Genomic DNA, 256,398 nt, shown 5'->3' on the forward strand with positions numbered 1-256,398 from the left:
ATTTAACAGTGAAATCCAAAACAGAAGATACAGATGAAATCCACATGCAAATTCAACAAGCATGGCACTTAGGCCAATATACATAATACATTACATTTACAAGCACAAGGCATCATCCCAAAAGTGCATATTTCTCCTCTAATTCCACATGAAATTTATTTTGTAAGTGTTTTTTTAATACTGACATAATTAGTCTCAAATAATATTTTGTACTATTAATGTATTATCTTAATGGTAATTAATCATATTTCGCTTTAGAAAATTGATTTCATTGTCGTCATTTATCCTGCTGTTCTTCTCGTTTCTGTTTTTATTATTGCTCATAGGATGACTTCTTATAATCTAAGCCCTTTATATGTTTAAAATCATTTTGAATTTTAAATTGCTTTTTAAAAATATTCTTAGCTTTGAATTTTCTTTAGAAAATTATTTTACTATGCCAAAAAGGGGAGACACAAATATGAAGGATATTTTTAAATTACGTTGCGTTCGCTCATTGGCCAATGGCCATATTCGCATACTGCGCCACGTGCCATGGCGATTTGACCCGATCCCCCCGGTTCTTTCTCCGGTCAAACACAAGTTGCCCATATAATTAATCATATCCAACTAATTAAAAAATAATAAAACACACAAATTGTCTGCATAATACTACCTCCGATCCTTAATATAAAATCCCATTTAACTTTTTGTTTGGTCCTAATTATAAGACCCCAATCCATTTTGTTTCTCATATTTATGCATTTTTTTTCTAAGATAATCCTTCTAATAATGATAGTTATAGCCAATACACTTAATTAGCAAAGATATTTTAGGAATGGAAATAATTATTTATTACAAATAACTAACTTAACTTATTTCCTTAATCTCCTCAAATAAGTCAACTGGGTCTTATAATAAGGACCGGAGGTAGTATAGTACTACCTCCGGTCCTTATTATAAGACCCCGTTTGACTTTTTGTTTGGTTCTAATTATAAGACCCCAATTCATTTTGTCTCTCATATTTATGCATTTTTTTCCAAGATAATCCTTCTAATAATGATAGTTCTAGCCAATATACTTAATTAGCAAGGATATTTTAGGAATGAAACATTTATTTATTACAAATAACTAACTTAACTTACTTCTTTAATCTCTTCAAATAAGTCAACTGGGTCTTATAATTAGAACCGGAGGTAGTAATTAATCATATACAACTAAATGAAAAATCAAAGTATACTTGTTGAAGTTGAAAGCAGAGTGTTCCAGAGTGATCGTATTAGATGATAGAGAAATAAAATACTCATTGATATAGCTGACACTTCTGTACCATTAAATTAAGTTAGCTAGGAACTAATTTTAATTATTTACTTATAACGTACGGCTTTAATGAAATATTGCCTGATTAACATTTGTCAATAATCCACAGGAGAGGTTTGAATTAAGAATCATTTTTCACATTCTTGCCTTCAGAAGTCAGACTTGTGTAATTATTTCAGCTTATGCAAGCATTGTTTGAAGTCGTCATCCATCACTCTAATTAATTTGTTCCTCATATGCGAGCATAGTTTGGAGTCGTCACTAAGCAATTCAGTCCTATCCAACATAACATTTACTGCCACTTTTGCCCCTCCCTTGGTAATTGGCAAATACTATGATGTGAATATAATTCATCTCGGAAAAAAATCCGTTAAATAATATTTTTAATATTTAATATAAAAACTAGTTAGAGATTAAATTTAATCCTGAATTTATAATTCATTCTTTAAAATATCCCTATTAATAACACATCAAGAGATTTCCATTCAAAGATAGTCAGAAATAAAAACAAAATTTTAAAAAAATCAATTCATATTTATTGAGTTGCTAATAATATACAAAATCCAGTCCACCACTCAAATTACTTATTAAGGGGGACGTAGGCTTATCTATTCAATATTTTTTTTGGTAGAATCTGCCTGTAATATATGCTAACTTGTCATCATGACGGCTCAATAGATAATACATTGATGTTTATAGGCCAAGTTTCACCAAGAATTCTCATCTTTGCCGAGAACGTCAAAAATCAAATACCACAACCTTATTTTATTTGAATTTATTATGAGCAAAGTTACAAATCGTGTTGCTCAAGTATTCACATACAAATTCAATAAATAAGAACGGTTTTGAAACAACCACGACAGCATATTCAAAGACGAAAGTAAAGCTCCAAGGAAAAGAAAGAATCGAGTAATCAACAGATGACAACGAGTCCTCTCAAGGATAACAACCCTTCCTTGAAAGGTGACCAACACACCAAACCTCAGAATTCTTAGGAACTCATGAGGAGAAAACTCATGTTTTATATTAAATCAGATCGTATTTCTAAGTACTAGCTCTATTCACTAACCAATATTCCCGCAAGTAATTAACCTCTTATTTAGTCCACAAAAGAGATTATGGAGACAAAGACCCAACGGATCAGGAGAGAACGTTTTACTGGCAAATTCAAATGCTTCAAAGCAAGCTTCCAGACTAGCAAAAGCCGCTTGTGTTCACATGTACAAGTCATACCACATTCATGCAGTCATACTTAAATACTATATCCGTATATCACTCTATTTTTCAGAGAAAGACATCTCTATACGATGGCATAAAGAGCCACTCCTACTTAAATACCCTATGCGCGTGTGAAGACCATCGCCTTTGCAAGTTCTAGTCCTAAGTTCCGCCCAAACAGCTTTTCCACAATAGTTAATGCAAACTCCATGGAGGTCCCTGGTCCTCTGCTAGTAATAAGGTTGCCGTCAACCACAACCCTGTTTTCAACTTCGCTCTGATCTGATAACTTACTGCACATAGCAGGAAAGGCAGTAGCCTTCTTACCCTGTAACAGAGGGCACAGAGTATCTCAATTTTACAACATAATGCCGTGAATAAGCACATTCTGCACATCAAACAGGATTAATTCTAGTTTAAAATTCTACATCTATCATATCTACATATCTATTCTATATATATCGCAAAAATTATGTAAAACCGCATTACTCATAAGTCATGAATAGCTCATCTTTGCACTTAGTATCCACAACCTAGGTCAGAGTAATTTTAGACACTTGCTATCTGGCATAATATCAACTGGATATCTCTAACAGCACATTAATTACTTTCATCTAATGAAAACAAGAGGGGGCAAATCCAGAAAACTTGTAAAGTTTTGTGTAAAGAACCTATGCCTTGAATCAAGATATGCAGTCGTTTCTCTTGTATTCCAATGAAGAGTTGGCCATATAGTGAAGATACATGTCATTTCATCAATATTTCCCAACGAGCTGTCCTTAGAATGAAGGTTGATCGACCCCAAAAAGAAAAAGGGGGGGGGGGAGGTACCTTTAGCAAGCCATGGGGCTCCAGGACTAATGCTGGGGATGCACAAATCGCTCCATAATATCTGTTCGATTCTCTCTGCTTTTTCAGCAGACTGACCAGAGTTGCTGACTTTGCAAAAGCTTGGGCACCTCCAAGCCCACCCTGCAGACAGTGAATTATATTTACAACTTAAACAAATACTAGCTGGTGGCTACCATGGGCAAAACAAGATGCAAACTTACTGGCAGCACAATCAGGTCATATGTAAGTTTAGCTGCCTCATCAAGGAGCATGTCTGCCTCCAGTTTTACTTTCCGCGAAGCTAAAATCTCTACTTTGTCCTCAACAGAAGCAACTACAACATTTGCTTTTGCTCTTCGCAGAACATCAATGATAATGACAGCTTCCATTTCCTCAGTGCCATTAGCAATTGGTACAAGTACCTGAGAAGACAATGCAAATACAATAGCCAACCAAAGTCATTTTGGGGAAAAGAATGGCTACTGTTGCTATAAAATAACGAAAAGTCAAATTCTCAATAGTTGACGAAGAAGAAGAAAGTCCAAAGCCGAAAACAAACCCTAGGGGGATTATCACATGTCCATTGGACTGGGTTTAGCTCAGTAAAAGTATATTCATCCCCATGATTGGATCGCATGACCTGAATTAAAAAATAAAACATGCAAATATCTTAATAATGCTCGCATTTGTATGTCAAAAAGCAGCTGCAACAAGCTCAATCTCATAAATAACCTGACCAGTTATTCAGTGGTATGAAATAAGAATTAAAATACATTGCAACTCTTCATTAGGATTTTGGAAGAAAGATTAGCAACTGCTAACTCATTCCTGGGAAATGCAAGTGCCAACCATCTAAACAAAACAAGAACCCTCTCAACCCTTTTTCTTATTCTTCCAGAAGCCCTGACTAGTGCTTCTTCGGGTCAATGTTCTTGCTGAATAGCAAAATCTATATGGCCCTCTTTTTTCCCTCTTAAAAACGGGAGGGAAAAAAAAAAAACTGCTAGAATTATCAAGAAGTAAGTCTTCACCAGTGGACCAGCAACTTCGTTCGCCTTCTCCTTTCCATATAACTGCTCAACCAGTGCAACGCCAAAGTCCATGGTAGTGCCTGGTGCACGGCTTGTCACAACTCTTCCATCCAGCTGCACTATTGATTCAACAGCAGTCGCATGAGATGCCAATTTATCCATAAATGATGGATGGCCAGTTGCCTGTCAGATTACATTACACCCATTACCACAAATCCATCATTCATTTGATTTGTTAGAACCTACAAGAGCACATAACTCATTGTGGGTTCTAAAAAGGTTAATGTCAAGTAATCAGCCAACTTACCTTCAGACCCTTCAGCAAACCCCATGATCCAAGTACGACGGCAGGAGCAGCGCATATTGCAGCATAAAGCCGTCCATCTGCAACGTGCTTTTTCACTAAGCTTTCCAAAGTTTCACAGTCTCTGAGATTATCCACACCTGGAACACCTCCCTATCGTAGAAGAACTTCAGAGAACTCGAAATTAAGAGACTGAACAATACACAGAACAGAATGTTGCTCTCTTTTTTTCCCATCAAAACTCAAATGCAAAGATTTATTTCACGTTATACATTTTGTCGGCTGGGTCAAGTGAGTCGGAGACAATCAAAATAACTTCTACGGCACAGCAAACAGCGATAAGGACGAAATCGATGATCAAACATAATCAAGACTCAGAAAGAGGAATGTACAGGTAAAGCGACAAGGTCGAAAGCAGTATTAGCAACATCAGAGACAGGAGCATCGGCGATGATCTTGACGCCATGTAGAGCTTCAACACGAAGCTGCTTCCCAGCAGAAGCAACGACAACGTCAGCTCCCGATCGTCGGAGAACATCGATCGTAATCACAGCCTCCATAGGCTCCGAGCCATTGGCAATCGGAACCAGAACCTGACAATTCCCCCACCCCAAACAAGAGCAATCTCGGCATCAGTGATCGATCCCACTACGACAAAGTTTTAAATGAAACAGAAGAAGGAAGAGAGGCTTGGTTTACCTTTCGAGCAGTGGAAGCCATGGCTGTTGCAGATGCAGAGACAGAGATAAAGCGTTTCTTGAGAAGGGCGGGCTTGGGAGTGAAGCTGGAAAAGGAAAGAGGGAGTTCTAGAATTGAGTAACGCAAAGCCATTTTATGCTTCAGCGTGATACTGTGTGAGGGACTGGGAGACCCGTGGGTGCGGATAACTCGCATCTTGGGTTCGAGCTTGGGTCTTGCCAACACGTATCTCATTGATGTTGATTAGCTGCTGTGATTTTGCCACGTAAAAAGATACCAAATTTAACTGATCTGATTTTGCCACGTAAGAAGACGAGAGAATCACGCCCTGCAATGGCAATGCATTGCCCTTTTGCTCGTTAGCTCCTCTTCGTTGAATATTTGGCTTGGGCTAACGCACCGGTTTGGTCTCACGTTTTTGTGTCAGCTGATCGAACGAGGTCCAAGTTGCATATATGAATATTTTTTAACATCTAGTTCTATAAAATTATCTTTTTATCACCAACAAGGATTCATATGGAAAAAAATTAGCATGTTTTATTAAAATAATATGATGACAAATATCTTAAAAAATTATGCCATACTTTTTTTAAAAGAAAAGGCATGAAAATATCAATATATTTAGCATTTTATTTATAGTGTATTCAGTACTTGATACATTAGTTTTGGTGAATGATATAATTAAATAATAACATTCAAGGAGTGTTAGGTAAACTAAAAAATAATACTCCTCCGGTCCTTAATATAAGACCCATTTAACTAATTTGATTAGATTAAGGAAGTTAGGTAAGTTAGTTAATTGTAATAAATATGACACGTTTTTCCTAAAACACCATAATCTACCCCCTCTCCTTCTTCTACTTGATTATGGTTGATGGAGTATCCATAGGGGTAATTTAGGGATTATTGATAAATATGAGAAATGGGTCTTATATTTAGGACCAAAACCAACTCAATAATTGGGTCCTATATTAAAGACCGGAGGAGTATTAAAATATTGAGTATACCATAAATAAAATTAAAATACTAGATGTTATGAGAAATACTATCAAAGCCTTGCATCTTATTTTGTTTTAATCATAAATTGTAATATTGGGGGAAATAACTCCCATTCTGTCAATCTAGTAGGTTCATTGAAAGCCAATCACATTGCCCGTGATGTCATAATTAAGCTCCATTATTGGTAATTGCTCCGCTACTATATGCTACTATTAAACAACGTTATCTTCGTCCCCCACAAAAAGAAACCCTGCCATTTTATTAATCCTTAAATACTGCAAAAACGGCAAGGCGGGCCTGAACGTAATTGTCTTGGTGTTCCCTCCCCGCTCCCAACGATCACTTAAAAAATTAGTTTGCCGTGTATCAATCATATGAAATCCTATCAGGTTTAAAAAAAAAAAATCATATGAAATATTATGAATTTTCCAATGAATCCAAAGTGGATAGACTATTCTGGAATTTTATTAAACATTTTTGTTGGCCATGTAATAAATATATATCCCTTTCTGAAAGTCTAAATAAATGTAATACTGGCTCATAAAATTATACCCTATAAAATAAATCATTAAGAACTTTTCTTGATATTTAATTACACGGATTATTTTTATAAAAGGTGCACTTAAATTTTTTTTTCTAAAAATATTTCATCGTCTTAACTATCACATAAAAAATTATACTACTTCCGGTCCTTATTATAAAAGCTAGTTGATTAATTTGAGTATATTAAAAAAAACTAGTTAAATTAATTATTTGTAATAAATATGTGTTGTCTTTCATTAAATATTCTTACTAATAAAGTGCATTAATTAGAGTTATCATTATTATAAAGACTATCTTAAAAAAAACATGAGAGACAAATCAAAATAGATTATAATCTTATATTTAGAATCAAAATAAAAATTAAATTAGTTTTTATATTAAAAACCGGAGGTATAGTATCATTAATTACATATGTTGGAGGTTAACATCCATTACTTTTACTATCATGTTGAGAATAAATTCCGTTAGTCAAAACAATTTATTATTCTTAGTAATGGTAATAAATTGAAGAAGAGATTTTGGAGCTTGTGTGCATTTATATTTTTTCCTAAAAAGGAAACATAAATATCTATACTGTAACTAATGCAATAAATCAATAATGAAAATATTATAACATTCTACTAAAAAAAATGTTATAACGAAAAAAAAAAGAAGAAGAAGAATTCTAGAAAATTTTATTTTCTTTCAGAAAAGGAGAAGAAACTCCACTTTTTGAGCTCATCTGCAATGCCCATGGAAGGGGTTAAACTTGAATAAAAGCAGCCACAAAGGGACAAAGTTAAGTGGAAATGGGAGCGTACAAGTCGATGACACTCTCACTCATGGCCTCATGGAAAGTGCTTTGAGAGAGAGAGAGAGAAGGAGCTCTTAGAGAGGGAGAGCGGTTTCTGCCATCTGCTCCGCTTTGGAAACAACATTTCGTTCGCTGCCGGTGCCGATGAGGTTTGGTGTGCTTTTGAGAATGAAGCTAATGCAATCTGTATCAGCTTTTTCGTCCAGTTTCTTCTGCTAGGGAACCCTAATTGTGGAGTCCGGTCATCGTGGAGAATGCACTGCCAAGGTTGCTGGAATTTCTGGTCCTTACTTGTTTGTTGACATGCATGCCAAGTTCGATGAATGTGGACATGGAAGGTGGATTGTGGATCTCTTTATCTGAAATTTGAGCTGTAAAGGTCATGATTCTCACTGAAATGTGAAGCTGATGAGCTTTTGTGCTTTTCATTTTCTGGTTCTTCTTGCATTTCTGAATTTTCTCTGTGTATTGACTCTGTGATCCTCTGGGATCAATGCATGCGGGTGAGATGGTTCAATTTTGTCACAGGATTCATGTTTTCTTCGTTTCTCTGTGTTTGCCTGTCTCATTGGAACGTCTTGTTCAATCAATGAGTGTTCGATCTTGCATGCCCACTGTTTCGCTCCCAGTGTTTTAACTCAGTAGCTCGCATGCTGTTCTGGCTTAAAAATGGCTTGAATATGAAGTTATGTTTGTTTCTGAAAATGTTATAGATGAGTTTTGGTGCTTATCGAAAGCACAAGAACTTCTGCTTATATTCCATAAACAATGTCTTGGTAACTTGGACACCGTATAAAAAGCATAAGAACTTCAGCTTATATTACATAAACCATGTTTTAGTAACTTGGATACAGTTTAAAATTGAAGCAAATTATAGTCTATTAGAAAATATTTTTACTTCTTTCGAGTTGCATCCAGGATGTTAATGCATTCTATTTACCTTATTATGTCAATCATACGCTTAGACCAGCGATTAGAAAAACTTTTGATATTTTTCTTGGGATAAGAAAAATGAAACGAAAAATATTTATCATCAACTCACGAAGGTTTGTGTGGGAAAAAAGATGCGCATATTGTAATTTGCCAGGCTTACAAGGACACACTGCATCGTTGTCTAGTTTCCAAAATTATTTTGGTTCATTTTAACGTGATGCATTACTACTTGGTAATTCCTGTCATGCAACACGAGCCATCCTCCTTTCCTCTTTCAGGCCTATGTGAAACCGCCTCTGCCAAGAAAAAGGAAAATAGTGTAAAACCTATGTTGATTTTCACAGCATTACATGTCCTTTGCAAACAATTCCTTTTGTACTGAGTTAATTGCATCATTCCGAGATCGTCAAAATCCAAGCGACTTCTTTTTTTTTGGGCTGAGCTTAGTAACAGTTAAGGGAGTAGGTTGTGGGAAAACAATATGTTGACAGTTTATGCTTGATAGAATCGCATCATATAGAAACGGTGTCACCTTTTTGCTGTGCTTGGCCATTTTTGAATTGCGTGTTGATGTGTCCAGAATAATATTACAAACTTTGAATCACCATGACAGAATTGGTGATTATCATATTTTGGTGCGTTTTTACCAGTTTCATATTTAGACTTTTAAATTCTTCTTCTTCTTTTTGTGTTTATGTTTAGTTTTGCCTTGCTTTTTGTTTGAACCCTTGTTTCAGTAATTTTTGCTTCATATTCTTATATTGAGGTGATGAGACTTTTTTTTTTTTAGGTTGGTTTATAACATGCCAGAGCTGGGTTTTTATGATGGCAGCAACATGCAGAACCGGTAAGCAAAGGTTGTAAATAACTAGAACAGTATTCACTGTAAGAGATGATACAAAACAAAGAAATAGAGGATTTATATGATGACAGCTTTGAAGGTTCTAATGATGAAAGACGGATTTTTACTGAGGTATTTTTCAGTAAAGACAGTGTTCAGCCTAGTCAGAGGTGTCTGGTTACTGGAGTCATCAACTTTGAATGTGAATCTAGTAAAAACACAAATATTTCACTCTGCTCCAGCAATGAAAACTCAGTTTTAACAAGCCCCTCTTCTTCAAAAGTGACCCATTCTGAGGATGATTGTGATGTGGTTCAGAATTTCAACGAGACCGCTCTTGATTCTGTGCCTGAGAGATTCAATTATGAAGGCCCAAATCATGAGGATGTAAATGTCAAACGCATGAAATTTTCCCTGCATCAACTACCCTGTAGTAGATCCAATTTCAAAAAGGTTTTGAATTCACCAACACTTCTAAAAGAATATGTTACTGACGTGTCTGGTGCTGTTACAGACTTTGATAGTAAACCACTTTCTCTTCGTTTAGTTGAATCATCAAAGAATGGTGTGATATCTAGTTGCTATCTGTTGAGGCATAGCATGATGCTGAACAAAAAAAGAGCTAAGGATGGTGTAGATGTTTCAAATTGTAAAAAAACCTCTGCAGATGGAAATTTGGCCAAAGAAGTAGCTACAAGTAAAGTGACTGCTTCTCCTGTTTCCCAAGAGAGTTTCGCAAATAGGCTTGCAGTAACAAGTTCATCAATCACTGCTGTGGAGAAATCTGGATCTCATTTGCAACTTGAGGAGATGCCTAAAGGATCTTTATCCTATGTTGTGGATAAGTCAAATTTATCATTGACACCTGAACTTAAGAAGGACCCCCGTGATTTATTGCATTACCGTTGTGTGCAGTTGCTTATGATGGCAGGATGGTCTATTGAAAAGCGTAAGAGACCTTGTAGACGCTACTTTGAGTCAGTCTATTGGACACCAGAAGGAAGGCCAGTTCGTGAGTTTATAAAAGCTTGGAGGTTATGTGGTCAGTTTTTGTCTGCTGACAAATACAATTCGATGCAGGATAATTGTAAAGAATGGACTGATATTAGTCAATTCTGGTCTGATCTATCCAGTGCATTGATAAATGTTGAAAAGGCAATGAGCCAGTCAGAGCCTGCTGCCATGCTAGCTTATCAGTGGTGGCTCCTGGACCCTTTTGTAGTAGTAATTTTTGTTAAACGAAAGATTGGTGCACTGAAAAAGGGGGAGCTAGTGAGGGTGAGTCGAAGTATAGTTTCTAGAAATTATAGGATGGCATGTACTACCAAAAGTTCAACTTGGAAGGATACTTCTGCAGCTCGATTTGATCTGAAACATGACTCAGCTTTTCTTTTTGATTCTGCTACTGCCACAACATCTCTGCTCAACTACCATGCCAGTAATCAGAAAACCGGGGATGGAAATAACGTAGGATATGAACAGACAATTAATGGGGTAATAAAACTACCAATATATGAAAGCAATAGCATTATTAACCAGGAAGAGATGTACTTAGAACACAATGCTGACGGCATAGGAAATCAATGTAGGAAAGTATCTGTGTATGAAAGGAGTAGTCTTGGTGTAGGCTTGTTACCTGATGACGGGTTGGGTTTTACTGGTACACGGTCAAGTGCTTGTACTTCCAATGTTACTATAACTTCTGGAAATTCAAATCAGGTATTTAGAGGGCTTGAGGTAAACACTTCTCTGGAGAGCAATGTTAGAAATTTTGAAAGCTCTGATCAAAAGTACTCGGAAAATTTGTTGGAAACAAGCAAGATAGTTGATGGGGATGTGCTAATGGGCGAGGCAGAGGAAAAGGATCCGTTGAATGGCAAAGTTCAGGATCTTTGTGGAAGTTATCTGGAGGAAGACCTGAATAGATATCCACATGGACCAAGACGTGGCTTGGTTCATTGTCCTGCCTCAGAGGCTGTTCAGCAGTCTGAATATGGTGAGGAAGGGGGTGAAAAAGGCTCAAGAGCTTCTGTGCAGACTGTGGTTGAGACAGCCAACACATGTTCTACCCCTGATGTTACTCTGAAAAAGAAAATACGGAGGAAGTGTAAAAGGGTATCTGAAATCAAACTGAGTATGTTATATGAAAGTGACATGATGGGTTCTACAGTTACAGATGAGTTTCAATTAACAAATGGTGACTTATGTGGTAATCACTTAGAACTTGAAGAGGGTGAGCATGTAGTTGACAATGCAGAGGATAGAGGAGTCCACAGGAAATTGTCATCAATCAGTTCATTCCGGCAACAACATACTGAGAGAACAAATGCAAAGTTTAGAAAGAGTTGTCACAACAATGACCCTATAACTGAAGAACCGAGGTCTAGTGGATGCCAGATTGCAGATGATGACCTGCTGGTTTCAGCTATTTTCAAGAAAACAGGTTTCATCTCAAAGACAACTCAGGGTGAATCTAAATCTAAATCCTACAAATCAAGAGCTCAGAGAAAGCTGAAAAGGCAAAAGGGTCATTGCAGGTTGCTACCAAGGAACCCTGGCAATGGAGGGAAGCGCGTTAGGGAAGTCAAGAGGTGTTATCTTGGGGCAAGAACAGTGCTATCATGGTTGATTGATAATGGGATCTTATCCATAAATGATGTGATTCAATACCGAAACCTTAAAGATAATGCTGTCATTAAGGATGGTAGGATTACCGGGGATGGTATTATATGTAAGTGTTGCAATAAGTTGCTTACATTATCTGAGTTCAAGTATCATGGTGGGGATAGATTAAATCGCCCTTGCTTGAACCTTTTTATGGGGTCTGGTCAGCCTTTTACATTGTGCCTGCTTGAAGCTTGGTCTGCTGAATACAAGGCCAGGAAAAGTGGGAATCAAACCATGAAAGAAGACGATGATGATAAAAATGATGACTCCTGTGGATTGTGTGGTGATGGCGGTGAGTTGATATGCTGTGATAACTGTCCATCAGCTTTTCATCTTGCTTGTTTGTCCGTTCAGGTTCGTCTGCTCTTAGGTTTCTCCTCTCCCCTATTCTTCTGACTTTCATTCATATTTATACTTTAACTGAAAATAAACTTCATAGTTTTGATTTTTGCTGTAATGTGGGCATTCTACTGAGTAATTATTTCAATGTTTCTCTCTGCCTTTCCTGACCCCCCCCCCCCCAATAGAGAAAGTTCTCCCTCCGTATGCTTCATCTTTGATGCGCTCGAGGGCATGCTTACATAGCAGCATTACATATGCAACTCTGCCCTATTTTCCCCCTGATATGGTGATAAATTCTTTTTGTCATTTAGTTGGTCTGGTCTGTAGCTAGTTTGCTTTTATATCTAGCCAGTTACTGGAAAAGTGCAGACATGATGGGTGATAGAGGTACTCTGTGCCCTCTATTATATTTAAACTGTGATTTGTTAGCAAACGTGCATGTTTAGTTTGGTTGCTCTTAAATAAAGGGTATCATTGGGTTTATTATTTTTCCCCCTTTATTTGATAAATGAATTCCTTCATGTTAGTAAATGTGAACTTCTCTAGCATGAGCTTGTGTTTATATATTTTCCTGACTTGTTACCTTCCTTCTTGTACATTGCATTTGATTATCATGTATTCTTAACCAAATTGTGTTTGAAAACCTGATCCTTTCCTTTCTTTTGGAATTTTGCGGATGTCATGGTTATCGTAGTTTTCTGGTCATGCTTCAGATAGTGATATCAAAGTATGTTTTATACCCCAGGATATCCCTGAAGGCAACTGGTACTGCACAAACTGCACTTGTCAGATTTGTCAGAATTTTGTCAATGACAAAGAGGCTCCTGGTGCTCGTGATGCACTGCAATGTTTACAGTGTGAACGTAAATGTAAGTATGACTGCCATAATTATTAAAATTGTACAATTCATGATGTGAAACCAGTGACCTCTAATTGAGTGACAGCCACATCATCACATGAATTCACGATTCAGACGTGTGAAAACTGTGAACTAATTTCTATAAATATTTGCAACTTTTTGATGAGTTGGCATTTTGAGTGCAATCAATTTTTAGGGTATTACCTTGTCTGTCTTGGCTTGAACCATAATTGTTTACAAAGATTCTCGGCTGATTTTTTTCTGTGCTTTCTGCTTTGTGAATCATTCATGACGACTCCATCTAATAATTACAATTTTTAATAAATAGATCATGAAAAGTGTCTGAGTGGAGGCAGTAAACCAGAAGGGGAAGTTTCTGACAGTTGGTATTGTGGCCGACGCTGTCAAGAGGTACAGTTGCAAGCGCCAAACTTATGTACTTCTATTAGTTGATAGAGGATTTGTTAAATTTAGAAACTGAAGGTTTGCCATTTTGTCCAAGCTTACAACGATGCAGTATTAACATGAAGAAGGAGCAGATCAACAAATTGAAATATTAATATTTTCTGGCTTCTTGACGTAGATAATGCGGCTAATAGCATGATTAGAGTTGTAACTGTGCTTATTATTCATCTGTCATCACTGATCATTAAGTCACTAAATATTATTAAACGGCACGAATATCCTATATCTGCTTTTTTTTTCCCCTCTCCTTTTTTTTTTTTTTTTTGCCTAAAGATTTGACCTTTTAGCGTGTGCAGGTATACACTGGTCTTCAGTCACGGGTTGGACTTGTTAATCACATTGATGGTGGCCTCTCATGGATGCTTCTTAGATGCATCCAAGATGACCAAAAGGTTCATTCTGCCCAGTGGTTAGCCCTCAAGGCGCTATGCAATACAAAATTAGCTGTTGCCCTTACCATCATGGAGGAGTGTTTTTTGTCAATGGTGGATCCTAGAACAGGCATAGACATGATACCCCATGTTTTATACAACTGGGGGTGAGTTCCTTGTAATTTTGATAACTCTCCCTCCTTGATTTGCTGTTTACCTTATTGTCTTTTCCACTTTGTAATTTGCCTACAAGTTCTTTGTGTCCTCTTTAAGGTTTAACAGCTTTTATTTCCATACGATATTTAGGTCCGATTTTGCTCGCCTGAATTTTCAAGGGTTTTACACTGCAGTATTGGAGAAAAAGGATGTCTTAATTTCAGCAGCATCTATCAGGTAAAGTAAATGTTCTCATGGAATTTATGTCAAAACTGAACTGAGCACATCTATGTGAAATGGATCTGTTTAGCTAATTTAATGGAAGGTAAAGCCCATAATTATGCTGCTGCTGCCTCCTGTTGACATATGGAATTGGCCATTTCATGAGTATATCTATGCGGCATCCTTGTGTTTATTGTATTCTCCTTAGGCCTTTTACCCTTTTGCAGGGTGCATGGAACTACAGTTGCAGAGATGCCACTTATTGCAACTTGCAGTAGGTATCGTCGGCAGGGAATGTGCCGACTCCTTTTGAGTGCAATTGAAGAGGTGTGATATGATTCTGCTGTAGTTTCATGTTAATGGTTCCGCACTTCATTCCTTGTTGTCTCAAGCATTTTGTATGGGTATATGTACTTCTTTTGTCTGCAGATGTTAATATCTGTCAAGGTAGCAAAGCTTGTGATAGCAGCCATTCCAGATTTAGTTGAGACTTGGACCAATGGCTTTGGATTCAAACCTTTAGGTGATGATGAAAGGCAGAAACTGAACAAAATAAACTTGATGGTTTTTCCTGGGACTGTATTACTTGAAAAACCCTTGTTCAAGGAAGATAAAGCAGAAGGTATTGTCATTTTTTTTATATGGACAACAAGCTAATTTTAGACGATATCCTCCATATTTATATCAGATCTAATCTATTTTATACTCTACTAAAGTAGGTGTCTATTGTGAAGGAATGGCGATGACTGAATCATTGCAGCAAGATGTTGGAGGCACATCTGCTGATGAAATTGGTACGAAGTCAGACGCCGGACTTGGTTGCAGCAAGAATGACAGAGATTGCAGAATTGAATCACTGCCGCAAGATGTAGAAAACAATTCTACTGATGAACTTAGTAACAAGTCAAAAACGGAACATGTTTGCGGCAAGAATTTCCCAGATTACAGAGCTGAGCCACCTTTAGGATTGAAAGAACCAGCAGATTCGAGTACCTATTTAAGTGGAGAGAAGATCATGGGCTTTGTAAACAATATGCAGGAATTGAGAATTAACGGCAAAATGGACTCCACAAATGAGTCTGTGCAGCACTCTAGTGGGAACTGTTGCATGAACAAAGACGGTACCGAATCAGTAGTAAGAATTGTTGAGAACAGAAATATCAAAGCGGGTGAAGGTCAGGAGAATGGCTTGTGGGGCCCTTTTTTGCAAATGTCCTGCAAAGCAGCATTAGGCAACAATTTTGACGTGGATTCCATAATTGAATCCTCCGGGATGTATGATGAAACACAGCTCTCTTTGGAACAGAACTCGCAGGAGGCATGTGAAATGATGAATGAATGAAAATCAGAAAGGAATTGGTTGTTTAGAGAAATGGTATCATTTAGATGGAACTTATAGGTCAGAAGAGTACATTGAGAAAATTTGACTGTAGCAAAACGTACAATAGAAAGTCAAAGCGTAACGGGCTAACAGATTGTGACCCATAATGTATTCAACATAATTAACTCTAACATGCGATTACAGAAATTAAGAACTGCATCTAGAGTGCCAAAAATATGCATTCGATTTACTTGGCTTTAAACTAAATGGAAAGAGGGAATAATCTCACAAGGTTCTTTTTATTTTAAAAGATAATCAGACTTGAAGACACCAGTTTGGTGTTGGGAGTTGCTTTTATTTTCTGAGCAGGGCTCAAAAGACCCGGTGAAGATTTTACTCTCATCGTGACTCATGCCTCAGCATCCAATAATGCCCTAACCAAATTGTACTTAAACCCCAAAGTCTCCTGGAAACAATACTAAGAAATAAATACGTGCAAAATCTATAATAGATTGTCCAGTACCATTCAAACGAAAAGGAGCCATAATTTTTTTTTTTGAAAAAATTAATCTTTTAATCCTTCAAGTTTTAACTCAATTATGATTTGGTCCCTCTATTATGACTTGATGCGACTCAATCCCTAAACTTTTAACTCGGTTAAAACTCATTTCTTAAACTTTTTCTTTTTTTTTTTTATGCATGACTCAACTTGACTTATCCCATGTGGCTTCCAAGTAAGCTCCACATAGATTAGAGTTTAAAAAAAAAAAGGGTTTGCATGGCTGGCTTCCTTCATATATTCCATAGCCACCCGATACGCCGGACGACAAGTGCATCTACTCAGCCCAAGCGATTTCCCACCTCCTGTGTAACTATTCCTTCTTATTTCTTATTTCTGGTTCCTTGCTTCTTGTTCTTACAGATTCAAGGTCAAATAGATGCACCCCGATTGATTATTCATTTTTGATAGAAAAACAAGGGGGAGAAAAGAATGAGAAAGAAACGAGAGAAAGTGGGAACCAAATTCTTTATAGATCTCAGGAGCTCAACTCCTTGAACACAGCAATACTAAAGATGGACAATTATATGATTAGGAGCGTCCATTTGTTGGTTCAATTAATCATAGGCGTTGTGAGGCATGGTGGGAAAAGAAAATCCAAGCTTGCTTACTGGGAAGTGTGGGGGGAAAAAAAACTACGTATGACTGAACCCGACTGAACCCTCTTTGACGGTGACCTTAGTGGCTGCGTCGCCACATCTTTGCATTTCACGGGTGAGTCAACAAAAATAGAAAAAAGCAAGGAACTAAAAACAAGAAAGAAGGGAGGGCTTGGGCAGAATAAATGCGCTTGCCCGGTTGTGACGGTTAGTATCTGATCGAAGATATCAAGGAAGCTAGCCATGAAAACTTCTTTTTTAATTTTCTATTTAATCTACGTGGAGCTCACTTGGAAGCCACTAAGGACGAGTCAAGATGAATCATGCATAAAAAGGATTAATTTATTAAATAGAAAAATTTAAGGACTGAGTTTTAACCAGGTTAAAAGTTTGGAAATTGAGTCACACTGAGTTATAATAGAAGGATTGAGTCATAATTGAGTTAAAACTTGAAGAACCAAAAGATTTTTTTTTTTTTTTTGGCTAAACTATAGGTATCCTCCTATTGAAAGTAATCTTATTCGAGACACTGTCATCTAAGTACTAAATGTGAGCACCTTTTCTAGTGAAAATTTAAACTTTGATTCGTCACATTGTGAAGGATTAATTCATTCTGTTAGATCCAATTTCCATTGGTAAGGAGCACATATTTGAAGTGTATAAAGTGGGGGAAACAAAAAGTTGTGCAACCCAACCTCGTCCAGTTATAGGTCATCAGTTTTGGCCCAAAAGTTTTAGACCCTTAGCCCAAATATTTTGGGCTTAAGGGGGATTTAGCCCATTTGGTTCCAAAGGTCCAAGTTCAGAACCCAATGCTTTCACCACAAAGGCAAAAACAGGAAGAATGCGAGAGCCCAGACTAACTAATGATAACGGATGGCCGGATGTTACCTGGGATATACCGTTCATCGGTTTCTTTCCGGTACACACCTAATAGCTAGCTTTCTAATCACTGCACTACGGGGCAAGGCAAAGCAAGGCCAGGCCAACACCTTCCTTAATGCCATGAACGAAAGCTCCTTCAAGCTCATTCTACAGCGTGGTATAGTTCCTCACTCCCTCATAGACCCTAGACTAAGGCTTCTTCAGGTCCTGGGGTTTCTATGAGCTATGCCTTCGTCCCCCAAGTCCTTCTACGGCCGCCCACCTCCGCTGTCATCTCGTAGATCCGCGTTCCTGATAATTTTCTGCCTCTTAATCGGTGTCTCTGGCTTTCTATATGGAATCACATCCTTTCTAAGGCCGATTCACGGGTATCGATGTCTGAACACCCGGCCTAGATCCGTTCGTGTGGTTTGGGAGCAAGTTGGCAGCAACAGTGGTGGTTCGAACGATGGGATCCATGGTGGGATTGGAGTTGATAGGCATAAAGTCATGGGCTTCGTGGGGATTCAGACCGGATTCGGATCCGTAGGTAGGCGCCAGGCGCTTAGGAAGACCTGGTTGCCATCAGATCGCCAGGGGCTCGAACGGTACTGATCTTGTATCCCTTGTAAATTTCATGATTGTATGCTGTTTTCATGAATCATGAGTCCTCGTGACTCAGACGGGTGAGGAAAAGTGAATAATTTGCAGCTCTTATTGAAATAATGCTTTTATGCCCACTTCTACCCTATCGATTTTTCATTCATTTTGGATTTGGGTTTGATCTAGTTGGGATAAAGATTATTGACTGTCAGTCACTTGAAAATATAAATTATGCAAAGATCTTCTCCCTACTTACTTGGCCTACTTTATATTCTATGCAACATACGGTATCCATTAGTAATTTTGCATCATCTGAAAATGGTGTTAATTAGATTATTTATCCTCAGCATTTCTCATGTACTTCGGCTTGAAAAAGCGCCCCGTAGCCTTCGACGACAAAAGCAACTGATCTAGTTTGATGTAAATTGTTTGCTCTTAGCATGCTAAGTTCTTTTAAATGGCTGTGATTTGTAGCTTGGAAGAAGCCACTGGATTAGCATTTAGGTTTATCATTGGTAGAGCAAATGATAAATCAAAGATGGCATCGCTTCGGAAGGAAATAGCAGAATATGATGATTTCATTCAATTGGACATCGAAGAGGAGTACAGTAAGCTACCATACAAGACGTCAGTACTGAGAATTACAGAACGCTTTCTGTTACACCTGCAGTAATAGTATGTTGCTAACAGTGTTCTTTCATTTATTCAGTTTAGCTTTCTTTAAAGCTGCCTATGCACTTTTTGATGCTGAATTTTATGTCAAAGCTGATGACGATATATATTTAAGGCCAGGTACTTTATTATTGTTATAATGATTTTATACATATAGCACCTTCATTTATCAGTCTCCTCCCTCCTCAACCACATGAATAAATTAAAATTTCTGGGATTATTTTCAATTTATTGTCAGACCGGCTTTCAATACTGCTGGCAAAAGAGCGATCTCACTCTCAGACTTACATAGGATGCATGAAAAAGGGCCCTGTTTTCACCGACCCAAAACTTAAATGGTTTGTTCAGTTCAGATTTCTATTTCAGCTGTAGCCTTAATTTTATTTTTTCTGGGCACAATGCTTCTAACTCCACGTTTAGTATTTGTTGATATCTCCGATGAAATTGCTTCCAAGTTGAAATTTCGTGAGAGTATAAAATGGGCCATCTTGGTTTGATGTTGCTGATACATTGAAAAAGAAATTACTATCTATATGTTTTATGAATGAACAATCACGAAGGTGAGATTTCATAAGAATATAAAATGGGCCATCTTGGTTTAATTCAGGTTTTTTTGTCACTTGGAGTTAGCCCTGATGCTACCAAGGTGACAAGCTAAACTTCTCTGTTATTTTGCATGAAAAGTTGTAAAATGTCAATTATTTTAAGGCAGCCTCATTTATACCATGAGAAAGAAAGTTGAACCCAATTCACAAATGAATTGAACTTAGGCAATTTCAAACCTTGATGAGACACTTGATTTCCGGCTCTATGCTTTCAGAGATCAAATTGAGAATAATTTAACTTGCCAAAAGTACAATTTGTGAGCCGACAATGTTCATGAAGCGTGTCATTAAGTACTCCTGTTATAGTTAATATTAAAGGCTGAGTTATATTCAGCATATTTATTATTTCTTATTTGGCCTTTTGAGTAACTGGACTGTTAAAGCCTTCAGGTATGAGCCGTTGTCCCATTTGCTTGGAAAAGAGTACTTTCTGCATGCTTATGGTCCTATATATGCGCTTTCTGCTGATGTTGTTGCAAGCTTGGTGGCTCTAAGGAATAATAGGCAAGTATCTTCTTCCACAACTGAATTGCTTAGGCTATACTTGTTTAACTGACATATAAGTTATGAAGTGACACATGCTGCATTTATACGCATTTGGGAATCTTTGATCATCGGAAGTCTTTGTAAATTTATCTAACCAAATTACTATTAAATTTGAACGAGATTTTCCTTCTCCGATTCTATTCTTTTCTGTGTCCTGAATATTTGCCCAGGTAATAATATGGACATAGTGCGGTACTCGCCCCTTCCTAGTTCCTCTGACTGTAAATAATATTTGCACTTTTTCTTTGTTAAATCACAGTTTCCGGATGTTCAGTAATGAGGATGTTACTATTGGAGCTTGGATGCTTGCAATGAATGTCAACCACGAGAATAATCATGAATTGTGTTCCACTGACTGCACTTCCACATCGATTGCTGTGTGGGATATTCCAAAGTGTTCGGGTTTGTGTTTTGTTCATTGCAAAAATATATCATAGAATCAGGTTGTAGAAGCTTGTACTGTAGGGCTGCGCTGGATATGGTTAAAAACACATGATATTTATGGATCCTAATGACAAAACACGGGAGGGGACTGGTTGCCGTTTTTCTTGTGTATTTTTGGCTTTCATATCGGGAAAAATGAATTTAAGCTTATCTATCTTCTATCTTTCAGTACCATGAGGTATGTCTTAAAATATTTTATATGGGAGTAAAAGGGTTGCACTGCTAGAGTTTCCAGTCATCAAAAGAACGTCTTATCATATCTGTTGAAACCATGTTTTGTTAGTCAGCAAACTGGAAGCGGATTATTGTTACACTTGCAGCCTAAACCAAAGCAAGATGATATTTCTGATGATCTGAATGCTCTTTTTCTTTAGGCCTCTGTAACCCAGAAAAGAAAATGCTTGAACTCCATCAAAAGAAGAGCTGCTCTAAAAGTCCTACGCTGGAATCTGATGAATAGTATTTGTGCACCAGCAAAATTCAGAAGGTAGTGAAGGAATTGCATGCTCCCACGAGATGAGATGCGATGCTCTCATCATTTTTCTATGAAATGATCACTATCATTTCGATTCACCTTTTTCCTGTACGAAAACATACCGTCATATTTTTCCTTTTTCTCTATTTTTCTCACATCATTTTTCCAAATTTTTTATGGGTGTAAAGGGGAAAATGAAGGAGATGATTGAGTAAAGTTTTATATGTAGAACATACAAAGAGATAGACTCAGGGAGGATGCTACTAAATTTTAACTTCTGACTTCTGAGACTATATATGACTCCCACCAAATTTTGACATTCTTTGGAAGTATGGACACCATTAGCCTTCGGCTGTAAATTCAGGTTTTATGGATATTTTTATGGTGACCTGCGAATTTATGAGAACACTTTAGGCCATGTTCTTATGCTTTCCCACTGTGACACGTTTGTTCGCAAAAGAAGAATAGAAAATTAATACTTCTAGCAAAGCTGTTGTGCCATACACAATGAAGACCTGAACAAGAAGATGAATAGCACTAATTGTCATTCTGTTATTATCGATTTCTTTTAGCAATTTTTCAATGAAAGGTTAATGCAAGTATCCAGCCATGAACATTTTTGTCATAGTTGACTGAATGGAATCAGCACTGTCTGAACTTCTTTTTTTTTTTTTTTTGGGTTTTGTAATGACATGACCGCGGTCAAAACAATAGAGGATGAAGTTAAGAGAGTAAAAGATCTCTGCATCCTGATGGAGGATCTTTAGAATTGGCTGATTGATTCGATTTCCTTCCTCCAACATATTCAGCCCAGAATTTGAGAATTAGCAGCTACCTTATGTCACTCCCTCCAGTTATACTCCTCCGGTCCTTATTATAAGACTCCATTTGACTTTTTATTTGGTTCTAATTATAAGACTCCAATCCATTTTGTCTCTTATATTTATGTATTTTTTTTCAAGATAATCCTTCTAATAATGATAGTTTTAGCCAATATACTTAATTAGCAAGGATATTTTAGGAATGACAACACTTATTTATTATAAATAACCAACTTAACTTACTTCCTTAATCTCTTTAAATAAATCAATTGGGTCTTATAATTAGGACCGGAGGAGTATTTAAAGATTGTTCTCAGTCCTCATAATTCTTTGTAGAAGACTTGCTACAAAATTTGACGAAACATTTGTGATTAATTTTCAAAAATGCCATTATAAAACACCAAGTAAACTTCACTCAGTTCACCCTTTTTCATTTGTAAATTTGATTAAAGATAATTCTGAAATAGTACAGAAGTTGTTGGTATTTAACTAACTTAACTAATTTTTTTAAAATCTAAGCAAAATAGTCAAGGAGTCCTTGTAATCAAAAGACTGATGTGATTATCACACAAAGGTTTCTCTCCAGATTTGGTATTTGGAGCCTTATTTAGGCTGTTAAAAGAGCAAACCTGATTAAATCCGAACAGGAAAACGGTGAGCCCAAAAGTAAAGGGCTTGGCTAATTGTGGCCCTATTTGATTTCCTCTTCTAACTTATAAGAATAATTTTTAGTTTTTGAGAACTCCACAATAAAAAAGTTGCTTGATAACGAGTTTTTGTTGAATTTTATTTCCTTAAAATTTTACGCTATACATGTGAGTTTTATTTCATAAAAATTAAAAAAAAAAATTCTCCCTTTAGTTGCTTCTAAACAGCCAATTGTCAAACTAGTGGGGTCCCGGTGTCATTGATGAACCATACTCACTTTTTTATTTTGTGGGTTCTGAATCCTGAAAGACTAAAAACAAATGTTAAAAGTATTGGTGTTTCTCAAAATGAATTTTGACGCAGAAATTATGATGTTAATCATTGGTCATGCTTTTACTATCATTCATAATTGGCTCAATCCAAACTCACTTTTTTTATTTTTAGTTTCTGGCATTTGAAAGAATTAAAAAAAATGTCAAAACTCGTGCTAGTTCTTAATGCCCTTTAGTACATAATTTATGATGTTAATCCCTGATCATGCTTTCATCATCATCACGTCCATTATGGTTGGTTCAGGCTTAAATTTTATTGACTTTCTAATGATGTGAAGATTCCGTAAGCTTTTTTATATAGCATATTGCCAACAGTAACAAAAGAAGAAAAATAAATCAATAAGAAAAGTCACAATGATATACCTTATTTCTGATCACGTTTAGTGCTCGACAGCATTCCGAACAGAATTACTTCTAATAGAAGGATACTACCAAAAAAAAAACTTCGTTTTCCTCCTCTTTAATCACAAACCGCCGAATTTGCTCAACTAAAATTATAATAGAATATTATTACAGTATTAAATGTGAGAGTTAATAAAGAAGTTTGTTTTAATCTTAAATATAAAATATCAATCTGTTGTATTTCTTAAATATATAATTTTTTTCTTAAAATCTTCTCATTGATTACGTATATTAAGAAGATTTTTAAAATTAGTTTTCTGGTCTCGACAAATTTATTATCTAAGTCTTCTATTTAGGATACGAGAGAGTAATTAATCTGTCCCTAGGAAACGTTTCCTCAGTAAACATGGCAAGACAAGCCAGCAGCAGTGTTGATATTTTATCGAAAAAAGAAAACTTTTCCATCAATTCAGATTATGGGAACTTTCATTTGCTTGATTTGCTAATGTTGCCCCCATTCAATTCTGAAAGGGCAATAATGATTGAACATTATATTATTACTACTCAGAAACAATGAAGTCAAAGTGATTGGACCCATTACAGGTTGGTGCAGACCTCAGACCTCCTCAACTGTATTTATTTTATTTTATATTTTAAATATATATATTAAAACTTTAAAGCAGCTTATGGCCTTTAGCTGATTTTGGGATAATTTCTTTTTTTTTTTTTAAATCCAATGAAATTGAACGAATGGCTGTGAAGAAATTGAGAGTACTTCCCAAAAAAGAATGGTGATTAAAAAGTATGGGCCTCTCGTGATGGGCCCGTCATTGGCCCATCAAAAGTCAATCATGCTGGGCCACCGTCCTCTTCCTCCAGAAGTTTTCGACAAATCACGCTCCATTGGGCCCCATGGGGCCCATCGACATTACTTGTCCTCTTCCGCTTCACTTCCAAAACTTTCCTGCCACTGACCTGGAGCTGACTCATCATTTCCCCCGTTTTGCAATTATCATATTTATTTTTTCCTGGAATATTTCTATTGTGATGTAATCCCCCCCGTCTTATAACATTTATTTTTCTTCTAAAATTTTTTTTTTCCAAAATAAAAATTACCTTACAATTTTATATAATTTTAAATTTTTTTAACCAGAGATACTTTGTGCTATCGAATTGGAATACTAGATAATTTCTCTAAAGACATCTTGTTTATTCATACAATTTTTAACTTAAATCCCCATTCTTAAGTAATTATAGTCCTTTACTTTTATTTATAAATCACTTTCAGCATGTTTTATTAAAATTAAAAAAAATATTATGCATCGCTAACTCTATCTTAAACAATTTAATATGTATGCATTTTTCAAGATAGAAAATAGCAGTCTACACAATAATAAATAAATAATAAAACAATACACCCAGATAAAAAAAAATTGATAATTTAACTTATAAATAAAATCATTCTCTCGCTGACTTGTAAATGAAACCAGAGTAGCCAATTATATATATTAATGCCTTTTGGTTTCTAACTAAAACGACACATAACTACACAAAATGTAAAAAACACGCATGGACAGCCACGAGGGTAGTGATATTAATAGGACCCTTTTGGAAAAAAGATTATGGAGGCTTAATCCATCTATTAATTGACAAATTATTAGAGAGAAGAGTAATTACGGTAATCATAGTTGTTTCTTTTGGATCAAATTGTGTTAAATGTGGATCACACATCACGTCATTTTTAATCTAACTAGTGTCGTTTTATGACATGCATTGTGATTCAGACAGCACTAAAGCAATAAAATTAGAACTTGATTTGAATTATATAGTGATGGAATTTGTCTCCAACAGGAAATAATCATTAAGCAGCTTTGATTGATTTAAAGTTCAACAATAAACATCCAAAAATAATAATAAATATTGCGGGACAAAATTGTAATTATCTGATACAATTCATCAGAGAGCATAAAAATCCACTTTGAATATTACTGCCCATAAATCAAAATTAAAGTGCCCACACTGCAATTATATGTTTTACATGTTCATACAAGTCAATATTTTAACAATAATTTATCTTAAATTTAAATTCTTGCTTGATCGTTTAATGAAGAACATGTTCTGAAGATTTGTTTGACTTTAATTCAGAATAAATAATTCAATGGATTTAAAAAAAAAAAAAGAACTAACACTCTAAAATTATCCCCTTTTTCGCGCGATGTAGTTGAATGCTATGTTCATTATTTTTAATTAAACACATGCGCCGCTCTAATTTTCTTTTTCTAATCTCAGTTAATTAAGGAAACAGGCCAAGTCGTGAAGGAAAGAAATGCCCCAACTTTAATTAATTTTAAAAAATAGTGAGATGTGAAACGCCAAAAGCTAATTATATACTCCTTTGGCTCCTAAATAAAAGAGTTGGATAACTAATTCACAAATTAAAAAAATTTAGTTATTTTTTGCAATAAACATGTACTCCTTAGGTAAGACCTATTTTATAATGTAAATTATATTACAAAATAAATTTTATATTTAGGACCGGAGAAGCATCAGTTTTTGCTAAGGTATCTTTTTTTTGGGGGGTTCATTGGAACTCTATTATTGAAAATCCTTTTTTCGCAAGGATAACTTTAAAAAAAAATATAAAACTAGGCTAAAAAATAAACTGAAATCTTATAATAAATTGATAATTAAGGATTTTATTGTATGTTTATAGCAAATTATATATTATCTGTGGCGTAAATTAAAACTCAAACCCTAATGGGGATCACGTGGCATGGGCCTGAAATTCCCATTCAAAGGACGAAGGAAGGGAGAATGAAAGAGAAGGAAACCATTTTCATATAACGAAGCTTCAATGGTAACTGTGCAATTCTGACACTTTTCACTCTTTACTATTTATATATCATATGACCTCTTTCCATATAAATATTCCCTCTGCTCTTAACCCTAAAAAACCAGCAACAGAATAATAATATGGCATCTATGGCGTCATATATATATATATATATATATATAATGAATCAATAAAAATTAATAATGTCTCAACCATACAACACAGTACAAGACGACAACACGAAACCCTTTCTCTTTGAACAAAACTATATTATCAGTCTCCTCAGAAGTCCAAGAATCCTATGCTCATTGAGTATTTCTCTTCCCACATTATTAAATCTCACCTACCCCTCACTCTCCCCATCCAATTTTTAGTTGTGCACTTTCAGTATAGTTTATCGTAAGAAAAGAAAACCATAAGTCTTAATAATTTTGTTTTTAATAATTTTCTTAATTAGTTTACCCGTGCTTAACATTTTATAGGATAATAATGAATTAAGAATGAAGTTATACATTTAATTTGTATAATGAGTTTAATGAGATGACTTATATTATATTGCAAGGACCAGAAAATATCTCGCATCTAGATATAATTAAAGAGGACCAGATCAAAGGAGTAAGTTGTGTTTCCATGTGCCTGTGTCCTCTATTTTCCCTTATGTAGTAACATGTTGCTGCTGCTTCAAACACATAGCACTGGCTAGCCTCCATTATTCATGGGTCCAACTTTGACTTTTCCATCTCCATGATTATTATCCATTGACAATAATGAAGAAAACTCAAACTCGTGATTCTGTTGGATTATATGTTCATATAGCTCATATATATCACCTATAGATGATGAAAACTTGTGTTTTGGATAAAACTATAAGGATCATGGTAGGACACATAGGAAACTTAGGACCAAACTAGAACTTGAGGTTTAGTTGTTGTAGTTTAGTGCATTTATGAAACAGGGAACAAGACAGCAAAACCCTAGCTAGCATGTCTATACCACTCATGTCTTTTTTAATTATCACTTGTAGAAAAAAAATTTAATCCTTTTTATTTGTCACTTGTATCCTTTTTAATGTTTTATTTTCACTTATATCCCTATTGAGTAAGGGAGACAAACGTAAAGATAAAGAAAGAGAGAATGTGTGAGAAAAAGTATACTGGCATTTAGTAAGGGTAAAGTAAAAAAATTTATGTATTTAATAATTTTCTTAGTACGTGAGAAATTATTATAAGTGACAATTAAAAAGGACCAGAATAATATAGCTCTCTTCATGATCAACTGTGACATTCCATAATTAAGATGACACTTCAAAATAATGCTTATGACACGCATCATTATAAATATATATATATACATATATAGAGCATTCCTAAATTATATCTTCTCATAAACCTATCTTATTGGGTATTGGAGAGGTCTAATTCTTAGTTCGCACGATTCTCTCTTGCAAGTCACTACTCTCGCACTTCACATGACAGTTTATCTCCTCGTCTTAAAATTCCTATTTCTGCGGACTTGCCAATCGATCGAGGGGAGCTTTCCAGCCTTAATTAATGGCGGAATCTTTATTAATCAAGAGAAAGGTTAACTAAAGCTATTTACTCCTTCCATCCCCTTTATAGAACACTTAAGTGAGGGATTTTATGGTCTTTTTTCATGATAAGATACTACGTTGCTTATATATGCATCACAATTATTTTCTTTTGTTTTTATTCACTACTATTAATGTGGGAAAATAGAAAAGCCTTTTCAGTAATATATTTAATATGGGTAGGAAGAGGGCATATATTTTAAGGTCTGTTTTGGTTTCGATGAAAAAAAAAAAAAAAAGATAAGAGTGACCTATAAATAAGATCGGAATGATTATATATAGATTTTTGTGATCAGGTTCCTATTCATTCTTACTTTCTTAGCATTGATTAATTATTTTTAATATTTTTATGTATTTAATAGGATCGTGGTAGAGCACTTCAGAAAATGGTGGAATTCCCATGTACCATGCTTGTTCACCACCAATCTTGTATAATTAACATAATCAAGGTTAAGAGATCTCGTGTATACCATAACCCTAAGCCTTTATCTATATATATATATATATATATATGAACAATACATATTTATTTATTTATTTATCAACATTGACTGCAAGGAAGATATTAATGGAGTAGAAGAAAAATGCAGAAGATAAAGTACAATAAAACTGAATGCATGCTCATATATTTCATCACAAGAATTAATTATGAGTACTGATAATGAGAAAGGCGAAACGTACACATGAAATAGTGGAACTAACGAATTAAAGAATGACATGAGAAGGAAGAAAATAGGTACGGAGAGTTATTGGGAGGCAAGTGAAGAAGCAGAAGAAGAGAGAGGAGAATCCGAAGAATAAGAATACGGAGAGAGAGAAGTTGGAGAAAGGGATTTAACACTGAGAAAAAGTCCAAGTCAAAGAAACTCCCTACTCATCAAAAAAATAGAGCCTTTTACAATTTTGCCACCAAGTCACATGGCCGTCACGTGCTCCTGCAGATGGCTCCACCGCCCCTCCCTCTCATCCTCTCCCTCTGAAACAATTTTTGAGATGATCGGTCACTGGCACCACCTGCCTTCCTGTTTCTGCCACAATATTCTCTCAAATAACAACAAAACCTTATTCATACAATCTAAAATAATTGCTAACGTAAGTGTGGCTAGTGGCATAAACACGTCCTCTACTTTGAAAGTTCAGTTCCCCATATTTGATGCCGCTTATAATTTTAACTGATTAGTATTTATCATTCTAATTTTACAAAAAAAATAAATATATAAGAAATTTGTCAATAGTTTTGTACCTATAAATAACAGGTTGTAAGTTTGATTTCACCTGTACCTTTTTACCCTGTTAACAAATATAATTTTTAATTTTTAAAAAAAAAATAAAAATATAGAAGAATTTCTTCTAAGAAAATGGGGAGAAGGAAAGGGATGAGAAGCTAAGGCTTTGTTTGGATTCACAATCAATAAGTGTGTTCAGATAAGTTAAGATAAAATTTTCCTTACAAATTATCTTGTATTCTATAAATCATTATTAAAAAAATATTTATAAATCATGGCTAGTTGAGGCATTCGGCAATACCAAGCATCTCTTGGTGAGTGTATGTATCTCTTTGATTCATCGTGTCTCTGACACCCATGATTGTTGCAGCTTCAAGTCTTATATATATATATATATGTATGTATATGTATATATATAATAGTTCCATCCACTTCTCTTCAGCTCTCTCATGTGACGACCTCTTCGATCCAACTCTTCGTTTCATTCTGTGGGCAAAACCCTAATTAAGTACCCCCTCCATCCGTCTTCTTCCTTTAGCCTTTTTAGGGTTTGTGGCACGGTCCTGTGAATCTAATAACTACTTTCTCTCTCCCTCTCTCTCTTGATCTGTTCACCACGAACAACGCCATTCAGCTTTTCCCTCTTTTTTATTAACTTCTTCTTAAACTTTCATCCACATTCATTCCCCTTCACCACTTATTTATAATTAATAATTAAAACAAGATCTATATTGCTTAAGACAACCTTAGATTTTGCTTTCTCATTTGTCTAGGTTTCTCACTATTTCCAATAACACCGTCTTTTTCAGTTCTTTACTATTTTCTCCTTTTGTCTGGGAGTCCATCGAGAATGTGCAGGCAGATGATCCATCACTCTGCTCTAACCTAGACAAAACCATTTCATATAATCATGAGTTTCCGTTTTATATATAGTATAATAAATTATAATACTCTTCTTATATTTAATATAAGATTTATTTAACTAATTTGATTAAATCAAAAAAGTTAGTTAATAATAAGAAATATGACATGTTTTTTCTAAAACATCATAAACATCTTCCTCAATATCCTCTCTTCCTTTTCTACTTAATTATAGTTGAAGGAATATTTAATAGAGGTAATTTAAAAAAGATTAATAAATATAAAAAATAGTTTTTATATTTAAAACCAAAATTAATTCAAATTAGATCCGATATCAAGGACTGTAAGAGTATTATTTATTTAAGTTTGAGAAATATTTATCCAACAAGAATGAGAAAATCTACAAGTTAGCTCACCGTCGCTCCATGATTTCACATTTCACAAAAGCAAATCTGACATTTCATTACGCGTAATGAAGTCAATAACGTACGTACAACGAAATTTTTCCCAGGCATGACCGCCCAACCACTTGAATTTGCCACACCAACAAATATAAAATTATTTAATTCATACACACACACTTGCTTTGTTATACACTTATACCATCTCCCCTCTTTAATATAAGTGTCATAAAACTAATTTAAAAAATTAGTTAAATTGATTATTTGTTACAAATAAGTGAGGTGTTAGTTTTTCTAAAATATCATCTTCAATCATATGTATTGGACAATTCAAATTATGTTTTGATGGGAACCTTACAATTAATAGGAATATTTTAAGAAAATATGAAAGATAAATTAGATTGTTATATTATATTTAATACCAAATTCAACTTTACTGGCTCTTATACCAAGGACAGTGGGTAATGTATTCTCTCTGAGTTTTTTTTTCATCTGAATATATATGTTCATTGATGAAGCACCTATAAATTTAAAAAAAAATCTTGAATAATTTGTACCGAGGAGAGTTTATTATTGTCTTTCAAAGATATGAGGTCAGGATGTATTCAATTTCAAGTTTTCAACCACCGAAAGTAACAATTTTGATCTTGACATTTGTTGGTTCCGACATGTGTAAAAAAACAAAAAACAAAAAACAATCTGCAGAGGTTGACAGCAAAAACCACTGCAGCCAGTCAAACATATGAAAGACTTTTTTTTTTTTGGCCAACAACATATGAAAGACTTTTGAACAAGGTTTAATAACGTAAGTACGTAACCCCCTCTTTTCAATGAAACAGTTGAGTTTTTTAAAATTTAAAAAATACAAATAAAAATTAAAAAAGCTCTTTTTGAATATAGTGTGGTGCTCTGTATTTGTCAGGCATCTATTCGTTAGTCAAAGTTTACGGAGCACTTTTCTAGCTGATATTTAATTCACACTGAACGCGGCTTTTTATTCAAAAAAATGAAAGAAAATCGTATACCGTCCTTCATATTTTAACATGTGATCTAATGAATTTTAATTTTGATAAATTAAAGGTGGCCATACTATAATCTAACTTAATTACAATTAATTATCGTGAGAGTGCAAAAATAATTGGGACCATTCATATATGCTTTAATTTTTGTTTTAAGAATAGTCTGTAAAGCATAAATTCTGTGGGCCACGATGTATATGTACATCTTAATCAGTGGCTTGTCATCAACCACCCAAAAAATATGACACTTCATTATTAGTCATCTCAAGTCTCTTGTACCATATTATTACTTTACCTAATTATATATACATACATATATATATATATATATATCATCTCCTTGACAACAAAATCTGGTCACATACATAAAGCCACATGATTATATTGGCCAACGTACAATTTATGTTTTATGGACCAACAACAACAATAGTAATAAAGGAATTATGCTTCTAATTAATATTTGCACAAGTGGTTTGACCCCTGGATTAATCAAATTAATTACAGCTTTTCCTTAAAAGTGATTATATGCATCACTATTCACTAGAATATATACACCAGCTGAAATTCACATAATTTTGTCGTTTCCTATGATAGAACATGCCCTTGATTGTGCTGATTAATTATTTTCCAGTTTCCACCTACTTGTTTTTATATATACATATATGTATATATTGTAATTTGCCACGCCACTTCTATTTGATGTGGACTGTTTCTCATAAATCGAGATAAATTTCTTCTCACATACTTACCTCATATTCTATAAATCATTATTAAAAAATAGCTTATAAGCTACTTATAAACTATTCCAGGCGGGTCATATATATATATACGAACTTAATTGTTTGTGTTTTAGTAATATATTACTATCTCTGGTCTTTAATATAAGACTCTATTTGACTTTTATTTTGGTTCTAAATATAAGAATTCAATCTACTTTGTCTCTCATATTTATATATATTTTTCAAAGTAGTTCTTATAATAATGATAGTTCTAGTCAATACACCTGATTAGTAGGGATATTTTAGGAAAGACAACACCTATTTAGGACAAATAACTAACTCAACTTACTTCCTTAATCTCCTCAAATTAGTCAACTGACTCTTATAATTAGGACCGGAGGTAGTATATAACAATGCATTATTATTTTCTTAGCCACTATCCAACCTATTTTATTGATATATAGTAGGATAAGATATATAAGATTAAAGTTGTTGGATTAGACAAAGTTTAGAGGAATAAAAGGCACAAATTAAAGTAAGAGGCAACCAATGGTGATAAAGAACAATACAAGAGCAAGAGGCAAATTAAAGCTGGAGACTAATTAATTAAATCCTGTCACGTCTATTCATTTAGTTTATAATTAAAGGTCTGCATGACGTAAGAATAATGTCAGATACTAATGAATACATAATCAATCTTTAATTAGTGCCGATGATCACAGAAAAAAATGAAATGGGTCAACCTAAACAAAATAAGAAATTTATTTAATTTTACCATATATATGTATAATTAATATTAATAAATTGATATACGTATTATAGCAAATGTATATGTGGTCACCGTGATATAAACATATAAGTTTGATTATTATCGTCTCTAATAAATCCAAACAACTTAAAAAGGATCACATAAAGAAGAAACTTTAAATTAAAGCATATCGAAATAAAGGAGAACCACACACATGAGTGAGGGAATAGTAGTTGGAGACGTGTGTGCGTGTGTGTGTCTATATATATATAACTATTAATATCCATTCGGCAACAAAACTATATGAGGAATAATTAATAAGTGGATATCAGAATATTTGTGCAAAATAAATTAATAGGACATCATTTGCTGTTTATATACAAATTTTAGATTAAGGATCCTATGTGGGCTCTAACGAAGACGTCCCAATCTTAAAAATAGTGCCAAGTGTCATAAATTTTAGAGTACGAATGCCCAATCAATCCCACTACATATATAGAAATTAATTTGATTCCATAAACCCTAATTTTATACACCACCAAAGTAAACCTTGGAGTAGGTCAACCCAATAGTGGAAATCTCTCTCTCTCTCTCTCTGTATATAAATATATTATGAGAGAGAGAGAGAGAGAGAGAACAAGACACTAAGTGCTTGTTAAACCATAATCACTTTGGCGTGTGCGTGTGCATGTGCGTGTGTATATATATATATGTGTATATTAATCAACCTTCTATATATATGAAGTTGAGGGAATTATACTATATATGAACAAAAGATGCCTTGATCTCTAACATTGATTAATGAACCCAAGAGCGATAATATTTGTTTACTTTGAGTTTGAGAAGATGAGGGTTTAATTTTATGAACATTATAATAATATGACACGATGATCCGTATAGATGCTTTCTTTTGGTACACTGAACCTTCTCTGAAAGATCACATACTTTTTTTTTTGTGTGTAACTCTTAAGAAAAAGATCGATTTTTTTAATTTTGTTTAAAAAATTAATCTTTCTATGTCATCTTTGGTCCTTGGTAAGCTAAGGGTTAATATAAATTAAGATAGTTAATGATGAGCCCCCTCGTTTGATTAATATTAATACAATGCAGCAATATATTAGTATATTCCTCGGATTGGAACACTGGAGGGCAGTAGAAATTAAATAATATATGTAAATATCACAAACGAAATCAAAGGATAAATTAAACAAATCACATAATAACAATATGACATTAATATTATATACATATTCTTCTTTCAACAAGCGCGTGGTGGAACTAGCATCGGGTTCATCCAACTTAATCAGTGCTATTGTGCTTGAGTTCATTGGATGCAACCACTATCTTTGATTCTTAATATAAAAACTAACTAACTAATTTGAGTATATTAAGAAACTTAGTTAAGCTAATTATTTGAAATATATATGTGTTGTCTTTCACAAAATGTCGTTGCTGATCATGTACATTAACAAGGACTATCATTTGATGAAACATTAAACATATGCAACTACTACAATGACTACCTTGAACAAAATTGATAAAAATGAGAGACAACATAAATTAGGATTTTATATTTAGGATCAGGTTATTAGATATCGAATTAGCTCTTATATTAATGATCACAGGTAGCATGTTATAACTTGTTGGCAAAATTTACAAAACTCGGTCTAGACTAGTCGGTTGCTCCGATACTTAATAATATGATCCAGAAAAAAATGTCAGGCACCGTGTGACCCAAAGAGTTAATAAGAAAAAGAAAATACATATGCTTCTTAAGTGAGTGAGGTCGGGGTTTCAACCATTTTTGGTGGAAAATAATTTAATGGGGCAGTTGATGATGCTCGTCATCACGCTGTTCAATTAATTACCACATACTACTCGAACCACTTGCTTGTCTGTCTTGTATATCTATAATATACAAAATTACAAAACAAAGAAAGATGATAAAGAAGTAGTGAAATAACATGGGGTCATTAATTGCTGTGATGTAATCCTCCCAAGGTAACCAACCAAGAGAGAATAATTAAGATGGTAAATTAAAATATATTTTATAAGATCGTATAATCTTAACCGAATAGTCAAAATAAGAGGGTCGACCAAGCTATTGATACACATATAAGAAAAAAAATTTAGAGTTTGGAATAAGGAATATATATGTATATATATTGGAGGATCATGATCATATCAATTAAGTCAATTAAGTTGAATTAGAATCACGTGAAGATATTAAATAGAACACGTTATATCGTGTAGGTTTGTTTCGGGACAGAACAAGCAATGCACATGAGCGAAGCAGCACCATGTGTGCTGTGTTACTTCTTCTATGATATGCTATTATAATGTCTACTTCATCAATTATGCTTAATTTGCTACAATAGTTTATGAATGAAATTACATATTTATAATTAGGTTTTTTTCCCTAAAAAAAAAACTCTTTCTCATAAGAGGAAGTCTTCAAAAAAAAAAAGTCTTCCCCGTGAGCAGCACCATGCCGCTTCCTAACTTAGGGTGTGTTTGGAATCACATTTGGAGTTTCAAACTGATTTCTCTACCGATAAAAGGAGCTTTTTTGATTTGGAATATGTTTGGAATTACATTTTTGCAATCTGACTTCTGTCACTGAAACGGATTTATACAATAAGCTCAAAAAAGCTGCTTTTATCCAATCTGACTTCTGTAAAAATCAGATTAAAAAAAAAATTACTTCTCCACCGTTAATCCAAACACACCATTACAAGGCTACGAGCACCAACTTCTGTGGCTTAACACGGGGGCTGCCTCGTGTTGTCTTAACATGTCTCCACGCGTTGAACGCTCATACACATAAGATGAACCTCGCCGCAGAGGATCCCACGCTTCATAAAAAGGCAGGAATAGAAAGGAGGACCTGGTCATCATGGGCCTTCCCATCCCAGCCGTGACGTCGCTATTTAACGGCGACGTTGAAATATCCCAGGGGTGATGCTCACGACGTCACCATATCCGTCAAATGCTTAGCTGGACGCAACTGTTGCGGTTTCGGCTCGCCTGAATTGGCCAGCTGGATCGCCAATCTCTCCCTGCACATGGCCAGCTACTTCTGTTCACAACAGCATTCGTGAAATTCCCGTCTTGCCCCTACTTCCCCTATGCTATATCCTCCCTCCAATGTGACTGTTCATGTGACTCGTTTATCAGTACACAACTGCTTAGAAAGGCATAATCGTATACCGACCCGGCTAAATCACCATACCTTAAAAAAGAAGAAGAAGAAGCTAATTTCTCATTACATAATAAATTAAAATTTAAATATTTATTGAGATGAATGTTTATATTTAATATTTGATTGATATCTCGAAATTGATTATTTCTGAAGACACGCATGTCAATTAAAAAAAGTACATTTAAATAATTTTCGTATTTTTTAGACTTGGCTAAAAAAACTTTTGACAAACTTTAATTTAGGGGGTGTTTGGATAGAAATCAAACCATAATTTCAGAAGTGTTTTTACGGTTTACAAAGTAAATACGTAGAGGAATTTGCTTCGTTTTGCCGAAAAGTGTTTCTGAAACAATGATTTGGAGGTTATTAAACACCTTTTTAGTTCAAGTTCAACAGATGCATGCTTCACAAATTGTAAATCAAACACGCGTTGTATTCTAATTATTTCGTCATGCTTGCAATTGCATCATGACAGTTTAAAAATATTGTTTCATAAAAGTAAAAATAACATTTAAGACGAGTCTTTCTCGACGTGATAAAAATATGCGTATATCATTAAATTATCAAATCTATAGTTTATTAAGGGATATTTCATATTACATTTATAATATGCTAAATATATACAGAATAAAAATTTATGGATAAATAAACTTAAAAAGGCTACCCAGAGTTGAGTATTACTTTAGCAGGATTTGTTTCTTGTGAACTTAAATTTCAATGCTTGACGGGGACAAAAATGTTATAAACTAAGAATATAGTGTGAATAATAATGATTGAAAGTGTGATGCAGTTCCCATTTGTCCGGGGAGCAAGAAAAGCCCTTTACTTCCTCGGGGTCGTCGAAGTGAAGTGATCGAACAAGAACCTTATCCAAGAACCATGGTGCGTTTAACTCCTATGCTCATCAGTTTATTTATCACATTAAAAGCAGGTTTCCAGCATGATTAATGCAATTTGTTTTTTTGTAGTTCTGTACTAATTGTATCGATGAATAAAGACAATAATATGACTTTTGTTGTTGTCATTATTTACCAGGGCATTTTTATTATTCTTATGAAAAATAAAAGAATATTAAACAGTTTTATCTTTATAAAAAAAATAAAATTTAAATATCAAGAAGCGCATTAAATGTCAATTTTATTCATTGCAAGTATTAATTGAAAATTTTTTTGTTGAGGGGATTGCATTAATGTTGGTTAAATCGCATTGCTCATAAAAATATTAACATATTGATTTATCGCCTAATAAATTAAGTCAATCACATTAGATTTGACATTCTTGATATATTTTTATATAATTAAAATTAAAACTATTACATAAAAAACACCAAATCATTATCTCCGGTCTTAATTACAAGACATCATTTGTCGACAAAATGAGATCTTATAATTAGAACCAGAAGTAGTAATTATCAAATTGAAGTTGTTGTTTTAACTGCCATATTTATGAGATATAAATTGATAATCATTATTAAGATTTGAATTTTCACAAATATTTGTTGAATCACGCAGGTGCCATTATATTTTACAGGAAAAAAAATCCTATGTGTAATGCGCAAGAAAAAAAAATCTATCAAACTCATTGTATTTAATTCTAAATTAATTATCTCTTGATAGTATGAAGTTTAATACAACATCCAATTCTAATTACAAAACATTATTTGAAAATTATAAACGAATTTTTATAATTAGAATCAGAAGTAGTATATTAAAAATCCTGAAAATAGCTGAATTTTTTTAATAAGATTCTGAAAAATTAAATGTCAAAAAATTATTTAATTGTTAAGAAGTTTATTCCTTTCTTCGTTTTTACCCCCTCAGGCTAACTTGTATAGTCATCTAATCCGTTTCTAGTGACTTCGATTAAATTTTAAAAGGATCCAATGTGAGCCTGCAAGGGTTGGGTCCGACTGGTCGCAAACGGGGGCGCAAGGCGCGTTCTCTTACCAGGTCATGGGCTCGATTCCTGGCGAGGCATCCTGAGATTAGTCTGGCCGATACGCTGGGATACCCTGAGTTAGCGATAACATCCTACTCAAAAAAAAAAAAATCCAATGTGATGGGGCTGGAGGGACTCTGTGTAAAAGTCAAGGGCAAAAGGGTAAATAAGGCGTAGGTATGCCTAAATTCCGAAACGAAAACTCTACGTATATTAGCTTGAGGCTTGCGTAAGAAAGTGAAAATCTAGAAAGTACAGAAATCTAGGATTACACAGCGGTGAGGTGAGTGGGAGGAGGAAATAAATATGCCACGCTACTACAGACAAAACTCCATTATTTATTTTATTTTATTACAATACTTAAAATTAAAATTAAAATTAATCCAACAGCCACGTTGCAGCCGCTCAGATCGTATGTCCGACCGGGTCATAGCCGTGGTCCCCACTCAACGTCTGATTTATCCTTATCGTTGATTAGCGTTGTAATTGAACGGTTATGATGCCATCATTCAGTATTAATGATGGATTGGCAGGCAACAAATCCTCCCTCTGTGCTGCACAGGTTGATTTTGATGTGGGTGGGACCCCACCTCCTGTTTGCCACGTGGTTTCTGCGACGCCGGGGTACCGAATTACCCCATGCCAGGACATTTTTGTAATTATAAATAAGTTGGTCCAATTTTTTCAAAAGCAAGTAATTAAAAAAAATGGATTCATAATTTTCTTTTTGTTTTGAGAACAATTGGTCGGAAAGGATTTACTTTTAAACGAAGTATGCTCTTGATTTAAAAAGGAAACTTATATAATAATTTTATTTAACCTGAAAAATGTGATCGCTTGTCTTTTGAACTTATGATGAGCTTTTATTCAATAATAATACTCTATATCAGAATATACAAAGTATTATTCGATTTTAATATTTTTATCGTAAAGTTATTAGTCAGTAATTGGCCTAAATTTTACCAAAATATAATGATGTTTTATTAATTAAGATAAAGGATAGAGAAGTAAGATTTGTGGGGGTGAAAATTATGAGTTTGGCTGATCAATTAAAATTAATTGAATTTATGACCCGAGGGAACAAAGGGAGGGGAGTGGAGTCAGTCCTCGTTTCCATTAATTTGTTTTGATTTGAACTTTTACCCTTATCCAAAATATGAGTTGTGCGTCACCTTTTTTTTGTTGTTGTAAAGCTATGCTTCAAATTTTGATGCATAACTATTCCTTTTTATTTAATATTTTTATTCAAAATAGTGTCATGTTAAACAAATGAAAAAATTTTAAAAATAATTTTGACATAATATGATCTTTTGTTCTAAATACTATCTAGAAAGTTTGTTTTGATCATAAATATAAGTATTTTTTTAAATTTATACATTTTTACTAAATTTTCTTTGTTAATTATGCATGTTAAAGAGTTTTTCATCAAAAAATAATATCCAATGCAAATGATTAGTTGGGATATTTTAAGAAAATCAACCAACATTAGCTATAAATAACAATTTAGCTAAAATTTTTTTAAATATTTATAAATTCATTATTTTTTTATATTTAGAACTGGACAAAATATATAGATTTTACTTTTTTCCCTCTTAAATTGTGAGTTTTTTAATTAAGACAAGTAAATAAATAAGATATTATTTGAAATTTTAACTCAATATATGGGGATTGAATTGTGGGGTTAATGCAGTAAAAGGTCTACAAGTCACCTATGACCTTCCATTGGCACGAGGAAACATGCAATCAACATGGATAGTTTTATTATTACTAGCAATAATATTGGCACAAAAAATGTTGTGAAGATAAAAAGAATTTTTTTTATTCACTTACCCAATACACTAAATTTAATTGAATTGGCTTTTATTTTTTATTTTTATTTTTTTGGCAATTTTACATTGAATTAGGACCATTGAATTCAAGAGTTATGCATATGTTTTCAAGGTACATTGATGAGTTTTAACTGTGGACACTGTAGCATTCAACAAGTAATTGTAACAGTATCTTTTTTTTTCCTTTTTTCCCTGTTTTCTCAGAGCACTATTATCTAAGAGAAACTTATCTACAGTGCAAGAGCAATGAAGGAGAGGACAAGTGGCAAGTGAACAGTGAAGAGAGTGTTTTTCACATTATGTGAAAGAGAGTGGGTGATCCTATAGTAGTACTATTTTTTTTTTGGTACAAGTAGGATAATAACTATAATGACATAAATATATAATTGATTTCATTTTCTTATTTATAGCATTTTCCTATTTATTGAAAATTCTTATTTTTCTGGACTGACTTTATCACACTGATTATTTTAGTTATTAGCGGAAAATTAAAAAAAAAGAAGTAAAATACTCCCCCGAGAATAGAGATTGGAAGAAAACAATGACAAGTGAGAAAGAAATATAAAGAGAGCTAGAACGATGAATTGCAGAGAGAGAGAGAGAGAGAGAGAGAGAAGTGAAACCTGACTCGTGAAACAGCAGGAGAGAAGGGAGAGGAAAAGAAAATAGAAAAGCTTACTCTTTTTCTCTTCTTTCGCCTTCCTCCCTTTCTCATCTCTCTGTAATTTCATCAGTTTATCTGTAGGCGTAACCTTCATTCTCTCTCTCTCGATAATAAAAAAAGGTAGTAAATTTGTCCTTCTCTCTCTAAGGATTTTCACACTCACATTCATTCCTTGCTTCCTCCTTTATATCACGAGATCCCCATCCTTCTCGTTTTTTTCTTCTCCTTTTCTTCTTGATGTCTTCCTCAAAGTTTCTGGCTCTATGTTTCTCTGTCTTTGCATATGCTAGAAGGCCTCGCTGTGGTTTCATTTGAAGGCATTGCCCAGACATAACAAGACTAGGGGAATAGAAATAGGACAGAGAGCTCGAAGACGAAGACATTGTTGGGGAAAGAAGAGTTGAGCCCTGTGTTGTTTGGTTAGTGTGAAAATGTCGCATTCTGGGAAGCCCGATTCTGAGCTAGGGTTAGCCGCTCTCCGCGATCGATTTCGCGACTCCCTGAGCTGCGAGGCGAACAAGCCGGACTTTCGCGAGCTCGATCTAGGGTCGCCGGTTTCGCCATTGCGGACCCGTCAGAGTGGACCTGCTGCCAGTGGACTCACCACTACTACCAGTAGCAGTTCCAGTTCATCTGGATCGGTTTCTGGGCGAAATGGGTACAACCCGGCCTCGAAAAGATCCGATACTGGTGCGAACAACCACTCCGGTGAGCTTTCTGGTTCCAGCGAGAGCAGCCCTACTGCCGCTGAGAGCCTTCGATCTGGGGGGAATGCCAGAAACTTCAAACCGGGCCACGCAAGATCCGATGCCGGAACCACCCCACCTTTAATCTATTCGGGTCAAAGCTCTTCCGTCACATCACCGGCGTTGAATGTTCTTCCTACCGGCAATATCTGTCCGTCTGGGAAGATTCTGAAGACGGGCATGGCGTCTAATCGGACCTCCAGGACGGACGTTTTGGGCTCCGGTACGGCCAATTATGGTCACGGAAGCATAATGCGGGGCGGTGGAACACCTAAACACACTGTCGGAGAGGCGGCAAGTATGGCAAACGCCAGGGCAACTGGTGGTGTCGGTTTCAAAGAACCGTTCAAGAAAGCGGCGGCAGGTTTGGATCCAGAAGAGATAAAGAGAGCGGGGAACGAGCAGTACAAGCGGGGTAACTTCACAGAGGCATTGAATCTTTACGATCGGGCAATTGGACTGTCCCCAGGTAATGCCGCCTACCGGAGCAACCGTGCGGCTGCATTGACAGCATTGGGTCGGTTGACTGAGGCGGTGAGGGAATGCGAGGAGGCTGTGAGATTGGATTCTAATTATGGAAGAGCGCACCAGCGTCTCGCTTCTCTTTTTCTCCGGTGAGTGAGCGTGAACGAACTCAACCCTTTTTATCCCGGTTTTCTTTCCTATTGCATTGACTTCCTGATAATGTGGGCTTTATACACCGTTTGCAATGTTATTATTGTTGTCTTGTGACCTCAGGTCAGGTCTGTTGGTTTTTCTTTTTTCTGTCGTTCGTTCTTTTCTGTTTTCGGTCTATAAAGTTCTGCTAAGATAAATTCTTGTGTCAAAGATGTTTCTTTTTCCTTCGAAAGTCAAGAAGCGTTTGGCTCTAACATTTCGTTGATTGTTTTGTTTAAGGGATAATGACGATGGTGAGGGAATTGGTAATTTAGGTTCATGGTTGTTATTATTTACTTATGTACGTTTGAAAGCTCTCAGATTTAACTGCATTGCAAAGATTTCTAGGATCCTAGTTATTTCAGATTCTGGAATTCACTGTGCTATCCATTGTTTTTATCCCTTCACGAACTGTTTGGTATGTTATTGTCATTTTAAATCTGCTTTTGCTTGTAGAGGAGGTGCTTAAGGCGTGGACTCGTGTTATCGCAGGTTAGGACAGGCTGAGAATGCGAGGAAGCACCTATTTAGTCATGGGCTGCAGCCGGATCCTTCTGAGTTGCAGAAGCTGCAATCGGTGGAGAAGCATATCAACAAATGTACTGATTTTCGAAGGATTGGTGATTGGAAAAGTGTCCTCCGGGAAGTTGATGCCGCTGTTGCTGCTGGAGCAGACTCTTCTCCTCAAGTAAAAACTTCTTTTGGTTCATATATGCGTTTAATGTTGTTATTGCATGAGAAGTTTAAAATGGCTAAACTGGTTCGAAATTGAATTTACAGCTCTTTATGTGTAGAGCAGAAGCCCTTTTAAAGCAACACCAAATTGATGATGCCGAATTGATTCTGTCAGCTATTCCAAAAGCAGGATCACATTCTAAATCGTCATCTCAGGCAAGGTTTTTTGGGATGCTTTCTGAAGCTTATTCTTTCTTTGTTAGAGCTCAGATTGAGATGGCTTTGGGAAGGTGAGTTCAGAAACTGTAAGTTTCATCAGAAATCTAGGGTGGCATATGGCTTCCGTTGAAGAGTGAGAATGGATGATGGATGTATTGCAGGTTTGAGAATGCAGTTACAGCTGCTGAGAAAGCTGGCCTGATTGATCCCCGGAACGTTGAAGTTGCTGTTTTGCTCAGCAATGTTAGGATGGTAGCTAGAGCTCGAGCTCGTGGTAATGATCTTTTCAAATCTGAAAGGTTCACTGAAGCGTGCTCTGCATATGAGGAAGGTTTAAGGCTGGACCCTTCAAATGCTGTTCTCTATTGCAATAGAGCTGCCTGCTGGTTTAAGCTTGGGCAATGGGAAAGATCAATTGAAGACTGCAATCAAGCTTTACACATCCAACCAAATTACACAAAAGCACTTCTTCGAAGGGCAGCCTCAAACAGCAAGGTAAATTAATTTGGTTCCTTATTCTTTGGGGTGTAAGGTGACAATAGTTATATGTATCTCATGCTTATCACTTGTGGAGTACAGCTAGAAAGGTGGGAAGAAGCAGTCAAAGATTATGAGGTCTTACGAAGAGAACTTCCAGATGACAATGAAGTTGCTGAAGCACATTTCCATGCGCATGTTGCATTGAAGAAATCTCGTGGGGAAGAAGTTCACAATTTGAAATTTGGTGGTGAAGTGGAAGGAGTGTCTGGTCTTGATCAGTTTAGGGCTGCAATTTCTTTACCAGGTAACAAATTTTCCCAGGAAATTTCTCTTATCAGTGACTTTCTTGTGGTCGGTTAATTTATTTTGTGTACACACGGATTGACTGTAAACTTAACTCTGCAGGTGTGTCTGTTGTTCATTTTGAAATTGAATCTGATTCGCAATGCAAACAGTTATCACCATTCGTGAACACACTTTGCAGTCGATATCCTTCTGTTAACTTTCTCAAGGTATCTACTGATTGATCTTCTCATTTACTTCACCCTGCTTATTTAAGAGGTGAAAGATGAAGCATTGCTGTTTTCTCATGCATGTAATTTGTTTTTCTTTGGGTTTGACTAAAGGTTGATATTCAAAAAAGCCCAGCTATTGCAGCCGCTGAGAATGTTAGGTTGGTTCCAACTTTCAAGATCTACAAAAATGGCAGCCGTGTGAAGGAAATTGTTTGCCCCAGCCGTGATATGTTGGAACACTCTGTGAGGCACTACAGCACTTAGAACTCATTATTTGTACTGCTTCCATGCCTGCCTAAAGCATTTTGTTTGTGCTGCCAAATTCCCCTGTTGAACTTCATCTCCGCAGTTCTTCCAGTCTTTTGATCCCATCCCAGAAATGATCACCCGGAATCTGTGACATAGTCGGAGCCACATGATAATAATCTTTTTTAGTGGCCAATGCTGCCACCAGCACCCAGAGAGAGTTTAGGTTCCTTTTGCGGTTTTTATTCATTCATTCATTCCTCAATACTTTCTCTGGCTCCATGTTCCTCCCTTCTCCCTTTTGTCTATTTCCTTTTTCTTCCCTCTCCTCTTCAGTTATGTAGGTCAGCTGTTCTTGTATCCCTAGTTTCATTCTGATCCAGAAAGGAGGAAGATTTTTATTTGTATGTACACTTGATTCAATTGGGAGTTTAATTACCTTTAAGATAGACAGACAGACAGGCGGAGATAAGCCAGAAGGGGGAGATGGACGGTCTCATCTGTTGGTAGTGCAGGATGTCTACATGTATATATGTGAAGATATATACCGAACACTGGAAGCCCTTGAAGGAGATTGGATGAGTGGTGGGTACCTACTGGGTTAGAGATAGGAGGATGATATATATGTTGTTATCATTGTTATTTCCCTTTTTCTACTAGCCATTTAATCAATAAAATTCCCAAAATTTTTTCCCTGGCTATTGACTCCTAGGTGCAATTTTATAATATTTTGCCTTTTCTATTCTCTGGGCAACATACACACTGATGGCAAGTCTTGAGGATATATTATAATTTGAACTCTAGGAGGTAGACCTGTTTTGACAAAGCCTATGATAAGCAAACATGCGCATAGCAAAAATTTCACTGAAAAATACATCTCATATCCACTCACACTGGGAATTGGCATAGTGTCCCAATCCTCGATTTTCTTAGAAACTTTCTCATTATTCCGGGAATGAGCAGAGGTAGGAAAAGCTTTCTCTCTTTTTATTTGTGTTATGTAGGACAGCAGACGCAAGGGGACTTCGTTGTTGTCTGTCTTTACGCAATGTAAGTAGGTTTGGTTTTTGTTATTGAGAGTGGTGGTTCTGGTGGTTGATACAATTCATAAATCTTATCTTTTAGCAGTCTGTCCTTTATAGGGGAGGGATAGGTGGATGGACCACTACTTCACAGTAATTGGGACAACTTTCTTATATGCATTTTTTTTTTCAATTTTTTTAATTGGCTTAAGATGATACATGTATAGAATAATACGATTGAGTGTGAGAGGTGAGTCTCTTTGTGGAAAGGGGCTTGAGTTCACATGTGGGCATTTAAGATGTTGCCTTCTTTCTTTCTATTAGGGTCACCCTCCCCCACACCTAACCAAATGAATCCAAAAGGTATTGGTCCTTGTTTGATGTGCGGCTGCTTTGTTCAATACTGGACATGTTATTTTAAGGCACTCACTTTGGTCCTATGCATATACGTGTCTATAGAGTTGTAACACTGCACGGCAATGGTTTTCTACTGTTGAAGCTGACCCCCCCAAGTGGTAGGGCCTTCACTGCCCTTTTTTTCTTTGGTTGACTCATGATTAGGACATCGAAGGAAACTCTTTAGAAAATACCTTGCCTTTACAGGCAGGCCTTCAGATTTTTATTTGGAAAAACATTATTCAGGGAGCTTCTAAATTTTGATGCTGAGAATTCAAAACCCCAGAGAGGATGGGAAGGTGTGAGGGAAGAGAAAATCACTGTTTGTATTCAAGTGATTGGTATAAAGGTTTGTGGGTGATGTGAGGGTTGAAATTGCGCGTTGGATGAATTGAGAAGAGATAAAATGTGAAATAGACTTCTGTGTCGGTACACCCGACCGTCAAAACAACCGGCATTCACGTTGGAGGTGGGCCCACGCTTGTGCTGTAAAGCAGCCTACAACCAAAACCCCAAAAAAAAAAAAAAACAAAAGGGCATTGATTCATGCCACTTCAGTAAGAGGGTCCGAAGTTGTAGCGTTTCAGAAATTCTCTAGAAAAATTATGTGAATGAATCCATGTTAATTTGGCAAAGAATTTATACTAAATTAAATAATTCCCTTTTTATAAATAAATATCCCGAGTACCCTCATATATCTCTTCTCTGAGACCCCTTTAATTTTTAATTTTATGAGTATATTTGCTCCAAACAAAGAGAGTATTACCATATATGTGTAAATTAAATTATTAAATTTGTTATAAAAATGTTGGAAGTGAAATGGTAGAATAAAGGGGGATGAAAAAGGTCAAATCAGGGGGCAATAAAGCGAGAATCCCGAGGGAAAGGAAAAGGAAGGCAGGAAGATGATGGATTGGAAGGATACAGTACCGACAGTACGGCTAGGTGATGGACGGACGAAAGCGTCAGAGTTACAAGAGTAGGCCTCAAACACCAAATGTAGCCGTTGTGGCTCACATTCACATTTATGATTTAACGGCTCCCAAACATTTACATTCTTCTCGTGTTTCATTGGGTCCTGTAATATATATATATATATATATATATATGTATATATGTATATATATATTTTTTTCCTATTGAAAAATTTTATTTAAAAAAATAAGCTAAATAGGTTGATGAATGAGTTGGCCCAAAAAAAAGGGGTTGATGAATGATGATGACTCAGGCACATACTTTTAAGATTTTTGTTATGTATTGTTTATATTTTTATTCAAAATTCAAAATAAGCTTAATAAAATTTTATTAACATGAAATAAAAATCTATTTAGAATTTTTAGTTAAAAAAAAAAAGAAATCTAAAAATTAAGCTACAAACATAACATATACAATCTATTTATCCCACTTTATTTAGGATGGCAATCACCCACCATATTATGTATAATGTAAAAAAAATTGTTTAGTTATTATCTTTTCTTTTGTTGTTGTTGACGTGTTTTTTAGTATAAGATTTTATTTTTGTTATAGTTATGGAAAAAAAAATCATTTTATTTATAAATTATAGATAAATAATGTGTATGACGTAGGCAGTCCTAATTGATTATATATATGTTGATCTATTTGATTAAAAAAAAAAGGAGGGCAGGGTGGTGGGAGTGGAACTGTGTTTGAAGCAGAGCTCCATTATTACTCAACTCATGATGTCAGTTTGTCGTAGCTACTTGGCTCTTTCCCTTCATGGTTCATAATATGACGTGTTGTCTGGTTCAGCAGTATATATACATATGTGCGTGCGTGCGTGCGTGTGTATATATTATGGGATGGTGCAGGTAGAAAATGACAAGGGCAAGGTCCTTTTGTACTGAGTACGAAACCTTGTCCTGCCTCTATAAACTGAGGGTCCTCCCAATTCAGAAAATTTTCACTCCCTTTAAAAGTCCATATTCTTACTTTAATGTTTTATTACGTTATACTACTATTAGCGTGTTCTGGAGTTTGCAAACTTGAACCTTACAAAATTAACACGAAGTTGCCGCCTGTGTTTAGAATTTTGGCGAGGAGGCTAAAAATATCAGAAGACAGGGAAGTGGAATGAATCGGTGATTTATGAAGCTTGTGAGTTAGATGGAGAGGCTCTTCCCAATACACAACTGAAAGAGGTCAATTAGAAGAAAGAGCAGTCCAGTGAGAGTTCAGAAGCTCTTGAATTCCCCACTTTCTAGTGTTTTCAATGCACGGAAGAGAATGTTCCGGAGAGTCAGTGGAAGAAAAGCAAATAAAACCAAGATAGTGCAATTACAATTCTTTATTCTCAGAAGTGCTGCTGCAACTAAAAAAGTGATCTACAGGAGGAAAACAAGAAATACTCATTCGTGCAGGCAGCACCAATCTGCATCATCATCTTGCAACCAAAATTATATATATATTCCTGCTTTTTCCTCTTGGGAAAGCTTCAAAGTAGGAAAACACACGAAAGAAAAAAAATGCTTAACCGGTGTTCTGCAAACCAGCAGCAATACCCTTCATGGTGAGAATGAGAGTGTCTTCCAAACCTGGGGCGTATTCACTTGTTGGATTTAGCTTTACAAGTTCATCCGCTGGTTTACTTATCTCCACGGACTCCTTCGACAGGTGGGGTCGCTGCACATTCACGCTGAAGCTCGGATCCCGAATGCGTTTCAATGTGTAAGCCTGGCAAACATTTAGGGTAGTAATGTACGAATCACGTAACCTTAGTCTTTGCTTCAAGTATGGATCTCCTTCAAGAAGATCCTTGTGCCCAGCCACCTATCAGTACGCCATAGAAAGTCAGTCAATCAGCTTGTGTTGTGAGCGTGAGTTAGACATTATCACAAAACAAAAACCTTTTTTGAGATGAAGAACATTCATTACCTGAAGAAGGAGTTTTTTAGTCTCGTCATACTTGGCTCTCAGTTGTTCTCCGAATGGCCACAATTCTGGGGAAACAAGGAGTTTATCATAGAGAGCAGCAATGCCTGGGTCTCCCTTGGCAAACACCATTTCCACTAAGTCAAGGGTGACCCTAAAGAAAGGCCATTGTGTGTACATCTCCCGCAGCATTTGCAGGTTCCTCACATCCTTCTCTATAACATGTTTGAATGCAGCCCCGAAGCCAAGCCACACTGGAAGATGAAACCTCGTCTGTGTCCATGCAAAGATCCAAGGTATTGCACGGAGTGTTTCAATTCCTCCGCTTGGCCTTCGCTTCGCTGGCCTGCTTCCAATGTTCATCCTGCCATATTCCAACTCTGGCGTAGCCTGTATTTTATAAGGATTTTCAATATCAGCTATTTAGTTTACTGAATAGAGACTTGGTAGTATGAAATCCTATAAGATGTTCAATGGATATTTATTTGAAACAACGTGAAAGAGAAGTGGTATGAGAACTGAGTTGAAATCTTACCAGGCGGAAGTACTCAACAAATCGGGGTTCTTTGAATACGACAGATCGATATTCTTCAGTGGCAATGACAGCCATCTCATCCATTAAGGCACGCCATTCTGGCCTTGGTGAAATTGGAGGATGCATTCCATGCTCTAAAGTAGCAGCAGTGAAACGTTGAAGTGTTCTAAAACACAAGTGCTGCTCTCCGAATGATTGCTCAATAACTTCACCCTGAACAGTCACACGAAGTGATCCATGAATTGTTTCAGGTGGTTGAGACAAAATAGCAAGGTGGGTGGGCCCACCTCCTCTCCCGACAGTCCCTCCACGACCATGAAACATAGTTAGCTTAACACCATATTTTTTGGCTACATTTATCAGTTCCTCCTGAGCCTTATATAGTTGCCATGCCGCTGAGAATCTCCCAGCATCTTTCCCAGAATCTGAATAACCAATCATGACCTCTTGCTTACCGTTGATCCGATTCTTGTACCAGTCTACTGAGAACAACCGGGCTAAAGCAGCCGGAGCAGCCTCCAAATCTGCAAGCTTCTCAAACAAGGGGACAACTCTTAATGGATGCTTGACATGGCATTCCCGTTGGAGAAGCTCGACAGCAAGAACATCGGACGGTGCTGTTGCCATTGAAATGATGTATGCTCCGAAGCTGTCTGATGGAAGCTCAGCTATGACATAAAATGTGTCCAAAACATCTCTGATTTCTTCAGTTGTTGGAAGATCAGGTCCAAACAATGGCCGCTTGCCACTCAACTCAGACAAAAGCCATTCCTGTCGCTTCTCTTCAGACCATTCGTTGTAGGAGCCGATTTCCAAATGTCTGGTAATAGCATCCATGACATCGGAATGACGTTCTGATTCTTGCCTGATGTCAAGCCTCACTAATGACAGTCCAAAAGTTGAGACCTGCCTCAAGAAATCAAGAAGGCTTCCATCGGCAATCGCCCGGTCACCACAAGCACAAAGTGATCGGTAACAGAGTTCAAGAGGTTCCAGGAACTGCACAAAATTAACTCACCTTAGTATCTGTTATATATAGATAATCACAAAGAAGATAAATTCATTTCATACAACTCTTATGAGTGAAGTATATCCTTTTCGGTCAAGACTTGACTACACTGTAGTAATGTAAGAAGCGGTCGGAATTCAACATAACCAACATATGAAAACTTAAGAAAAACAAATTTTTCTTTACGGTTAAACATGTGATATTATAATGTGAAGTTAAAGGTGCAAAATGGACATACATCCTCAACGTTGGTGAAAGTTGAATCCTCTGGAATATCAGAGTGACCATGAGCTAGCAAATGGCGAGAACGTTCACGGGTCTTATACAGCCTATCTCTCACTTCACCCAACACCACCCGGTATGGTTCACTTGGGGGGACTTTCTTCCAAAATTCTGCATCATAAAGAAAGTCACTTCAATTTACAGCATTTCCCTTCAATATCTAGCTTACAGCAATTTGTTCAAGACATCATAATTGAAGTTTTCGTTTTTAAAAAAGCACAACACCCATCTGCCAAATTTTTTCATGATTACCTATATAGTGCTTTGCAACTTCATCTTTTTTGGCAGATTGATGAATTTGGTCGGCACGGACTCGCAGTTCATCATTACAACGCCACATGGACAGCTACAGAAACACGAGAGTCGGCAAAATGATGAGAGATGACAAATTCCCAAAAATCATTGATGAATGATGAAGAACGTAATGTAGGCTATTAAGTACCTCAAACATGAGATCCTCTATCTGGGAATAATACAAATTTGCAGCCATCATTCTAGCCAATAAGCAAACGTCCCTGGTCACTTCAGGATTTACTCTTGGATTTCCTGCATCATATTTAACAGATATGATCATCACCTTGAGCTAACCTTCCATTTCTCCTTATGCAAACAAGTCATCTTTGTCAAATGTAAGAATTGTACCATCACGATCACCACCCATCCAGGAAGAGAATTGAATAACTGGAGCATTATGAGGAACACGCTCATTAATCCCTATATTCTTCAAAGCTGTGTCAACACGGCGCAGAAATTTCGGGACACCCTTCCAGATTGTTTCGTGGAAGTAGCTCATTCCTGCCCTCATTTCATCTTGTGGTGTTGGAGGAGTCCTCCTGATTTCATCAGTTCGGAAGGCAGCTTGAATCTGCATGAACACAAGTAACAAGATCTTCTTTAAAATAATATCATTGGCTTGACCTTTTCCTCTCTCCATGCATATCATTTAACATTCCGATTTGAACTTTGATTTTATTTGTCCCCCTAAAAGATCACAATTTTAAGAAGAGGGAAATATGAAATCACCAAATCCCGCCTCTACTTTTAATAGACAACATCTGGTAAACTGGAAACTTCTCATAAAAGTATAGGAAATAATAAATGCACTTTAAAAAGCCATGTAAAAATTGAAGATTATATGAATTTTCAGTATGCAAACAGCCGAATAGTATTTTTGCATTTGCAGGCGCAAATGTCACCCAGAGAAAGATATAGCAAAGATTGTGACGCTTCCGATCTACAATTGACAGGAGAGAAACAGAAAGGATTTCTGTGTCGTAAAAAACTAGTGTTCAACACTCACCTCCCTCTGTAGGGCCTCATCAAGCTCCTGCTTATCATCAGGAGTGATGTCTTTGGCATACAACTGAGCTAAACAATTTCGAATCCTGTAAAGAAGGGGCAAGATTAAACATTGGTTTTATCCATTAAGAAAAGGCCAGATTTTTTGAGAAAAGGTAAGATATCTGAAAATTATCATATATCAAATTCAAACCTTCCATGTTTCTGAAGCAAAGATCTACGAACTGATTGAGTAGGATGAGCAGTAAGAACCAGATCAACAGTCTGGTTTTTCAGAGCATCAAAAACTTCTTGAGGGGACTTCTTCATTCCCACCACAAGTTTCTTGAGAGTTTCCTCAATGTCTGATTCTGTAGTAGCATTGCTCTCATCGACAAAATCCCCTTTCTTCAGCTTGTTTCTTCGACGGTGAGCAATCTGAACCTCCTCGGCTAAATTGGCCAAGTTAAGCATATGGGAGAAGGATTTTGCAACAACAATAGAGTCCCCAGCATCCAAACTGGTTATTGCTTTTCCAAGCTCCTCAAGTTTTTGAGGGTCATGCTTTCCTTCATACTCAGCAGAAAGCTCATATACTTCTTGAACCTATGCAGGAACAACATCGTCTCAGATAACAAGTTCAAAATGTTCTACCAAGGATAAAACAATTTGCCAAAAGAAAACATAGCCACAGATCCTTCCTACTAAAACAGATTTGCATTTAAGGAAATATAATCAAATCTGGCGAATTCAATCCAAGCAATGTTATGGCAGACTTTCACCGATTGTTTGATCAGGCCACACAGGTCGAAGGTTTGACCATCCTTGATCTCCTGATCATTTCTTCTGTTCTATTTGTTACGAGACAGAACAAAGATATAACTAACTACTCGAGCTAACCACCTATACTCTTACTTCCTGATGTACTGAGAATTTATAATTGGTCTTGCTTTGTCCCCTCAAAGGATAAATCAATCACATAGTCAAAACAAAAAAGATAAAATGGACTAAAATTTTACTTGCATAGTCCGCATACGCAATGGACTTCTGTGGACTAAAATAACATGCTAAAACTTTTCAACGCCAAAAGACCAAACCAAGTACCCAGAATCATTGAGACAAGTAAAGTTGATGCTTTCGCTCAGAGCAAATCGATCATATCAAAAGTTTGATAACAAAAAGTGAGGTTTCTTTTTCCCCTTTGAAAAAGTGTGAGATTCAAACTAGGATCCTTCAGAACTCAGGTGCAAATGGTGACAAACAGGCAAGAACTCACCGTCTCCTTCAGATCCTCGCCATGTAAGTCCTGGAGGATATCAAGAAACCGATCCAGAAGAAGAGCATCATACTCAACCAGTTTGTCATCCTCACTGACTTTAGCAGGAACCAGTTGCCGAAGCTGGGCATCAATGGATGCCATCTTTTCCAAGTTTCGATTCGCCATGGCTCACTCTTAGTTCCCCACCTACGATCATCCAAAACCCAAAAACAAAAGTTAAAATTTAACCTAAAATCGTGAGCGAATCACTGGAAAGGCGGCAAATTCTCATCACAACCCGTTAACAATGAAACCGTTAACACCGAGAATTTATAGGTAAGACAAGACAGAAGCATAAGAATAGTGCTGCTAGCCACACTAAAACCCCACACAAACAAAAAGCAGACGACTTTTTCGGTTTTAGGATGATCCATGATTGAATCAATAGTCATTGGAGTCCAATAAAGTACCTGAATATGAATTAGCTAGATACAAGGAAGAAGGAGAAAAGGACGAGAGAGAGGAGGGGAGAGAGAGAGACGTAGCTGTGGGATCTAAAGCGGTGCAGAGGAGGTGTGTATTTATAAAGAAAGCAGGAACATGAAAAACAGATTATAGAAATTTTTCAACTTTGATGGTTCTCAAAGCAGAGTGAGTAATTTGCGTGAGACAGTGAATATATTTTCTGGATGCGTTTGTAACGAACCCTCGGGGCTGAGATTCGAATATGCTTCCCAATTCAAAGATTCCTCAGTTCAAAGTAGGTTTTGGTAGTTTATTTTTGTTCCTCCTTCTGCACCTGGCTCTATCTGTCAATTGTCAAATCCCAAAAGCCGAAAAAGTTGCCAATCAGTGTCCTGCTCCTGCACAAATAAAGTTTTCTTTTTCTTCTTCTTCTTCGTTTTACAATAATTCAATTTTTTTCTTTTTATCGTGTAAGTATTATTTTGATCTCAAATATAAGTCATAATCATAAGAGTGATATATATTAAAAAATAATTAAAATTTATTTTTACTTTAAATTGAAATCTTTTCCAAGCTTCCCCTTGATAATAAATGTTTCCCCATTGTCACTAAAAAAAATGTTTCTCCATATTTACTTGCTGATTCCAAAATATGTGTAAGCATTTTATAACAAATAAGGGTATTTGAAAAAAAAGGTATTTTTTTCCATAAAATTTTCAAGAAAAATATTTAATAATATATGGATTAGTTGTATTTAAGATAAGATCCTGTGATTTTTTAAAAGATAACTTATATTTAGTATTAGATGTAGTATCATTCCAATTTATACTATTCAAATAATTAAATATCAAATGTATATCGAAGAACTACTTAGTTTTATATATATTTAATACACTTTTATTGAATTAAAGAGTTTGTTATGAAACAAATAAAACAAAAAAATCACATATTTTAATTTGACTGAAAGCAAATGTACTCTTCGGATCTCTAATGTAAGATTTAATTAACTAATTTGAGTAGATTAAAAATGTTAATTAAATTAATTAATATGACATGTTTCTCTTAAAATATCTTAAGTATTTTTCTTAATTCCTTCATTCTTTTTCTTACTTGATTATTGTTGAAAGAATATTAATACGGTTAATTTTAAAAAAATTAATAACTATGTTAAATAGGTTTTAAATATAGAAGTAACACCAACTCCTCGGTTAGTTCCTATATCAAGGATTGAAAAAGTATTAAATATATAAAAACAGGTACATAAATTCACTCCATATAAATTATTGCCTTTGGTTATTGTTATAAGGCAAAACTCTATACCTAAACTATTTCAATCTGCTTTTCATTAAATGTGATTTACTCTTTCAAAAGGGATGAACCAAATTAATAAGCTAAAGTAATTTCTTTTATTTGTCACCAGCATTTTTTGAATGAACATATTAATTACTCTTAATTTTCCTAAAAATATCTCTGTGTGTTTTCAGGTTAAATAAAACCCTAATTGTGCATTTAGAGACGCGCAACAAATTTGAATTACACTCAACAGCATTATTCAGTCTCTGATGACTCCATATTAATTCCCACATTAATAAATTTATTTGTATTATATGATGCAATTAGAGAACATCGCTCTAGTTTCAATCTGAATGATTAATCCAATCAATCAAATGTCAAATAATAAAATAAAGAAGTACGGGAAATTTTCCAATGGTTTTAAGCCTAAACGAAAGGACATGTACAATAATGAAATAAAATCAGGGGTAAAAAAAAGAAAAAAGAAAAGCAAAACAAACAAAACAGCACATAGTTTTGGTTTGTGTCAAGTTGATATATATATATATATATATATATATATATATGAGGAATTATAGGTAGAAACACGTCATGTTGCATTATGACATAACACGATGTCTTACTATAAATTAATGAATGGCAATTAATTGATTTAATTATAAATAAAGATTCCATTAATGATTCTATAACATGGGCATGTGAAAGTAAGAGAAATATCCTTCCTAGTTCGTATAACACTCATCGTCTCTTTGTAGTTCCTCCCTATGTTTTTAACCTCGTCTCATGTAATTCCCTTCGCAAGATTAAATACTAATTATATCAAAGCAAATATAATTAATCAAATGATAAATATTAGTACTATCAAGACTACATACTAACTATATCAATGAAAAATTAGATAAAGTTTAACAAGTAATGTTATATTTATAAATAAGAATGGTATAACTTACTCCTTCAGCTCTTAATCTATGATTTAATTTGAGAGTTGATATAAGTCCTGTATGCAAGACCTATTTCATATGTTTATCATTTTTTTTCCAAATTAATCACATTAATATTCTATCAGTAATAATCAAGTAGGGGAGTAAAGGAGGAATTAAAAAAAATGATTAAGATATTTTAGAAAAAATCATATCATATTAAATAATTTAACTAATATTTTAAATGTATTGAAATTAGTTAATTATATCTCACATTAAGGATTGAAAGAATATTTCTTAAATATGAAATACGGAGAAATCACTTCTAAATATGGGAATTATCATTTTCTTGTATTGAGTATAGTGTTGTAGTTGCGATATTTGTTTTTCTAATTAAGTATAGTTTTTGCTAATAACTTATAATTAAAGTCAACATGATCGTAGTATGGATTATTCTCGTGTATAAAGCAGGTTGCTTGTTGGTTCCTTTTGCAAATCTTGTAGATACACAATAAACTCAATTGGGAAAGATCAATATCTATAGAGTTTATCCTCCGCATATCGAAGGAAATTAGCTTGGCAAAATACTTCCAAGCTCACTAAATGTAGTTTTTAAGAAAACTAATTATTAAAAACTTTATACACACATATATAATTGAGCCTCCCATGTTCGAGGGTGGACTTTTGCAACAAATCCAGATTTGGTCATTATACCAACTCTTGAAATGAGACTCTCTGCCAGTAAAGTTTGAACCAAAGATAGAAAAACCATACTATTATTGGTCAAAAAAGTAAACAACCCTTTTCATCCCTCCTCCTTCTCCTGGACCCTTCCTTCATACATATATATGATCATTATATTATTCCCTTTTCACGTGCAGGCTTTCTTTGATGAAGTGTGTGATAGTGAAAAGTTGACTTTCCAATGCATTATATTCATGTTTTACTACAAAAAATTATAAATTTTGCATCTCGCAATAATAATGAATTATTATTTCTAATGCCTTTCTCCATCTCATGTGACCTATCTCAGTTATCGATTGGAGAAGCTCTTTTCCAGAGACAATTATTATTCTATATAGAGATATATATATATCCATGGTATATTTCAAAAATATTTCTCTCTATAGTGATATAATCATGAATAATGATTTAGAACATATAGAGTTACAAAAAGTATAATTATATGTGGAGTTGATAGATGCAATAATATCTCGCAAATATACTAATGATGATTATTGTGTATTTGCATTTCTATATGAATACATTCATTTTTGCAAATGCATATATAGGGGTCTATATTGATGTGATTTTTTATTTGTACGTTTGATAAGCAGGATTGACTATAAAAATAATAAATGAGTTGTGATGTATTAGTCACAAGTGACTTATCAGGTACGTATTTATTTATATCATCATCAGCCGTGGTTCTTATCGAGGGGGAGCATCGCACTTCATTAATTTTTTTTTTTAGCAAAAATTAATTATTTATTAATTGACGAGATTAATTATTATATGTGTATGTATGGGGAGGCTACATGGATCCGTCATCCATGCCCCACCACGATGCAAACAATATATAATGCAAGTCAATAATTGAGAAATAAATATTATCCTAATCAGCATATTCCTTTTAATTTCTGTCGTTTTTCCTCTATTAATATATTATAACAATATAATATAATTGTAATTGCTGATCTGGATGTCACACTTCATTGGTTGACTTCATCACTCTCCAGTATATGCAATCTCCATAAGCTCACTATATAAATATATATATATATATAATTATAAACAGATGGTAATTGCCTAGGCAGGTTTTGTAACTTTTATTTGTTTGACGTTGATGTAGTTTTCATTCCTTTATATTATCACGCTCAAACATGTCATCCTATGTTTTTTTATATATTATAAATATGAATAATAAATTTCTACATTCTAATGGTGGAGTTGTAATTGACTTTGTTAATTGGTGACAAATTATTGAGAGCTGCATTTAAGTTTTTTTAAACTGCAATTAATTTTGTTTTGAAAAAAATATTCTGGTATAATTTCAAGCATTGTAGGCCATGCTTCGCGTAGCTTAAATGTCAACATAGAAGAAATAGAAGTATTTGTTTATTTATTTTTAAAAAACAAAGAAGTCCATATATTGAAATGATGAAAAAGGGTCCCACGGCATTATTTAATTTGTGCGCACCGTCCATGCTCAAACTTTGTCCTTATTAAAAATTTGACAAAAAAATTAAAAAGAAAAAAATATATATTTTAAGTTTGCGTCTCAGATTGGTGCCAAAACTCAATTCTCTTTAAAACTCTTTTTGGACTTATCAGCATTGTTCATAATATCTCCAGTATTATTGTTCCATTTTGTTCTGCCAAGTGCCAGCCAAATAAGGCGGTTCCCTCCTTTGGATCTCCGAACGAACCCGCCCGACTCCGAATCCGGTGATCCTGGCCCACAATGAATGATGGATATTAGTGGCATTATTGGTTATTGATTTGGACAAAAAAGTTTCATTCAAACACAACCAAGAACAAGAAATTGCCAGACAGAACAGCCACGATGGCTTCAAGAGCAAATATAAGAGAATGACATGTAGGGTACGTAACAATGTAGGTCCCACTAACTCTCTCCCTTTCTTATTTGTTTTTTTAATAAAGAAGAGGTATATGACTCATTTAAGAGTCCAAGTATGAGGCCTTGCCCTTTTAGTAACTGGGCTTCATTATGCGACCCAAGTGTGAGTGGGATTTGAATTACCCATTAGAAGACAAGCTCAACTTCGGCCCATTAACTGAGCCCACCAAATGGGCCTTTTCAATTTCTTCCCCCAATATGTTGTGCACACAACCACTGAAGCTGAAAACTCCGCAGAAAGGTGTCCAATTACTACCATCTGCACAAGATCTAGGTGAACTCGTGAGCTGATGATCCATTAAATTTACAATTATAAGTAAATAGTCTTGATTCTTCTATATCTCTTTTTTTTTTTGGTACTAAGAGGTTGTTTGGATAAGAACAAACCATAGTTTCAGAATTGCTTTTACAGTATATGAAGCAAATATGTAAAGGAGTTTGTCTCGATTTACGAAAAAGTGCTTTTAAAAAGCACTTCTAGGGTTATTCAAACACCCCCTAAAAATTTAGATGAGTTGGGTTCTGGGGATTCACTAGGATTAAGACGTGCCTCTAAGAAAAAGAAGGCCTTTTTTTCTTAGACGAATTAACTGATTCTTGGTGTGCCCATTTGAAAAGATACTGATATATATTTTTTTTTTGCCTGAAAAAAGGATACTGATATTGACTGGCAGTCTTTTTTCCCCTTGGGTTTGATGACTATTTTTTAGATGAAAAATTTCAACAAAAAAAAAGATGGAGGGCTGATTATGTATGATCTTACATCATAATAAGGGGGGCAAAAAAGTACGAGAATAATTAAAGGATATAAATATTAAAAAGGGGGGATGATAATATAAATAAATAAGAGGAATAAAACAGAAGCACGTTTAGTTGTTGGAAACCATGTAAGATTGTCTCCTCTGCCTCCTCCCTTCCATTCTTTAAAATAAAATAAAATAAAAGATTAATATAATATTTGGTTCTTTAAATTTATCCTCATTTTGGTTTTGATCCTTTAAGTTTTAAACCAAAGGTTTTGGTCCCTCAATGGGCAAAATGATCCAAGTTTTTGTTAGATTATAGAAACTGATATTTTAAATAAAATGAAATTTTAAGGACTAAAACTTATGATTTGAAACTTGAGAAACCAAAACTAAAATAAGAGTAAACTTGAGGGAATAAAAATTATATTAACCCTAAAATAAAAGGCAATACTTGTGCCGCCCTCTCCTTGTTCCATTTATTTTATTGCACATTATATAATTTTTGCCTTATTTTTTTAATTTATTTTGATACGTCCCTGAATCTTTCCAAGATATGAGTCCTCAAGGTAATTAATAATCCTTTATATAACCTTTCTAGAAGAGGGGGCTTGAATTTTCTTGTTAATGTAAGATTTTTGTTAATAAGAAATTAATAAGTATTTCTATTAATATTCATTAAGTCGTGAGCTTTGCTTTAATTTTGAACCTAGTTCAGTCCCAAAAATAAAAATTCTCCTAGACTTGTTTAATAGAGTTAGTTCCACAGTACTTTTGTTTAATTACTCTTCTAAATATGTTAATAACTTGTATGAGAATTCAGTTCAAGAGTAAAATATTTTTGTGCTTGATTGAAAATTGTTTTCTTTTAAACGAGAATCAAATTGGAGGTTGGAATTCAACCCATGCATTTAATCATTTGCTTATATCTATTCAAGTATATTAAAAAAAATAAACAAAATACAGAAGATGGAAGAAAATTTTTACTCATTAGATCACACACCAATCAACAATTTTAATTACCTAATAAATCTAAAAATTCAATTAACAGCACAAATTGATGAAATCAGTGAGAATGTTCTTGTCAAAATGAGTCTAGTTTTAGTTGTAATTTCTGTTTCGAGTGATTAAGCCCCGACACCTTACAAGGAACACTATCTCATCCAAAATTTACTCACAATATAATAATAAATAAAATCTCACACTTTTTTACATGACAATATTTAATTGAATATATATATTATTTAATGCAATGGAGTGTCTATTGGGTGATGATGATGCCAAGATTTGTTTGTTCATAATCTAAACCAATTTTATGACAGACGCACTTATAAATTAATTAATTAGCAAAAAAAGGTCAATTAGTTGGAAAGATGGCATCGTTTTCTCTCAATTATTGGTATTCCTAGCCATAAGCTACCACCTAGCTCTATATACATACATATATATATATATATATTCACACACACACGCACATAGTGTCTGCTAAAAAGACGTAACAAAGTTATATTATATTTCTATTAGTAAATGGTAGCACAGTGGCCATTCGCCTCGCATATACTACTACTTAATACTCCTCCGGTTTTAAATATAAAACCCTTATACTAGTATGTATAAGGGTCTTATATTTAGAATCGGAAGAGTAGTAAAAATTACTTTCATTATTACATATAATCTCTTAGTCTTGGAGATCCTGTTGATTCCTATTTTTACCCTAATATACATACATATATATATTTGAACCCATAATTATATTCAATAGTCAGAGGGAGAAAATTAGGAATGAATCTCCATTTAAGAAATTAATTGAAGAATTAGGACCCAAAATATGTTGAGTCTTGAGGTCCTTGAGTGAAAATGAGTTTGAGGGGGAAGGCGTCAACTTACCGTTAGAGAAAGCGAGTAGTATATCTAAGAATGTTAATTTATAAGCGAAATAACATAAGTTCGAATATTAAGAAGCATATTTATTGTGACGATTTTAACCTTAATACTTTCTGTCCCATAGAGACTAATCTCAAGGATATTCCGAGTTATATCAAGAAAAAAGACAGTGCAATTTAAAAAAAAATAAAGAATTTTTTAATTAATAATTGTACTAAGAGGCAACGTTCCAAACAAATTAAAGATGATGCAAATCCACAGTACCTAGTACGTTTTGTTGTCTTACGCTGCACAATATACCCTTTTATGTTTTAATAAATTAAATTAATTAATTACGAACAAGCAGATCTTTCAGATTTTGTCTTTTTGTTTGGATCTGTGCGAAGGACACTGTTGTTGAGAGTGAATTGAAAGACATTGGACCCAAAATCATAGATTCTTCGTCTCTGAAGAAGAAGAGGTGGGCGTAATTATGCATAACATTTTTTATTATTAGTTAATTTATCACTTCACTGTTAGTTAATTTATCACTTCACTGTACGGCGTTTCAATCATTATTTTATATCAAATCATTGTTGCCTTTTTTTTTGGGGGTGACATTTCGGAGTATCCTCCAATGTATGATCTGAAATTTTAATGGAACTATTTCGAGATTATTATTAGAAATTCATATTTACAAAAATATAATTGAAGGAGATCTGTACCACGAATCTCTCGTCTATACAAGAGAACTAGCTATAATGTTGCACAGAATCTAAGACAAATTATATTGTTAAGTTTTCATGATTTATTAATATTATTATTTTTTATAGATTTTTTTACATATCGATATCGATATCGATGATAATTATTAAATTCTAAGAGTGAATACATTATACATATAATATACACACGCGCGCGCGCGTTCTATAAAATGTGAGTTTTTTTTTTTTTTAAAGTAGGTTGATGGTACGGTGTTGAATCTACTTAATAATTAGTTGCTTTGAATTGATAGAGTTTTTCGATAAAGGAAGCAAAGAAATTAAATCTGAAATTTTAGTCCAACGCGCGAAACATGGGGAAGGCTTGATGCCAAATTAGGAATAAATGAGGGCACTGCCGTTACTACTGTTAACCTCCACATTAATATTATTAGCTCTGGTATAGGGACTGATAATGTTATTAGCAGAGCAAAGTTAAAGATTGAATTAAGCGAAAAGAGCCATATATACCAAATTCAAAATTGAGTGAAAGTAGAGCTATCTCTAAAGTAGTTTTTTTTTTTTAATTCAATTTTTTTATTTGATCAAGGATTTCTTTTTTGAGGCTTAGAACACAAAAGGTTTTTACTTCTTTCAAGAAGTGTACTTTTCGAGATTTGAACTTATGTTTTCTTCCTTGTGAAGATAAGACTGCTTAGTACTTCAACCAACAATTTGTTAATAATTTAATTTTGATATTTTATGTTTTTTAATTAGCTAAATAAATAAGGAAAATATTATTAAATGTTGCAATGTGTGCTTTTTCCCTTAGAGAATGTTGTAATATATGTTGGGTGTGTGTAATTGTCCTTTTTTTTTTTAAAAAAAATATTCTTTTAAATATCAACTACTCCTCCAGTTCTTAATATAAGACCTATCTAACTAATTTGATTATATTAAGAAAGTTAGGTAAGTTAGTTAATTATAAGAAATATAAAATATTTTTTCTAAAACACCATAATCATCTTTTTTAATATCTCCCATCTCTCTTCTACTTGATTATAGTTGAGGGAGTATCCATGAGGTAATTTAGGAAAAACTAATAAATATGAGAAATTTGTCTTATATTTAGAACCAAAATCAACTTAACAATTAGATCTTATATTAAGAACCGGAGGAGTATTAAATTTCCCTTTTTTAATTAATCAAATTCATCTTTTTTTCAAACCAGAAATTCTTCCATATTGGTGGTGATTCATGTTTTCACGCACAAACACGGAAAATGGCCAAGTTGGGTGACAACACACTCAAGTCGCATCAAACAAAGACATATGTAACAAGTAGTCCACCGCCTTTGTTTTAATAAAATTATTTAGAGTTTTTTCTTCAAAATAATCCATCTAATACGAAGGTTTTGTTATTTACATATATACTGGTATTAGTCGATGAAATAAAGGCTTCAAATGGTGATTATTATATTATATTTGACGAATTTAATTAATTAAGACAAAATTCTTAATCACTAGTTCCCCACGCTGAAAGGATATTCATGTCATGATTTTAATTAACCTATGATTATTTCATATATTTTTAGTCAAATTTAATTTGGTGGCCATATATATAATGTCTACCATTTGTTAAGTTCTTTTTTTTTCAAAAAAAAAGAAGATCATAATCTTATTCTTCGCTAATCACCATCGCGTTCATCTATCAAGTCTTCTCTCTTGAATGCTACTGGAATTCTGGGAGGAAAATGAGAGAATTCAGAATATATTAAGGAGAAGAAGATGAATGAATGGATGGAAAATATGAGAAGGCTTGGAAATTATAATCCAAATCTCTGTCAAAGTATGATCAGAACTGATTATCTCTTTGATTTTCTTCAACATTTTAACGAGTGATTCCATCTACAGGTTAAAGTCAATATTGGTGGCCACATTAGAAATTACGTCCCAAGATTAACATTGATAATTCGTCTTGCTTTTAGGGTTTACCCATGCCATCACGAATTAATTAACCCCTTTTCTTCTGATTTATAAATTTCCATCCCTCACAATCTCTCTGTACTGGTAACAATATAAAGCTGCATACTATATTTAGTTTTTAAGACTTAATTAAAAAACACAATATATACATAAAATTAGTGACGACGGATTGTTTTGCCACAGAACATAGACTAGTATACCGTCTTATTGTGAATATATATCAAATATTTCTAGTAGTGAAAAATCACACTTGTGAGTTGAAAGTATGAAGAATTAACATTAATTAATTAATTAACAAGGAAATTATAAGGTACAATGTACTTGAGGGAAAAAGACAAATTGAGAGGAAATCGATGAAAGAGATCTCGCTTTTCGCAAGGATGTTTTGTCATGGAGTTAAAAACTTGACGCCACCTCTCTCGTGTTGTGTGAAAAAAGCAACCTACAAACAACTAATAACAGAAATTATTCGTATATAGCCTCATAGGTTGCATAATTAAGCTAATGCTGCTTAATTTGGTTGGGACCGTTCATCTAATTCCCACAAACCTACGTTATATACAGAAGCCAATCATACATACCTGTGTGTGTGTAGTATTGCCAATCCTAAAAACCGTAAACAAGAATTTGTTAATCGTTGAAGATATTTTTTACAGTTTTATTATTATGTAGATTATTATTTTCTCGTAAATTATTCATCTGGTCTTATTTATAAGGTATAGAGAGAAAATTTTTTTAATCCTATCTACATGTCACTTCATTAATTTTTTTGTACGAACGTACTATTTTGTTTTTGATTTATTATAGTGTAAATAATTATTTTTTTTAAAGTGTATGTATTAAATATGGATAAAATTACAAAATCGTTATATTTTAATTAAAAATTAATCCAGTTTAAAGTTTTTCTTCACCTCCGTAAAACATGTTAAAAGTGCCTTATAAATAGGATCAAATGAGTATATCTATTAAATAAGAATAAAATTAAAAAATTCTGTGTGCAATTTTAAGACAGAATTAATATAAAGCTTCAAGTTTTTCTATCAAACATGCTAGTAAATAGGACGAGAATCGTGAAATAAGAATGTACGCGTGAAACCGAAGGTTCCCAGAGAGGTGGTGATGTACGCGAGGAAGAGCAGAAGAAGAAGACAAATTGACTTGTTGCTAGAATTATGGAAACAAGCTCGCAAAAGTATCGTTTGGGTTTGTAAGTAAATTCCAAGACTTGCGAAATATGATGGAAACCCTCAAGCATCACAACAAATTCACCACTGCCCACTTCTCTCTCGTACAAATTATGATTAATTATCCATTCCAATTCCCAGCAATTAAGTTAATTAATTAATTAGATGGGTGGATCACACCTACCACAGTTGGCTTCATTAGACTGTATTCTGAAACTTCATTCAAGCGTGGAAGGGTGACGTTGCTCCGATCCTTGGACAACTTAGTGATATTATTCATGGCTTGTGAATAGTATGATCTGATTTTGTATTGATATTAATTATATAATGATGAATATTCATAATTTGACTTTCAACATCTTCATGTAACAAATAATTAATTCGTTGCGAGCAAATTTTTATCTTCCAATTGATTTTAAAGATGTTCTTTTTTAATTAAAAGCATAAATTGATTTCGGTTAGTCTACATCATTTGTATATCAGTAGAATGGTCATATTTCATTGAGATGACGGTCATTTTCTCACGAAATACTAAAAAAAAAATTATATCATTAATTAAATAATGGCATTCGTTGATGAATTGTACATATCTGATTAAAGAAATTGGTTTTTGAAAAGCTCATGTATGATATGCTTTTTTATTGAAAATGTCAATAATAAAACATTTGACAGTTGCGCCCAAGTTTGTACTATAATGTATAATATATTATGTATTTAGGTTATGTAATTGCGTGTGAAAATGTGACAGATCATATATACTAGGTGGGAAAACGCCATGGATATCCTGGAAAAAACATGGTAATGATGCTGGAAGAAAGATGGTCTCAAATGGATTGGCTAATCTTAATTAATTAAGCACTGGTTTTTATAGTGGGCATTAAAAAAATGTTAACTTTCACTAAGCTTTTAATTAATTAATGATAGTACTTTTTTATTTTAATGTTGTTGTGGAGAAAGCTTTCAGGGGGTCAGCTGTGAAAATAATTTAGATTATTTTATTTTTTATGTGCTTTCCCCTCTATTTTGCAAGAGTCAAAATCAAATTATTCAAGTTAATCAATCTTCTTCACCTGTCCACTTCATGAAATCGGAAGGATTTCAATGAGTCACTTTTATTTCCTGTTCTTGGGCCCTAGCTAAAAAGAGGATTAATTCCATCAAACAATTAGGAATATTATAATCAATTCTCTGGTGTGCCTTCACTTCTAGATCTAAGAAATTTTGTACTAATTTTCTAAACTTGAAGAAAGATTATTTTATTTGGATTAATTAGTTAATTAGGATAACATCTATTTCCGAAGTAGGCAGTTACTTCAAAATCGCTTGGTATTTTATATCTGCGTTTACATGATACCTTGAATTCTTCTCGAACATAAAATCAATGATTGTTATATATATATATATATATATATATATATATATCAAACTATCACTGGCTAGCTAAGGCAGATAAAATATTTATATTATTAATTATTATTATTATCATTACAATAAAAAATTACACCCTTGAAATGCTGCAACCTGGGCCCTCAAGCATATATATAAAAAATGCTTTGCTGATTAAGATGCTTTGAACAATTATGCAAGTAACGACCATTCTTCAACTTGAAATCATTATAATGTTCGCTTTTCCCCCCAACCTAGGGTTACAAAATTAAAATCTTATAAAGAAAAAACAAAAGAGAAATAAATTTACTTTCTGTTTCATCGTTCAATATGTTCCTGTGTTGTTGTCAAATGGCATAAAAAGTAAATAATAAGAGTAGCTAGAGGAAACTTTGTGTTCTTCATCATCAACCCCGGCCCGTGAAAGTTGAAAAAAATTAATCAGGTTAACTTTTAATAAATTTCTAAATTTGCTATTTGCGTGGCAAGCAAACCCATAATTTCTAGACGACCTAGATTGGTATTAACCATATATGGTGCTAAATACGCTAAGTTACCCCATTAATGATTGATTTGTTGATGGAAACACAAATATGGAACAATATGGGGGTTAAATAGGAAAAAAACAAAAAGTATGGCTAATGGATCTTAATGCTAATTGTACGATTAAAGCAAGAAAATAATGTAGGCAAGGAAGAAAAAGAGGGAGCTAAAGCACTTTCCCTTGGTCCCATACCAATGTCCTCTCAGATCACTATACGCCATTGATGTGATCTTCACGAATTTTCACTAATTATATTTTCCTCATCACCACTGTGTCTTCTCATCCCTCTTAGAGGAGGAAAAAAAAAAATCAAACAAATAATTCAAATGATTAAATCAATAACACAGACCACCAGAGCTAGCTTGCATACGATAGATATGTCCTCCAGCAAAGGTAAAGATATCGCAGAAGGATCATCGTCCTCAACGTCGAGGCTTTCAGCTTCTTCGGCTCCTGCGGTGGCTCCGGCGACGGCCCAGCAACAGCCGCTGAGCCGGTATGAGTCACAGAAGAGGAGGGATTGGAACACTTTTGGGCAGTACTTGAGGAATCAGAGGCCTCCGGTGGCTTTATCACAGTGCAGTTCCAATCATGTTCTTGATTTTCTGAGGTACTTGGATCAGTTCGGGAAGACTAAGGTGCACTCACAGGGTTGTCTGTTCTTCGGCCAAGCGGAGCCGCCGGGGCCATGCACGTGTCCTCTCAGACAAGCTTGGGGCAGCCTGGACGCGCTCATCGGACGGCTGAGAGCTGCGTACGAGGAAAATGGCGGCTTGCCGGAGACAAACCCCTTCGCCAGCGGCGCCATAAGAGTTTACCTAAGGGAAGTGAGGGATTCTCAGGCTAAGGCAAGAGGAATCCCTTACAAGAAGAAGAAGAAGAAGAAGAGGAATCTAGTGAAGGATAGCTCAAATAATAGCTTGCCTATGCAGTAATTAAAGCTTCATTTGGTTCCTTCTTGGCCTTGTTCAAGATCATTACACGGTAAGATTTCCCTCAACTTTTACTGCTAAAATTAACTTGAACAATTCATTATTGTTATATATATATATGTTTATGTGTTGAACGCTAGCTAGATTCTGTAGATGAAACTGATTGAAACTTAGAACAGGAAAATTCATCAATCCCAATAGTAAAGTTGGTTCAAAACAGTAGGTTCGATTATTTACCAGCAATAGTATAAATACTGCATAATCAATCGATCTGATTTAACTTCCTACATGACGGTGAACCCTAGCTTGGCCATATGTACGGGCTTCAAAAAAAGCCCTAAATCGCCCCTGATGTACGACACTACAACGTCGTACATGAGAACAAATTATGCTTACTTTGGTAGGGACTTTAGGAATTTGGCTTTCATATGTGTGTGTGTATATTCTCTCTCATCATCTCTTTCAACATATCACAATGCTATTATGGATTTTGAATTTCGTGTTTATTTATTAATTTATTTATGTATATATCAATGTATAATTGTTTGCTTTTCTTCCCCTTCACCCAATATAATCTTGCTTCTTTGGGGACTCGTGCTACCTTATGTTGCAGTTACCACAAATGGGAAGACAACCTTATAAATTTATGCGTAATATTATATTCCTGTAAAAAAATTTAATTATAATCAACAAAATCTTGGAATGTGGGAGGTCACGAGATTTAAGGGAAGAATTATAAAACATTTTAACTGTCCATAGGGTGCTGGGCCATATATGTATGGTTTATGTATTCCACATTAAGTGTGCCACAAACACAACCGATAATATGTAGTATTATTGGAGCTCAATTAGTTCTTGTCTTTATATATATATATACCAACAAATTTTAGTGTCCTCCCCATCTTGCTTTTGCTGTTGCTCACAGCATCTCAATAGATCCTTTTCTTAATTGGGTGATAATGATATATTTGTTTGTGTGCGCGTGTGCGTTTGGCTCTTCCGCACATGAATTGCACTGCACGGATCTCATTATCAAATATAAATTTGAGGTATGCAACATTTTAATTCCAGGGGTGAGTCTATTAATTCATAGGATGCTTGATCAGTAAATTCCAAATCATCTCTGATATGTCATATTCAAAACGAGGATCTGGTATAGATTCTTTTGGATATTTCGTTTTCAAAATGTCTGACACACACACACACACACACACACACACAAAAAGGTTGATTGAATACTTTGAAAATTACAATGAACTCACAGAATGTTACACTATCGCACTATAGAACAGCATTGTGAAATTGTTCATATACTTATATATGGTCCTGGACATGTACATATGTACTCATGTATACGTATAAACATATAGATATATATATGTGTACGTTTTTCCAGGTCTCTAAATAATGTCGAAGTCATGAGAGAAAGAGGGATCTCTGTTGCTGACAATATAACATGGCTGGCTGGATGGAGTGGGAAGGTCAAGTCAAATCCTTTCGTGGTCTTTGTGCTTAAAATGAAGGACATCGTATGTTATATTTGAATGCGAATATGTATTTAGGATGGAAGTTGAGGAAGATTAATACTTGGTATATAATTAGCTTGAGAAACTCATTCTAGTTTACGTATCTCTATAATTCATCAGCGTTTACATATATATATATATATATATATATCAGGCAAGGATATATATATATATGTATATCCTAAGAAGCTAGCTAGCTAGATAGTGTGTTTATGATGCAACCTTGGAAGTTGGAATCCTTTGTATCCTTTGACTGCGCACATTCAAGGAATTTTTGCAGATTGTTATTCCTACTGCTGCTGCTATATTTTATATATATATATATATATATATATATATATATGTTATGCTGTTAAATTATATCCATCTCAGTTATCAGTGAATCCAAAGATATATATCTTATCTGCATTATACATATATCAAGAGATTTGCGTGCAACTTATACAACCTGTGACTGTATTCTCTGCATACGTGTTATGAGTAAGGAATGAAATAATGATTGTTCTGACCCTATGTATATAAATTGATGAACTATGTGCGTGCCTATATATATATATATATATATATATAGGTAATAGATAGCTAGCTAGTTTGCTGTCTTAATTATGTTTTCAAAGAAATGCTTATATGAGCATGCATTATAACCTAGAGTCTTTATAGTGGAATAGGGGGACAGAGACAATAATATAGCTGTATATATAAGAGACACATTAAGTTAAACTTGATTTATCCAGGTATTTCTTGGGTCTAAAAGCACGATTTTATACATAATTCAAATTTGATGCAGGCACAACAATGTATACTGCTTTTTTCTGGGACATCTTTTCTGCAGAAAATTTTGGATTGTGATGATACTGACGTACGACTGTATATGTGCGAATAATCCTGGAAATGTAATTTCAATCGAAAGAGTACTATACTAGATAGGATTTTCCTTATAATTCTTTCTTTAATTTCAGTAGTTTCCTGTGATTAATCGCATGTCTCAGTTGACTGCTGAAAGATTAAATATAATAACATCTAATATACTACTATTGTTTATCTAATTAATCACCTGACGGCAGTCAATTTAAATGCCTGAAATATATTTAATTCTAACTTAATATAAATTGATATTGGGCTGAGGCCTAAATGATAAATTTGGAGTCTATATAAGAGACTCGATTTATGTATAAATATATAAGCAGTCTCATTTATTGCTCAGAATTTTTCTCCATTACGCTCTTCGTTATTTATCCCACAGCACTTAATAAAACTTTTTAATCCTTAAGCATTTGGTTAGAGGACTACTAGTTATAATTAAGGAACTACATATATCGGTCTCAGTTTCATTTGACTCTCCCAAATTGTGCCTCATCACTTAACTCCAACAAGTGAATATAATTATCAAATCTGCACAAAATAATATAGAGTGGGATGTTAGGGGGAAAAAGTTCAATTTATTTAGTTACCTAAACCTAGCTTAATATCAGAACTTTGAAGATTTTTTCTAAACCGTGGCCCACAGGTATCATGTGACGAAAATTGATAATCACTTTGGGAGGTTGTTTGGTGTTAATATGTTAAATTTGTTACAAAGAATTATGGTTCACATACTTTTTAACTTGAAATTAAACGAGCTTTTAAATTGATTTAACTTTAATTTCTGGATTTTTATTTATAAAAAAGCATTCATATCACAGTTGTAAGTCTCATTATCCAAGTTATATATAATTGAGAAGCCACTTCGCTTTTCTTAAGTTATCCCGTTGGGGTTTGGAGAATATAATAATGACTTTCCTTATTTCGTTAATCGGTTTCAAGTCTCTAATTAGACATTTTATTAAACTTACTCTATTCTAACCTATTGATGGGGGGAAAAAAAACTACTTTCTAACCGATATTTACTAGGAGATAACAATAATACAACTTTCATGTTATAATCAGTGTGCAGAAAACTTGAACTTCTGAACAAGATTTGTTCATGAATCCGGCTTTCTTTTTTCTTTTTCTTTTTCTTTTTTAACAAGAAGGTTGAAAATTTTTTTTATTAGATCCCCATGAAAATGAAATTAAAATGCGAACATAAACTGATGAAGCATAACTCATATCTCTATTTAAGAAAAAATAATAAACATGTTGTCGAATACTTACAAAAAAATTATTGCAACAAATATATACGTGCTTGTGTATTATATCTCATTTTCCCTTTTTCATTATGGATCACACAGTCAATTAGAACCATCAAAGCACACAAATTAGATGGATATGGATAATCAAAAGGAATGAAAAAAACACATATAGTAATGAAAGATATAGTGGGCAAAAAATAATAACAAATATAACCTATATGACATAAAAAGGAAAATTTTGTGAATTTCAACCCATATTTTGCTCAGGAAAATTTTTTGATTTTCATCTCAAATGAAATCGCATATCTGATGAAGTCTAGAAATCATTTAAAATTTGTAATTTCAAATAAAAGTTTGATTTGCGAATCGATTTAAAACGTAGAATCTAGTGAGGCTTTATTGATTGGAGGGGTTAAGTAGAGGAATGAAGAGAATCCTCGTCCATGAGCTGCATAATTCACATATTTGTTCTTCTGCTGAAACTAAACACAATTTGAATCTTTAATTTCAACCACACAAGAATATATCCCTTCAATCTTTCTCTCATTTTCACCCCATCAAAACTAATGCCAAGCATTATAGGTCAGATGGTACTCTGTTTCTTGCTCATTTAGTACTACTTTTCAAATGTGCACAAAAATAATGACCAGTCTCCCAGCCCTATAGAAAAGGCCTGAATATCTTTTGGCTTCATATATTTTATAAGTCATGTTTTATTCAGTTCATTCCAAACCAAACCCTTCCTTTCCTCTATTTAAAATGCTCGTGTTTGGCATCTAAGATATCAAGAGACAACAAATCCAAGACAGCAGTGTACAGAACTAATCAGTAATCACTCCAAACTTCAGCATGTTTTCTAAAACGCTTACAGAGATATTTACAGATTGTCTACCAACAAAATCCTCATATTAACAGCAGGATTCGAATTGACGACTTTATAGATTATAAGCTGACTCTTAACCAATTGGACTAATCTTGTTTGTATTTCTTATTGGGTTTTAAAACAAAACAAGCACATTCAGTGTCAGCTTAATAAGCATGGATGAGGATCCCATGCACTTACAGCTTAATGCAGGAGTAGTAAGTTTAGGGGAGAGAAAAAATTACAGTGGAGTGCGAGGGCCCACCAAGGGTGAATGGGCTCTCTCTTTCACTCTCCTAAATTTACCTCCTACATTTATCCTCTTAAGGTAGGGGATCCAAATCCCATAGCAGTAGTAATCCAAAATCCTTCCCTGGTCTCATAGATTTGACACCACTCAAAAGCTATTCATGAGGACAAAGGTCACCATGCTTCAGTTTTCAATGATCAGCATAAGAACGCAGAATAAAAAATGACGGGCTATGAACATAATCAGCAATTACAAAACTCTTCGCCCAAAAGGAAGGAAATACCTCAACGATATCTTAAGAGATTGTATATAATAATTCAACAGAAACCCCTCAAAGCATGCAAACTACACAAATCTTTCATGTTTGATTACAGTTTACAAGGCCTAATTTTTATCCTGTTCCTTCAGCTTTATCAGAGATAACATCAATATCTTGTTATTACAAATACATTGAAGAATCAAAGGGAAGCCCTTGTTCAAAGCACTTGTGAAATTAAGCTTACAATCTACACCATTCTGTTCTTACCTGAGGAGAAAGGCCCCTTAAACAGAGTGGATAACTTTGTTAAAACCAAAACCAAAATAGGGGCGACCTCTTTTTTGGCATGAATCTCCAACTATATCATAAAGAATAGTGTAATTTGAACTGCTCACATTCCTAAGATAACAAAATTCATTGCTTTTATAGTTATAATCTTGCTGGGTGCTGCCAACTCCACTAGTGACTAAATGGCCCTTAACAACCGTTATAGCCTGACCGTTTTGCACATTTTTGAGGGAGCTGCTTGAGAATCCAAACTTTGCGCTCTTAGACTTGATCTCATCAAATCCCAATGTTACATTAGAAACAGACAAATAAGTTTTATTTGCTTGATCCACTTCATCTGTGTACAAGTGTAGAGAAAAGTTTCTGTTTGTTTCAATGATCAAATGATCATTAGAGGATGGCAACTTTGCATGAACAGTGTCATTGAAAAGGATGACTTGTTTCACATTTTGCATATTCCCGTCATTCCCCAGCACCATTGTATTGTTGTAGCTCAGGTCTTGAGCAAAACTGGTTGTGATATTACCATGGGAGGATTTCACCCATCCAGTAGACAAAACTGACCTCCTTGCCCTTGTCCAAAATGTTCCATTTAAACCTATAAAATCTGATACCTGGGATTCAACCAGAGGCTTGCTAATATAACTCAAAAGCTCCCCTTCTGTTCTATCGCTCTTTTGGTCCAACCAAAGATGCAAATTAGCATCTATATACCAAACATTCAAGGCATTGGTTACACTGAAACCCAGTGAATGGGCGTGTCCATCTAACATTTTCCCCAGAAACGGTGTAATTTCTATGTCGTAAGAGGGAAGATCGAATGACCCAATGCCAGTGATGGGCCTCCACAAAAGAGGACTGACGCCTCCTGTATATATCACAGTAAAAGGCCAAATTGCCCCAACAACCTCACCATCAAAAGTAGCCAAAACCTCCCTAAATGGCCCATTTCCAGGTGTATCAGTAAGGTTGTTTGCAGCAAGGTATTCATCTGGCAGATTAGTATACCAAAACTCATCATTCTCATGAAATGAAACATAGACCTCCAACACAGCCCTATAAGCATTCTGAGGAATTCTGAATTCCTTTGTTGCCGTATCAGTGGAATTTACGATTTCAAACCACAACCCATCATTTAACGGAAGATTTCGAGAGATGGGTAATATCAGATCTGCCGGCAAACCATTCCCAAGTGCTAAATTTCCAGAATGGGATTCATAATCATTGAGTTTCATTTCAGCAGGATAAAAATGAATGAAGATATCAACATGGTAAACCCCGGTGTAAGTACGGTCTACAATATTACCTAAATAAACAGCAAGAGTTTGGTCCTTCATTAACAACGAATAGTACCTTGTAATGTCCTTCTCAACACTCCAAACAATCCCAGAAGCCCGAGGCTCTGCCGTGCAGCTCCGGAGAAGCTCAACTCCGCCAAGCCACACTCCAAAGATACGATCAAACTGTCTTCCTTTGCAAGTCGCTTTCCACTCAAGGACAATTTTTGAGAACTCTTGAGATGGACAATGTGAGGGAGGGACATACTCCGCAAGAACAGGAGGTTTGCCATATGTAAAGCCAAAGTCATGGTGAAGAATGTGGTATGAACAGGGTTTCGTGCGGGGAAGTTTGATGGGTTTGGTAACCTCGAAGTACTTCGTCGGTGGGGTGTCGTTGAAAGAAGTGGGCCAATCAAAAAGCTCCGGTTCAAGTTGCTTTAAATTGTAAAGATTTGCTGAGGAAATCAGAGGCGGAAGAAGGAAGAAGATGAAGAGGCAAGGAGAGAGGAAACGGGAGAGACAAGAAGCCATCACTAGGCTTACAGTGCTCTGTAATGTGAGAGACTGGTAAGTATCTAAGGTCTCTGAAGTGACCTTCTCTGGGGAACAGTAGATAGCCCCCTTTTGGCGGAAACCGGGAAGGCAACTGGCAGGTTCGTCCCAGTTAATTCTATTAATCCTTGTATAAATATATATATATATATATATATTCCTTAGTAACTAATTTTCCCAATTCATTTCAGTAATTTCCTCATGTTTGCAAATCTTACCCCTCCCTCCCAAAACAAAAAAAACAAAAAATCTTAGCTGAAAGTTAGTTGGAGGTATCATCGAGGATTATGCAGCTTTTGGTAGTTGAGTTGCCGCTTGCCAGTGCTAGAGCCTCACTTCAACAAAATTCATTTGACTGAGAAATGAAAGGAAAGGTACCAACAAGCTATGATTAATGGTTTCACCTCAATTAAAAAAAAAAAAAGAACTTTGACGTTTTTTATTCGCCAAAGATTAATTTTAAGGCCGAAATGATTTAAGAATATTCTAAGTTATATAAAAAAAAAAATAAAGGTGTTCATAACAGGAAGCGTCGAGTGTTTTTTTCTTTTTTTGCCAAAAAATTAAAGTTATTTTTTAATTACCTCAAAAGGTTTAAAAGAAGGATTTTGATATTAATTTGAAGTTTGCATATCAAGTTAAATAATAAGACGTAAACATTCATCATGTATGCAATTTTAATTTTCTTCAGATTGAATTATTATCCTCTAAAAACAATCTTAGATAAAAATTTCTAAGAAATGATAAATATTATTTTATTTGATCCATATTTGTTTCCCTTAAAAAAAAAAAATCTGCTCTGCTTTTGTTAACCATGGTAATGCATTTCTTTGGCACTACTGAATGCACAAAGATGCGAAATCCAATTTAATTAATTATTTATTTAATATGGCTGCGCTTTAGTCAAATCTGAAACTGCCTCCATTCAAACCACCAACTGTATATAAATTGTGAATCCATTACTAAAAGTACTTATTTCATGATTATAAGTTCTTAGATAAGAATCATTTCAAATTTCAGCATGATTTTCAAGTACAAAATAAGTAAATTAAAATCTGATCTCTTAGTACTCTACCACAGTATTGCCCCCATCATAGATTGGAGCTTCAAAGGAGAGCCCGTGTACAAAGTAACTGTGAAACCAAGATCAGAATCTAAACCCCTCTGTTCTCATTTGGAGAGAAAAGCCTCTTGAACATTATAGGTAACTTCTTGGTTAAACGAAAACTAGAACGATGCCCTCCTCTGTTATGGCATGAATCTCCAACTTTGTCATAGAGAATAGTGTAATTTGAGCTGCTCACATTTCTAAAATAGCAAAACTCATTGCTTCCGTAGTTATAATCTTGTTGCGTGGTACCAAATCCGCCAGCAACCAAACGATCCTCCAGAACTATACTTCCCTGACCATTCTGCACATTTCTGAGAGAGCTGTTAGAGAATCCAGATTCTGCACTCAGAGACTTTCTCTCAGCAAATCCTAACGTTATGTTAACAACAGATATGGTTTTATTTTCTTCACGCATTTCATCTGAGTGAAAGTATAGGGAAAAATTTCTGTGTGTTTCAGTGATCAAATGAGGAGGACCAGAGGATGGAAACCTAATATATACAGAGTCATTGGAAAGGATTACTTGGGTCACAATTTGCGTTGTCCCAGCATTTTCTATTGCCATTGAATTGATGTAAAACGAGTTTTGAAGAAAACCCGTTGTGATATTACCATAGGAGGATTTCACCCATCCTTCTGTAGAAACGTACGTCCTTGCACCAGTCCAAAAAGGTTCATTTGAACCACCAGAATCTGATGATACTAAGGGTTTTACAACCAGAGGCTTGCTGATATAGTCTGAAAGCTTCCCTTCTGTTTTCTTGCTCTTTCCATCCAACCAAAGATGTAAATTTGCATCAATATACCACACATTTAAGGCATGATCTACAATAAAACCCAGTGAATGGGTCTGCCCATTTAGTATTTTCCCTAATAAGGGTGTCATTTCAAGGTCATAAGTGGGAAGATCAAATGAACCAATGCCACTTATGGGTCTCCACATGAGGGGGTTGAACCCTCCTGTATATATCACAGTAAATGGAAAAATTGCCCCAACAACGTATCTATTATCAAGAGTAACCACAATCTCCCTAAATGGTCCATTTCCAGGTACATCAGTGAGGTTGTTTGCAGCAATGTATTCATTTGAGGGATTAGAGTACCAAAACTCATCTTTCTCATGAAATGAAACATAGACTTCCAACACAGCCCTGTAAGCATTCTGAGGAACTGTGAATTCCTTCGTCTTCTTATCTGTAGAATTCTGAATTTCAAACCACAGCCCATCTTTTATCGGAAAATTTCGAGAAATGGGTATAATCAAATCCGCAGGGCCGCCATACCCAGGTGCTAAATTCTCAGACTTGGTTCGATGACTACTCAAAGTCCTCTTCCCCTCAGGAGGATAAAAATGCATGAATATATCAACATGGTAAATCCCAGTATAAGTACTGTCAACTATATTACCCATATAAACAGCGAGAGTATTATCCTTCATTAGTACCGAATGGTACCTTGTAATATCCTTCTCAACTGTCCAAACAATGCCGGTGGCCCTAGGCTCCGCCGTGCAGCTCCGGAGAATCTCAACCCCACCAAGCCACACTCCAAAAATGCGATCGAATTGTCTTCCACTGCAAGTTGCGTTCCATTCGAGGACGATTTTGGAGAACTTGTGAGATGGGCAATGCGAGGGAGGAATATAATTTGCCACCACAGGCTGTTGGCCATATGTGGAGGCAAAGTCATGGTGGAGAATGTGATAAGAGCAAGGATTTGTGCGAGGAAGTTTGATGGGTTTGGTTACCTCAAAGTACCTGGTTGGTGGGGTGTCATTGGAAGAAGTGGTGGGTTGGAGAGGAAGCTGGGATCCGAGTTGCTTGAATTTGTGAAGATTCGATGCAGAAATGGGATTCTGGAAGATGATGAATATGGAGAAGAAGAGGAAGGAGAAGACGGAGACATCCATGGATGGATGATCTAAATCTGCTCGTTGGCGAGGTCTCTGAGGTATCATCGTACTTCTGAGATACTGAGAGCAATAAATATATATCCAACAGAGCAGAGAATCCAAAATCCCGGAAACAATGCACCTGAATGATAGAGCTAGAAAAATGATCATTATTGTTAAAAAATTAATGGCATTAATGCATCAAAAAAATTAATAGTATTAAGGAGTAATTAATATTCAAGGTAAAAGAAAAGAGTAGCAGTAGTAATTAGTAATTGATCTTGTAAAAAAAAGCATTTTTTGTTTAAACAGATTCAATTATACTACACAAAAAAAGAACAAAATTCAATGCACATAATTGATACTTTTTCCATCATTATATATTCTAGAAAAAAAATTTGATTCTAGAAATAAACTATTTTACATGATTTTTTTGGCATATTTAATGCCTTTTTTTAAATGCCTTTTTTAAAAGGAGGACAGAAAAATATTTAATTTTAAAATTGATAATATTAGTTAAGGATGAAGATGGAAACTTATTTAATTTTACAACCAATTTAATAAGATAACTAACTTTTTTTTTCATTTCAATAAAATAGTGAAAAGTGAATTATAATTATGATTAAAAATACAGTAACTCCCTGCGTAGTTGTGCATGCGTACATGAAGTGCATCTTTAACTGGTTTAAATTTTCTTACAAGTTAAAGGGGATATATTTGGGAAGGAGTAATTGTAAGCAAGTAAAAATAAGAAAAGAAAAAGAAAGGAAGAGCAATGAACGTGATAAAACCATTACATATTGTTGGCGAAGGATAATCATGAATATGAGATGCGTTGTAATGTCACTTTCATCCGAGTCCCTTGATGTTTACGATCTCGCATTGTACTATTATTTATGTTTGTTTGTTGCCAAAAAAACAAAAAGGTACCTTGACAGTGACTTTCTTATTCAGTGTTGTGAAAAACAAGGAACTGTAATGTCACCTATTTTGTTTTTTTTTGTTTTTCCCCGCCCCGGGAGGGGGGGCCTTCCAGCTATAATGCATCCTTGAACTTTCGTATAAATGTGTAAACAAAAATTCCTTAAAATTATAGAAATTTTCTTTGGTTCGAACCCTTTTCCCCCCTGTTCTACTGTTCAGTGCTTGCAGCGTTATTCAGTTGGATGTAAAATTAATATATATATATATATATAAAATTCATATAAGAGGTATGAATATGATGAATTCAATTTGCACTGTCATTCGCTTTGCCATGATGATGGACTTTGAAATGGTTGGTGATCAATATAGAGCTTTACCAAGAAAGTTGGGATTTCATAAAAGTATGAGGGAAAGTGTGTTATTTGACCTTTGGGTGACGCCAAATTCAACCGTATATAGGCCACACTTACGACAATATTCATTTTTTTCCCCCTTAATGGCCCTTGGCAGAGGACTGCGTGAAAACAATCATCTTTACTATCATGAATTTAGAAAAATACAGGGTTTTTGGGGTAACACAGAAAAAGAAAGAACATAAAATCAAAGCCAATCATTAATCCAAAGTTCGATTTAGAACTGATATCTGACCAGAATCACCATTTAACAAGAAAACTTCCAGAGGCACATATGGGGACGACATTGATGCGCCAAACCTGTAGGCAGGTTGCAGCATTTTGCTGCCTTTTGCGCATGCAATGGTCCGAAGACGTGGCCCAGTTCTCATCTGCCAGATCTGCACAAAATTGATCAATAAGGGAACAAATAAAAATCATAACCGGCAAGAATTAAGTATTAAATAGTAGTATTGGTCTTGGCTCATGTTAGAGTAAAAATGTACCTCGATAATTCCTTTCCTAGGCGCATGAATAGCCAAACACAAGCAGTAATCACTCTTCATTGGTTCATGATGTGCGGAGCTTGATGATGCAAAATCTTTATTAACCAACATCTCCATGAATAAGCAGCTGGCATCCCGATATCCCTGCAATAATATCAGAACCTCAAACAGGGAAAAGGGGGCTAAAAGTAACCCAAGTCTTTTCTTTTCTTTTTGTTCTCATCCCCCCCCCCAAAAAAAAAAAATTAAGGTCAAGCGAGAAATCAGCAAACCTTCCATAAGCGCACGACCACCAGTGCTTGAGTATCTAGCAGCAGAATACGACCAAGTGAATCTGTTATAGCAGCTAATGTACCACTGGGTGATAAGATAAGCTTCTCACCCTTTCTAGGGTGATCCTTCAAACAGGTCAGAGGTGCAGCTGCATTGAATCATGAAGACAAGTCATGCGAGAGTCTGAATTAGCTCTGCATTTTAATTTACTGGTTGCCAAGCCCAATTCTAGCTATAATATTTTGTCGTTTGTTTACTATGTAAGTATAGCCTTACTTATTGGTATGACCTTGTCCAAAATGAATAAATCGAAGATTGATTTTATGAATATCTATAACAGGCATAAAGAAACCTCACAAATTCTCAATCTACTTCTACCAGTCCTTTTTCTTCTAACTAGATATTTGGAATAGAGATTATGCCCTAATTATTTCAATTGTATAAGATGATCCAACTGGGCAAAATAATTTACCGTTATAAGCACAGATATTTCAGGAAGCATATGAACTCACAATTACAAAAGCTAGAAGTAAAGTACGTGTTATTCCTACCTTGGGCAAATGGTTGAGTGACTTGAGTCTTCTGATCCTGCTTCTTTGGAGATGTCCGCTCACTCCGCCAAATCAATTTAGAAAAAGAAGTAATTGTTGAAACCGTTACAGGTACAACTTTAGACAATATAGCTCCGACTATAGACCTGCCTTTGTCTTCAGAAAGTCTTCAATGATGAAACAAAAACCAGTTAATGGAATAAAACTACAGAACAACAGAGGTTCAGAAACCAGCAGAGCACATATCAATATAGTAGCATAATTTATATCAGATAATTCACTAAGTACCTGAATGCTGAAATCACAGCATCTTCTCCAACGGCCACTGCACAATAATAACGCTGACTTGACTGCCCAATAATAAAAGCAGCTGAATTCAAATACCAGAAATAACTTCAGAAAGTTCCCCTTATCTAGGATAAAAGAACTACAACCATCATCATTAAAATTAACTATGAATGAGCAAAAAGAAGACGTAATAATATAGGTTCGAAGACCTGAACAAGTTTGTTGTCATCTCTGGGTCCAGATAAACAAAGATCTTTGAAGCCAGGAGGGAATTAATAACCCATTACAGGTTAAAAGACAATGTCGGAACATGAGAAATTGACTTTCTGAACTTCACGTGTTAATACTTGAAAATTGATATTAGAGCATTTGATGAAAATTTTATCCAATCATTAATTTAAATTTTATCTGCTCACATCACATGAGATGTAAATTAAACTAATGTTGTCACTTGGGGCCAGTTCAAGTGGTAAGAGAAGATTAGAGAGTGGGTAACGATCAAGGTTCAAATCTTACAGGTGTAACAAGTCAAAAATACATAAATAAATAAATAATGTCATCAGCATGGGGAACATTAAAAAATATGAATTACAAGAGCTTTTACCTGAGATTCCATCAATGGCGGAGGCATTATTCCGGTGATCGCTGCGTCAACACAATTACCGTACTTGCCAACATTCCACAACTGGTAGTGTAATTTTTCACGAGAGCTTCCAGAATCCTCTGGATCTTGCCCTTTTGGCGTTTGACCCCAATAATGACCTAGTGTTTCTTCAAACCATTTCTGCAGCATATTCTACATTTCAAGCACATATGGCATATGGCCAACTATTAGACTGATGAGGAGCTACTCAAACCCACATTTTAGAATACCGGACAACAAAATAAAAAGGAAATTGTTAGTTTTATCAGATTAGCACATATCGAGATATCTGTATTACATTATACCAAAATTAAGCACGACAAGTTTTAGATAAAACTCAAATACTATATTTCATCAATTCCAATTGTGTAGAGAAAGAAATTGATTTTTACCTGAATACCAGAGACATCAAAACGGGCAATGACGCCAGGCATAACAACACAAAACTCTTCTGAGGAAGTATCTTGACTAAAGCCTTTCTTTGATCCACGAACTCTTAACTTTATGATTCGTCCATGATAAACCATCTGTGGGGATGTGAACAAACATTAGACTAACAGACAGAAAACAAACAGAAATCCAGGCATAATTTGGCACACAATATCCTTCCTATTGTGGCTGTAAACTTATTAACCAACCTTGTGCTACTGCCAACTTTCTTTTCTTTTCTTTTTTTTCCCCTTTTTTTAAGTTTCCTCAATAGCAAAAACTAGATATCAATTTCAATTGAGAACCAAGCTTCCCATTTACTTTTCGAATCCCCAGATTTCAATCACAAAGAAAAGTAAGTGATGAGCTAATCCATCACCTGTTTATGAATCAAATCACCCTGCAATGAATAAATCAGCAAGTACCCACAAGAGGTCCCAGCCACAATCACTCGAATATCATCGAACACCAACCACTCAATGGCGGAGATACGCTCAGCCTCGATCGGTGATAGTTCAGGGCGTATCTTCAGGCGCGAACCATCGGAATCGGACCAACCAAGGACAAGAATTGTGGATCGATTCGCAAGCGCAAGAGAATGGGTATCGATGGCGCAGAGAAGATTGGGATTATCAACGAGCCAGCCCTCTTTACCAGCGCCAAGTTCAGTGAGCTCCTGACAGGCTATGCAGCCCAATTCGGTCTTATAGGATCGCCTCGCCATTGCAGTGATCTATGCCATTGCTTGATTCGTTGAGCAAAAACAACAGGCGCCTGAAAATTGATCTCTCTCCGCGAATCTCACAGCATAGGACGTAGATACACAGTTCTCCATCCAAAGCAAATATGCGTTTTCTAATTCTTTTGCTTGCTTGGGTTATTTCCCCTTGTCACGTGAGTCACGTGACGAACACGAGGTAATAGTGTCACTCGGGTTGCCGTTACCAATTTTCCGTCTTGAATACAACACTCATGTTATAATACAAATCACACTATAAGATAAATTTTATATTTAAATTAATAAATAATAATTCATGCTAATTAAGATGAATATATTTTGTGGTTAGGTTATTGGACGAAATAAATCCTCAACAAAGGAAAAAAAAAAAAAAGTGCACGGGTTAAAGGTGAATAGCTGTTCATCTTCCGTTTTGGCCATTTTATTGTCCCCCTTTCCATTCATCTTCTATTCTTCACTCTACCGTTCATCCAAAAACACATCTTGATTCTTTTCAATACCATTCCAAATAAAATTTTACAGTACATTCTTCTAGCTATTACCATCTGCTTATTCTCTTAAAATTTCAATTATCCTTCACTCCAGTACGGATATTCATGTGAAATGTAAAATTATTCAATCCCAAGTAGTAACCACCGATTGGACCATCCAAAAATATACTAGAATTGCATTGCATTAATTCTCACTAGTACAATAATTAATCCATCTACATTCATGCAGCTAGCAGAGAACAGCAAAGTTGACTTAATTTAAGATGACCCCTTCCAGTCTGCTATGTAAATTCCAAAACTAGACTGGACCTCCAAGCCATCCATGAACCAATGACGGGGGCCAGATTAGATCCTTATGCGTCAAAGAACTCTTCAGGGACATAAAATTTCAAACCAATAGCCTGCAATCACCAAACAGATAACTTCAGGTAAGTGGGTAGCAAACATGCAAGGATCGATTGAGGATGTGCTGCACTGAACATCATTCGCATCTTTACTCAATCCAGCCTGTTTCCAATTATAAGCAGCTATCTAACTCAAATCATGGAAAGTTTTGAGAATAACTAGGATTGTTCGTAGATGTCGATAACTGGAGACAAGCATCCGCAGGCATATATAGTGAATAAGTAGCTTAAGAAAAATAATGTCCTCAAATGGTCAGCAGACAGATATATGATTAGAGAAAGAACTATTGATGAAAACTGATCGCTTCCCAGAAAACTGGCAGAGTCAAGAAGATTAGAGTCAGGAAATTAAAAAAAAAAAAAAGTTCGGAAGAAAAGAAATCTGTGAACATTAATGAAGAAGGATCACAATTCTGATATTAGAAAAGGAATCTACTACCTCCGCAAATTTAATATCAGCATCACTGTGATCATCTTTTCTCCCAGCTGCATCACCAACATAGAAGGATCTGCAGCACACAGAATAACATTGCTTAAATGTCCATCTGTTCATGGGTAAAATGCCAAGACAAATAACAAAATTCATAATGGAGGAACACAACCAAAACCCAAAAAAAAACAAAAACACACAAAAGAAGCTAAGACCGAAAGCAATTGAATGAAAGGGCAATATAACTGATCCATATCTATTGGGATGCCAGAGTTGAAGTGTTGCTCCATAAGGTGCCACATTCCTGGTTGTGGTTTGCGAAATGGATCATCTTCTTTGTTGACAGCTTTACCTGATTTACCTAGCCCACAAGCTATGAAAACCTGCATATAGAGGGAACTTGCTCAGCACCGCTTGTATTAGGACAAAAAAGCAGAGTGCATTAACATGTGAAACCAACACGCAATAATGAAATTGTTGATAACAATACAAAACAAATGTTCTGTATGAACAAGATTACCTGAATTGGGACCTTCACTTTCTTGATAAAATTATTTAGACGTCCAACTTTTGAGTCCACAGCTGCCTGTCTCTTATTCTTCCAACGTTCAATATTGGATTCATTTGTAAAAATGACCTGTAGAGGGCAGCAATAAGAAGAATGGAGACTACCATAATTTTCATCGTGGCATTGCTAGAGCCAGGCGAAATATTTAGATGACAGAGAGAATTGAGTTAAAAATCAGCCACATTTGATAATATAATTAATATCAGATAGCAGAGATAAAGTGACACACCAGCTTGTAGCCATCATTGTACAACCTTTGCAGTTTATCAGGAATTGAAGAATACATGAGGGACCAAGCATCTGCACCTGATCTGAAAGAAAAGAATAACAAAAGGTCTTGATCAATCATCAAGTCCGAGAACATGGAAATAATAACTAAAAATTACAGAGGATAGGATAATTTCATTAAAAGTTATTCTATCCAAAAACCAAGTCCCTGACCAAGATCATCAATAATTTCAAGCAATGGATGAGACACACCTATTCACAGCAGTTTTTGCAAGGCACCCATCAAAATCAAATGCAGCAATCTTACTTGAAGCATGTAGACCATCATCCTGCTCATTATAAGAGTTATGTAAATTAGGCTTTTTTTTTAATAAAATAATGTGCATCTGTTTTGATCCTTTCGCTCCTAATCAAATAATTTGCACGCAACCTCAACTCCTTTATATTGCAACTAAACTATGAAGAAACAAAAAAATTAAAATCTCACCTGTTCAAGAAATATGACAGTCTTGAATGCCTTCCATTTTGGTGACAGGGTAGCATCCTGGAATAGTGAAAATTTTTATTGAATGAAAAAAGGTAAGGAACGTATAGGTAAGAAATAAAATTTATTTGGCTTCATGAAGCAGACAGAAATAAATGAGTAGCAGCACGACAAAGTTTTCACAATCACGAAACCATCATCTTAAGAACGTAAGACCAACAAAGGACATACCGCACCTTGTACTTGTCCTTGACATCAGAAGCTGAAAAGTCAATAACTACCTGATTAAGGAAAGGCAAATTAAAGAACAAACATGAGTTTGTTTAAATCAAATCAATTCAGCATTCTATAATCGAGGAGTAACTGCTTCACTTGTGCTGACAGTTGATACACCCTTTCACAAAATAACCAAGATGATCTCATTAAAACTCATTACTTCTTCAAATCCTCAATTTAAACGTATCTCATAGTCTCCCGTGTACTGGAAGAACGAAATCAGGAGTAAACGACAAGCATTTGCGTTTTATATTAAAACACCCTCACAATCAAGAAGCAGGGAGCCTCCTCAACGATACACAATAACACAACCCCCCCCCCCCCAAAAAAAAAAAAAGTGCTACTGACCCTTGAACCGTGTTCGAATGCATGTGCTTACCTTTCTTTTCTTTGTAACGCTTTCTTGTACTTCATTTTGTACGTCTTCTGTGGTTTCATGAACCTAAAATGGGAGGAGCAGCATGCAACCAGAAGAAAGAGGTTAAAATAAAATTTGACAATACATCGAAGCGGTATAATTAACCTTGTAAAAGCACAATTTATCTTTCTTTCTCTATTTTTATCATATTTAATTTAATTAATTTGCTTACCTTTCTGCTCTTTGAATCACGTTCTCTTGGTTCGTTTTGTGTGACTTCGCTTTCCCTGCAAACCTGTCAGCAAGTGATGAGTGATGTATTACACAACCAGGAGGAATGGGGTAAAATTATACTTGGGGATCGAGATACACTAGGGCTATGTGTTTGACCCTATATCTGCAGAGTGCATGCAAAACTCTATATTAGAAAATGGAAACAAGATTAACGAGACGTGTGACTCATTATACAAATATATCCGCGAGGTCTTCCTGTTTACATGTAGGTCAAAGATGACTGTGCTCACCTCTTGAGACTTGTCATGTCCGGCCAAAAGCTTCTTGATGGCATCCTGATCACTACTCTGAAAATAATAGCAGATGATCAGCATTCAGTTGAGAATAAATTGATAGGTCAAAGACAATATTTTCCCCGCTCATAAAAACAAAAACTTTATGCTTCGGCAAAGTCTTAATTTCTCGATGTTTCCAAATCGACGAGAAGCCAACAAAAAGAATATGAAAACCAAACCTCCAGCAATGAAAATCCCTCAATGGACTCAGGCGAGGCAAGCGTCTTCGAATCAAAAGGGAAGCAATCGAGGTGATGCCATTTGACTAAGTCGTACCCTCGATTGTCCCTGGTCACCAGAGCCAACCTCAGGGATTTTGCGTCAATCTTTTGGGAGCACTCCTTGCAAGTAGACCGATTCGACTTTGCATACTCTGCCGAGATTTTAGGCGAGGACGAAGAAGGAGGAGGAGCCATATGAGAAGGGTTTTCGGAGCAGGAACAAAAGAGACGAGTTGAACTTGGGAGGGAAAGAATACGAACGGAATTGGACACAATGCGGGGTAAACCAGCAATACGAGTAGTGATACTGATAACGAAAAATCTGGGGATGGCGAGCATAGAGGATTAGAGGGAGAGATGCAAATTTCGCGCCATTTCTCGCTAACGAGGGAGGGTATCACTTCAACGCTCCGCTCTCTCTGAGAGAGTGAATTCTCTCACGTTTTCTTCTTCTTTTTTTCAAATCTCTCATCATATTTATTTTTCAGGACCCCGAAATATTTATTTTGTCTTAATATTAATATTAGATGCACCCAAAAAATATTTTTGGATATTGAATAATACGCTTAAAAAAAATTTGATAATACTATATATACTACATAAAAAAAATACTACCTTACTGTCCTTCCTTAATATAGGACCTTATTTGATTTTTATTTTGGTTCTAAATATAAGATCATAATCTAATTTGTCTCTCATATTCATTCATTTTTTCAAGATAGTCCTTCTAGTAATGTTAGTTCTAGCTAATAAAATTGATTATCAATGATATTTTAGAAAAAACAGCTTATTTATTACAAATAACTAACTTAACTTATTTTCTTAATCTACTCAAATTAGTCAACTAGTTATTATATTTAGGACCAGAAGTAGTACTTTAAAATACTAGATGTATCTGAAAAAATATTTTAGGATGACCTTAACATTTTATCTTAACCAATAGTCTTATGTTTGAGGGCATGCACCAATCTGGATTAGCTGGGGTTAATAGAAAGTAACTAAATATTGGGGTGATTCACTCTCAGAAAATAACCTTTTAAGATGCTTTCCAATAAGATGCGTAACTTCCTTAAAAACCTCCATAAATTAATAAATGTCCACCGTTAATCATAATTAAAGGAGTTATGGCCACTTAAAATGCAAAAGTTGGATTCAAGTAAGATCGAAAACCGAAAGAAGACAGAAACAAGGTGGATAAAATGCACACTTGCACAGGAAAGAAGATACTATTGATTCATGAAATTATTATGATCCCCACATTCTAGAAACAATTAGCATTAAGCATGAATGTGAATTATGTGAAACAAATGAAAATATAGATTCATTTATATGAATCCATGATTGTCTTTTCTCACACCAACCCATGATCCGCCTACGTTTTATCATTGAACTCTTAAGTTGTACTCTTCCTCCAATATTTAATATAGGACCTAATTGTTAAGTTAATTTTAATCCTAAATATAAGATATGTTTATCATATTTATTAGTTTTTCTTAAATTATCCCTATAGATACTCTCTCAATCATAATCAAGTTAGTAAGGAAGGAGGATATTAAGAAAGATGATTATGTTGTTTTAAAAAAACATATCATATTTCTTATAATTAATTAACTTACTTAACTTCCTTAATCTAATCAAATTAGTTAAATAGGTCTTATATTAAGGACCGGAGGAGTACTGTAGTATACTACCTCTAGTCTTTAATATAAGAATTCATTTGACTTTTATTTTGGTTTTAAATATAAGACCCGATTCACTTTATTTCTCATATTTATCTATTTTTCTCAAAATAGTTCTTGTAATAGTGATAGTTCTAGTCAATATACTTGATTAACAAAGATATTTTAAGAAAAAACAATATTTATTTATTACACATAACTAATGTGACTAATTTTTTTAATTTACTCAAATTAGTTAATTAACCCTTATATTAAAGGTTACAAATAGTAGTACAATTCCAAATGTCGAACGTGCTCAAAGTTAACTCATGACGTGGTTGCCACTTAATTTTCATGTTTCTGCCTGCCAGCTACAAATTCTGTCTGAAAAATACTCCCCCATTTTCTCCATATCATAATGAGCATCATTAGACGAATCAAACATCACATCATGCTCATTCCCCACTTATTGTTTACTGTTTGTGGCTTTGTGCTGCATAATTCACTGGCAGGCCTCCATTTCTATTCTATTTTATTTTATTTACTTCCTCTGGTCTCAAATACAAAGAAATGGATGTAGTTTGATCCTGAATATAGAAAATTTGAGTTTGAACCAGGAGAAGCATTTGAAAACAACAAATAGCTTTAAACACTGCGGGTTGGCCAATAGTTCAACTATGGAACATATACCTTTACTGATACAAGAACCACATTTACAAGAAAGTTCTTCCAATCAAATTTTAGGCTGAAAATTATGGGGCCAAACAAAAAACAAAAATAACTACTCATTTCAACATACACAGAATTAATAAGCAAATGAACCGATATTATGTATTACTCACAAGCCAGTTTAGTGCCAAAGCTTGTTAGGCAAATGGCGAAAGCCTGGAAGGCTGATAATGGCTGCCTATAATCCATGGTGAAAGTGTCATCCCCAACTTTCCCAAACTGGAGGAGAACTGTTTCCTCATCTCCTTTTCCGTCTGGTTGGCTCTGATCCACTGTGGCAACCAGCTGAAAGTTCTTCACTGAGGCCACGGTCACACGGCCATGGAAATTCAAGCACCAACACTGCAAATGCTCATGCCATCTTGGAGCTTTGTTCTTCAATATTGAGTAGCCAGAAGCAACATGTTCTTTATTGCTTGTCTTATCGGTGGCATCCAGATTTTTGTTATCTGAACTTTCTCCTGACAAAGCAAAAGGGCACTTCATTGTGCAAGCCATCCTTCTTGGCCCCCTTGATTTCAAAATGTTGAACTTGTATGAGACCTGTCCCGCCTCAAAGTTTCCTGCAGGAACTTGTGGGCTTATCTGCTTGCTCGTAAATCTTCGGCTTGCCCTGCTGCTTGACGGCTTTGCACCGTTATGGGGTGGCTGGCTGTCATAGATCGTGAAGTTGGTACCAAGAAAATCCGAGCTGCAAAAACATTTCAGCAATCAAGTGTCAATACAAGGAACAAAGTTTTGGGCTTTGGCCACAGATTCACAACATTATAATCCGGACAAGAATTAGAGAGTGTAAGATCTTCAATTAGAACTGCAATGATATGCTATTCTGCTGCTACAAGTAAACACTTCCTATCTATAAATGAAATGCAAGAGCAAAGCCACTTCAGTCAAATAATTTTATAATCAAAAGGTCACAAAAATCAGCGGTTGATGGTGAAGGGTGGGGGGAGAGAGAGATCTCACTTATCATAAACCTAGACATCAACATGGACAAAAACAGACCTTTCTCCGATTTTATTTGTAAAACGTTTTTTCTTCAATCCTTCACGTAGCAAGAATGCTTTACCTTAACTTTCCAACATAAGCATTGCTTCCCTGGGAAAAGTCATCATCATCAAGTGATATGATATATTCAGTATTAGCACCACGCCTATATCTCCTAGCTGCTAAGAGAAACTTCCCTTTATCTGTGAAAGCTGGAAAGGAGGGGGGAGATGAAGCAAAATTTCAAATCAATGGCATCATAGACAGTGCAAAATCAAAACCAGTATTTGAAAAGCAACCATTACTAGCAGAATTATTGTTAAAAGTTTGTGTTGCTGGACTTCTGAAGCAGTATTTCAATTCACAGCAGACAACCCCATAGATTACTCCTACAAAGAGTGGTCCATTATCGCATAGGCAAAATCAACGGTAAAAGGCACAAGATACAGCTAACCAATTGCTTCTATGTGAGGAAAAGCACCTATATTGATTGCTCAGAACAGCAACATGAATCCAGTTTTTTCTTTTGTATTATTTTCAAAGGAGTTAAGGTGGAACCTGAACCACAAAAGATGAATTTATTAAATAAGGAAGGTCCTGTAAGTTGACTGAACCAGGTCAACTTAGACTAAGTCTAAGTCAACTAAGTGGGTAGATTAATGCCGTCTGTAAGCATTTAATATTCACATCATAGTTCTACATATATGAAGTGAAATTAAAATTCAGGCAAAGCACACAGAGTCTTCATACCTTTAGGGTTATGATGCACAAAATGAAAAGAATATACAATCAAAATAGAATGGCATAAATCATAAATCTGAAAGATACGATGATGCTTCCAGACTTTAAATAGAAACACGAAAAGACTTAATTCTGTCAACATACTACCCCATAGGAAGAGCACGCAGGACAATTCAACTCCAGCCATAGCTCAGTTTCAACAATCCATGTCAATTGTCAAGCAAAAGGTTTTATACCAATACTTACTTACATGGTGTAAGGGTAAGATATAGATAAAATGTCGAAGTCTTCTTGTTTCGCCTTATAAGACATTGGTGCGGTGAATCACGTGGTCCTGGCTGCAAGTCACAAGAATACAAGAAAATTGTCAACTCCGAGCCTAATAAGTCTAACAGTTTCTTTCCAAACTACATAAGCAAGAGATAGGCATACAATGAATGCTTGAAATAATGAAGTAACAAATCATTGAAAAAAAAAAATCAAATTGCACTAAAAAATTAGCGTCCATAGTTGAGGAAAACATTAGAAACTGACCGAAGTGATCAGACAACACACTTAACCGAAGCAATGATAACGAAGCTAAACATCTCAAGCCAAATGAGTGAACTTTCTTAGCCAAAACTACATCATACTCCATACGCTTGTGCTAAAACATGACTAATCAAATTCAAAAAATTCCTTCCTAAAATCCATCAGAAAGGATCACCAGCAGCCATTCCTCCATCTTTTTCGCTTCATATTAACACTGAATGGACTACATAAATCTTGATCTCCAGACAACAATAGGATGTATTTTGGAAGTAAACAACCGCAGGTTCACAAGCTGCACCAGGGTAGCAATCTGAATGAAAGTTAATATCAAGCACCAATTGTAGCCAAGTTTACGCGCAGACTCAATCACCACTGGTTCTCACAGCTAAACTAATTCACCAACAAAACCAGTCACTTCCCTAGCCCGCTTTAATTCAACAAGCAGGAATTGAATTTCCACAACCTTGGCTCTAAGAGATTGATAAATGATCGACTGGTGAGTATCCAAAATTTCTCAGAAACTCAAACAAACCCCAGAGTACCACAACCGCTCAAAGTGACACAGCATCATTCAACGCTCGAAACAAACCCAAATTACAAACCATCACACCCGCCAACATAAAATTTCGTAAAAACAATGTCAATATGGAAAACCCTCCACAACAAAAGAAAATTAAGAAACTTGTACCTGTTTAAGGCAAGAAGGGAAAGTAATTTTGCCGCTCTGAGAAGGGGACCGTACGATCTCACGAGTCATCTCCCTCCACCTCTTGCAGACGCAAGCACAAGCAACAACGTTTTGGCGGTTGGGCCACCGCTCCTCGCTGACCTCCACCCGCCGTATGATTTCGCCAAGAAGCTCCGGCAGCATGGTGGACCACGCATTGCCGTACGCTGGGTCGTCGCCGGCCTCAGCCCCATCGGCCGCAACGATCCCGTTCCGACGGTCGTCCTCATCCAGAACCCCAGTTCCCCTAAAGGATCTGGAGAACTTACGAGAACGAAAAGCTCTGATGAGAGACATTTTGGGGAGAAGGGAAGGGGGTATGGTATACAGTCCCGTAAGAGAGAAAAAAGAGAGACTTGGTGAAGAGGGAGGAAGAGGGGGAATTAGGATGGTGATAAAGTGACAGGTTGGTGAGAAAAATGATGAGATGTGTGATGGGTTTTGTCACGTATGAGAGAGAAAGAGAGGAAAGGAAAGGGATGGCGATGAGGGAGGAAGAAGACGGTACGTGAGAATAGCGAGTGTAGGTGAAGTAATTGGGGCCTGCTGTAAAGATGACCTGGTCTCCATTGCTTAAAAAAGTAGACAAAAACCTTGTTTCGATTGTCTGTTCCCATGTTTCCCTTCTCTTTTTCTTTTTTTTTATGTTTCAAGTTTCAAACTTTACCGTCTTTGGCTGTCATTCTGCTGTAATTGCCATCCCATTTGGTGGATTTCCCCAACAATTTTTCTAACTTTTGTGTCTGCTCAAGAGCTCCTATGAGTAGCGTTCGTTTTCAAATACGTTGGAATTAGCTTGTGTTGGTGTCTTTTATTTATTATTACTTTTCTTTTTGGCTATCTAATTTTTTATTAGTGCTTTCCCCTGCCTGTGATTTGACGACTTACGAGCAGAGAATAGAGAAAAGGCACCCGCATCAAATCGATTTTTAATTTTTAATTCGCCTTAAAAAAAATTTTTGCTCTTAATCATCCTTGGACAGTTTATCTATTATCGGAATATTTTGTTTTTCTTTTTAAAAAAAAAAATTTGCTGGCCTCCCTAAAGTATAATTGTCTTTTTCTTATCATTAACTCGCATGAAATTTGATGGGCCCTAACATTATCATTTTGAAAACATAGCAACAAACTTTTTCTTAATTAAAAACTCAAATATTTTTTTTCCGACTCTATTGGTATAGTCCTTCCAACTCGTCCTTAATACTAATGCGTATACTAGATGTTATGGTTGCAGAACAGATAGATCAAACCAAATCAGAACCCAACTTCAAGTTTGGTCTGATTTTTGTTTGGGTTGTGTATAGTAGTTTGTGATCTGGCTTACTCCAGTGGTGACTTAAGATCGAGTTGGATTGGACTTGGTTTACTAAGCTGATGGACTAGTCTAGGTTTCCAATTTTTTTTTCTTTTTAATTTTTTCCCTAATAGGAAGTAAGATTTGAACATGATAAATTCAATTTAAGAAAATAAAGAATTCCTATAATCATGTAAAATTCATCCTAAAATATTAAGACTTCATCATAAATAATAAAAATTTCTAAAAAAATAAAAAAATTAAAGTTGACACAGAAATTACAAATTATTGAAAAATAAAAAATTCACATAGACTAGTGGACTAGTCTAGGTGGTCGATTACTTGATCCAAAACCCAGTCTAGCCTAACCAATCAATCTGATCCACTCTGGTCTAATTTCGTTATATAATTTATTTGAACTTGATTGGACAAGATCAGGCCACTTTTGGTTGGATTGAACCAGACTAAACCACTAGGTTTTTGCACACCCCTGCTAAATGTAGTGAAATATTCATGGGTCATTTCAAATATGCAATTATCTTTCTCTGCCCACGACTTTTACATTCCAGCTCTCCATCTCCCCAGTAATCAACTCCTCAGGGATAATTAGGGAGAGTTATAAAAGTTTTTTTTTAACAATTAATTAATTTTAATTATTTTTAAATAGTATATATAAAGTAATTAATAAGTGTAAATAAAGAGGAGCAGATGGACTGATAATTCTAAGATGCATTTGCATTAGAGAATAAAAATGGCAGAGGCAATATTTTTACATAAAAGGTGGGTTAATTAATCTGGGTGAGTTTAGCAAGAATAATACTAAATCTAAAGACATTTAGACCACATTAAAAAAATTAAAAATGCATCTTGCCTTGTTGAATTTAAATTCTTTATTGGATGGAAGAAAAATTAAGTTTGATTCCCAGACTCAATAGCATCTTGATTTTTTCTCTTCGGGAAAAAAAAAACGGCCACATATATACTTCTTAGTTGACAAATTCTTTTACACTTTTTAGCAGTCTTTTTAATATCTCCGTGTAACATAAAACAGAATCCCATATATATATATATATATATATTTTTATATAAGCCAACAAACCTCATATATAACAAACGTGCGTCTGGTGTAAAATATTTCACCTTCCTTTTTTTTTAATAGATTGCCTCCTATCTTTAATACAAAAGTTAGTTGACAATTTTGATAAATTAATAAAGTCAGTTAAGTTAATTATTTATAATAAACAAGTGTTATTAATTCTCTATAATATCCTGGTTAATCATATGTATTAACTAAAACCACTATTTAATAGAATATTTAGCATGAGAAATTACTATAAAGATTATTTTAAAAAATAAATAAATATAGAAAATAATATATATTAAAATCTTATATTTGTGATTAAATTAAAAATTAAATTAATCCTTATATTACTTTGATGTTAGGAAGAAGGTGGAAAGTATAGCGTTTAGGTTGGATTTACATATTACAACCCACCAAACCTAACGAGCCACATAAATGGCCCTGCCTAAAACCATCACACATTTTCATGTTTGACTTTTTTTTCTTGGTGCCAATGGCCAGAGGTTAATCTCTCACAATATGATAAATTAATATTTAAATTTTTGAGAGAGATGTCCATATTTAGTATTCAATAGTATCTTAACGAGAATTGCTTCCAGTAAAAAGATACATATACCTACAAAAAAAAAGCTTATTTTTCCTGGTCATTTAAATTCATTTCTGAAAAAGATTAAACGGTGATTTCAAAAGCATAACAGATCATATGTTATTGAAGATATGGACATAATTAATATAAAAATTTGTACTACTTCCATCCTTAATCTAAGAATTAGTTGACTAATTTGAGTGAATTCAAAAAATTAGTTAGATTAATTAATTGTAATAAATGAATGTTGTCTTTTCTAAAACATCTTTACTAATTAAGTGTATTAAATAAAATTACTATCATTAAGGAATATTTTTAAAAAATAAAATAAATTGAGATTTTATATTTAATATAAAAATAAAAATCAAACATTTTTATATTAAGCATTCGAGGTAGTAATGAGTATGGTCCTAAATTAAAATAGTTGGTATCGACTTGAATTAAAAAAAAAAAAAAAGATGGGATTGAGGAGGGGGAGGAGCGGGTGCTGACGAGGGCTGAAAAATTGGTCAACGGAAACGACGATGCCTATAAACGTAAACTGCCACGTGGACGTGCAAAGTGTCACCATGCATGCGGCATTACCCTCTCTTGGGGCCACGTTAACCCCTTCCCTTCTGAAAATTACCTTCAAGCGCTTCGTCCCACCGTCCAACCCATTTTTTATCAGGGGGTGCTTGGCTAACCCTAATGCTGTGTTTGGACGGAAAAAAAGTTGGGAGGAAAAAAAAAATAAAAAGAGAGAAAATAGAGAGAAGAAAAAACTAAAAAGAAAATGTTATCATATCTCTTGTTTGGGTAGATGAGAGAAAATAGAGAGGAAAAAAATTAATAAATATTTAAATGATTAAAATATTCTTATCAAAATATATTATATTTAAAACTAAATTAATAAAATATTACAATAGAAAAAGTATACTAACATTGGCATCATCAAATAATTAAAATCAAGTTATTTGGTTGGTATGTATTTTCAGATTATTATATTCTAAAGCCAAATTATTTAATAAAAATATTATTTTAAGATAAAAAATAAATTTTTTTTAAATATAATAAAAGAAAATAAATATGGAGAGTAAGAGATAGTAGGAGTAGTCATGGAAATCTTGTTTTTCTTGCCAAATCTCTCCATATATAGAGAGAAAATTTGGAAGAAAAAAAAAAGAGGTATGAGGCCTATTTTATTTTCTCCCCACTTTTTCTTCCTCCCATATTTTTTCTCCTAACCAGGTAAGAGAAAAGTTATTTCTTCTCATGTTTTCTTCTCTTGTTTTCTCTCATCCCTAATTTTCTCTCAATCAAAGCAAGAGGTAGAAGTGTTTTTCAGAAACACTTTTTCGTAAATAGAGGTAATTTTTTTCACATATTTACTTCACATACCGTAAAAACACTTCTAAAATTATGGTTTTATTTTTATCCAAACATCCTCTTAAACGGGACTTCCTGCACAATAGTATCATATATTTAAGTAATACTAACATAGGTCGACAAGATGTCTTTCTTAGCAAGAAAAATGAAAATTGTTAAGATTTTCTATTTCCTTCACTCGGGTAAAGAGTGAAAGATATTAGGAAAAACTAGCAATCCAATATAACTGCGTCATCCCACCCATATTGATTTTTTTGTGAATACTTATACTGATAATTATAAACTATATTAAAATATACTTAAAAGTCTCACATTTTAAAGCCCTTTCATGAAAAGATTTTATAAGACATATGGAAGGAAAGAAAAGAATGATGGTTAAAAAAGCAAATTTATTTTATTCAGCCTCTTTTTTTCCCCACTGATTCGACCAATTAAACTTGGGCAGACAACAGACTCCTTTTCAAGAAAGCAAGAGAGAAAAAACGGCCAAGAAGAAGGCGGAGGAAGAAGTAAGAGAAAAGGGGGAATGGGGAAATATTGTCGGGGGTGTTATCGGGATCGTCGGCGGTCGTGATTGATTCCCCAAGAGCGGATGCCGGAGAGCAACTCGGCGGAGGCGATCAAGAAATCGACGGCCTGATGTGGAGTGAGGAGACCCACCACGCTCTTCAGGGTTCTCAGCCGGAGATCGTCGGCCTTCCTTATGATGTTCCCCAGAGCTTCCATCTTCTCCTCCATCTCCGCCGCCCCTTCTATCAGCTCGCTTCCGCTGTCTTGCCACTCCGATAGCTCCTCCGTTATAGCATTCTCTTCTTTCACCTGCAACTCATTTCAAAACTTAACCACAAATTGAACAAAGTTTACCCCGACAACCTTTTTGAACAATACAATGAGAAATGCAAATGCATGGAGATCATGACTAGGGAAGAAGAGAGGGAAAATTACAGTGTCACATTGCAACTGGCTGACTCGTCGGAACTGAGAGGGGGAGAGATCACCGAGATCGCCGGTACGAACCCCGCGGAGGATGTCGATGATATGGGACTCGAAGGGACGGAGGACTCGGTATAAACGAGGTGGAAGGCGATGGTGGGGCGCCAGCCGGCGATCCAGTGGAGGGAGCGTTCAAGGGTGGTGGCCCAGGGGGAGACGAGCATTTGGAGGGGGTCGTTCTGGGCGGCCACGGACTTGGTGCGGTAGTAGTCGTCGTAGTGGGCCACCACCTTATCGATGAGGATGAGGAGCTTCTGGTTTTCCTCCGCCGAGCTGGGTGGCCGGGTGGCGGCGGACAGCTGGTGAAGGAGGTGTTGGAGGTGGTCGAACCAGGACTCGTAGAAGGCGGCGAAGCTGAAACTGCTCATTGGGGATGTGTGATTGACACACGCTTGCATGAGGCTCAAGACGAAGACGACAACGACGGCGACGACCACTTGGGTGGGTGTCTCTGTGAAGCCATTGTGGGTGGTGATATAGCGGGCCTGAGGCCTGTGGGCACTCCAGAAGATGCCGCGTGTACAACTTACGTGGAAGTGCTTACGATCCATTTACTATCTTGCTCTTGTTCATCTGAAACACGACCCGGTTTTGTAATTCATAAAACTTAATTTAAAAATTGCAATTTTCTAAGATAATTAGGAATAATAATTGTGTAAAATTTCGGCTTTCTGTTTATCTTTTTTTTAAAAAAATTTCTAAGATAATCCCGTACAAAAAATAGATAAAAATAAAAATGATAATACCTTCAGTTCTAATTATAAAAGCTAGTTAGACTAATTTGAGAAAATTAAGGAAAGAAGTTAAATTAGTTATTTATAATAAATATGTGTTGTCTTTTTAAAATATCTTGCTAATGAAGTGTATTAGTTAGAGCTACTATTGTTAGAAGGACGACTTAGGAAAAAATACATAGATATGAAAGACAAAATAGATTAGGTATTATATTTAGAATAAAATAAAAGTTAAACGATGCCTTATATTAAGAAGGTAGTAGTAAAGAAAGAAAGAAAAGCATGGAGCATAGTATGGACCGTACTCAACACGTTTGAAAATCGATCCGAAGTAATTGAAATAGATGGAGGGTCGAAGTAATAGGTTAAAGTGCAATTCTAGCATACATGTTTCACGTTTGTGTTTATTCATTCAATATTTTTCTTCGTATGTTTTGGGATTTAAATGTTAGAAAAATTAGGGAATTTTTGAAAACCTTGAAATTGTTACTTCTATTGTGAGTTTGGGAGGGGGATGGTGTTTGATTTTGAGGGATGGGGTACTATGTTTTGGATCCTAAACTGTTGAGCATGAACCTGTTTAGAATAGTGATTAGAGCCTTTGAAAACAATTTTTTAATCTATAGAATACAAAATAAATATATAAAACAAATTAGACAGCTTTAAATAAACACCGTGTCAGCTAATTAAGAAATAGCTCTAACTCTTTCTTTTTTTTTGTAGGTATCTTTATCCTCTTATCAGAGACAATCTTATATACTAAATATAGACACTTCTTCTAATAAGAACTCAAACATGATTTATCATGTTGTGAGAAATTAACCCCTTCTATTAGACAAAAGCTCATCGGCAGCTCTAACTTGGTCCCATTAAAGAAGCGTTTATTTGTTTCCGTCCTTGGGACAAGTCCACTATTCTACAGAGAGGATGCATCGACATGTTGTTCAAATTGCATGTGAAGATACGGATTTTGAGCGATTATTGCAAAAGGAAGCAGTCTGAGAAACTTGTCATAGATGGGACGCTTCTCACAAATGTATGCATCCCACACTTTCTTATTTCAGCTGGGAATAAAATCTGGGCACACGAAAGAAGATGGAAGAGGACCAAACTATATCAAACTTTCTTCCTCTTCATTGAATGCAGTTGCGATATATATATCTCTCTCTCTCTCTCTCTCTCTCTAAGATGCAGAGCAGAGTCTCGCAGAGCCTTTTGATTATTTAGTTTGAGTGCAAAATCACCAATCAGCTAATTATAATCTATGTTAGTATAGTTTTCCAAAGAGGGCCTGCTTCAAATTTCGGTTCCATCAATGCTAAAGCATGGCCAACAGACACAAGCTTGCGGAACATTACCAACAAACACAATATGATCATCCAAATCATCTGTTTGTGCGTTCGCGTGTGTTTTTTGACCCCTTTTTTACTTTTCCTTCACATCCATATTGATATAGGCATGGCCAGCCTAGGACCCGGTCGCTTGGATGGAAGTTAATATTCTAGAACTATGGTCATCCTCAGGCAGAAAATTTCAGCAGTGATCATCCATTATATTCTTACTCCTATAAAAAACCTAATGGCTAGTTCAAAAGTTTATTGCCCATTTAACATTCAATCAATGAAACGAAAAATGATTTTCTAAATAAAAAATATTTCCTGTGCTCACGGAAGACAAGGTAATAGAAAACAATAATTCATATTGAATAATGATAACAAAGAATATCATAAATGATTAGTACATGTCTAATCTTTCAAATCACACCTCTGTACAAGAAATCAAGAAAGAAGGAATGCATTTCTCCAGGAGTAGCCAAAACATAGCTCGAAGATGTGCTTGGTTATTGAGGTTTAAAGGGCTGGAAAACCTGTTTATAAACTAAAATGCGAGTTTGCCTTAAGAATCAACTCGTTATGTTCGGCATTGAATTTCCTTCTACAAATCTTTACGTTACGTTTGAAATGCTGCGAAAGTCCTTACTTAAAAGGGAATAGAAAAAGGAAAGTTAGATTCGTGTTTGGTATGCTAGAAATTTAGTGACACCGTTTCTAATCATGTTCGCAGAATGTGTTTTCTATAAAATCTTTCTCATGCTTATTCCCATTTGCTTTCGCTGAAGTGGTAGTGGTGTTGGTGGGACTTGCTTTTGCACTAAATGAATTGCATCAATGACAAAAAAATCATTTTTCAGATGAAAGCTTCCAAACATCAATCATGACCCGCAGATTCATATACGAATAAAGTTTGCAAATCAAGTTGAACCAACATCAAATTTATATCACTCTAATCCGAACCCACTAAAAGAGTGTTTGGATAACTCCAGAATCATTTTCAGAAATACTTTTATCTTCCACATGTTTACAGGGTTTTCAACAATGCCGAATTTTAACCGGGCATCACTATCATGATATTCTTCTCTATTTCAAAACTAAAATTGAATCTAGAAAATACATTCATAGGACAATAGAGCTGTGAGAACCGAAAATGTAATTCTTCATTCTTGAATTCACTTCTCAGGAACAAAGAAATCGGGACGGGTGGTTCAACTTTTCCCCACATTAGATGGCAAACTAATGCATCTAGCTTGACTCCTGATGCTTAATATATGGTTGGGAAACATAAAAAAGAATTATAATTGAAGTACCAAAATTCTTTCCCCAGAATCTCAGAATGCCTATACAAAATCTCTCATGAACTTCCTGAGTATGTAGATCTGATTCGCCAAAACCTAACCTTATTCGCCGGCTTTGTTCGCGGCGACGGCTTCTGATGAATCATCTGACATTCCCTTCATCTTCTGTTGCATCAGCGTCCTTCGCTCCATATTCCGCGTCTTGTTAATAGTAACCGCACAGATGACTGAAACATCAACAAAGATGCCGATAAAACGATTAGATACAATCGGATACAAAAAAGCGAACAGAGAGAGAAAGAGAAAATAATCGGAAATTGGATTACATCCGGCGCCGACGAAACAAAGAAGACGGAGAACTTTCGGTCCGGGGGGACCTGCCACCTCTTCCCCGGTCATTCCTCGGCTGGAAAGCCCTTCCCACTTCTCAGGATCAAGCCCTCTGCTCGTGCTACTACGAAGCTCGCTCCTTGGCAATTAAAAATTGGAAATCTTCATTTTTATTAAATAAAAAATAAATTAATTGTACAGAGAAATAAATTCATTCACTTGGATGCATGAGAAATGTAAATACTCCTCCGATCATGATCATGAATATGGGACCCTTTTATATATTTATATAAAGATTTTATATTTAAAATTAGAAGAATATAATTTTACCAAAAAAATCAACTGTCATCCCTTGTGAACATAACTTCATCACAATTTGTATTTTGTATTAAGTTTGTTTAAAACAAGAATATGCCTGCATGTTATTTTAAAATGAAAATATGCATTACTATCTTGATCCTTAATATAAAAATTAACAGGGTTTAAATTTAATCTTAAAAATAAAATATTAATTTATTTTGTTTCTTTTATTTACCCAAATGAACCCATATTGATTATACATGTTAAAAAAAGTTTGCATCAAAACATAATTTTAATCTAAATAATTTTAGAAAGTTATTTTAAGAAAACCGACACATATTTTTGATAAATAATTAGTTTAACTATTTTTTAATTTATTTAAATTAGCTAAGTAGGTTGTATATTAAAAAGTAGGATTAAACTAATTTGTAAAGAAACTTAGAATTTTTTTCTTGGACCAAGTTATCAAAAATACTGTGTGAAATTTATTACGATATCATTAGTATTGATTTTTCTGACTTAACAGTAATAATTTTGTTATTCTATACAAAAAATATATATTTTATTCATTCAATTATTCCTCACCTTATGTGTTTATATCATTTGATCATGCATGTCAGGTAAACTTATCCGAAGGCATAGCGATTTTAACACTCGGACGCTCAATCAAACTCGGTTTTCTTTTTCCTTCGATGATCAAATTTTGACCTGGGATGATTTTTTTTTAAAAAACAGAGAGAAGGAAGAATCCCCAAAAAATATTTTTAAATTTTAAAATTTCAGATTTTATTATGCTTTAATAATAATTGATAATATTTAAAAAACAAATGACAACATATTTTTATACTTATTTCTGATTTCTGATTGTGAAATTTTAAAGGGAAAATTCCAAAAAAAGTTCTTGGAATATAGGAAATTTCAGATTGGGTCCTAAAATTTTGAAAATGACAGAAAGGGTCAATGACCCAATTTGTCATTTGTAAAATCAAGAGGAATTGATAATTTTGCCCTCATTTGTATTCATTCACTGCAATGATTTAAAGAATAACTATAAGAGTTTAGGCGTTACCTAAATTCGTGTAGCGAATAATTACTCACTTTTTCATAGTCAAGTGTCTTGTTATTAACTACAACTAATTTTACAATCACTAAAATAATGTAAGCATTACCTAGATTCGTGTAGAGAATAAATACTCACTTTGTCATAGTCAGGTACCTTATTATTAATTATAACTAATCTTGTAATCACTAAAACAGTGTAATTGTACCTAGATTTGTTTAGAGAATAACTACTCATTTTTGCTTAGCCAGGAACAAAATTGTCAATTTGTTTAATTTCACAAATGACAGATTGGTTATTGACAATTTCTGTCATTTTCAAAATTCTAAGACCCAATCTGAAATTTTCTATATTCTAAGGACCTTTTTTGAATTTTCCAATTTTAAAAGCACTTTTTGATTTTTTTAAAAAGAAAACTTGGTTTTCCTTTTCTTTTGTTTTTTTAATATGGTAGCAGAACCCCACCTTTCAACTTTTAGATAAACTCTGAACCAGAAAATTAAAGCTGGGTGTTATTTATTAGAGGTTGATCATGTGATTCATATCCACCTAATTATTTTGACATTTTTGTTTGTCCCATGACAAAATTGGAACCTAGACGTTATTGTCAAAAGTCCCTAGCCTTTGTTTACCTTGTCTTCCACTAACCAACTACACTAACCCAGTATATAACACAATTAATCACTATTAATTAATTAAGAATAGTGGCCTTCTTTAATTTTATACATAAACTAATTTTGCTGCTTAATATAAAGGAAAAATTACAAATAAAGACCCAATATATAAAATTGCAATTTGGAATTTTTATTTGAAAAATAGTAAATAAGGACCCAATCTCACTTTTGTAAATATGAAATCATGATAAAATATTTAAAATACCCATCAGCCAAATGACAAATTATTTATGAAAAGTGATAAGTTCACTTTAGCGAATAACAACTTCAATAGACCAAATCACAACTTGACTGAAAGTATGCCAAATGACGAGTTAATTATAAGAAATGACAAGTTCACTTTAACTAATGTAATTTCAGTAGACCAAATCACAATTTAGCTAAGGGGCATTTCAGACATTTCACCCACATTTCATATTTACAAAAATAGAACCTGGTCCTTATTTGCTATTTTTTAAATTTAGGATCCCAAATCGTAATTTTACATATTATGGAGTCTTTATTTACAATTTTTTCTAATATAAAAGCTAATTAGAAATTAAATTTGGTTCTGAATATAAGATCATAATCTATTTTGTCTGTCATATTTATAATATTTTCTGTAAAATATCTCTATTAATTATAAGAGATTTTGATCAAAAAATAGTTTTAATACACACGAATCAAGATAGTAGTTTAAAAAAATAAATACGTATTTATCACAATCAACCAACTTAAACTAATTTTTTTAATTTTTCCAACGCAGTTATCTAGGTCACAATAACGGAGCTAGTATGATTTCAAATTTGCATAAACCTTTATCTATAATTGTGTGTTCAACATCATTATTCACGCATTTCAATGTTATTTTTTTCAAGCACTCAATGATGCACGCTGTTTCGTCTCAGAATAGCATTGGCAAACATGATATATCCATATTATTCTATTTCAATTTCATTCCAGGTGTTGATCACTTTTAATAATGTCATTATTATAATGAATTTATTTAATGAAGCCAATTCTTCCCAGATAGATCATATACATCAAAATAATTTTTAATTTAAAAGCATACTCCAAAAGAGGTTGGGTGTAACGAAATATGATAATCTCTCAGAAGATGACAAATTAAAACCCAAATTCTTTTGCTAACCAATTATATGGGACACTATACGGAAACATTGAATGAAGAGTGATAATAATAAAAGGACAAGACATAATATATTGTGGCATTTGAGCCAAGAGGGGAGGTAGGTGGCTTGGTATTTGGTTGATGGTTTCTGGCTGAGATAATGCCCCTTTACCATATCCGAGAGGGAAGAAAGACCATATTTTATATAAAAGATTAATTAATTAATATAAGCATTTTCCTATAATTATTTTAACACCACCAGAAGTTCAATTATTCCTTTTTTTATTTAAAAAATTGGTTTCTCATTGTTCTTTATGAAAAACATGGAGATTTGAATTCTTCCTTGGTTCATTTGATGACATCAACATCAAAATGAATATCTCATCTTAATCTTATGACGTGAACAAAACATATTTAATCCTCACCCACGTTTGCACAAAAAGACAAGGACAAAAATTAAAAGTTTATTTCTTTATTGTCGTATTTATTTTTAAGAAAACAATATAACTTGATTTCTTTTTTGAGAAAAATATATTCCTTTTAATTTTAAATATTAGATCCTATCAATTAATTCATAGAATCTAAAAAAAACGTACGTATGTTACTTATTTGAAATTAACATCTAAGTAGTTTGCAACAATTTTTCAAAAATAACTGTCATTTGATGATTAAAAAATTAGTGTGCAAAGATCAAGATGCTCCAATAAAAATCGATGCATTATGAGGAAGAATAATTTAATATGAGGTACAGGAAGGAAGTGACGTAGCCTTGTATTTACAACCAAACTACGCGTATTATATTTAATACGAGAAGCCATATGAATTGTACGGATGTGTGTTTTTAATCAATTCACACTTGTAAAACTGAGACAGCCTTAATTACATGGGGCTGGAGTTTTGTGAGGATAAGGCAAGGACATGTACCGATGGAAGTTCTATATAAAGCGGTGGGCATGGTGGAGATGAGTGAGATGCAGTTTGGTATTGTGAGGAGTGTAATTTGATTTGGGAGATGGCCGGAGAAGAAGAACAGGTAGTGGCAGCTTCCGGAGACAAGTACAGGTCTTTCTTGTTGGGTGAGAAAGAAGAGAACACTCTTTGGAGACATGGTGGCCCTCCCAACTACGACGATGTTAACCTCCTCTTCGAACAAGGCCGAACCAAGGTGAGTTCTCTCTCTCTCTCTCTCTCTCTGGATTTCTTGGTGAACTCTTCATCTTAATTGATCACAGTGTTTAATTTGCAGGTATGGCCAGAAGGATCGTTGGAGGAGACAGTGCAAAACGCTGTAAAATCGTGGGAGATGGAGCTCTCTCACAAAACTCGCTTGCAGGACTTCAAGTCCATTAATCCTGAGAAGTTCAAGCTCTTTGTCAATGGTATCTTTAATTTTCAGACATGTTTGTTTTTTCCGTGGTTCATTACCTTGCGTGTTTTAGTTTCACTACCACCCAAAGGTCGATTTTGGCCTTATCTAATATCCACTTAGATAAAACATCTTCGCGTCACCCATATATAAGTTGATAATCACACTCATCTACAACATTATTTTCTAATCTGTTTTCCTTTGAAAAACTGTTATCTATTGACTTTCTATTCAGAGTTGATTTATAGCTTGTTCACATCTGGTGATCTACCGTTTGAATAGAACCGCAAGCAACAGAATCCGGATTGATGCTACGAAACATACAGATCTTTTTTTTTTTTTTAAGTTTAATCTCATCTGAATTTGGAAGTGTGGGAAGCAGGTAGGGAGGGATTATCTGGAGAGGAAACTCTTAGGATGGGAAGTTACAATGCTCTGTTGCAGAACTCATTGCCAGAACCATTTAGGTATTATAAAGCAGAAGAAGAGAGCTTTGAATCATCTCATGAAGTTTTCAGATCAGCTTTTCCTCGTGGGTTTTGCTTGGGAAGTGATCAAGGTTTATACAGGACCTCCTGAAATCACTTTCAAGTTCAGGCACTGGGGCTTCTTTGAAGGTCCTTTCAAAGGCCATCCTCCCACTGGCCAAATGGTCCAATTCTATGGCTTGGCAACTCTCAAGGTAAATTCTTCTAACTTCTCCTTTCCATCTCCTTTTGTGGTGACATCTCAAATTTGAACAGAAATTATGCAGCAAATCACTGTCAAAATTTATATTCATATCTTTATACGTCCTCATACTATAAAGATTCTCTCTCACTTTAGCATCCAGAAGTTTGATATTGTTTCAGTTTCAGAAAACATTTGATTGTTGAAAGACTGTATAATATGGTTTCAGAGCTTGGAGAGGGTGAAGTAGGAGCAAAATTACCTTTTGTGGGCGTCAAAGTGATTTTGAAAACAAAAACAGAATCTTGACAGTGATAAACACACCATTTTTGAAGGATCAAAACATGGCTTTTGTCAAAATTTTCCGTTTCTAACTGAATATACTGAAAATAGTTTTGGGACATGATCCTGCTAGGCAGATGGTCCAAATATTGATAGGGCTTGAGCACTGTGAGTGTGAAGGCTCATTTAGATGTGAACTGAACTTTAAAACAGAATATATATGCAGATATCATACCAGAATATTTGTTCCTCGAATAAGCTAAAAACAGTTATCATCTGCTGAAACCTATAAGTGGTATTTTTACAGGTAATGATGGATTATAGATGCTTTTAAGTTAAATTCATGAGCTTTGATGTTTGTTTCATCTGTTTTCTTTACAGGTTGATGAATCTCTGAGAGCAGAAGAGGTTGAGGTTTACTATGACCCAGCAGAGTTACTGGGAGGACTTTTATCAGGGACACAAACAAACACTGCCACAACTTCTCAAGGATGTCCCTTCAGTAAATAACTACATCTCAACATTTCAACCGAAATATGTGCTTTGATCTTAATTTTACATGCAATAGAACGATCGTTGGTGTTATGATTACCATTTATGGCATGTACCTTATATGTTGAATAAAAAGAAGTAAAAGATGAACATCTGGTACTTCTCCTTCCCATTTTCTGTGAAGAAGAGATAAGAATCTAGTAATTCCACTGTCCATGAAGCATCAACTTACCCAAACTTCATGTTTAAGTGTTTGGATGAAACCATAGATTCTGGAAAAAATAGATTAGTGAAAAATAGATTTTGTGAAAAAGTGATTCTGAGAAGTGAGAGTGTTTGGATAGTTGTTATCAGAAGCACTTTTTATATGTACAAATTATTAAAAAAACATAAGTTAATATGATAATTATATAAAACATAGATTGTATGATATATTTTAATTTGAAGGAATAAAATTGTTAATAATATATTTTTTACCAACATAATTAATAATACATAATATAATATAATTAATAAATAATTAATTAATATGTGTATATTTATTTATAAGATATAAGATTAAATGTGTTTATAAAAAATTAATTAAGGGGTGTTAAAGTCATATTATTGTTGAGATTTACTCTAATAGGCACAATCATACTCTCCAATTTGAGTCAGAAGCAGAGTGGATTCACTTCTTCCTGAAACCATGGTTTCAGATAATTTATGTCTGTTTGGGTTGTTTTTTTTCCCAAACCATAGTTTGGCCTGCTATCAAACAGGACCTAAGTCAGAGAAAATTTCATTCGTTCACGGTGAGATGATTAGGCAATGATTATTTGAAATCTCACCGCTTCGTCACCGGCTCACAGAACGACTTGATTCCGGAACTTCACAGCTTCTAACGCAATCTAATTATTGATCATCAACTGTGCAATAGAGTTGTATCCAAAAAGTCGCGATGAAAACCTCGAAATTCCTTTGCAATCCACACCCAAAAAAAGAGGGGGAAAAAACAAATTCTTTAAGATAAAAACACCGAATAAGCAGCCAACCAATCATTTACCAAACACGCGGTTCACATAGAGAGCATGGATGGTCATAATCCAAGATCTACGAGACGTCGACAGCGACTCTGCTTGGATGAAAAGAAGTGAGGCCGACGAAGATCCTCAATGTTTGCACATGAGTTCTTTATTCCAGCACCTCCATCAGCTTTCCGTTGTAGTCTAGATGGTTAGGATACTCGGCTCTCACCCGAGAGACCCGGGTTCGAGTCCCGGCAACGGAATTGTTTTTGTTAAAATTCTAAATCCAGTTGTTTTATTAAATGGGCCTGATTTCTAATTTGAGTTTACCAAATTACAAATAAAAATGTTAATTAAATCCTAAATTTATATCACTTTTATTGGGATGTGATTCTTAAAAAGGGAAAAAAATAAGGATTTGCTACTTTCGATTCCTAACCAAACCATATGTTCAGACTAATTTCATTAATCATGGTAACTATTCAATGCCATATTTATTTTGCAAGATAAATAACGTTGTCAGAATTTTTTTTAATAATAAATGCTATTTTCAGCTCCTAATATAAAAATCAATTGACTAATTTAAGTAGATTAAAAAATTTTAAGTTAGTTATTTGTAATAATTAAGTGTTATTTTTTCTAGAATATCCTTACTAATAATGTATATTAGTCATAACTACCATTTGATGAAATCTTTAACATATACAACTATTACAAGGGCTATTTTAAAAAAATGGATAAATATGAAAAACATAATGAATTAGAGTCTTATATTTAAGATTAAATTAAAAGTCAAACTAGTTCTTATCTTAAGGATCGAAGATAGTCCTCGAATTCAATAATTCATAAGAAAGACAAAGTCAAGGCCAACTGCCCTCATCAAGCTCCACCTCTAACCTAACATATGGTTGCTAATTAAGGATACAAAAAATATCATTCACAGTACAAGAGGGCTTAGTTAAATAATTGGGAGGGATGATATATTTGTGTGTATGGTTAGACAGAACTTGCCAATTTCTATGAATAAATAATCTAGTGTCATTGTTAGCATTAGGAGGAGAGAAGAGAGTAAAAACAAAAATACTAATTCACTAGACACCCATTACACCCATCAAAACTCTTATTTATAATCCTAATACCCATATTTCCAAGTTACCGACCTCTAATAGTCAAATTAATGACTTCCATACAATCACACTATATTTCTCAGTTTGGAAGTAAGACAAGTTGAGACCATTCATGATCTCTATCAGTTCTACAATAACTGAAGGGATGGCTATGAGTTCACAGTTGTGCCCACAAATCTATGTTGTCCTGAATGTCTCGCTCACAGCCACTACTGCCATTCTTTAGCACATGCCCATCCATCCATCTCAAAAGTTTGATATACTCTTCTTGAAGATTGCTCATATTTGATATTGAAATCATAATTTCCTACAAATCCTTATCCAAACGTGCACAAAAATCAGAAAGTTTACCGCATGATGGAAAGCCAGAATGGTGTCAGAATTTGAAAAGAATGATCTCAGAAGTTAAGTTTCATCTGCATAATAATGGATTACGATTAGCGGAGATTAGGCCCAAAAAGTGTGATGCCTAATACAAAGCCCCAGAGATTGCTTTAGATCCCTTTTTATAGACCCCATGGATCATAAAAGAGATAATCACCAACATCACATCGTGCCAGCTCTGCAATTGCGACGCTTCCTAACGGATTACGTGGAGACCCTAGGGATGGGTCATCCCCTTAATGATCACTCCCAATTACTCCTTCACGTGCACCTTCTGTCATGGGATCATCTCTTATTTATTCATTCCACCACCACCACCTTTTTGGTCCCTTGATGGCTCCAAAGTTGGCTTCACTTTTACGGTAGTATTTGACTTCTTCACAGGTTCCGTTCTGTCTTTTTAAGAAGGAAACCGAAGAAAGAAAGAAAGAGAAGAAATATAGGACAATATGCATAAAGATTTGAAGTTTAAGGGAAGGGAATTCATATGAAATTATGAACCCAATCAATTACTCAGTATGATGATAGAACAGCTTAGTCTTAAACGTCTTGTTAAAAAGTTGTATACTTCTGTTTACGGGGGAAAATCACAAGACCATACAATTCATGAACCGTAAGTGAATAAAGAAAACAATAGATTCAATGAATTCTGGGCATGTGATAAGCAATTGAGTGCATCTGAGGAACAATAATATCAATATTACGAATGAATCAGGCCATGAAACTATCAACATGCTTCGTGAGATCCTATTGACCATTAAGCATTGTTTTTTTGGTACAAATATTGTGAATCCAAAACGTTGTTTAACGTTACACAGCAAGTCTAATGTGCTACGGGAAAAAATAAATTTTGTTTATCCTCTAGTATGCTCTTTTTTGTTCCTGCTTTCCCTCAATGTTACACGAAAATATAGCCAAGAGCAAACAAATGATCTGTGTTTTCCTTGTCTAGCTTGAACAGCAGCCAACTCTCTTCAAGGCAGACACATCATTTTTTATGTCTATTTTCTCTCCTTTGGCTGGCGCAGATGCAGTTCCATTCTCTCCTCCCTCAACCGCCTTCCTGCTAACAACCCTGTAAATTTGGGTCAGAACTTCTGCAAATGCATTTTCCACATTAGTTGACTCCAGAGCTGAGGTTTCCATGAAGTATAGTGATTCCTTCTCAGCATAGGACTTGCCATCTTCAGTTGATACGGCCACGAGGTGACGAAGATCTGACTTGTTCCCAACAAGCATCACAACAATGTTGGAATCTGTGTGGTTTCGTAATTCTTTCAGCCATCTGTCTACATTCTCGAACGTTGCATGGCGAGTGACATCGTACACAAGAAGTGCACCAACTGCCCCACGATAGTAAGCACTGGTGATTGCCCGGTACCTAAACAGAGAATAAACAGAAGTAATTACAAGTAAATTGATGGGACACTAAACTTTAGCCGAAATCTAAACTTCAATCTGCAAGCTTGGCTAGCTATTAATTGTCATGCAGCAATGCAAAATTAGATCCATCATGGGCATGGTGATTGTGACTTGCCAGGTAATGAATATCAGGTTTAACAGTCTTAAGGACATGCCATTATCCAGGCTGCAATTTCCCTTGTATAAATTTGTATTAAGTAATTAAGATATCTAGGAATCTAAAATTGATCGTTGACCATTCACAATAATTTCAAGCATCTTGCTCTTTTCTGTTGCAGTCAAGGTTTTCTAGTCAGTGTGCTAAATCATGTCAACCTTAACCACATAGACATTGCAATTAGGTGGCAATAGGAAGGTTCTAACAACCCAGAGATCTTTCTATGCTTTCCATTAAGCTGAAAGCACTGAAGACCCTGTTTAGAGCAATATACTCAGTTCAACCCAGGTTGATGACACATACACGTAGAAGCAGAATATGAACCCAGACCCTCAGTGCTCAAAATTCTTTACGAAAATGCTTGATATTTAACACAGAGGAAAGGAGAGATGAGTGCTATGGAATCAGAACCACGTAGTACCACCAATAACCATGAAGCAGAAAATTAGAAGACAGGCAGATTTTCCAGAGATTCTTTTGGATAGCTGAATTTTTTTCCCAGAAATGATTATGGGAAGATATATCCAAATTTATTAGATTAAAAATTTTGTAACAACTAGCAATCAGATCCAAAAGGGCTTCTCTGCTTGACTTACAAAATCATGCCAGGTGACACCCGGTGATCAAGCCAAAGGAACCCAGTAATTTCAACATTAAGCGCACAACTAAGTCATTCGTGAAATAAATATGAGGAGAGGTAAGGGGACAGAGAAAAATAATCAAATATATAAAATGAGCCAAGTCTTAATAAGGACAAATAGATCCATATTTGAATTAACATTATTCTAGAAATCAATATTGATCATACAAAAACGAACATACTCAATACACTGATGTGATGATTGAGTTTGATTTTCTACTTCAACCAATTTGATTGCGTCCTAACATTAAACATATTGATTGCTAATACAAGGCACAAGGCTCACATACTTTTCCACAAGCATAAGACTTGCCACCCGGAGGTGACGTGGCATATAATTAAGTGAATAAAATATTCTGATCTACAATGGCATTCGGTTTATATTTCATAAATCAATATAAGACAGATTCGTAGTTTCAATTCCATAGTCGATCAACCAAATGAAAACAAAAAGTAAGTGTAAGCAAAATTAACACCACGTGAGATTATAATGGTTTTTTAATCCGCCATGGAAGTAGGGGTTGACATTGGCGATTTATACAGGGACAATTGAATCTTACAAGATAAAAGGATCTTTACAAATCCAAGTCCAAATTATCGAATAGATTTTCATGACGCAAGTATCAATAAAATGTCCACAAGAGTAACTAGACAAACCTTCACAATATCGCGATCTCACCCGTTAAACTTCAAAAAGAAGAAACAGAGAAAGATAACCTACCCAAGAAAATCCGAGCAGTGAATCAGTAACTTTACGAGAACGAAAATTAGATCCTAGGATGAAATAAATCTTCTAGAGCACGTTTTCCGTTGTGGTTAACCTAACACCGCATCCCGCCAACCCCCACTAGCCATACATAAACACAACTCCAGCTAGAGGAAAAAAAAAAAAGCAAGCATATCTAGGCAATTATAGAGAAGCAAGCAAGAAAAAAAAACAATTTAAAGAAAGAGAATACAAATCCTAGATACTAGATAGTTCAAACTAAATGAAAAGGTGAGAGAAATCCAAAAGAAGGATGATAAGAAGGAGTAAGAAATAAGACCTCTCCTGGCCCGCAGTGTCCCAGATCTGAGCTTTAATGACTTTGCCATCAACATTCAAGGTGCGAGTAGCGAATTCAACTCCAATGGTAGACTTGGACTCGAGGTTGAACTCGTTCTTAGTAAACCGGGAGAGAAGATTGGACTTGCCGACACCGGAATCGCCAATCAAGACAACCTTAAAGAGATAATCGTAGTCATCGTCTGCTCTATAACCTGCCATTGTCGAGCTTGCTTAAATTCCGGTGGGGAGAGATAAAAAGTGAAAGAGGGAGAGAGATTTGCAGAGAGAAGGCGGAGAGCAAAGTGGGAAGCGTGAAAGTGTTTTATATACAAGAAAAGCGCCAGAAATGATGTGAACAAAGGGAATTGCATCCCCGCGATTGTCTCTCAGGCTATCCCTCTTTCCTTTTTTTATATTTTAAATATTTCGAAGTGTCTCAAGAAATCATATAACTATCACTGAGTTCAAATCAAGCGGAATTCAATCATAACTATAAAATACTGCACTGAACGCTGGTAGGTTTTTTTTTTTTTAGCGCATAGAGTTTAAAATATAGAATTTATATTTTTATATTCTTCTAATTTTAATATAGGATCTAATTGTTAAATTGATTTTGATTTTAAATATAAAATCTATTTATCATATTTATCAATTTTTTCTAAATTATCCTTATAAATATTTTCTCAGCTATAATCAAGTAGAAGAGTAAAAGAAGATATTAAGAAAAATGATTATGGTATTTTAAAACAAATATGTCATATTTTTTATAATTAATTAACTTTTCTAATTTTCTTAATCTAATTAAATTAGTTAAATAATTTTTATATTAAGAATTTGAAAAGTATTTAATATAGAAAGTAAAATCGTAAAACTTTTTTGTCGACATCCGGATTTGGTGGGTGACATGGTAAAAGCACATAGCAAGCGTTTCGGTCCTTTCTCTTCTTTTCTCCATATTCCAAATCGCCGTCGACGGTTGCCTCAGCCAGTCAGCCGTTGCTTTCGACGTCAGCCTCCAGGCCTGGGATCGTGTTCGAATCTCAACGGCAAAGAAATCGCGGCGCAGGTGGGTGAGATACTATAGGTCTGATTCTTCCTTAATTACAGCTAAGAAGTTGGAATTTTTAATTTGCTTGGTGCTTCCTTCACTATCCCAGAGGTGAACTTATTAGTTCCCTTGCATTTTAATAAACTGGGAAAAAGGAAGAGCTACAGATATATAATGGAAGAAGAACTTCTTCATCAATGGTGATGTATTAATATTTGTGATTTTTATCCAACTTACAGGGAGCTGCTAGATTGCGATGGCCAATAAAAATAATAGTCTGGGGAATTTTACATTGGGTAGGACTGCTAAAAAGCTGTGATTTTTGCGTGCTCCAATCCCTTTGCCTTGTCTAAACCTTCTCGATATAAGCATTTCCCAGCAGAATTTACATATGGATAGATTAAAAATCGGCGTTGTAAGGTGCTATGTTATGATTTTTAATTTTCATCAGTTGTTAGCTAAACTGAGCTCATGATTCTGATTCTCTGCTTCTTTTTAATTTTACATTTTTTATACACAGTTATAAGAGATAGAATTGAAATATAGGTTCTTATTATCTCGGCCATCTGATGTATTAGATTCTTTATTGCTCTTATTATCCTCTGCAGTTGTCCATATCAATACTCTCGCTACTAGATATGTTTGCTGAAATGACACAATCTGACTTCTGGGTAGGTTCAGTTTAGCTGTGCTGGGATGAAGGCTACATGATATCACCCTTCCAAAAAGTTATCCATTAACTTATGTGAAATTTTGAATATGGCCACTTCCAAAGCCATATCTCCCTTCAGGCTCTGTTCCCTTCTCCGCTTGCAGAAGGATCCTGCTCTTGCTTTAGAACTTTTTAGGAACCCTATCCCTAATCATGATCCCGAGAAGCCTTTTAGGTACCCCCTTCTTTCCTATGATCTCATCATTACCAAGCTTGGTCGTGCCAAAATGTTTGATCAAATGGAGCAAGTACTCCATCAACTGAAGCAAGATAAACGCATTGCTGTTCCAGAGGTACTCTTCTGTGAGGTCATATCCTTCTATGGCCGGGCACGCCTTCCTGCTCGTGCTTTCCAGACATTCGAGTCCATTCCATCTTTCCGGTGCAAACAAACTATAAAATCAGTGAATACACTTCTAAAAGCACTTTTGAATTGCCGAGAATACAAGAAAATGAGAGAAATTTTGTCTAGATTTAATGAATACGGAAGGCCTGATGCGTATACATATAATATTCTGATCAATGCTTCTCGTATTGGAGGGGATATGGAACAAGCATGGGCTGTGTTCGATGAAATGCTAAGAAATCGGGTTCGTCCAAATGTGGTGACTTTTGGAACTTTGATGAATGGGCTTTGTTCAAATGGTGAGATACAAGAAGCTTTAAAGTTCAAAGAGGATATGACGAGGAATTTCAAGTTAAAGCCTAATGCCTTTTTGTATGCAACATTACTTAAAGGGCTTTGTCAAACTGGGGAGCTAAGTCGGGCCTTCAGTATCAAGGATGAAATGGTAAGAAATAAAGTGGAGTTAGATTCTGCCATTTACACCACTCTAATTGATGCGCTTTTCAAGGTTGGGAGGAAGGAAGAGGCACTGGTTTTTATGGAGGAAATGAAAAAGAGCGGTTGCAAGCCAGACATAGCGACTTATAATGTGATGATCAGCGAATATTGTAGGGAGAAGAATTTTGAAGAGGCCTATAAAATTTTGGAACAAGCGGAAAATTTAAAGCCAAATGTTGTGAGTTACAATGTGATTATTGGTTCGTTATGTAGGGAGGGGAAATCAATTGAAGCAAATGAATTGTTTCAAGATATGCCAAGGCGTGGATGTGCTCCTGATGTGGTATCATACCGCATGCTTTTTGATGGGCTTTGTAGTTGCATGCACTTGAAGGAAGCAGCATTAATGTTAGATGAGATGATATTTAAGGGTTATGCGCCTCATAGTAGAAGTATAAATGAGTTTGTCTGCCGGCTGTGCGAGAAAGGTGATTTTCAGTTGCTCTCAGCAGCCATGAGTAGTCTGGGCAAAGGCAACTTTCTAAATGTGGAGTTATGGAAAATTCTGGTTTCCATGATTTGCAAAAAGGAGAAGCCGTCAGAATCTGTTGAACTTTTTGATACTTTAACGGTGCCATAAATTCTACTCAATCTGACATTTGTTGATTTGGTTGAAGGTTCAACCAAGTGCACATGTTATGTTCATCTGTTTTTGTATGTTAACCTACTGACTAAAGATTCATTGGCGGTGCCCTATTCATGTTTGCGAGAGAGGCAATGGCCTTTTTTTTTCCTTCTAATTTTTGGTAGATAAGGGACGACGTGAATTCAAGCGAGCCTCAAAGATTTGGTTTACTGCATGAAGAAGCTGAACTCTGTCATCTCCCATTTGACAGACGGTTTGCTCTGCTATAGGATTTTGTTCTGCTGATCTTCACATGGCTTGTCCTGTCTTTTGTCTGTTGCCATTTTGGATGATAACTAAAGGTTAGGCAACTGTATTTTCCATTTTTGAATGATAAGGTTCAAAATTTAATCCTCATTGAAATTGTAATTGAGGGGAGAAGTGGGTACTTTTAGTTGTTAGGTTAAACGAAGGATTTGGTGCTTCCTAGATGCTTGTATCATCTGTCTTCTCTTTAATATTAATGTGAATTTTAAGGATTTCATTTGAGATTTGGTATATTATTTATTGTCCGAAATATAAGAGCTAATTGACTAATTTAAGTAGATTAAAAAAGTTTATTAAGTTAGTTATTTGTAATAAATAAATGTTGTCTTTCTTAAAATATTTTTGCTAATGAAGTGTATTAGCTTTAATATTTGATGAAATATTTAAGATAATTACAAGGATTACTTTAAGGAAAAATAAATAAATATGAGAAGCAAGATAGATTGGAGTTTTATATTTAGAATCAAATTAAAAGTTAAATTAAGTTTTGTATTAAGAGTTGGAGGTGGCAGTAATTATTACAAACTGCTGTTGATCAAGTTGGTTTCTGGTAAGACTGCCTGTTTCCATTTCGGCATATGATAAGGATTCATCATTGATCAAACGATAGTCGTGGCTAAACAAATTGGATATCATAGAATATTTGTTGAAATCTATGTTCTTTATTGTCGGCCATAGCCACTCTTAGTAAATTGCTACCTCCGATTTAAGTTAGTTAACTAAGTTGAGTAGATTTAAAAAATTAATTTAGTTATTTGTAATAAATATGTTGTCTTTTCTAAAATATACTTACTAGTCAAGTGTATTGATCAGAATTATTATTATTACAAGGACTATCTAGTGAAAAAAATAAATAAATATAAAAAATAAAGTAGATTGGGTTCTTATATTTAAGACTAAAATAAAGATTAAACGAGCTGTTATATTAAGGACTAAAGTTAGTATTTTACAATTGATGGCTGAAATCTTGTATATTAAAAAAAAAAAGGATTGGAAAAGCTGTTTTTATTTAGAATCGACGTTTTCCCGTCTCCTGCACTTTTTTTTTTAATTTTTTAATTTTTAACTTTTGCTTTTTCCCTATTTTCCATACACTAAATCGCCCACTAAAACCTCCACGCATCGTATGAGATTTTTTTTTGGGGGACTTCTTTATCAGTCGTAAAAAGGGGGGCCGAAAACCTGTCCCTGCACGAGAAAAGGAAAAAAAAAACTAGAAAAATCCATTATATTCCTATTTACCATAGGGAAAAGAAATTTATCATAATACTCATGCGAAGCATTATCCGGTTTTTAAGCTTTCGTTCATCACTTTTTTGCATTTTTCATAGAATGTCAAATTTATTCAAATTCAAATAAAAAATGTCACGTATAGTACATCGCACGCTGTAAAAATTCTAATTTTGTTGTTGAATATCACATTATTGTCACCTAAGTTGGGCCGACGCCATAGAGAATTTTTTTGATACGAAAAAATTTAAGTAAGTTGGGTTCTAAGAGCTCATCATAGCTAGGATAGACCTCTAGGCTCAGAGAGAGCTTACAGAGATACTTACAAATCGCCCATCAACAAAATTTTCACATAGGCAGCTGGATTCAAACTTACTACCTTGTGAATTATGAGTCAACTCCTTACTAACTGGACCAACTCTATGCTATAAAGAATTGTAATTATTTTTTTCTTTGACTCCAGTCGGGGCATCATGCAGCCCACATTACGAAGAGCGAGGCATAGCATATTCCCAGATTCCCAGTCCAGGTGGACCAACCACTTCTTAAACACAAACCAAACCCATAAAACATGGACCATAGACTATAGTGCAAGTGAGAGTCCCTATCTTTTTTAGCAGGCCTATGAGGTTTTGTTTGGGTGGGCTCGTGCAATGTTAACTAATAAATTGGCTCTAATGAAAGATATTAGTTTTAATCAGTATTCAAATCCTCACTTAAAAATATGCCTATATTTAGAATCTCATAGTATCTTAAATAGTATTGCTTCTAATAAAAGGAAGGATAATGATATCTAACCAAGAAAAAAGAGCATGTGATTATATGTTCATTGATAAAAATATGACAATTATTCATTATATTTAAAAGTTGAAAAGATAGTACTCCTCCGGTCCTTAATATAGGACCCAATTCTTGAGTTGGTTTTGGTTCTAAATATAAGACCCATTTCTCATATTTATCAATTTTCTCTAAATTACCCCTATGGATACCCCCTCAACCATAGTCAAGTAGAAGAGGAAGATGGGATATTAAGAAAGATAATTATGGTGTTTTAGGAAAAATGTGTCACTTTTTTTATAATTAACTAACTTACCTAACTTCCTTAATCTAATCAAATTAGTTAAATGGGTTTTATATTAAGGACCAGAGGAGTATAATATTACCTCAAGTCTTAATTATAAGACCTCATTTGTAGTCTATAAGTGAGGTCTTATAATTAGAAGCGGAGGCAATAATCAACACTCAAGGGTCAAGAGTTAAATCTAAAGGCATGCATTCTCACCTTTCATTAGTTTAATCTACTTTATACTTACAAGGAGACAACAGTGTATCGTTTAACTAACCAAAGCCACAAAGACTAACAACTAAAGACTCAGACTAAAGTAGACAATCAAGATTATGGGGGGCCTACCCAAATGATCCCCCGGGATCTCATCCAATCACAAATAGTAACACACGGGTAATAATGTATTGAATAAACATAACAAGAGTAATGATAAGATTTATCTCATCAAGTGAATTGCATGATCTTATTATGTTCGGTTAACAACTAATTGTTTATTTACATTATCAACCAAAAGATCTTATCCAATAATTTTATATTTACATTTCAGTCTTCACAAGAGTAACTCTAACAACCTTCTTTGCACTTATTTGAAGCACTTCAAATTATATTCTATTATTTTTTGAATAAATATCATACCAACTCTTTCTTGTGCATGTTTATTACAAATCTTATACCTTGATCACATGTTTATCTTAACATCTTCGTTTTTTCTGTTTCCTTTATACTCCTTCAGTCTTAATATAGAACATAATTATTGAGTTGATCTTGATCATAAATATAAGACCTATTTTTCATATTTATTAATTTTTTTCAAAATACCTTTATTGATACTCCCACAAATATAATCAATTAAGAGAAGAAGGGAGATATTAAAAAAAAATAATTTGGTGCTTTAAAAAAAAATATATCATTTTTTATAATTTACTAATTTACTTAATTTTTTTAATTTAATCAAATTAGTTAAATCTTGCATGTTTACATGTTCAGGGAAAAAGCATCAAATCTGCCGATAGATTGACTGGGGGCATTGGCCTGCCATAATTATAACCTGCAGTTAGATATGATCTATCAAATTTAACATGGGACCAACCTGTGCAAAGCAAATAACATCCTTCTCTTCCCCATATACATTTGTAAGAATGAATGTGTCCGTGTTTGGGTGGAAAGGTCAAAAAAAGGAATCTGATTGACTAAATTATGATTGCGTGGAGGGAGGGAATGAACCTCCCAAGTTTGAAAGATGGACTTGGAGCCCCAAATATAAAAGAAAAGGGTCGTCACGTCAGGAGAAATTGAAGGGCTTGGCTAAAGAAGGGTCCCCACCTGAGGAAGATGTTGATGGTTGAAAGGAAAAAGAAGATCATATCAGCCTGCCATTGCCTGCCTCTCATTACATATTCTGCAGCAAAAGTTGACCCTACCATTTCCCAGTTCCCACCACCCATTTGCGTTATAATATTCCAAGCACACTTTGACACCTGTGCTTTACATCTCAAACTTTTCAATAATATGGTGTTATATATGAATTTTATATTAGAAAATTTTGGTTAAAAATCCCTGGGAAAAATGACATAACAAAATTAGACATTATAATATTCCAGTTAGGGACCTAAGATTTGCTGGTCAAAAAAAAAAAAAAGTTAGGGACCTAAGAAGTCAAAAGCCCAAAAAAAAAATAGTACTTGATCTGATATTTTACAAATGTAATTAAATAACTAAAATATCTTTATATCATTTTTTTTATAAAAAAACTATTAAATTTATCATTGTGAGTATATTTCATGTCATTACTTGTTCAATATTTGTTATTGTCAATTTACAACTTATTAATAAATAACTTATAATTATTAGTACATTTTTTGTTATTTACTATTCAATATGGGTTATTACTAGCTCACAACTTGTTAATAAACTTTTTGATACGAAAACATTTTTGTTATTTAACTACATTTGTAAAATATCAAATCAAATATCACTTTCTTTCTTGAGATTTTGACTTCTTAGATGTCTCAATTAGAATATTATAATTTTTAACTTCTTTTTATGTTATTTTTCCAAATCCTCATTTGAAAACTTAATTGACTAAAAAAACCAAAATTTGAACAAGTGTAATTGTAATCCAATAATAATATGCAGGTGTAATTTTTCTTTTTAAGATATGCAATATATCATTAATAAAATACGACACTCATTCACACACAACATATCTAACAAAAGATATGTTGTACATAACTAAAAAAAAAAAGTTGTACAAACGAATCATAATCATGAGCGTTCAAATTTAACTTTTTTTAGTTAATTAAGTTTTCAAACATTATTTTTTAATCAAATTCTCCCGCTTTGGATTTCTTGATTTGCCTAATAGAAATTGAATTTGAAATTCTTATTAAGAATTATTTCAGAGAATGGCAAATCCTTTAAGAGACATGAAAGGATGCCAAAATCGTCTTGACCCGCTCCATCGTCAGCATCACCGACCTGGGGACTTGATGGAACATAGTGGGACCCGACAGATAGCCTCCCTTAATAATAAGTTCACAAATAAATAGGAGCCCAGTACTACAATAAATTCGCACATCTCACCCTGCATTATTGGTTTAACAGCCACAAGGACATCAATGGCATTTCACTTCTTTTTGCTTTTTGTAAACTTGAAAATCTCCGAGTCCCAACAAGTGAGCATTCCCAAACGGGAATGAAGAAGAATGATGATACCCTCAGTACATAGATTCTCGGGCATCCAATGCTATATGCATAAAATAATCTCCAAGAAAACCAAAAGGAATTAAAGAAAAGGAGTGAGATTTAAATAATAGAGAGAGAGAGAGAGAGAGAGAGAGAGGATTATGAAACTACCAGCTACATATATATCATTCTGTACATATATTATATCATGCAATGTCTTGTAAAGATGTGCAGAACAGCTAGACAGACCCTATGCCACTACCTGGCCTAATATCAACAAAAAACTTGAGGTGAGGGTGTGTCTGAGAAATTTAAAACAAGCATGATACTAAAACCAAAAGATTCTGAAGTGAAAAAGGGTTGTTCCCAATGCAACGGTCCACGCGCTTCCCTATTCAAAATTGACAAAATACAAATGGACAAGGAGCCCCCACCAACACACTCAGCCATGCACAGGCCATGTCCTTCCCGCCAAACTTCACAAGAGAGAAAAATAATGGCTTCCAGTTCATTGTATCAGAGGCACAGAGATTCTTTAGTCCTGCACGGGCCATGTCCTTCCCCCAGATTTCATGAAAGAAAACAATGGCTTCCAGTTCAATGTACGAGAGAGATTCCTGTGTAAAATCAATCTGCAAGAGATAAATAAACCAAACTAATCATAAGACAAACCAAACATGTCCCAAGTATGCCTAAACATAGTTCCGAGTAATTTCATGATTTATTTTATCTTTTGAAGTTTACCTGAGAATTTTCCCGCCATATGATATTGTAGGGTCAGGGCCTGAACTGGGGCTGCCTTTGTTTGGCCGAAGTGTACTTTTCTACCCTGCTTTGGGACTGTGAGAGGTAAACTTGGCACTGTATAACAGTTTTACCTATCCTGAATCCTGGAACAACAGTGAAAGCGACTTGTGTATGGTCGGAAAAATCATCATCATTCACACAATCCATGTACACTTCAGAGAACCTACACCCCTTTTTCACTTGAAAGATTGAAGCTTGAGGCTCAAAGGAGAAGGCCAAGCAATGCAGGAGCCATACCCTCTTAGCCATCTCCGCAAATGATGTGAAGAAGCTAGTATCAGGAAATTCCCCAGCATTTAGAAGGTCTCTCTGGCGCAGGTTACCGAAAAGTGACAACTCCATCTTTGGATGAACAAGCCTTAGGTACTTGGCCCTGCAGAATTTGGCAAATGATGATCTTGGCTTCTCAGAAAGAAATTCTTTTGCTTTCATGAACTTCAGCTCATTGAATCTCTCATAGAACAGCTTCTGCTGATCATTCCTATCTGGAGGACTTCCACTATGAATAGAGAAGTTAGGAAGCCGGAAAGACTCAAACATTTCCCTGCAAACGAAGGACTCAATGGCAAAACACTTGTGATCTTCTTTCCAGTAGACAATGTTCCTATGAATAGCATTCACAGAACCATCAATATCCCACCCAACGGATCTCATTTCATCCACAAGCAACCTTACAAAACTTCTGATCGACCTTATTGTGTGGCGAAGAACAGAGTTAAAATGGCTAGAACTTAATCCAGATATATGCAGATTATCAAGCATAGATAATGAGCCACTTTGATTCAATCTCTTCTCCATCATTCTGTTATGCTTGTTAGCTTCCTCTAACTTCTCCCTTAGAAATATAATCTCAGATTCCTTTAGCCTTACCTGAGATTCTAGCTTCTTCCCCGTAACCTCGAAGGTTTTGTTAACACTTTGCAGCTCCTTCAATTCAGCTGCGAGAATGGCTGTCTCAGGTGAAGGATCTGACTGTTTCTTGACGTAACACTGCTTTAGCTCAGACAAGTTCTTCAACTCAGAGACTATTAATTTATCAGCAGCTTCAATCCCATCTGGATCATAAGGAGATTGAGCAAATTGAAGCTGGGCATATGAAGCCTTAACAAAAGAAATGCTGGCAAATACTTTTGCTAGCGAAGCTTCTGCGGCTAATCTTTCTTGAAGCTCTTCATTTTCAAAGTTACGACACAAGCTGTTACCTTCATCCTTGAGATTTGCTTCAGTCTTAACTTTCTTTTGTCCTTCAGTTTGCGCAAATCCAGTGAGTGCTTTAATGTGAAGAACCTTGGCAAACGTGCGACCCAATTTACTCTTTCTTGGTGCAACTGCTGATGGTTTAACTGATTCCATCTGCAAAGAAGTATTACAGATTATGCAAATGAGATGAGAGTGATGAAATGTATTAAAGTTTTAAAAAGATTCACAAGAGCAATAAAGTTTAAACTTTAAAGACGATGGCTATCATGATGAGCACGTTGAAGAAAAGAAAAAAGGAATATGCTTTAACTCTCAGATCGAGGCCATCAATGGGAGATGGAATTTTTCTTTTTGTTCTTCATCTGTAAAAGTTCTCAGTAACTTTCAAAATTGTCAGAAAGTTGGTTCAATAAGGAACTTGAGAAAGCATGGATTCTAAAAAAAATCAAGAGTATAAACACGATGTAAAGATTCAATGAAAATTTCAAATGTAAATGTTTATTGACCTGACAATAAGGATGTCGGTCCAAGATGGAAATTAGGAGCATAAGCCATAAATAAAAGCCAAATTAAGCGAGGGCAGAAAAGAAGAAATAATCAGTAACTGAATCAGTTTAACAATGGTTACAAGATTTACGTTAAAAACAAACAATATTATTCATATTGATACTTCTGTTCAGATATGACACGTTAAGCAGGCCTAACTTAGTTTCTCTAACCTATTGCTTCAATCAGCTTGAGAGCAGTAGGAAGGCGGAAAAAAAAAGCATGAGAGCAGTGGGCCCATCAATTGAATAGTCAGATATTCCTTGTAATATGTAACCAGTCAAACTAGTCTTGCAGATTCTTTGGTATGAATTATTGTTAACACAATAATAACAAAAGAAATTGTTAAACCACAATTAACAAAACCCATCAATTCTAAAGGCAAACCCTTGAATACAAGATCTGCAACTAGAAAGGAAAAAAACTAGGTAAACGTAAACCGCAACTGCTGCAATCTGAAATTCTGACGACATGCGAAGTGATTTTTTATTCACAAAAATACTAGTTTCCTGACTTATATGCCTTAGGATTCCCTGAGATCTGGATATTCAAAATCTAAAAGACACGGACTTGATGTAAATTAGTACTTGGTATCTCCTATGCACCAAAAGGACTCATCAAAGTGAATATTTGACATGTTCCTTTTTTTCACTTTACGATCATAACAGTAAGAAAGTTAATCACCCCCACCAAGCATTACCACGTGGTAAAAGATCTATTATACCCCATCTCTACTGCTCACCACAACAATAGCTTGATAAGATGGGAGTGTACAGAGACAATGATTTTATTAAGCATGGTGATGTCCTCCATGACTAATCCCAACACCTCACCGAGCACTTATGCAGAACACATAACATGTTTTTCGCGGCTACTGTCACTTTAAACACCGAGCATGACAGACATTCACATGACAGTGTATCAAAAGTCAAAATCAGACAAGATGAGATTCTTGGGTGCTTTCAAAATCTACCGCACCCGAGATTTGCTACCTAAAGGAATGTAAATAATACAAACTGCGAAAGGAGGTCTAGCATTCGGTTGTTTCAACCAAAGCCTATTCACACTAAAGGAAGAAGTTGACCCAACGACGATACTGCCTGCGAGCAGCAGCTTAGAACTCGGAGAAATTTCACACTTATCATTTCATGAGGGTTACAAATATCATGACAGTTCATTATACCTTCTAAATTATGCCGCGAAATCGGGCGGAAAAGAAAGCGTCAACTTCTCTTCATTATGGAAACGTAAAACTCAAGAAAACAGAGTAACAACACTTAAATACATGTCCCCTATAACTGCGACCTTGAAAGAGCCTGCAACCAAAGACTGATAAAAGGGTAGAATCAAAAACATGGACAAAAGAGCACAAAGGAATAGACTTTTCTCCAAACACAAAAACAACAGAACACCATAAAAGGCGAAAAACAATGAGTATTGAGTAATACCAGTACTAGCACAACACCTAGTTGCCCAAATGAAAACTCAAAAATTAGGATACAGTTTATCAAAGGAAAAACCAGAACGTGTCATATTTTAGCCAGCGAATAAAACGAAAACGCGTCTAAACCATAAAGATGTTCCCTTTAGAAGATATGAAAAACAAAACACCGACTTTGGACTTTAAACGAGAATCACAAGCCCGAAGCTTCTGATTCTGTTTCCTACTACCAGCACCACATCCCATAAAAAACTCCTTGACGTAAAACAGGATGATGCTACTAAAAGGAAGACTTTATACGAGGATCAAAAGCCAGAAGAAATGAAGAATGAATGCGAATGGAGTTTCCTAAAGCCAACCTCAAGTCAAACGTAAAATCGGGTCCCAATCGCTATCTCGATACAGACTTGAATGCTCTGCTCTTTTTCCGTTTCCTCTGAGCTTCGAAAAACATGCCCTCTAAAGACGAGGCTAACGGGGGAGGTGAACCTTTAACCTTTTCACCGAGGCAGAAATAAGACAGCTGTGAGACAGAGAAAATCCAGAGGGAAAAATTTCCTGGAGGGAGGGAAACCGAGAAGGGGGAGAGAGAGAGAGAGAGAGAGCGGGAGGGAAAAGGTGGGAAATGAGGAAAACAGAGACGGAATTGAGAAATGTCCGACCACACTGGTGACTAGGCATAGGGAATATAAAAAGAAGAGACCCCAAGAGGCCGAATTGGATTTTCGATAATTCATCGATCGCACGTTTCTGCCCTTGTTCTCCAAGGGTAGCGCCTATCCGTTGCGTTGGAGATATCGAGGTCTGGTAGGGGTACCAATGGAATTTCAGGTGCAGGGTAAAATCATCAGATCCTTACGTAGGTCAGGGCTGCGCGTTTCGTTGTTTATTTCTAGAGAGTTTTTTTTTTTTTTATATACATATGTTAATTTTAAAAATTAATTTTTTATTAATATTTAAAATAAAATTAATAAAATTTCAAAAAAATATTTTGGTTAAACTATATTTTAAAAAAATAAATGTGTAATTTTATTTCTCAAGTTATTTTTCATATACTATTTTACGCGCTATCTTTTTAATAGTGTAATTTTATTTTGATTTTCTCTGGGTGCAATCCTGGAATAAAATTGCATGTGAAAAAGATTAGCTGTAAAATTATACTCAAAAAATTTCTATATAAAATTGCACCAATGGAAAAAAAAAAAGCGTGTCGTAAATGAGATTAGTACGAGATTTGTAGACTCATTCAATGAACGGTCGAGACTTGTGAAACTCCGTTTCTGATGAAGTGGACCGTTTCTTGGTTTCCATCCGCACACGCACTCTTAGGGTGTGTTTGGATGAAACCACACGTGGTTTAAAAAAGTGATTATGAAAAATAGATTCTGGAGAGAATAGATTCTGTGAAGAATAGATTTTGTAAAAAAGTTATTCTGAGAAGTGAGAGTGTTTGGATAGTTGTTATCAGAAGCACTTTTTATATATACAAATTACTAAAAAAAAGACATAAGTTAACATGATAATTACAGAAAAAATAGATTTTATGATATATTTTAATTTGAAGGAATAAAATTGTTAATAATATATTTTTTACCAACATAATTAATAATACATAAGATAATATAATTAATAAATAATTAATATGTATATATATTTATAAAATATAATATTAAATATGTTTATAAAAAATATGTTTATAAAAAAAATAACAAGATACATATCTTATAGGCTATCACACTCTCCCTTTTTTCTCCAAAAGCAAAATTTTTTTGCTTTTTCTAAAACCATGATTTTAATTTTTGGGTGGGTGTTTGGGTGACTAATATCCAAACCATGGTTTGGGGTGTCACTCAAACCCACCCTTAATCATCATTATATTGGTACTATTAATATCGACAAATCACCTCTCCTTAGCTGTTCGTTTAAAGCAAATTACTTGTTTTTTTGGGCCCGAAAGTAAATTACCTATCCCGCTCTTTTGTTTCGTCAAGAAGGTGTTTAAAATACCAAATTATAGTTTAGAGAATAGTTTCTGAACAATAAATTTTTAAGAGAATAGATTTTGTGAAAAATAAATTTTATAAAAAATAATTCTGATAAAGTGAGAGTGTTTGGATAGTTGTTATCAGAAACACTTTTTATATGTGTAAATTACTAAAAAAGGTATCAGTTAATATGATAATTACATAAATAATATATTTTATAATATATTTTAATTTGAAGAAATAAAATTGTTAATAATATATTTTTTACCAACATAATTAATAATATATAAGATAATGTAATTAATAAATAATTAATATATGTGTATATATATTTATAAAATATAAGATTAGATATGTTTATAAAAAATAATTGAGGGGTTAATTGAGAGGTGTTAAAGTCATATTACTATTTGGATCTATTCTAACAGGCACAATCATACTTTCCAATTTAAGCCAGAAGCAAAATGAATTCACTTCTTCTGAGATTATAGTTTCGGGTTTGAAACCATGATTTTGAAACCAAAACCATGATTTATCAATTTCTTCTCCTATTTGGCAAGTTGGTTTAGGCTCCAAAATCATGATTTTGAAGGTTGGCCAAACAGGCCCTAATATGCCCTCGGTTCACAGTGATAAGACATTTTTTTAGAATCTTATTAACAAGTATAAGGTATTTTTTGTCTTTCAAAATATACAGTTCTTCTGAAAATGCCCTGAAGTAAGGGGTAATTAATAATATTTTACTAATTAACAGACCGATCAAGTAAAGATATATAAATATAAAAATAATATGTAATTTAAAAGCTATTAAATAATTTATAAGTATTTCACTTCACCTTAGGATTTGAGTCCGCAATTTTATTCATTATAATATTCATGAATACGAATAACGTGAGTCCGTAAAATTCAGAGTTCGGGACTCATTGGTCATAAATATTACTCATTTGATCCTTGATATAAAACTCATTTAACAAATTTGATTAGATTAAGTAAGTTAGTTAATTATAAGAAATGTGGCATGTTTTTCCTAAAATACCATAATCATCTTTTTTAATACTCACTATTCTTCTTCTATTTAATTATGGTTGAGAGAGTATCTATAGGGATAATTTAGAAAAAATTGATAAACATGAGAAATTAGTCTTATATTTATAACCAAAATTAACCCAACAATCAGGTCCTATATTAAGAACTGGAGGAGTAACATATTTAATAAAAATCATAGAAAGACACGTAATCTTACATATCATAAAATGTACTTTGTTTTTTTTGGATATTTTCTATTGTTATTGATAAAAGATTAAATTTTAGTTCAATCCTTTTATTACAACATTAAAGCAAGTTGATAATCAGATTGTCGGCTTACTTGGCCACTGAAAACTCTTATTATCTTATGTATGGTCTAATTTAATGATAATCTCAATTTAATTCCAAAGGCTGTAAGAGTAAGATCTGATTAAGACCTTACAGATTATCCCCCAGGCAAAAAAAAAAAGTCCTTTATTTGATTATATAGTTAAATCAAGACTATATAGCTGGCCATAATATTTAATTAAGCAATATAGGACTTCAGTTTAAAAGTCTTAATCAGATAACATAATAATCTGCCCTTTTGGTAGAATTGGATGGTCATGAGAACGCATGCATAAGAAGACATTATTAATTGGGCCACATCAAATAGTATTTGAGTTTGTTTGAATTAAAGTTTATCCAAGTTCCTGGCTAAGTTGGCAAAAAATAAAATAAAAGCTGTTGGCTAAAATAAAAGTTTATATAAGCTACAATTCACACTTTGAAAACAAAAATAAATTAATATAATATGATTTATATTTAAATATTTACTTGTAAAAAAAATTACTTGGATAAATTGAAATTTATTTGGAAGATATAATTAAAATGTGGGTTTGGATGTTTGACAACTGATTAAAAAATAGGAAAGATATCACCAAAAAAATCTGAAAATTACTAAATCATAAATCTAGTTCATTTGGCGGAGATTTTCGCTTTATTGTACATGTATATGTATAATTTGATAACTTGAAAAAAATATTAAAATTGTAACTACAAAGATAAAAAGATGTTAATGTATTATTGAAAAAATAGTAAATACGAAAACAACTTATTTATCATGTACGATATATCATGTATAATTAGATATATTTAATAAAAAAATTATACAAACACATGAAATAAAAACAATGAAATTTTATACTGCATTACTCCCAGTTGTTTGTATATGAAGAGTTAAAAAAAACACAAAATAAGTGGTTTTTGCTCTAACTCTAAATTTGGTTAAGAGTTATTTGACCCAATAATAATAATAATAATCCCAATTATTTCTTCAGGATTATAATTGAGTTGTGGAGTTTTAAAATGGCATATCAAACAAATACTTAACTAAACTTGATTTTTCTATTATTCCAACTTTGTCGCCTGTACTGGTCATTTTTTAAAACCCTTTTTTTTTTTTTCCTGACCAGAGGACTTTCCAAGGAGTTGGGTCATAAAGAATTTGCTAAAATCAGTGGACATATTAGTTAAGCAAGAAATGATTTTCGCATAAATGAAAGATCAATTATTTTTTTCATGTATTTTTGTATGCATGTTCTCTCCTATCTAAATCTAAGAGTTTGTTAAAACACTTGTATCAGTTATAAAATATAAAATTGCAATTCATTTTGTCTTTTATAATTTTTTTCAGAACTATTCTTTAACTGCATGTATCAAAAAAGAATCAAATGAATGGTTTTTAATAGAAACAACTAAATGAAATACTTTAAATAAACCAACATGTTATTTACAAATACAAAATTTAATTAGTTTTTGATCTATATAAAGTAATTATGTAGCCCGTATATTTTAAAATAGAAAGATCAAGTCATTTGTACACGTAGGTGTTATTTCATTGTCCATGTCTCACCAGATTTTGAAAACATGAGATACGAACCAATTAAAATGGAGAGAATCAAGCAAAAAACATCTTTAAAAATAATGCAATTTTTATATTAGAAACACAAAATGGTATAATTATTGGTATAATTATTCTAAGTGTTTAGAGACTGATTGACATGAATTTTTATTGAAAAATTGCTATCCCGTTACGCTTATAAGAAAATTAAAAATGTTTAGGCATTTTATATAATTTAAATTGTTAGTTTTATATAATTAACAAAACCTCTTGCTGTTATGAAGTCGCTGGAAATGGTCATTTTATTATTATTTCATACAGTTAGATTTTTTTAAAAAAATCAAAGACTTTGGATGCCAAAAAACTGTCAGGGAATGAGATTTGACGATTGACTAAATAAATAATCATTTTGCTTTATGTGTGATCGAATTTCTAATTCCGTGGTATACGACGTGATTGGTATCTGAAAACGACATTGGAGTGTTCTGCGTTTTAAGCGAGACAAGATTGACAGACTGAAATGACGCAAACATTTAATTTCCTGTCTAATTCCGTGAATAGATTAAATTAGGTTCATGAAAAACATAATATATTTTGAAAAAGTAAAGATATTAGGAGACAATGTCAATAATGCACACGTAGGCTCGTGTGAAATTTAATAAAAGGTTGTAACAAAATCACAAAAATAAAAAATTCACTTGATCACTTTACATCCCACTCCCCTTTACGAATTTCCCTTTTTAACATTAATAAATATTATTTTAATTTAAATTATACTCTAGCCATACATAATTTATAATATGTATTGTGGGTATTTAATTGGCACATGTCACAATTAGGAGTAGGTGGGATGTAGCAATACAGAGTCTTTAAAGGAGTGGAGACAAATGCACGTTTCATGCACTTAGGACATGTGCGTAAAATAAATTAATTAACCATCAACTTAATTAAAAATCCAATCCCAGCCTTAAAATTTCTACTGAAAAAGAAAAAGAAAACAAAAAGTAGGCTCCTTTTATTTTCAAATTCAAACAGCAAAATAAAGTTTTTTTTTTAATCATTCCAAATTTCCCAACACATGCCCCACTGGAAGAATCGCGCAGTACAATGATGATTTGTTATAATTATTATAAAATTTAAAATTCCACATATACTTTGGAATATTAATCCTGTTAATTAATCCATACGAGAAAACTTCTAATTTTTATGATTATGTAGTTAAATAGAAAGAATCTAGCAATGATGCTAATTAGCGGTCAGCAGGGAGGCAATTTACAGTAATTAACCTGGCTTTGGCTGAAAGAAAAGTTATGAACCGTAAAATTTAACATTTATTCCAGTTAAAAAATAAAGACCCGTTTGTTCGTTTGCTTAGAGGGGCAATCGCTGTCAACCAAAAAAAAAAAGAAGTTATAAGCGAAATTAAATTCAGAGCCACGTATTTATTACAAGAGAGCTTTTACGCGTCTAAATAATGATCATTTAATTAAAGAAATCCATTTTGAAGATGTTGGAAAGCAAATTATTTAAAAAAAAAAAAGGACAGAGAATCTGCTGAGCATAATAAGTGGACTGGGTCTGGAGGGGCACGGTCAAAATATCGATAAAGTCGAAATCCCCGAAATGGCGCGAAACACCAAGATTGTTGGATTGTGTGTGTATATTATATTTTATTGCAAACTAAAAAAAGTGTTTAGATAGAAAAGTGTTTATAAAAAGTGCTTAAGCACTTTTTTATAAATTGAAATAAATTTCTTCACATATTTATCTTGTGGATTATAAAATTACTTCTGAAACTATGGTTTGGTTTATATCTAAACACTTTTTAAATTTTATATTTAGACGTAGGGTTTTTTGAGGACTTTGATTTGAATAATTTGATTTTTTAATATAATATTATTTCTGATTTTAAATATAAAATCTAATTTATAATGCAATGATTTATTTATTTATATTCATTCTAGCAATGTTTTTTTTTATAAAACCCCTAATGCTCTAGTTTTCAGTCAACAGAAAGAAGTAAATATAATGGATTAATTGCTAGAATATTTTAAGATACATATATCATGATTTTTAACATGATAATTACAAATAATTAGTTTAACTTTTTCCCCTTAATTTTTGTGAATTGCGTACATTCTAATATAGTAACAGATGGCACCCTTTTGGCTCAGAACTAACGGATGCATCGTGGGTGGTGGTGATGTGTTATTAATCTTAATGGAGCTTTGTATTGATAGACTGATTATATATAAAAATGAAAAAAAAATTAAAATAGAATTTGGACGAAATCTTTCTCATATTATTCATTCCTTTTTCTTAGGCTGAAAAAGATTTGCTTTAGTCATTCATGGACAACACGGCACCCGTATGTTATAACCTTTTTCGCATTTTTTTTTTGGCCCCAAAACATGTGCTTAAATCTGACATTTATAATACTCATTCTACTTAATATTGATTCTATATAAAAGACATATTTTATAAATTTATTAATTTTTTAAAATTAATCCTATTAATATTTGACCAATAATAATTAAATAAGAGAGGGAGGAAGTGAATTAAAAAATATATTTAGGATGTTTAAAGAAAAATATATAATTTTAATTAATATCTTTAATTTACTCAAATTAATTAATTAAGTTTTATGTTAAATATAAATGAGAAAGAGGGAAATCTTCTTTTCTACAATCTGAATGGTCCAGTCGGCCCATTATTTTATTGAAAATCTCAGGGTCGGCAAGCCGGCAGGGGCACCCACACCTACCAGGCCAATGTCAAATTTCTACATTGCTACTACAAAATATTCTTCCCTTCAACGTCAGCGTATCAATTGGCCAACAATATATCAATATATTACTTTTTGTTTGCTTATTTAATTTTTATTTTAGTTTTAAATATAAAATTTAAATATATTTTATTTATTTATTTATTTTTAAATATATTTCTTATAATAATAATAGTTCTAGCCAGTAGCTAATACATTTGATTAGTAAGAATATTTTAAAAAAGATAGTACTTATTTATTACAAATAATTAATTCAACTAATCTCCTTAATCTACTCAAATTAGTTGACAGATTTTATATTAAGAACTCCAGGTAGTATGTATTAGAAAACAGTGCATTTTCCTACAGTACACTTTTTTTCCCTTTAATATCATTAATTAAAACGGATTAATATAATTTTTGGCCCCTGAATTTTGACTTTATTTTTTTCTCTCTAAAATTTAAAATTAGTGGTTTGGTCTTGAAAATTTAACACCAGTTCGATACTTCGATCCACTTAAAAAAATTTAATTTCGAAATAGGTTTTTTTTTGTCTATAAAACAGAGTTTCAGTAACCAAAATCACAAATTTCGGTCATCAAGATCAAAATGGGGTAAAATTTTAAGAATTACAAATAATGTCAGTCTTATTAAAAATGTAAGAAATGAAACCATTCTCAAGCCATGCTCTATTTATTTTGGCAACTCGTTTGGGCTCTTCATAGTTTCATTCTACTTGTTTCTTACTGCTTGCTCGGTTCAATTTAGTTAAATTCTGGGAGAATGATGAAGCTTAGCTTTTCAAAAAGTTAAGATTTTTTTAGTAAATCAAATTAAAAAATTCATTACTTTCCCCCCAAAAAAAATTCCATTTATTTATTACCTACCAAACAATCCCATAAAAGTGGGTTTTCAACTGTCATAAATAATTGTGTCAAAAAACGTCATGAATAATTTTTGTTTATTGCATTTAGTCTTATATGCTTGGAAGCGATGTCGTATGAGTCCCAATAAATGAGGTCTTTTAAATCATTAGCGGAAATATTTTAATTAAAATCTGGCCAAAAAAATAGTTTAATTAAAATGTTATAATTTTCTAAAAAAATAATTTCCCACCTATTTATTTATCCCCTGCCAAACAATCCCGAGAATGAGTTTTCAACTGTCATAAATATTTTTAAAAAAAAAAAAATCAAATTTTTTGTTTATTCCATTTAGTGCCATATGGCTTAGAGGACTGAGGTCTAAAGCTTCTCTCGTTATAAAAGTATCACTTTTCGTTAAGTCAGGCCACCAACGTGTACTGTTTTTCACAGCTAATTACGAGGGCCATGAATTACGAAATTGAATAAAGAGAACGGCATTGCAGCGGAAATTCACAACTAAATATTACTATACCACCCATCCTTAATAAAAAAATTAATTAAATTTTTTTTACCAAAAATACTAGTTAAGATTTAAATTTAGTCTTAAATATAATATTTTATTTTATTTTATCTTTCAAATTTATAATTTATTCTCAACATATCTCTATTAAATGTACTCATTAAAAGATTTCCATCATGAAATAATTTTAATACATATGATTAAAAAATATAGTTAAGAAGAAATAATACAAAATTGTTATGAATAGCAAATTTATTTACTTAATAATTGGAAAAAAACTAATTTGCTTAATATTTTCGAATATTAACAGTACATTAATGAATGTCTTCAGTTTTTAGCTAAAATTGAAAAATATTAGGACGTAATTGAAAATTCTCTTAATCTTAAACCATAACAAAAGGAACTGCCCAAGAGATATGTGTCCTGGGGATCTTGCATCGTACTAACGGTGAACGCAGTTATAATTATAATTATAATTAGACTAGAAAGTATGAGGAATTAAAACAAACTTTTTGGTTTGATTATACTTGGGAATTGCCTACTCCAGAAAAAAAAAATACAAAAGCAAGAATAAATTAACAAAAAGGGGCAAAACTACTCTACGTCCGGCCTTACAGGTTGTGAAGGATGTCTATAACAAAAGAAATATAGTAGCGAAGAGGGTCTTAGAAACCAAAGAAGCCGAGCTCGCTAGCCCTCTCCTTCTCGAATGTCTCGAAGTACTGGTAAATAATGGTCACTGCAAGTAAAATCCCAGTGCCTGATCCAATTGCCCCCATGAAATCAGCCAACACGGTCAGTGCACCTATGCAGATCCCGCCAAATGCTGCCGCCGTGGGGATATATCGGTTCAGCTCCTTCTGCAAGTTCGATTCACGGTGTCCTGGCATCACCATTTGTTGTTCCTGCAGAGTACCCCACCAAACTGTCAGCATGATATATGACACGGGAAATTTAAAAAGACCAACTTTATGGACGCGAAATCTGCATAACATTTGTAGCACTTCATCCCAAAACTCTCAAAAAACTGGGTGTTCAAACGTAGGTTACAAGATTGGCCCAAGACAACAAAAAGATGTATAGTCTACAAGAATTAGCAGATGCCATAAGCAACCTTGAAATGCAACTTCATTCAGCACAACCTCAAGTAATGTCAGCTAACATTAGAGTTGGCTTAAAGACAAGTTTATTTCTTTTCAGGCACAACATTGCTTCAACATAATCGTCTGGTACAGTGTGCCAAACTTTACCCAGTTGAGCACAACCTAAGTGAACTGGAAAGAGACCCTCAAAAAAACTATGTGCAGATATTTTTCGTTGTGTATATTAAGAGGAAAACACTGATAATTACATCAAATCAACCCTAAAACAAGAGCTTTGATGACACGTGGCACTGGAAGTCGCACACAACTTATCAGACATCTTCAATTACAAACTCATATGACATGAATTAAAGGATGACAAAAACAAGCCAGGCATGTTCCGCAGACACTGTTAAAGGCAAGTAAAACATCAAACTAAATCTGCATAACTAGTATTTCTCATTACCTTCAATTGTTTGGCAACATCTCTAGCAGATGATCCAGAGACTTCAATCCAAGTTTTAGAGAACAAGGCACAGGCCGACAACATGAACACCAAATAGAACAAAGCATGGAAAGGATTGGCTGCCATATCAGCCAAGCTGCCAGGAAAATAATTTAAGCAAGAACTTCAATAACAGTTTAAGTAAAAACAACGTCAAATTTATGATTGGTAAGAGCATTAGGTCACATATAACATATCAGACATGGCACAAAACTATAGAGGAATATAGACCCGATGAAAGTTTGAAAAATCACTTTTCATACCTAGATGGTGCTGTAATGTAATATGCAAGGCCACCCACAGGAATAGACTGACCACCTCCATATTCAGTCTCCTTCCATTTGCCCAATAAGTTCACGATGAAGTTCCCACTGTACTTTCGGTGAAGCAGCTGTGATCACCAAATAATAAGTTGTTAAAATATTAAACACCAAAATGAAGTCCAAGATGCAACGTACAACAAACTTTACTACCTGAGAGATAAAGTACAGATTGGAAACCAGAGCAGACTGAAGAATAATGGGCATGTTAGAGGTATAAAATAGTTTAATGGGATATGAACCCTGCTGTCCACGGGCATTCTTTGATCTTACAGGCAAAACCACACGGAAACCTTGGAAGTATATCACAATCAAGAAGATCAAAACAGTAGCAAGAAGATTTGTCACGTTAGGAAGATTCTGCCTGTAAAATGCCTCACGTAGAGCACGAACTTTGTCTGTTCTAGTTATCAACAAATGGAATAGAGCAATAACAGCACCCTCAAATTCAGCACCCCGTCCACTGTTAATGGTGGTGGGACTAAATGCCTTCCATATGATATTTTCACTGCAGTAAAATAGGGGAACTCTGATTAGGCAGTCAATAAAGGTCCCATGCTAATATTTCCTGTAAGACTAGACAGCAAAGCCGGGGAAAGCACAGCACTAGCAAATATAAAATACGTGACAAAACTCACCAGATATTAGTTGCAATGAATAGGGAAATTCCAGAACCCAGGCCATATCCTTTTTGAAGAAGCTCATCTAAGCAAATCACAATGATACCCGCAAAGCACAGCTGAATGATGATGAGTATAGCATTCCCCACTCCAAGTTGGCCCACACTACCATACATCCCAGAAAGAACATAGGCAACCGCCTCTCCAATAGCTATCAAGATGCCAAGCAGTTTCTGTGCTCCGTTTCTGGACCAAAAAAAAGTAGAAATAATTTAAACATACGGCACAAAACAATCTAGACGCACATAAGGGCAGCAAAATTTGCAGAAGTAAAGCTTTGCAAAGCCTCTGCAAGAAAATAATGCAAAAAAAAAAAAATGAGACAATTGACAGCCATAAAATTCTGATTTCATCAATAAGTTTTGCAACTATTAGACAGAGCTACTTTATGACCGCCAACATCCACAAATGAACAGAGACACTTACAAGAGGGCTCGATCTTCACGGACATTGTTGTCTACTTCAATGATCTTTGAACCAGCAAGCAGTTGCATCACCAGCCCAGAGGTAACAATGGGGGTGATCCCAAGCTCCATAACAGTTCCACGGTTTGAAGCAAGTATAACACGCATCCAATAGAATGGATCTGCACCGGTTGTTGAGTGTATTCCATAGAGAGGGAGCTGACTACAGACGAGGAAAATGAACAGAGAAATTACAGTGTATATGACCTTCTCCCTAAATGGAATTTTCCTGTCGGCAGTCTGAACTTCAGGCAGAAAGGAGAGAAATGGTCTAACCAGGTGAAGCACTCTAAACCCACCTCCCATCTTATGGAGCTGCACAAGTTCACCAGCACAGAAACGTGTTAATTAGAATATATACATAAAAGGACCATATAGAACTATTAGGCAAATAAACTAATTGATGGTGATGGTGGTTAATAAGAAGAAATAAACATCGCTTTCAGTTTTGAAGGATGTTCGGGATTGACAGATCCCCCCCGTTTTTCCGAGCAGATAACATATTGTCTATTCTACGAGCAAAGCAAATCGTACGCCTCAATTGGCCAAGCTATGCTTAATCCTCAACATTAACCAAAAAGCAAGCTAACAACCCAAGGAAAAATTTTGGCAAGTTTCCACTGTCAGCCTTGCTGGCCTCCAACTACGAGGGCAAAGACATGAGCATTAAGTTGTACGGATCGTGCAGGTCATAGACAAGTTAACCCATCGTGTGGATCGAAGAAAGCAATAGCAACGCACGCAACATAGCTGGATTTGGCTGATGCAGGGGACGTCAAACACAACGAACACCAATCTAAATGGATGTCCAAATCGAAAAATAAACCCCACAGCACCGATCAATAATTCGCATGATAAACATTAAGCACGCGGGAAAGCATAGTCAACAGCACGAAGCGAGATCGGAAAGAGGCACAGGAATACGAATTAAAAACAGATCCAAGAATTTTCCGATATGGAACATGGCAGGGGGAAACCGAGAGATTTACCCAGAAAAAAACGCGTATTCGAGATCAGCGGAGGAAGGAGAGGTAGATTCGGATTCAGAAGAAGGGAGCCACCGGATCTGAAAACAAAGTTTGATTCTTTTAAATAAACGGAGAAAGGGTTTTCTCCGGCGGGCTGGGCGCTTGCGTCAATGAGTGAAAGAGGACGAATATGGAGCCAATCACTGTCAAACGCGTTTACAGTGACCGTGACGTGGATATTTTAGATCTTGCAGATTTTATTTTATTTTGGCTAGAGAGAGGAAAGACGCAAAATCTCTTTAAAATCTAAATTTTGGGTCATATCATTTCCATAATTTTTAAAAGTTCAAAATAAAGATATTAATACTTGTATCAATTTCCATGTCCTTTAAAAAATAACATTTAGTATTTGATATGTAATTTTAATTTTTAAATACTTTAAATAAATACTTAAAAATAATAGATATTTTAAATACTCAAGAAAGTATTTAAAATATCTATTATATCATATCCTTTTTAAATTTAAAAAATTGAAATTACGTATCTTTTAAAAAATAGAAAATGCAATCATTAATTAGATATTATAAATCTGCTCTGGTATTTCATTTCACTACGGACACTGTCCTCACTTGTTTCTCTGCCAATGGCATCATGTATTATAGGGACCTTACAAAGGGAAAGCACATGGACTTGAGAGCGGTGTTAATTGAATCTATCTCATCTCCTTCTTCACATCAAATCACTGGTTGGTTTGTGTTAGTTCAATTGGGTTGAAAGCTCACCCTCTCCCTTTATTTTCAGTTGTTGTTATGGATACTCGTGATATGATGATCCACTGAATAACATCAAACTGCTGTAACTTATTTTCTTCTTGCTGTGACATGAAGGCTGGATAGTGATGAGCTGACGGATGAATCTTATAATTTAAAAGGTAATTTCTCACAATTATTTTTTATTTCCATGGTTATTTTTTTTTAATTGCCTTTATATTCGATTGAAATCCTCTATCCTTCAAAGCAAAATTGTATCATGTAAGTCTAAAATTTTTCTCATTTTCTTTATCAACAACAAGGATAAGCCACACCTCGCTGATTTTTATCTTTTTTAAGAATGCACACAAAATGAGAAAAATTATACTCCTCCTGTTTTTAATATAGGACCCAATTCTTAAGTTGGTTTTGATCCTAAATATAAGACTCATTTCTCATATTTATCAATTTTCTCTAAATTACTCCTATGGATACTCTCTCAACCATAATAAAGTAGAAGAGGGAGAGGGGTATTAAGAAAGATGATTATAGTGTTTTAGGAAAAATGTGTCACTTTTCTTATAATTAACTAACTTACCTAACTTCTTTAATATAATCAAATTAGTTAAATGGGTCTTATATTAAGGACTGGAGAAATAGTAACATATTTATATATATTATTTATTGCGCATAAGTATTTTTTAATTGAGGAATAATTTTATTTGATGTGTTATTAGGTCATAAATATGAACACTTTGTCATGTGTGAGAGTTTAAGACACTAGACCATTGTGGTTGACTGGTTGGCGTGTTTTTATATTTATGTAAGCTCCAGCTTGCTGACTTTTATTCGGCCATAGCCCTTATCTATGACTTGGAGGATATGGTCAAATGCTAGCCGTCGCCTTATGACCAATTGACCACGTCGTTGTCTCCCCCGATTTTTGTATGAGCTGGGCCGAAGATGAACTTAATGGTAACCTATGGCCCATTGAAAGCCCATTTGACCAAGCATCTGGCCCATTTGAAAAGGCTCGCCTCATGATCCAAGCCCACATTGAGACTAAACCCATTTTCTTTAAAACAAGTGTCATGAGGCGAGGGATCGGAGTACAGAATCAAGAGGGAGGAGCGACGCAGAGGATCACAGCTTGACGACGGACAGTAATAAAAGCATTTCATCTCCTTCCCTCCTCGGAAAACTCACTTTCCGCGGGTTGATAAAAGACGAAAAGTAACGTAAGGGGCACCAAAAAAAAAAAAAAACAAAGCACTCAAGAAAGCAAATCAGAAAGTGCATAAAGTGTGCTGAGCTGAAAGGCGTTGCGAAACACCGCACCTTCGACCCATACTTGTGGGTTTGTACGCTACTGTAGCTGCTGAAGAAGTACCGCCCTTGTAGTTCCTACTTGCGCCACCCAGATTGCGCCTTGGGTTCTGACAATGCTCATTCCAGCATATGTCTGTGTTTGATGCGCGTCTTCTTCTTCTCTTTTTGTAGTTTCGCCCCAAAGCGATTCACTCTCTTCCAATCTTTGTTTCTGGTTGGATCACTTAGTGAACCATGAGAAATTACACCTTACTGTGTGCTTTCATGGTACTTGCTGTCACTTGCTCTCTTCACTTTCATGCTCAGGCTGCCCCTGCTGGTAATGATTTCTTCCCCATTTTGTTATCAATTTGGGTTGGATTTTACTGATCTGTTTTCCCAAATGGGTATGCTTAGTCCTGAATCATGATAATTTTGTGCTCTCACCCAACTATTGCTAGCATTTCGGTTTGATCTCCCTCGTTTATCTGTTCTTATCTTCATATTTTGTTATCACCGATCAAATGAATCTCCTAGCTCATTCCTTTGCCCTTTTCCGTTTTCCTTCTAGTGGGTGTGCTTTGTTTATATATACTCTTTTATTTTCTGGTTACTCTGGCTGAATAATGTGATCTTTTCAGGACCATTGATTAAGCATATTTCTTCGTTTCTCAAATGGACGAGGTCTACCTCTAAGACGCCTCAGTCAGGTTAGATTTTTGCTCTAACAGTCCTTTCCTTCCGATAATAACATTGCCATATGTGTAATATGATATTCTTGCTTTCATGGTATGACCGTAATTCGCAATTGCTCTTCAGATGGCAATGTTCTTCAGTTCGAGAATGGTTACGTTGTTGAGACTGTGGTGGAAGGAAACGAGATTGGGGTCATTCCTTATAGGATTCGTGTTTCCGAGGATGGCGAACTCTTTGCTGTTGATTCAATAAATAGCAACATTGTCCGAATTACTCCGCCGTTGTCCCAGTGTATGATTTCTTCCTTACATTTTCTCCTGTAACTACTATGACGTTGATTGATAGAACGTGACTGGTCAAACTAATTAAGCAGTGGTAGGCGGTAGCATTGTACCTTCTCGCATCGTCTAATAACTGTTCAATGAAGCCTATCAAATGAAAGATATTTGGCAATTGAAATAAACTTTTCGATTTTCCTTTAGATTTAATTTAAAGTCGTGTTTTTACTTTTTATCTTTCTGCAGATAGTAGAGGAAGGCTGGTGGCTGGGTCATTTCAGGGTTACACTGGACATGTTGATGGGAAACCAAGTGATGCTCGTTTTAATCATCCCAGAGGCATCACCATGGATGATAAAGGGAATGTTTATGTTGCAGATACCCAGAATCTGGCCATCAGAAAGATTGGAGATACTGGTATATACTACCTGAGTTTCAAAGATTTCAGGTCTCTAGGCTAAGTCGGGACTAAAATGGCCTATTCATTTCTGACAAAATTAGAATAGAGTTTTAATATGAAACACAGTTGTAGCAATTCAATTTCAACGCAATGTGTGTTATTTGTGCTGTGAGACGCAGTTATGGAATATGCTTATCTCCAATGAGTTTTCAATGTTTGCTAGAGATACTGTTTAGAATGAGAGAACTCCAAGATACATATATGGCACCATGGTTATAGCTTTCACTCGGAATACTTGCGCCAGAAGATTATGAACTTATCCTGCATTTCAAACTAGTAATTCTACCTCCCTGGTTAGCTGAATGTGTGACTTCCATGATCACTTAGCTACTCACAGATGAGATCCTTATCTATTGAAAGAACATGAATGAAAATTGCAAAAAAGTAACACTACTGACATTTGTAATTATTTTTAGGTGTGACAACCATTGCTGGAGGGAAGTCCAATGTAGTAGGCTACAGAGATGGCCCAAGTGAGGATGCTAAGTTCTCAAATGATTTTGACGTGGTTTATGTTAGGCCAACTTGCTCCTTGTTGGTCATTGATAGAGGAAATGCTGCCCTTCGGCAAATATCCCTCAACCAGGAGGATTGTGATTATCAGTATAGTTCAATTTCAACCACAGGTCAAAGTTCTAGTCTTTAGTTTGTCAAGGTGGTCATAATCTTTGTAAAGATAATAATATTCTTTCTCTCTGATCTTCCAAACATTTCAATGCCAAGAAAATTTTGAACGACAATAATTCATCCAAGACTTATGGTCCTTGCTAGATATGATTGTGATTTTGCTAGCAACCCATACAAACAAAAATAAAAGGGAAAGAATATACAATGAAATGAAATCAATAAAAATAATGAAATGTGTAATTGCAGTTATGATGGAAGAAAAGAGAAAAATCCTATATGTTGATTGTATATTGTGAGTTTTGTTTTTCAAAATTCTACGAACATTGGTTGCTGGATGACTTTCTTCGCGTAAGTTTACTTGCTCCACTTTTGACAGGTCAAGCTGCCACATGGTTCCTTTATTGGTTGCTTCTTAATAAGGAATATCTACTTTTCTGGTCTGTTTAGACTTCACTGAGAAATACTTCGTACAATATTTTTACTGCTGAATTTAGTTTGCGTAACTGAGGTGTCTGCTCAGCGCTTGTTTTTGCTCCCTTGAGTGGTTTCATAAATCATTATTGCAAATGTGACTGAGAGAAATAAATCTTAACTTCTGCTCATTGGTCTTCTGAATTATTTACCAAAAATCTGCTCTGAGTGTGCTCGTTACCTGCAGTATCTTCTCATTGTTGGGGTTTTCTGCAGATATTCTTACAGTTGTCGGTGCTGTCATAATAGGATATGCCACATGCATCCTGCAGCAAGGTTTTTGCTCCTCTTTCTTCTCCAAGACGGTAAGTCTCTTTTGCTTCTGCAGTATTAGTGTAAATATAAAATTCACTGGCATTTGCCATTTTGGTGACAACATTACGGCTGTGGCAAATAGCCAATTATCATTCTCCTTTGTCTTCGGAACCTCTGCATATGATGAAGAACATCACTAGTTATCGGAAACTTTGTTCATGCATTTAGAAACCAAAAACCTAATCGATTTGACTGCTAGTTTATTTTTTGCCATGGAATAATTTCTTTCCTGTCAGTGTGCATTAAGTTTGTGTTCACTTTAAAATATACTGCATCGTTGCTGTTTGTCTGATAACACTGCGTAAATGCTGCAGCAACGGTTAGAAGGAGAATTCAAAGGCCAAGCAAACAAAGAAAAACCTATGTCCATATTAGGGAGTGGTAAAGACGAGCCAGGATGGCCATCTTTTGGACAGCTTATCGTTGATCTTTCTAAGCTTTCCCTTGAAACATTGGTTAATACATTCTTTCAATTCATACCTTCACGTTTCCGATCTGATGGCCCTGAGAGAGGCCTAACACCGTTAAAAGATGGTCTTCAGATGCCTGAAGACGAAACAGAGTCCCCATTGGTAGGTAGGCAGAGTGCTGCTCCTCCTATTATTGAGAATAGACAGTTCCATACGCCAAACACAGCTGAGATATATTCAGAATTGAAGCCCCACAAAGTGAAATCAAGCAGTTTCAAGGATCCCTCCTTATCCAGCAAGCACCGATCGTCAAAACGACAGGAATATGCTGAGTTCTATGGATCAAGTGAGATTCCACCTTACATCAAATCCAAGAGCCAAAAAGAAAGATCTAGACATCGGCAACGAGAGAAGAGCGGAGAAGTGGTTTATGGGGCAGTTGGAGCGGAGGCAAAACCTGTTGAGATGAAAGCAGCTGATTATGACAATCAAAAGTTTGATCATTATAATTTGAGGACTAAGTACATACCTGGGGAGTCCTTCCGTTTCAACCCTCAGTAATAGGTGCTACATATTTTTGGTGCCCTGGTATTGTGTTCTCCGTGACATTAAATATGTGCTGTAAAGCATAGGATTCTGCAACTGATTTTGTATTATGGAGCATATATTCTGCAATCTGCACTTAACTAACTAATCCAGATCAGACGGGATAATTTTTTATGCATGTGCTGGAAAGGCTCCACTAAGCAGCTCAAACAAATGATAAAACATAAAATATGAGGGAGGAAATCTTTAAAATCAAACCTTGCTTAAATGTTCAGCTTTATTCTTTATGGGGGCACTATGATTTTTCTCAAAAGGTAGGATCTAGTCTTCTTGATGTTGAACAATACTTAAGGTTCATGATTTTAATTTTGTCAGGCATGGATGGTAATTTTAAGAGGTAGTAGTGGTAATTTTGAACAGTAGAAAAAGGATTTGAGCCTTCTTTAAGATTTTTTTGCCTTTTGAATGTTGAAGGTTTATATCAGAGTCTTGTAAAAGCTCTGTTTTTATACAAGACACGTGGAGACAAAATTCGTGAAAGAATCAGTCTTGTGATGTTGGGTTTTAAACTTCTTGTAACATCTGTAAGAATCTGGCAACAATATCTCAAAGTAGAGATGGAATAAAAAGGAAAAGATGGTTTTTCTTGCCCATACATGAAAAGGATGGCTGGTTGTTCTGTGGTTCCTCTCCGCCATTGTTCTCTTTTTCTTTTTTCTTCTCTCTCTCCCCCTCTCTCTCTACACTCACTCACACACACACACATGCATTTTATATTATTATTTATAATTCTAATTATTTGTGGCTTTTGAAAGGTAAGGTTGGGCTTTCATGAACATGAGCATCTTGTTTAAACAGTGACTTGGATGAGCCCTGAAGCCATCTCGTGAAATTCATGTAAAAGCTCCACCTTCCATTAAAAGAAACAGTTGATTTGCTCCGCAAAAAGTGAACACAAAATTAGTTGAGCTTATCTATATGCCTTGGAAAAACTTATTGACATTAATTTAAATTTCCTTTCCGGAAAAAAAAAATTGAAAGGAGAAAAATATTTTCAATTAATTCGCACATGAATTTTGTGGTTTCTAAAACAATTTTTATGTTAGCATGCGTAGCATCTCCATGTTAAGCTTTATATTCTATTTAGGATTGAAATCATGGTCACAAGATCAAGTCTATATATAGCAATAAGGCTTATTGATTAATTTGATTAAAATTTTGTTAATTTTATTTATTAATATTTTGGGACATTCCTTGAAATGCGAATTTGTGTTTGGAAGTATGAGGAATGTTATGTTGAGTCTATCCAATGACTGAAAACAAAAGCCAAGTTCTTTGTACTAATGTACCTCTTCCTAAAAATAGGATTTTTTTTATTATTTTAATTTTGATTAGATAATTGATAGGATTTCATTTGGAAGTATTATCACCGCTGATATCTATTAATTGACGTATTGGTCATTTAGTAATTAATGACAAGTGTAGTATAATAGTTCTTGTTTTTCATCCCACTTTCATGAATATTCTATTTAATTTATAAAAAATACCAGATTTAAAATGTCACAATGAATATTATGCGATTAGCAATGAAAATAGGTTCACTTTTTTCCACAAAACAAAATTATACTACTGTTATAAAATATTCATTATATAATTATTATCTCTATTTAATAAATACACTTTTTTTTTTCCTATCTTTATACAGTAATTCATAAAATATTTCATTTGACTCAATTTTACATACAAACAATTCTTCAGAAAAATTATACAAAAATATCTGCTGATTTCAAAATGATAAGTAGGTGATTTTGACAGATTTTAACCTATTAAAATCATTATAAGAGTAGTTAAAATTATTACAAAAATAGTTAGCATGATGTATTTGTCTTTTTGAAATTCAAGATATGATTTTCTATCATTTTCATCAGTTTCTTTTATGTAAGTTATTGTTGAAAATAATAAATGACTACTTTGACCCAAGTCCAATTCAACTCAAACAAAATATTTATAATTTTTTTTACAAAGAATTTTTAATTTTTAATGGGGAAAAATTAGAAAACTATTTTTAGGAAATTATGTTAATGGATGGATTCCTGAGACGGTGCTATTTACCCATTTGGTAATATCGCTAGCTCGTAAAACGCTTCATCCTCTTTGACTTGCCGTCCCAGTGAAGTTCATTCTAATTTCAAGTCTCCCCCTTCTCTTTCGCTGAGCTCTGCGTTTTGCAATGGGTTGTGCAGGATCCTCACAGTCCAAAGCTGAGGGTGAGCCTGCTTTGTTTTTCTCTCTTGCTTTGATTTATCTGAATCCACAGCTTTGTATTGACACTGAATTTTAAAGGCTTGAGAAAATAGATGTTGGGTTATAGTTAAAATCCTATTTCCTTCCTGGGTTTTCGCTTGTTAGCGAATTCTTCATACTATTAATTCGAAAAGCCCTCGTCAACTATGTCAACTAATGATTTTGGAAAAATCAATTATATGAAAAAGAACTTATCTGCGTTGCAAGCAGGTGGGAGGGGGGGGGGGAATCCGTTTGGTAAATATATACCACATTCTGTGAATTCCGTGCTAAACATCGATCTCGTTGGATTTTGTTTTCCAGGAAATTCTTGTCGGTACGGTATTTCTGTTAGCTTCTTGATTCTTGCTCTAGGAATGGATATCTTCGGATTTGATTTAAACCATGAGTGTTTGTAATTCAACTAAGCTTCTTGATTTATGTTTATTGTTTGCTGTGTTGAAGATTCTGTTATTGAAGCGGACAGCAGAAGTTGGTAGTTGGATCTTGAATTGAAGATGAAAATTGGTTTCCGTTAATTCGCCGGTGAAGCTTTCTTCAAATTTTAGATGCGCGTATTTGCTAAGTGTTATGAAATTTTTGAATCGTCTACTATAATTTTTATGAGAAGCTATGAGTATTTTAATCCATGTGCTCCGATTACTGCTGATTTGAATCTCAGAATTAAGTCGACTTTGAACTAGGGTGGAGCATCATAAGATGCCAATCATCTTTGTCCTCAGTCATACCCATAATGTGTAGAATGTTTTACGTTAATTAAAGTTCTTCCCCATTTCTATGAATCGGTGGTCAGTCAACTTTCTTCTGCCCTCCATTTGCCAATACTTAAGTGCTGGAATTATTATCTTACAACTTGTTGTTGATGATAACGTTCAAGTTTTAGATTATTTCATGTCGCTTTCATTCATGATGTTGTAAATTTTGTAACATTGTAGGTGGGGCTGTGAAAAAGATCCGAAAGCCTAAGCCTTGGAAGCATCCTCAGCCGATAACAAAGACTCAGCTAATACAGTTAAGGGATGAGTTTTGGGATACAGCTCCTCATTATGGTGGCCGTAATGGTATACGATTATATTTCGATGAGTGGGCAAATCTTGAAACTTTGCAAGCCTAACAGAAGATTAAATTTCCTTGTAACGATTAAGGAATTGAGTTTTATATGAAGGTTTTTCGTTACATTAAATTATTCACTTCCCATAGTTAATCCACTATTCTGCATTTCTTCGGATTCCTGCAATTAGTTCCCCCCCCCCGGGGGAATACTTCAATTAGATTCTTTATCTCAATGTTATTAAACTGTTTATCTGTAGTTTGCTGCATGCTTCAACCTTTTCAAGTATGGTCATTTTGAAACTGTTGCTAGGGTATTTGTTATTCATGAAAAGTTTGGCTTAAGAAGAAAATATTTACTTCACATCATTTTATGAATCTGTTCACTCCCCATAATTTTCTGTATTTCGTTGAATTCCTAGAATTGGATTCCATTTGTACTGATTTTAGATTCTTTAGCCATAATTTACAATTTGCATCAATCTCTTCCTGTATGGAAAGAACGTAAACATGAGAAAGAATTCGGAGATGATTAGTTTACAGATGGCCTTGTAGTTTCTTGTACGCTTTCCCTCTTCTTACGAAGATAAGCTAAATGGTTTGTCCGTTTTTGATGTGTCAAATAAAGAATTGTTTCAAAGTCAATACTTTGTTTGTTAGGTGCAGCCAAAAGCTTGAGGTTTCACAAAGTATCCCAATTTGATAATGATGTTATTCCTAATGTTATATTGAAGTTTATATTTCATGCTATTGTGGCATTCTGTATAAATAAACATTCTAGACATTAAGAGGATTAATAACTCGTGAAGATGCAGTGGTCTAAGCCTAGTCTTTGATGAAGAGGTAATAAATTCACGTCAAGGAACACCTAAAAAAGTGATTATCTCCTCACAGTCCTGTTTAATTGAGCAGTTACTGTTGCAAATATGAGGTAACTTTTGGGGTTTGGGTGCTACAGTGAGGGGTGGCTTATATGAATGCTGAGCAGGTGAGAGATACACAAATGTCAGTATACAAACTCAAATCAGTTGTGATGCCATTTGGCTGGACAAGCGAGGTCACTTTGGCAGAAGGATCCACGTTAAAATTAGGATCTACCATCAAGGGGATAACAACAGAAGATCAAAATTAGTTTTCTCATTTATCTGTTGCAATGTTGATCAGCGTGCTCTCTATATCTTTGCTGTTCCATTTCAAAAAGAATACCCGCCTGAAACAGTGTCTCTTTTCCAGAGAAATTCGTTATGGCCAGACCAATTATTTTTTGAGTTTTATAACTGCATGGGTATAAGGTTTTACGATGTAAACTAGTTAATTGAAGCGCATTTCTCATTTTCTGCATGGTAGAGATCTGGGATGCTCTTAGAGCTGCTGCTGAAGCTGATCTAACTCTAGCTCAAGCAATTGTGGACAGTGCTGGGGTCATAGTCCAGAGTTCTGATTTGACAGTGTGCTATGATGAAAGAGGTAACAAGTGCATGACTTGTTGCAATTCTTCAGTTACTATATTACCCAACAAGCTTGAAATGATAAAGAAGAACAAACATCTTGGTGTTGACTTTCATAATTCTGTTTTCTATACTTGCGTATCTTCCAATTTTCCTGATTTTTTCTTCAAATGTATTGCAGGAGCAAAATATGAACTGCCTAAGTATGTTTTGAGTGAGCCAACTAACCTGATTCGGGAGAGTTAATGACAAAAGAGAGTGATTGGTGGGAAAGTGGATGTAAATCATGTACATTATTATCTCAATTGATCTGGCAACTTCCATAGCGGTAGCAACTCTTATTCCTTACCATCTCAACTTGATGTTTACTCTCTCTCGGAACCACATGACACACTATCTCAATTGTTCAATGAGTGTGGAGGGTTCTTGATCTTCATCTTGAAATACAAAGACCATTATGTTTCATTTTCCTTCCCTAATGATGAGCTATATATGGAAGCTAAAGATTAAATCTTGAGAAGTTAAATCTTGCCTTGCCTTCCCTTTTATATAATTTTTCCAAGCCTTGCATATTGAAAAGTCCAAAGTTGGCCTTTGATGCAAATCCTCTTGGAAATCTACTATACCAAAAGGCTTGCTTCACGGTGAAGATGAGTGAGTGATACGTGAATAGACGCACTGCAAATGTACTTGGAGTTATGCAATTTTAACTTTTAAAGAAATTTGTAGAGAGACATTTCCGTTACGTAATTTCAAAGAAAGAAATAGTTGAGGGATGAGAGCGTAGGCAGATGAAGCTGCTGCAAGGTTGAACAGATGGGCTCTATAGAGCCAAAAGAAGGAACAGTGATAATTAGGAGGATGGGATGTGTATTTATATATATATGTATGTATGTATGTATGTATATGTGTATTCTCTCTTTAACCTACTCCATGGCTAAAAGTGATGGATGCGATCTTTATAGAAAGATTATAAACATGGGTTCAAGAGATTCACCAGCAGCTAGTAAAGTAATGTTCACGCTTGAAGGAAGATTTCGAGGGCTTTGTTTCCAGATTCTATGCTTTTGTGTGCTAGCTGATATAAGTATATCTAGGCGTAGAAAGCCTATCCAAATGTATGCATGTCTCCCAAAATATAGTCACATTCCTTTATTCATTCGTCAATCACACAGCATGAGTATGGAATGTCTCCAATCATTTGCTGGTAAAAGTTTCGCTTAGCATAATTCAGGGGATAATTTTACAGTGAAATCTTTAGTTAATTTTTTCTTTTTTGGAAAATCTAACATTGAATCCACTTTGATAATCTAATCTTTTGTCTTTATACACGCTTTAAAAATTCTCATCGTACCGATTATATGAGATCAAGGTAGAAATTTAAAAAAAACTTGGGCGATCAAGGCAGAAATCTCCATAATAATTATCAAAATACGGAGACACTTGACCAAACTTTCTATGGAACCTCTCCTCATGACACGGTTCATAAAATTTCAAGCAGGCCAGACTATAAAATTTAAATCCTCTTCATCTCACATATTAATTCTATAGTATTAGGTAAGACCCATCTTAGATGTTACAATTTACAGATGCTAGATTAAATCCCAGTTCGAGCTGATCTGAGCGACAATATTCCCTACTAATCATGCTACATCACGGTAAAAGTGATTTATCTATTTACCCGCCATCTTCGAGCATGCAACGCCACCGCTGCAGAGGAGCTTAGAGCATCGGAATTCGAGCAAACCCAAATCATATAAATGGGCAGAATGGTAATCCAAAAATGATGATATTTACTTAAAGCATGAATTACTCCAACTAAAGTCTGTTGGCTCCTCCTCCGAGAAATTGAAATGACTATGTGAAGATATAAACCTGATCAAATCCTCTCCTAAAAAACATAAAACATTTACACAAGTAATTTTACGTGAAACCCAAATTAATAGCTTGTGAATGCATTTTGGGCTTACCCTGCCTTTCCACTATAAGTGGGAATGTAATTGTAAATGAGATTGTCCAGAACTTCTTGAGCAGGTGGTCTGTTAATAGATTTCCTAGCTTCACTGAATCCAAATGCATGATAGATAAAGCAAGTTAATTTAGTCACTAAATCCCAAGTGTTTTTTCGCTAATAAAAAAGCGTAGCTCAACCAATGGTTAGGGATTTCAAACATGTTTGCAGAACCTTTACCCATGATTTTCAATCCATCAAAATGGTTTAGAGGTAAGAAAGTCTCTACATTTCAAAACAGTGAAAACAAATGGCTTAAACATAGATTTTCATAATCTTTCGTTACTATTAAACTAGCTATCGGTATCACTGTACAATTTCTGGCCAACTTGTTTAACTTAAAACGCACAAGAATGAGAAGTTGTCATATTTCGAGTTGAGTAGTGCTAACCTCACCAAAAAGTTTGCAGCGTATTGAGTCACTTGGATGGCCTCCTCTGTGTGTGGGATTCTCGGTGAGGCCCACTCGAAAGTATTTTTCTGTGACATCATTTGAAAAGAACGTTATGGAGTTTAATGTGAACTAAGTTCTCATAGAATTAATTACATAGTGTTGAGCAGTTGAAGTCCGCAATAAGACATAAAGCAAAGCACATTCATGGCTCACCTCTGGATGCCATTGGAAGCCAGTCACAGGATAGTTCCATGAACGTACAGTGGATACATAATCCTAGTATAATTAATGATAATACACATTAGTTTTCTTTAAGAAGGAACGGGTAACGATTCATGAGTAAGTCAGATGTTTTAAGGAATCCGTCATTCAGCTTCTTTACAATACCTTGTTATTTTCATCCTTGGAAGTTGTCAATAACTCAAAAAACCTAGACAATTTTTTATTGTCCAGGAATCTTCCCGGGGATATGCCCAACTGTCGTGTTCAATGCCAGATGCAAATTACATTCATGAACTTCAAAAATACAAATCAAATGTAGGACCAAAAAAGCAGATAACCTTTGATGTTATCACTAAACACTATAATCAAATTATCCATACAGATGCACATTGTGAACAAGCGCATTTGTAAGTTCAGTAAAAGTACTCGTTTACACAGCGGGTAATTGACAACAACACGATACTCACATGGTGATTTTGCATCACAAGACAATCGGTGGTCAGCTTCTTTAACAGGCCTGGAGGAAATCTGCAGGAAAGAAGTGAATCTCAACCCTTTTTTTTTTTTAACCAAAAAGTGAATCTCAACTTGCATATCTTGTATGGAGCAAGAAATAGGACGTATGGAAAATTAGAATCTTCAGAAACACAAAAATCACGAGGATTAAGTCCAGTGCCCTCTGTAAACACAAAAATCACGAGGATTAAGTCCAGTGCCCTCTGTAATGAAAGACATGCAATGTGTGCAAGAGAGAAGAGAGAGGAAAGAGCCATCAGTAAGGAACATATTGGGAGTGAGGGAGGAAGATTAGATTATCAGCCATTGGACTTCTCTAAAATCTCAACACGTCCTGTGTATGATATCTTCATGCATCTAAACTTGCTTTCAGCACTTTAACATCCATTAATTTCTGAGATAAGTTGACATTGCAACAGCAATATGTTAAGTAAACATATTAAGTAACAGATCCCAGTGTTTCATTCAGCATCCAAAACACAAAAAGCAGAAGAGACGACTCTGTTTAAGCAGAAAACATATATGTATGAAAGAGCTCCATGCCAATAATCAGCCTTAGATGGACTAAATGCTTAAAACATATGCCACCTTGGATTGTTTACCTTTCAAATACTGTTCCATCAATAGTTGCATTTTCTGTAAATTGGAGAGTACTTGCCTGATTTCTTGCACTAACTTCTTCAAGAATATTGTTATCCTATCACCAAGAAAAAGAACATACCTGTAAAACCACCACCACCACCACGCCCAACTACATTTTAAATGTTTCCACGTTCGTTCTCTAAATTCATGCATCTAGAGAAAGAGGGGGAAAGGGGCACAAATGTGACTGGGTGAGACCCCGTATCACATCTTTACACCTATAATCTCTTTTCTTTCTATCTCTCTCTAAATGCAATATTGCATTATAATGTTCCTAATTTCCTTCTTTGAGGTGTTGCAAACCAAAATTTGTTATGGAAGAAAAAATATGAATAAAAAAGGTTGCTAAGGTAGGAGGGGAAAAAAAAAGGGAGGACAGCATGTAAACAGTATTCATTCTACGAAACATAGCAGAAGAAGGATCTTTAGGCTGGAGCTTTCCTCATATTTGATTATTTCGAATGTTTAAGCAGAGTATATCATCCTGGCTTATAGAGGAGAATTTGACTTATCCATACGGGAGTTTTCATCATCCGGAGAGCAATACTAGAAACAAAATAATTGAAAGCAAAGTTATAGAACCGTAAGAGGGAAATTTACCTCACTAACGATCATTGTTATAAGTTCAAAACCTAAGCAGGTAGCATATAATGGGAAATGGTTTCCACCATCATTTTTCTCCAGAACTTTCTGCAGCATAGATTAGCGAATCTTAAATTCAAGCAAGAGTGACCATGTGAAAAATATTCCATCAAGTCAATAATACTAATCGTTAAGTGAGATTTTCAATTATCAAATTCCTAATTCAAGAAATATCGAGATTGCATACAATGCAAAGAGAATTTCTAACGAATGCAAGGAAGTATTACAAGTGTCTGTTCATTTGTGAGAAGTGGAAAACGATAAACAGATACCTTGAATATCGCTCGAATAGTCTTGAAATATAGCCCACTGTTAGCCCACCCACCAGTAAATAGCACTCCATTCACCAAGTCGAGCTTCTGCAGGTAGCAACGGTAACCAATTAAGCACCTCAATGTGCCCTCATCGGAAGAAAACAAAACGGAATCTTGAATATCATCCCTACAGAGTACTCAGTTCCCAGTACTCACCTCACTGTCTCCTTCCACTTACAAGAAATATCTCAGGTTATTAACATTCTGCTGTGTTCATTGCAACTTAACACTACCCCTGCTACTCTATACTCGCAGTCAAAACATTCACAAAAATTCCAGATAGTAGTAAAAATCGGATGATCATTTAAAAGAAGGAAGGCATGAATCATGAAACCTTAAGAAGCTTTTCCGGAGGCTCGGTGTAAATAAGGGGAATAACTCTCGCGCCGGCAGATTCAACGAATTTGACGTAGGAGGCAGCAATATAAGAAGCACTAGTGGCGTTTGTGAAGCTTCCGGAGTCGCCGTCGCCCGGGTGGCTGACTATCCCGATGACCGGTCGGTAGTAGAGGTCGGGGTCTGGGGCGGGGCAAGTGGAAGACGATCGTTGATTAGGCATGAAAATCCCGAAGTGAGCGTCAGCCGATCCAACACATCTCAAAAGGATGATCAGCGTCGGAATCCACATGTAGCTCCAGAAGCTAGTCATAGTGGTGGCAGGGGAGCTCCGGACGGCGTCTATCGCCATATCGGAGTAACCGGGGAGATTGACCTTCGGAAGCGCGAAAACAGCAACGATGAGATTAAAATAACTACCAGGTGACGACGAGTCGACGTTAATTGAGATATCCTAGGTGGTTGATGTAAAAGCTAAGAAGGTAAAGTTCGTTAACTTGATTATTTGCATTAAACAGTTTTTTAAAAATATTTTTATTAATTATATATATTAATTAGAATAATCACTCGATAGAATCTTTAACACAAAACTATGTTTTAAAAAAATAAATAAATATAAAAAGTAAAATAAATTAAAATTTTATATTTAAAATCAATTTAAAAAAGTAAAACTAACTTTTTGAATAAGTAGAACGTTACACTCAATCAATGTATGTGCATATTTATAGCTCATTCATTAAGATGGCGTCGTTAATCTAAAAGTTAGAAGAAATTTTAGTGCTTATCACAATGATGAGTACTATGATACTCTATGGTGATATCTAAATTATTTAAAATCAATTTTGATGGTTTAGATTTAAAATTTTCAACAAGTGATTTTTAAATAAAAATTTATTTTAAAAAAACTATTACAATTATTTTGGATTATGTACTTATTAGAAGAAAAATATTTTTTAAAAATTAAAATATTAAATATTAAATCTCAGTTGATTATGTTATATTTGAATTGTTTAGATTTGATGTTTAGATTTGATGAGTATCATGATGCTTATCACTATGACGAGCATTGAATCTGATTTTTAAAAGTTATGGGTCAACATGATGATCGGATATGGGGTTGAATGCTGGTGGCCGTGATTTTGGATTCTGACAATTATGCCAACCCTTGGATTCTGGATGGGATTTTCGTTTCTGAGAAAAAACTCTTTGCATTTTGTGCATTTTGGCTCTTTTTGTCCCATACTTCTCAAGTCAGCTTTCAAAAATCTCTTTTCTGGCTACAAGTTGGTTTTTGGTTTCATCATCTCCTTCTTCCATTCCCTCCCTACGCTCTGCTGCTTCTTTTTTTCCCCGTCAAAAGCTTTTCTTCCACTCTTCTTTTTCTTTCAATTTCATCTTCCATTAATTTTCTTTCCTCTTGCTTGTTTTTCTTCTTCTTTTTTTCTTTCTTGACTTAGGTTTCATTTTAATTCGTTAGTTTTATTGTAATCCTTTTAGCTTTTAAGAGACGAGAAAATTTTTCTAATTCTTAACATGTTAACAAAGATGTAATTTAATCAATTATTCAACTATATTGGTTAAGAATATTACAGATGTATTTGCTAGCTTTTTGAATGATTGGTGTTTTCCTTTTGTTGACAATATAATTTTTTGCATATTTTAAAAGTGAAAGAACTTTATTGTGCGTGCACTTCTAACCCTTGATTCATGCTTTAGAGTACAGGCGGGATGATGTGGTAAATAAGGTCAGCAACTTGTGTAAGCAACTTTTGGTTATGTCACCAATGAAATCCACCAAAGATTATGGTCGACAATTGATGACGCAGTGTAACTCGCGCAGGAAAAGACAAACGTAAATGTTGCAGATATTAAAATATCACTTGCTTACACACACGTACATAGCCTAAAAGCTACATAAATAATTAATAATTAATTAATAGATATTAATTAAATTAATTATTTACAATAAATAAATGTTATACTACTTTCGGTCCTAATTATAAAAGCTAGTTGACTAATTTGAGGAGATTAAGAAAGTAAGTTGAGTTAGTTATTTGTCCTAAATAGGTATTGACTAGAACTATCATTATTAGAAGGATTACTTTGAAAAAAATGTATAAATATGAAAGACAAAATGAATTAGGATCATATATTTAAGACCAAAATAAAAGTCAAATAAAGTCTTATATTAAGAACCAGAGATAGTATAATATACATTTGATTAAGGGTGTTTAGCAAATCCTATAAACACTTTTTAAAAGTACTTTAACACAAATCGATATAATTTTTATCACGTTTATTTTTTATATTGTAAAATTATTTTTAAAATTTGATTTTATCCAAATACTTTAATTTTCTTTGAGAAAATGTGGTTTTTGGGGCAACGCTAACACAATTTAGCTATTTCTCTGGACGAGCCATCTTCAACCACGCACTAAAATTTCAAAACGTAGCTTCTCGTATCGGAGATTCAAAAAGCACATGAAGAAGCATCATAACCTGATAACGAAGGGTCCATTACCTAGTAACACAACATTATTGTACAACAGCAAATTAAGATATCTATTTGTAGCCACCATCACACATTCACACAGACAGATCCATGTTGATTGACCTCTCTCCAGAATTCAGAAATGATTATGTGAAGATATAAACTTCATCGTATCCTCTACTGCAACAAGCATATAACAACTTGAGTCAGTGAATGATGAGTAAAGCAGAACATATAGATTTTAGTATCTATCTTTTGCATTCGAGGGCTTACCCAGCCCTCCCGCTATAAGTGGGCTGGTAATTGTAAATGAGATTGTCCAGCACTTCTTGTCCATCTGGTCTGGTCCTTGATTTCCTGGCTTCACTGAATGAAGAACCCAACATGTGTTAAAGTGTTTTTTTTTAAAAAAAAAAAACTTTATACATAATACTGCTACGTAGTAATACTATATTGGTAGGGCGGGGTGCTGAAGATATTATATTACGAGTCCTGACCTGACCAAAAAGTTTGCAGCTTGTTGAGTCACTAGAATGGCATCTTCTGTGTGTGGGATATTTTGATTTACGGCCCATTCAAAAGCATTTTTCTGTGACATATCATTTGTAAAATAAGTCATGTAACTGAAATGAACCATCTGAACAAAACCCTAAAGATAGAAAATAATAATAACAATAATAATGGAAAGAACATTGAGGGATCACCTCCGGGTGCCATTGGAAGCCAGTGACAGGGTAGTTCCGTGAGCGTACCGTGGATACATAAACCTAATACCGCAGTAACTGATGTTATTACATTTCATATATTCAGAATAGAAGATAACAAGAAGTGATGAATATACATTTAAAATAAATAAATAAAACAACAGATGACGCTCCATAATACCTTATCATGTTCATCTGTGCAAGTTGTCAAGATCTCAAAAAAGTCAGATAATTTTTCATTACGCCGGAGCCTTGCCGGAGATATGCCACACTGTCAAGTCCGGTGTTTAAAAAAAAAAAAAAACAGAAGAAGAAGAAGAAGAATTATACTCTGAATTTAAAGAAGAATCTCCATCTAATGGAAATTTATGTAATATTTTTATTTTAATAGATAAATAAATAAGTTATACAAAAACAACTAATAAGGAACAAAGAATTGAGACTTGAAGATGGTTGAAGACATGAAATGAACTATCCTATCTTCAGGGAACCTCCACTTAAAAATTACAGAACTTTCCATGCGGTTCCAGATCATCAGCAAGCATGTTGGGCTTTATAAAACTCAGTTTCCGCCTCCCTGATTTGGCGCATCAGTCTTATTATAACACCAAGATATCAGTTGTAGATGAAAAGGGTAAGAACAATTTATATGCGAGTTCTCACAGCACACTCAAAAAGAGTTTTCATAATACACAAAAGTCAGTGACAGAAATTTACTACTCACACGATGATTTTGCATGACAAGATAATCGGTGCTCAACTTCCTTAACAAGTCTGGAGGAAACCTGTGGTTGAAAGTGACCATCAATTTGCATATCTCATATCTGTGAGACCATGACTAGCTACGGACTTAATGAACTTAGAAATTCAAAACATGGATGATAAAAGACATCATAAATACTAATATCATAGATTAATTTCATGCCCTCTATAATGAAAGAGAAGCAGTAATGATAATAGTCCACATAGAAACAGGGAGTGGCAACTAAGGTTCAAAGCTGAGCTTCTAGAAAGTTAACCGAGACTGCAAACAGAGAGACAGGATAAGCCAGGTTTTCTTCAATTTATGGTAAAGTGCGAATGGCACAGATGACATGCGACAAATTTGAGCTCTGCAAACAGTTAATGGTGTTATGGGAAAATGGGCAAAGGGCTTAAATCTAGGATTCTATTTTAAACATTTTAACATTTATTTCGCATAAAGTTTGGAATAAAGCAGACTGCGCCATCAACATTTCAATATGTTAAACATATGGAAGTAGCAAACCCTGCGGTTCAATCAGCTTCAGAAACATAAAAAGCAGAATAGATTACGATCATCAACATTTACATGATAGAACTTCGTATGAGCAAACAATCCCACTTAAATACGAATTTAAGGGCAAACTTTGCGGTTGATTGTTTACCTTTGGAATAAAGATCCATTGAGGTTTTCTGTGAAAAAATCAAGCTTAGTTGCCTGATTTAATGCACTAAATCCTTCAAGTATATTGTGATCCTATTATCAAGGAAAACAGAAGCAATTCTTTAATTTTCTTTTTCCTAAAAAAAGGACTTCAAATGAAGAAGCAGACTTCAGAGCTCACAAAATATTCTTAGCATGCCATGAATGTTAGAAGAGGTAATGTTTCAACTGTCATGCGTCATGCTGTATATTTTTCTACATATTGCGTAAACCGTATCCAGTCTAAGAAAATTAGCCAGAAAGAAAATCTTGAGGCTACAATTTACCTCGTGAATTTTGAAATTTTAGTTTATATATTTACCCTGACTTACAATAGAAGATTGGATTCATCCACAGTTTAGTTTTTCCGGAAAGCGATCTAAGTTTGGACAGACAAAATCATTAAAAATAGAAATAGAGCCATAGGATGGCAAATTTACCTCGCTAACGATCATTGATATAAGTTCAAAACCCAAGCAGATGCCATATAGTGGGAAATGATTTCCACCATCGTTTTTCTCTAAAACTTTCTGCAGCAATTAGCGAAAAAGAAACAAACTTTTCAATCAAATTACAGTAACTTTCAAATGCACATTAGCAAGAATTAGAAATGGATAAGGATATATATATAGATATACCTTGAAGATTTTCTTGACAGTCTCAAAATATGATCCATTTTTGACCCAACCACCAGTAAAGAGCACCCCATTGACTAGCTCCAGCTTCTGCCATTAGAATGCAACACTGAGTTCTCAAACAAGCATCAAATAATCTTTGTTCTGTTGTACTATTACATACAAAGTCTTCAGAATAATTCTTATCGAGAATGTCGCATGAGAAAACGCTACTTTATTCGATTCATTCTAAAATCTGAACATAACCTTTTCGATTTCAAAACAGGTCAAGATAGTTTAAGAAATTCATTTCAATTCAGACCATTATATATTTATGTGTTAAAATATGTTGGTGCATATAATTACACATTTATGATTCATATTTTATGTTAGCCTAACTCAAGTTACTTAATCCAGTGAAATCTTGTACGGCAATTTAACTATTATTTATCTGAATTATTGTTAGAAATCACCCTTACATCATCAATCAAAATTTAATGGGGATAATCTACGCCTTACTATTCTCTATTTTGATAATTTTATTTTAGAATAAACACGATGGAAAACAAAAACAGTTTTTAGCTACTACATAAAAATCTGGACAAAAAAGTTATCACTCAAACTTTTTTAAAAAAAAAGGAAAAACAATTAGTGGTCAGCTATCAAATCGGATCTAAAGAATTTATAAGAAAATGTGCGCAAAAATCAAGATCCATTAGCTTGAAGATCTCCCAACATGAACCACGTAAACCGATCATTATTGGTGTTTGGTCCATTTCAAAAGTGTGTTTGTATAAACAACACTTCTCTCACACACACTTGCTTTGTATAACCTAAAATCAGTTAAAATCATGATTTAATTTCTATCAAACACCCTTTCAAGTTGAAAGATATTATTTTTTTGCCTCGTATGCATAAAAAATATTTTCACCGAAGAAAACATAATAGAAACCAAGCATTAGTTTCAAGTTTCAACTAATACCTATGTTATTAAAGGAAGATATAAAAATAAAAATACATCAACCATGAAGGTATGAACCATCTAACTAGTAACTACTATATTTTCATAATACATACCAGGATGAAGGAAAACTACTAGCACTTGTAGATCCACAAATAAAAATAATTATAACTCGGTAAGATGCACTGTTACTGTTTTTCACCGGAATATTTTTAGCGGGAACAAACAGGGAGGCCTAAGACCGTCTGTTTCTTCTTTTGGCTCCTGAGCTACGATGAAAAGCAGCAATGGGCGATACATACCTTAAAAAGAGCTTCGGAAGGCTCATTATAGATCAGCGGAATGACTCGAGCTCCGGCACACTCAACGAACTTGACATAGGAGGCGGCGATGTAAGAGGCATTGGTGGCGTTGCTGAGACGTCCGGAGGCGCCGTCACCGGGATGGGTGACAATTCCGATGACCGGACGATCGTACAAGTGTGGGTTGGGGGCGGGGCAAGAGGAAGACAGTTGAGGCAACCAGTCATCGTGGCATTGACTAGGTAGAAGAATGTCGTGAGCCTCACCAGGTCCAAAGCATATCAAAAAGGAAATCAGAATCGGAATCCGAATGTAGCTCAGGAAGGTGGTGGTGGTAAAGGAGGAGGAGCTCCGTACGACGTCGTTGGCCATGTGGGGGGAGGATTCTGGAGGAATGGGATCTATCATCTATGGGAATTCATGCTAGCGACCGCGGGGGTGTCCTGTAAAGGGGAAGCAGAGCTGAAAAGGGGCGGTTAGATAAGACACTCATGTGAACCAGCTCAATGAGTACATGTGCCAAATGTTACTTGGTGAATCAAACGAGTACCTAAGTCGTGACACAGTATGCAAATCAAGTGAAGATACTGATTGTTTTGAGAACTTGTATACCACAGAGTTCCTCAATACAATTAATAGCTCTGGATTGCCACCATACAAGTTGATCCTTAAAGTTGATACACCTATTATGATATTAAGGAATATCGATCAAGCAACAGGTTTATGTAATGAGACACGATTGATAGTGTCTCATTTAGGCAAGAATGTCATTGAAGGAGTAACTTTGAATAGGTGTGGTATAAGCCAAAAAGTCCTCTTACATAGGATGGATATGAATTCTTCAAAAAATAAATGGCCATTTCGTTTAAGGAGAAGACAATTTCCAGTAACTGTCATTTGCAATGACTATAAACAAAAGTTAAGAACAATCGTTAAGGAAGGTTGGGTTATATTAGACTAAGCCTGTTTTTTCACATGATCAACTTTATATTGTCTTATCTCGTGTCAAGTCAATCAATGGTTTGAAAATTGTGGTCAATGAGAATGGTGGATGCTGTCAAAATACAACAATCAATGTTGTTTATAGGGAGATATTTAATAACTTGCCTTGAGGTTTGTTTGCACGTTAATTTGTGTTTGATCCTACAATTTCAATGTTAACACTTTGTGAGGTAATTTTCATCCTACCAATACAAATGTTTTTTGATGCGACAAGTGACATCACTTTTTTAGTGTGACACAAAATTCCTGACTCAAGTGACGTTGTTGTAAATGAATGTGATATGTGTGATTGCATATGGCAACATTGTGTTATTCAGAATTTATGAAATGCACACGTGTTATGTGAGTATGTGGTATGAAATTCTCCCGTGCAAAGCACGAAGTTATATTATAAAAAGGTTCTTAAATATTTCACAATTAAAATAATAAAAAAAGTCACTGACACGCTGGTATGTTTCACTTTTATCAAAATGGCTCATTCCGGTGAATTGGAGCCTGCCAACGGTCCCCCATAAAAAGAGAATGTTTCTTTATTTTTTTTTTATTTAAATCACGGGCTGGGCTACGGGACATTTGTCTTTTTTTTTTTTTGGGGTTTTTATTAAGCTCTATCTATTATTTTGAAATTATTTTTTGCGTGCATTTAGCATTACATCTGGTACTTGAAATATTAAATTCGTGGTATATCTAATACTTAAAATATTTTTTTAAGTGCATCGAATAACATAAACTATTTTTTAGTATATTCAATACCCTAAAATATTTTTTTAAAGTGAGTTTAGCATCTAAAATTTTTTTTTAATTCAATACAAAAAAAAATTCAAAATACTGAAAGCATTTAAAAAAAATATTTTAGGATATTAAATATACTAAAAAACATTTTGAATAACCAAATATACCCGATAAAATATTTTGAGATGCCCTTTAACTTTTTGTTTTTAATAGGCTAGAAAACTGAATAACTAGCAGACATTTGGGATTTGTTGTCTTTGGTGGACTTTTTAACTTTCTAACTCATCATACATATTAACAAGTGCTTGTAAAGTATCAAGTAAAACAGTTGTTAATTCTCAAGAATCATAAATATATCCATAAAAATATAATTTCAATCATCCAAACCCTCACTATAAGGGCTAACACACAAGCCACATAAGTCTATCCCCTACTATGGGGATCAATCAGATGTATAGGCCTATCCCTCACTCTGGGATATGAATAAAAAGTCATAAAGGCTTATCCCTCACTATGAGAGATGAAGAAAGCCAACAAATGTGCATCAATGGTGGCCTTAACACATGGTAAAATATGACTTAACTCAAAATTCAAATCACAACCAATCATTCACAATATAATAAGAAATATCTCAATCTTTTCTCAATATATATCCATGAAACATAGATTATATATTTTTCCAAATGGTTCAATCACAATTCCAAAAGTCTTATAAGATGAATTTTTATAACCCAAAAAGTATAACATATCTCTTTGACTTTCAAATAAACATCATTATTCCAAAATAGTAAAATACTTACAAACAACATATTAGCATATATAGCAAGTAGAAAGTGGTTACCTCTCGCCAAATCAATGGTAAGGATTACCACAAGGTCAATCCTTTACTCAACCAATAATTAATCTACACAATTAATATAACTATATATTAATATAAGCTAATTAATTAATTAAGCTTGTATATATTAGTTAAAATTTTAATTTAATTTAATTTTTATTCTAAATTTTTGTAACTCTCATAACCCAAAATTAAGTATTTTTGAACTAACTTATAATTTTCTCACAAGCCAAATTATTTATTTACATCCTCTGGGATTATTTACTTTAATAAAAAAAATTCAAAATTTTCAAATATGAAATTATTATGTTTTAAATTCTAAAAATCTCATTTAGAGTTTAAACTTCAAAACCAAACTATTAAAAATTCAATAGTACCTCAAATATTTATAAATAAATAATCTAAAATGGTATAACTATTGTATAAATATATATTTTTTCATAAATAATAATTTTTTAGCTAAAATAATTATTTAAAACTTCTAATCACCCCATAAAGAAAAATAAACCAATTAAAATCTCAATAATATATCAAACAATCCAAATAAATTATTTAAATTAAATTTAATTGGTAAAAACATGATATATGCCATATATAACATATTGTTTAAATAAATAAATTAATTTAAATATTAAAAACTAACAAATGGGCAAATCTAAATAGACTAAAATTAACTACTCATTCATCTCCAAATTTCTATAATCATCTATCATCAAAACTCAATACTCACATCATATATAAGTCTCAAAATTTTCTCTAATTACTATAATAATATTATCATTAGAAAGCTTAAAATACATAGAAAATATTCATGAAGAAAGTTTGATGAAAAGAAGTAATTTTATATACCTAAATTATCTTCAAAGCTTGCCTTCTTCTTTATTAGTCTGCTCCTCTCTCTCTCTGACACTATTTCTTTCTTCCTCTCTTGCGCACAGAGAAAACCGAATTGTGGAGGTATATTTAACACCCCACACATTTATTAGGGGGAGTTTCCCCCTAATAAATTCTCTCCCAACTCCCAACTCCCAACTCCTCACCGAAAATTTGGTGGAAAGTAGGCTCTCTCTTTTTTTTGGTTTAAATAAAATATTATTATTTTATTATAATAAAATATTATTTTTGCTATTATTTTTTTTTATAAATCCTATAATAAAATTTAAAATATTACAGGTTTTATATTTAAGACTAATTTAAAAATCAAACTAATTCTTTGAGCTTGTAGAATATTAATGCAATTTAGGAAGACCCAATCAATTCAAATATTGGATTTTTCAATTGAGAGAGATAAAAAAAAATTCTCACTATTTTTTAGATTTATGGATCCAATTTACTTCAATGGACGTTTCATTCACTTTGTTTTTTTCCCCATACACAATCAAGGTATGTGCATATATATGTATATGTACATATATAAGCTCATTAATGAAGATGGCATTGTTTATCTAAAAGTTACGGGTCAACCTAATCATCAGATTAAATAATAAATGGTTCAAATTTAATATTTTATAAAATAGATATCCACCTTCTCTTTTATTTATATAATAATATAATAATTTTATAAAATATGAAATATGAATCATTTATTATTTGATCGAAGTTGATTGAAGATAAAATTTTGAGAAGAAAAAGATTGGGGGGAATTATGAGATTGTCTCCTCCCGTGTTGAATGCTGGTGGACGTGATTTTGGACTGTGACAACTATCCTAACCCTTGGATTCTGGATGAAAATTTTCGTTTCTGAGAAAAAACTCTTTGCATTTTGTGCATTTTGGCTCTTTTTGTCCCATACTTCTCAAGTCAGCTTTCAAAAATCTCTCTGGCTACAAGTCGGTTTGGTTTCATCATCTCCTTCTTCCATCCCATCCCTAGGCTCCACTGCTTCTTTTTTTCCCCGTCAAAGTTTTTCTTTCACACTTCTTTTCCTTTCAATTTCCTCTTACATTAATTTTCTTTCCTCTTGTTTGTTTTTCTTCTTTTTTCCTTTCTTGACTTAGTTTTCATTTTAATTCGTTAGTTTTATTATAGTCATTTTAGCTTTTAAGAAACGAGAAAAATTTTCTAATTCTTAACATGTTAACAAAGATGTAATTTAATCAATTATTCAGCTATGTTGGTTAAGAATATTACAGACGTATTTGCTAACTTTTTACATGCTAGGTGTTTTCCTTTTGTTGATAATATTTTGCATATTTTAAAAGTGAAAGAACTTTATTGTGCGTGCACTTCCAAACCATTGATCCATGTTTTAGAGTACAGGCGGGATGATAATAAGATCACCAACTCGCGCGAGCAACTTTTGGTTATGTCACCAATGAAATCCACTAAAGATTATGGTCGACAATTGATGACGTAGTGGAGCCCGCGTAGAGGAAAAGACAAACATAAATGTTGCAAATATTAAAATACTTCTCGGGTACTCAATTTTTGATTTTAAATATGAAACTTATTTTTTATATTTATTAATTTTTTCTAAATTAACTTTATAGATACTCCTTCAATAATAATCAAGTAGAAGAGAAAGAGAAGGTATTAAGAAAGATGATTATGGTATTTTAGAAAAAACGTGTCATATTTCTTATAATTAACTAACTTATCTAACTTTCTTAATCTAATCAAATTAGTTAAATAATTCTTATATTAAGAATTAGAAGAGTATTATTTGCTTATACATACACACATGCCTAGCCTAAAAGCTATATAATTAATTCTTAAATATAAAATAAATAAATTAAGTTAATTATTTATAACATCATCTTGCCTGATATACATTTGTTAATCGTGTCCATAAAAATTCATTAACATGAGTAATAACCATAAAAATTACTTGAAGGTAAAATAAATAATATTAGAGACAAAATAAATTAAAATTTGAGATTTTATATTTAAAATCAAATTAAATAGCTCTTGTATTAAAAACCCAAAGTAGTATTTATTAATAATTTTATGTAAATTATAAAAAATTAGTTATTTCCCGTATTAAAAAGTTGTTTGAATAAAAATTATTCGTTCAAAAGCTTTATTTAATGTTATAAAAATTTATAAATTGTTAAAATATTAGATAAAAAAATTATGACTTTAAAAAAATATATCGAGTATTAAGAAACATGTTAGAAGCTAATTAAAATTGGAGGGAGTACATAAAAATTACGGCACCATAATAGAACAAGAAGACTTGTCGAAGACCACGTTTTGATGGGATGTTTAGATAGAAACCAAACTATGGTTTTTAGAAGTGTTTTTACGATTTATGAAGTAAATATGTGAATGAGTTTACCTCATTTTGTCAAAAAGTGCTTTTGAAAAGCACTTTTGAGAGTTGCCAAACTTTTCCTAAAAAAGGGTGTTTGAATGAAACCAAATCATGGTTTGGAGAATAGCTTTTGGAGAATAGATTTTGGAGAGAATAGATTTTGTGAAAAATAGACTTTATAAAAAAAATGATTTTGAAAAGTGAGAGTGTTTGGATAGTTATTATGAGAGACACTTTTTATATATACAAATTACTAAAAAAATTATACATTAATATGATAATCACATAAAAGATAGATTTTATCATATATTTTAATCTGAAGGAATAAAATTGTTAATAATATATTTTTTACCAATATAATTAATAATATATAAGATAATATAATTTATAAATAATTAATATATGTATATGTTTATAATATAAGATTAAATATGTTTATAAAAAATAATTGAGGGGTATTAAAGTCATATTATTATTGAGATCTATTTTGACAGACACAATCATACTCTCTAATTTGAGCCAAAAACAGGATGAATTCAATTCTCATGAAACCATAGTTTTGGACTCTAAAACCATTGTTTCAAAAAAAAAAATTTTGGTTGCCCATCCAATTTATCAGAGTTTTGCTCCAACTACATCTAGATCCGACCCACGTCGCGCACTTGGTTATGGCGAGTGAGTCTCTAAACGAGAATTTCTGCATACGCTGTGACTCGAACTCAAAACCTCACTTAAACGGTACCAAGCTGCTTCCCACTTAGACCTACCTCCGTTGGTTATTGCTCCAAAATTGATACTGTTTGAGTGACATTCCATCCAAAACATGATTTTGCCTCGCAAACCATCGTTTTGGAGGACACCCAAACAGGCCCCAACACAATTTGGCTATTTCCTTGGACGAGCCATCTTCAACCACGCACTAAAATTTCAAAACATAGCTTCTCGTATCAGAGATTCAAAAAGCCTGTGAAGGAGCAGCACAACCTGATAACGAAGGGTCCATTACCTAGTAATACAACAAATTACGATATTCATTTGTAGTATACAACATTATTGTACAACAGCAATTATGATATTCATTTGTAGCCACCATCACACACGCACACACGCACACACGGGGATCCATGTTTGATTGACCTCTCTCCACAATTCAGAATGATTATGTGAAGATATAAACTTCATCGTATCCTTTCCTGCAACAAGCATATAATAACTTGAATCAATGAATGATGAGGAAGGCAGAAAATATAGATTTTAGTATCTATCTTTTGCATTCGGGGGCTTACCCTGCCTTCCCGCCATAAGTGGGCTGGTAATTGTAAATGAGATTGTCCAGAACTTCTTGTTCATCTGGTCTGGTCCTTGATTTCCTAGCTTCACTGAATGAAGAACCCAACATGTGTTAAAGTGTTTTTTGTCAAAACAAATTGTACATAATACTACTACGTAGTAAAATTATATTGCTAGTGCGGGGTGCTGAAGATATTATATCACGATTCACGAGTCCTGACCTGACCAAAAAGTTTGCAGCATGTTGAGTCACTAGAATGGCATCTTCTGTGTGTGGGATCTTTTGACGTGCGGCCCATTCAAAAGCATTTTTCTGTGACATATCATTTGTAAAATAAGTCATGTAACTGAAATGAATCATCTGAACAAAACCCTAAAGATAGAAAAATAATAATTACAATGGCAAGAACAATGAGGGATCACCTCTGGGTGCCATTGGAAGCCAGTGACAGGGTAGTTCCGTGAGCGTACTGTGGATATATAAACCTAATACCGCAGTAACTGGTGTTATTACATTTCATATATTCAGAATAAAAGATGACAACAAGTGATGAGTATATATTTAAAAATAATAATTAAACAACAGATGACCCTGCATAATACCTGATCATATTCATCTGTGCAAGTTGTCAAGATCTCAAAAAATTCAGATAATTTTCCATTATCCAGAAGCCTTTCCGGGGATATGCCGTACTGTCAAGTCCAGCATTAAAAAAAAAAAAAAAAACTCTGAATTTAAAGAAGAACCCCAGCAAATGAACATTTATGTAATATTTCTATTTTAATAGATAAATAATTAAGTTATAAACAACAACTAATAAGAAGAAAAAAAGAATTGAGACTTGACGATGCTTGAAGACATGATATGAACTATCCTATCTTCGGGGAACCTCCACTTAAAAATTACAGAACTTTCCATGCGGTTCCAGATCATCAGCAAGCATGTTGGGCTTTATAAAACTCAGTTTCTGCCTTCCTGATTTGGCGCATCAGTCTTATTATAACACCAAGATATCAGTTGTAAATGAAAAGGGTAAGAACAATTTATATGCGAGTTCTCACAGCACACTCCAAAAGAGTTTTCATAATACACAAAAGTCACTGACAGAAATTTACTACTCACATGATGATTTTGCATGACAAGACAATCGGTGCTCAACTTCTTTAACAAGTCTGGAGGAAACCTGTTGTAGAAAGTGACCATCAGTTTCCATATCTCATATCTATGAGACCATGACTAGCTACGGACTTAATGAACTTAGAAATTCAAAGCATGGATGATAAAAGACATCGCATGTAAATACTAATATTATAAATTAATTTCATGCCCTCTACAATGAAAGGGAAGCAGTAATGATAATGGTCCACAAAGAAAGAGGGAGTGGCAACTAAGGTTCAAAGCTGAGCTTCCAGAAAGTTAACCGAGACTGCAAACAGGGAGAGGAGATAAGCCAAGTTTTCTTCAATTTACGGTAAAATGGGAGTGGCACAGATGACATGCGACAAAATTTGAGCTCTGCATACAGTTAATGGTGTTATGGGAAAAAGGGCAAAGGCCTAAATAGGCTTCTATTTCAAACACTTTAACATTTATTTCGTATAAAGTTTGGAATAAAGTTGACTGCGATATCAACATTTCAATATGTTAAACATCTGGAAGTACCAAATCCTGCAGTTCAATCAGCTTCAGAAACATAAAAAGCACAATAGATTATGATCATCAACATTTATCTGATAGAACCTCGCATGAGCAAACAATCCCACTTAAACTACGAATTTAAGAGCCAAATTTGCGGTTGATTGTTTACCTTTGGAATAAAGATCCATCGAGGTTTGCATTTTTGAAAAAATCAAGCTTAGTTGCCTGATTTGATGCACTAAATTCCTCAAGTATATTGTGGTCCTATTATCAAGGAACAGAAGCAATTCTTTAATTTTCTTTTTCCTTTTAAAGAGGACTTCAAATGAAGAACCAGACTTCAGAGCTCACAAAATATTCTTAGCATGCCATGAATGTTAAAAGAGGTAATGTTTCAACTGTCATGCGTCATCCTGTATGTTTTTCTACACATTGCGTAAACCGTACCCAGTCTAAGAAAATTAGCCAGAAAGAAAATCTTGAGGCTACATTTTACCTCGTGAACATTTTGAAAGTTAGTTTATATATTAACCCCCGCCTGACAATAGAGGATTGGATTCATCCACACGGTATTAATCTTCAGGAAAGCGATCTAAGTTTTAACAAACAAAATCATTAAAACATAGAATAGAACCATAGGATGGCAAATTTACCTTGCTAACGATCATTGATATAAGTTCAAAACCCAAGCAGATGCCATATAGTGGAAAATGATTTCCACCATCGTTTTTCTCTAAAACTTTCTGCAGCAATTAACGAAAAAGAAACAAACTTTTCAATCAAATTACTAGTAATTTTCAAATGCACATTAGCAAGAATTAGAAATGGATAAGGATACATATACCTTGAAGATTTTCTCGACAGTCTCAAAATATAATCCAGTTTTGGCCCAACCACCAGTAAAGAGCACCCCATTGACTAACTCCAGCTTCTGACATTAGAATGCAACACTGAGTTCTCAAACAAGCATCAAATAATCTTTGTTCTGTTGTACTATTACATACAAAGTCTTCAGAATAATTCTTAATAAGAATGTCAAATAACGAAAACGCTACATTATTCGATTCATTCTAAAATTTGAACATAACCTTTTCGATTTCAAAACAGGTCAAGATAGTTTAAGAAATTTAGTTTCATTCAGACCATTAGATATTTATGTGTTAAGATATGTTGGCGCATAAAATTACACATTTATGATTCATATTTTATGTTAGCCTAACCCAAGTTACTTAATCCAGTGAAATCTTATACGGCAATTTAACTATCATTTATCCGAATTATTGTTAGACATCACCCTTCCATCATCAATCAAAATTTAATGAGGATAATCTACGTCTTATTATTTTCTATTTTGATAATTTTATTTTAGAATAAACACGATGGAAAACAAAAACTGTTTTTAGCCACCACATAAAAATCAGGACAAAAAAGTTATCACTTAAATTTTTTTTAAAAAAAATGGAAAACTGATCATCGGAGGGTATTTGGTCTATTTTAAAAAGTGTTTTCATATAAATCAAAACAACATACTTACTTAGGTATAACTTAAAATTACTTTTAAAATTATGATTTGATTTTTACCAAACACCCTTTTAAGTTAAAAAGATATTATTTTTTGCCCTGTATGCATAAAAAATATTTTCACTGAAGAAAACATAATAGAAAATAACCATTACTTTCAAGTTTCAACTAATACCTATGTTAATTAATTAAAAGTAAGATATAAAAATAAAAATACATCAACCATGAAGGCATGAACCATCTAACTAGTAACTGCTATCTCTGATCCTTAATATAAGACCTTGTTTAACTTTTATTTTGGTCTTAAATATAATATCCCAATCTATTTTGTCTCTCATATTTATACAATTTTTTCTAAGATAGTCTTTTTAATAATATAATTTTAGCTAACACATTTGATTAATAAAGATACTTTAGGAAAAACAAAACCTATTTATTACAAATAACTAACTTAACTTGTTTTTTTAATTTTTTCAGATTAGTTAACTAACTCTTATAATTAGAACCGGAAGTAGTATTATATTTTCGTAATACATTTCAGGATGAAGGAAAACTACTAAGGGGTGTTTGTATTATGCTAAAAATGCTTTTTAAAAGTATTTTTTATAAATTGAAACAAACTCCTTTATATATTTATTTAGTATGCTATAAAAATACTTTTAAACTCATAATTTTGCTTTTATCCAAGCACCTCTTAACACTTGAATGACGCACATAACTCAGTAAGATGCACTGTTATTGTTTTTCACCAGAATATTTTTGGCGGGAACAAACAGGGAGGCCTAAGACCGTTTGTTTCTTCTTTTTTGGCTCCCTAGCTACGATGGAAAGCAGCAATGGACGATACACACCTTAAGAAGAGTTTCGGAAGGCTCATTATAGATCAGCGGAATGACTCGAGCTCCGGCAGACTCAACGAACCTGACATAGGAGGCGGCGATGGAAGAGGCAGTGGTGGCATTGCTGAGACGTCCAGAGGCGCCGTCACCGGGATGGGTGACAATTCCGATGACCGGGCGATAGTACAAGTTAGGGTTGGGTGCGGAGCAAGTGGAAGACAGTCGAGGCAACGAGTAATTGTGGCGTTGACTAGGTAGAAGAATGTCGTGAGCCTCAGCAGATCCGAAGCATATCAAAAAGGAAATCAGAATCGGAATCCGAATGTAGTTCCGGAAGGTGGTGGTGGAGAAGGAGGAGGAGCTCCGTACGACGTCGTCGGCCATGGTGGGGGAGGATTGTGGAGGAATAGGATCTATCATCTATGGGAATTCATGCTGGCGACTGTGGGGGTGTCCTAAAAAGCGGAAGCAGAGCTGAAAAGAGGCGATTAGATAAGACATTTCACTATTAAAAGTAATAATAAAAAAAGTACTGACACGCTGGTATTTTTCACTTTTGTCAGAATGGCTGGCTCTGGTGAATTGAAGCCTGCGCACAGTCCCCCATAAAAAGAGAATGTTTCTTTTATTTTTTTTTATTTAAATCACGTGCTAGGCTACGGGGCATCTGTTTTTTTAGGGGGCTTTTTATTAAGCTCTATTTATTAGTTTAAATTTTTTGAGTGCATTTAACATTGTAAAAAAATTTGTGATACATTTAGTACCTGAAATATTAAATTTGTGGTATATCTAGTAAATATTTTTTTTTAAAATGCATCGAGTAATATAAAATATTTTTTGACAAATTTAACATCCTAAAATATTTTTTAAATGAGTTTAGTATTTAAAATATTTTTTTGTATATTTCGTATAAAAAATTTTTTCAAAATACTGGACAAACTTGAAAAATGATTTTTTTTATACTAAATACACTATAAAATATTTTGAAACACTGAATATACCCAATAAAATATTCTGAGGTACCCATTAACTTCTTTTTTTTAATAGGCTAGAAAACTGAATAACTAGCGGGCATTTGTGATTTGTCGTGTTCGGTGGCCTTTGGGCTTTCGACCAGACAAGATGAGGGGCGATGGGCGGAGAGAGCCTAGGGCTATGCGTGGGGTCCACCGGTGTTCTGCATATTAGAATTTATTTGGGCTTACAGATAAATTCTGGGCCCGTTACTTTCACTTTTGGGCCAAACCTTTAATAACTTCCGTTGGTTGAAAATATAAATTTCGCATATTTTAAGGTTGAAAAGGTCATAAAACCTGATTGTTTGTGCAGTTTTAAATTACTGATTCATCTTTTAACTGTTTTGATGAGTTCATGCTCTGGAGTACGTACAGGCCTGACTGATGATCTCATAAATAAGATAAGCAAACTTGTGTTAGCAACTTCCGCTCATCTCATCAATAAAATCCACCAAAGATTATGGTCTAGAATTGATGACGACGTACGTAGTGCAACTCGCGTAGGAAAAAAAACAAACATGCTGTGAATAATGTTGCAGATATATAGTAGGATCATACCAGGAACAGAATAATAATTCATCAGCAACACATGTTGATAGGATTACCGTAGTACAATAATAAGACTCGTTTGAAAAAACACATTAATATCTGTTCCTCTCGAATCGACGAGCCACCCTTAACCACTCACTAAGATTGCAAGACACAGCTTCTCGTACTAGAGATTCAGCTAAGGCTGAAACTACATGAAGGAGGAGCGTCATATATAACCTGATTGATAACGGGGGGCCCGTTAATATTACAACGTTATTGTAGAGTAGCGATTGTGATATTTATTTGTAGCCACGACGACACATTCACACACACAGATACGTGTTGATTGTGGAAATGATTATGCGAAGATATAAACTTCATCGTATCCTTTCCTGCAACAAGCACATGACAATTTTTACATCAGTGAATGTTAAGCAGAACATAGTTTAGTATCTACCTTGTTCATGAGATTGCGTTATTATGGGCTTACCCTGCTTTCCCGCCATAAGTAGGTTTGTGATTGTAAATGAGATTGTCCCGCACTTCTTGTTCATCTGGTCTGGTCGACGATTTCCTACCTTCACTGAATGAAGAAACAAACGCGTTTTAAGTGTTTTTTTTTTTGTGCCTTAAAAATCATACATAATAATGCTAATACCTCCATACTTTAATATGAGAGTTAGTTTAACATCTTCAATCCATTTTGTCTCTTATATTTATCTATTTTTTAAAGATAATCCTTATTAAAAAGTAATTCTAGCTAATACACATGATTAGCTCTATTTATTACAAATAATTAACTTTAAAAACTTTCTTAATCTACTAATCTATTCAAATTAGTTAACTAATTTTTCTACTACTTCCGGTCCTAATTATAAGAGCCAATTGACTAATTTGAGAAGATTAAAAAAGTAAGCTGAGTTAGTTATTTGTTCTAAATAAGTATTGTCTTTCCTAAAATATCCTTACTAATTAAGTATATTGACTAAAACTATCATTGTTAAAAGGGTTACTTTGGAAAAAAAAGTATAAAGATAAGAAACAAAGTGGATTGAGATTTTATATTTAGAACCAAAAAGTCAAACACAATCTTATATTAAAGACGGGAAGTTGGTATGTATTAGTAGACTGGGGTTCTGAGGATATCGTATTATGAGCCCTGACCTGACCAAAAAGTTTGCAGCATGTTGAGTCACTAGAATGGCATCTTCTGTGTGGGGGATCTTTTGACGTTCGGCCCATTCAAAGGCATTTTTCTGTGACATGTCATACGTCGAACAAGTTAATTATGTCACTGAAATGAACCATCTGAACAAAACCCTAAAAGAAAATATAATGCAAAACACATTCAGGGATCAGTCACCTCTGGGTGCCATTGGAAGCCAGTGACAGGGTAGTTCCGTGAGCGCACTGTGGATACATAAACCTAATACCGCAGTAATCTGATGTTATTACGTTTCATATATTCACACTAAAAGATGACAACAAGTGATGAATATGTTTTTAAGGAAAAAAAAAATAACAGACGACACTGCACAAATATACCTGATCGTATTCATCTGTGGAAGTTGTCAAGACGTCAAAAAAACTAGATAATTTTTCGTTACCCAGAAGCCTTTGCGGGGATAGGCCATACTGCCAAGTTCAATATCAGAAAAAGATCATACTCTGTAGTTCCGGAAGGTGGCGGTGGAGGAGGAGAGGCTGCTCCGTACGACGTCGTTGGCCATGTTGAAGGAATCAGAGTTATGAGGATACACGGTGGTGACTAGTGACCAGGGGAGTGAGGGTTATTATATAGGGAAAGCAGAAGATTTTTTACCCCAAGGGATGACTACAGTCGTCAAAACGGGCTAAGTCTATCGGGCCAATCCTTTTAAATCATTTTAAGTGGAGGGTCGGGTTTGTATTTTAGGTGGTTTAGAAGGAAATTGATTTTAAAAAGGCTAGCCTTATAGGGATCAAAAATAAAAGGGCCAACCCTTTAGGACTAAGGGCTAGCCCTTTTAAGCCCGCCTATTTTTTTATTATTATCAATATATTTATAAAGTTATAGATTAGTCTTTTATGAATAAGTTTAAATTAGAAAAATACTTAGAAGAATCAATACTCAAGCTAGATAATTGAAAAAAATTAGATGTCTTGGACTTGTGGAAGAACAATTAAAATCAATTTTCAATTCTTTCAAGAATGGTAGCTGATATTCTTAACATTTTAATCACCATAATAGCTAGTAGATCTTCATTTACTATCATTTTACATATCTTAACAAAGTGTAAAACTTTTCTTATTCAAACAAATGTTCAGGCTCTTATTTGTACTTATAACTATGCATAGTTTTATTTTAGATAAGGTAAATGAAGACAAAAACCTTAATATTTTTATCACTGAAGAAGAGCTCACTTGTAGTAAAGAACAATCAAATATTACTAATCTTGATGATACTGATGAAGATGAAGATAAAGATAATAATTATGTTGATATTGTTAATCTTTAATTGTGAGGTTTTATCTTTCTGTTTTTTGTGTTTTGTTAGATTTTGATTTTTTTTATTTTGGACAATAGTTTATTGGCATTTAATTTTTTTTCTATACACCACTAATTTATTTTACTTATATTTATAATTTGAGTAAAAAATCTTAGAAGTTTTGTTGTTTTATTTTTATTTTAAAATAATTAAAAAGAATTTAAATTTTAAAAAATAACATTAAAAAGGGCCAGCCCTTTTAAGCTATGAGCCCGCATGTTTAAGGGCCGGGCTTTAATAATTAGATAATTTTAAGGTATGTGGGCTTTAAAAGACCGGTCTTTTTAGGCCCTGGCCCTTCAACGGCTAGGCTTTTAGGGCCGGGTTGGCCCTTATTGACAGTTCTAGGGATGACCAACCTGACACGTGTCACGTAATGACCGAAGAGAAGACCCCGACACTTGTATCACGTTATCACCGTTCTGTGGTCCTGGTGATGGGATTCTGCGAAAAAGCTGAACGTCTTGCTTTCTTTCTTTTTCTCGTCTTAATTTTAAACTGTGGTTTTTTTTTTGTTGACAACTCAATTCACCAGGTTTTATTCTGATTAAATTTAGATCTGACCCGCGTCGCTTATCTGGCTGTGGTGGGTGAGTCTCCTAACAGAAATTTCTACAGAATTGAACTTAAAACTTCACTTAAGCAGTACTAAACGGTTTATTATTTGGACCAACCCCGTTGGTTAAACTGTGGTTTTTGAATCACGTGGATTAATTCCAAGGGCAATATTTGTCATGTTTCGACTTTGGGCTTTGGACCAGAATAGACAGGATATGGTGCGTGGGGTCCACCGGCTTTTGAGTTCCGGAAGCTATCATATTTGGGCTTACAGCGAATACTGGGCCTGTCACTTATACTATTGGGCCGAAGTTCCGTATTCGGTAAGATTTTTTACCACAAGTGATTACCGACCTGACACATGTCATGTCATCACCAACCTGTGGGCCCATGCAACAGCAATTCAAAAACTATAGGACGCAATAATGCAGCTTCATTATTTCGTCTTTATATAAATAATAATTATAAAGCAGCTAAATTATGGTTTTTACTCTGACAAAAAGAATGCTGTTACGTGCCAAGTTGCACATGTGTTGGTATGAGTGCCAATCACAACAGAAGCTCTAACAGTAGTTATTATTGTAATTAGATAATTAATTTGTAAATATTAAAAAAAGTGTTAAATTAATTATTAGTACTAAAATCAGATCTTATAAATAGGATTAGAGGTAGTGTATGATAATAAGCAATAAACCTACATGTATATATGTGCTACATGCTTGTGCGGTTTAAATATTGTCTATGAGGCTTATATTCTGTGTGATTCAGAGAAAGAATTGTTAATCACGATTGATTAGCTTTTATTTAGTAAAGTACGTCTAACAAAAGTCTAACAAAAATCAGAAAAATAAACATATCGTCTCTGAAAATATTGAGCCAGAATGTAATGGCTTACCAAAATCAATTGTGGAAAGTTGATACAGTTATTGGAGCTCTTATTAAGATCACAAAAGATAAAAAATTGTGTGGTACTAAAATTATTTATTGTAAACTTGTATTAAAAGGGTTGGATTAGTTAGTCAGAAATGATTTTACCGTATATAAGATAAGTTTGTGAGAAAAGTTATATCTAAAACTTATGTTGAAAGTACTTTCTTTAAGTGTTTATAGTGTTTTTTAACTACCTTCTAAATTGTTTCTGATAAGTGAAAATAAGACTAAGGATGAGGTATTAAATGAGCATATAAATTTGTGCAATTCCACTATGACCTGAACTAACCTACTTAGAAATTTACCTATTTTAAAACTTCGATTGAATTTAAAATAAAATTTCTGAAAATAGATCAAATAAGTATGAAATTTACGTAACACCACTGCTAAAATGGTCCGACCCCACTAAAAAAAAAGAGAGAGAATTACCAAGGAGTCTTGTGGAAAAAATTTAATCATCAAAAAGTTCTAATAGCCTGAACTTATTGTTATTTCTTACTTTAAAATTTATTATTGTTTATTCTTCACTTGTCTATAAACTTTAAGATATAATTAAATGCCACCTTTGAGACTTGATTGTAATTCATCCCTAAAAAAGTTCAATTATTTTAGACTAAGTTGCTTGAAATTTTCTTTTTGAAAAATCACTCTGCTATAAGTGAGTCCTTTGGACTGGATGGTCCTTGACCGACCAGCCAATTTGATTCCAGCACATACTCCCCATTCAATTTTGTGAATCTCCAATATAATAACGACACCCCTAAACCCACTTAATTGGCTTAACAATATTAAATTCTTTCATCATTTGTCTTCGAAATGACAAGAACAAGACATGATTGTCACTTTGTTACAAGGAATTAAGCATGCTTGATCTCTCCGATCCCATAAACCTTTGGTCCACAATCATCTTCCACTAGCCTTATATATAATATTTTCTCTTGGCTTTAAGGTGGAAAGGAGAAGGACGTGATTAATTTAATCCTTCTTTGGCTAAAGCTTCATTATTAATAAAATTACGCAATATCAAACTTTTGCCACAACATTGACATGTTTACTCCATTAACTTTAAATAATATTAATCATCTTTCACTTGATTATTCTCTACTCACTTCAGTTTACTAATATACTTATCTAATTTTATTTATTAGACACTTTTAATAAGTTTTACTGAAATTAAAAAAAATGTTACTTTTATTCACTATATCTTAAAATTCAATAACTTTCTAATTTTACTCATATTTAATATATATACACTTTATATTTTAATGACTAGTTCCCATTAATAGTAATAATATGTATTATTATACGTTCATATGAAAAATTTAATCATATAACTAAAAATTACCCGCTCACTTTGTCTTATAAATGATACTAAAGGAATAATAATAATAATAATAATAATAATAATAATAATAATAATAATAATAATAATAATCTATTTTTATGTATGTATTTATGCGTGATAGTCACCTCTCTGAAAACCTTTCTTCTTAACTCTTCTTCATCTTAAATCTTAAACATCATTAATCCTTATCCAAAATATGCCAAAAAGATCCTTCTAGATCATAGATTTTCATTCGTAAAAGAGGCATTGAAGTGGAACTATTTCATAATGCTAATTAAGCCCCACTTACTTAATTTGTATGTTACGTAGAACCCCATTTAGCTTCCTGGAATTAGTGTCAAAATAGAAAATCTCATAAATGAAATTATCAGTACGCACATATACTACCTCCAATTCTTAATATAAGATCTTATTTGATTTTTATTTTAATCCTAAATATAAGATCTCAGTTCACTTTATCTCTTATATTTATCTCTTTTTTTCTCAAGATAATTCTTCTAATAATGGTAATTCTAATTAATACATTTGATTGGTAAGGATATTTTAGGAAAGACAACACCTATTAATTACAAATAATTAACTTAATTTATATATTTAATCTACTCAAATTATTCAATTAGTTTTTATACTTAGGACTAAAAATATTATAGAATTATAGAGATCAATAATCAATCACATCAAGTTATTCTTCTAATCCATTTCAAATGGCACCAGATGTGATCTCCCATCACCCCTTGTCATCAACTATAGTCATAGATTTTATTTTATTACTACTTCCGGTCCTAATTATAAGAGCTAGTTGACTAATTTGAGGAAATTAAAAAAAGAAGTTAAGTTAGTTATTTGTAATAAATAGGTAGTGTCTTTTTTAAAATATCCTTACTAATCAAATGTATTGGCTAGAACTACCATTGTTAGAAAGACTATTTTAAAAATATATATAAATATGAGAGACAAAGTGAATTAGAGTCTTATATTCAGAACTAAGATTGTAACATACAAAATAATAATAATAATAAATAATATAATATGTTATTAAAATAATATTTATTAGTTTAAAAAAAAAACCCAACCACCCTTTTTCTACGGAGAGTGGAAAATGGGATGGTAATTAATGCAAAGGAAAAGAAGGGCGAGGGACAACTGAAGAGAAATAGGATAAGGCGTAGGTAGTGAAAAGTTGGGGGTAATTGACCAAGAGAAGAATATTGGGGGAAATGAAAGGAGAATTTGCGGGAGGAGTAGTAAATGATAGAAGAAAAAGAAAGGGGGAAGGTACGGATGGAAGAGGAAAATGGGAGATGGGCGGTAGAAAATCAGACATGGGGGTATTATATATATCATCATTCAAGTTATTTCTTTCAAGCCAGAGCAAGAGAGAGTGGGAGAGAGAGAGAGAGAGAGAGGAAGAAAGCAAAATCAAGAGAGTGGAAATACATGTTGTTTGGAAGATAAGGAAAGATTTTATGATCATTTAGGTACACAAAACTACTTCTTCTTGTCAAATTTTCTTTATAAATATTTCCTATATATTTATAGCTTTATATTATTAGTTTCATTATCATGTTTAGAGAAAATTTTACTGTTTGACTATAGAGTAAATATGGAGTTTTGACAATATATAACCGTAGAAATTTAAAGATCCATTATTAAGGAATTTTAATCGGCTTATTTTTGTTTAATGATTATTTTGAGAATTTTAAACTAAGTATTTGAGTTATTTAATATATTATTGAGGTTTTAATCAATTTAAATATTGAATAAGTTAAAGATATATTTTTAAAGGCTTGAAAAATTGTAGATTGAGAATTTTGTGAAATTAGATAAAATTACAGTTTGTTTATAATTTAAAAAGATGTTGTTTGGTTTGAGGAAAAAATTTTAAAGGAGACTATAATAAATAATTCAGAATTTTAATATAAAATATTTAGATTTTGGGTAATAAAAATATATTTACTTAAGTTGTTAAATTTAAATATCCTTATATGTAAATTATATTTTTCAAAATAATATTATATCTATTATAAATGCCTAGATTTGGGAGAGTTAATATATTTATGTAATTTTGGTTTAGAGGATAGTCTTAAAATTTTAGAGTAGTTTTGGAGTGGTTCTAAGTTTATATTAATAAATATTTATGTGCAATTTTATAGACCCTTGAGAATTTTAGAGTAAACTTTGTGTAATTATTTGTAAGCTAAAGAGTACCAGGTAACTCTGAAAATTCTTTTTTGTACATGTGAATTGTATATGATTATATTATGGATTTACTAATTATTATGTTACTGAAATATAATATTATGATTTTTTGTAAAATAAATGTTTTGGTATGTTACCTGATTTTATTAAGATTTGTTGCTAGTCATTATGATCAATATTTAAATATATTAATAGCTATGAAATTATCATGAGTTACTGTTAAATGGCATATGAATTTTATTGCTATCTTATTTTTAATAATCTATTTGAGAATATATTTATGATGTACCATTATTTACATATGACATGCATTGTTGGGTTAAGGATAGAAGGAAATTGCATGGATATAAAATTACTACATGGTATGTCATCACTCGGTGCACAGTGGATGGCACTTGTCAGGGCTCCTTCTTCCATGTTTTCCTTTGGCTGGGAATTTATTGGAGCTTTGGGATATGTGACACCTCCCTATTCACAAAAGAGAGGAGCCATAGTCTGAGTTTGAGCTCTATATCTTTGGCCGGACATATCTCTAGTATCGGTGAGTTTGGAATAATTTAGTAAAATGTATTAGTTCCTATCGGACTATATGTTAGCCTATGGCTCCAGTCAGTGGTATAAGGGTGAACAGTGATATAAGGGAGGCAGCATATTGCATTATTTTTGGATATATTGAAAAAAATGAAATTGAATTGAATTTATCAAATCTGTGATTTTTAATATATACATATATACAAACATATAAACAGATTTTTGCTTTATCATATATGGTTTGCTTGTATATGTTGGAATTTCAGTAGTTACTGAGAAGTTTGATCTCACCCCCTATATTAACAATTTTCAGGCGAAGGATTTAGTAGGAATCAAGGGAAGGCACCAATGGAGTGAGTCGTGAAGGCTTTTGTGCTCCTCAAGCACATGCTATGTTATATTTTTATTTGCCATGACTATAAAATTTTAATAGTTTATGTTGTTAAGTTATGCTAAAAATGTTTTGAAATTTTGACTTGTTTACAGTGTTAGAAATATATATGGACTTTTAAATTAAATATTTTATTGCGTATATTGACATAATTATGTGAGGTGTTACAAAGATAAAAATCAAACAAGGTTTTATATTAAGGACCGGAGGTAGTATTTTATAGCTCCACCTACTTATTTGTAATATTTGATTTGTCTCATCTATATATCTTAAGTTGTGTGCCTCAAGAATATAATTTAGGCCTAATACCCTACATTGAAGCACTTTTCTTTGGCTACGTCAAAGGGGTACCTTAGGAAACGACTGTAAAAAATTTCGTCATTTAGTCCCCATGTCCTCTAATAACCTCATTCTTTAACTTTTCTTTTACTGTGCGTGAGTTCTAAGTTCTTCATTGTCATTTCATGGACTCTTTTACGTAGGTACATACATACATGGCTACTTATACCAACAAAAACACATGTTTAGATTTATATTGACAATTTGATCGTTATTAATCTCCTTCTAGGATCAGTAACTGTCATTTTTCCCTTTTCATGGCTTGATGATTGAACCGAAGTGTATAGTGGGAAATCCATTGCTTAGATTCCCTAACTTTTAGTTTTAAACTATGATTATATATATGTGTGTGTGTTTATATATATAAAGACTTTATTCATATTGTTGGATGCAGCTGTCGAGTTATGACTGATTAACAATCGAATATAATATTGGACCAATGAAATTAATTAAAGAAGATTATAATAATGAGAATTCTTCAATCCATCCTCTCTATAAATGCGTTCTCTTCTCATGATCAGCCCATACCATTCAGCCATATCTTCAGTCTCTGAGTTGCTCATCAACATACGAGAACTCATGGAAGAACAAAAGCAATCAACCATCAGGTTATTATCAGTTCTTTTACTTGATCTGCATATAAACTTTGCATGTGTGCGTATCTGCGCGAATCTATATCAAACACAAACTTCAGGCTTTAATACAAGAGCTAGGGGTAGCTAGATAACCAATTTGTAGATATTAAGAAAATTAATTAAGTTAATTATTAGTAACAAATATGTCTTAGTTTTCCTAAACTATCATCTTCTATCATGTATATTGAAAATACCTCTTGATCGGGAGTCTCTTTAATATTATAAATTTGAAAGACAAGATAGATTAAGGTTTTATATTTAAGATCAAAGTGTAACTGTTTGTCTAGCTCTTATATTTAGGACTAGAAATAATAATAATAAATGATAGTTAGAGTAATGGTACGCTTTGAATTATAGATCTACAACAGATGCCTCAGAAGGCTCAACGGAAGCACATAATATGAAGTCAACTACCACCAACGACGGCACTCAACAAACAACAAATGTCAGTGAAACCAAAGCGTAAGTACATACTGATCATAGTAGACTTCAAATTTTCTCAGTTATCATCTGTTACGTTATTGAAAGTAATGGTGGTGTTTGAAACAGATCACATCATCATAAGTTTGGGGCAGATGCTAAAAAGTCGCGAGGTAGCCCAGGAGGCGTCGTAGGTACACATGATCACCCACTGGAATATGACTCAGCATCATCAGGTCAACCAACAGATGGGCATGAAAATAAGCAAGCAGGCTCAACAGGAGCACATAATAATATGAAGCCAGCCACTGCTTCCGACAGCTCTCAGGCGAAAAAGGAGACTGATAAAACTGAAGCGTAAGTACACTAAATTAACTCGCTTGAAATTTTCTCCAAGTTATATGTTTCTTGGAAGCCAATTAACTTTCTTTTTCAGTCAATTTCATTCTTTTACAGAGTTGTCTTCCATCATTACTATTGTTAACAGTAAATCCTTTTAATTATAAGTGGCACAGACTATTTCTGTTTCTTAATATAAGAGCTAGATATAAGAAATATTAAGAAAATTAATTAAGTTAGTTACTTGGAACAATTGGGTGCTGGCTTCCTTAAACTATTTCTTTTAATTATGTGGCCTGGAACCACCTTTGATTGAAACTCCTTCCAATCAATAGAGATATTTTGAGAGAAAAATTATAAAATTTGGAGACAAAGTATATTTTGAACCAAATACAATCCCTAAACTAGCTTTTATATTAAGAATAAGAGGTAATATAAAATATTGCATGTGTAAGTTGCAATGAATTTAATGAGAATTAGGTCTTACAAATGAGCTGTAAATAATGGAAATAAGAGTTAACAATACAGACCAAAAAATACTTTCAGGCAGAAAGATGGAGCAAAACCAGGAGGTAGTGAGTCAGGAAGTGATGGATCAGGATCTGCGGGGACCGATGGAGGTAGTGGAGGTACACATGACTACCCACTGCAAGGTGTTGCCAGTTCTACAAAGACTGAAGAAACTCATGCTAATCCCAACCAAACCACTACTTGCAAAAGCTCTCAGTCAACAGAGCAGAGTGAAACTCAAGTGTAAGTACTGAATTTATGCTTTAAATTTTTTCCCAAAGTGTCAAGTTTGCTTTTTTTATTTGGATTCAGTCAAGTTCGTTCTCTTATAGATTTGTTATATGTTATTTCTATTTATAAGATACTTCCAATATATGCTACAAACAAAAAAAAAAACTTAAACTGCATTAATTTTTTTTTAAATATAACAATTTTTTAATTTTACTTCTATTTAATATATACACCTTCTAAAAAAAAACTATCTACATTATAATAAATAAAGGATAAAATAGTACATTCATGATAAAAATTTAATGAGGTGAGATATAAATATGACAAAAAAAACCTCCTCTTTCTACCTTATAAATAGGACTAGAGGAGTATGTCATTATATGTGTAGATTTAATAATTATCATGTACTACCTCCGATCCTTAATATAAGAGCTCGTTTGACTTTTATTTTGATCCTAAATATAAGACCCCAATCCATCTTTTCTTCCATATTTATTCATTTTTTTTCAAAGTAGTCATTGTAATAATGTTAGTTTTAGCTAACACACTTGATTAGTAACAATATTTTTGGAAAGACAATACATATTTATTACAAATAGCCAACTTAACTAATTGTCTTAATCTACTCAAATTAATCAACTAGTTCTTATATTAAAGACCGGAGGTAATAGTCAACAAGAGTGATGGTTTTTTTGTAACAGATCGTCTCATCTATTGACTCGTGATGGACACCACCCGGGAGGAACCTATGGAGGCAACACAGGGACACACGGGTTATAGAAATTAATGGTGTGTTGGTTTCATTTCTGAAGCCTTTCGCAAAGTGATGTTTAAATAGGTTTCATAAACTTCATGAATAATGTTGTCCAAGAATTTAGTTTGCGTCCTGGGCAGAATGATGTAATTAGCTTGTGAGTTGAAATAAGTGTGGCGGCATGGTGTGTTAATTAGTCGTCTTGTCGTATGTTTTAATTTCAGTTCTATCTTTGATCTTTTTTCTTTTGTTTTTTTTGGGTGGAGGTTGTATCTTTGATCTTTGATGACTTCAAAATCATCCAAGATCCATGAGTGTGACGAGTTGATTTGTTAGTGATCGATCATCTTTAGCATGCCATATCAGCATCGCTTCCAGGTTTAAAAGATAGATAGGGACTAACTTGGAAATTGAATAATCTTCCGAAGAACAAGAATTAAGTATATGATCAAATTAATGATTCCCATGTAACACATTATGCTATATAGCGGTAAGAAGAATCTTTCAAGAACCAAACGTTACATGTGTTCTAATTTGTAATCTCGAATGACGTATATATACAGAGGGCAGTGGCTGCATCTGTCCATGGCCCCTCCTTCACTGATCTGCTATTTTTTTTCTATCTTTTGGTAACTGTCTTATAGCCTAACTTGTGCAAAGTAATAAGAAGAAGACCAACATGCACATTAACAAGAATTAATAACGGCGCTCCACAATCAGATATTTAGTATTTACTGAGTCCAGTGTTTGTTTGTTCCAGTCTAAATAAATATTTTATATATATATATATATATATATATATATAAGGAAGGCATTTATTCAATGCATGGTCTAAATAAATATTTTATAATTATTAGGGAGACATTTGGTACTAATGATTGTTTTAGACCCCATTGACTTCAAATTATTAATGTAAGCGGGATGAAAATTGAAATGAGAATTTCTGGATGAAGTGCTAATTGCTCTTTCTCAACAACTTATTGGCCATTACTGAACTTACATTCAAGACTAGCATACTCTCAAGTCTCAAGAAGATCACTGAGAGAAAACAACCAAAAACTTAAAGCAGCCATGGAGAGGTTGGATCACTCTTGCTGTTACTTCTTATCAACACAAGCTTTGCTTCTAATAATCAGTTGGCTGATGACTTCTCTCATCGTTGGTCTCAAACTTGGATCCTTCTCAGTACATCTCAATGCGACCAAAAGCACTTGTTCAACTTCTTCCCTTACGTTTGAATCCCAAAGTTCATCATCAAGGCTTGGATCAATAATCCCATCAATTTCCCTTGATTCTTCCCATGCAGATTTAACCCACCCCACTATATCTGTTCCCTCCATGAATGAAGCATCTAGCACCTTCTTTCTGGTCAATAGCTCAAGCAAAACTACTCCATAACTATATACATCAGATTTTCTGCTTACTACAGTTGAAAATGCATTCTCTGTCGCAAACCAAAAAAACAGGTTAATCCATTAAAGAACTTTCCAAGATAAGATTAAAGAAAAATAAGGGACAGAAGAGTCACCTGGTGCAATGTACCCCACTGTGCCAGGAACAGCTATAGATGTTGTTGAATCAGTGATTTGATCCAACACCTTGGCAATACCAAAATCAGAAATATGAGGCTCCATGTCAGAATCTAAGAGTATGTTTCGTGGTTTGATGTCTCGGTGTACTATGGTCGGATCACAATCAAAATGAAGGTATGCCAATCCATGAGCAATTCCAAGAGCTATCTTATAGCGAACACCCCAAGCCAAGGATGGTGGTGGATTCATTTCGTGCAAAACATCATGCAAGCTTCCATTTTGCATGAAGTTGTACATGATCAAGCCATAATCCTTTCCGAAACAGAAGTTCTTCAATCTGATCAGATTCCGGTGACGAATCTTGCCAACAATGTCAAGTTCTCTCCTCATGCTTTTGCTTTGCCCTCCATTGTTGGAAAACGGAAGCTTCTTCACAGCAAAAACATTTTTTGAATCCAGAGAAACCTTATAGACAACTCCATGAGCTCCTCTGCCAATTATATACTTATCATTTAGGTTCTCTGTTTCCTCCATGATTTTCTTGAGAAAGGAAGATGAACCATGACTAACAAACATTCTGATAATATGCCTTGATCTTTTGCAAAGGAGAAGCATAAAAGCCAGTCCTAACAACAGAAGAACAAAAATAGAGGATCCAAGTGATATCACTATGATTTTAATTTTACTCAGTCCTTTATGATGACTTGACATGGAGCCACAAGTCTTTAAACTGACAACCTTAGGGCAATTTGAGCTATCTGAGGGCAAACAATTAACACATAAACCAGGATTACCCAACAACGACGATGGTTGAGAACTCATCAGCTTCAGCAATGCATTTGGTACAGGACCAGTAAATGAATTGAACGAGATATTGACTTCAACTAATGAAGAGAGTTGTTCAAGAACTTCTACGCTTCCGGATAGATTGTTAAGAGATAAATCTAGTTTCAAAAGCATGTTCAATTTCCCAATCTCTAATGGAACATCACCTACCAACCCATTAGCACTTAAATTCAACCCATATAGCAGATTCTGCAATGATCCAATTAAGCTAGGAATTTCACCTCTAAATGCATTGCCTCCAAGTTGTAGCTCTGAGAGCACTTCAAATTTTGTTAAGAAAGTTGGGATGCCTCCGGTAAAATGATTATCTCTTAATATCAAAGTTGATAGCCCTGTCCATTTGCTCAAACTTGCAGGCAATGAACCGTTTAAGTAATTGAATCCTACATCAAAGTAGTCCATTTTGATACAATTTGATAGTGGAGGAGGCAAAGGACCTTGCAAATTGTTGTCAGAAAGATTCAGCTTCCGAAGATTTGCAAGTTTTCCTAGCTCTGAGGGTATGAACTCTGAAAGTTTGTTCATGGACAAATCAATATCAGTGAGATTTTTGCAATTCCCTAAACTTGATGGAATTGCTCCGCTGATGTTATTGTCACTGATGTCCATGTAATCAAGATTCATATCATTTTCCAAATTAGGAAGAGGTCCCATGAAGTTATTGGATTTGAGAATCAACCTTTTGAGAGTTGTGCAAGCTCCTATATCAGAAGGTATGCCACCTTGCAGTTGATTAATACCCACAACTAGCCTTTCTAATTTCTTTCCAAAACAAAGATTTGGAGGGAGTCTACCAGTAAAACTGTTATTTGTCAAATCCAACCACACCAAACTACTATTTATTCCTAAATTTTGAGGTATAGCTCCAGAAAAGTTGTTGTCAGCCAGTGAGATTTTTTGTAGCTGCTTAAGTTCGGTGACCTCTAAAGGCAGCTCCCCATGAAAGCTATTGCTGTACAAAAAAATATTCACAAGACTTGGAATTTTCCATATGCTAATTGGGATTTCACCCGTGAGCTTATTGTAAAACAATTGCAAATCCTCCAACTCAGTTAGCATCCCTAAATCACTAGGAATTTCTCCCTCAAGTTCATTGTGATGTAAAATCAACTCCTTCAAAGACCTACAACGGCCTATTTCTTTAGGTATTTGTCCAGACAAACGGTTCATAGGGAGGCGAAGAATAGAAAGTTTGGTAAGTAGGCCAAAGAAATCTGGAATGTTGCCTGTTAAGTTGCTGTTGACAGCAAAAACTTGTGTCAAGCCAGTACAGTTCCTTAATCCAGCAGGAATACCCCCACTAAATACGTTGTATGACAGATCCAAAAAATATAGACTCTTAAAATTACCAGAACCTGATAGAATTGGACCTTTAAGATTATTAAAACTTACATCGAAATAAGCAAGATTATAGAGATTGTTAAGACTTTGAGGTAAGATCCCCTGTAAACTGTTCTTACCTAGACTAACTTCCTCTAATTTGGTGCAGTTTCCAATGGAAGAGGGCATCATCCCAGACAAGAGATTATTTTCCAGATACAACCTCCGAAGTTTGGTGCTATTGCCAATATTCATGGGGATAGGACCACTTAGGTTGTTCAATTCCAAAAACACAGTGTCTAACTGAGGAAAATCAAACAAGTATATAGGAATTCCACCAAAAATTAGATTGGAATAAAGGTTGAAATATCGCAAGTTTTGCAAACTTTTAAAGCTATTTGGAATTTCCCCAGTAAGAGAATTTTCAGAAAGATCCAAGTGCTCAAGCATACTACTGTTGCTTAAGGCACTTGGTATTTTCCCTGTGAAGTCATTTTCAGAAAGGTCCAAATAAACAAGCATACTACAATTGCCTATCTGAGGGGGAATTCTTCCTGAGAGACTGTTAGAATAAAAAATAAGAGTTTGCAAGTGACTCAACTGTGCTATTTCTGGTCCTAACTGACCAACAATCGAAAAAGAAGTGAGGTTAATGGAGATAACACTGTGGGCATTGTCACACTGGATTCCTACCCATGAGCAGGGAGTTGAGTCACAGATATTCCAGCTTGAGCTTATGGAAGGAGGCACAAATGTCCAATGCTGTGACAGAGAAAGCAGAGACAATCCATCAGGGCTCAGAGCAGAAACAACACACAAGAAGGTAAAGAAGCCTAGCGTGAGCAAAAAGGGTCGTCTCATAGCGAAAAGGAAGAGCAGAACAAAAAGAGATGGTTACATATGTTCACAAAGGTGGAAACTTTCAACTTGGAGAAGTTGATGTGATGGGAGATGGAAATGAAGTTGAAAGCCGGAAGAAAGGAGACAAGCTAAGAAAGAAGAGAAGCCATGGAAAGTCAGAGGGTGAGGTTAGGCATTATATAGAGTTGATTTGTTCATTTTAAAAAGCTGGTCTAATCTGTTATCATTGACGTCGAATCATAATTTGATTCACAGACTATAAAATAAGTTTACTGGGATGGGAGAAAATTCACAGTTTTCATTAGATGTTATTATATGGGAATTTATTAGTAGCATTTATTAATGTTTTGCATACGGAAGGAGACTTATGGCAGCATTCCTAGGGGAGCAACAAGATTTTCATTAAACCTGCGACATCCCTTCTTATTCATTATAATTTGACACGTGTAACAGTGAAACAATGTTACTTCTACTTGATATCTAAGAGATCATGAACAAACATACGAATAGGTTAAAAAAAGGAAACCCCGTACATGATCCAATCTTTTTGTAGTAAACCATCATTTATAGATGTCTTTTAAAGGCCTGAATCACACGCGTTGGTAAATACTACCTCCGATCTTTAATATAAGAGCTAGTTTGACTTTTAATTTGGTTCAAATATAAGATCCCAATTTACTTTGTTTATCATGTTTATTCATTTTTCTCATGATAGTTTTTGTAATGGTTATACATGTTAAATATTTTATCAAATGACACTTAATTGGTAAGGGTATTTTAGAAAAGACAACATCAATTTATTATAAATAACTAACTTAACTGATTTTCTTAATCTATTCAAATTAGTCAATTAACTCTTATATGAAAGACCGGACGTAGTATTCAGCATTTATAGGGAGAAGTAGAAAAGCTTGTAATTTTCCTTTCTCGATTAATTAAGAGACTGCTATGGATTAATATTAAGAAAGTTTTGGACACCACACATTAGACTTAATGCGCTTGTGTGCTTGTCTTTTTAATTCTTTGGATTACACGTTCTTTGATATTGACCACTGATAGTATGTTTTATTCACACCATGTCATGATAACGTAGTTGAGAAGAGAATAACAACCCTTGAATTTGGCATGACGTAAATAGCATATTATGAAATTAATCACAATATGGACGCATAATGGACTTAATTATTATTATTATTATTATTATTAATTATTAGAATTACTTTTTACTGCATAATCTTTCTCTGCGTATTTACCGAATTTTTAATCCTCTGACTAATGTGTTTACCAAACTTTGGTGCCTCTTATTATAATAACTCACACAAAGTCTCGCGATAATCATTGCATTATTGCATTTTACATGTGGGCTGCATAAACTCAGGCTAATTTAATCAGCTTAAGATGGTGCAGCAAAAATTTTATCATCTGGATCATCATATCGTTTATCACTTAGTGTTTTGAGAAAATTGCAAATAAAGAGCCCCTGTAAAATTATAATTTGGGATTCTTAATTTGAAAAATAGCAAATAAGGATCCGGTCTCACTTTTACAAATATAAAATTATGGTGGAATGTATAAAATATCTCTAAGCTAAATGACAAGTTGACTATGAGAAATAACAAGTTTACTTTAGTGAATGATAATTTCAATAGACGAAATCACAACTTGACTGAGGTTATGCTAAATAACAAGTTAACTATGGGAAATGACAAGTTCACTTTAGCGAATAATAATTTTAGCAGACCAAATCACAATTTGATTGAGGGGCATTTTAGATATTTCACTCACATTTCATATTTGCAAAAGCGGGACCCGATCCTCATTTGCTATTTTTCAAATTTAGGATCTCAAATCACAATTTTATATATTAGAGGGTCTTTATTTATAATTTTTCCTAGTATTTTTGCTTCCTCTATTTTGGCTTATAGTCAACTACTGATCAATTAGATCGATCAATATAAAAATTTTATAACAAGTTATGAATAGCGGGTTAATAAAATTTCAGTAGCCTATGAAGTGAGCATCAATTTATTTGTGGGACAATAGTGCTTGTTTTAATGGGGTACTTTTAATCGTGTATGAAATATAAGCTAAATATATTACAAAAATTTTGTTTCGAATTACGTGATTTTATGATGTACAATTATAATCCCGAACATTAGTTTTCATCACGCTTTGCTATTGCTTAACCAACTAGAAAAAGACTTCTTACAATTAATTAAATAACTCCCTCTAATTAATGAGTTTTATTGAGCAGTATTAAAACCTTGAAGTCATTAACTAATTTCAACCGAATTACTTTATTTATGTAAAGTTATCAATAAGTATTTGTGATAAAGCTGAAAGGAGTATTATTTTGCTGTTTGTTTTCAATAAATTTTTTTTCTCCTGTCTAAATCTTCTGTGACCTGAAAGTTATTGAAAGTTGAAAGGAACAACTTTTTAACAAATGGGTTGGTGTTAAAAAAGAAAAAAACTTAAACAAGGTTTAATAATTTTGAGTATGCTTGTCCACTAATAAGTGCATCACGATGATGGGTGTTATGAATAGGATAGGAGGGAGCATGTTTAATGACAAGTTAATATATCATTTATAAGATTTGTTGAGATCCTCCACTCATATGGTCACCGGAAAATGCAATGATGTGAAAGGTCCAATCAGAGCTCCAGCTAGTTTTTTTTTTTTTTGGGAACGCATAATGGGGTATTCCGAATAAACTCCACAGGGTAAATTGGGCCTCAGGCCCATAATGATAGTCCATACACACCAACATGTATATGGCGATTTACTAGTATTCTCCTATTAGAGACATGTTTAAGATATTATTAGACAATAAACATAGATACTTTTTTTAGTAAGTATTTAAACCTTGATTTGTTATGTTCTAAAATGAATTGCTCCGAATTGATATTTAATTGATGCTTATTTTGGTGGATCGAATTGAATTTTAGTTCACTATCTTACTCCGTTAGACTCGACTCTTGTTTATTTTCATTTTACAGTTTGGGTCCTATAGTATTTTATCCGGGGGGTACCGACACTTCATTGGGCCCAAGCCATTTATCCATTTCGTGCCTCCCTTGAGAGCAAAAAAGGGGTTTTTAGGATAAGCCAAGTAAACTGTTTGGTGATGGATATAATTTTAAAAAAGAAAAGAAAAGAAAAGAAAGCAATAAAACATGCATTTGCACATAATTTAAAAGTATATCATATTAATCAAGAATTGTTAATCCAATATTTCTGGATGAAATGTAATCTAGTATTTATATAACATTCTTTACTTCCCCATTGTAAATAAGGAAACCATTTATTTAAGCATAGGCAATGATCTAACTGTTAAAAATAAGACATATAAACATGTGTGATTGGAAAACTTAACATAGTAATATAAAGAACTTAATTTAAGTATTTTTCTATATATATGTATGATACATTTTCTTTCCTTTCATAGAATATTGCTCTCTTTGTTTCTTAATATACAAGAGTTAGTTGGATTTAATTATAAATATAAGACATCCTATTTATAATTTTTTTTCAAACTAATTTACTTAATTTACAAACTGATATACAATCTAATATTATATAAAGATATTTTAAAAAGATCATGTCATTTTTTTATAATTAACTAATTCATTTAAGTTTTTTGATTTATAAAATTAATTAAGTTATATTAAAAATCAAACAAAGTACTTCTCCGGTTCTTAATATAGGACCTAATTATTAAGTTGATTTTGTTCTAAATATAATATTATTTCTCACATTTATCAATTTTTCTTAAATTATTCATATGGATACTTCGTCAACCATGGTCAAGTAAAACAGGGAAGAAAGATATTATTATTAAGAAAGATGATTATGGTATTTTAGAAAAAACATATCATATTTCTTATAATTAACTAACTTATCTAACTTTCTTACCCTAATCAAATTAGTTAAATAGGTCTTATATTAAGGACTGAAGGAGTATTAATTAGTGTATATATTATTACCTCCGATCTTTAATATAAGAGCTTGTTTGAATTTTAATTTGATCCTAAATATAATATCTCAATTTATGTTGCCTCTTGTATTTATTTATTTTTTTAAAAAAAGGTTTTTATAATAATTGTATATGTTAAATGTTTCATCAAATAATAGTTACAAGTAATACACATATTTAGCAAAACAATTAATTTAACTAATTTTTTAATATATTTAAATAGTTAACTAACTTCTATATTAACAACACAAAGTAGAATTATACATGTTTGTGGGCGCGTCCGCGTGGCGTAAAATTTTATCGCATCCTAACTGCAGATATTTATCTGGAGCCAATGTCAACATCAAATTTTATCAAAGAGCCATATTAACTTAAATTCTAAACAAAACCCTATTGGGGAACTTTCTTTCTCTTCAAAGAAACATGCAATATAACTTCTTTTTAATTTATCAAAAACAAGAAAAGGAGATAAATTTTCCACGAAAACAAACACAAATTGAAGATTGATTTTTGGGGGGGCGCAAATCTTTAATCAGATTAACTAATTAATTGAATTGGAGTCATCGGCCGCAACTTCACATGACTTGTTCACACTGTCACGTGGGGCTATTAGTTTCGGTTCAGTCAACCTTGGCACGGAGTCAGACCCACGCTCACGCGAATTACAATTCACTCCCACACCCCTCGGTCACCTTCCAATGGCATATTCGTAATTTGACTCCAATCTCGTGGCCAATTAGACCACCTTCATCGTATTTATTTTAATACTCTTTTAGTCCCGAGACACTCGATTTACCCGATCACACTCTCACAATCTCTCTCTGGTCGTTCCTAATTCATGTATTTCGGTTTTTCTACCTTTTAGTCCCGCTCGACCCGATCGTCTCACATCTTTCTGGTCGCCAATTCATGGTTTTTCTGCTTCTCCTTTCACACTTCCATAATTCTCCACCGGTTTTTCCTCATCATGATCTTCCTTTTCCGATCTCAATCCGGTGAGGTGTGTGGCCCACGCGCTTAGATCTGCTTAGATCTCCAGCGTCACTTGAGCTGCTTCAGTTTGATTTAGTTTTCTTGTATTTTACTGCTTCCAATTGAGCTGTTTCTATCCTTTTTTCTTTTCCTCAAGCGTCTTTTTCCTCCGATTCGTTGCTGCTTCAGCTCGTCGTTTTTGGATTAGTTATTTTCTCCTTGTGAACTTGTTCTGTTTTGTTCGCACTCCTTAAGTGCTTCGCGACAATTTGTTACGTCGTCTTGGAGCACTTTCACCGATTTGCTGCGTTTATTTTTTGGTTTGATCTTTGATTTCTATAGCGGGTTCGTTGAACACGAAGCGTGAAGTTGTTGTGTTAATTAATCAAGCTTGTGATTCTTTTCAACCATAAAATTTCAGTCAACTATTCCTCAGTTTTCGTTCTTGCAAGTTCAATTTCCAGTCACATTTGTTGCCTGAGAGTGCTCTTCGCGTTAAAGATGACGTCTGGGACGAGGCAACCGACTTGGAAGGAGAGGGAGAACAATAAGAGGAGAGAGAGGAGGCGGAGAGCCATAGCCGCGAAGATTTTCGCTGGTCTCAGAACGTATGGCAACTACAAGCTCCCTAAGCACTGCGACAACAATGAGGTGCTCAAGGCTCTCTGCAACGAAGCTGGCTGGACTGTCGAACCCGACGGCACCACTTACCGCAAGGTATCCTTTAGTTTTGCTTCTCATTTACTTTGTTTTTGGGGGAATTTTCGTTCCATTAGTGGCTTCATTTGTCAGTGAACTTGCTCAATTTTGCTTCTGTTTCTTTTTGACATTTTGTTGAGCGATCATCAGATCACAACCTTAATGCCTTTGTAGCTGAAATTGAGTTTTCCTTGTTTGGGTCGTCCTCGCTGATTTTAGCCTCCGCTTTAGTTCTTTTGAACTCCTTATTAGTTACCACCAGGTTCATTTACTTTATGAGCATATATCTGCATTTGGTTGCATCTGCTAGCATGTGGGGCTTGGCAGCGGCACATGCAAGCATATTGATCGAAGGACCTGATCGTGACAGAGTCTCAGAATTGTGACACATATAGGCTAACAAAAAACCGGCACCGTCGTGTTTGTTTTCAGGGATTTTCACGGGGAGATTAAACTTGGCTTGGATGCCTTTTTTTGGCTGTATTTTTTATCCTTTGGTCTATGGCGATGACTTATTAGTGGGGCTAGATTCTCTCTTTTTTATGCTTTTTATCTCTCACCGGTGGTGCCTGTCAGATCTGGTCGGGGTTGCCTCTCGCTTTAAAGCGTGAAGCACAAAAGATTCTCTCTCTATCTCCGTGGTCTGTGATGACTCACTTCATAAGGCCTGAAGGGCATAGATCTCGAGGGGACGAGAATGCCCATCGCGATCTTGCCTAATGACTGCCAAAAGTTTTAAAGGAGGCCTGAAAATTTGAACAAATGTTGGGGGTAGATTTGGTATTTAAGTTTTTTTCGTGATATATTTAGTTCGTTGCTGTGCTTGTTGCAACATGGCAGAAGCTTTTACAGACATCGCATGGTACTCTAATTTTGGATAGTCCTTTTTCCTCATTTCCCGTGATGGTTTCTTCTTTCTGCGGGTTGCAGTTATAATAATGCAACCACTTTATTACAACTACTTTATTGATGACGCTACAAGATAAGTTTTCACTGACACTGTTACCGTCCGTAACTTGGAGACACCTTGTGTTTGACTCTACCTGATTTCTTTATGCTGAATCATATTTTCTTTTCGTTTTCCTTCACATGAGTTTAAGTAGGCAAAAAATTATACTCGATCTGAAGTTATCTTCGGTCCTTCCTGTACTTTTGATGGGTCCTTGTTAAACCGAGGAAAAGGCCAGATTGCCATTGACGCCCCAGGACACGGCGACAGGCGGACAGCTTACTAATGGCTATGACTTATGTGATGGAGTTCGTTATTGTTGCATATACTGTTCCATTAGCGTTGATCATAAAATAATTGATACTTAACGAGCAATTAACTAACCAAGTATATTCGTTTCTCTCCAAATATATTCTTTAATTGTTCCCGAAAAAAATTGAAAACTGGAATTTATATTTTCTTTGATGAACGGCAGTTTAGTAGGTATTTGTGGAATAGGATAGAAAAGCATGTTGGGTATCCTATGCTTAGATTCTTCTGCTACATAAGTAGCTCTTCAGCTGGAGGATATAGACGCAGAATCTGTTTATTACTTGCTGATACAGTATGCGTTTGAATAGAAATTTTCTCTACCAGATAGTTCGACCAATTCAATGATGAGAGGAAGTAAATCTGGTGTACCCTGTCCAGATAGTGGCGTAGGTATGTCTTTGGAATATAGTCCACATGATAGATTAATATCTATAAGAAGTTTAAGGACTTCCGTAGATGCCCCGCTATAGAGGAATGAGTTCTGCTGATACTTGTCTGATATGGCAAAAGGAAACTCCTTCATATAAAGGTGTAAAAGAAAACGAAGTGGTTATCCACTCTAGGAGATATATTGGCCAGAAAATTATCATGACCGCTGCCAGGGATGGGAAAACTACTTCATATATGCTTCTTCGGAAATCGGAATAGTGGGGGGGAAAAAAGTATACAAGTGGATAACAGACCGTTTTTTCTGGATTTTACATCATCTGTTGGTGAAGGTATAGTGATAGATAGTATGCATGGAATTAAGGAAGAACACTTCTTTTAGAATTTATTCCATCTTGTGAAATGAGCTGGTCTTGTGTGTTACAATGAAATATTTAGTTCTCAATTCAATGACTGTGCACTAATCCAGTGCATGCTTGCCTCCCGCAAGCTTAAATGGCTTTTGCTGATGAACTTGGAAACCGGACAAATGATCTTGTACATTAACTGATCAGTCCTATACTGGTCTGGGTCAAAACTTAATTGCTTTTCTGAGTTTTGATTTAGCATCCCCCCACAAAACAATTGACATTATGCAAGGTGCACACTGGCTTCAGACTTTTGCTTCGGTAATCAAGGAAAAGCTGGAGCAGAATTGAAGGCCAGGTTTCCAGAAAAGATTAGGCTAGAGGTTTCATAGCACTTCTGCTGAGCCTTCAACTTTACATGATTTATAGACTCAAGCAACTCTTTTGTCTTAGATGAATGCATAGTATCGAGGCCTGAGGATAATGACTGGGTAAGCTGAGGATACTATTGACAGAGCAGTCAAGCAAGTAATCCATCTTTGGATAAGAGAAAGAGAAACCAAGAGCTAACCGTTTGTGTGCTGCATAGCCCAGAAATGGTAACATAGAAATACTGAAACCAGAAGAGCAGCGCAGACAATGCCAAGATAGTATTAGATCACCTAACCTAAACTTGTTTATGTTTTTTCGCTTTGTTAGAAAAGGCATGTCAATAGACAAATTCTTTTTTCTGGTGGAAATGTATCTGTCGGCTAAAGATACACTATGGTTTTGGATACCCTGTTATGTTGCAGTCGTTGGTTGTGCTATGTGCTATTTTTTGGACTAATCATTAAGCATACTATTTGTACATATAGGGATGTAAGCCTGTAGAACGTATGGATGTGGTTGGTGGTTCTGCGGCAGCAAGCCCATGTTCATCTTACCATCCAAGTCCCTGTGCTTCCTACAACCCAAGCCCTGGCTCTTCTTCCTTCCCAAGCCCACGCTCATCGGCCTATGCAGCGAACCCTAATGGTGATGGCAATTCCCTTATTCCATGGCTAAAAACTCTCTCGTCTGGATCATCCTCAGCATCCTCTTCGAAGCTCCCCCATCTCTACATTCATACCGGCTCCATCAGTGCTCCTGTCACTCCTCCTCTGAGCTCTCCAACTGCCCGAACACCCCGAACCAAAGGTGACTGGGATCATCAGTCCACTCGTCCTGGGTGGGTTGGGCAGCAATATTCCTTCCTGCCCTCCTCAACTCCCCCAAGCCCTGGTCGTCAGGTTGTTAATCCAGAATGGTTTGCTGGTATTAGGACCCAGGGCGGGCCTAACTCTCCAACCTTCAGCTTGGTCTCTTCAAACCCCTTTGGCTTCAAAGAAGAGGTTGTAGCCGGCAGTGGTTCGCGAATGTGGACTCCTGGGCAAAGTGGGACATGTTCTCCAGCCATAGCAGCAGGCTCTGATCACACTGCTGACATTCCCATGGCTGAAGTGGTTTCAGAAGAATTTGCGTTTGGGAGCAACACAGCAGGCTTGGTGAAGCCATGGGAAGGAGAGAGGATCCATGAAGATTGTGGATCAGATGACCTTGAACTCACTCTTGGGAGCTCAAAAACCAGGTAGTGTGCACATTTGATGAATCAGAATATGCCTCTTTTTATTTTGTTCGAATAAAAGATCGTTTATCACCTACTTTTTTGTGCCATTGCAGGTGAGATTACCATATAAACCAAGAGTCAGCATCCCTTGATGTGAACATTGACTAGGTTTGTTTAATTATGTAGAAAAGGTAGAGAGTAGGGAATTAAGGTGAACATAAAACAGTTGCTCTTTCATTGTATTTTATTCTTTTATTTTCTATTAGGTCATATTTGTTTCCAAGTTATATACATAGCCTTTAGTTAGGTGGGGTGGCTTTGCAAACCCTTTCATTTTGTCAGTGTCATGTTAAACCTTAATGTTATTGGAAAGATTAATCAATATACCTGTATGGATTTGGCTTGGTTTGCCAGTGAAAGCAAATTTACTTGAAACTTTGACTGTGCCTTAACCAGAATGAGCATAGCAAACTATACAATCAGCCCCTCTTAATTCCTCACTCCTTATTAATCTTCTCTTTTTCTGATATGGGTGACGAAATTTATAGGTGGCCATCATTATCCCTAGATTTCTATGAGATAACAGGAAGAAAGTGAAGTGCCAGACGGTAATCGTTGCCACAGTGGTCCAATGCACTATTTATGTTTGTAGTTTGTACTACTACACCCTTCCTTACTGGATCAATTGATTTCCTAAAATCGAAATTCAGACTTTGAGGCAGCCACGCTTCCATTTGATTGCGACCTTTCTGTTTTCCTTGGTACGACTGAGAATCAAAACTGATGTTCCTTGACTTCTCAATATCCATTTATCAACCCCAAAAAAAAAAAAATTTAAGATATGCATATGTATATCATGAAAACGCCTTATAATACCCTGTAGGGGGTTTGGCACCCGTCGTGGGATGTATTAAGGCGGGCCCATCTAAGGTTTTGTTGGTTTGTCCAAAAGCATTGTATTTGAAAATAGTGTATTATTCAGACATGTGTCGTTTACAAGAGTGTATAATAATAAAAATCATTCGAAGATTTATGAGATTGTTCTCAATTCTCATCTTAGGCTACCATGACGAAGCCAAGGCTTACGCTGATCTGGGACATTATGTTGCCTTATCTATAACGGTTTCATCACTTGCATGATAACAAAAAAGTAACAATTTTTAAAATATGGCACAAAAAAAACCTTTGTTTTCTTTTTTTTTTTTTGAGCTGTAAAAAAAAAAAACCTTTGTTTTCAAAAAGGGACAATAAGATTTCATGCAAGAAAGATTTTTCCCCGTATATTTTATAAATATATATGAAGCATGATGACAACTTCCTTGCATCAAGTGAGTTATAATTAATTTGTGCCCCTCATTTTGAAATGATCCAATCTTGTTAATCAATGCCATGTGCTTGCGCATCCTCCTTGATGAACGATTGGAGAAAATTGGAAAGAAGAAACAGGGGAAAAAAAAAAGAAAAGAAAAAGAAAAGAGAGAAAGAGAAAACTCAGCGGATTGGATAGAATACACTGTATTAGAAATAGGGGATGCATTATTATTAACATGATCATAGTGTTTCTTTATTGGATGACATTCTCATTGCAAATATATGTAGGCCACCCTGCAGATAACCAGCCAATCATAACTGCTCCTGCAAACTCTAAGGACACGAACCAAAACAAAATGTAATAACAATACGAATTTCTTTTTGTTTTCTTTTGTTATGTTTGAACACTACAGGAAATCTAACACTGAATACGATCACTATTCATTCCACCAACTGCAAATTCAGTCATCTAAATTTTGTTGTCCATTTAATTAAAAATAATTTGCTCCCCCCCCCCCAAAAAAAAAAAGGAAACCAGAAGAATTCATAGGTGAAATGGTTATTAATTCATCTCACAAACTTTACCAAACTTTTGGGAGGCACAACTTTACACAACAGGGGATCTGAATTTACATTTTCATGTGTTGGAGATTTTGATATACTTTCATGGGTTGGAGATATTTGCATTTTAAATAACTAATTTTTAACACTCTGGAAATTATTGCTAGCTGTTATTAATTCGATTAAAAATATAAAATTTTAAAACATAAAAAAATAATATTGATATAAAATTTAATTACAGCTTACAATAATAGTGTTATTAAAGATTAAGGATTAACCAACTTTAAACCGACATATTTTATACTAATATAGTTTTACTGGAATGGGACCAATCGATGCGGCGGATGATAAGGAATTGGGGCCCACAGGAACTGACCAAGTGGGCCTGCCCATTGTGGAGCCCACATCTATATGAGTGCCGTCCCAGCACAAAACGCACCGTCGGGTGCTTTGCTCCACAAGCAACGTCCCCGGCGGGACACGTGCACCGAACTCTGGCACGTGCGGCTGGGCCCTTTTATATCTCCTATTAGACAGCCGCACAAATGAGACCTGGTCAATGGCTTATTTCTTACTTCTCCTACTGTTCCAAAGGATGATTATGCCACGTGTTCTGTTGTTATAGATCGATTTTATGTTATATATTCAGGAAGAAAATTAAAATAATTCCGCTAAAAACTAGTTAAAAATTCAATTTGATTTTAAGTATAAAATCCCATTCTATTTTGCCTCTCATATTTATTTATTTGTTAAAAATAATTTTTATAATAGTTACATGTCTTAAATGTTTTATCAAATGACAGATATAATTAATACACTCGATTAGTAAGAGTATTTTAAAAAAATAACACATATTAATTATAAATAACTAATTTAATTAATTTTTTTAATTTATTCAAATTAGTTAATTAAAATTAAAGATAAAAAGTAGTATACAACTTTGTACCGTTAATAGTTTCAATAATTTTTGCGGATGGATCATCTAAACATTCTTTACAAGGTTGTAATTTAGAATTTACAGATTTTCCTTTTTTCAATTAAAAAAAACAACCATGCAGTCTTTGGTTATATCAAATAATTTGTTTATTTAATTAGAGGAATAGACGCTAATGAATCAATATTATAAGCAAGATCAAACTTGTGATCCAGAGAAGTTTTCATTCTACTAATAATAAACCAAAATATTGCTGATCAAACAATCTAATTTTGGGCATCAAGTGTCACCCTAAGTTGATCCGTGAAGAACTTATATCTAAACTGGCTAAAAAAAAAAAATCTGTTTTTCTTTCAGACAAAGCCGTGATGATATGTTGTTTTCTCTTTTTCACACGACTTTATCAGACTTTATTTCCCCACCTTGTTTCAGCCTTTTACAATTGAAAGCAAGCAATGAGAAAAGATGCATTAATTGATGCCAATAAGGTTCCATTTTGTTTTCCTTGTTAAAATATTAAGGTTCCATTAAGACCACCCCTTATATATCACACATGCTTAAGTTAAAAGAAAAAGAGAAATAATCAATCATTCATCCTTCCTTTATTCTTTTTAGAGGCCTACCCTTTTGAAAGCAATAACAAAAGCTGGCCTTCCCTTTGACTATAAACTCAACCTTTTTTTTTTTTGGGGCCCCTTTGGTGATTAAAGTGAAAAAATGGCTGTTTCATATCCCACTATCACTGAAAGTAATGTACTAATGTCATTGCATTATTTGCATTTTGACTTATCTTTTCTGAAACCCCATATGAAATCTTTGTCATGTGCACCCCATAAATAAAAAGTTCATTTAATTTGGTATAGAAATTTGATGGGATTTTGGTCATCATATTCATATATATCTTAATTTTGAATATTTTCTTGGACGCCAAAAATCATCATAATATAATCAATATTTCTCAAATTATCTCTAAGCTTGCGGAGATGGAGTCAGATATCTAATCATGAGAGGATCAAAATTGAATAATCATGGATAATAAAAATTTACATAAATTTTAGGAGTTGAAAAAAATATACGTAGTAATACCTAATTGCCTATATAATGTTAATGGAAAAAATTAAAATTTTGAGTTATGACCCCGGGCGCGGGCTAATCCCATCCAGCATACTTTGGCTAAGGAACGCAATATGACGGGACATTCTGTCATGTCCTGCACGGTATCTTGTTATGCTTATGTTATTTAACTGCCGTTAGACTTTTTAATCATCAATTTCTCTTCTTTTTTTTCCTTATTAATGTTGTCTTTATTTTTTAGACAAAATAAAACATAAAAAATATATAAGAATTAGTTGACTTATTTAAATATACTAAAAAAATTAGCTAAAGAGAGTGTTTGGTTTCCCCAAAAATACTTTTTAAAAACACATTTACACAAATTGAGATAAAACCCTCCTCACATATTTACTTTATATTACCTCCGGTCCTAATTATAAGAGATATTTGACTAATTTGAGGAGATTAAAAAAAAGTTAAATTAGTTATTTGTACTTAAATATGTGTTGTCTTTTCTAAAATATCCTTATTAATCAAGTGTATTGACTAAAACTATCATTGTTAGAAAGACTACCTTGAAAAAAATGCATAAATATAAGAGATAGATTGATGTCTTATATTTAGGATCAAAATAAAAGTCAAACAAGGTCTTACATTAAAGACTGAAGATAGTATATCTTAAAATCACTTTTAAAATTATAATTTAGTATTATTTAGAATTATCATTTGATAAAATATTTAATATGAATAATTACTATAAGAACTATCTTTAAAAAATAGATAAATATAAGAAATAAAAAATTTCTACCCTTATATTTAAAACTAAATTAAAAAAATAACGCTTTTATTATACTAATGACAGGAGGAAGCAGCGTATGGTTCATTTAATTGACCATTCCCTCTATCACAAAGGAACACATGGCAAGAAAAAGTCCAATTTAAAAAGAAAGTTCATACAGAAGCAAGCAGCCAGCGAGAGAGAAGCCGCAGAGAGGGAGGGAGGTAGGAGGAAGTGGTTGTGGCTCTTTGTGGTGCTTTTTCAGTATTCACATCTCATACACAACAAGTCTCACATCACTCTTACTTTCTCTTTTTCTCTGAACTCCATCATCCTGAATTTTGATCCGCAAATTTGGCTCATCAAAGCGTCTCTCTCATCTCCCAAATTCATGCTTTCCTTTTCTTTCCCTTTTCTCTCCTCACTTTCTTCTTATCAATACCACGCATGGTTTTCCGGCACACTTCCTCTCTGATCGCCGATCCTACTCCGGCCACCCCATACAGTTGTAGTGCCTAAATTTCAGCTCCTTAGTCAGCTACATTGCCAAAATTGTGGCCTTTCCCTGCTTTGTTCACCGGCTTGATTCCTTGCTTTTCTTTGCTCTTTGACCCAGAAATTTTCCAGCAAATGTGTGGTATAATCTGCTTCTGATTACTCAGCTTTACTCTTTTTTCTTGCGGCATTTTTGTTTCTGTGATTTCTCTGAAGGAGAGATGACTTCGGGGACGAGGCTACCGACATGGAAGGAGAGAGAGAACAACAAGAGGAGAGAGAGGAGGCGGAGAGCCATAGCAGCAAAGATCTTCTCTGGTCTCAGAATGTACGGTAACTACAAGCTCCCTAAGCACTGCGACAACAATGAAGTCCTCAAGGCTCTCTGCAATGAAGCTGGCTGGACCGTCGAACCCGACGGCACTACTTATCGCAAGGTACATCTTACATCCGCCATTTTCATTCACACCGTAAGGTTCTGTGCTTTGCTGAGTGGTTTTCTCGAAGTTGGTCTAAGAGAACTTCTAGCTTAGCGATGCTCTGATAATCCAACAAAAAATACTTCTATATAACATAACCATAACAATCAAGTCACTAGATTATATGTTGCTCGGCTCATGGTCTCCTGAGAATCCAGAACTCGTTCATGAATCTTATAGAGGCGAAAATCCCCCATTATCGTTCCTGAAAGAGCGAAAACGACTACTAAATCTGAACCGTTGCATGTTCAGGTGCCTCGCAAACAAGAATTTTGTTGACTTGCAGCTGGCCAGTAGTCAAGTACCTTGTCTCTATAGACTTTAGGACAGAACAGAAAATTGGTTATTCACACTTGTATATGAGATAAATGAGCAAGCATAAAAGAAGACTTTTGTAAATCGTTACTGATTCTGGAAATGTATCATAAAAATTAATAAGACGGACTATATATCTTACATCCCAGAACACTGCATTTTGAGCAGCATAAATGCTTGTCTGTTCTGATTATGCAAATCCAACTCTTTGGAAAATGTGATGGTGGATTTCCACATGCTACATTTTGATCCTCCTTTGAAAATATTTTGCATATGTAGGGATGCAAGCCTCTCGAGCGAATGGATATAGTCGGCGGGTCTGCAGCAGGTAGCCCCTGCTCTTCTTACCATCCAAGTCCCTGTGCTTCCTACAACCCAAGCCCAGGATCATCTTCTTTCCCGAGCCCATCCTCATCCCCCTATGCACCAAATCCTAATGCTGATGGCAATACCCTCATTCCATGGCTGAAAAACTTATCTACTGCATCATCTTCAGCATCTTCGCCCAAGCTTCCCCATCATTACCTTCACAGTGGCTCCATTAGTGCTCCTGTCACACCTCCACTGAGCTCTCCCACTGCGAGAACACCCCGAATCAGCACTGACTGGGATGATCAATCTACACGGGCCGGACAACACTATTTGTTCATGCCCTCTTCCACTCCTCCGAGCCCTCGGCGCCAGATAGTTGACCCAGAATGGTTTGCAGGGATTAAGCTTCCAACTTCCCCAACATTTAGCCTGATCTCCAAGAACCCATTTGGCTTTAAGGAAGATGCTATGGCCGCAAGCAGAAGGTCTCACATGTGGACTCCTGGGCATAGTGGGACATGTTCTCCAGCGATAGCAGCAGGCTCTGATCACACCGCAGATATTCCCATGTCTGAAGCTGTTGCTGATGAATTTGCGTTTGGAAGCAACACATCTGGGCTTGTGAAACCATGGGAAGGAGAAAGGATCCATGAAGAGTTTGGGTCAGATGATCTTGAGCTTACACTCGGTACCTCAAGGACCAGGTATTTTATTATTGCAGGATCAATTTGATTTTCTTCAGTAAATTAGAAGGGATTTGAATGTAGGTTTCATAAATACCGAGGGAGACTCTGGTATAAAGTTGAAACTAGAGGAAGTGTAGGTTTTAAAAACTAGAGAAAAATGTGAAGATAATTTACTCTTTTTCTCTTGGCCGTTGTAATACTATTATTTTTTTTGCAGGTAAAATACTTTATGGTCAGGGAAGTCAGTGGTTGAATGTGAACTTGGATTTCTAATTTTATTTGGAGGAATGTTTGAAGACCATAATCAAGATGGATGCAAACAGCAGCTCTCTTTTATTGTATGCTTTTGTTTAACCCCTTTCCCTTTGTTAGTTACTCAGTTTGCATACAGGTTTAGCGAGTTTTGGAGTGGATTTGCTACCCACTGATTTCATCACTGTCTTGTTAAACCGTGATGGTACTTGAATTCTGGAAATGTTGATATTCATTGCACGGCTTGGGTTGGCTTGGCTTGGCTTGCCACATAAGACACTGAATGACTTAGGAAAGTGTAACCGTGGCTCAGTGGCCAAAGCCATTCTGGAAATTTTATAGGAAGGTCCTCTTTAGTCGGACTGAATTATTTTGGAAATTTGATTGAGCATATTTGTAGGTATTTTAATGGTTGATTGACTATGACAACAGCATAGCTTGAAAAGCCATAGACCATCCATTGTGATTTTGCAACAAGTTCTTCCATTCCAGTGATGCTTTTAGCTTCCGGCCAGAATTGTATCAGAAACTGTAAAATTTGTCAGTGGGTTGGTGCTAATTGGAGATGATTCTAAATTATGTCCGTATAATTGCTATTTATCATGTCTTTCCAGCATTTTTGTATCGTATTTTTGCATTATGATCAATAATTGTGTTTTGGATTTTAGATCTTTGAGGCAACTCAAGGGTCAAGGGCCATGTGAAAATAGTGAGAAAAGTAATGGGCCTCTCTTACAAGTAGGATCCACTTGCCCCACTCTTTTCTCTTTTCCGTTTCTTTTTGTCATGTTTTTGTCTTTCTTTCCTAAACACCATAATGAGCCTGAACCCAATCTACCTTATTTTAACAAATCTTTAAAAATGTAATTGAAAAAACAAAAATCTAAGAAGTCATATCTATACTACTTTAAAGCACCAGTCTTTATGCAGTATCTCTCGGCCTGCCCTGTGTGTTCTATATGGTCATGTTTTATAACTTGGTGGGATAAGTAATCTTTTATTTGTATTTATATTACCTCCGGTCTTAATTATAATAGTTGATTAATCTGAAGATATTAAAGAAAGAAATTAAGTTAGTTATTTGTAATAAATAGGTGTTGTTTTTTTTCTAAAATATCCTTGTTAATCAAATATATTGGTTGGAACTATCATTGTTATAAGTATTACTTTGAAAAAAAATACATAATATGACATATAAAGTGGATTGATGTTTTATATTTAGAACTAAAATAAAAGTCAAATAAGATCTTATATTAAGGATCGGATGTAGTATTTTTTAAGATAAAAGTTTAATAGTTTTGCTTCCTTTTAAAATTATTTTTCATTATATTTTTCCTCATTTAGCTTGTCATCTGTGCCAAAGAAGCTCCACGGGACGGTTTTGTTTGTGTGGCGAAAGAAGAGGGTAATGAGGAAAAAGTTCTTAAATCATTTAGATTTTTTTTTCCAATAATAAGACAAAATTGATGTTAAGCTAGGAAAAAGGAACATCAATTATTGTTCAGAGAAATAAAAAGAACAAAAACAAGAAGATAAAACAGGGAAGAAGGGGTTGATTAAGCTTGATTTATAACTTGGTGGGATAAGTAATATTTTATTTTATATTTTTAATTTTGTTCATGCTTATTACATTAATTCTAAAAGCCCGCACCGCGTTTACATGATTAATCAGGGGTCAAGATAATGATTTAAATAAAAATTACTACCTCCGGTTAATAAAAACATGGGTTGTCAGTGTAAAACGTGAATTTATCGTGAGAAATTGTTTTTTGGGGGGGGGGGGATATCCTAGAAATTGGAAATGAAGACCAATGAATTGGATAATTGGTATTTTAGGACATTATTATAATACTTTTTAATTTTGTTGGTCATGGTTGACGCTTATCTGGTTATCTTCTGAATATCTCCAAAGAGACCAAATCAGAGAAGCCTACAATATGTCAGTTCTCAGGCTACAATATCCAATTTCTATTTTTGCACGTTTACTTAGCGGGCCCTTCTTTAAGCGGCATCCCATATGCTTGGATCAGCTCGTCACTCACCAACAAGTGTTAGTAAAAGGGATTTGGATACCTTAAACATCATGTTCTGAGGAGGAGTTCCCGCTATGGCGCTTGACGGTACCCAAGATATTAGTCTCTCATCATTTGGGTAGAAAGATACTCTGAGCAACTAAAAAAAAAACTCATTCCTCTTTCTTCTGATATTTCTTGTCATTTACAGCCGGGGAAAAACACCCCCTTCTTTGGGTTGAAAAAAATGCTTTTGTAATTGGTTGAATTAAATTTTTCTCTCACGAGTAACATTTAGAATTTTTAAAAATAACTTTTTAATTACAATTTACATAATAAGAAATAAATATGTGAGAAAAATTTGTCTTAATTATATAAAAATATTAAGCAGCTCCAAACAATCATATATTTATTTATAACACGAACAATAGTCTTGTAACCGAGTAATTTAGTGATATGAATGAGGTTGCAGACATTTTTGTCTTGGGAACAGTTGAGAGAAAGAATGATCACCTAATGCTGCATGAAATCCATCTTTACACTGGTGGCTTCAGCTAAAACGGGATGATGAACAATTTGTTGTGACCTGTGGCCTGGATGGATTTTGTTTTGGGCCACAAATGTGATAAATAAACTAGGAAAGCCGATCGTAACGGTGCTGGTATCCTGCTTCGTCCTTAACTTTCCCTTCTTGGAGCTCTCACCCAATCCCTGCTTCCTAAACCCTACCTGCTCATTCTTCTCACGTGATATTTATTATCCTTAATTATTTTAGGTAGCCATGATTTAAGAAAAATCCAATGTGACAGTTTTAAAGTTGGAGTTAGTTTCTATTTTATTATTTCCCATTATATGCAGTAAACAATAGCTTAATTAATGCATTAATTAATATATATAACATAATAAAAATGCCCAGTAAATATATATATATTTTTTTCCATGACCCATTGACCATGTATTTTAGAAGAAAATTGGGAAGATTCTCACGAGGCTGTATAAAATTCCTGGACTGTGATTGGCTGTCACCTGTGATTCCATGCTCGCCACGTGACTCGCTCATCTCCTTCAATAAAATCACCTTTCTTCTGGCCACAAACAACACGATTATTCACAGCAAATCGCGTTTCTTTCAATTTGCCGGATCCCCACCATAGCCTGCACCCTCTCTCTCTCTCAGTTTTACTCGTCTCTGCCGCAGTAATTTAATCTTCTCTCTCACTTGTTCCACTTCCTGAATTTGCTTCTGCTGCTGATTCCGTTATTCCGGCTCATCCGTGAACCTTGATTTCTCTGCTTGTCTTGATTAAGAACTCTAGCTTTTTTGGTCCTGGATTCGTTCAGCGATTGCTTCCAATTTTTATGGATAGGTTTTGACTTCTTTGGATAGGGCGAAATGTCAGTGGAGAGGTCGTTCGAAGCGTGGGAGGAGGTCCAGCGGCATGGCCACGATCTGGCCGATCGCCTTGCGCAGGGTTTCACCGGATTGATTCAGTCTCACATCAACCCTCCTCCTTTCACTTGGCCTACTCCTCCGAAATCGAAGCTCTTTGATCTGGAATTCCCAAGTCAGAATTTTGGGAAGAGGGATTTCGGATTAGCGACGGAGAATTATGGAATCGATGGGGTTTCGGCGATTTTTGATATCGGTAACAGGATTGGGCAAGCTGGAGCGGACTTTGGTGCGAGCTTGAATGGGTTAGTTCAGCAGTTTTTCAGGTCGCTGCCAATACCGTTTAAGCAGGAGGACACGGTGATGGCTTCCGTTCGGATGGAAGGAGATAAAGGCAGGATGATAACTGATTTCGGGATTAATATGCAGGAAGATTTGGGATCGCTGAGTGAAAGGTTGAAAAATTATGGATTTGCTGAAAATGATACTGGTGCCGGTGCTGCTGCATCGTCGGATGAAGAAATTGGTGGCTTTAACCTGAGTTCAGCTGGTCTTCTGGGTAGAAGACAGGTAAATTCTTGAGTTGGTATCTTTTTTGGCACAAGCAGTTAAGCAGCCGTGTTCCGACGGTGAGGGTCTGAATGCGATTTGTGGCATAGCATCAACTGAAACACTTCAATTTTCGTCGTATAAAATGACAGAAAAAATAGTTAACCCTCTCATAGAGCCGTTAGACTGAACGCCGCTTATACTTCATTGGAACATCACATACATGAGTTAAACCGATTTCCCTTTGTAAAATTTACTCTATACAAAATCATCTAGCTCTTGTTCTGATACAATATGGCCAAGGGTTTGTCTTTTCCAGTGCATTATTCTTCCTTAAATTATGGTCTGCTTCAGACCAGAAGGCCAGTCTATCTTGGCTTAGCTGTTTTTTTTTTTCATGGAAAGTTCTATGGTCCAACCTTTCACTATTTAAGCACCACTAGACTCATGTTGTTTTCAGTCAAAGGATTTATGCCCTAGATGACTTCATTACTATGTGCGTCTGTCAATCCTCCTGTTGTAAATTCTAAAAGCTAAAGTTGAGCCGCTATGGTCCTAGTGTATCGTCAGATTAAGCTACAAAGTCATCTAGATCTTGGAGCACAACTATAGATTGAGGTGTCCATAAGCAGTCAGGATGGTAAAATCGTGTTTTCTAAAAGCCCTTGACTTGTGATTTTTATTCAAGAAAAGATGGGCTTCTTTGTCATCCAGTGAGAGTAAAATTCCATAATGTAACATCATATTTTGTATGGTTACATATTTCACTTTCTTTCTTCCCATTGTATACTTCCTTTACTAGTTTTATTTATCGAAGTGCAGGGAGTTATAAATGTTTCATCCACTTATGATAGTAGAACTCAAGAGGTAGAAGGTTCTTTAGCTGCAAGGGGAGATCTATGGAGAGTAGAGGCATCTCATGGCAGTTCTACATCAGGAAATGAAAATTCATCTCTTTTCCTTGTTCAACTTGGACCTCTTCTCCTTGTTCGTGATTCAACCCTCCTTTTGCCTGTCCACCTGTCCAAGCAACACTTGCTTTGGTATGGCTATGACAGAAAGGTAAAGATCAGCTACAGCTGGCTAAGTTGCAGTTTGTTATCAAATTGCTAATAACTTGTGTTTAAGTTTAGTTAAGAAAGTTCTATATAGCCTAATAAAATAAGTCCTTGTATACTGCATAATAGGCATTTGACCTCTAGAAACAATTTTGCAATTATATATCTGTTCAATTAGTTTGATTTATTCCTAAATTATTGGTACAAAATTCTCTTTAACATAATTTTGGAATAATATTAGCTGTAACTTCTCTGGCTTACACTGACCTAAGTAGCAAACCAACTAAACCTATGGTCCGCACTCCACGTACAGACATCTATCACTTATAGTCAAGTGACATAGCTCTTTCCTGTCTTTGAAAGTGTTTTTGTGTAACAATGCATCTAGCCCTCTGTGTAGAGTGGGAGTGCTTTTCATTACGACCTTACATGCTTTGCCCTTTAATTGTCAGAATGGAATGCATTCTCTTTGCCCAGCAGTGTGGTCAAAACACAGAAGGTGGCTGTTGATGTCCATGCTATGCCTCAATCCCTTAGCTTGTGTAAGTTAATAGCTTATGATGCTTCTGAAAAGACCAGCTTTGAGTTTCGTTATTAACTGATGTTACATTAATACATTTGTTGCATGTCAAAATTGTTATATGTAGAGCTTTATTATCTTTAATTTTGGTCAGTGATATATATCATCCATTCTATATGAACTCTAAAAATGAAGTTAATCATCCTAGTTCAGTTATGCATTAAAGTCTTCTAATTTCGTTTTTGGGTGTAATCCATGAAGGAAGAAGTGGGTCGAAAGGAATTACACAGTCTTGCATTATCTATAAATTGTGTAGGGGTGAAGGGAAGGGTGGCGTGCAAGGTGAAAATATGAAGCCTACTTGGGTTGTTGGGGGAAGAGGAAGAAGGTTAAAGAGGTTATCACTAAAATGATGTGTACTGCTTTAGGAGACTAAGCTTGAGAGCTGTGATGGTATATTAATTAGGAGTTTGGGGAAATCTGTGCATAGGGATTGGACTGTAAAGTGCACTGGAATCCCTTTTCTGCAAAGTGCTAACAGAGCTGGTTGTTTGGAGAGACTTTTTGAGGAGGGAGATAGTCACAGTGTGCTATTTGGGATATGTCCAAGAACAAAGTTCCCGATCCAAATGGTTGTGAGGAGGGCGAGTTTCAAAGTGCAATGTTTGCGATTTGAATTTGAACTTGTTATCTTGTATTTGAATATAACCTAGGGGCTCTATATAAAGCCGATACTAGCTGTGGTTAGTTCAGTTCAGCCATTGGTTATAAACATTCAGCTTTTTGCTCAATATTTCACGCCCTTCCTTCTTTCTTGCTTTGTTTCTCATCACTAGTATGTCAGCTGTTACAATGTCCCTATAGCTCTTAATATATCTGCTAGTTTCATCTTTGAGAAACGAATTCCCTGACATTGGCCTCTCCTTTTCTTTCTACTCTTTGTGCACAGTCATTTGTGGATCTTCAATTTCCTAATGGACAGTTGACCTATGTGTCTGGAGAGGGTCTAAATACTAGTGCCTTCCTTCCTTTTTGTGGGGGTCTTCTACAAGCTCATGGTCAATATCCAGGAGAAATGAGATTCAGCTTTTCATGCAAGGTGAGATCCAAATTATTGAATTCTTGAATGATATAATATATTCATAGACGGAATTTTCTGGAATTGAATCCCATTTTCTCATGTATGGGCACTAATATTTTTCCTGATTTGCTTTTGTTAGAACAAGTGGGGAACAAGAATCACACCAATGGTACAATGGCCTGACAAGTCATTTTCCTTTGCTGTTGCTCAGGCCTTGGCCTGGCAGAGATCTGGTCTCATGGTGAGACCAACTATTCAATTCAGGTAATTACTATTCTTCATTTTGCTATTTCCTGATGGTGAAGTCTAGGGTTGAGGTGCTTTCATGACATTCTGAAGCACACATCATGATGCATCTGCCGCTTATGTTGTTTGTAAGTGATCAGTGGACTGCTGCCTGCCTGCCTGTGTTTATAAATGAACTTCCATAGCAGGAAAATACATGCAATGCAAGAAAGAAAGCTTCGTTTTTCATTCATAAATAGAAGAGAAGAATTTTTAGAATAGAAGAGGACAAGGGATAACTTCTATCATAAATCTTTTGCTTGAGGATTTTTTGGTGTGACTATATAGTAGTTCTTCTATATATGTTGATGTCACTGATGACTCAGCAACTCATTATTCGGTGAATTCTCATCATAGATTAAGCAAGTGTTGCCATCACTTGTAATGATTTGTCAGTCAATGAATAATGAGTGTTAATTAGTCAAAAAGTTTGTTTTCGATTTCCCATTTTCTAATGTGAGAGCCTAACGTCCAATACATATCACGCTTCTTTAATCTTTCCTGTCAATTTGTGTTCTGCATTTTGTTGATGTTCTTTTTATTGTCAGTGTCTGTCCCACCTTTGGTGGAAGCAATCCTGGGCTGCGGGCTGAACTCATTCATTCAATCAAGGAGAAACTGAATTTAATCTTTGGATGTGCCTTCATGACATATCCTTCTGCCTTTGCGTCAATATCCGTAAGTTGTTTTTAAAGCTGTCGTGTTTTGTTTTTCTGCTTTAGCTAGGCTCCTTTGAGTTGTTTGGCAATGTGATAATTTTGTTTCTGACAAAACAACTATCTTGTGCTCTTATATTCTGTATTATTGTCCATGAGTAATGCTAGCTGCGATCAACCCTGATTCAGGCGTGAAACCAGTTTTAGTTTTCACCTAAGTTGCTAAAAAGATAAAAATGATTTAAAAAATATGTATTCATTTATTTAGCAAGTAGGGCAGCATATCACGTGGTTAATTGCTGTTTTTAAAACATGCTTTCCTGGTGCTCTGTTCTTTTACCTTGATTGTATTCTGACATGCATCTGCCAAACTATGATTGGGTTCTTGGCTCAGTTATGTCTCTGTGTTTGTGTGTTCAGATTGGAAGATCGAAGTGGAATGGAAATGTAGGAAGCTCGGGTCTGGTTCTGAGAGTCGATGCCCCTCTCTCCAATGTCGGGCGACCTTCTTTCTCTGTTCAGATAAATAGTGGCATTGAATTTTAAAGGCCTCCATATTTTCTTAGATAAGTGTATATAGGTTTAGTCAACAGCTACTTGCAAGGTCTTTTTTGTTGGGAGCTGCCAATAGCAAGTATACCGTGTTCATGTGAATAGAAAAATCTTGACCCGAAAATCGAGACCTTAAATTGATATCACTATGAAAATCGTGTCTTGGGTGCGTGGTGTACTTACTAATAAAAGTTCCCTCTTGTCAAGCAGCAACTTGAGTTTCATACATTGTTGTTAATTGTTTCTTACTCCTCCTTAGCCTTGTAATCGAAGGTTTGCGAATAGAAAGATCTATTGGTCGCATTTTAGGTCAGCAACATCCATCGCCAGATTTGTTATAAAAAAGTTCTTGAAACGATTGACCTGGTCGAAACATTGAAGTACACTGCAACGGATGATAGCAAAATAGGTTTTACTACCTTTAAGTAACAATTAAGCCCAAAACTCTTCGACATGATGTTTGCTTTTAGTACTGAGCAATCGGTTCTTCAGTTCAGTTAGTAAAACTAACTGAAATAATTGAATAACCAAAATAGGCATATTTAAGACACCGAATCAAAATGGAATATTAGTTGATAACTGAACTGATTAACTGAAATAGTCCAGTTTGGTTATTCGGTCTACTTGATTTTTGGATCTGTTTTGTTGCAATAATTTTTTTCACTCATTCTTATTCCAAGAGCTTAAATTATAAATGTTACTGGAATAGAGTTGGATTAAAGATACCAGAGCAGCTCAACTAATATTGGTTTCTTTATTACTCAAGAAATGGAGAACACAAGCTTTAAATATTCTCAGATCCAAAAGTCCAAGGCCACATGTGCGGCTTCAATATTTAAATCCCAGAAAACAAAATCAAATATATTAACGAAGTGAAATGTCTAGCTGAATTTAAGGAGAAACCAATCTTAAGACCTGCGATGCGAGGATTTAAATGGAATGCGAGAGAAGAGTTTGCAGCGTGGTGAAGACCTTGATTCAGATGGGGCGGAGACTGAAGAAGACTGTGATGGGAGCAATGGAAATGCGTTGCAAGCAACTGAGGCGACGGCGATTGAAAGAGGAGACTGAATTGAAGGTGTAAATGGTGAAGTTGGAGACTGATGCCTGACGCGATGTGTGGAGCAGAAGAGGGCGAGGCCGTGGGCAGAAGAGTGAAGCACTAAAATGACTGAAGTAAAATATAAAATCGAAAAGACTTGCAGTCTCCCTCCACTCTCTTGATATGACATCATTTAAGATATAATTCGGTTATTATAACTAAATTTTTTTTAAAGACACCCATCCTAACACCGAAAAGAAGAGAAAAAAATCAAAATCAAAATGAAAACTGAAGACCAAATTAACCGAACCGAAAAAACTAAAGTGGATTCAGTTCGGTTCAATATTTCATTTTGGTTCCATTTTGCTTATCCCTATTTGCCTTTGATAATAGCAATTTAAGTAGATGCCAACTTAATCAGCCATTTGAAGCACTAGAACCACAATTAACCGCCATTTTGATAAGATGAACACATGAAATGTCATTATCATCACACTACAGCGAATAAAATATGCAAACAACATTTCTAGCTTTATCTCTTTGACAATGTGTGCACATTTTTATAAGTACATTTATCACCCTACTATTCAAGGTGACTCCTTCACAAAAGAACTTGAAAATACTTGCAAGTTTTCTTCCTCATAGAGCTAGTCATATTCGTGATGTTAATTTCAAAGAAGCTTGCTAGATGAAGAGTAATCATCTGTACTCGGAAGAGATATTGAAGAATCAATCCATGGCCCATCCATTGACTTGCCTCTTTGCTCCCTACTTGTTTGAGAAGCTATAGAGGTCTGGCTGTCGTGTGATAGCATCTCAAAGGCTTTGAACCTTGCATCCTGATGATCCTGGCTTGAATCCTTGAGCTTGATTATTGGAGCTTGAACTGGAATATTTCCTTCAAGCATACTCACCACGGATGACATGGCTGGCCTGAGGGTGGGAGATGGGTTGGTGCACAAAAGAGCCAAGTTGAGCATTCTCATGGCCTCATCTTGGGAGTAGCTTGAACCAAGCCGCGGATCCACTAGTTCCAGAAGGTTTCCTTGCTCTTGGAGAACATAGGCCTTCAATGGCATACAAAGATGTAAGTGTGAAGACTAGACTGAATGCATAAAAGAAGAAAAGAACCTAGTCCCACCAACTTAATTCGGCGATTTGGTTCTTAAAACTTAATTATTATCAATTGAATCCCTAAAGTTTCGTGCAAAATTTTATATTCTTAGTAATTATTGGATTAACAATTTTTTTGCGATTTATGAAAAGATTGTTATCCTTGAATCAATTGGTTAGACCACGTTTGTGTGTAAAATTACATGGGTTCAAGAACCAACAGTTTCTTTATCCCTTCATGGCAAATTATTTGAATATGGAAATGCTTTTGGTAATCTCAAATTTTTAAGATGACCAAGGGAAGGAATGAAATGTGCACGCCTAAAGAGCAATACATTTACCAAAAACATAAAGAGCCATGAAAAAAATTTATTTACCCAATCAAGAAGATGAACAAACTCATCCTTTGGCCGGTAATTCATGTTGTTCTTTCCACTAACAATTTCCAGAGCAACAACTCCAAAGCTATATACATCTGCTTTGTCTGTCAAATAACCTCTCATTGCATATTCAGGAGCCATGTAACCACTGTGAAAAGAGCATATAATATCTCTCAATTAGTGATTTTACTATGAAAATATTAATGTAAATGAGCATGGCTTTATGCAACAAATAGGAGCCAGCCAATAGTGCATGATGAAGATCAACTTTCAACTAATTATCAATCAATAGAATCTAGAATGACATAATACAGACATTGTTCCAGCTATTCGGGTACTGATATGAGTATTCTCCTCTTCATCAAGCTTCGCTAGGCCAAAATCAGAAATTTTGGCATTTAAGTCCTTATCAAGTAAGATGTTTGTTGCCTTAATGTCCCTATGTACTATTTTTAATCTAGACTCCTCATGAAGATAAGCTAATCCCCTTGCTATCCCCAAACAAATCTTCAATCTTGAGGACCAATCCAAGTGTATCCTCTGTTCTTCGTGGCCTAAAAATAAGAAGAAAGAAAGATAAGAGAAAATTTCTTTGAAGATACATTGTTATTGGAAGCAGGTATCAACATTGTACAAAGGGTCAATGAAGCATTTACCAAAAAGTGCTCGAGCAAGACAATTATTCTCCATGTATTCATATAAAAGCATTAGTTGATTTCCATCTATGCAACAACCATAAAGCTTCACAAGATTCGGGTGCTGCAATGCAGAGATCATTCCTATCTCATTAACAAATTCACGATTCCCTTGCTTTGACTTGGAAGAGAGCTGCTTAACAGCAATGACTACGCCATCTGACAGCACACCCTGTTATAAAGCAGTATAAATCAGTATCATAAGCATAACACCCCATTTGGTTAAACCAATCAGCAGGTAATTGGCATGCTCTGATATTACAGATTCTGATGTTACCTTATACACTGGCCCAAATCCTCCTTCTCCTATCTTATTTGCTGGGTCAAAGTTATTGGTGGCTGTTTTGATTTGTCTTAGAGAAAAATAGCCTGTCTTAAGATCTAAAAGTTCTGAAAGACACAAAGGGGATAAGTGTAAGCAAATGAAAAACAAAAAAGAAAAATGCTAACAGATTACAAGAAATAAAAATAAATAGTCTTTTAGCTAGGATGAAGCAACCAGAACTTCATTTTTTAACAAATTATCACCACCTCACATCTTGGAAGATTTGTAATTCATTAATGTTTATTCATCCGGATGCTTGAGCATAAGCAAATTTGACTCTTGATTAGCAAGACCTAAAGTACAAGAGTTGCAATCTATTTTGAATTTCAATATTACCTCTATCTTTTGGATCTTTCCCACCAAGGAAACCCTTCTTTCGGAGGACAAAGAGTACCAATACGAGGAAAACACATGATCCAAATACAATTCCAACAATAGCTCCAGTGGACAACCCTTTTGAAGGAACTTTGAAGTCTAAAACAAAAAATAAATGCACATATTACATGACATCAAGATAGTTTGTAAGAAAATAGTAAGTCAATGATGTGAGAAATATTTACTTGGGGTCACAGTAATGGCAGATATTAGAGGTCCATATACACCTCTATCGGGAATAGCAGTAGTTCCTTTCCCTGCCCAGTATAAATGGATCTCTAAGGTGCTATCATTCACATCAACATCAAATTCCCTCGTGATGTCATTACCAACTCCACCTGCCTTCTTCGCAATGTTGAAATCTTTCAAGTATTTAAAGCCCTGTGAGAATGCAAGAAAGAATCTAGCTTCAAAACTTCAGTTTTGTAGCAAAACGAAATACAACATACGATAAAAATGTAAGAAGCAGTATAAAAAATCTAACAGAGTATATCCCTTCATCACTCACCTGAATTGAAACATCAAAAATGCGCACACCAAGGCTGCTATATGTTTGGTCATCAGAAAACATTATCTCAGCAAAATGGAGCTTTACTTTATAATTGCCCTTCATCATACATAAGCCATAGTACTTAAGGGATAGAGGGCTAAGACGGGCTGTTTGGTAGTATTCGGGGCTACTCCCATTCAAGGAAGATGAACTTGTTGCTACAAAATCAGCGGTATCATTATTCATGAATACCCCTGTACTGCTATAAGCCCAGTTGTTTTGAAACTTAAAATATGAAATGCCATCTCGATTTAAATCTTCTTCATATTCGTGACCATTGAACTCCATCTTGGGTCCTCCACAGTTTATGAACAGTGAATGATCTACATTTAAAAAAAAAAAAAGAAAAAAGAAAAACACATGTTAACTTGGAGGAGATATTGTCATAGATTCACTTAACAAAGTCTGTTGTGGAGCACAAAAACATGGTTGATGTACTATGTCTCAACTCACAATATGAGTTTCCCTCACAAGGTAGGCCCTTCTTCAAACACAAGAGTCTACAAAATGAATATTTTGTTTCAACAGATTATTTAAAGAGATAGATAACTGAAAATAAAAATTTGAAAGAGGTACACCCTAAGCAAGAACTCACGGATTGCTTACTGAAGATGAGAGACTGGAAGCCAAATTCCTGCCCATCAAAAATAATTAGTAGCCAATGTTAAGCATTAAGAATATAGACACAAAAGTCTCTGTGATTTATTAAACAAAAAGAAGCTTACACATCCGACAGCTGGCAAAGAGATGCAGAAGTCTCAGTAAAATTGTTGTAAGATAAATCACTGAAAGATATCATGAAATTAAAAGTTTAGTTTCTTCTCCAATGTGGTATGTTGTAGCTGTGTAAGAGGTAAATCTAGACTTTGCAAATAGAGAAATGGAAAGGATATAAAACTAACATATTTTGTGTGTTCTTAAGCATCCACCCTGGAATTGCTTCACTCAGAAAATTGTTCGTCAGAAGCCTGTATCCATAGTTAATATCGATCCCATTACTGATTTCAAAATGTTAAAACCAATGAAGACAAAGCAATCTACTTGCAAGAAATTGTTTTTGACATTATGTCTGCATTCTTTTTTATTACACTTTGTGCCAATAAACGCAAATGTTTGCTTACATGTGATTAAATTTCAAGTCCTGAAATGAAGGAGGGATTGGACCCGTCAACCTGTTAAAGCTCAGGTCTCTGCACAAAAATGAAATAGTTAACCAACAATCAAATAGCCACGTCAGCAAATAACTAGGGAAAAAAAACTTCAAAAACCTTTAACTAATTATTAAGTACTCATGTGATGCAGACTTACAGAGTCTTTAATTTTGTCATCTCGCTGAAGTCATTTGGAATGGGACCAACAATTAGGCAATTTCTCAATATTCTAAAATCATAAGATAGGAAGATGTGAAACACTTAATACAAAATCCAAATAAATGTATAGTTCTTGGCATAAAGGTAGGAAACTTTTCAACTCACAGTCGTTCCAAAACCTTCAAATCCCTTAGATTAGGAAATCTCATAGTTGTTCCATTCAAGTCCGATATTCTCCTGAAATCAAAATGTTTCCTCAATAATAAAAAATCCTTTATTGAAGATTAAATTCGAAAACTACGTATATGAGTAAAAGGAAAATAAGCACCCACAATTCTCTCAAGTTAGTCAGCAAGGATATGGTGGAAGGAATTGGACCTTCCATGCCTGTGCCCTGCATATTCCTAACAAGAACGTAAAATTACCTTAAAAGATGAAAAGAAATTGAACATAACTCAAATTTAGTTTCATCACAAACATGAACAAATGTTTAAACGAAAGTATACATACAGAATAGTAGCTTTGGTCCAGTTCCCAATAAAACTAGGTATCTTCCCTGATAAACTGCTCCCATCTATCCTACTGCAGAAAAGTTAGCAGTGATTTCGGTATTTAACAAAGGCCTAACAACAACAGCAATAAACTAAGCAGCACAATATGATATCACTCACAATTCAGTAAGGTTCTTGAGATTTCCAAACGTTTCTGGTATTACCCCAGTAAAATAATTTGCAGAAAGAAGTCTGCAGATTCACACAAAACAAAGTTAAGCATCATGAAATGGCATATCTATTACGCAGCACCAAAAGAAAATGAAGGAAATAGTTAACGGAAAAGCTACAAATTGAAATTGTTAACATGTTGCTTTATTCGGTGAGAAAAGCCACAAATGAAAATTGCTAAAAGAACAGAGAACGAATTACAGTCTCCGTAGGTTGCGCAAATTTCCAAGACTCTGAGGAAGAGGTCCTCCAAGCTGATTATCTTCCAAGACCCTATAAACATGAATATAAAACTTATTTAGCTCCAGTATCAACTTCCTTGTTTTTGTTTTTTTTCCCCCAATTTCAAAATGAGATTGGCTGAGTCCAAAACTTACAGCTCCTGTAGAGTAGCAATTTTACTCAATTCTGCGGGAATCAAACCACTAATGCGATTCCCCAACAGGGACCTGAGGCAAATGTGGATGTGAATGATTTCAATTTTCAAATACACATACGTGGCATATAATATACTTCATTATATTATTATATTTCCATGCCTAGTTCGTGTAGAGTGTGAAAATACCACTGTATATGATAACTTACAGATTGACAAGAGGGATGCGCGTAAAAACTGTTGGGATTGTGCCATTGAGATAGTTGCGAGTGAGATCACTGCTCAATACAATAAACCTCTCTCAGTGCTTGCCGATTCTGATTCATTCTCACAGTGATTATATGAAAGCAAATGAACAAAGAAAAAAGAGGTATAATCACTTACAGTTCAATCAGTTGTGTAAGATTTCCAAATTCACTGGGTATTTCTCCTGCTATATTCAGTCTTTTCAATAGGCTGCCAATGGCAAATTTTCGTATCACTGAACACTCATCACTCCAAAAACAAAAAGGTATAGAATTTACAGAAGTTAGTTTATTTCACCGGGATATGATTACGGAAAAGAAAAGGCATACATGTGTGTGACATGGCAAACGCTGCCGTTTTGGAATCTGCAATCGCAAGTGACATTCCTGGTTGGTCCAGAGGATGAAGAAACGAGTTTATTAAATCCTGGGTCTCCATTGTTGCAAGAGCTCTGTGTAACCTTCCAATTCACATTTGTGAGTTTATCAGATATTGCCTGTAGTGCCTTCACTGTATCACAAACATGCGCGCACGCGCGAATTAGCTCTCTGATATTGTCTTCATTTCATCTTAATTTGTTTAGTTTTTTTTTTTTCTTTTTCCCATAGAAAATGGAAGCAATTATCAGAAACACACATTAATCATCTTAATTTCTTTGGATCCCCCAAAACAAGAAACAAATTATACGTAAAAATGGAGGCTTTAAGAGATTTGGCTTGCTATCACGAGTCAATCCGAGCTTGCCCACGATTTTCAGAGTCAAAAGCCGTAGCATAATACTAACACCCATGCCTTTGTTTCTTTTCTTTTTTTTTTTTTGGAAAATTGATAAAAAAATCCCTATTTAAAATTTTAATTGGCCAGAAGAACCTGAATTGTGCAAGTGCAATATAATCCGTAAGTGCAACATATCATCTGCTGTGTGCAATGATATGTTGTCTTCATAGATCATACTTGTACTTGCACTTGCACAATTTTAAGTCTTTCTGGCTAATTAGAATTTTAAACATAGATTTTTTTTTTACTAATTTTCCCCTTTTTTCCCCTCCTTTTCAATATAATCTGACCAAGTCAAACATTGTTGGCAATATTACAACGTGGCACTATTAAAAAACCCGACTTTTTATTATTTAATTAGTTGTGTATATAAATAAATCCTATATAATCAAAGCATTAAATATTATTATTTAATTATTGTATATTTTCGTATATCTCCTATTTTCTTACAAAAGATAAAGATGGAAAAAAAATTAAAAATCAAATCATTCAAACTAGTCTGCATATTCAAATTGAGTGCCCCTGAGTCCCTGACCACAAAGGACTGAAGGAGACAGAAACAATCAAATCGCTTTCGTTCTCATGTCAAGGCTCATCTTATAAAACATGCGTCACATCATATGTATACACTCATATATAATACGAATGTCATGAACGTAATATCTTTTTTTGTAATGTAATATTTACACTATAAAAATAGTTTTATATACTATAAAATTCTAATAATAAAAATATAACGATGGCACTCACTTTTTTTCATCTAAAATATTATAGTAAAAAGTGGCCATCAGATGCATTTGGAAAAAAAAAAAAAACAGGAACATCTTTGCTGTCAACTAAAGTATTGACCAAATCGCAGCTCATTTAAACACATTTGATGTAATAAATGAAGTACACATGTAGTTATAGTAATACGCGGAGTTTAGATTCTATTTATATACTCTGATAGGCCAGCTATGAATAAGAAATTTATACGGTTAAATTATATTGTTTTGTTCCTAACAGTAATTTCATTTCACTTTTATTTTAAATATCATAAATGACACTATTAATTTTGAAAAATAATAATTTAATAGTGATAATTAAATTTCTCTGATATCTATACTGAACTACAAAACATGTAATGCAAATTAAGGTTCAGATAATTTGATAGGATTTTTTTCCGACTCATTGCAAACAAAAAGCATTGAATAGGGTTATGGTAGTGGCGGAAAGTAGCTGGTGGCAGGGTCATTTTCAGCATGTGGAATTTGTCTGTTTATCTATCCTACAGGCTACCATCCACAGATTCAACTTGAAATGAATCATTTATGTATCTATATATATACACATATATATGTATCTGACAAAATTCACACTCATAAACTATAAAAAATATGGCTGTTTTGTGAGCAGTAGTCAAGGGGTGTTTGAGAATGCTCAAAAGTGCTTCTAAAAAGGACTTTTCCGCAAAACGAGATAAACTCCTCTACATATTTATTTCGTAAATCGTAAAAGCACTTTTAAAACCATGGTTTGGTTTACATCCAAACATCCTCTTATTAGTAAAAAGCCAATTCATAACACATAAAATCATGAATTCAAATTTCGCTACTAATGTGAGGATTTTGTTAATGAGTGGTGACCTAATTCTAATTAGTTTTTGTATCTCAACTCACCTAAAAAAAATGTACTGGTTTCTCACACTTGGTATAGTCAGACGCACGCTAGTTTCAAAGGGAAACAAAAGTCTTTCATGTAAAACCCAAAAAAAAACAAGGACACCCAACGTTGCAAACCCATAAAGGACGAGTGGTTTTCAAAGATAAATACTCCTCTGGTCCTTAATATAAGACCCATTTAACTAATTTGATTAAATTAAGGAAGTTAGGTAAGTTAGTTAATTATAGGAAAAGTGACACATTTTTCTTAAAATACCATAATCATCTTTTTTAATACCCCTCTCCCTCTTCTATTTGATTATGGTTCAGGGAGTATCTATAGGGGTAATTTAGAAAAAATTGATAAATATGATAAATGGGTCTTATATTTAGGACCAAAATCAACTCAAGAATCGGGTCCTATATTAAGAACCGGAGGAGTAATTGTTATAGTTTCAGAGCTTATACTATATGTTTGGCCATTGGGGTCCACACGTATTTGTGAAATATTTCACCTTCAACCACTATAAATAGCATACTTTATCTGTTAGGTTTTCAGAATGTCATCAGTTTGATGCTTTCTCAATTATTTGAATTAGACCAATTATGTATATGAATATATTATCAATTAATGCATTAAATTTTGATTGGCGGAGATGCAGATGCTGTCTTTGGAAAAAACCAAAAATGACAGTGACGCCTATAGTGCTGTGATCCCCTGTTGGACGAAGAGGGTAGCGGTTTCACATTACATTGCCAATTCACCATGCCTCCATTAAAGTACATCAATTATGACCCCAGAAAAAAAATAAAATAAAATAATGAACCCCACAAATAAAATACTCTTTTCATTTTAAATATAAGACTCACTTTTTAATATAAATTACACTATAAAATGAGTTTTATATTTAGGATCGAAGTTTAAGCCAAAGACGAGTCAGACTCATTTAAGCCAGAGACGAGTCAGACTCATAATTATTAAGAATCCGCCATTAGAAACAGAATAATGTAGAAACAACATGAAACTATACCACAAGTTACAATCAGAACGTTAAACTGTGATGAAACTAAGTGTTAACGGCTTGAGTAAATGACTGGAAAATAAGATGATTCCGGTAAGATTTATGAACCTGTGAATCCTCATGCATCAAGAAACACCCATCAGGATCCCAGACACAGAACAAGTGATCAAAGTTTAAAAACAGAGGAATCTGATGCAAAAGTTCTAATCTTTTTCAAACCCAGTTGCACTATTAAACAATCGCTAGTAAATCGTTACAAATATTCGCCGTTTTTTATGCCTTCTATATCAATCTTTAAAGTGATGAAGAACACAAGAGTTTATCAGTTTAAAAGTAGTTTCTTTCCGCAGGGCTTTGAATAAGAAGACAAGAACAAGATTGCAGAGTTTCTGCGGTTCCGAATGATTGAAAACGTTGGAGAAACGAGTAAGAAACATTTTCAAGCAGAAGACTAAAGGAAAAAAAGATGAAGACGAGAGTCGAATGAAAAGCAGAGAGCAGCAATGGAGAAAGTACCTTCATCTTGGGGTATAAGTTGAGCGTTGGCAGGAGAGTCTGTGAAGAAACAGAGAAGCAAAAATCCGAAGAAGAAAACAGAGACAACTTTGGAGCTTGACATCGCAAAGTTGGTTCTGAAGGAGAGGTCTCGAGAATGAAGAACGAAATATACAGAGACAAAGGGCAGAGGCAAATTTAGAATTCGGAAGATTTGTATTGGAGGGTCCGAGGGCGACAAAGCTTTAACTTTTAAGAATTGATTTTTCAATGCGAAATTTGGGATGTGCAGCCACACCAAGCGAACAGAGTAAAAAGTGCATGAATGCTTATTTAATTCTTTAACATAAGACTTAGTTTGTAATTTATTTTAAATTATAAATTAGATTTTATATTAAAAATCGAAGTTATTAGTTAATAAAAATTAGTACTAATGATGAAACATATTTATATATAAAGGAACAATTTTTATAGAATTATTTATATCAAGAATCTTAAAATTCTATGAAAATTGTTAGCTTTTGCAAGTTTTCTCACTAATTTTCCAACTTTTCTTTTTTACTTCTTTAAAAAATTTCTTAGTCTTACAACTTACACTCACAGAATAATTGGAAGAGGTGATGTTCTTATTTCACTAATTTTGCAGCTTTTCTAACTCAATCTTCAAAAATCTTATATTTGCTATGCTATAAATATTCGTTCTAAGAGAAATTTTCCCATATATATGTGTGTGTATGAATGTAGGGAATACATATATATAATTTAAAAGATAAATAATTGGATGTAATGTCATATAAAATAAAATAATCGTTAAAATAATGTCTTTACATGTATTAACGAGTAAAAGCTTTTTTTCACATTATTTATTATGCATGCGACTTACTTTTGTTAACTCGTAGTTTACTAGTTTAATTAGGCAGCTTTTTATGCGGAATCTGCCAATAATCATCACATGATTCATAACTTAAATGATCACAGTATATTCAAAATAATACTTCTCTACTTCTAAATATAAGACCTATTTTATAATATAAATTATATTACAAAATGAATCTTATTTTTAACAACGAGGAGTATTAATTTTTGTCTACTTTAACTTTTAATAATGCACATGCATGGTTTCACGCTTGAGAGTTGTTTGTTTCTGACTTCGTAGTCTTCACGGATATAATGAAAGAGTCAGCTCGGAATGTTACTTACGTAATTGTCCAAACATTATTAATAAAAATTTGTACTGCTGCCAATAGGTTAAATCTACCGGAAAGAAATAGTTTCTCATAACATAATAAATTAAGATTTGAATCTATACTAGATAGGTGCCCATTTTTCATATTTAATATCCGATAATATTTTGATTATGATTGCGTCCAAAACCATTTTTCTCATTTGAAATTTATAAATCACTTTTCCCTAGGCTTTAATTAATTGTAAATCGCTTGGTTAATGATTTTATTTTGTGATAGGTTATATTATAATGAGAAATATTTTCATGTGAATGTATTTTTTCACGGATAAAGAATATAGTTTTCTTTCTTATTGTTTTCCCACCAAGACAATTATTTAGTTGAGATCATAACATGACATGTGCTCTTCGTAATCATATGTTACTATGTAATGTCTGGGCTTTATTTTTTCCATTAGAAATATTTGTTCAGAGTTGTCGTAAAATTGATTTTTTTTATATCAAAAATTCGCTGCAAAATTTTTTATGGAAAACTCAAAAGATAACCGACTCATTCACCGAACGAGTCTGAGCTTTACATGAAACCCTGAATTTTTTTTCCCTATCACCATCATTAATTATAGTTGTAATTTCTTTCTTAAGATGGATTTCTAATTCTAGTTCTAATCAAAGAAAAAGTTGTTAGAAAATCACGAAGGCCATAAATTATTCATCACAGAATAAAGATCCAAACTAAAATATTCCCCGGGAAAACAGTACATATTCACGAAATATTAACTAATTAGTTGTGTCAACAGGGGCTCCGTGGAGAATCATATAATTAAATTTAAGAAAAATGAATAATTGAGAAGGAGACAAGTAGTTACTCTTTTGGTCTTAAATATAAGATCTATTTTGTAACATACTTTTTTTTGTTTTATTTATAAGACACTTCTAACATGTTTCACACAGATAAAAAAACTTAAATTTTATTAACTCTCCACTAATTAAATATAATAACTTTTCAATCTTACCCTTATGCAATAAATGCACTTTTCAAAAAAATAATCATCTAGACTCTAATAAATAAAAGACTAAATGGTATATAAATACTAAAAAGTTAATAAAGTGGCTTATAAACAGGATAAAAAAATTATTTTTTCTTTATCATATAAATAAGACTAAAAAAAATAATTTATATTATAAAATAAGTTTTATATTTAAAATATAAGCAGAGTTAATTAATAGAGAAGAAATCAAGAGGGACGGCCAAGGTCGGAAAGCGGAAAAAGGCACATTCGCAGAAGCCATCGCATGCATGCATGGGCCCAGCAAAAAATCACGTCACATCGATCGTTTAATTTTAACTGTAAGTTTTAGTCCATTATTGCGCACTAATTAATTGCAGTCTAATTCTTGATATGATCTCTCTTGGTACGTGTGAAAATATGCTGGGACTTGAGGTGTTCTGAAATGGTGTCATAATTTGAGGATTTTCATTGTGTTCGCTTGTCAAGTCGGTTATTAAATTTTAAATAAGTTTTAATTATTTTGTAAAGAGGAAATTTAATATCACCAATAACATATTAACACAACATCACAGGTCACACATACTCTTTAATGGTAGGTGGTTGTTGGAACCACTTGACACGTTAAAGATGGGCTGGCCGGGCAACCTCTGCCTTTGTCATTGTGCACATACGTACTGGGAGAATCTTTTCACTGTAGGCAAATTGATAACGAGCAGCTTAATGGTGTTTTTTGGTTTTTGGTTTTTTGTTTTTTGTGTCGGCAACTTAATCATGTAGTGTTACAAATAACTCATGATGGTGAAAATGGAGTTTAGTTTGGCGCTAGATACGCTTGTGTATATATTACCTTCGATCATTAATATAAGATCTTATTTAATTTTTATTTTGATTCTAAATATAAGACTCCGATCTACTTTGTCTCTTATATTTATTGATTTTTTTTAAAAATAGTTCTCCTAATAATGTTAGTTTTAACGAACAAATTTAATGAGCAACGATATTTTAAATAAAACAATATCTATTTATTATAAATGATTAATTTATTTTTTAATCTACTCAAATAACTAGGTTTTTATCTTTAGACCGGAGGTAGTATACACCGGAGTAAATAACGTAAACGAGAATAGTCAGATGAATTGTCCGAGGCACTGAAACCTCAACTATCACGTAGGGAAATTATATTCCTCAGGAGCTGACTTGGTCGTACGTATTCACTCCATATTTGCATAGGTAAATTCAAGTCAACCTCATCCTCCATCAGGTCGACACTTGCTGACTAGCACTTAAACACTTGTATTTAGAGTTATGACTTCTATTATGCTATTTGTAAATTGCATAATTTTGTTGTAAATTATTGAATTCCACTTGTAAATCGTCTAATTTCACCTGTTCACTTACACTCAAACACTTACATTTTGGGTTGTGAATTCTCTTGTGTTTGTCAAATTTGGGTTGTAAATCTATAAACTTTTGTTGTACATCTTCAAATTTCACTTGCTCATTTGCACTTAAACACTTGTATTTGGGGTTATGACTTCTATTATGCTATTTGAAAATTGTCTAATTTTTGTTGTAAATTGCTGAATTCTACTTGTAAATCGTCTAATTTCACCTGTTCACTTACACTCAAACACTTACATTTTGGGTTGTGAATTCTCTTGTGTTTACCAAATTTGGGTTGTAAATCTATAAAATTTTATTGTAAATCTTCAAATTCGACTTGCTCATTTGCACTTAAATACTTGCATTTTAAGTTATGACTTCTATTATGCTATTTGTAAATTGCCTAATTTTTGTTGCAAATTACTGAATTCCACTTGTAAATAATCTAATTTCACTTGTTCAATTATATTTGGACAGTTGCGTTTATTTTGTTATATATAATTTTATTTGTATTTTATGATTGAATGGGTTGCTTGGCTTGGTGGTTACAAGTCTTTCGGTGTGCCAAAGGGTCATGGGTTCAAACCCTCCCTTGGCCACTTTGTTTTAAACAAAAAAAACTTTGACCACCGGAAGTCCGGCCGGAGCTACTATTCCGGCCACCGGTGACCGGACTCCCGACGGCGACCACCTGAGCGCCGGTGTCCGGACCTCCGATCTCCGGTGGTCGGAACAGTAACTCCGATAAATACTTATTTTTTAATAAAATAAAAAGGGAGGGGTATTATTGTAATCTTACTCTAAATTTTAATTTCAATTTGGTCCCTGGGTCTTACAGTGAAATTTCAGAAAGTTTTGATCTTTGACTGATATAAATTGCCTTGTGCGGTCCCTTACTTAAATTTTCCCTTTTTATATTTAGACCGGAGGTAGTATACACCGGAGTAAATAACGTAAACGAGAATATTCAGATGAATTGTCCGAGGCACTGAAACCTCAACTATCACGTAGGGAAATTATATTCCTCAGGAGCTAACTCGGTCGTGCGTATTCACTCCATATCTGCATAGGTAAATTCAAGTCAACCTCATCCTCCATCAGGTCGACACGCGATCCCAGCCGTTTGTTTCTATCAAATCCAGCCGTCTATCACCGGGAAAAGGTCTTCTCTCTCTCACACACACACACAAAGCAATTAGATTTATAAGCAGAGCTTTTGAGGTTGCCTTGTTTTTAAAATAATACTCCATCCGGTTTAAAATATAAAATAAATTTTATCTAGTTACATTTATCAAAAAATTAGTTAAAATCAGTTTTAAATAATAAATATGTAAGGCATGTTTTTTGTCAAATATATCTTTATTAACGAAGAAAATTAGTTAAAAAAAAGCAACAAATGATTTAAAAAGGAAAGAAAATATATGAAGGTAAAATTTTAAAAAAATCATTAAATATTTAGAGAAAAATAAATATTATCTTATAAAAATATTAAATTTTTATAACAAAGTTTAGTTTATACGTTGAATTGGAGGGAATAATAAGTCTCAAGGTTTTTACCGGTAAATCCAAGAGGAAGCAGCATGAAGTCCCACACGAGTTGTTCTCACTATTGCCTTATTGTGCTCCTTCTCCCCTTTTGCCCTCGGTGTCACTCCACTAGATGAAGGTGCGCACACACACGCACGCATATGCATAACTGGATCCTCTGCGCATATATATATAAAAACTATGAATCCCATTATGTCTATCTCTATGTTTATTGGAAGCTTTGAGAAAGATAGCTGGGAAACTAGGAAAGAAGGACTGGGACTTCAACGTAGATCCATGTACTGCTACTGGAACTCGTAACTGGACTAAAAACGACGAAGATAATGCTGTCGTCTGCATGCTTGTCCTCGTGCTGATGGTCTTTGTCATGTTATCAGCACACGTACGTTTCTCTCACTGACATCTTTGAATGGGGCACCATTTCTCAATTTCTCTTTTTTTTTTTTGAATAAAAATCTGAAATTCATTACTCAACTAAAAGAAGCAAAATACAAGCACCAATCCAAAGCTCCTATTCTCTCTCATCACTATCTTCCGTTCTTGGTTAAGAGGTGGAGAATAATGAAAAATACAAAAATAAATACCCTCAATAATGTTAAGGGAAAGTTATCTCCTCCCCGTAAATATGATTTATTGTTGTAACTGTCTAAAGAAACAAACTGATTTTTTTTGTTTTTAATTTTTAATTGAATATTATCTTGTAAAATAAGTGACATCTCTCTCAGTCATCAGCATCGAGCAACACAGATATTTCTCTTTTTGAATCAGAAAATGATTCATATGAAATTCAATTGTAAAAATAACCAGACGCTATCTTACCTGAATATTTATAATTTGCGAAAGCAAAACTCATGACGTAACATTGTTGTAATGTTGTTAGTTGTTGTTTAATTTGACAGTATTCGTCTTCATGGTGGGATGAATGCGTAGTCAACTGAAATCACAAAATCTCTCTGGGACTTTGCCGCTAGAACTGACAGGGCTACCTTACCTTACACAAATGTATGTTTTCTAAATAGGTTAACGTACAAATTTGTTTTGAAAGTTTTTACTTAAGAGTACTAAGCACTAAAATTTTTTTTAGGAGGCAAATTTGCTTGAAAGTTTTAAACCGTAACAAATTTGGCATCCATTGTTAAAAATATGAACGGTCAATATTACTATTCTAACAATAAGAAGTAAAATTGCTACAATTTTATACTTTCATACTTTTAGAGGTAAATTTGTATTAAAAAAATTTTGGGTGCTCAGCTCTTCTAAACAAAAGTTTTCGGGACAAATTTGCTGTTTAACCCATTGTTAACTGAAACTCTCACATTTAGCGACACTGAGCTTTGTTTCATAATCGATCAATTGATTTCTTTCTCTCTTGTGGGCATATGTAGTGATCTCACTCACAATTACCTTAGTGGCAAAATCCCTCCAGAATGGGGCTCCACGAAACTTGCCGTAGTGTAATCTCCCCTCTCTCACATTCTGATTTTGATTGAGTTTAGAGAACATGATTACAGTTTCGTCTAGTTAACATGAGTCTAATAATGGATGCGTTGTTCTTAATTATGGTAGTTCGGTTTTCGGAAATCGGCTGACGGGAATGATCCCACCGGAGCTAGGAAACATTTCCACTCTTCTGAGTTTGTGAGTTCTCTCAATTATATATAATCTCAACGAATTGTTTCCCCTTGGTTATTTCATGAAAGCTTTAACTCTGTAACGTTAGCGTAATTGCAGATAATGAATGGAACAAAAGTGTTGAGTAAGACTCGTAATATGTTGATAATGCTCAAATAATGCAGCTGCTACAGAGCTATTCAGTGACAAAAATACAGAAACGGAATGAGCGTAACAGAAATTACAGAATGTCAAGACTGAATAACAGAAAAGAGAGAGAAGGACCGGAGAGAGGAACGAATACAACCAAAATCATCCACACCCTCTCTAACTGTTTCTATCCCTATTTATCATGCGTTCCCTCCATATCGCGAACCTTCCAGGTCTTCTTCCTGGTACGAGTGCTCCTTTTGACCGCAATGGGCTCTTCATTTGACATTGGGCCTTCCCTTTCATTGGATCCTGAACCCACTGCACCTGGATCTGTTACAATACCGCCCCTATTAGATTGGACCTTGTCCTCAAGGACCAGTGATGGGTACAGAGCGACAATACTATCACAATCTTCCCAAGATGGATCAATGGCCCTATCCCACTGAATGAGCAGTTGTGGAATTTGGTGTTGACCACGTGTCAAGAGGTGGGTACCCAAAACTTGAAGGGGTTGCGAAAGTGGTCCTTCTGGTAAAGTCTGCAGTGGCAATAGAAGATATGACTCTTTGGGCTCAGTTCCATGAAATTTTTTTAGTAATGAGACATGGAAGACTGGGTGGATTTGTGCGTGGTCGGGCAAAGCTAAACGATAAGCAACCTTGCCCACCCGTTCAAGAACTTCAAAAGGACCAAAATAAACCAGTGCGAGTTTCTGGAATCGCCAGAGTTGTATAGAATGCTGGCGGTATGGTTACAGCTTTACTAGGACCCAATCAGCAACATTAAATTCCAGATCAAAACGCTTGGTGTTAGTGTAACATTTCATTCGAGCCTGCGCACATTGAATATTACGCTTGAGTATTTGAAGGACCTTATCACGCAATTCCAACTGCAGATGTATATCCGTTGGTGTATTCTCTGTAGAAGAGTGTCGGATCAAAGGGGGTGGGTCACAACCGTAAACGATTTTGAATGGCGTCATACCCGTAGAATGATGAAACGAGGTATTGTACCACAGTTCTGCCCAAGGGAGAAGGGTTAGCCACTTGCGCGGATAGTCATGTACGAAGCAACGCAGATACATTTCAAGGCATTTGTTGAGGGCCTCTGACTGACCGTCCGATTGAGGATGGTAGGCAGTGGTATAATTCAATTGCATACCCTAAAGTTTCATCAAATGGCGCCAAAAAGCACTTGTAAACACACGATCGTGATCTGATACTATGGTACGGGGTAGGCTGTGTAGTTTGACCACGTGGTGTAGAAACACCTCTGCAACTTGTGAGCTAGAAAAATACAGCGGTAATGCCATGAAATGACCGTATTTGGAGAGACGATCCACCACCATAAGAATAGTGCCTTGTCCTCGAACTACCGGTAGACCCACTATAAAATCCATGGCAATATCCTCCCAAATACACTCTGGTATAGGAAGAGGGTTGAGAAGACTAGTAGGGTGTAACTGTGAGAGTTTAGCCTGTTGACAAACGACACAATTACGGACAAAATTGTGGATGTCCTGATGCATTTTAGACCAGTAAAATAAGCGAGTAATGCACTGGAAGGTCCTCAGGTAGCCAGAATGTCCTCCTAATATAGAGGAATGGAACTCTTCCAAAATCTTACGGATGAGAACAACATCATCAGGGGGAATGACTAAACGATCACGCCAGTATAGATCACCTTGACGCACATTAAGATAAGGGTTAGTAGGAAGACCTTGTTCCAGTTGTTGCTTCAGTTGGGTAATAAAGGAGGAAGAATGAACAGCGTCGTAAACCGTGTCCATGAAAGTATTAGTGATGGCAGAAAGAGCCATGTGGTTCACACGAGACAACGCATCGGCAGCTTGGTTATGTTTTCCAGGCTTGTACGCAATAGAAAAATGGTAACCCAAAAGCTTTAGTAGACAAGCTTCTTGCTCTGGTGTTTGAATTGTCTAGTCTATGAGGTGGCGTAAACTGGCATGATCCGTGTAGATAATAAAAGGATGCCCAAACAAGTAATGTCAGAACTTGGCCACAACCTCTGTGATGGCATAAAGTTCATGAGCATAGACTGACTGAGACTGCATCCTTGAAGACAATTTTTTCGAAAAAAATGCGATTGGATGATTATCTTGGCTCAATACTGCACCTATTCCGCAACCTGATGCATCCATTTCTAGGATAAATGGTTTAGTAAAATTGGGCAAAGCCAATACCGGTGCTTGAGTAATTGCCTCCTTTAACCCGAGGAACGCGTCTTGAGCCTCTTAAGTCCAGTCAAAAGCGTCTTTACAGAGTAGCTTCGTAAGTGGGCCAGCCCTCTATGCATAATTCTTAATGAAGCGCCTGTAATATCCGCTTAAACCTAGGAATCCTTTCAGTTTAGAGACAGTAGTGGGTACGGGCCAGTCTTGCATCGCTCAAATTTTATTTGGGTCTATCTCAACTCCCATCGTCGAAACTACATGCCCCAAGTACTCTATTCGCCTCCAGCCAAAGGAACACTTCGACCGCTTCGTGAACAAACAATGTTCTGTCAACACAGTCAACACTTGCTCTAGATGTTGCAGGTGTGCTTCCCATGATAAACTATAAATGAGAATATCATCAAAAAAACTTAGAACAAATCGACAAAGGAACAGTTGAAATATAGTGTTCATCAGAGCCTGGAAGGTTGCTGGTGTGCTTGTCAGGCCAAATGGCATAACAAGCCATTCATACAAACCCATATGAGTCCGAAAAGCAGTTTTTCCCCGATCTGTACTCCTCATCAAAATTTGATGGTATCCTGAATGGAGGTCAAGTTTAGAGTAGAAAACAGAGCCAAATAATTCATCTAAAAGTTCATTGACTGTTGGCATCAGAAAAGCATCTTTGATGGTAACAGCATTTAAGGCACAATAGTCGACGCAAAATCGCCAGGTGCCGTCCTTCTTTTTTACTAGAATAACTGGGGTCGAAAACGGACTAGAGCTTGCCTGGATCAATCCCTCATTAAGTAATTCTGCAACGATTTTCTCAATTTTTGTTTTCTGGCTAACTGGGTAGCGATATGGTCGCACTTTTACTAGGCTTGTCCCCGGTATAAGGTCTATACAATGCTCATGTCCTCTACTTGGTGACAACCCTTGTGGACTACCAAATACGGTTGCAAAGCGGTTCAACAAATTGGCCAGTTCACCAGAGTTCTCTGACTTAATGGGATTGGGATCCTCTGTCTGTTCTTCATCATCTAGTTGCTCGATCATGAAAAATTCAGCCACGACATCAGTTTGATGTAACTGAATTAAATGATGGAATTGTGCTTGTGATGAAGCAGGCCCGCGAAATCCCTTTAGGGTGATAAAGTCTTCGTTCAACAAAAATTTAATCGTAGATGCACTATAGTTTGCCACGTGGGATCCTAGTGTTTCCAACCATGCAGCACCAATAACTACATCAACCCCAACCACAGGTAAGACTAAAAAACTGATGGTCAAAATGTATCCATTTATATGGACCTCAACATCTCGGGCTACCTCTGTACTCGTCAATATTTTCCCTGTTCCACCCAATACTCTGATCGCCGTTGCTGGTTCTACTGGTATATTTAGATGTTTTATTATACGAGGGTGGATGAAATTATCTGAGCTACCCCCATCTAATAAAATTTGAACGTTTGTGCCTTGGATGTTCCCATGAAAGCAATGGTGGTTGGTCTTTGAGTTCCCCCTCAGAGCATGAAGGGACAGATGATGTAACGTGGCATCTACTCCTGTATCTTCTACTTCCAATTCTGGGAGTCCATCATCATCATCTTCTCCCTGTAACATCATCAACTGCTTGTTCGGGCATTTGTGAGTGGGAGAAAACTTGCTATTACAAGTGTAGCAGAGCCTTTCTCTCTCTGTATTTGCATCTCTGCTGGAGTAATCTTTTTAATGGGTGGCGTTTTTGGTGTGGGCAGTAAAGGAGGAAGGTTTGCTTTTCCCCCGCTTTAATGGGTAGCTGCAGTATTCATTACATTTCCTGTATATGGTACTATTGCTTTGCTCTGTCCAACCCCTGCTATGAAAGGTCTCACCGATGTCGCCCCTAGTGTCGTGGGTCCCGAGAATAGTCGTGTAAGAGTCATAGCACCGAGTAATGTAGCAGGACGTTGAATCAGTACGTCCCCTTTTAGCTCATGTTTAAGTCCACCAATGTAACAGTCTATTAATGCTAACTCCGGGACATCCTCTGTTCGGTTTACGAGGGATAAGAATTTCTGGTTATATTCTTCGATTCTTCTGCCTAATCACATTTGTGTCAGTTTAAAAAGTTGAGCTCAGGCACAATCAAATTGAGATGGCCCATATTGGCTTTTGACTGCCTTTGTCAAAGTATACCAGTTGGTAATACGTTCGGCTTTTTCCATCATCTGAAACCACGGAAGGACATAGCCCTCCATGTCTACTGAAGCAATGACCAGCCTCTGTGGATCCCCCACCTCATAATATTTGAAGTATTGCTCAGCTCTGTAGATCCAATCCAATGCATCGGTACTGTCAAATCTTGGGAAATCCATCTTAATCACCTTACCAGTAGTAGCCACATAGCTGTCCGATTGCACCATTGGACTATTAGGTTGTGATATGCTATCCTTTGAGCTCGACGAAGGTAACTGTTCAACCCTCTTATTCACGTTCTCCATGGATTGCATCATTGAACGCATCAGACCCTCCAACTGGTCAAATCGGCAGTCGATCCTATCAAATCAGCCCTTAGCATCGTCAATGAACTCATTGGCCTTCTGCATGTCTACTTGCAATTCCTTCATCCGAGTGTTGTCTGCCATGATCTGATGCCCTCTCAATGAAAGCACCAATTGTAACATTAGCGTAATCGCAGATAATGAATGAAACAAAAGTGTTGAGTAAGACTCGTAATATGTTGATAACGCTCAAATAACACAGATGCTACAGAGCTATTCAATGACGAAAATGCAGAAACGGAATGAGCGTAACAAAAATTACAGAATGTCAGGACTTAATAACAGAAAATAGAGAGAAGGACCGAAGAGAGGAACGAATACAACCAAAATCATCCACACCCTCTCTAACCGTTTCTATCCCTATTTATCATGCGTTCACTCCATATCGCGAACCTTCCAGGTCTTCTTCCTGGTACGAGTGCTCCTTCGGACCGTAATGGGCTCTTTGTTTGACATTGGGCCTTACCTTTCGTTGGATCCTGAACCCACTACACCTGGATTTGTTACAGCTTTAACTTGGCCTAATAAGATGGATAGGGACTTGGAGTTCAATCAATTTTCTGGAAGTCTTCCTCCGGAGCTTTGGAGTCTCATCAAGATTAAAAGATTGTAATAAGCCCTTGTTTTGATTTGTCATTTGTAATCACTGTGTCAACTTACCAATTTAATCTGTCCATGTGCTTGTTGATTGACTGTGTGTGTGTGTGCGCGCGCGCTTTGAAATTTGAATTCGATCCATTTGCTTATGTTTATATATAATCTGTTGGTTGTCAACCAAGGCTGCTGAACTCCAATAACTTTACTGGAGAATTTCCTCCTATATTAGCCAACCTCACTGCATTGAGAGAATTGTAAGCTTCTTTCGTTATTAGACTCTCATTGTCCTCATGACTAAACTATATATGTTGTTTATTTCAGTTCAAATAAAGTCTAAACTAACGTAAGTTTTCCTTCTTGCATAGCACATAATGGTAGTGGAATTGGAGACAATCAATTTTTTGGGAAGATACCTGATTTTATTCAGAATTGGACAAGTCTTGACGGAATGTAAGAAACTTTGATCTCTTCCTTTTTTCCCCCTTATCAACTCTAATTGCTTTCAACTCTTGAACAATTCCAACGCTTATTCCAACTTAAGGCAAGATTGCATGGTTTGGTTTCAGGCTTTAGATTAGTTGTTTATTTTTGACTTTGTAGTGTTTACGAAACAATCGAGGTTGCAAGAAGAGACCAAAATGAATGAGAGCACGTAGGGTACAGAAGGTGACAATGGTGAACGGAGGAAAAGTGGTCGGTGGGAACGAAGAGCAAAGATGGATGGTGTTTTTCAAAGCAGAGGAGGGATGGAAAAGCCAAGGGGTGTGGAATGAGGATTGCATAAAGGCAGTGGCGTGCAACCCAGCCTTTCCTACACAAACAAGCTATTGAGTTTGGGGGAATATGGCTTTCTAGAAATAAATCTATCCACTGTGGAGGCATTGAACGAATGGAGGGACTATTTTGCGAAGCATAGTGGGAAAGTGATGGAGAATGGAGAGGGCAAAATGATGGAACAAGACACAGGTGATGGAGAGGGGCTAGAGGAACAGGAGGAATAATGGACTGTGATTGGGAAGTTCCCCAAACTGAAGGTTACCACGGAGGAGTATGCGGCTTGGTGCAAATTGTATATGAACTCACTAATCGTTAAACTACTAGGAAAGTCCTTGAGTGCCAGATTCATGATATAGAGGATAGAGAGAATACGGGGAATGAGAAACCTGATTAAAGTTACACCACTTAGCAATGACTACTATATAGTCTCCTTCTCTATAGTGACAGATCGTGACTTTGCTTTGCATGAGGCCCATAGATGATTGCAGATCACTATGTTATGGTACAACGTTGGCATCCCAATTTTAATCCTTGGAAGGTAGACTTGCAAAAGAAGATAGCGGCCTGGATCCGGATCCTTGACCTACCGGCAGAATTATACATGGTTGAGTCATTACAAACAATAGGGAATCTCGTTGGTAAACCACTTAAGATTGACAGAACTACAACTTTCTTAGATAAAGGAGGCTTTGTGAGAATCTGTGTAAAGCTCAACCTGTAAAAGCCTCTTCTTCCGGCCTTTGACCACTCTGGGGAGAATCATGCCATAAAGTACAAGGGATTGCATTTGGTTTGTTTTAACTACAGGACGTATGGCCACCACATAAACCAATGTCACTTGAAATCACCAACAGAGCCACCTTTGAAGCAACAACAGGAAACACTGATGAACCCAATGCTTGAGCCTATTTCTAGTGAAGGAGCGACATAGGAGTCAGAGAAGGTTACCCAATCAGGAAATAGTGAAACACAGCGAGGAATCTTCGGCCCCCACATGATTGTGCAGCAGGATTTTAGGAAGAAGACTGCAACCACTGATTTAAAGGGATTGTCAAAATCAACAAAGGCTATAAATGTGGGAATCTCTTGGGATCCCAAGACAAAGTGATCAGCCACGTGTTGCGAAGGAATCTCCTAGGTCAATAGAGTTAAACAATAGACAGGCCAGATCTTTAAGGGTAGTGAGAAGGAGCTTTGGAAAGGAGGCAACCAACAGATCAGATATAGAGTGGACCCCGGTGGTAACTAAAAAAGTGTAGGCCATAAAAGAAAGCCACATGGAAAGGAGAACCTTCACCACATTAAAATTTTAGCCAGGGGTTAGAAGGACGGAGGAGCTGGGCCCGGTGTAGTGGGTTCAAACAATATAGTCTCACTAAACCCATTTGGTTCACTAAGGCTGGAGTTTGAAACTGAACCCATCACAAATGGTAGCATGAGTGGACATAGTGACCGGGACTTAAATGAGGCCTAGCACAGACAAACAGGAATAGGCAATTCAACATGCTTGGGACTGCTAATACCAGGACTGAGAAGGCCTAAGGATTATGATAGAGTTATACTAGACAAACAGACAAAGGAAGGTACACTGATGGATAAGGCGAGGGACTCTACCTCAGATAAGGAAATGGTTATTCTGGAATATATGAGGGTCTGGCTCACGTACCTTTCCCTCTCTCATACAGGACTTGGTTTCCGACCATGGCGTGGATTTTGTGGCGCTGTTTGAAACTTGTTGTGGAGGAAGGAAAGCTCATCAGATTGCCAGCTAGTTAGGATTTCGACTCTTTGAAATAGTGGGTGCTGATGGTTTTAAAGGAGGAATATGGTGCTGCTGGTCTGAAAAATTTAAAACTATAGAGGTAGTGGAAACTGATTAAGAGTTCATACATCTGAGGTTAGAGAACCATGAATGGTAGAAGTGGGAAATGACCTGTGTATATGCAAGCCCAGTGCTGAGCAAAAGGAAGGTCCTTTAGTACAAGCTACATAGGATCAAGGGAAACATAGTCGAGCCTTGGTGCGTGGGGGAGACTTTAACACCACCCTTCTCTCTTCAGAATGTGTCTCAGTAAGCTCCAACAAAGACCCAGATAAAGATTTTTATAATTTTGTTTTTGAAGAAGATTTGAATGATATGGGATTCGTAGGGCCAAAGTTCACGTAGAGGAGAACTGGAGTGGAAAGCCGCATTGACCGTGTGTTATGCTCGTGTGATTGGTTGACTTCCTTACCCAATGTAGTTGTCACACACCTACCCTGGTACAAGTCAAACCACAGGCTGCTCTTGCTACAGTTAAATGGCCCTCATGAGACTAAACGTGTGCAACGGCCATTTCGCTTCATGGCTCCTTAAGTACTACATGAGGAATTCAATGCTCTTGTGCAAAAGGAATGGTGTGCATCTTCGTCGTGGAATGATACGGTCCAATGCTTCATTGATGCTTGTATCAAGTGGAATGCGCAAGTCTTTGGTAGTATCAATGGCAGGAAGAAGAAGCTTATCCAGTAGCTTAACAGAATCACACAGGAAAATCACAATATGGACTTACAAAGATGCTAGAGGAACTGTAGTACCAAATCTAGAGAGAGCTAGAAGATGTTTTATTCCAAGAGTCCCTCCTTTGGGCCCAAAAAGCAAGATGTGATTGGTATATCAATGGAGATAAAAACACTCATTATTTCCACATCAAAGCAAATGCGAGAAAGAAAAGAAACTTTATGGGGGCCATCAAGGACACGTCAGGCGAGTAGGTCTATAATACAGAAAAAATAAAAGCCATTGCCAATGAATTCTTTGCAACTCTACTCAAGGAGAAAGCTATGCACTGCACCCCCTTACAATGTTCTTCCAACTAGCCCCCAATAGAAACCGGTGACCTCCTTCACCTACAGAGAGCTGTGTCGGATGCGGAAACTACAGAAGCACTTTTCAGTATGGGAGCACTTAAGGCACCAGGGTCAGATGGCCTGAATGCTTTGTTCTACCAAAATCAATGGAAGGTAGTAGGAAAATCAGTTTGTGATCTCATACAATATTTGTGGCAAAACCCGATTGAAATTTGGATGATTAACGCGACGTCCATATCGCTCATACCAAAGGTAGAACACCCAAAAGAGCTTAGAGACCTGAGACGGATCAGCCTCTACAATGTTGTCTTTAAAACTATCACTAAAATCATTGTAAACAGGCTTAAAGCAATTCTCCGAAGCATTATAAGTTCGCAACAGTGCAGTTTTGTACCTGGACGCCACATTTTAGACAATACCATGGTTGCACAGGAAGTGATTCATTCCATGCGAACCATGTAAGGGAAAAGAGGGTATATGGCCATCAAAATTGATTTGGAAAAAGCTTACGATAGAATCAATTGGAATTTTCTTAAACAATGCATTAAAGATGTGCAGATACTCAAGACGTTAGCAGAAATTATTTACCAATGTGTGGTGACTGTGTCAATGAAACTTCTTTGGAACTGGGAGGTTGCCGGCGAGATACTCCCAACCAGAGGGGTTCAACAAGGGGACCCCCTCTCCCCTTATTTGTTTGTAATATGCACAGAGAGATTGGCCCATCTAATCTAGGAGCGCGTAGCCTCTAAGTCATGGCTGCCGATCAAACTCTGCAAGTCAGGTCCTCCTATCTCCCATCTCTTTTTTGCCGATGATATAATCCTCTTTGGAGAAGCCTCTATAAGACAAGTTGAGGAAATCAAGCAGTGCTTGGATCGTGTTCTGTGAGAGCTCTGGCATGAAGGTGAATGCCTTGAAGACTTGAGTGTACTTCTTCAAAAACGTACATCACGTGCGTAAGTCTGAGCTGAGTATGGTATTGGGGTTCCAAGCCACAATGAACCTCAGTAAATATTTGGGTATATGACTTCTTCACTATACAGTTACCAGAGACAGTTTTCAAGATGTGGTGGATAAGGTAAAGAGAAGGTTGACTAGTTGGCAGGCTAACAACCTATTACTAGCGGGACGTGCGACCCTAGTTACGACAGTAATGACAGCAATTCCTGGGTACACAATGCAGACAACTTTATTACCGATAGGCACCTGTGAGACAATAGAGAAATGTAGTCATGCATTTGTATGGGGATCCACTGCTGAGAAACAGAAAGCTCATCTGGTAAAATGGGAGACCATTTGTCAACCAAAGAAGATGGGGGGTCTCAGCATAAGACACATGCGAAGCCAAAACCAAGCTTTTATGGCTAAGCTCAGATGGAACATGATGCTCAAGAAAGATGACCTATGGTTGAAGGTGATCTGAAGCAAGTATAAGTACGGCAATGACGTGATCCCGATCATTGATTCAGCTCGATAAGGCTCAAACGTCTGGCAGGGGATTAAGAATGCATGGAAACATGTCAAGGATGGCTGCGTGCTGGATCCTACTAACCTCTCGGTTAAATGGAAATATGAGAAGAGTGGGATGTTCTCGGTCAAGAGTGCATACAACACTACTAGTAATGCAACGCGGGAAAGCGACTCCACATGGCAGAGCATTTGAAAACTATACACCACGCAATGCTGCAAAATGTTTATGTGGTTGGCATACCATAACTGGCTTCTGACTAACAAAGAGAGGGCCAGACGATACATGATAACGGACGAACTCTGCACTTGGTGCAAACAGAGTGCCGAGACTACCATCTATGTGCTCCGAGATTGTGAAGAGACCACGAAGCTTTGGAGGGGCTTAGTCAAACCATCGTGGCATCACAGTTTCTTCCAAACAAACCTAGACGAATGGATACAATGGAACGTCAGGAACTAAAATGGATCTAATCACAAGGATTAGAGTAGTCTCTTCTCTGCAATCTGTTGGCTTCTGTGGAAGAGACACAACGATAGAGTTTTTGAGAATAAACTAATGACAAATGACGCCCTACTTGCACGAGACAATGCCATAGTGTCAACACTCATGTAGGCGCGTTCTCGCTTGAAGGGAAGCAATCTCAATGGGCAGCTAGTGATTGATAGACATAAGAGATAGGGAGTATGGGAGTGCCAAAGCACTGGCTCGGTGAAGCTCAATACTGATGGGGCCTATTCTAGGAGAAGTGGTATTGGGTGTGGTAGAGTGATATGAAACGAAGGAGATTTCATAATGGGTTTCATGCCCCATGGTGAGCAGGGAGACAGCTTAAATGCCGAGTTATAGGCTGCTCTCCTCAGGTTAAAAGTTGCCTGGGATTTGGGGTACCGACAGGTGATCCTCGAAATTGATACACGTGAGGTTATGGATTTGCTCCGGAGTTGCGATACCCAAACCCATGAAGACACGATGCTGATATTTGAAATTAAGAATCTGATCACAAGAGATTGGGTCATCCAAGTTCAGCACGTGACTCGCAATGTGAATAAGACAACAGATGTTTTAGCGAAACTGGCTTTGAGCAGCTCTATGAGCTTTTTCCTGATGACTACTCTAGCCGAGGAGCTGAAGGCTATACTTATGCAAGATTCTCCTAGGATAGCATATTATGGGTAGTGCATTTTAAGACGTTTTCTCCTTCTTGTATGAAAAAAAAGAGAGAAAAGAAACAATAGAGGTTGCTTACTTTTTCTAAACATTATTAGTCATAAAAAAAATTGTACTACTAATCAATAGGGTTGGGTTTAATAGAATGGACTAGTTCTTCACAATAACAAACTAAAATTTAAATATCTATTAGGAAAAACATCTCCAGTTAATACATAATAGTATCTTAAATAGAATTGCTTCCAAAGATTCTAATCGCAATTGATTATGATGTGATATTTTGATATGTGTGATGTTATAATTCATGAGAAATATTTTCATGGGAATTACGTAATTTTTTATGGATAAAGACTACAGCTTTGAGATCATGCCATAGCATGTGTTCTTCGTTATCACCTATAACTACATAATATTTGGGCTTTATTTTATTTATTTTTTCTCATTACAAATATTTGTCTAGCGTTCTCTTAAAAATTACCTTTCTAGGGGGGAAATCCCTATAAAATTTTTCACAGAAAACTCAAGACTTAATATAATCTTTGGTCGCTAAAATTTGAGTCCATTTTGATTTTGGTCTTTCAAATTTTAAACCCGTAGTTTTAGTCCCTGAAATTTCATATCTTAAAATATTAGCTCCTGACAATGTAACGGTATTAAAATCTACTAAAGTGTCATCAATGATGTTAAAATTGGTGATGTGGACTTACTAGTTGACACCTGACTGGATCTTGTGTGGATAACAGAGTGCAACGCAATAAACAACTCTTAAAAATGAACAACGAGAAAGAAAAATTAGGAGACTAAAGAGCTGTATTTTTAGGACTTGTTCTTCCCCCCCCTTTCTGTTATCCACGCATTATCCAGTTAAATGTCATCTGATAAGTTTACATCAACACTTTAATGTTCTTTATGATAATATTGTTATACCTTTGGGGACAAACTTTTTAAGACGGACTAATTAAATTTTAAGGACTAAAACTTAAGTTTGAAATTTGAAGGATTAAAACCAAAATAGACCCAAATTTTACCACCCAAAAATTATATTAATCCAAAACTCAAAATATAGCTCAACTAATCCACTGAACGAGTCTTCTGACGAGTTTTACAAAAAAAAAAAAAAAGGCAAACACATGTACTTTCTATTATTGTTATTATTATTTCTATTTTCTTACTATACATAATTCTAATTTCTTTTTGATGAAATTACAATTCTAGTTCTCATCAAAGAAAAAAGTGGATAGAAAATCATGCAGTCCACAAATTATTGATCATGGAATAAAGTCCAAACTAAAATATTCGTTAGGGGGAGAATCATATAATGAAATTTTGGAAATATGAATAATTGAAAAAGGGATAATTAATTAATAGAGAAGAGATTAAAAGAGAGCGCCAAGGTCGGAAAGTGAAAAAAGGGACATCGCAGAAGCCTTCGCATCGCATGCATGTACTGTGAGCTAAAAAAGACACGTGATCGATCGTTTAATTTTAACAGTTGTAGTCAATCACCGCACACTAATTAATTATAGTCTAATTATTGATATGATCTCACTCGGTACGCAAATTGATGAAATCGTGAGTTTAGAGTTGGGTGAAAATTCGATGTCGTGCACGAACTTAGAGAAAGGAAAATAACCGTTTGTCGACCTTTTGACAGCCCATTCATATTATTTTTCACCTTTAATATAAGAATTAGTTTAATATTTAATTTGATCATAAATATAAAATTTTAATTTATTTTATCTTTTATATTTATTTATTTTTTAAGGGTAGTTTTTATAATAGTTTCATATGTTAAATGTTTTATCAATAGTTTTAGCTAATACATATAATTAATAAAGGTATTTTATAAAAGATAACACATATTTATTACAAATAACTAATTTAATATTTTTTTAATCTATTTAAATCAATCAACTAATTTTTTTTGTTAAAAATGTAAAGCAGTATGAAAAAAGTTTACTTAACGGAAATCTGGACTAGGATGAGCAGCCGCATTGAGCCATATCAAATTTTGAGTTGTAGTTCCCAAAACAAAGCATTTAGATGTAAACTATTCCTCCTATTTTAAATATAAGATCTTTTTTTGTAGTATAATTTACACTATAAAAAAGAGTCTTATATTTAGAACCAGATGAGTATTTCTTAAAAAATATTCTTATTTAAAGAGTTAGACGGTGACTTTTAATAATTAATGTTATTAAAACACAAGAAAATCAGATGTTTTTAGACATGACAATTTGGCTTCTTTTCTCGTTGCATGGAAAAAAAAGAAAACAAGAAGTTCGCGTTTTTTATGCATGCCACAAGATACTTATAGTCTAAATATTACTTGTGATTCTAAGTATAAGAGTTAATTAAAATTTTAATCTAGTTTTAAATATAATATTTTAATTTACTTTTTTTAAATATTTTTTTATATTTTTTTAGAGTAGTTCCACAATGATTATATGTATGAAAATATTTTTATTTTAATATATTTGATTAATTATAATATTTTAAGAAAAACAATATTTATTTATTATAAATAATTTAAGTAATTTTTTTAATTATATTAAGGAGCGGACGTAGCATCTTTTACGAGGGAAAGAGAGATCAGCTGTCAAGTGAAGAAAGGGGCATTCGGAAAAGTGCGCATGCATATAAGTCAAACCACGCGTTACTAGCACCTCATTCTATTATGGCCCCCTAATTTATTATCATTAATTGGTCACCCATTTACAATTACATACTTTACATATATTATAAAAATTTATTGAAGTTAGTTTTTCTCATCAAGTGTGTTCCCCACTTATTTTTTTCCCCCAAATCCATCGTTAATAATTAACAAATCATTTTTTATAGTGTTGTATTTTTCTGGTTTTATTTATAAGACACAAAGAGAAGATATTTTTTTATCTTATTTATAAGGCACTGAGAAAATTTTTTTGTATGAATGTACAATTTTACCTTTCATTTATTATTATATTGATTTTGTTTACATGAGGTATAATGTATATTAAATGGAGATAAAATTAAAAAATTGTTGAATTTTAAACAAGAATTAATAAAGTTTAAAGCTTTTCTTAGTCTGTGTGAAATATGTTGGAAGTGATTTATAAATAAGACTAGAGAAGTAGTAATTAAAACTTCATAAGTATATGTATTTATGATGATAATCTTATAAATAATTCATAGAAGGTGAAAAATGAAAATAGAGTTTGTTTTACCATCCTTGACCGAACAGAATTAAGCAACAAAAGCATCCATCGTACTCACAGAAATATCAAGCTGGCAACCTTACGGGCCAAGAAAGATTTAAGGGAAATTTAACGACTGCTGTAACTAGTTAATATCAGTCAACCCTCAAAACATTTCAAAATTTCAATAACCCTTTTTGGACCAAAATGAAATTCAAATTAAGAGCAAAATTATAATAATACCCCTCATTTTTATTTTTTAAAAATAAATATTAATTGTCATCAAAGTTTCAGTCACTGGAGGTCGAAGGTTTAGCCATTGGCACTTAGGTGGCCACTGCCGGAGGTTGGAGCTCTGGTGGCCGCCACTGTAACTCCGGTAGTAGGAAGATATTTTTTTAAAATAAGATAACTAAATGAAGGTTTGAACTCATGACTTGTTGTTGCACCAAAAATAATATGACCATCAAGCCAACAAACCATTTAATCATATAATACAAAGAAATATACATATATATATATATATATAATAAAACAGACACAAGTCCAAATGTAAGTGAATAAGTGAAATTCGATGATTTATAAGTGAAATTCAGTAATTTATAACAAAAATTTGGCGATTTACAAGAAACATAATGAAATTTACAACCCCAAATGCAAGTGTTTGAATGTGAATGAGCAAGTAAAATTTGAAGATTTATAATAAAAGTTCATGAATTGACAGTTGCTCCACTAGAGCTCCAACCTCCGGTAGCGGCCATATCTGAGAGCTGGTAGCCGGAACTCCGGCGACAATTAATGTTTAATTTTTTTAAAAAATAAAAATAAGGGGTATTATTGTAATCTTGCTCTTAATTTTAATTTCATTTTGGTCCAAAGGGGGTTGACTGAAATTTTGAAATGTTTTGAGGATTGACTGATATTAATTGGCTACAGCAGTCTTTAAATGAAATTTTTCCAAGATTTAAAGAAACATTCAGTGTTATTGTGGTAAGAGGCTCTGAAAAATAAAACATTTCAGTGTTTTCAGGGAAGATACCTGATTTTATTCACAACCGGACGAGTCTCGAGAGATTGTAAGAAAATCTTTTTTCCTCTTCCTCCCCTCATCAACTCTCATTTCTCTCAATTCTTGAACCGCTCAACGCCTTTTAATCTGAATGAACGATTTTTCATTTTGTCAGGAGGATTGTAGGGAGTGGTTTAAGGGGGCCAATTCTTTCAGTATTCTCACTAATGAAAAATCTGAGAGAATTGTAAGTATGGTGTGATGATTTCGTTGTAGGTGAGGTTTTCAAAATCACTTGCACCTTAATTATGCTTGACTGTGATTGTAAATGACGCATACGCAGGATTATTAGTGACCTGAATGGATCTGAATATTTGCCTTTGCCAGAACTTATGAACTTGACAAACCTGAAAACACTATGAGTTAAATTATTGTTTTGACTATATATATTCTCAACCTTGCTTCATTTTTTGAGTCAATGTCTCACTGATGCAATTATTTGGGAAAGGAAAATAGATATGAGAGGTAATGTTGTTTGTCTGAAGCGCATTTCATGCTCATAAAAAATATGAGCTTGAATTGCTCATTTTGCATTATCTAAATTTAATTTAAATATATTTTATATTTTGAATAATTTTTTTATTTCAATAGATATAAAATTTAAAATAAAAAGAATCTTATATTTTTTTTAGATAACAATTTTATTATTAAAAAATCACATACTAAAAATTTTAAATCTCAATCGTTGAAATAAGATTTTAGATGTCAGATTTTATGATTCGACGAGGACGCTGACAATCTGATTGTTTTACAGGATATTGAGGAATTGCAAGATTAATGGAACGATACATCCATATCTTTGGAGTAGGGAAAATTTTAAAAAAAATGTAAGTGCTCATTTCTTTACTAACTAGAACAATATCCCCCACGTTCTATTAGAGTACTCAAAAAATGGGATAAAAAATGCAAAAGAAAATTGTAACTTTGTTTTAATACACAAATATACACTCCGTTTCAAACTACATTGCCTCATTTTTATTTCTAAAATTAATGTTACTTTAAACTTTTTAAAACGACATATGAAATGAAACAATTTTTTCAAAAGACGTATTTTTAAAATGGAGGGAGTAATATATTATTCTATTTAGTATTAATAAAGCAATTTTTTTAAAGCTATATTATTTCTAATCCTTAATATAAGAGTTAGTTGACTAATTTGATTATATGAAGAAAATTAGTTATATTAGTTATTTGTAATAAATGAATGTTATTTTTTCAAAAATATCCCTGCTAATCAAGTATATTGATTGGAATTATTATTATTACAAAAACTACTTTAAAAAATAGATAAATATGAGAGATAAAGTAGATTGGAATTTTGTATTTAAGATCAAAATAAAAATCAAACGAGTTTTTATATTAAGAATAAGAGATAATATATTTCAATTTATAAGGCGTTTTATAGAATCTTAAGAGTAATTAAAACTTTTTTTTAATACCTAAAATGCGCAGGAGGATGCAAACAAATAATTATTAGGATTAGATAAATTTGAAAAGAATTTAAAATATCAACTAACAAACAATTTTTCTTAACGAACGTTTAGTTTATTAAAAATATCTGGTAACAATGCGATCCTTTGTAGCTTTTACCTTTATTAAGACATTTTTCAGGACGATGCCAAATATGTCTGATGAGTTCGCAGATTTTGGATCCAACATGGTCCCACTGTGTGTGGAAAAAATGAGCATTCAGACCATCTGGGCTCGGAGCCTTGAAGGCTCCCATCATGAAAGCCGCGTTTTTTTATCTCAGTATCATCTACCTCTTTATGGATGATAGTTCTGTCTTCTGTTCTCAAGGGAGGGAAATCTGCAATCCAATCCAATGAGTCTGCTACATGGCAATCTTTCGTGTAAAGCTTATGGAAAAAATCATTAGCCATATTTTCCAGTTCAGCTTTGTTTGTGACCCATACTCCCTCGTCATTTTTTAAGGCCTCAAAATACTGTCTCTTTTTCCTCATTTTAGTGGAAGCATGAAAAAAACGTGTGTTCTTGTCACCCCATGCCAGCCATTTGCATCGAGCCCTTTGGTACCACAATAGTTCCTCTTGCGCTATGATTTTGTGGTACTCATTCCACAGTTTTTTCTCTATTTTATATAACCCCGTAGAGATGCTGTTTGCTCTGGTTCGGCCAATGCCCTCCAACCCTTTAGTAATAATGCGTTTCCTTTTCAAGAGGTTACCACCGATGTTATCATTCTATTGAGTGGCCTCCTTTTTGAAGTTGACAACTCCATCACACCAGTCATTTCCTCCCAAGACTTGTTACGGAAATGAATATCCACCTTTATTGTCGACAATAGAAACCTCAACCACCTTGTGTGGGGAAATGTAGATTTTAATTCCAGAGCCAACTTGGTCAAGTCCACCATCTGTGCTCAGTCAACGTAATAGTCCCCTCGCATATTACGTCGACGGGGCATGGGGCCCACTTCTTCATCTTGTGCTCAAATCCGGACCGCCCATCAGATCGACACGCGTTCGTAGCCGTCCGTTTGACTCAGGCCCAGCCGCGCATTTACAGGGAAAAGTCGCCTCTCTCACAGCATTTAGATTTACTATAAACAATAAATCCGGAGCATTCTACAGGCAAATCCAAGGCGAAGCAGCATGAATTACAGCACGGGTTGTCCTCAGTATTGCCTTCTCGTGCTCCTTCTCTTTTGCTTCTTCTCCACTTTTGCCCTCGGTGTCACTTCACCAGATGAAGGTATACGCACCTATACAAAACTGGATCGTATATATTTTGTGTCCACACACACGCACACACATGAATCTTATTATGTCTATCTGTGTGTTTAGTGGAAGCTTTGAGAAAGATAGCTGGGAAACTGGGAAAGAAGGACTGGGACTTCAACGTAGATCCATGTACTACTTCTGGAAACTGGACTACAGACGACGCCAATAATACCGTCGTCTGCAATTGTTCTCTTGGTGATAGTTTTTGTCATGTTACCAACATGTACGTGATCTCTTTCATTCATCTCTTTTTCCTTTTAATCTCAGTTTCTGTAAGTACAATTCTTTAGTAGTTTTCAAGATGAGAACACCTACTCTGCAATTGTACGTTCTCTTGGGGCGATGATGGTTTTTGTCGGAATCAGGTCCTCTTATTACTTCCTGCCTTATATTCAGTATAACAGCTTTGTGATTTTTATTTTAGTATTAAATATAAAATTATAGCACGCTTATATTTATCTATTTTTTCTCAAAATAGTTTTTATAATAATAGTAGTTCCAGCCAATATACTTGATTAGTAAGGATATTTTGTAAAAACCATTATCTATTTATTATAAATAACTAACTTAATTAATTTTTTTAACCTACTTAAATTAATCAACTAGTTTTTATATTAATGATATGAGGTAGAACTATCTTCCTCATCAGCAGCGTCCTAAAATTCTGTCCCTGCAAAATGATCTAAAAGCTCACAAGTCGCTGGAGCAGTACGCGCAACATGGCCGGGTCATGAAGAAGACCGGTCATAGAGTTTGGGCATCGTGATTCTGGAGATTTTTAAGGGAAAATCCTCAGAGAACCATCTAAAGGGACAACGGTGGTTCGAAACATAGCGAGTTGGATAAGCAGAATGATAGAGAGAAGCATAGCGCAAGTGAAATGCTTGATGTTGAAATGGGAGGGATTGATAATAGTAAGAGCGAATTATTGCGGAAGCTTTTGAAAATTGGGCTGAGCTATTATGAGGAAAATGTGGAGGGAGGTTTGTAAATGAAGGAAGCTCATGACCAGATAGAAGAGTGAAGGATGACAGTGATAGAGAATTCTCATTGATTGTTGATCACTAGCGAAGGGGATGCTTTTCAAGTTATGTGATTAACGTTGGACTATAATCTTTGGATTTCTCAAGGATAAGAAGCTGGATCAAGGGGGTGTTTGGGTGATAACTCAAACCATGGTTTGGGAAAAATTACCCAAACACCCTTAAAAAATTAAAACCATAGTTTTAGGAAAAGCAAAAAATTTTGCTTTTGAAAAAAAAAGAGAGAGTGTGAGAGCCTATATGATATATATCTTGTTGTTTTTTTTTATAAACATATTTTTTATAAATATATTTAATCTTATATCTTATAAATATATATACATATTAATTATTTATTAATTATATTATCTTATTTATTAATTATGTTAATAAAAAAATATATTATTAACATTCTACCAAAAAAAAAATATATTATTAACAATTTTATTCCTTCAAATTAAAATATATAATAAAATATATTTTTCTGTAATTATCATATTAACTTATCTTTTTTTTAGTAATTTGTACATGTAAAAAGTGATTCTGGTAACAGCTATCCAAATACTTTCACTTCTCAGAATCACTTTTTCACAAAATCTATTCTTCAAAAAATTTATTCTTCTCAGAATTTATTCTCCAAACCATAGTTTGGTTATATCCAAACACCCCCAAGTCGGCAAAATTCAATTCTGATGCTGAGGTGAGAGACGTGACAGTTGTTTGATTGAAAATCAAAGTATAACTTTAAAAATAATTTTATATTATATAAAAAAATTTGTCTCAAAAAATCCAACCACTCTCAAAAGAGGAGAGAGTGGCCCGAGTGTGGAAGACTGATACTTTCATGGATCCTTGAACCGTTGGACGTACCAGGGCAAGATTATTTTAATACTTTTTTAAGTCCTTTTTATAAAATATTTTTAACATGTTTTGTATAGATTAAGAAATATTTAAACTGTATTAACTTTTTATTAAAATATAGTAACTTTTTAATTTTATCCCTATTTAATATATATATATTTTTTAAAAAAATCTATCTATACTATAATAAGTTAATGACAATATAGTACATTTATAATAAAAATTTAATAAAATAACTTATAAATAAGATTAAAAAAATCTTATTTCTTTGTTCTATAAATAAGATCATAAGAGTAACTTGACGTGGCGCATTGCGGGCTTTTAGATGATTTGAATGGATAAGGTCTCATAGGAGATGTAGAGGCGACGTACGTCCCTCGTGGCATGTCCCTCTCACAGTCTTTTTTTTCTCATAAAAATTTTCTGTGCTAAATATGCGATCTAATTTATAATAGATCTTATAGTTAAGATAGGAAGTAGTATTAATAAAGAAAATTTGATGAACTTTTTTATACAAAAACTATTAAAATTATGCTAAAATTTAAGATAGAAGGTAATATTAGTAAAAGACATTTGATAAATTTTTGTATACAAAAACTATTAATATTATGCCAATTTTATACAAGCGTAATATAGATCGCTTGAGTTAAATTTTTTCATTAATAAAATTTTGAATGGTAACTTTTTCCTTTTTTAATAAAAGACAAACTAATGTCTATAATTTTGAAGTTTGCAGAGTAAAAAAGTAGAAGAATTTAAGCTATGCACCGGAAAATAAAAAAAATTATATCAAGAAAAATTTAAGAGAAAAAACATGAAAAATTTGAAGAAGAGTCAGAATTTTTTGCCATGTAAATGATGAGCAGCTGTAATATTAAAGAAGACTTCTTCAATCCAACTAAAGTGTAATAGTGACACATTTCCTCAATTTTTTCTGCGTTTTTATGTGTATAAATTTTTTTTTGAGCTGAAATATTAGTCCATTTTATTGAAAATCAGAAAGAAGGAATACAAATTCTAGTAATAAGCAACTCAGCCGATTCCTTTCTTCTCGCCAGCATCAGTGCTAGGATTTTGAAGATCCTGTCTTAAAACTTCCAACAGAGAGAATGGTGGCCTGTCAAGCCATCCTTGCGGTACCATATCCCTCATTATCATAGCTGCAATGAGATCCGCAGCATTATTGCCCTTTTGAGAAACTAAGGACATCGACCAATCTCTAACAGAACCTCCAATCTCCAAGCACTTCTTCAGCACGTCAGTACAGTTCCACTCACATCCCTTTGTGTCGCCACTTCTAAGCCTTTTAAACAACAGCTGGGAGTCAGTCTCGATCACAACTTTACCTTCACTAAAGATGTCCTTAATCTGGAGAGCTTCCATAAAAGCTAAACACTCTGCCATGAAAGCAGAGTCAGCAACCACCATCTTCCCCACTCCTCCTAGGAACCTTCTTGCACTATCTCTACCAAGCAGACCAATGCTCGCACACTTCCTGTTAGGACAAAAAGCACCATCCACATTGATCTTTACAACCCTTGCCTGAGGCCTTTGCCAGGATAGCAATCTGACATCTGAATCAACTATCCCTTTCCTTCTTTCCTTTCTCTCCAACTGACTCCAATATTCATTGGCCAATCTGATAGCTCTAGATAAACAGTTCACAGCATTAACCTCAACATGTTCAAAAATGCTGCTACACCTTTCCTTCCAAATATTCCAGCACAGACAAGCAAATAGAGTAATATTATAATCCTCTGACTTCATTCTCCCTGACAACCACTCCTCCAACCACCTGTCCAACCTGACCATATTACCCTCCACAAATCTCATGGCCAAGGGAGAACCAAACCAGCATGATTGGGCCCAGGGGCATAAGAAAATAGCATGCTCAGTTGATTCAACACTCACCTTACAAATGCTACACATTGGGTTATTAGCACACTTCCTTTTAAAGAGTTCTGCTTTAGTTGCCAGCACACCATTCGCAGCTCTCCAAAGAAAATGGTTAACCTTTAGAGGTACTCGGATTTGCCAAATGCTGTTCCACAATCTCTTAGAAGCCTTATACGAGCTACTAGGTCTCTCCTCTACCATATTACCCTCCTCCCTCCTAGCAGCCTTATAACCCAGCTTCACAGAATAAGTGCCATCCTTACTCCCCAACCAAACATACTTGTCAACCCCCTGCACAACAGGTAATCTTACCGAATTGATCCACACCTTTTCCTCATCATCTAGTATATTCTCCACAGGGCTAAAGTTCCATTGTTGGTCAACAATTATATCAGCAACCTTCATTTTCTTCATATCATCAGATAGTACCCTCTGCTTCAGGCGATTGCCCTTGACTTCAGGCAACCATTTATCCTCAAAAAGACTAATTTTAGCACCATTGTACACTTTCCAAATTAACTCTTCTTGAAGAAGCTGCCGGCCCTCCAAAATACTATACCAACCCCATGATGCATTATTACCCCTTTTGGCTTGCATAAAATCAGAATCTGGGAAATATCTGCCTTTTAGTATTCTACACCACAAATCATTTTGATTTTGACATAATCTCCAAGCAGTTTTGGCAAGTAAGGCCTTGTTCATTTTCATGAAGTCTCTAAAGCCCATACCACCCTCCCCCTTATCACTACACATACAACTCCAGGACTTCCAATGAATCCGACCTTCCAACTCCTTTTGTCCCCACCAAAATCCCGCAATCATTCTATCCAATTCTACGCAGACTTTTTTGGGAAACTTGAAGCAAGACATAGGATAGATTGGTATGCCATTAGCTACTGCTTTGATCATAATTTCCCTACCAGCAAAAGATAACAATCTTTGTTTCCAACCCTGTAGTTTCAAACTCATTTTGTTCTTTACAAAAACCAGAGCCTGAGACTTATATTTGCCCCATAAAACCGGTAAACCAAGATAACTTCCAGGTTCAGAAGTACCTCTTATGCCAAGAGACTGAAAGACATCCTGCTTGACCGAATCAACTGTGTTCCTTGAGAAAAAAATACAGGATTTATCAATATTAATTGATTGCCCAGAAGCTAAAGCGTAGTCATCCAGGATTTTCTTCAACAGCTTGCAATTCCTTTTTTCAGCTTTAACAAAAAAGAGGGAGTCGTCTGCAAAAAAGCAGTGAGAAAGCACTGGACATTTAGAGGCCAATTTAATACCCTTTAGCTTCCCATGATCCACATACCATTGAACCATCACAGAAAGAACATCTGCAGCCATAATAAAAAGGAAGGGAGATAATGGATCACCCTGCCTAATACCCCTGCCCATATTCAAATCTGCAATCCTTCTTCCTCCCACCACCAAACACATTTTAACAGACCTAACACATTCCATGATCCATCCCACCCACTTCTCCCCAAATCCCATCTTTTTCATCACAAGCTCAATAAAGTCCCATTCCAGACGATCATAAGCCTTATTCATATCAATCTTAACAGCCATTTCAAATTTTCTTCCCTTCTTTTTGTTTTTCAAGTAATGATAAGCCTCATGAGCAATCACAATATTATCCTGGATCAATCTTCCCTCAATGAAAGCCCTCTGGTTATTAGAAATCACTCTTACCAATACACCACGTATTCTATTAGCAAGTACCTTGGAGACAATTTTATAAGCAAAGTTGCACAAACCAATAGGTCTATATTGTCCTACAGTTTCAGCATTTTCGACTTTCAGGATCAAGACCACATTCGTACAGTTCAAATTATCTAATTTAGCATTATTCTCAAAAAAAATCAATCACCATGTCTATCACATCATTTCCAACCTCAGACCACGCAGTATGATAAAACATACCAGAAAAGCCATCAGGTCCAGGCGCCTTTGCTCCTCCTAACTGGAAGGCAGCAGCCTTAATCTCTTCCCTTGTGACTGATCTTTCCAAGTGCAAATTATCTTCAGCAGTGACCTGTCTCTGCACATACCTCAAAACCTCATCCACTCCAGTACATCCCTTTGACAGAAAGAGATCATTATAGAACCTAATGAAGGTGTTGTTAATTTCTTCCTCCTTCTCCAGCCATACTCCTCCATTTCCTCTCAGTTTGACAACTTTATTCCTTACTCTTCTTTGGATTGTACTTGAGTGAAAGAATTTGGTATTCCTGTCTCCATCTTCTAACCATTTCACACGTGCCCTCTACCACCAATACACTTCTTCTCTGTCCCACGCTTCCTCCATCTTCTTAATTAAATCATCAATCTCATTTTTATTATCTTCTGTTAACACACCACTCCTACAGACTTCTAGCCTCCTTGTTAACTGCTCAGGAGACTTCCTTGCATTCGGAAAGGTGGCTTTTCCCCATTCTGTCAAAGCCTCTTTACACTTTGCCAACCTGCATAGTAGTTCCTGAACTTTGTCAATGAAGTCACTAGCGTCCAATCTCCAGCCTTCTCTAACT

At 34.8% G+C, this 256,398-nt stretch overlaps 28 protein-coding genes, 1 long non-coding RNA gene, 1 other non-coding gene and 1 pseudogene across 42 annotated transcripts; 13 read left to right on the plus strand and 18 right to left on the minus strand.

Moving 5' to 3' along the window:
• Positions 1 to 2,416: 2,416 nt before the first annotated feature.
• Positions 2,417 to 5,617, minus strand: LOC114721999 (protein DJ-1 homolog B-like). Its single transcript, XM_028907910.1, has 8 exons — positions 5,384 to 5,617; positions 5,077 to 5,277; positions 4,688 to 4,837; positions 4,381 to 4,563; positions 3,909 to 3,989; positions 3,571 to 3,771; positions 3,350 to 3,490; positions 2,417 to 2,846 (listed from the first exon to the last, which is right to left on the minus strand). Exons 1-8 carry the CDS (start codon positions 5,615 to 5,617, stop codon positions 2,640 to 2,642), a joined length of 1,398 nt encoding a protein of 465 aa, XP_028763743.1. The 3' UTR covers positions 2,417 to 2,639.
• A 2,107-nt stretch (positions 5,618 to 7,724) lies between these two features.
• On the plus strand, positions 7,725 to 15,947 carry LOC114722079 (increased DNA methylation 1). 6 transcript variants are annotated; one of them, XM_028908004.1, is made up of 9 exons: positions 7,725 to 8,097; positions 9,442 to 12,513; positions 13,247 to 13,370; positions 13,689 to 13,771; positions 14,122 to 14,363; positions 14,503 to 14,589; positions 14,802 to 14,901; positions 15,004 to 15,196; positions 15,291 to 15,947. In XM_028908004.1, exons 2-9 carry the CDS (start codon positions 9,544 to 9,546, stop codon positions 15,914 to 15,916), a joined length of 4,425 nt encoding a protein of 1,474 aa, XP_028763837.1. In that variant the 5' UTR covers positions 7,725 to 8,097; positions 9,442 to 9,543; the 3' UTR covers positions 15,917 to 15,947. The 6 variants fall into 6 exon arrangements, with proteins under 6 accessions (XP_028763837.1, XP_028763842.1, XP_028763838.1 ...); XM_028908009.1 differs by having other exon boundaries at positions 15,309 to 15,947; XM_028908005.1 differs by having other exon boundaries at positions 7,725 to 8,056.
• A 2,043-nt stretch (positions 15,948 to 17,990) lies between these two features.
• LOC114721961 (probable beta-1,3-galactosyltransferase 14) lies at positions 17,991 to 21,680 on the plus strand. The gene is made up of 7 exons (XM_028907855.1): positions 17,991 to 18,525; positions 18,995 to 19,147; positions 19,230 to 19,312; positions 19,431 to 19,530; positions 20,188 to 20,301; positions 20,603 to 20,745; positions 21,162 to 21,680. Exons 1-7 carry the CDS (start codon positions 18,164 to 18,166, stop codon positions 21,245 to 21,247), a joined length of 1,041 nt encoding a protein of 346 aa, XP_028763688.1. The 5' UTR covers positions 17,991 to 18,163; the 3' UTR covers positions 21,248 to 21,680.
• A 19,013-nt stretch (positions 21,681 to 40,693) lies between these two features.
• Positions 40,694 to 44,672, plus strand: LOC114722094 (TPR repeat-containing thioredoxin TTL1). The gene is made up of 7 exons (XM_028908027.1): positions 40,694 to 41,793; positions 42,329 to 42,524; positions 42,617 to 42,801; positions 42,892 to 43,225; positions 43,310 to 43,514; positions 43,616 to 43,722; positions 43,837 to 44,672. Exons 1-7 carry the CDS (start codon positions 40,865 to 40,867, stop codon positions 43,987 to 43,989), a joined length of 2,109 nt encoding a protein of 702 aa, XP_028763860.1. The 5' UTR covers positions 40,694 to 40,864; the 3' UTR covers positions 43,990 to 44,672.
• Positions 44,673 to 47,476: 2,804 nt separating this feature from the next.
• LOC114722019 (phosphoenolpyruvate carboxylase, housekeeping isozyme) lies at positions 47,477 to 53,275 on the minus strand. Its single transcript, XM_028907927.1, has 11 exons — positions 53,111 to 53,275; positions 52,659 to 52,847; positions 51,597 to 51,988; positions 51,405 to 51,489; positions 50,747 to 50,969; positions 50,547 to 50,650; positions 50,357 to 50,450; positions 50,061 to 50,215; positions 48,814 to 49,812; positions 48,282 to 48,668; positions 47,477 to 48,176 (listed from the first exon to the last, which is right to left on the minus strand). Exons 2-11 carry the CDS (start codon positions 52,824 to 52,826, stop codon positions 47,877 to 47,879), a joined length of 2,907 nt encoding a protein of 968 aa, XP_028763760.1. The 5' UTR covers positions 52,827 to 52,847; positions 53,111 to 53,275; the 3' UTR covers positions 47,477 to 47,876.
• A 13,314-nt stretch (positions 53,276 to 66,589) lies between these two features.
• Positions 66,590 to 69,116, plus strand: LOC114721981 (protein LIGHT-DEPENDENT SHORT HYPOCOTYLS 10-like). The gene is made up of 2 exons (XM_028907882.1): positions 66,590 to 67,349; positions 68,694 to 69,116. Exon 1 carries the CDS (start codon positions 66,692 to 66,694, stop codon positions 67,298 to 67,300), a length of 609 nt encoding a protein of 202 aa, XP_028763715.1. The 5' UTR covers positions 66,590 to 66,691; the 3' UTR covers positions 67,301 to 67,349; positions 68,694 to 69,116.
• Positions 69,117 to 72,326: 3,210 nt separating this feature from the next.
• On the minus strand, positions 72,327 to 74,487 carry LOC114721964 (peptide-N4-(N-acetyl-beta-glucosaminyl)asparagine amidase A-like). The gene has a single exon (XM_028907858.1). The coding sequence runs from the start codon at positions 74,402 to 74,404 to the stop codon at positions 72,590 to 72,592; it is 1,815 nt and encodes a 604-aa protein (XP_028763691.1). The 5' UTR covers positions 74,405 to 74,487; the 3' UTR covers positions 72,327 to 72,589.
• Positions 74,488 to 75,411: 924 nt separating this feature from the next.
• On the minus strand, positions 75,412 to 77,467 carry LOC114721963 (peptide-N4-(N-acetyl-beta-glucosaminyl)asparagine amidase A-like). The gene has a single exon (XM_028907857.1). The coding sequence runs from the start codon at positions 77,443 to 77,445 to the stop codon at positions 75,580 to 75,582; it is 1,866 nt and encodes a 621-aa protein (XP_028763690.1). The 5' UTR covers positions 77,446 to 77,467; the 3' UTR covers positions 75,412 to 75,579.
• Positions 77,468 to 78,843: 1,376 nt separating this feature from the next.
• On the minus strand, positions 78,844 to 82,255 carry LOC114722069 (rab3 GTPase-activating protein non-catalytic subunit). Its single transcript, XM_028907996.1, has 8 exons — positions 81,813 to 82,255; positions 81,397 to 81,531; positions 80,966 to 81,157; positions 80,362 to 80,423; positions 80,074 to 80,240; positions 79,522 to 79,670; positions 79,250 to 79,393; positions 78,844 to 79,144 (listed from the first exon to the last, which is right to left on the minus strand). Exons 1-8 carry the CDS (start codon positions 82,155 to 82,157, stop codon positions 78,965 to 78,967), a joined length of 1,374 nt encoding a protein of 457 aa, XP_028763829.1. The 5' UTR covers positions 82,158 to 82,255; the 3' UTR covers positions 78,844 to 78,964.
• Positions 82,256 to 82,662: 407 nt separating this feature from the next.
• LOC114722077 (polynucleotide 3'-phosphatase ZDP) lies at positions 82,663 to 86,609 on the minus strand. Its single transcript, XM_028908003.1, has 12 exons — positions 86,160 to 86,609; positions 85,936 to 85,992; positions 85,644 to 85,706; positions 85,433 to 85,495; positions 85,014 to 85,058; positions 84,781 to 84,837; positions 84,546 to 84,622; positions 84,295 to 84,376; positions 84,018 to 84,134; positions 83,744 to 83,880; positions 83,507 to 83,576; positions 82,663 to 83,064 (listed from the first exon to the last, which is right to left on the minus strand). Exons 1-12 carry the CDS (start codon positions 86,538 to 86,540, stop codon positions 83,017 to 83,019), a joined length of 1,197 nt encoding a protein of 398 aa, XP_028763836.1. The 5' UTR covers positions 86,541 to 86,609; the 3' UTR covers positions 82,663 to 83,016.
• Positions 86,610 to 88,518: 1,909 nt separating this feature from the next.
• LOC114722093 (tubby-like F-box protein 7) lies at positions 88,519 to 91,964 on the minus strand. Its single transcript, XM_028908026.1, has 4 exons — positions 91,536 to 91,964; positions 90,567 to 90,654; positions 89,658 to 89,787; positions 88,519 to 89,279 (listed from the first exon to the last, which is right to left on the minus strand). Exons 1-4 carry the CDS (start codon positions 91,869 to 91,871, stop codon positions 88,694 to 88,696), a joined length of 1,140 nt encoding a protein of 379 aa, XP_028763859.1. The 5' UTR covers positions 91,872 to 91,964; the 3' UTR covers positions 88,519 to 88,693.
• A 4,360-nt stretch (positions 91,965 to 96,324) lies between these two features.
• LOC114722089 (protein DOG1-like 4) lies at positions 96,325 to 97,329 on the minus strand. The gene is given in 3 exon segments (XM_028908023.1): positions 96,325 to 96,722; positions 96,849 to 96,955; positions 96,958 to 97,329. Coding segments are annotated over 3 exon segments (714 nt in total). The 5' UTR covers positions 97,295 to 97,329; the 3' UTR covers positions 96,325 to 96,452.
• Positions 97,330 to 99,829: 2,500 nt separating this feature from the next.
• Positions 99,830 to 100,726, minus strand: LOC114722092 (uncharacterized). Its single transcript, XR_003738131.1, has 2 exons — positions 100,589 to 100,726; positions 99,830 to 100,489 (listed from the first exon to the last, which is right to left on the minus strand). It is a non-coding gene; the product is annotated as an uncharacterized LOC114722092 (long non-coding RNA).
• Positions 100,727 to 104,613: 3,887 nt separating this feature from the next.
• On the plus strand, positions 104,614 to 106,720 carry LOC114722090 (pathogen-related protein-like; annotated as a pseudogene).
• Positions 106,721 to 107,740: 1,020 nt separating this feature from the next.
• TRNAE-CUC (transfer RNA glutamic acid (anticodon CUC)) lies at positions 107,741 to 107,813 on the plus strand. The gene has a single exon. It is a non-coding gene; the product is annotated as a tRNA-Glu (tRNA).
• A 1,925-nt stretch (positions 107,814 to 109,738) lies between these two features.
• Positions 109,739 to 112,702, minus strand: LOC114722091 (ras-related protein RABA1b). The gene is made up of 2 exons (XM_028908024.1): positions 112,327 to 112,702; positions 109,739 to 110,442 (listed from the first exon to the last, which is right to left on the minus strand). The coding sequence occupies exons 1-2, from the start codon at positions 112,545 to 112,547 to the stop codon at positions 110,010 to 110,012; spliced, it is 654 nt and encodes a 217-aa protein (XP_028763857.1). The 5' UTR covers positions 112,548 to 112,702; the 3' UTR covers positions 109,739 to 110,009.
• Positions 112,703 to 113,239: 537 nt separating this feature from the next.
• Positions 113,240 to 116,046, plus strand: LOC114722087 (putative pentatricopeptide repeat-containing protein At1g53330). 4 transcript variants are annotated; one of them, XM_028908020.1, is made up of 2 exons: positions 113,240 to 113,398; positions 113,616 to 116,046. In XM_028908020.1, the coding sequence occupies exon 2, from the start codon at positions 114,136 to 114,138 to the stop codon at positions 115,510 to 115,512; it is 1,377 nt and encodes a 458-aa protein (XP_028763853.1). In that variant the 5' UTR covers positions 113,240 to 113,398; positions 113,616 to 114,135; the 3' UTR covers positions 115,513 to 116,046. The 4 variants fall into 4 exon arrangements, with proteins under 4 accessions (XP_028763853.1, XP_028763852.1, XP_028763854.1 ...); XM_028908019.1 differs by having other exon boundaries at positions 113,240 to 113,394; XM_028908021.1 differs by having other exon boundaries at positions 113,240 to 113,394; positions 114,052 to 116,046.
• A 4,899-nt stretch (positions 116,047 to 120,945) lies between these two features.
• Positions 120,946 to 125,405, minus strand: LOC114722086 (protein GRAVITROPIC IN THE LIGHT 1). Of its 3 annotated transcripts, XM_028908018.1 has the most exons (4): positions 125,159 to 125,405; positions 124,542 to 124,687; positions 121,550 to 122,965; positions 120,946 to 121,437 (listed from the first exon to the last, which is right to left on the minus strand). In XM_028908018.1, exon 3 carries the CDS (start codon positions 122,963 to 122,965, stop codon positions 121,583 to 121,585), a length of 1,383 nt encoding a protein of 460 aa, XP_028763851.1. In that variant the 5' UTR covers positions 124,542 to 124,687; positions 125,159 to 125,405; the 3' UTR covers positions 120,946 to 121,437; positions 121,550 to 121,582. The 3 variants fall into 3 exon arrangements, with proteins under 3 accessions (XP_028763851.1, XP_028763849.1, XP_028763850.1); XM_028908016.1 differs by lacking the exon at positions 124,542 to 124,687; XM_028908017.1 differs by lacking the exon at positions 125,159 to 125,405 and having other exon boundaries at positions 124,542 to 125,148.
• An 8,880-nt stretch (positions 125,406 to 134,285) lies between these two features.
• LOC114722056 (protein transport protein Sec61 subunit alpha) lies at positions 134,286 to 138,012 on the minus strand. Its single transcript, XM_028907980.1, has 7 exons — positions 137,883 to 138,012; positions 136,856 to 137,208; positions 136,388 to 136,615; positions 135,903 to 136,257; positions 135,693 to 135,820; positions 135,391 to 135,526; positions 134,286 to 134,747 (listed from the first exon to the last, which is right to left on the minus strand). Exons 2-7 carry the CDS (start codon positions 137,197 to 137,199, stop codon positions 134,508 to 134,510), a joined length of 1,431 nt encoding a protein of 476 aa, XP_028763813.1. The 5' UTR covers positions 137,200 to 137,208; positions 137,883 to 138,012; the 3' UTR covers positions 134,286 to 134,507.
• Positions 138,013 to 139,916: 1,904 nt separating this feature from the next.
• Positions 139,917 to 143,865, plus strand: LOC114722055 (uncharacterized). Its single transcript, XM_028907979.1, has 7 exons — positions 139,917 to 140,258; positions 140,560 to 140,628; positions 140,738 to 140,905; positions 141,139 to 141,309; positions 141,769 to 141,978; positions 142,667 to 142,755; positions 143,080 to 143,865. The coding sequence occupies exons 1-7, from the start codon at positions 140,174 to 140,176 to the stop codon at positions 143,734 to 143,736; spliced, it is 1,449 nt and encodes a 482-aa protein (XP_028763812.1). The 5' UTR covers positions 139,917 to 140,173; the 3' UTR covers positions 143,737 to 143,865.
• On the plus strand, positions 141,387 to 149,049 carry LOC114722059 (ubiquitin domain-containing protein 1). Its single transcript, XM_028907985.1, has 6 exons — positions 141,387 to 141,399; positions 142,427 to 142,437; positions 145,907 to 145,988; positions 146,961 to 147,086; positions 148,423 to 148,542; positions 148,705 to 149,049. Exons 3-6 carry the CDS (start codon positions 145,952 to 145,954, stop codon positions 148,767 to 148,769), a joined length of 348 nt encoding a protein of 115 aa, XP_028763818.1. The 5' UTR covers positions 141,387 to 141,399; positions 142,427 to 142,437; positions 145,907 to 145,951; the 3' UTR covers positions 148,770 to 149,049.
• An 865-nt stretch (positions 149,050 to 149,914) lies between these two features.
• Positions 149,915 to 154,036, minus strand: LOC114722058 (gamma-glutamyl hydrolase 2). Its single transcript, XM_028907984.1, has 10 exons — positions 153,599 to 154,036; positions 153,223 to 153,309; positions 152,909 to 152,998; positions 152,269 to 152,363; positions 151,618 to 151,678; positions 151,316 to 151,405; positions 151,142 to 151,204; positions 150,926 to 151,014; positions 150,494 to 150,586; positions 149,915 to 150,414 (listed from the first exon to the last, which is right to left on the minus strand). Exons 1-10 carry the CDS (start codon positions 153,950 to 153,952, stop codon positions 150,381 to 150,383), a joined length of 1,056 nt encoding a protein of 351 aa, XP_028763817.1. The 5' UTR covers positions 153,953 to 154,036; the 3' UTR covers positions 149,915 to 150,380.
• Positions 154,037 to 156,003: 1,967 nt separating this feature from the next.
• LOC114722057 (gamma-glutamyl hydrolase 2) lies at positions 156,004 to 171,706 on the minus strand. 2 transcript variants are annotated; one of them, XM_028907983.1, is made up of 10 exons: positions 171,244 to 171,706; positions 169,716 to 169,802; positions 169,525 to 169,614; positions 169,041 to 169,135; positions 168,356 to 168,416; positions 167,836 to 167,925; positions 167,656 to 167,718; positions 167,454 to 167,545; positions 167,229 to 167,321; positions 156,004 to 156,271 (listed from the first exon to the last, which is right to left on the minus strand). In XM_028907983.1, the coding sequence occupies exons 1-10, from the start codon at positions 171,649 to 171,651 to the stop codon at positions 156,238 to 156,240; spliced, it is 1,113 nt and encodes a 370-aa protein (XP_028763816.1). In that variant the 5' UTR covers positions 171,652 to 171,706; the 3' UTR covers positions 156,004 to 156,237. The 2 variants fall into 2 exon arrangements, with proteins under 2 accessions (XP_028763816.1, XP_028763815.1); XM_028907982.1 differs by lacking the exon at positions 156,004 to 156,271 and adding an exon at positions 167,054 to 167,135.
• Positions 156,361 to 160,524, minus strand: LOC114721969 (gamma-glutamyl hydrolase 2-like). The gene is made up of 9 exons (XM_028907862.1): positions 160,117 to 160,524; positions 158,878 to 158,964; positions 158,680 to 158,769; positions 158,202 to 158,293; positions 157,520 to 157,580; positions 156,977 to 157,066; positions 156,796 to 156,858; positions 156,589 to 156,680; positions 156,361 to 156,457 (listed from the first exon to the last, which is right to left on the minus strand). The coding sequence occupies exons 1-9, from the start codon at positions 160,522 to 160,524 to the stop codon at positions 156,361 to 156,363; spliced, it is 1,080 nt and encodes a 359-aa protein (XP_028763695.1).
• A 1,060-nt stretch (positions 171,707 to 172,766) lies between the features above and the next one.
• Positions 172,767 to 174,508, minus strand: LOC114722000 (gamma-glutamyl hydrolase 2-like). The gene is made up of 6 exons (XM_028907911.1): positions 174,446 to 174,508; positions 174,324 to 174,413; positions 174,142 to 174,204; positions 173,943 to 174,034; positions 173,269 to 173,361; positions 172,767 to 173,170 (listed from the first exon to the last, which is right to left on the minus strand). The coding sequence occupies exons 1-6, from the start codon at positions 174,506 to 174,508 to the stop codon at positions 173,137 to 173,139; spliced, it is 435 nt and encodes a 144-aa protein (XP_028763744.1). The 3' UTR covers positions 172,767 to 173,136.
• Positions 174,509 to 182,131: 7,623 nt separating this feature from the next.
• LOC114722111 (spore wall protein 1-like) lies at positions 182,132 to 184,935 on the plus strand. Its single transcript, XM_028908045.1, has 5 exons — positions 182,132 to 182,206; positions 182,591 to 182,695; positions 182,783 to 183,010; positions 183,539 to 183,745; positions 184,435 to 184,935. Exons 1-5 carry the CDS (start codon positions 182,178 to 182,180, stop codon positions 184,511 to 184,513), a joined length of 648 nt encoding a protein of 215 aa, XP_028763878.1. The 5' UTR covers positions 182,132 to 182,177; the 3' UTR covers positions 184,514 to 184,935.
• A 498-nt stretch (positions 184,936 to 185,433) lies between these two features.
• Positions 185,434 to 189,189, minus strand: LOC114722060 (receptor-like protein kinase). The gene is made up of 2 exons (XM_028907986.1): positions 186,016 to 189,189; positions 185,434 to 185,931 (listed from the first exon to the last, which is right to left on the minus strand). Exons 1-2 carry the CDS (start codon positions 189,044 to 189,046, stop codon positions 185,585 to 185,587), a joined length of 3,378 nt encoding a protein of 1,125 aa, XP_028763819.1. The 5' UTR covers positions 189,047 to 189,189; the 3' UTR covers positions 185,434 to 185,584.
• Positions 189,190 to 193,916: 4,727 nt separating this feature from the next.
• Positions 193,917 to 198,712, plus strand: LOC114722062 (BES1/BZR1 homolog protein 4-like). Of its 2 annotated transcripts, XM_028907988.1 has the most exons (3): positions 193,917 to 194,712; positions 197,547 to 198,298; positions 198,391 to 198,712. In XM_028907988.1, the coding sequence occupies exons 1-3, from the start codon at positions 194,497 to 194,499 to the stop codon at positions 198,392 to 198,394; spliced, it is 972 nt and encodes a 323-aa protein (XP_028763821.1). In that variant the 5' UTR covers positions 193,917 to 194,496; the 3' UTR covers positions 198,395 to 198,712. The 2 variants fall into 2 exon arrangements, with proteins under 2 accessions (XP_028763821.1, XP_028763822.1); XM_028907989.1 differs by lacking the exon at positions 198,391 to 198,712 and having other exon boundaries at positions 197,547 to 198,302.
• A 4,393-nt stretch (positions 198,713 to 203,105) lies between these two features.
• LOC114722064 (BES1/BZR1 homolog protein 4) lies at positions 203,106 to 206,032 on the plus strand. The gene is made up of 3 exons (XM_028907990.1): positions 203,106 to 203,846; positions 204,483 to 205,219; positions 205,419 to 206,032. The coding sequence occupies exons 1-3, from the start codon at positions 203,631 to 203,633 to the stop codon at positions 205,420 to 205,422; spliced, it is 957 nt and encodes a 318-aa protein (XP_028763823.1). The 5' UTR covers positions 203,106 to 203,630; the 3' UTR covers positions 205,423 to 206,032.
• Positions 206,033 to 208,565: 2,533 nt separating this feature from the next.
• LOC114722061 (uncharacterized) lies at positions 208,566 to 213,814 on the plus strand. Its single transcript, XM_028907987.1, has 7 exons — positions 208,566 to 209,425; positions 210,227 to 210,466; positions 210,915 to 211,004; positions 211,932 to 212,081; positions 212,203 to 212,327; positions 212,897 to 213,026; positions 213,425 to 213,814. The coding sequence occupies exons 1-7, from the start codon at positions 208,859 to 208,861 to the stop codon at positions 213,548 to 213,550; spliced, it is 1,428 nt and encodes a 475-aa protein (XP_028763820.1). The 5' UTR covers positions 208,566 to 208,858; the 3' UTR covers positions 213,551 to 213,814.
• Positions 213,815 to 215,114: 1,300 nt separating this feature from the next.
• Positions 215,115 to 224,766, minus strand: LOC114722065 (probable LRR receptor-like serine/threonine-protein kinase At1g53430). The gene is made up of 24 exons (XM_028907991.1): positions 224,646 to 224,766; positions 221,020 to 221,200; positions 220,829 to 220,900; positions 220,654 to 220,722; positions 220,446 to 220,517; positions 220,270 to 220,341; positions 220,018 to 220,089; positions 219,857 to 219,928; positions 219,679 to 219,750; positions 219,512 to 219,583; positions 219,345 to 219,416; positions 219,158 to 219,226; positions 218,939 to 219,004; positions 218,762 to 218,821; positions 218,632 to 218,670; positions 218,490 to 218,536; positions 217,995 to 218,359; positions 217,672 to 217,867; positions 217,448 to 217,585; positions 217,064 to 217,176; positions 216,748 to 216,958; positions 216,408 to 216,645; positions 216,089 to 216,239; positions 215,115 to 215,665 (listed from the first exon to the last, which is right to left on the minus strand). Exons 1-24 carry the CDS (start codon positions 224,746 to 224,748, stop codon positions 215,270 to 215,272), a joined length of 3,018 nt encoding a protein of 1,005 aa, XP_028763824.1. The 5' UTR covers positions 224,749 to 224,766; the 3' UTR covers positions 215,115 to 215,269.
• Between the last annotated feature and the right edge of the window lie 31,632 nt (positions 224,767 to 256,398).

This window comes from Neltuma alba, unplaced genomic scaffold (genome assembly GCF_004799145.2).
Source record: "Neltuma alba isolate B1F8T4 unplaced genomic scaffold, ASM479914v2 tig00012081_pilon, whole genome shotgun sequence".
NCBI lineage: Eukaryota > Viridiplantae > Streptophyta > Magnoliopsida > Fabales > Fabaceae > Neltuma > Neltuma alba.

What these genes read in the sequence shown, in the direction of transcription:
- LOC114722079 (XM_028908004.1), top strand. Translation starts at nt 9,544, where the DNA reads ATGATACAAAACAAAGAAATAGAGGATTTATATGATGACAGCTTTGAA. An exon ending in TTTACAGTGTGAACGTAAAT is followed by an intron (nt 13,371 to 13,688) that starts GTAAGTATGACT and finishes TTTAATAAATAG; the next exon opens with ATCATGAAAAGTGTCTGAGT. An exon ending in ATTTCAGCAGCATCTATCAG is followed by an intron (nt 14,590 to 14,801) that starts GTAAAGTAAATG and finishes ACCCTTTTGCAG; the next exon opens with GGTGCATGGAACTACAGTTG.
- LOC114721964 (XM_028907858.1), bottom strand. Translation starts at nt 74,404, where the DNA reads ATGGCTTCTTGTCTCTCCCGTTTCCTCTCTCCTTGCCTCTTCATCTTC.
- LOC114722060 (XM_028907986.1), bottom strand. Translation starts at nt 189,046, where the DNA reads ATGAGACGACCCTTTTTGCTCACGCTAGGCTTCTTTACCTTCTTGTGT. An exon ending in AGTGGGGTACATTGCACCAG is followed by an intron (nt 185,932 to 186,015) that starts GTGACTCTTCTG and finishes GGTTTGCGACAG; the next exon opens with AGAATGCATTTTCAACTGTA.
- LOC114721969 (XM_028907862.1), bottom strand. Translation starts at nt 160,524, where the DNA reads ATGATAGATCCCATTCCTCCAGAATCCTCCCCCCACATGGCCAACGAC. An exon ending in CTTCCGAAGCTCTTTTTAAG is followed by an intron (nt 158,965 to 160,116) that starts GTATGTATCGCC and finishes TTCTAATGGCAG; the next exon opens with AAGCTGGAGCTAGTCAATGG. An exon ending in AATGGATCTTTATTCCAAAG is followed by an intron (nt 157,581 to 158,201) that starts GTAAACAATCAA and finishes TTTCAACCACAG; the next exon opens with GTTTCCTCCAGACTTGTTAA.
- LOC114721999 (XM_028907910.1), bottom strand. Translation starts at nt 5,617, where the DNA reads ATGAGATACGTGTTGGCAAGACCCAAGCTCGAACCCAAGATGCGAGTT. An exon ending in CATGTGATAATCCCCCTAGG is followed by an intron (nt 3,772 to 3,908) that starts GTTTGTTTTCGG and finishes TTGTCTTCTCAG; the next exon opens with GTACTTGTACCAATTGCTAA. An exon ending in AGCCCCATGGCTTGCTAAAG is followed by an intron (nt 2,847 to 3,349) that starts GTACCTCCCCCC and finishes CCTCTGTTACAG; the next exon opens with GGTAAGAAGGCTACTGCCTT.
- LOC114722059 (XM_028907985.1), top strand. Translation starts at nt 145,952, where the DNA reads ATGGGTTGTGCAGGATCCTCACAGTCCAAAGCTGAGG. An exon ending in TCATTATGGTGGCCGTAATG is followed by an intron (nt 147,087 to 148,422) that starts GTATACGATTAT and finishes TCTGCATGGTAG; the next exon opens with AGATCTGGGATGCTCTTAGA. An exon ending in AGTGTGCTATGATGAAAGAG is followed by an intron (nt 148,543 to 148,704) that starts GTAACAAGTGCA and finishes AATGTATTGCAG; the next exon opens with GAGCAAAATATGAACTGCCT.
- LOC114722065 (XM_028907991.1), bottom strand. Translation starts at nt 224,748, where the DNA reads ATGTCAAGCTCCAAAGTTGTCTCTGTTTTCTTCTTCGGATTTTTGCTT. An exon ending in TTGCGCAACCTACGGAGACT is followed by an intron (nt 220,090 to 220,269) that starts GTAATTCGTTCT and finishes GTGAATCTGCAG; the next exon opens with ACTTCTTTCTGCAAATTATT. An exon ending in TCATCTTCAGTAAGCAATCC is followed by an intron (nt 218,537 to 218,631) that starts GTGAGTTCTTGC and finishes TTCATTTTGTAG; the next exon opens with ACTCTTGTGTTTGAAGAAGG.
- LOC114722019 (XM_028907927.1), bottom strand. Translation starts at nt 52,826, where the DNA reads ATGGCGAATCGAAACTTGGAAAAGATGGCATCCATTGATGCCCAGCTT. An exon ending in ATGAGGCCCTACAGAGGGAG is followed by an intron (nt 50,970 to 51,404) that starts GTGAGTGTTGAA and finishes GTGTTCATGCAG; the next exon opens with ATTCAAGCTGCCTTCCGAAC. An exon ending in GATGGGTGGTGATCGTGATG is followed by an intron (nt 50,651 to 50,746) that starts GTACAATTCTTA and finishes AATATGATGCAG; the next exon opens with GAAATCCAAGAGTAAATCCT.
- LOC114721961 (XM_028907855.1), top strand. Translation starts at nt 18,164, where the DNA reads ATGCCTTCGTCCCCCAAGTCCTTCTACGGCCGCCCACCTCCGCTGTCA. An exon ending in GATCGCCAGGGGCTCGAACG is followed by an intron (nt 18,526 to 18,994) that starts GTACTGATCTTG and finishes TGTGATTTGTAG; the next exon opens with CTTGGAAGAAGCCACTGGAT. An exon ending in GGATATTCCAAAGTGTTCGG is followed by an intron (nt 20,746 to 21,161) that starts GTTTGTGTTTTG and finishes CTTTTTCTTTAG; the next exon opens with GCCTCTGTAACCCAGAAAAG.
- LOC114722091 (XM_028908024.1), bottom strand. Translation starts at nt 112,547, where the DNA reads ATGGCAGGTTATAGAGCAGACGATGACTACGATTATCTCTTTAAGGTT. An exon ending in GACACTGCGGGCCAGGAGAG is followed by an intron (nt 110,443 to 112,326) that starts GTCTTATTTCTT and finishes TTCTCTGTTTAG; the next exon opens with GTACCGGGCAATCACCAGTG.
- LOC114722069 (XM_028907996.1), bottom strand. Translation starts at nt 82,157, where the DNA reads ATGGCGAGGCGATCCTATAAGACCGAATTGGGCTGCATAGCCTGTCAG. An exon ending in GTGATTTGATTCATAAACAG is followed by an intron (nt 81,532 to 81,812) that starts GTGATGGATTAG and finishes ACATCCCCACAG; the next exon opens with ATGGTTTATCATGGACGAAT. An exon ending in CACTCAACCATTTGCCCAAG is followed by an intron (nt 79,671 to 80,073) that starts GTAGGAATAACA and finishes GATTCAATGCAG; the next exon opens with CTGCACCTCTGACCTGTTTG.
- LOC114722056 (XM_028907980.1), bottom strand. Translation starts at nt 137,199, where the DNA reads ATGGGAGGTGGGTTTAGAGTGCTTCACCTGGTTAGACCATTTCTCTCC. An exon ending in CGTGAAGATCGAGCCCTCTT is followed by an intron (nt 136,616 to 136,855) that starts GTAAGTGTCTCT and finishes TTTTTGGTCCAG; the next exon opens with AAACGGAGCACAGAAACTGC. An exon ending in ATCTGTACTTTATCTCTCAG is followed by an intron (nt 135,821 to 135,902) that starts GTAGTAAAGTTT and finishes TGGTGATCACAG; the next exon opens with CTGCTTCACCGAAAGTACAG.
- LOC114722055 (XM_028907979.1), top strand. Translation starts at nt 140,174, where the DNA reads ATGAGAAATTACACCTTACTGTGTGCTTTCATGGTACTTGCTGTCACT. An exon ending in TAGTTCAATTTCAACCACAG is followed by an intron (nt 141,979 to 142,666) that starts GTCAAAGTTCTA and finishes GGTTTTCTGCAG; the next exon opens with ATATTCTTACAGTTGTCGGT. An exon ending in CCTCTTTCTTCTCCAAGACG is followed by an intron (nt 142,756 to 143,079) that starts GTAAGTCTCTTT and finishes TAAATGCTGCAG; the next exon opens with CAACGGTTAGAAGGAGAATT.
- LOC114722086 (XM_028908016.1), bottom strand. Translation starts at nt 122,965, where the DNA reads ATGGAATCAGTTAAACCATCAGCAGTTGCACCAAGAAAGAGTAAATTG.
- LOC114722087 (XM_028908020.1), top strand. Translation starts at nt 114,136, where the DNA reads ATGGCCACTTCCAAAGCCATATCTCCCTTCAGGCTCTGTTCCCTTCTC.
- LOC114721963 (XM_028907857.1), bottom strand. Translation starts at nt 77,445, where the DNA reads ATGGATGTCTCCGTCTTCTCCTTCCTCTTCTTCTCCATATTCATCATC.
- LOC114722000 (XM_028907911.1), bottom strand. Translation starts at nt 174,508, where the DNA reads ATGGCCAACGACGTCGTACGGAGCAGCCTCTCCTCCTCCACCGCCACC. An exon ending in CCACAGATGAATACGATCAG is followed by an intron (nt 174,205 to 174,323) that starts GTATATTTGTGC and finishes CTGCGGTATTAG; the next exon opens with GTTTATGTATCCACAGTGCG. An exon ending in ACTTATGGCGGGAAAGCAGG is followed by an intron (nt 173,171 to 173,268) that starts GTAAGCCCATAA and finishes TGCTTGTTGCAG; the next exon opens with GAAAGGATACGATGAAGTTT.
- LOC114721981 (XM_028907882.1), top strand. Translation starts at nt 66,692, where the DNA reads ATGATTAAATCAATAACACAGACCACCAGAGCTAGCTTGCATACGATA.
- LOC114722111 (XM_028908045.1), top strand. Translation starts at nt 182,178, where the DNA reads ATGGAAGAACAAAAGCAATCAACCATCAG. An exon ending in AATGTCAGTGAAACCAAAGC is followed by an intron (nt 182,696 to 182,782) that starts GTAAGTACATAC and finishes TGTTTGAAACAG; the next exon opens with ATCACATCATCATAAGTTTG. An exon ending in GAGCAGAGTGAAACTCAAGT is followed by an intron (nt 183,746 to 184,434) that starts GTAAGTACTGAA and finishes TTTTTGTAACAG; the next exon opens with ATCGTCTCATCTATTGACTC.
- LOC114722093 (XM_028908026.1), bottom strand. Translation starts at nt 91,871, where the DNA reads ATGTCTCTCATCAGAGCTTTTCGTTCTCGTAAGTTCTCCAGATCCTTT. An exon ending in TCCCTTCTTGCCTTAAACAG is followed by an intron (nt 90,655 to 91,535) that starts GTACAAGTTTCT and finishes TGTGACTTGCAG; the next exon opens with CCAGGACCACGTGATTCACC. An exon ending in ATATCTTACCCTTACACCAT is followed by an intron (nt 89,788 to 90,566) that starts GTAAGTAAGTAT and finishes CCTCCTTTCCAG; the next exon opens with CTTTCACAGATAAAGGGAAG.
- LOC114722057 (XM_028907983.1), bottom strand. Translation starts at nt 171,651, where the DNA reads ATGATAGATCCTATTCCTCCACAATCCTCCCCCACCATGGCCGACGAC. An exon ending in CTTCCGAAACTCTTCTTAAG is followed by an intron (nt 169,803 to 171,243) that starts GTGTGTATCGTC and finishes TTCTAATGTCAG; the next exon opens with AAGCTGGAGTTAGTCAATGG. An exon ending in GCTGCAAACTTTTTGGTCAG is followed by an intron (nt 167,322 to 167,453) that starts GTCAGGACTCGT and finishes TTCTTCATTCAG; the next exon opens with TGAAGCTAGGAAATCAAGGA.
- LOC114722077 (XM_028908003.1), bottom strand. Translation starts at nt 86,540, where the DNA reads ATGCTCGCCATCCCCAGATTTTTCGTTATCAGTATCACTACTCGTATT. An exon ending in ATGTCAAGGACAAGTACAAG is followed by an intron (nt 84,838 to 85,013) that starts GTGCGGTATGTC and finishes TCACTATTCCAG; the next exon opens with GATGCTACCCTGTCACCAAA. An exon ending in ACAATGATGGCTACAAGCTG is followed by an intron (nt 84,135 to 84,294) that starts GTGTGTCACTTT and finishes TGCCCTCTACAG; the next exon opens with GTCATTTTTACAAATGAATC.
- LOC114722062 (XM_028907988.1), top strand. Translation starts at nt 194,497, where the DNA reads ATGACGTCTGGGACGAGGCAACCGACTTGGAAGGAGAGGGAGAACAAT. An exon ending in ACGGCACCACTTACCGCAAG is followed by an intron (nt 194,713 to 197,546) that starts GTATCCTTTAGT and finishes TTGTACATATAG; the next exon opens with GGATGTAAGCCTGTAGAACG.
- LOC114722061 (XM_028907987.1), top strand. Translation starts at nt 208,859, where the DNA reads ATGTCAGTGGAGAGGTCGTTCGAAGCGTGGGAGGAGGTCCAGCGGCAT. An exon ending in GGTATGGCTATGACAGAAAG is followed by an intron (nt 210,467 to 210,914) that starts GTAAAGATCAGC and finishes TTTAATTGTCAG; the next exon opens with AATGGAATGCATTCTCTTTG. An exon ending in AGACCAACTATTCAATTCAG is followed by an intron (nt 212,328 to 212,896) that starts GTAATTACTATT and finishes TTTTATTGTCAG; the next exon opens with TGTCTGTCCCACCTTTGGTG.
- LOC114722058 (XM_028907984.1), bottom strand. Translation starts at nt 153,952, where the DNA reads ATGGCGATAGACGCCGTCCGGAGCTCCCCTGCCACCACTATGACTAGC. An exon ending in TTGTGATGCAAAATCACCAT is followed by an intron (nt 151,406 to 151,617) that starts GTGAGTATCGTG and finishes TGAACACGACAG; the next exon opens with TTGGGCATATCCCCGGGAAG. An exon ending in CCAAGGATGAAAATAACAAG is followed by an intron (nt 151,205 to 151,315) that starts GTATTGTAAAGA and finishes TAATTATACTAG; the next exon opens with GATTATGTATCCACTGTACG.
- LOC114722064 (XM_028907990.1), top strand. Translation starts at nt 203,631, where the DNA reads ATGACTTCGGGGACGAGGCTACCGACATGGAAGGAGAGAGAGAACAAC. An exon ending in ACGGCACTACTTATCGCAAG is followed by an intron (nt 203,847 to 204,482) that starts GTACATCTTACA and finishes TTGCATATGTAG; the next exon opens with GGATGCAAGCCTCTCGAGCG.
- LOC114722094 (XM_028908027.1), top strand. Translation starts at nt 40,865, where the DNA reads ATGTCGCATTCTGGGAAGCCCGATTCTGAGCTAGGGTTAGCCGCTCTC. An exon ending in GGGCAGCCTCAAACAGCAAG is followed by an intron (nt 43,226 to 43,309) that starts GTAAATTAATTT and finishes TGTGGAGTACAG; the next exon opens with CTAGAAAGGTGGGAAGAAGC. An exon ending in GGCTGCAATTTCTTTACCAG is followed by an intron (nt 43,515 to 43,615) that starts GTAACAAATTTT and finishes TTAACTCTGCAG; the next exon opens with GTGTGTCTGTTGTTCATTTT.